Below are 262,218 nucleotides of genomic sequence, written 5' to 3'. Positions count from 1 at the left end.
GCGTTTAGTGCTATAAATTTCCCCCTTAGCACTGCTTTTGCTGCATCCCATAGGTTTTGGTATGTTGTGTTCTCATTTTCATTCGTCTCTATATATTTAGCAATTTCTCTTGCTATTTCTTCTTTAACCCACTGATTGTTTAGGAGTGTGTTGTTTAACCTCCAGGTATTTGTGAATTTTCTAAGTCTCTGATGGTTATTGACTTCTAATTGTATTCCATTGTGGTCAGAGAATGTGCTTTGAATAATTTCAATCTTTTTAAATTTATTGAGGCTTGTTTTATGTCCCAGCATATGATCTATTCTGGAGAAAGTTCCATGAGCACTAGAAAAGTATGTGTATCCTGGTGATTTGGGATGTAATGTCCTGTATATGTCTGTTAAATCTAATTCATTGATCAGATTGTTTAGGTTTTCAATTTCCTTATTGGTCTTCTGTCTGGTTGATCTATCTATAGGAGAGAGTGATGTGTTGAAGTCTCCCAGAATTATTGTGGAAACATCAATTGCTTCCTTTAGTTTTGCCAGTGTTTCTCTCATGTATTTTGTGGCACCTTGATTGGGTGCATAGACATTTACGATTGTTATTTCTTCTTGCTGAATTGCCCCTTTTATTAGTATGTAGTGGCCTTCTTTGTCTCTCAAAACATCCCTGCATTTGAAGTCTATTTTATCTGAGATTAATATTGCTACACCTGCTTTCTTTTGGCTGTAGCTTGCATGAAATATTTTTTTCCATCCTTTCACTTTCAGTTTCTTTGTGTCCCTGTGTCTAAGATGAGTCTCTTGTATGCAGCATATTGATGGTTCATTTTTTTTTGATCCATTCTGCGAATCTATATCTTTTAATTGGGGAGTTTAATCCATTTACATTCAACGTTATAACCGTGAAGGCATTTCTTGAATCAGCCATCTTATCCTTTGGTTTATGTTTGTCATATTTTTCCCCTCTGTCTATTAATATCCTTTATTGTACCCATACCGAATCTCTTTAGTACTGAACCTTTCTCCAAGTCTCTCTGTCCTTTCTTTGTTTCTCTGTCTGTAGGGCTCCCTTGAGTATCTCCAGTAGGGCAGGTCTCTTGTTAGCAAATTCTCTCAGCATTTGTTTGTCTGTGAAAAATTTAAGCTCTCCCTCAAATTTGAAGGAGAGCTTTGCTGGATAAAGTATTCTTGGCTGGAAATTTTTCTCACTCAGAATTTTAAATATATCGTGCCACTGCCTTCTTGCCTCCATGGTGGCTGCTGAGTAGTCACTACTTAGTCTTATGCTGTTTCCTTTGTATGTGGTGAATTGCTTTTCTCTTGCTGCTTTCAGAACTTGCTCCTTCTCTTCTGTGTTTGACAGTGTGATCATTATATGTCTCGGAGTGGGTTTATTTGGATTTATTCTATTTGGGGTTCGCTGAGCATTTATGATTTGTGTATTTATGTTGTTTAGAAGATTTGGGAAGTTTTCCCCAACAATTTCTTTGAATACTCTTCCTAGACCTTTACCCTTTTCTTCCCCTTCTGGGACACCAATGAGTCTTATATTTGGACGTTTCATATTATCTATCATATCCCTGAGGTCCATTTCGATTTTTTCAATTTTTTTCCCCATTCTTTCTTTTATGCTTTCATTTTCCATTCTGTCATCTTCCAGGTCACTGATTCGTTGTTCAACTTCCTCTAGTCTTGTACTATGAGTGTCCAGAATCTTTTTAATTTGGTGAACAGTTTCTTTAATTTCCATAAAATCATCCATTTTTTTATTTAGTCTTGCAATGTCTTCTTTATGCTCTTCTAGGGTCTTCTTGATTTCCTTTGTCTCCCGTACTATGGTCTCATTGTTCATCTTTAGTTCTTTGAGTAGCTGCTCTAGGTGCTGTGTCTCTTCTGGTCTTTTGATTTGGGTGCTTGGGCTTGGGTTATCCATATCGTCTGGTTTTTTCATATGCTTTAGAATTTTCTGTTGTTTTTGGCCTCGTGGCATTTGCTGAACTTTATAGGGTTCTTTTAGGATTTGTAGACCAATTGAAGTCCTTATCTCTAATTTATCAGATCTACAGCTTCGTGGAGTACACTTTCTCTAACTAACCAGCAGGTGGCGTCCACGAGCCACCTGTTCTCCACAAGCCAGTTCTCCCCTGCTTAGCCTTTTTGGTGAGTGGGGGAGTGAGTCTTGTGGGGTCCAATTGGTGTACCAAGCTTGCGTGTGTAGTTGGTGTTACCTGCCCTGTATATGGGGCGTGTTTCTGGGCAGTCAGGGAGGGGGGGTGGCTCTAACAATCAAATCTCCCTGGTGATCCTAGAGTTTTAAAGCTGCTGCAATAGTCTAATCCTTCAGTTCAGTCCTGCCACAGTTTGTCTCTGCCACTGACCCACAAGTCCTTGGTATTGGCATATGGCTCCTGAGACTTGCGAGTGGGCCCCTCTTCCAGGCCATGCACCCCAGGTCTTCTGTTGAGGGATGACTGTGCTATGTCACAGGTGAGTGCCGTCCCCCCAGGGCAGTTCTGGGCTGCTGGGCTGTGTAGGGAGGCTCCCAGTCTGCTGAAATGATGGCTGAATGGGGCTTTGTTAATTCACACTGCTCCACCTTCCCAACTCTGGGACAATCAGCTGAGGTTGCAGGGAAGGCTAATGTCCACGCCCAGTTTTGTGGTGTGTGCCTGTTATTTGAAGCACTTCTGTCACACTGGGTTGTCTGGGGCAGTTCTGGGCTATGGGGCTGGCGATGGGCAGGAGTGTTTCCTGTCCACCAGGATGATGGCTGTGAGCGGACACCCCCCTTTTCTTGGGAAGTTGTGTTGTTTAGTGAATTTTCTCAGCCACTGGATTATTGCGTTTTGTCTCAGAGCTCTCCTAGTTCTGCTCTTGACTTGACCTGCCCGAATTTTAAGTCTTTGAAGCTTTCTGTATTGGGCTTCTTAGAGTAATTGTTTTAGAAAAAGAAAAGAGGATTAAAAAAAAAAGAAAAGGGGCCCTCCTCAGAGATCTAATGGGTTATTGAAATGCTAAGAGATAAAGCAACCAGGGCCATTAAGGAAAGGTCCACAGGGCAGAGAGATAAGCTTTTCTTCCGGATTTGCATATGCGCCTCAGGGCCTGAGCTCGGGCCTGTGCTCTGCCCTTCCCCTTTCTATGTTCACCAGAACTCCAAAAATCCTCCGCTTTTATTTTGGAGTTTTTCGTGTTGTTTTTTTTCTATGCCTGTCTCCTCTCTGCTGGGCTGGCTGCTCTCAGATTCTCTGGTGTCTGGTCTCAGTCTATCTATGGTTGGAGTTTGGATCAGTAGAATGAGTTTCTGATAAGGGCTGCCACTGCAGTTCTCCCTTCTCCTTCCCGGAGCTGACAGCCCCTCCTCCTCCGGGACTGAGCCTGGCAGGGATGGGCGCGGGTCCCCTGGCCGCAAAAACTTACAGATTTTGCTGATCTCAGCAGTTCCACGTTTTCATGAGTGTTGTATGAAGTATGCCCAAAGTCAGATTGCTCTGTGGTGTCCAGTCCACGCAGTTCCTGGCTTTCTACCTACTTTCCTGGAGGAGTAACTAAAACATACAGCTCACCAGTCTGCCATCTTGCCCCGCTTCCCCCAGCTTTATTTTTAAATGTTTACAATAATCCAGAAATTACTTTCTTTTCACTGTTTAAAATGTTGATAAAAAAATTTAGATGTCTACTTAAAGTTTTTCAAAATTCTTTTGAGTTTATGTATTCATTGTAGTTTGAATATTGCTGAATTAAGGAGAGTAATTATGCCACAAGAGAAAACAGCCCGATACAAGGAGGCAGGGGTTCTGAGCTGTGGGGCCTGAAGAAGCAGCTCTGTGGGCCTGTTTTCCTCATACCCATGACAAAGAGGTTGGATTCTGCAGCTCCAGGTCTCATGGTCAACAGAATGGATCAGGTCAATTGGAGCGTTATCATCTCCACCAATAATAACACCACTAGCAATAATGAAACCCGCTATAGTTTTTTGAACAATTAATGTGCACTTACACACATTATCTTCATAACTAAGTGCCTGCCCTTCTCACATGGAATATCATTCCTTCCTCAGTCACTGGCATCTACCTATAACAGGCCCTCTGCAGGGGGATGCCAGGGAAAGGTAGAGAAGAATTGTTGCTCCTGCCCAAGGGAGCTCACAGACAAAGGAGCCAGACCCATAGGCAACCAACTCTAATAAAATAGCAATAGGAGTACTGACTACAGGTGCAGGCAGCCATGCTAGTCAGTGCTTAAAGAGGGGAGCAGTTAATTCCAACCAGGAGATTAAAGTATTTTGTACTTGAGCCAGGCCTTGAAAAAAATAGAAAATTTTGACAAGCAAAGAACATTCCCCAAGCAAGAAAACCATGTCTGCGGAAGTTTGGAGGCAAAAAACACGTCTCCTGGGAGAAAGGCTTGGTGGTAGACAGCAAGGTAGAGGGGATGGGGCAAAAAAGGAAGAGCAGGTAGGCAAAGGTTCCACTGTGAAGGGCCTTGCCTGCCAAGCAAGAGTTGGGAGGGGCGCTGAGCAGGGAAGGGAGATGAGCAGATTGCATTTCAGAAAAAGCCCAGGCAGCCACTCTGCCAACATAGGAGTGCCCAGGGCAGGGCATGGTGAAAGCTGTACTTCTCTGCTGGCAGAATGAAGGCCATGAATCTCAGCACCACGTGTGGCTGAGTCATCCGTGCATACCTGAAACAAAGGCTGTTATCCAATCTTTCAACATGCCATTCATAGCAATGTCTTTTCCTTTCCAAGATCATCCGGGGTAGATGGCTTCAGGCTGTAAAACATGATTGATTCTTACACTCAATCCAAGAGAAAGTGAAAAGCCACACAAAATTAAAGTTTTGGTCATAGTCCTGCTAGAAAAGACAGCTCTAAAAAGCCTATTAAAACAACAAACAAAAAAGCTTATTAAAAATACCTAGAGAATTTGTTAAATTTCCCAATTTTGAAAATTTAACTGAATGGTGGTTATGTTCTTGGGAATACACACCAAAGAATTTAGGGGTAAAGAGACATGTCTACAACCTACTTTCAAGTGGTTCCTAAAACGAATTTTATATCGATAAATAGAGAGAGAGAGAGAATGAGGCAAAATGATGGCGCAAAATGTGAATTGGTGAATCTGGGCAAACTGTGTGTATGAGTTTCTTGTTCTATTATTACAACTTTCCAGTAAGTTTGAAATTTATCAAAATAAAAGTTAGCAAAATAACTTCAGGAATATATCTCTTGATTGTTTACCCCCTAGCACCTACCACAGGATCTTAATATTACTATACAAGAACAATGACTTATTTATTGAGCTTCTGTTATCTGCTGGACACTGTCCTAGGGACTGTATATACATTATAATCCTGAAGAGGAGGTGTTCCTATCCTGTTTTACAGATGAGGAAACTGAGGCTCAAGAAGGTTAGGTATTTGGTAAGAAGCATTCAGGAATCCAAAGCCCAGGCTTTTTCTGCTGTAGCTCTCAGTTAATGTTTGCTAAATCGAATATGAAAGAAGTTTGAACTATTAAAATTTAAGATACCCTGCAATTATGAGATTTTATGTACTAATGAGAATGAGGATGAACACCCTAATCTAAAGAGCACCCTCATCAATAGGCAAAGGCTAACTAATGCACAGTAAAATATCATATAACCATTTTTTCAAAAGAAGTAGATATGTTTATTGCCATTAGAGTTGCCAGTAAAATGGCAACATATTTGGGGCTTATTTATACTAAAACATTACCCATTATTTATCTGAAATTCAAATTTATCTGTGTGGTCTGTATTTTTATTCACTATGTTTGGTAGCCCTAATTGCCACGGAAGGATGTCTGTCTTTAAGTGAACAAAATAAGCTACCAAGATAGATAAATAGCACATCTCCACTTTTGTTTGGAAAAATGTGTAAGTATAGGAGAAAACCTGGAAAGATATACATGATAATGTCAACATTCCCCTCTAGGGAACGGAATTGAGGTGAGCTGAAGAAAAGACTCTTCCTTTTTACTTCCTAAGCTATTATATTGGAAGCCTTTTTTAATTGAATTTTTTTTTTTGAGATAACTGTAGATTCACATGCGGTTGTAAGAAACAATACAGAGAGATCCCTGGTACACTTTGCTCAGTTCCCCCAATGGTAACGTTTTGTGAAACTAAAGTATAATATCACAACCAGGATGTTCACATTTTTACAATTCACTGATCTTATTCAGATTGCCCCAGTTTTACTTGTATGTGTGTGTGTGTTAAATTCTTTACAATTTTATCACCTGTGTAAGTTCATCTATCTACCACCACGGTCAAGGTATTGAACAATTCCAACATCACAAGATCTTCCGAGTTGCCTTTTATAATATCCACTTCCCTCCTATACCCACCTCTCCCTCCCCACTGTTATTTGTCCTCCATTTTTAAAATTTTATCACTTTAAAAAGATTATATAAATGGAATCACACAACATGTAAATTTTGGGGATTGACTTTTTTCTCTCACCGGGATTCCGTTGAGATTTTTACAAGTCGTTGTGTATATATGCGTACCACAGTTTGTTTAACCATTCATCTGTTAAAGGACATCTGGGATGATTCCAGTTTTTGTCTCTGACAAATAAAACTGCTATGAAAATGTGTGTACAGGTTATTGCATGCATTTTCTAAATCGTGGTCAAATACACTTTTAAATTTATCATTTTAAAGTGTACAATTCAGTGGCATCAAGTACATTTACAATATTGTGCAACCATTACAACTATCTAATTCCAGAACCTTTTCATCACCCCAAATAGGAACCCCACACCCACTAAGCAGTAACTCCCCATCACCCCCTCATCCCAGCCCCTGGCAAAAATTAATTTGCTTTCTGTCTCTATAGATTTGCCTGTTCTTGGCATTTCATATAAATGGAATCACACAATATGTGGCCTTTTGTTTATGGCATCTTTCACATTTTCAAGGTTCATCCATCTTATAACATGTCTCAGTACTTCATTTTTTTTCTCTTTTAATTTTTATTGGGGTAACATATATACAACATATTATTTCCCATTTTAACCACTTTCAAATACATATTTCAGTGGTGTTAATTACATTCACAATGTTGTACTACCAACACCACCATCCATTACCAATTGATGCCATTACCTATCAAATATTAAAAGGCACCCCATTCATTTCTTTTTATGACTGAATAATATTCCAGGTATGGATATACCACATTTTGTTTTCTATTCTTCCATTGATGGACATTTGGGTTGTTTTTACCTTTTGGCTATTGTGAATGGAGCTTTTATGAACAATTTGTGTACACAGTTTTGTTTGAACACCTGTCTACAATTCTTTGGTGTATATACTATATGCATTTTCAAACTAATTTTTATATCTAAAATAATAAACTACATTAAAAATGTTTAAATATCAACATGAGAAAACCACACAAATAAAATCAAAAGCAAACAACAAACTGGGAAATATTTGCCACGTGTACATAGAAAACGGCTAGCTTCCTTAATATATAAAGAGTTTCTGCAAACCAATAAGAAAAACTACATCAGTAAGAAAATTAACAACCCAGAATAATAATAGGCAAAGGATATGAAGAGACAGTAAAAACAAATGGCTTATAAACATATGAAAAGATCTGCTTCACCCAAATTAAGAGAAACCAAAACCAAAACTTTGATAAGATACCATGTTTTGCTATCAGATTGTCAAATATCAAAGAGTTAGATAATATGCTATGTTAACAACTGTGGGATGTGGAGGGACAGATAATGTCATTACATGTTAAAAGAAGTAAAAATTGTTGCATTCCCACCTACCAGTGAAAGCAGTTTGCCATTATCTATCAATTTTTTAAAAGCACATGACTTTGGCACAGAAATTTCAATTCTAGTTATTTTTCTACAAGCATTCTTTTCCATGTACAAAATGACAAGGATATCACTGTAGCATTGTCTTTGAATAGGAAAAGATGAAAACTACTTAAATATCCACCAATAAGGGAATAGTTCAATTAAATTATGGTGCATCCAAACAAAGGAATTTTATGCAGCTGGTAGAAAGAATATTGGAGCTTTATTCTATTAATATTGACAAGTACAGGATAGTGACTAAGAGTGGCATCTGGAGCCAGTGTGCCTGGGTTCAAATCCCAGCCTTAGTTTCCTCATTATAAAATGGCAGATAATCTACTTCAAAGGGCTTTTGTACTGTTAAATGAGTTATTATATATGAAGTGCTTAGACCAATGCCTGGCTTATACTAAGTGCTACATAAGTGCTAGACATTATTAGTAAAATAAACTGAGAGCTGTAATCACCTCTGTGGAGGAGAATTGCTTAGCTAGAGGAAGGGGGAGAAAAGGAAACCTTCTTTTCACCAGTTAGACTTTGTACCTTATCAATTTTATACCAAGTGTGTCTATTACTTTTTCAAAAAATGAATTGTTAAAAAGAAAAGTAGTAAATGAACTTTTTAATTCATGCAACAGGTATGACTACTTCTAATAAAAAAAATTTTAAAGAATGACCTTCTGGATGAAACAAAAAAAAATCTATATATGGACAGTGACTTCAGAGCTATATAATTTGCCCTCTTCCTCTCCAAATGGTCTGCACTCCCAGAACCTGCATACCTGGTCAGAAAGTGTTATTCTGATTGGAACTGGTAAGAATTCACCAAAATTTAGGTATCTTGCCTATCCAAGGAGATAATGTGTAAGTGTGTTGTTGATGAAATGAACGTGCTTCCCTCAAACCTTATCCAGAACAGTAACCTGTCAAGTAAAAGGATAACGATTATCAGAGAAACCATAATCTAAGAAACTGTAACTTGTTGATGACAAGAGTAGAGAAGGAAAAGAAACTGCATGGAGCCCAGGGGAAATAGAGTCAATTTTTTAGAAATAAACAGTGTGTAACCAGTCCTTATGGTGGAGGACATGAACCACAGGAGAGACTGAGTAAGGCAACAGGGAAAATTCTCTAAGTCTGAGCCCTTTCAGAGCCCGGGGGAACTGAGCTACAGCAGCAGCCTTGCCCCTTCCCTCCCTCTAAGCCTGCAGTCTCCAAGTAACCTTCTGGGGGCTGACGGTAGCCAGTCCCCAATGATCTGTGCCCCTGGTGTGACTTAATCCACAAACTCTGGCTCTGCTAGCAGTCTTCTGGGAGTTCAATGACTGCTGTGAGCTCCCCAAACCTGAGGGACATGATAGGGTCTTCGGAATCTGCAAAGCCTGAGTTATAGTTCCTGAGAAAATGTACACTTCACCTCTGATCCTATAGCCCTTGGCATACACTTCCGTTAGCCCACTTAGCAGCAAGGCTCACGGCCAGAGGTTAAACATTGGTCCCCAGACCAGACACTATAACACTGGAGGCCAGAGACTGCGTATGGGTGGCTGATCAAAGCCTGGCTCATAGAAGAAGCTCAATGAACTTTCTTTTTGAAATGTAACTTTTTTTTTTTCCCATGAAAAATCAGCTTCCTTTTGAGTTTGAGTTCCCATTCTGCCAAGGGAGCAGAAACTTAGTCTCAGTCTTTGGAGTCCATCCTGCAATTTCTCCCCCTCCCCATTATATCTAAGTTCGGGGACTTTCATAATATAAAGATGACGGGGGTGGTCATCTGACAGTTGGTTGTCAGCCCGTGCTAGTGGCCACTACTATTTCTCCCATTCCTGACACCTGGGACCCTTCTGACCTGGAAGCTCCCTTACCTTCTGGGCTACATCTAAGAGCTTGGGAATGATGGGGAATGATGCCACCCCTTTCTTGGGGCAAAGAAATCACCAAGCTTCAGCCTTACCTCTTGTGCTTTGTCCAGAAAGCAGGGTACATCCCTCCATCTACCCTACCACCACTGCCACCACCAAGATCTCCATCTCCATCACTTTCCTTTTGTGTTCTCTTTTCTGCCAGTACCAGGGGGAATCTATTCCTTGTTTAAGGGTGCTGTGCCAATTTGGATGTATTATGTCCCCCAAAATGCCATGTTTTTTAATGCAGTCTTGTGGGGACAGATGCATCAGTGTTGATTAGGTTGGAATCTTTGGACTAGGTTGTTTCCATAGAGATGTGACCCACCCAACTAAGGGTAATACTGTTGATTTAGATTATTTCCATGGAGATGTGGCCCTGCCCATCCAGTATGGGAAAATGTACACTTCACCTCTGATCCTCAACATCTCAAAAAATATTATTCCATCACATGTAAATCTCAGTACATTTTTAATGACGTATGAGTAGATGAGCATCTGTAACTTCTGAAGAGAAATGCAATCTTGCTTTGTCTCCAATTCCAACTCAGCTGTGATACTGTGTGGGCCTGAGAGCCATGACCATCAGAAGAGGGGGTCATCTGGAAGGTCAGCTCATATGGGTCTTGATTTAATCACTGGAGTACTTTAAAAGAGAGCCACACAGACCCAGATGCTTGCTGATGCTGACGCTTAGACTTGCTTGGAGTTGCAGACCCCTGATGTTGGCTGCAGCCAGGAGAGACATTTTGAAGACAGCCATTGAAAGTAGACTTTTGCCACTCCAGAGTTTGCCTGGGAAACTAAGAGAATACCCCCAGATGCCTAGAGAGAAACATCCTGGGAGACAGCCATTTTGAGACACAACCTGGAAGCAAAGGAAGAAGATGCCAGCCACATGCTTTCCCAGCTAACAGAGGTGTTCCAGACACCATTGGCCATTCTTTTGTGAAGGTACCCGATTGTTGATGCCTTAGCTTGGGCACTTTTATGGCCTTATGACTGTAATTTTGTAACCAAATAAGCCCCCTTTATAAAAGCCAATCCATTTCTGGTATTTTGCATAATGGCAACATTAGCAAACCAGAACAGGTGGGGTTTGGGGATCCCTGCTCTTTCTCATAGAGATTTTGTCTAGTCTTGGTGTCTTCTCTTTTTATGGAAGGGCATAAATTTTGGGACACCAAAGCAAGAAAGACTTTTTTGACTTTTCTTTCATCTCTGTCACATCCCTTCCCTGGGGACGTAGACAACAACAACAACAAAAACACAGCACCTTGAATGGAAGGGGGTTAATGGGGGTGAGGGTTGTGAGTTGAGGAGAGGGTAGTAAAATGCATGAGAAAGGAACATTGTTAAACATCTCAAAAAATATTCCATCACATGTAAGTCTCAGTACATTTTTAATGACATATGAGTGGATGAGCATCTATAACTTCCGAAAGGAAATGCAGTCTTGCATTGTCTCCAATTCCAACTCAGCTGTGATACTGTGTGGGCCTGAGAGCCATGACCGTCAGAAGAGGGGGTCATCTGGAAGGTCATCTCATACAGTGGCCAGAGCCCACAGGCCACCCTCCGTGAGTATAAAGAAATCTTAAAACAGCTTTTACCCTCAGTTTGGAAGCACTCCATGCCAATCAGGATCCCCAGAAGCCCTGGAGCTGAGTTGGAGGACAGAAGGCCAAACATGTTCACCCTGAGAGGGTATTTCTAGGTTAAGATGAGGTAGCAAGTCCAAGGTCAGAAAGGTCTGGGCCAGTACATGGGGACTAGATGGGCTGCCTGGTCAGGTACCTTTGGGCCTGGCTGCTCAACCTCTGCTGTGCACCCAACGCCTTTGCCCTCCACTGGTCATGAATTCCTCACAGCAAGGCTTTGCCTCTGCCTCCCCCACAGCAGGGCCAGCAAAGGATTTGGGATGTAGGTTGAACTGAGCTGAAGGATGAAGAGGAGGGCTTAGGCCAAGACAGTGAGTGTAGCTGCAGTAAAGAGGTTCCTTGACAGTACACTAAGGCCTCCAACCCCACGGTCACAGTACCACCATGCCCTTGAGAGGGGTGTGCAGGGCCCTCAAGGGATCCCAGTGAGTTCACGCACCTTCCACCTACAGGCAGGAAGGGGCCTGCCCAACCCTGGAACCTTCAGTGTCAGGGCTGGATTCAAAGAGTCTCCACTGAGCAAACATGCACCAAGCACCTGCTGTGCGTAGACACAGAGATGAAAGTGATATCACAACACTCACTAATCACCCAACAAATATTTACTGGGTGCCTACAAGTCCCAGCTCTCACAAAGCTTATGCTGTAGTGGGCAAGACTAGAGAACAAACACGTAAACAAATAATTGGTTTCATTTCAGAGGGTGTCACTTTCCGACTAAGAAAACTAAACAGGGACAGAGGATAGGGAGAGATGTGGGAAAGCCAGCTGCTATTTTGGATAAGGTGGTCAGGAAAGGCCTCTCTGAAGAGGTGACAATGGAGCAGAGGCATGACTGATGAAAAGCAGCAATCCACGTGAAAATGGGAAAAGAACGTCCCACAGAGAGTCAACAACAGAGTGAGGCTCTGAGCAGGACCAAGCTTGGCATGTTCAAAGGGCAGCATGAAGGCCGGTGTGCCTGGAGCAAAGTTAGCAAGAGCAGAAGGGCTGGGAGTCAGATGGAGATGTGAGAGAGGCCAGATTGCACAGGCAGGACACTGGATTTCATTCTAAGTGTGAAGCGAGGTCATGAGATGACTTTACAGAAGGCTGCGGTATGGAGAACAGACTGGAACGGGGCAGGATTTAAGCAGTAAGATTAGTCAAGAAAGCTATCACTGTTGTCAAAGTGGATGAGGGTGACTGTGGTGGTTTGAAGCTGTAGGTTCAGCAGAAAAGTATATTCTTAAAATTAATCCATTCCTGTGAGTATGGACCCATCCTAAGTAGGATCTTCTGGTGAGTAGGATCTTTAGTTAAGATGTGACCCACCTCATTCAGGGTGGGTCTTAATGCTCCTACTGGAGTCCATTATACAAGAATGAAACTCAGGCAAAGGGAGAGAAAGCAACTGAAACAAGAAACTGAAAGGAAGGAAATCAGGAGAGGAGGGAGAGAACAGCACATGCTGCTGTGTGCCTTGCCATGTGACAGAGGAGCCCAGGATCACAAGCAGCCAGTCTTTGGGAAGAAAGCATCACCTGGTGATGCCTTGATTTGGACATTTTTCTCAACCTGGAGACTGTAAGCTTGTACAATAATAAATCCCCGTTGTAACAGCCAACCCATTTCTGGTGCATTGTTTTCAGCAGCACAGTAGACAAGAATAGTGGCAGTGCTGGAGAGTGAAAAGTTGTTGGGATTCTGCACATATTTTGAGGGAAGGTCCCACAGGACTTGCTCATAGATTGGATCTGGGGGGGGCGGGGGCAAAGAAAAGATGAGTTCAAGGATGACTCCAAAATGTTTGAGCTCAGCAACTGGCTGCATGATGATGCCATCAACTGAAATGGTTTTCCAGAGGGAAAGGGTAGGAAGAGACCTGGGATCAAGAATTAGATTTGAGGCTTGTTAATTTTGCAGTATCAAGTAGGCAGCTAGATATGAATCTGAAATTTTAGGGAGAGCTTGGGACTAGAGATAACAGTGGGAGTCATTGATGTAGAGGTGGTATTTAAGCTCTTGGGCTGGAGGAAAGTAGAGCTGGAGAAGAGAATGTGGATTGGGCACTGGGATATGCCTCCTGTGGTGGTGGGAGAAAAGGTGAAGGTACCTGCTGTGAAGGTACCAGGAAAACCATGTGATAACTGGGAAGCCTGGTAAGGGAGCACTTCAAGAAGGAGTGCATTGAAAGCTGCTAATAGATTAAAAATAAGAGAAGGACTGAGAATTAACCATTGGGTGTGAAGGATGAAATAACCTTTCAGTGATGCTAGGGGTGCTAGCCTCACTGAAGGAGACTGAGGAGAAAATGAGAGGTGAGGAAGTGAACGAAGAGGATAAGGGAGTCCCAGCAGGAAATAGACAGCACCATCAGCTGCGATTTTCAGAGACATCTTAATGAAGGCGCTGTTCGCTGAGGTAGTTTGGAGTTAAGGGTACAAAAGGGAAAGTCAAGACTTCCACAAAAGAGAAGCTGTTAAAACCTGAGGCCTGAGGGGCAGGAGTTGATGCCTGGTGAGAAGGCACAGAAGAGGGGCCACCTGCAGCCCAAGTTGTAGTTGAAGAAAGCGGCCACTCAGATACACAGCAAAATAGGGAAGAAGCACGAAGAATAAATCGGGCGGAACTCAACTGGAAGCCAGCAGGTAAGGGAGCCTGTGTGATATAGTCTATAGAAGACTGTCTCCCAGGGCAGATGGTGGAGAATGGATTTTGGAGTGGGAGGAGGAGGAGCAAGCAGAAAAAAGTCAGCACAGCTGTAAGCTAGACTAGTCCTCCCACCCCCATCCCCACACACAGCAAGTATAGGTGACTATAATACAGACCAAAAGGGATGGTAGTGAGGCACAGAAGTGAAGAAAGAAAGTCTTGACCTCAAACCCCATCCTCACCACTGTCTGACCATGGACACAGTGATTTCATATTCCTGGGTGTTGTGAGAATTCAATGATATCATGGATACATGGATATAAAGAAATTTGGCTCAAAAAATTGTGGTTATTATGAAGTGCTTTAAAGACGCAAATGATTCCAAAACAGCATTAGTTTATTTTTAAATTAGCCGTGAAGTATCATGTTTGAGAATAATGGTGATTTAATGCATTTGGCCAATAAAGATTATACAGGTTCAATGAGCAAGACAAGCCCACCTTCTGGAATCTCAAGCATCAAGTTTCCTTTTACTGCTTGGAACTGTGGACATGGTTTGCTGCTACCACTGGGTGGCAGCAAACCCCAATCATGGATTCCATTGTTTGGCGAGATGAGTCCTTTTAAAAGATTAGGGACAGCAGAATGATATGGGCAGAGAGTATAAATGTATTTGCTGCCCACCCCACCCCACCCCTCAAGGATCTGGGGATAAATGTGGAAATGTTGGACTTCCCCACCTAAGCTATTGCTGATTTTTCCGCAAACATTGAGGACTGCCAATTCAGTGGGCCGAGCTCTGTATCTGGGGGCTTTCCCCTGTGAGGCTAGTAGCTGCAAGAGAGAGGCTAAGCCCACTTATAATTGTGCCTAGGATTCCCTTCCCCCACCCCCCGCCCAAGAGCCTCTTTGTTGCTCAGATGTGTCCCCCAGCCCCCACCCCGCCAAGCCCACTCGGCAGGTGAACTCACTGCCCTCCCCACTATGTGGGACATGACTCCCAGGGGATTGAATCCCCCTGGCAACATGGGAAATGACTCCTGGAGATGAGCCTGAACCCAGCACTGTAGGACTGAGAGGATCTTCTTGACCAAAAGTAGGAAGAGAGATGAAATAAATAAGGTTCCAGTGGCTGAGAGATTTCAAATGGAGTAGCGAGGTCACTCCGGAGGGTATTCTTATGCACTGTATATAGATATCACCTTTTAGTCTGTAGTGTGTTGGAATAGCTACAGGGAAATACCTGAAGCTGTCAAACTGCAACCCAGTGACCTTGAATCTTGAAGATGATTGTGTAACTATGTAGATTGCATAGTGTGATTGGGTGACTGTGAAAGCCTTGGGGCTCACACTCCCTTTATCCATTGTATGGACAGATGAGTGGAAAAATGGAGACAAAAATTAGATGAAGAATAGGATGGGATGAAGGAGATGGAAAGATTTAGGTGTCCTTTTTTGCTTTTATTTTTATTTTGGAGTAAGAAAAAGGTTCAAAAAATTGATTCTGGTGATGAACGCACAACTGTATGATGGCGCTGTGAATAACTGTACATTGTGGATGACTGTGGGATGTGTGAATATATCTCAATTGAACTATATTAAAAAAAGTAAATGAACAACGGGAGAAGGAGGGGAATGGGATGTTTTGGATGTTTTTTATTTTAATTTTAATTTTATTTTTTGGAGTAATGAAAATGTTCAAAGTTTATGGAGATGAAAGCAAAACTATATGATGATGCTGTGAACAACTGATTGTACACTTTGAATGATTGTATGTTATGTGAATACATCTCAGTAAAATTGCATAAATAAAAAAGATTAGGGACAGAAACACAACTACAAATATGTACCTCCTGATGAAAGTGCACAGCATCACCTGTGAAGTAGCTTTGCCAAAAAAAATCAAACCTGAATCCAGTTAACGCTCTGGACCAATGTACAGGAAATACAGGAGAGAAAGGGACATGTCAAATGACATTGTAGGATGTGAGCAGCAAAATCCAGGGTATGGAAAAAAAAAAAAAAAAAAAAATCCAGGGTATGAAAAACTCCACAGGACAAAACCTAGTTTCTTTAACAAAAAAAAAAAAAAAAAAAAAAGAAAGAAAAATCTATGAGAGGCATCAAGAGATTAAAACAGACTGAAGAAGTTTGTTCAAACACCATAATTACATGGAACTTTGAATAGGAAGTGAGATCTAGTAGGTTTGTACAGGTTAGTGTGAAATCCTGATATATTCCAAAATAATTTGGGTAGAGAATAAAAATACATTTAAAGGGACCCCTGAGGAACTGGGGGAAAATGTGGAAATATAAAACTTTCCCAGCTGGAAAATTCCTGATATTCTCGCAAGCACTGGGGACTACCAGTTTAGTAGGCTAAGCCCTAGATCTTGGGGCTTGCCCTTATGAAGCTTGTTGCTGCAAAGGAGAGGCTAAACCTACTCATAATTGTGCCTGAAAGTCTTCCCCAGAGAACCTCTTTGTTGCTCAGATGTGGCCTCTCTCTAAGATCACTCAGCAGCTGAACTCACTGCCCTCCCCACTACGTGGGACATGATTCCCAGTGGTGTAAATCTCCCTGGCAAAATGGGACATGAACCTGGACCCAACGTAGTGGAATTGAGAAAATCTTCTTGACCAAAAGGGGGAAGCAAAATGAAACAAAATAAGGTTTCAGTGGCTGAGAGATTTCAAATGAAGTTGAGAGGTCACTCTGGAGGGCATTCTTATGCTATATATTGATATCCCTTTTTAGTTTTTAGTGTATTGGTATCGCTAGAAGGAAATACCTGAAACTGTCTAACTGCAACCCAGTAGTCTTGATTCTTAATAACGATTGCATAACTATGTAGCTTACATGGTGTGACTGTGTAATTGTGAAAACCTTGTGGCTCACAGTGCCTTTATGCAGTGTATGGACAGATGAATAAAAAGTGGGGACAAAAACTAAATGAAAAATGGAGTGGGATGGAAGGGATGGAAAGCTTTGGGTGTTCTTTTTTACTTTTGTTTTTATTCTTATTTTCATTCTTTTTGGAGTAAGGAAAATGTTCAAAAATTGATTATAGTGATGAATGCAGAACTATATGATGGTACTGTGAACAGTTGATTGTGCACTGTGGATGATTGTATGGTATGTGAATATATCTCAATAAAACTGAGTTTTTTTAAAAAAGGGAGAGACTGAAGAGACAAATTAACAAATGAACAAATCATAATAAGAAACATTTATGGGAAAATCAGAGAAATGTGAATGCTGAATGGATAGCATGATATTAAGGAATCACTGTTAAATTTGGGGGTGTTGATATTCTGGTTATGATTTTAAAAGGAAGCACTTGTCTTTTGAGAAACATATTGAAATATATTGTTTTAATGTTTGGGAATTATTTCAAAATAATCAGGGAGGGGTGGGGGTGGATGAGGAGAAAGTTAAAACAAAATTGGCCACGAGTTAATAATTGTTGAAGCTGAATGCTGGTACGTGGGAGTTCATTATACCCTCGCTTCCCCAAATGTGGTAAGCAGACCAGCAGAATGAGCATCTCCTGGGAGCTTGTTAGAAATGCAGAGTCTCAGACCTACTGAATCAGAATCTGCAGTTTAACAAGATCCCAGGTGATTCCCACAGTAAACTTAAAAAGTACAAAATTACACTATTCTTTCTACTTTTGTGTTTTAAAATTTCCACAAGTATTAAAAAAACAAATTATAAAAATAAAATGGATAATTTATAGCAAATGTTCCATAAAATATTAATGTTACATTAAATATTAGTTGGGGTGAATTAGATGCTGTCCAGATAGCAAATATTTCTGGTTTTCTATCAATAATAATTACCCATAATTGCAGTGTAATACAGTAGGAAATATAGCATATATCAACATATTTAAACCTTACAAAAAGCTTCTAAAGAAGCATTATTACAGATTTCAGCAATGTATAAACTAAAGTTTAGAGAAACTAAAGATCCCACAACTCAAAAGTGGAAAAATCAGAACTCCAAACCAGAATGTTTAACTCCAAAATCCATTCTTTTTTCACCACTACACAGTATTTCTAGGAATTGAAATGTGTCCCAGACATTTGGTTTGGGTTTTAGTTTTAATCTTTTATATCTCTATTAAAGAAGTTTCTTCTTAAAATATGGCTTGTTAGGACACAGATACTTTTGCTTCCCATCTTTGACCTCTAAGGACATTCTGCTTGGAAAGTAATCCAGCTCTGGCTTTAAAATCTTGCCTTATTCAGGAAAGTTATCTCAGTCCTCAAACTTATCTCATCCATAGGATTTTAAAAATTTAGGATTAAAATGACTGAGTCATGGGAATGGATGGTATCAGTGGTTCATGAATTTGTTTATACTGAAATCACCCAGGGACACTAAAATTCCTGATGGTCAGATCACATCCCAGAACAATTAAACTAGAATCTCTGAGGGAGGGACCCAGGCTTGTATATGTTTAGGAAAGTTCCCCAGGCAATCCCAATGCGCAGCCTAGTTTGAGAACCAGTAATCTAGTGATTCTCAATGGAAACAATGTTACCACTTACGAAATATTTTGGAAACTTCTGGAGGAATTTTGGTTGTCAAAATATGAAAACTGGCTAAAATTTAAAATAGTGCTAACACCAAGTGCTGACAAGGATGCAGAGAAACTGGATCATTCATACACTGCTGATGGGAACATAAAATGTTACAGCCTCTCTGAATAATAGATTGGCAGATCCATTTAAAACTAAAAATGGACTTACCACATGATCTTGCAATTTCACTCTTGAGAATTTATCACAGAGAAATTAAAACTTACTTTCACACAGAAACTCATACATGAACATTCATAGAAGCTTTATTTGTAATAGCCCCAAACTGGAAACTATCAAAATGTCTTTCAGTGGGTGAATGGTTAAACAAGAGTGGAGCATTCCATGGCATAGGATACTACTCAACAATAAAACGGAACGAACTATTGATACATGCAACAAGTTGGATGGATCTCAAGGAAATTACTCTGGGTAAAAATGGCTTATCTCAAAAGGATACATGCTGTATGATTCCATTGATATAACTTTCATGAATAAAGTAATTATAAAGCTAGAGAACAGATTAGTTGGTTGCCAGAGTTTAGGGATGAGGGGAGGGGATGGGTGTGTCTACAAACGGTTAATAGGAGGGAGACTTGTGGTGATGGTATAGTTATGTATCTTTTTTTTTTTTTTGATTTTTTTACTTTAATTTTATTGAGATTGTTCACATACCATACAATTATCCAAAGATCAAAGAGCATAGTCAGTTGCCCACAGTACCATCATACAGCTGTGCATCCATCACCACAATTAATTTTTTTAATTTTTAGAACATTTTCATTACTCCAGAAAAGAAATAAAGACAGGAAAACTCAAATCGTCCCATACCCCTAACCACCCCCAGTTATGTATCTTGATTGTGGTAGTAGTTACACAAAGCTACATCTGTGATGAATTGCATAGTGTTATACACACATACATATACACAAATGGTGAATGTATACATCATGAATAAACATTGTACCAATGTCAATTTCTTTGTTTTGCTATTCTACTATAACTACAGAAGACATTAACACTGAGGGAGGCTGGGTGAAGGGTATACAGACCTCTTATATTTCTTTTCAAGTTCCTGTGACTGTATAGTTATTTCAAATTAGAAAGGTAAAAAATGATTAAGACGTACTACAAGTAGGTGATGGGGCAGGGAAGGGATGCCACACTGTCTCCACAGCAGAATTGCCCTGTGTCCTTCATGACTTTCCACTATCCCACCAGAGATCTTAAAAGAGAAAAACCTGTTTATAAAGTGCTCTACCTACTCTCTCCCCACAAAAAAGTTATTTTTGAATGGTTTTAACATTGAATTTTTCAGGAACCAAACTGCCATGTAAATGGAGGGATGATTATACTTAATTTTGTTGAGAACCTTGCAAGGGTTTTTGGTCATTTCAGAAACTCAAATTGCTTTTGGCTGGGCATCTCCTGGAATATTGGTGTCAGTGCAACACTCTTGGGTCACTCTGCATTTATAGCTGCAAATGCACATGCAAATACATACAGAGAAGATTTTGCACCTCCTTTTAACAGATTTAGAACCAAATACAATAGTATTAAATTGGCAGAGATATGTAACATGCAAGGGTCTCAGTGAATTTCATTAATAAAGATTATTTTAAGAAAATTTCATTTTTTGCCATCTTATGAATTTTTTAATTTTATAACACAATGATGAAAAAATATATGCTTGACATTTACATATTAAAATTGATTGTCCATTTAGGTTTGCCATCTATTTTACTATGATACTTTCCCCATAGGTCTCCCTCACAATTCCTTTATAGCAGTGCTTCAACAGAAATACAATGGGAGATACAAATATAATTTAAAATTTTCTAGTAGTCACATTAAAAAAGTAAACAGAAACAGGTGAAATTAATTTTAATATATTTTATTGGCCCCAATATCTCAAAAAAAAATTCCCATTTCAACATATAAGCAAAATAGAAAAATTATTGACGAGATATTTTACATTCTTTTTTGTATTCAATCTTTGAAACTAGATGTGTATTTTACATTGCAGTACAACTCAGGACTAGCTACATTTCAAGTGCTCAACAGCCACATATGGCTGGTGGCTATAGTATTAGCACAGCTCTGTAGCTTTATATTTTAATCCATCCTCTCTTGTAACTTATCAAGAAATATAGTCTCTCAAATTTTTTAAATACTAGATACTGAATATATGCCCTATATGAGGTGCAATTTCCAGATAGGAGATTTGGGATGATACTATCCTGTCCTATGTCCAAACAAATGGAAATATTTTTAAATACACTTATAATAAAAAGCAGTATATTTGTAAGAATATTACACTTCCTCATTTTTTCTACTTTGACACCTTTAATTTGCTTATAGATGTATCCCTCCTTCAATTAGGGTTATTTCCCTTTTTCTTTTATATACATAGCCTGATATAACTTAACCTAACTCTTGTTTCTCATTTTATTTAGTCCATTAAAAATTTGCTGTTTGACTTTTCTGAACTTTTCTAATTGAATGTCTTCCAAATCTCTTAGTTTCTTTTAACTTAAAATTGATTCATTATAAATAGGAGCACACATCTTACACATTCTGTCTGCTAGTGTAGTTGTGCTGAAACATTTACACCATGACATACATAAGATTTTATTCTGAATTATTTTACTTTTATTTCAACTTTATATTATAGGTAAGACAGTAAATTTTATTTTCTTGAAATTCTGAGTGTAAGTAGGTTATTTTTTTTTTTAATTTTATTTCAGGATTGTAAAATGGTGTTACCAAACATTTGTTACTAAAAGGGATCTTTGGGTCTCATACTGTTCTAGATCATTCTTGTTATTTCATAAAGAAACTAAGAGGCATAGGAAAAACAACTTATGTGGGGTCTAAGATTCTAAGGGTTTCCCTTTGATTCTTAGTGTTAGCTTAAATACATGAATTATATCAGGATAGGCTACGTCAGGGGTCAGCAAACTACAGAGAGCCAAATTCACTGCCACCTGTGTTTGTAAATAAAGTTTCATTGAAAGTCAGCCATGCCCACTATTTTACTCATTGTTTATAGTTGCTTTTAGCACTATAACAGCAACAAAACTAAGTAGTTGAGACACGAGACTTTATGGCCTGTAAAGCTTAAAATACTATCCGGCTTTTTACAGAAAACATTTGCTGACCCCTGGACAACTTATACTGTAGTAATCGGCAACCCCACATCTCAGTGGTTTAAGGGAGCAAAAGTTTATTTCTCTCTTACACAACATGTCCATCATGAGTAGGCTGCAACTCTATTTCATTTCTCTTCGCTCTGGAAATCCAGGCTACTGGATGAGCCTGTATCTGAAACGGCTAATATGGGGGCAGAGAAAAAAGAGAAGGGTGAACCACGAGCAGTCTCTTACAGTTTCTGTCTAGAAGTGAAACTCATCATTTCTACTCATTCGCCAAATTCACATGGCCAAGTGTGACACTGAAGGGTGGGGAAGTATAATCCTCCCCCAGGTAAGGGCAATGGATATTTGTGAACAGTAAGAGTCTACCATACTATTCACTGTCAAAATAGGTTATTACACACCTACGTGAAAAAGAACCATTGTTTGCTGTGTGTTGTATCCTAAACAAGGAGCATTTCTTGGCCCCAGAGCAGCTGGTTTTCAGGTTTGTTACGAACCAGGAACTGCTGTATGCCTTCTGTTCTCCAGCTCTGTAAACTATGGTATCTAATGTGGTTGTCTCACCTTTGCCTCACCACTCTAAGTTGAATGCGTAAAGGAAAGGTAACTTGTCTTTTCTCTTCACAGCCCTCTGCATCGGAGGAACCACACCTGAGCAGCCACTCCTGAGATGCCTCCACTGCATCTGGACCTGATTTAGATGATAAGATCCTGGACTTCAAACCGATGCAGTAATGGAGACTTTGGGGGGGGGGGGGTACTTTATAAGTGGGAGGGGTGTGAATTGTTGTGGCCTGAGGAGTGACTCTGGTAGATTGTCTCCAAAGATGGCTTTCTTCAATTCCTTCCCTCCCTGAATACACATGCTATTCCACTTATCAAGGTGTCAAGTTAATTTCCCTGCCCTTGAATCTGGACCAGGCTGAGCTTGGACTTAATTCCTGATCCACAGAATCATGAGAAGAATAAATTGTTTTAAGCCACCTAGTTTCAGGGTGGTTGGGGGGGGGGGGTGGTCAGCCAGAGTTAACTATTCTCTGGAAAGCCCAAGGCATTCATTCCCCCTGCAGGGAAGTATATACTATTACCTTTGATTAAAGAGATTATATATTCCTCCCTGGAAAATTTCTCTTAACATAGACTCAGATCGAGCTTCTCATTTTTCAGGACAGATTTTCCAACATGCTTATAAAGACTCAAACATCACATTTCAACCATATATTCTGCATCACCCCCAAAGCTCTAGCAAATAGACCACAAAACAAGAACTGAGTAAATCTGGCAACAAAACAGGTTTAAGTGACCTGAGGCACTTCCAATTATCTTCATGTACATGCAATTGAATTTGAAGGACTGTAGGCCTCAGGAGGCTTTCAGGCCAAGATTAGACCACACACCAACCCATCCACTCCAGTTGGGGGAAGTGAGTCTTCAAAAAGAACTGCCAAGCCCATTTGTTCAGCCCTATGAAATTCTTTTGACCACCATATGGTAGTACACGGTTTGCCAGACCACCCACATGGATACACACATCTCATTGCAAGCCTGGCTACAGACTGGCAGAGAAGCCAAAGCCCCACCAAAAGCTAAGTAGAGTAGAGACTCCTCTGCAAATTACAAGTACGATTTAGGACGACAATAGCCTGAAAGGGAACCCCTAAGTTTTCACTGCCCTGTGGCAACTTTGGCCTGGAACAAGAAGTGTCATACATAATTAACTAAGAGATGATTGCACCCATAATTAATGAAGAGATGATTATGCTGGAATCTTCTTAGAGAGCTATGTGGAGATGCAGGATAATAACCTCACTACTAACCATGTCAAACTGGGAAACCACTGAGCTAATCATCTTGACTGTACGAGTCTTAGTCGTCTTTACCTTGGCTTGCCATGGTGGTTTGCTGCTTCCCACCAGGAAAGGGCTCCTTCCTACCACTCATGTTCTCCATCTCGCTCCAGTGTTGATGAGCTGCTGTAATCCCTAGAAAGGCATGTTTGTGGCCCAATGAATGCATAGGTATGAATATGTGGAATTCTTTATCCACAGAGGGGAGACTATGACGAGGAAAGCAGCCCTTCCATAGTAAAACAATGCTACAGATCATGCAGGCAAAATCTCAATCAAAATTATTTTTAAGATTTTACTCAAGGGGACAAATACAGGAACACCCTAATGATGATTCAAAATATTTTATTGGGTAATAACTGTGACTTCTTTCAAATAAATGTTACTACTCCCTTTTAAATAACCTTTAAAAAAATTTTATATTGGAAAATTTTAAACATATGCTAGAGTAGGCAGAATAGTATAATGAACACATGTACTCATCACCAAAAGACAACACCTGGCCAGTTTGGTTTCATCTATACTCCTGTCCATCACCCTCCTACTATAACAGGCTATATCAGAATGTATCTCTAAAAAACAAGATTATGCTAAAAACATAGCCACAATACCATTCTCACAATAAAAAATTAACAAACCTTCCTTAGAATAATAAAATATCCAGAGTGTACATTTCTTCAATTGTCTCATTTTTTTCCAGCTTGTTCAAATCAGGATTCAAATAAATTCTACACTTTGCAATTGACTGATATGTTTCTTAGGTCTCTTTTTAATCTATAGATTTTTCCTTATCCTTTTTGCCTTGCAATTTTTTTTTTTAAAAAAGAAACTGGATCATTTATCTATAGAGTTTTAAAATTAAATAGCCTCTTTGAAATGTGCTAAATTCTGACTATACGGTGTGTCCATTGAGAAGCGTCCCAATGCCTCATCTTCCCTTCTTGTTTCATGAAGGCCCTCCTCTGCTGACCACAAGATGAGTTTTGAGAGTCTGAGGTTTTACTCATGGGTAAAGGAAAGTTTGTATTTTAATGGGTTAAGCTATTCGAGTGTGATGGGCCCAGCCTCTGGCTGGTGAAATTCTCTTCCTCCCTGCAATCCAGGTGTTACAAATAGCAAGGTCTTGTTTTTAAATTCAGAATCCAGGATCATGTTTCCACAACAGTTGACTCCCAGTTGGTAGCCCAGGACCTTGAACTTTCCCTCAGAGCTGTGCTCAAGTCCCTACAGCCTCCCTAAAATAAGCACAAATCTCAGTTCGCAAATTTAGATTTCAAGAAATGAAACTTTATCTTTCCTATACCTTAAGTTCTACTATTTCTGTAGTATGGCAAAAACCGATCTCAGGTTGGGAATGCTGCCTCCTCAGAGTGGCTTCTAAGCATTGCTGCCTCCACCCTGGCATCACTGCGATGTGTTTCTTCCTGGCTGGTCTTCATCACTGTCCATGCCTGGCCACCAAACCTTGTCTTGCTCCCAACCGTGTGACCTCTTGGGACCAGCTCTTTCTTGCCTACTTCTGTGCTCCTCACAGTTTCCTGCGGATCGTTCAGCATCTCCAATGCCATGCAAGGTCATAAGGACTTGAAGTTGCTGACTAAGGTCCTGCCCACCTAGCTTCAGAATCATCAGGAAGTCTTGTTGAAGCACAGAGTGCTGGACCCCACTCCTCGTGGGTCTGGGGTGAAGTCCGAAAATTTGCATTTCAAACAAGCTCCCAAATAATATTGATGCTAATAGTCAGGGGACCAGATTTTGGGAACTAGTGGCCTAGACATACCATGTAGCTGTTTATTGTCTGGGTTTTATCCCTCTGCAGGGTTCTAGCCAGGAAGGGGGGCATCCATCTGCATTCAAGTACCCAAAGAAATTGGAAATTTTATTATTTACTACTATTTATTACTTATCCCTCAAACTTGGCCTAATGGAGGAGCCAAGGGACAGGGCTTATCCTTTGTCAAAGACCCACAAAACCCTCAATATATACACATTCCTCACTTCTCCAACTATCCTCCACTGTCACCCAGAGAATCTTTATCTAGACCAGGGGTCAACAAACCAGATAGTAAATATTTTAGCCTTTGCAGGCCATACAGTTTCTGTTGTAACTACTCAATTTTGCCCTTGTGATTCAAAAGCAGCCATAAACAATATATAAATGAATGAGCATGGCTGTGTTCCAATAAATCATCATCTACAGACTCTGAAATTTGAATTTCATGTAATCTTCATGTATTACAAAATATTATTCTTATTTTGATTTTTTTTCAACCATTTGAAAGTATGAAAATCATTCTTAGTTCACAGGCTTTTTCAAAAACAGGCAGCAGGTATTATTTTAAAAATGAAAGATAACAAGTGTTGGAGAGGATGTGGAGAACTAGGAACACTCGTGCATTGTTAGCAGGAATGGAAAATGATGCAGCTGCTATGGAAAACAGTTTGTTGGGTCTTCAGAGAGTTAAGTATAGAATTACCATATGACCAGGCAATCCACTACTAGGCATATTCAAAAGAACTGAAAGCAGAGACTCAAACAGATATTTGCACACTGATATTCATAGCGGTATTATTCACAATTGTCAAAGGATGGAAGCAACCCAAGTGTCGATCAACCAGTGAATGGATAAACAAAATGTGGTGTATACATACAATGGAGTATTATTCAGCTGTAAAAAGGAATGAAGTTCTGATACATGCAACAACATGGATGAATCTTGAAGATGTCATGTTGAATGATATAAGCCAGACACGAAAGGACAAATATTATATGATCTCAGTGACATGAAATAATTAGAATAAGCAAACTCATAGAGTCAGAAACCTGAATACAGGTTACCAGAGGCCAGGGTGGAATGGGGAAGTAGAAGATAATGCTTAATTGGTACAGAGATTCTGTTTGGGATGATGGAAAAGTTTTGGTAATCGATGATGGTGATGGTAGAATAAAATTATAATTATTTATCTGAATGTGGTTAAGGGGGAAAATTTTAAGTTGTATATATGTTACTGAAATAAAAATAAAACAGAACAGGCAGTAGGCTGGCTTTGGCCCATGGGAAGGATTTGGCCTACTAGCTGTAGTTTGCTGATCCCAGCCCTAGATTTGAACTTCTGCACAACCTTTTCCAAATTTGAAATCTGAATTTTTGGGGGATGGGACTTGGTAGAAAGTAACAAATACACGGGATGCCTCTATATCAGTTTAAGACAAGAAATCATTTTCACTGCTGAGTGAAATTGTCTAGAACTATGAGGGCTAAATCCTAACTTACTTCAAAGATCGTTACATGATTATTATAACTGAGATGAGTGAAGCCTTGAGAAAATTATGAAGACAGAAAAGAAATTGATCATGCTCCACATTCTACAGTTTGATACTTAATGTATCAAAGTACTAAAAATAAAGTACTAAAAATATCCAATTTCTCCAAATAACTAACCTATGTGAAAAAGACACATAATATTCTGCTTAAATTAGCTTAATGGTTTAGCTAAATAGCATAACAGATGTTCATTGATGAGTGAATGTCTTTCCTTTTAGAACAATTATTCTCAACCTTGACTGCATATTAGTATCATCAAGAAAGCTTTGAAAACTCCTAATGCCTAAGCTATATCTCCAATTAAATCAGAATCTCTGGGGATGGGAATCCCTACACGATTCAAACGTGCATCCAAGGTTGTGAATTAATGTGTTAGTATAATATTCAAGATTTTTGCTTTTTGTCTAGGCACACTGTTTGATGTCCAATGCCAAAGGCACAATTTGCGACACTTGCATAATCCTGTGTAGCACAAATCTCAAGGAGATTCAGCTCCTTTGAATTATAGACATCTCACCTTTCTTCTCACCTTGAACATATGTGTGCCAGGGCCGGTGGATTCCAAGTGGGCTTCTGGATTCCATGTCTGTAACCTTGGCAACAAAGAAGGCTGTAGGTCCAAATCAATTTAAAAAATAGCAAAAGACTTGAGCAGACATTTCACATAAAAAAATATATGAATAAACACATGCAAAGTTTCTCAACACTGTCAGTCACCCATCAGGAAGTGCATATTAAACCCATAATGAGATACAATTTCACCTCCACTAATAATATCAAAAGACTAACAACGCCAAAAATTGGAAAGGATGGAGCTAATTCTCTCATAGAGTGCTGATGAGAGGATAAAATGGCATAGCTACTTAAAATGTTAAGTAGTTTCTTATAAAGTTCTACATTCACTTATCTAATGACCCACAATTCCATTCCTAGGAAATAAAAACATATAGCCACTAGAAATGTTCAATAATGTTCATAGCTTTATATAATAGTTCAAAACTGGAAACAACCCTAAGGAACATCAACAGGAAAGAGATAAACGCATTATATTATATTCATACAATGGAATACTGCTCAGCAATAGAATGGAACAAACAATTGGTGCACACAATATGGATGAATCTCAGAAACATTATGTTGAGTGAAAAGAGCAGGACACAGAACACATACTCCATGATTCCACTTATGAGGTTCAAGGAGAGACAAAGCTAATCTATGGTACTAGAAATCAGAGCAGCTATTATCTGGGAGGTGAGGAGGGGAGGCACACAGGGATTGCCTGGAAAGGGGCAGAGGCATGAAGGAACCTTATGTGGTGATAGAAATGTTCTATATCTTCATGGGATTTGTGTGAATCCCATGGTGAATACAATTGTCAAAACTCATGGAATTGCACACTTAAGATCCATGCATTTCATTGTATGTAAATTATACCTGAATTTTAAAATCATAATAAATAAAGAATAAAATTTTAAAATCATATAAGAAGAAGGGTGTAGGACTTTAATCCTCTCTCCTGGAGGCTTCTCCATGTTAGCTGAGGTGAGAATGGGTACAGTCTCTGAAGAGCATTCTCAGCACAACCGGTGTTCCAGAGCTTCCACTCTGGAAGCTTATTTCCCATTCCGTCATTCTTAAATCACTCTTACTTAGAACACCTTTCTATTAGTCAGGTATTGGTTTATCTAACACTGTATTACTTTATCCATCGCTATGGAACAAATTACCGCAAAACTTAGTTGTAGTAAAACAATAATCATTTATTATCTTTCATTGATTTTGTGGGTCAGGAGTTCAGACAGGGCACAGCCAGAATGGCTTATCCCTGCTCCACAATGTTTTGTGTCTCAGCTAAAAGACTTGGAGATTGGGGTCTAGAATCACCTAAGCCTCATTCACGCATGACTGGTGATTGATTCAGCTGAAATCTTAGCTGGGATTGTTAGCTAGAATACCTACACTTGGCCTCTCCAAATGTCCTGGCCTTCCTTATAGTGGCTGGGTTCCAAAGGCAAGCGCCAAAAGAAAAATGGAACCTGTTCCTTTCTATGCTTTAGCCCTGGAATTGACATAGTATCACCCCTGCCATACTCCATTGGTCAGGGCAGTCACAGGTGCCATCCAGATTCAAAGGATAGGAACACTGACCGCACCCCGCAGTGGGAGGAGTATCCGTCACTTTGCAAAAAGAGCATGTGGGAAAAACATATCAATGCAATCATTTTTGAAAAATACAATCTACTACAGACTCTCATTTTCATGTTATAGAAAACCCAACCATAACTGGCTTAAACAATGAGGGAATCTATTGGCTTACATACTTGAGAACTCCAGAAGTAGCATAACTCCAGAAAAGGCTTGAGTCTCAAGCTGTGTCACCAGAACTCAGTTTCTCTTTCTTCATCTCTGGGTTCAGTTTCTTCAGTCTCAAACAGATTCTCCCCTCACAGAGGCAAGATGATGCTATAGCTCCATCTGCTTATCTTCTCTAATAGGAAAAGAGAAGTCTGTTTCTCTAACAGTTCACACAAATGTCTTGGGCTCTAATTTTCCTGACTTTGTTCTTTTCCATCATCAAGAAAATGTTCTGTATTAATTGACTTAGACCTGAGTTACTATCTACTGTTGGAGCTAGGGATGAGCTCAGCATCACCATAAGTTATGCATTTTCTGTAACAGAGATTAATTCAGCTACAAGACAGAAAGCCTGAGTTACATCAGGATTTATTTTTCTCATATCACAAAACATCTGGAGTCATATGGGTACTGGTTTGATCCAGTGGTAAAACGATTCAGGGCTTGGATAGCTGTGATTCTATTGATCTTCCACTTTTTCTCACAAGATGGATGCTCCAGTTCTAGTTATCAAGCCTGCATTTAAGACAGGAAGAAATACAGAAAATGTTGTGTGAGCTACCTCTGTCTCTTTTATCAAGAAAGCAAAAGTTTTCCCAGAAACTTCACCCAGATGTCAATTACTTCTCTTTTGTGCCATGTATCCCATGGCCACGGCTTACTGCAAAGCAACGAGGAAAGTGGGTACAGGTGAGGCAGGCAAGAGGGGAATGGGTTGGGAATGAATGTGTTTTAGGTTATCTGAGCCCCACAGTCTGCCACATAAACCTCTGGAGGAGATGTTTCAGCTTCACCTGAACCACATGGCTGAAAGTAGGAACAGATGTCTCTTCTGTAACAATATTGGAGTATACTTAACATTAGAAGACCAAAGAGATGCTAAATGGCAAATACCAGAAATGACCACTACTCCAATGTCCTTTCTTTTATTTTGCAAAAGTTTTTCTTCCTGTGAGAAGCTCAGAAGAAACCCTAGTGACCTCTTACTGGTAATAACCATATTCTGTAAAAATTTAAATCATTTTCTTATTGGATCTCTCTTTCTGTATTTCATCCTTTCTGCAACTCACTACTTCATTTAAACTATTTCCCTTGCTCTGTGACACTGTGCTCTTTTGGTTGCCCTTACACCTCTCTGACCATGTCATTTGTGTATCTGAGAGGCCCCTTTTCTTTTCCTTGTCCCACACTTGTGGACCTGCTCACAGGAAACATCCTTCTCATTCTGTCTGCTCCCTGCTCTGTCTTGTTTCTTGAATTAACTGCACAGTCCAGGTACTTCATTCTTATTTCTATAATAAGGAAATTTAAGGTTGCTAATCTTCTAATTAGAGGTTTGGACCATTCTCATAAGCTTTGTTATATGGAGCTCTCCCTTTTGTAAACATCTCAATAGATTTTGCTTTCCCTTGAACTTATTTTATACTATGAATAATGTATATTCTGCTTTCTTTTTGTTTGCACTTTCCTGTTGTCTTTTCTTAAAGGTTATGTTTAATGTTTCTGCTCATTCATATGTTGCACACACTTGACCTCCATTTAGTACACATATGGACCCTCATGACTTACCACTTACCACATTTACTAGTTTAAATGCCAGTGGCATTTCTGAATTTCTGGCCCACTACTGAAAGCACATTGGATACCCTGATATACTTTATAAAAAAGATATCAAGGGGCTGAACTATGGTGATTGCATCAGATAGGCTTCTTTGGTTGTTGGCTAACTTAGGAAAAAATATGTGCTAGCTCACTGGAGAAAAGGAAAAGCTGAAAAACCAAACCCACCATCACCCCCAGAGGACCACTCAAATTCATTAAGCACAGCATAAAATGCCTTTGATTCCTTTCCCCAGAACCAGACACTGCTCTAGGCACCAAAAAATCAATGAGAAACATGATGCATATGGCCCCTGCTTTTAAGAAATGTACATCTAGTATCGATATGGACCCCTCTTTTATTGCCACTTTCCAACGTGCACCCTAAATATTCTGGCTATGTGCTTCCCTATTGCGTCAGGTTCTTAAATGTTCCTATAACTTTGCTCATGCTACTCTTTCTGCCTGTAATAATGCCTTTTCTCACATCTCTACTTGGTGACCTTCTACTCAGTCTTCAAAACTCAGCCAAAATGTCACCTCTGTTGGGAGATCAATAAATGACTCTCCCTTTTTGCCTCCTGAGTTCAGAACTATTTGAGATGTAGACAGAAGAGTTGACTTGTAGAAATCAAATGTCATTTTTATTATTAATAAAGCCTATGTTGGAGAATGTGGCTTATGTCTGGGGCTAGGTGAACCTCATTAATACTTGGCTCTAGAATTAAGCAAACTTATTTTTTAAATATTTAAAATTTCATTTTATCTATTAAAATTGTTTATTTTTTAGAAACAATTTTAAATTATTTTTATTTTATTTTACCTATAGAAATAGAAAAAAACATTTTTGTTATCAATGCTAAATTGTAGTGAGTTTAATGTGATCAAATATATTTCATTGTTTTAAAAATCTTTGTTTAGTAATTTGTGATTCAGATATTTGAAGGTCTCTCTCTCTCTCTCTCTCTCTTTTTTTTTTTTTTTTTTTAATTTTGAAGGTGCCATAGCTGGGGGAAAAAAAAAGGGTGCTTTACAGTGATACGTAGATCCATGACTATATCAAAACCTGATTATCTTCCTTCAATTACATATCTGCCCCCCCTCGCCTCTTGTGCACAGCTTTCTGTTGAAATTCAGCTAGTAAATTTCCATCTTCCTTTGTATCAATCAGTATTTCTTGAAAACTATTTGGACAATGTGACATTTTAATAATTTTAACAAATGTGTTTAAAAAAATCATTGTAAACATTGTATGATTCCACTTATACAAAATATCTAGAAAAATATTTCTAACCTGGGGGAGGAACAATGGGGAGTTATTGCTTAATGAATTGGGTTTCTGTTTTGAGAACATTTTAGTAATGAGAGCATTTTAGTAATGGAAAGTGGTGAAAGTAATTAATTCCACTGAACTGTACCTTAAAAATTGTTAAAATGGCAAATTTGATGATACATGACAATTTTTTCCACTTTATATGTGTATATATAAATTTTATAGGTGGCAGACTTCACTTTGTACGCTCGAATCATGTAATGATAGAAAATTTCAAAATTCTCTCTGTTCTTACCTATTTATTTGTCCCTCAACTTTACTGAGGTATAATTGAGACATACAATAAACTGCACATATTTGCAGAGTACAATTTGATGAGTTTGACATTCCTGCATACCTGTGAAAATCATCACCACAATCAAGATAATGAACATATCCATCACACTCCAAAGCATCCCGTACCCCTTTGTAATACAGCCCCTTTCCCCTCCTTAGCCCCAGGCATCCACTGATCTCTGATAACACTTGAGGTATGAAGGAACAAACAGATCAGAATATGTGCCTGGTCCTTGTGGGCTTGTGCCAAAGAAATGGAGAGATAAGTGCTGAGCCCTGAAAATCCTCCTTCTTCCAAGGATTTACCAATCATAGAAGTCGCTACTCCTCTCCCTAAAGGAGGTCTCTCCACATGAACACGGGTCATGTGGGGAAATGATATTCCTTCCGCAGCAACAATCTCCGTGATGCCTTTCCCTCATTCTCATGCAGATTCAGTAACTCTGTAATCTCTGTAACAAGGTGGAGAAATATTATTCAGCAGAATTCTTGGGGAACTTGGGCAAGCACATGTTGAGACTGCTCTCCATCAGAGAAGTAGCTACAAGTAAGACTGGGGTATCAGGAAAGGGGGCTTTCAGAAGGTGGTCGAGTGTCAGACATAAAACCAGAGAGAGCTGAAAGTTGCATTATGTGGGATATCATCCCACCTCCATTTATTCTATGATGATAAGCTCAGCTAGATTTTTTTAACCGTTTAAAAATAAATTCAAACAGGACAGTTACAAAAATAATACAAACCTCATGAAGAGAATTCCAACATACCCCTCTTTCTCCCACCCTCTCCAGATACCCAGAGCCACAATTTTAACTTTTTACCTCATTTGCTGTATCATTCTATTATCTATCTATCTATATCCATTCATCTACCCATCTATCATCTCTCTATATTAATTTATCAATCTATTTTCTGAATTCTTGAGTGTAGGTTATAAACATCATGCTCCTTGAACAATTAACTATAGCAATATAGATACCCTAAGAACAAGGATGTTCACTTATGCAACCACTTTTAGTGTGGTTATCAAGTTCAAGCAATTTAACATTGATCCAAAGCTTACAATCTGTATTCCCATTTTTTTCATATATAACCCAATAATGTCCCTTTGAGGCTTTTCTCCTCTTTTGCTATATCCCACCCAGAATCATGTATTGCATTCAATTTTCACTATTTCTTTAGTTGCTCTTTTAAATTATGAGAACATATAGACAATATAAACTTTCCCATATCAACCACTCCCAAGCATACCATTCTTTTTATTAATAATTACTTTTATTAGAGAAGTTGTAGGTTTCCGGAAAAATCATGCAAAAAATACAGTCCCCATGTAAGCCTCCATCTCCCCATTGCTAACACTTTGCATTAGTGTGGTACTTTTGAAACAAATAATGAAAGAATATTATTATAATTGTACTATTAACTATAGTCTGTTGTTTACATTAGGGTTCAGAGTTTGTGTTGTACAGTCCTGTTGTTGCCGGCATTGAGTTCCTAGGTTCTTGGCCAAACCGCAAGAAAGAAGTCAAGGGCACCACACAGATGGAGTAAGCAGGCAGAAAGTTTATTGAGTACCATGCAAGAAGGAGCACGTGGATGTTCTCACAAGAGGAAGAATGCAAGAAACACTTCACACTGTGGGAAGGGTTTGCTTTCATAGTTTTTGTTCCCTTTGCAATTTTTAATAACTATTTACTACTCTTCCCTTCTCCCTCCTTTGTGATGCTTGATCATAGATGACTCACTCAGGCAGGGTCCGTTGGCCCCAGGGGCTGTTTTCTGCTGTTCTTCTCAGAGATATCTTTCTCCTTCTTCCTGGCCACTTCTTGGAATTTGACCTTTGCTCATCAGCCAGTCACTGCCCTAATTCTAACCCTGCCTCACTATGTTTGTTTTTTAATTTTTATTCTGGTAACATATACAACCTAAAAATTTCCCCTTTAAGAACATTCAGATAAATAATTCAGTGGTGTTAATTACATTTACAATAGTGTGCTACTATCACCATCATTCATTACCAAAACTTTTCCGTCACCCCAAACAGAAATTCTGTACCAGTTAAGCATTAGCTCCACATCTCATACCCCACCCCGGCCGCTGGTAACCTGTATTCAGGTTTCTGACTCTATGAATTTGCTTATTCTAGTTATTTCATGTCAGTGAGATCATACAATATTTGTCCTTTTGTGTCTGGCTTATATCATTCAACATGATGTCTTCAAGGTTCATCCAAGTTGTTGCATATATCAGAACTTCATTCCTTTTTACAGCTGAATAATACTCAATTGTATGCATACACCACATTTTGTCTATCCATTCACTGGTTGATCGACACATGGGTTGCTTCCATCCTTTGACAATTGTGAATAATGCTGCTATGAATATCAGTGTGAAAATATCTGTTTGAGTTCCTGCCTTCAATTCTTTCGAGTATATACCTAGTAGTGGAATTGCCAGGTCCACAGGGAACTCTATACTTAACTTTCTGAGGAACTGCCAACCTGTCTTCCACAGCAGCTACACCATTTTACATTCTCACCAAAAATGAATGCATTACTATTTCTCCATATCCTCTCCAACACTTGTTATTTTTCTTTTTTTTTTTATATATAGTAGCCATTCTAGTGGGTCTGAAATGGTATCTCATTGTGGTTTTGATTTGTATTTCCCTAATGGTTAATGATGCTGAGCATCTTTTCATGTGCCTTTTTGTCATACGTATATCTTCCTTAAGAAACAGCTATTCAAATTTTTGCCCATTTTTAAATTGTGTTGTCTTTTTATTGCTGAGTTGTAGGATTGCTTTATATACCCTGGATATTAAATCCTTATCAGGTATGTGGTCTCCAAATATTTTCTCCCCCTCCATGCGTTTACTTTTTACTTTCATGATGAAGATCTTTGAGGCACAAAAGTTTTAAATTTTGCTGAAGTCCCATTTATCTATATTTCCTTTTGTTGTTTGTGCTTTTAGTATAAAGTCTAAGAAACCATTGCTAACACAAGGTCCTGAATACCAAGCATAACATTCTTGATTGGGTATTTATCTGTGTGAAAACGGCGATGGGCCAGAGATCCTTGATAGGTTTGGTGAGGGGTAGGATAGAGGGAATTCATTAGTGCAAAGCGATCTTCTATGAAAAGATCAAGAGAACCCACAAATTTCTCCTCACTGCTGTCAACGATGGTTTTCTTACCCATGGAGTTATCCAAAGATTTTTCCAATGGGTGCTATGGTAACCAGTCTCCAAATGGTCCCCAATGATTCTTCTCTCCTGGTGTTCACTTCCTTGTAGAGACCTCTCCCACAATGCACAGAACTGGCCTGTATAACCCATATAACATAACAGTGTTATGGCATTGGTGGAGGGTGACTTCTGAGGCTAAGTCATAATAGACAGTGTGGCTTTTGCCTTGCTAAGCCTTGGATCATTTGCTCTGGGGGAAACCTGTCATTTGTGAGGCCCTTCAAGCATCCCTATAAAGAGATCCACATGGTGAGGAAGTGACTCTGCTTGATAGGAGCCATGGAATGAGTCATCCTGGAAGTGGATTATCCCAGCCTCAGGCCAACCTCATGAGAGACCCTGAACCAGACCACCCAGTAAAGAGGCTCTGGAATTTCTGACCCCATAGAAACTGTGAGATAATGTTTCTTGTTGTGTTAAGCCACTATGATTTGTTTTACAGTGATAGATAACTAATAGAGGCACACAACATATTTCTAAGGGAATAGATGTCCAGATCATCAATTTCCACATGTATTCCTTCCTTAAATTGGTTAGCTTGAGAAGAATCCTGAGGTCTGTTGGCCCTCTTTCAATGTTCCCAGTTCTCTTCTTTCACGTCACAAAAGGAAACTTATTCCCCATCTGAATTTTGCAATGTCCTTACCTTGAGGTCTAAAAGTCTCTCTCTTATAAAACAAAGTTGCAGAAGGCAGAGCTCATGGGTAAAGAATCCCTTAAAACAAATCAAGGAGAGTTTCAGTATGAAAATTGAAGGGACCTGAAAAAAAAAAAAAGAAAAAATTGAAGGGACCTGAGCCTGGTTTCATCTAAGAAACAAACCTCAATTCTTTCATTCTCTCTCTCTCTTTCTCTGTCTTTGAATTCAGAACCAAGGTGGTTGTCACAAGCACATGTATTAACATTTATTTGAAAATGAAGTCAGACTTTTTCAGATAGAAACTAAGTATTTTTGGTTAATAATGTCAGTGTCATTTGTTTTGTTGTTTAGGTTCTACAGCAGGCATTTCTCACAGATTGAGTAAACAAATCTGCAGTTCCATGGTATTGACAAAACATCTGTACTCAATATGTGATAAGTCAGAAATTACATCATTTGCAACTGTTAGAACTTATATGTCAACAAATTATTTTGACCCATGTACCAACGAACTTGAGGAACCTGGGTGAGAGGCCTCTGCTCACTGAAGAGGAAAAAAAGGGGCCTGATAGACACCTTGATTACCTCTGCTACTGACCTTATCATATTCTTTGCAAGCTGTGTGATTACCAAGGTGCCTCCATAACTAGAATCTGAACTCCTGGAACTCTGAGGCTTGAGTTTGCTCTTTCAACCTGTCCCCAACACAGCAGGCAGACTAAATGCACAAAGAAAGTGTGTTGCATGAACCAATGGCTGACTGGCTAACCAAATGAATGAATGAATGAATGAATGAATGAGGAAGATATTCCCAAGTCCCTTAAAGCAAAAGATAAGACTTCATCTAGGGGTCTTTCTGAAAGACCAGATTTAGATCTAACAATAGTAACATCCAGTGAAGATACTGTCTTTTGCTTAGACTGGGAAAGATTGCCAAAAATCCCAAACAACTGAGGGGAAAAGGAGTCTATAAATATCACTGCAAGAAGAGATGTCATCTTGGGCAACTCTGAGTAGCAAAGCAGGAATAGGGCAAGTGGTAGAGACAACTCCTCCATGCTTATATTTTTCAACAGTCTTGTAAGACATTCAGAGATCAGATTTTAGCCCCATTTTGCTGAGAAGGAAATGGAGAATCAGAGAAGGAAAGCAACTAGCCCAAGGTCACACAGGAAAGAAGTAGTCCTTGGATTCCAAGCCAGAGAGTTTCTATAAGATTCTCCAATTTCCTTCTCAAAAGGCTGTTTTTATCTCTCCAGAGACTTGGATATCATCAAAGTCTTCTGGGCAGAGGAAAGGAAGAAAGAAGGGTTGTGTTCCTGCTCAGAGGCTTTCAGTCTTTGCAAAGAGATCCCAGCAAACTGTTTGTAAAGAGGGGGCCAGGGAGAGGATCATGGAATGTATGATTGAAGAAGCTTCAGGACTGCAGAATTCTGCTGAAGGTCATTTTGGCCCCTCCTCATCTCTCAGAAGCCTATTAGGTATGACTCTTCCCAGCATGAAACTCCCTCCCCAAAGCCCCGGAAGTTGCTGAGCTCATTGTGAATGTTGGGGAGTGGTGGTGGGAGGTGGGTAGAGGGAAGGATATTGTCTAGATTTCACCAAATTACATGCATTTGTGTCCCCATCTTCATACATCTTAGGTACTTTAACGGGACTCTATTATGGCTCTTATCCACTCAGTCCAAATTATATTAACTCTCTTCCAGAACATTTGATGAATGAAAGAAGGATTTCTGCAATTTCTCAGGAATTACCCTGTAAATAATAATAAATGAGATAAGGATAAAAGAAGAGAACATTAAATGTAAATATTTACAAATACAACCTCCTTCCCCTTGCAAGCTCCAGCTAGGAGAAAAACAAAACCTGAGAGTAGGCCAGACTGCTTTAGAGGAGAAGGAACGGAAGCAGGGAAGGGGAAGGAGGGAAATAGGTAGAAGTCGGGGTGGGGAGAGATGGAGGGGATGAAATAAGCTGCACCCTGAAAAGTGGAAGTCTGGGGAGAGGGCTCTGTAATGAAAATTTTCAAAAAATAATTGTTTGTTTTGTGATACAACCCTCCCACCTTGTTTTTTATTCAAGAGACATTCAGTAAAGATCTATACTGTTTTTTAATGCTTTTGGAGTTCCATTTGTGTTTCTCTTGGCTAGATCACTGATCTAAGGTTGTCCTCAGTGTGACAAGATACATTTCAGTTAAGTAAGACTAATTGTACTTCAACTATTACTGCTACAGGCAGCTACTCTATCGAGTTCTTATCATACACCAAGTCTGGATGCTTTTGTAAAGTAATTTCATTAATCATATTTAAACTTTTACTAATTGGCTGCAAATAATTTCATATGATTGTTGAGTCGTAGGTGATTGTGGTTACAGTCTATTCCTGAAGTGATGAATTCACTTTCTGCTATTCAGTCCCAGATAATTTTTGACCTAAGGAAATGTGGGCTTATTTTTCCTGGATCTTATAATTTTTCCAAGAGAAGTCAGAAATGCCTTTTACTATATTCCTAATTTTTAAATCTTGGCTTCTCTTTGAAAATTAAAAAAAAAAATATATATATATATCTTTAGGATGACTAGTTCGTGGTCTCTCTCTGTTAAAATGGGCCAAAGAAAAAAAGATAAAACTAATGTCATTTGGTAAGAAAAGCTTAAGCCATTTGGCTCTTGAGAATAAAAAAAGGAGACCAGAATGAGGACAGAGTTTGTTGCAAGATATTCCTAGAAACTTGGTTTCTTCATTACTTGGTTTGCACAGTTTTAGTTCTATAGTTATCTAACTCAGCTACTGAATTTCCCTAAAGGAAATAGAGTCCTGGAGAGGGATACTACAGTGAAACCATAAAGAAAAATGTCAAAATCAAGAAGATAGACTCTTAAATGTTTAGAAAATAGATTAGATAGATAGATAGATAATAGATAGATAGATAGATATAGATAGATTATAGATAGAATGATATAGCAAAGGTCACAAAATATTAAAAGTTGGTAAATCTGGGTATTTGGGTTGAGGGTATGTTAGAGCTCTTTGTATTATTTTTGTAATATTTTTGCAAATGTCCTATAAGTTTGAGATTACTTCAAAATAAAAGTTTTTTTAAAAAAGGAAGAAGAAATGCTGAGCTTGAGCTAAGAGAAGCAACTGGATCTTTTTCTGGGGGTTGTGTACATGTTTCTAGCCATAGCCATTTCTGGTTCCTACTGGTCTGGAGGAGAAATCCATTTCCTACCTCCTCCATCCTGCACAGTGCACTCTTGCTGGAGTTCTGCATTCTAGGGAGAGGGAGGGAGAGAGGCAAGGGAGGGAGGAAGGGGATGGCAGTGGGGTGAAGAGCGAGGTTTAGTTCTCAGGCTCAAATAATGTTAAGAGCATGGAGGGGTCTTGGATAGCATTACAGTCCAATTTTTAAAAATTCTTTGTTTCTTTACTGTGCTGGTTTGAATGTATTATGTCCCCCAGAAAAAGCCATATTCTTTGATGCAATCTTGTGGGGCAGATGTACTAGTGTGGATTAAGTTGTAATGTTTGTATTAGGTTGTTTGCATGGAAATGTGCCCCACCCAACTGTGGGTGATGACTCTAATTGGACAATTTCCATGGAGGTGTTAACCCACCCATTCAGGGTGGATCTAAATTAAATCACTGGGGCCATATAAATGAGCTGACAAACAGAAGGAACTCAGTGCAGCTGTGAGTGACATTTTGAAGAGGAGCTACAGCCAAGAGGGACACTTTGAAGAAAGCACAGGAGCTGCAGATGAGAGACAGTTTTAAGACGGCCATTGAAAGCAGACTCTTGCTCAGGAGAAGCTGAGAGAGGGCAAATATCCCAAGTGCAGCTAAGAGTGACATTTTTGAGGAACTGCAGCCTAGAGAGGAATGTCCTGGGAGAAAGACATTTTGAAACCAGAACTTTGGAGCAGACACCACCCATGTGCCTTCCCAACTAACAGAGGTTTTCCAGACACCATTGGCCATCCTCCAGTGAAGGTACCTGATTGCTGATGTGTTACCTTGGACACTTTATGGCCTTAAGACTGTAACTGTGTAACCAAATAACCCCCCTTTTATAAAAGCCAATCCATCTCTGGTGTTTTGCATTCCAGCAGCATTAGCAAACTAGAACATTTACATTACAAGATTAAGACATACTTGTGGTAATAGGTTGCTATAAATTAAAAGTAGACACCCCTTCCTCTGCAGCCTTCATCTATGGATGGAGAAACAAGCTCATAGAGGGAAGTGACTGTGCAGCATTTTCTGGTTAGTGAAGGCAGGGGAAGTCTTCATGGAGGCAGACACTGGGATCAAGCATGGCTGTTTCCCATAGAAAGGGAAAAAGCTGGAATGTTGAGGAGAGGATTTATCTGTTTTTATATGTGGGAAGGAACTGGGAAAAAAAGCAAAAAGACAAAGGGTGTCTTTTTAAAAAATATTGAGTACTTATCACGGAACTGAGCTACGAGCTTTATGGGCATTTTTATTTAAGCCTTATCACCCACTGGGAGGAAGAAATGGGGAAGATGAGATTCAGAGGGCCAATCAACTTGCCCAAAATAACACTGCAAGAAAAGTAGAGTAAGTAGAACTCAGGTCTCTTTGAAACCCAAGCCAGTTCCTCTCAATACCATATACTGTCTATGTATAAATTAAAAAGAGGTCCTACTGCCTCTGGCCACATGAAGCTCCCATCCAGGACTCACAGACAAGGATTGTGCATTCCACTGTGCATTAGCTGTGCACAAGCTGCACCAAACTAGCTCATGGCCTTTAACCATGGTACAACATGGTTTACCATGGTCTACCAGAAGAATATTGTCATCACAGAAAGTCTGTAACAATTCTGCAAAGCCCCTTTTTCCATTTTTATTCTGAAGTGAGAGAATGGGGAATAAATATATAGGATCTGCTGAGATACTGGAAGACCCAGAGACAAGGAAGGGGAGGAGTCATACTGTTCAGACATGTTGGCACCATGTCTTGGTCAGCAATGGAAAGAACCCTGGAGATCTGGGTTCTAAGCGGTCGCCACCATAATCAAGCTATCTGACTTGGCTCTTGGTTTTCTCGTACAGAAAAGAGATTGGACCAAAGGACTTCTGAGGGTCCTTCCAGCTTTGCTCTCTATGATTCCAAGAATGGATAGAGCTTCTCAGTGGGGAGATGTTTTAAAATCAGTCAGAAACTTAACATCCAGAAGAGAATGAACTGTAAAAACAGGCAGGCTACAGAGATCATCTAATCCACTGTCTGAAATATTGAAAGTAGTATCTAGCTTCCTTGAAAGAGGTCATGCCCACTTGAGAGAGGCCATGACATTGTGGGCCAGTTTATTATTTTTTTTTATTAGAGAAGTTATGGTTTTATAGAAAAAACCATAGGATGGTATAGGGTTCCCATATGCCATTCTATTATTAACACCTTGTATTAGTGTGGTACATTTGTTAACAGTTGATGAAAGCACATTATAGTCCATGATTTAATTTAGGGTTCACTGTGTTGTGCAGTCCCATGGATTTTTTTTTAAATTTTATTCTAATAAGATATATATAGTCTAAAATTTCCCCTTTTACTGGCCAGTTTTTTAAATGATTGTATGATCTCGTTTATAAGAAATACCTATAACAAGCAGACGTCATAGAAACAGATAGTAGCTTACAGGTTACCACTGGCCATGGCAGCAGGAAAGGGGGTGGAGTGTGTGGTGTGGGGAAGGTGGAGTTACTGCTTTATGGGTGCAGAGTTTCTATTCGAGGTGTTAAAAAAGTTGAGTTTGGATGTTAGTGACGGTAGCACAATATTGTGAATAGAATTAATGCCAATGAATTGTAAACTGGAAAGTGGTTAAAATGAGAAGTTTTGAGTTGACTGTTTGGTGCTACAAGTAAAAAAAAAAATAAAGTGAAAAAAACTTTCTATCCCCCCCCCCAATTTTCCCAAGAGATAATTAATAGTACCCGTTTCTTGAGCATCTTTGGAGAAAAATTTTAGACATAAACAGGTCTCTGAATTTGTGTTCTGTCCCCACATAAATGGCAGCACATGCTACATATAAAAGATAACTCTTCAGGAGACTTCCTGAGTTAGCAAAATTTCTCTCCATCCTAATTGCAATTATTCAATGCATTGTTGAAGAGTACAGGTCTGTTACTTTGTAGAATGTCACTCAATTTTGCTTGTCTGGTGTTTTATTATAATTAAATTAAGCATGAGCAGTTTTGGCAGTAATACCACAGAAGGGATATTGTGTCTTCCTTTGATGCATCAAATAAGGAGACACCTCATGTCAGTCTGTATTATTGTTGGTAAACTGAATTTTGAGCACTTGGTTAAGGTGGAGATCATCAGGTTTCTCCATTGCAAATTTACCAGTTTTCCACTTTTAATTAATGAGTAGCCCCTGGGTAAGAAAGGACATTTGCACACTGGTGTTTATGGTGGCAGTATTCAGATTTGCAATGGACAGAGGTGGCCTAAGGGTACATCGACTGATGAACAGAATAGTGAACTGTGGTGAATGCATACAATAGAATATTGAGCAACTGCAAGAAGAAGTGATGTTGTGAGGTATGCAACTAGGTGAACGGATCTTGAGGACAGCATTTTGAGTGAAGTAAGCCAGAAAAGAAAAGACAAACATTATAATGTCTCACTAATACAGACTAACTATAATGTCCAAACTCTGAGGATTTACTCTTAGAGCACAGGTTATCAGGGTAAGGCTTATTGTAATGGTCCCTAGATTGTAAACTCTTACAGCAGTCACGTCTATCCCTGAGTTGTAATGGTTATCTCTAAACTCTGAGATGCTGATCTTTTGTGTATAACCTGGTTGGTCCCTGGAATTTCGAGTATCTGTGTGACACCAGAAAATCAGAGCTAAAGTTTGGCAGCCCTAAAATGTCAGTATTACCCCATAAAGCAATTGTTAAAAAAGCTGAAAAAGACACCGAGATACGCTGGATGACCACAGTAAGATAAGTCCAAGTCAACAGTAGTCCCAAAAACCTTAAAGAATACCCAGATCCCTCTTTGAGACCCTGTAAAAGTTTCACTCACCAAGTATTCTTCAGAAACTTCAATCCCTCAGAGAGTTCCTATGCCAGCTAAGTCCCAAAACCCAGAGGCAATATCCTCTTCAAGAACCTGAACTAGATGTGTCCCCTTTGATCATAAAGTTGACACCCCTTTTCAACATGAACAGTTAGGGTGGCCACTGCCTAGACAACCCTGAAGATTGGGAAAATGATTAAACTAGAGGAAGGGGTAGCAACAGACAAAATGGAATTTAACAAAGGATTATAAATACTGAATCTCTATATAATTTTCTTTTACTTAGTTGCTAGGGTAATAGAATAGCTAGAAGGAAAGAATTGAAATGGTGGAACTGTAACACATAACATCCTTTGAAATTTGTTCTATAACTACTTGTTAAATTGTAATTTGAAAGCTATATCTTTTTGTATATATGTTGTCTTTCACAATAAGGAAATAACTGAAACTATGATACTATAACTCATAACATAACTTTGGAAATTTTGTCTACTTGTTAAATCATATTTTGAGAGATATTACCTTTATGTATATATATATATATATATTATATTTCATAATAAGGAAATAACTGAAACTGTGGAACTGTAACCTATAATATTCTTTGAAATTTGCTAACTACTTGTTAAATTGCACTTGGAAAGTTATTATGTCTATGTATATATGTTATATTCTACAATTAAAAAATGATTAAAAAAAGAAAAGCTGAAAAAGAGTCTAGACTTCAACTACAGATATGAATGAAGCAGATCTGGTAAGGACTAAGGCAAATCAGACTAAAGGGTAAAGGATGATATTGACTGTCTTTTAAAACTTCAACTTCTGTGTGAAACCAAAGGAAGAGATGTTTATTAGGTGCTAGATCTATATTTTCTGTAGCACACTAAATAATTTAACTTGTACAGTCAGTTTATCCAAACACCATAATTACATGGAACTTTGAATGGGGAGTGAGGTCTGATAGGTTTGTACAGGTTAGTGTGAAAGCCTGATACATCCCAAAGTAATCTGGGCAGAGAATAAAAATGTATTCACAAAGCCCCCCTAAGGGACTGAGGAAAAATGTGGAATTATTAAACTTCCATACCTGGGGAATTACTGATATTCTCACAAGCACTGGGGGACTATCAATTTAGAAGGCCGAGCCCTCAATCTCAGGGCTTGTGCTTATGAAGCTTGTTACTGCAAAGGAGAGGCTAAGCCTATTTAGAATTGTGCCTACGAGTCTCTCCCAGAGAACCTCTTTTGTTGCTCAGATGTGGCCTCTCTCTCAAAGCCCAGGAAAACTCACTGCCCTCCCCGCTATGTGGGACCTGACTCCCAGGGGTGTAAATCTCCCTGGCAACACAAGGTATGACTCCCAGGGATTAGCCTGGACCTGGCATCATGGGATTGAGAAAATCTTCTTGACCAAAAGAAATGAAACAAAATAAAATCTCAGTGGCTGAGAGATTTCAAATGGCGTTGAGAGGTCATTCTGGAGGTTATTCTTATGCATTGTATAGCTATCCCTTTTTGGTTTTTAGTGTACTGGAATAGCTAGAAGGAAATACCTGAAACTTTTGAACTGCAACCCAGTAGCCTTGATTCTTGAAGATGATTGTATAACTATGTAGCTTACATTGTGTGACTGCATGATTGTGAAAACCTTGTGGCTCACACTCCCTTTAGCCAGTGTATGGAAAATTAGTAGAAAAATGGGAACAAAAATTAAATGAATAATAGGTGTAATAGGGGGATGGGGGGATGCAGTCTCAGAGGAAGGGTGCATTCCCAGGAAGAGTGAGAAAGATTTGGGGCTCAGGAAAATGATATCAGAGACACTGAACTAATTTCAGTGCCCCTTCATTCTGGTTCCAGAGAAATAAAACAGTTGCTGGTGAAGTTGGTGATATTTTGTGTCACTTCCATGGCTTAAACTCTCTCATCTCAGGTATTTTGTCCCTTGTCTTGTATTTGTTCTAAGATCTCATCACGTTCACTTTTTCTCTGGGCAAGGAATCTAGATCTTCAGTTTTGAAACCAAATTTGGACTTGACTCTGGAACCTCAATTTCTTAAGCAAGTCGTTCCCTGGAATTAATCCCAGTGTAAGGGTTGTTCTTGAACGCTTTGATGAGAGTGCATAGTTGGGAAGAGTACAGAAGGCAGGGCACTGTCTAGCTTCTCTATCTTGAATCTCTGCCTGTGGCTTGATTCTGAGGCCTGCTCAGTTTCTGTTCTTCTCTGGAATGAGTGCCGAGCTCTTCGTTTCTGAAACCAAATCTCAATTCTAGACTCCTCAGAGTTAATGTCTAAAGCAAGTTTTTGTTTGATAGCATAACCCAAGTAAGGTTTTTGGTTGAAAGTGTCAGTGAAGATTTTCGACTGATCCGCTGTGAATTTGGTGTGACTGTGCCTTTGATGTGTAGCGATCATCTTGCTTGTGGAATTGTTCCGAGCCATGTTGAAAGAGATTCCTGGTTGTTCAAACATGTGACTAGGAGTGCTGGCCAGTTTTAATGGCTAGAATTTTTTCCAGTGAGTCAAGACTTGCTCTCCTATTGATTGAACCTCTTAGTCCTAGCTGTGCTATGTGGCCACAGAGCATATTTCAAATATACTTCCTCAAGACAGTTCTTCAAATATTTGAGAACAGTGAGTATGGGTCCCCAGAGTTATTTCTTCTTCAGGCTAAAATATCTCCTGGCCTGCATTCATTCCTCAAAAACATGGCTTCAAGTCCCTCAACCCAGGCTCATTTATTCAACAAACATGTACCAAACATTTCTATGTGCCAGGTTCTGTGGGGGGAACTGGGAATAAAGAAGGTAAGACACAGTCCCAGCACTCAAGGGCTTTATTAGCTAATGGGCAAGACAGAGAAACAGAGAAGCTCCTAAAACGTTGTACCAGCTCTAGTAAAAGGGCATCTAAGTATGGTGGAGGTCCAAGGAGGGGACAGTCATTTCCACCCGGGAGGTCAGGAAGGTTTTGTGAAGGAGGTCCAGGTACAAATGGCTTTATCATCCTCTTCATTCAAGGACTTTCCCTCCTTCTGCCTTCTTTTCTTGGCATTTCTCTAACACTTCCTATTGGGGTGTTATGTTTCAGGAAAATTTTTAAAAATATATTCATCTGCCACCTTAAAAATGTTTTCATAAGAAGAAAATCTAGCAGCCTGTGACAAAAATGACTATTTCATCTCATACAGTCTGAAATAATTCTGCCAGCTCCCATTCTTCCTATAGGCCCTTCTACCTGGTTTCCTCATTTCACTGTTGTCTTTTTCTTCCTCTTTGTCTCTCTCAGTCTTCCCCTCACCATCTCTTTCAAAGCATTTTGATATCTCACAGTCATTCCTCACAAGACATCTATTTTGCAGACTCAGAGGGGTTAAGTGATTTGGTAAGGGGCACAAGCTAGGAAGTGGAAGAAGCAGGATATGAACCCAGCTCTTCTGATAAATCATTTAATTACAGGAGAAGAGGTCACAGGGTTTCTACCTGACCCTGTGCTAACCCACAAGTGCATTTTAAAAAATATAATCATTTCCGTCACATGCCAATAACTCAGGCCTAACTCTCCTGTCTAATTGCTTTCTTTGCTTTCTTAATAAAATACCCACTTCTAACCACTTTTAACCCACTTCTGCTAAATGCACACATATCCAACCATTCAATCTTCAATTTCACATTAAAAAGTTGTTCTCCTATAATGTTTTGAAAAGGTAAATTTGTCTAAGTTCTTTATTTGGAGGGAGGTAGCACAGTATCATAAATAGTGTGTTTCCTAAACTTTGGTAATTTTCATATCACTTTCATGATTTTTACTGCATCCTTGTACTAGCTACTCTATTTTTTAAATATGTTTAATTTAAATGATTCATCTTTTTAACTTAAAAAATCTAAAGGGAATTTTATATCACTATATGATACCCATATATGTAAAATCAAAGTTTCATATGTTTTCTAATGTACATTAAAATAAATGCATAATTATAAACCTTTAAAATTTTGTCTTATAGTACTTAAAAATAATCTCAGGAGCACATCAGTGAAACCAGGGCTGCTGCATGCAAAATTCCAGGAGGCACCATTTGCATTATGTGCCAGAGTTATACAGGGGGCAGCCTGTGATGCTACACATTAGCCCTGAATAAACCTTGGGTTTGTTAGGAAATAGTGGGAACTATAAAGAATGCTAGCTGGGAGACTGTAAACCTGTACTGTAGCCCAGGCACCACCACTGATTTGCTCTGAGACCCCAGGCAGATCCTTCCTCCTCTTTAGACCCAGCTGCCAGATTTGGAAAATTAGGGGATTGGATTACAAGATTCATGAAGACCCTTCCAGTTGTTATTCTCCTCTTTCTGAGTAGCCCTAATTATTTTGAATACCATTCTGAGGCTTTCCCTAGCCTTTAATTCCAAAGGAAAGCTCCTGCTCTCATTGTGGTTCAGCCTGATGCAGTGGGTACTTTCAGACTGTGGAAGATAATTTTCTTTGCTCCTGTGAACAGGAGACAAGGTCAGGCAAGCCTTCCAAGTTCAGGATGGATGGAGGGATGATTTCATGTTGGGTAAGAAGGAAGTTGTGAGGAAATTTTGGGTATGATGTTATTGTAGAAAGTCAGATGTTATCACTGTGGCTATAGATATTGTTATTTATGAACTCCTTTTACCCCTTTGACTAGAAAGTAAACACTTTGAAAGCAGAAAATGTAATCCCCCTAGTGCATTAATGGAACAGGATTTCAGTAAATGCTTTAAAACAGGAACAGAAGAGAAAGAATAAAAGGAAGAAGGGAGATTGGGGAACAAAAGGAAAGAAGGGGAGGAAAGAGGGGAAGAGGGCTTACCCTTGTATTCCTTAGAATAAACAAAGTCATTTCATTTTATCACAGGAGTGACACCTGCATGTGATTACATCGCTATTTCTGTTCCCTGTCTTAATTTTCAAGAATACATTGTTTCATAGAGTAGAAACTGTGTGTAGCATTTTTTCTGATGTTTTAATCACAGTTAAGACTATTTTCAAGATTTCTTATTTCTCTTTGATCTATTATGTACAAATTCACCCTATTTCAATTTTGCAGATGCAATGTTAATTATACTTCCATTAATTAATTCATTTATTCCAAAAATACCTTTAAGCCCCTACTATGTGTCAAGAACCTTTCTAGGTATTGTTGAGATTATTATGATGAATAAAATATGGTTCATGTCTTCAAAGTCTTCATAGGCTATTTTGGGAGACAGACAAGTAAACTAGAATAGACCCTTGACATTGGGAATTACTATTCATTGTTTCAGCTATTCACAAAGAGCCTTAAAGATCCATGACATGAATTTACTTGTAAGGAGAATAATTATACTGATATTATGGGGCTAATGAGGGGATTAACTGAGATAATGCATTTTTAAACAACTAGCATGAATTTGAATCAGGAAGACTGTAAGAATTTTATGCAAGAGGGAATCAGTTGGCTAACCAAGCCAAACATAGGGCGAGCAACTGGAATAGGTTGTAGGGAGGAAGTAAATATGGGTAGACTATCCCATTCTTCAAACCTGGGGGGTGGGGCTAACATTTCTTGTAACCAATAAAAATATGGTAGAACCATAAAATAATTACATGATATTGTAAAAAAAAATCACAACATGTCAAGATTGAAAAGGAAAAGCATGAGTATGCTGGTGTAAATCCAGTGAACATCACTCTGCTTGCCATCCCTACCTAGCTGGCATTCTGCTTTCCTGTCTGCACAAATATAGTTGTTCATATCATATTCGGACAGCTTTGCATCACTTAGAACACAAATTTATGATTCAAGTTTAGCTGTCAATCCTTGTTAACATTATTTGAAAATGTCAGCAGAAATGTTTGTTTTTTCTTTTTTCTTTTTTTGTGCCTGTGGCCATCTCTTACTAGCTATGCTCTGAGCAGCCTCTGTTCTTTGTCTGTTTTTCTTTTTCTTTCAGCTCTCACTGTTCTCTCCTGCCATTGCTTCTTCCTTGTCTCATCAAAATTGCTTGGTGAGGTTGGTCATGTGTAATGAGCAGCTCAGAGACTGGAGAATACAATTGTGTCCCTGCGGCCTTTGAAGATTCAGTACCTTGGACAGCAACACAATGCCCTCCCCATTAAAACAGTCATCATGCTATGCCTTATGCAGCCCATAATGAACAGCAACCATAAATGTATATCAAGGAGCTGCCATAAAACTCAATTTAGTAAGTATTAGCCTAGCAGAATAAACAAAGTGCTGTAGGAGCACCAAGAAGCGAGAGATCTATTTTTCCTGAAGATTCTGGGAAAGTTTCATATGGAAGGTGACATCATATTGGGACCTAGAATAATAACAATCATAAGTGACCAGCTGTTTGAGCTAAAAGAGAGTTTAGTTATCATTTTTTACAATTTTAGCTTGAAAAAAATTTTGCTTAGTGTAATGAGGATTAGGATTAGCTGCATATAAGAGAAAACCTAAGTAAATAATTTTAAAATAAGATAAAGACTTGTTTCTCACATGTAAAAGAAACCCAGTGACAGTCATTCTAGAGCTGATATGGAAACTCCACAGTCATTAGAGACTCAAGATCTTTCTTTCTCTTACATTATCCTTAGTGGCTTCAGTTTTGAAGGTCAGCTCATGGTCCAAGATTGTAGCTGAGACTTCAGCCATCACGTCTGTATTTCAGACAGAAAAAAGAGAAGGGCAATAATGGTATTTCTATTATCTGTCAGCACCTTTTAAGGATGTGTCCTGGAAGTCCCACCAAACTCCCATTCATATCTCATCAGTCATCCTTAGCTACAAGAGAGGTTTGAAAATATAATATTTTAGTCAGGCACATTACAGCCTGTAACAAAATCAGAATTCTTTTAGTAAGGAAGAAGGGGATAACAAATATTGGATAGGCAACTAGCAGTCTCTGCCACAATTAGTAATCTCTGTGAGGAACCGTGTGAGTCATGCCCTTCTCTGTATCCCAGAGTCCAGCAAAATTAATGAACACAAGTGTGAATAAACAGCATTTTAGGAAAATCACAAGGTCTCTGAGTCTTCATGAAGTCCTCATTGCACTCTATTTCCCAGGATTTCTGCTCACTTACCCTTTTTCCCCTCTGAAGCCATCTTGAGCAAATCTGCCTTTCTCTTATAAGACAAATCTTCAGATATCTGGACTCCCATCTCATGTCCTGTCCCCTTTGCTCAGATCTTTGCTTCTATAAGACAATGATTTCTATCCCTTGTCATTTCTCATAAGACATGATTTTTAATTCTTAATTCCTGGAATTTGGTCTTATGGCAGAAGTTTGGGCCCAGCCTGAAGCCAGGAATGAATCAATTCATTTCAACCATGGGTAGGCATAATTTCAGGTGCCGTCTGGTCTCCAAAATGACTGTAATAAAGCCTTATAAATTATTCTGTTAAATTTCCTGCAATTAAGAGTGAAACTCAATATAAACTATGGCCTATAATTAATAAAATAATTATAATATTGGTTCATCAATTGTAACAAATATACCACATTAATGCAAAATGTTAATAATAGGGAAAATTATATGCATGGGGGTGTGTGGGGTGGAACTCTACTTTCTGCGTGATTTTTCTGTAAACACACAACTGCTCTAATAAGGAAAAAAAACTCTTCTGCAACTAAATACTTTACAAAATAGATGAAAAAAAAGAGAAACACATTAAAAGTAAAATACCATCTCAAAAGTTGTCTATTGATATTCACAAATTTTATCCTCCACTGCCACCCAGTTCTGATATTAATAGCCCTTGGCATAGTGATGGTTTGCCTTTTGGTTGCAGCCCCAGGCTCTGCTTCTCTGCTTCTCCTGGGAGTTGAGCATCCAGGTCCTGTGCTCCTATTCCTCCTATCGTCAAAGCCTCGGGTCTCTCTGATTGAAATGCTGTTCACATACCTTACTATGTGCTCACACTTTCTGCCCTGCAGGGTCAGTGGGAGCTTTTCCAGAAGATGCAGACTGTAGCCCAAGGCTTCAAATCTGCCTGGACTCCAGATTAACCACTCCAACCACCTTTAGGTCCAGTCTATTTTCTGCTTCTGAATTTCCTGATTAAGGCTGCCTTCACAAATTTTATGAATATATACACTCCCACATGTAACCACCACACAAATCAGCATAGAGAATATTTCTAGCTCCTCGTATGGCTCCCTGTGCCTCGTTCCAGTCAATACCTGCCCCTCAAAGATAGCCACTATTCTGGTTAGTTTTGTCTGTTCTTGAACTTCATGTAAATGGAAATATCCAGTCTGTATTCTTTTGTGCCTGGCTTCTTTTCTTCCACCATTATGTTTGAGAGATTCATTCACGTTGCGTGTATCAGTATCTTGTTCTTTTTCATTTCTGCATAGTATTCCTTCGTAGCAATGTTTCGAGTGTAATTTCAATGTGATTCCAATATGTAGATAAGGTTAAGAACCATGGCTCTAGAGTCACAGAAAACAGGGCTTGAATCCTATCTTCAAAACTATTTGACCACTCTGTGATCTTTGCAAGTCTTAATTTCTCTGAACTGTCACTACATCGTTTGCAAAATGGGGATAATAGTTCTCATCTCATTGGGATTATTGCAAGAGTTAAATGAAATAATGTACATAAAAGATACCACAAACAGTTACCCTTAAACTTTATTTTTACAAATAGATAGGGGAGGCCTAGAGAGAGCAGGGGGCTTGCCCCAAGTCACATATGGTGGCAGAACCTTCCAGGTCTCCTGATCCCCAGCTTAGTGCCCTTTCCCCAATACCTGTGGCTCCCCTCACACAGGTTGTTTTACCCAGTTAATGCTTAGAAAATGAGAATTTGCAAACCAGCCAGGATTTTTTCCAGGAAAAAAACCTTTTCTGAAGGTCTACCTTGTACTCTGTACTCCTCAACTGTCCTTTATAAGACACGGTAGGTTCAGGTGAATGTCTCCCAGTGTAAGGGTGAAAACAAGATTTCTTTGGAGAGCATAAGAAAAAGTGAAAATTATGTTCTCATTTTGCTGTTGATAAGCAGATGAAGGGCAAACAGAAACTCTAAGCATTCATTCTTGAAGGCTGTTGTTCTTTTTTCTTTCCCAACAGCTTCTGCGGGGGTGAGGGTGGATGTGGGGGTGGGGGTGGGGGTGGGGGTGGGGTAGCAGTGTGTGAAAAGCAATATAATCAGAACGTAATGACGGAACAAATCTCACTGGGTGTCAAATGTCATTGTTAAAAAAGGCGCCATGGGCAGAAGCCCAAAAAGCAGAGGCTTCCCCCAGAGTTCTTTGAATCCTTTTTTTAAGCTGTTAAAAACACCCTTAAAATAAGTCTGCTATCTTGTGAGGACAGGAAGAAGGTTACCCAACTTTCTGCCACCATCTGCAGGGCTAGCTCAGCTTTAGGCTTCCACGAGCCACACTATCCTGCCCCCAGCCTGTTCTTTATAACATATAAGGGTGGGGTTAATTATAGGCTCTTTGCCTAATTTAGCTAAATTCAGTCATGATTAAAATTTGAAGTGAACCAGGGAGATACAATAGAGATCATAGCTCACTTCACAATGTATTTTATTCCTGCAATTTCATGTTTCAATAGTTCTGACATTGTGCTTGGCCTATTTTGTATTTATCAGCCTGAGCTTGGAGCAGTTTGTGACCAGGGTCAGGGCTTGGCCTATATTCAGGGATTAGAGCTCAGTCTGTTGCTAGAGTCATGGCTCAGACTGTGGTTGGATTAGGGTTTACCTTGTAATCATGATTAGGGCTCAATCTGTGGTAGGATAAGAACATAGTCTGTGATTAGGGTAGATACCAGACTATGATTAGCATTAGACTTAGTCTGTGCTGGAATCAGGTCTCAGATTCCAGAATCTGTGCCCTGGAATCAGAGATTTGTTTGTGGTAAGCTGGGATTCAATCAGGGACTGAGTCACAGCAGGATAGGGCTCTATTCTAGGAAAGAAGGGGCAGGAAGCATTGACGGGGAGTCCAAAGAGTCCACCGAGGAACTATCATACCAAAGAAAGGAGCAGATAAGGAACAAGCGCACCAAGAAGAAGTCAAAACAGCATTGGCAACTCCCACCAAAATGGCTAAAGTGAAAAAGACAGACAATACTAAGTGCAGGTGAGGATGTGGAGAAACTGGAATTTTCTTACAATGCTGGTGTAACTAAATTGCACGACTACATTGGAAAACTCTTTGGCAGGATCTATAAATCTAAATATATGTAAAGCCTATGACCCAGCACTTCCACTCCTGGAACAAACAAATAACTACTACACACAACAACACAGATAAATCTCCTGAAATAATGTTAAATAAAAGAAACCAGACACCTAAGAGTAGATACTGGGTGATTCCATTTACATGAAATTCAAAAACAGGAAAAATTCAAAAGGTGGAAGTAATCCAAGTGTCCATTAACAGATGAATGGAGAAACAAAATGTGATGTATACAAAAGATGGAATAGTATTTGGCTGTAGAAAAGGAGTAAAGTTCTGCTGTGTACTATAATGTGGATGAACCTTGAAGACATCACACCAGAAGATAAGGAACAAGAGCACCAAGAGGAAGTCAAAATAGCATTGGCAACCCCAATGTTGAGTGAAATAAGCCACACACAAAAGCAAATATTGTATGATCTTATGTATGTAAAATAATCAGGATATGCAAACTCATAGTCTGAAACTAGAGTACAGGTTACCAGGAGCTGGGTATGGATGAGGAATGGGGAGTTAATGCTTAATTAGTACAGAGTTTCTGTTTGGGGTGATAGAAAGTTTTGGTAATGGATGGTGGTATTGGTAGCACAGCATTGGGAACACAACACTCCTGAATTGTATATCTGAAAGTGGATAAAATGGGAAATTTTAGGTTACATTACCGGAATAAAAATTAAAAAAGAACAACCCAAAGAACAAAACAACACAGAGTGAACCATAATGTAAACTATGGACCCTATGTAAACTATGGACTACAGTTGATAATATAATTATAATAATATTGTTTCATCATTTGTAACAAAGTTACCATATTGATGCAAAATATGTGCAAGAGGGTCAAGAAAAAAAGCAGGCAAAATTAATCTATGGTGACAGGAATCAGATCTCTGGCAACATTCAAGGAGTGATATGGATGGGAGGGACATGAGAGAGACTTCAAGAGACATGATGGTCTATATTTTAATCTGGGTGACGCTTACACAGGTGAACATATATAAAAATTCATTGAGCTATACACTTTATCATAGGTAAGTTATACCTCAATGAGAAAAAAAGAGAGTGGGTGAAACAATATAGAAGTGTGTTGGCTAAAGACTGGTTGGTGAGTTAATTCCACAGGCATAACTTTTCTGCTGTGGCAATTGTGACATTACTGCAACGGCTGGTTGAAACTTGAGGGGTGAGGTGGGGATGAGGGTTGTTGGGGGTGGAAGGATGCAGCCCTTGAGGCAACCACCCTGGGAAATGATGTAGTGTAAAAAACACTGGACCTGGAGTCAGAAGTCCTGAATTTGAATCTCAGTACTCTGTTTCAAATCTAATCCAATGGGAAGTAGTGGTGTGTTGTGATGAGTGACACGTGAGTTACAAATTATAATTGATAATTATAAATCACTGACGCTTTTAATAATTTCATTTTAATTTATTTGAATTTATAATACATGCATTTGATTAAAAACAAATTAAACCTTATAAAAGGGTAGACAGTGAAAAGTCCATTTCCTTCCCACCCCTAACTCCAAATCCTGGTCCTCCAGTACCTCTTTCTAGAGGCAACCCCTAACATCAGCTTCTTCAGTATTCTTCCAGGGATAGTCTATGCATATTCATGAAGGTGTTCATTGAAGAAAATAAGCAGATTCTAGGTATGCCTATAATAATGTCGCTTGCATACCAAAAGCTTTCTTTAATTTTGAAAATGGAATTGTTTTCCTTGTAAAAATAATAGATGCTTATTCAAAAATTAGATAAAATAGAAGTGAAGGTTCTCTTCACCCCTCTACCACCTTCCACCCCTCAATTCCATGGTTTTCAGTTTCCTATATAGCCTTTCTGACAACTTTATGTATGTGTAAATATACATAGAACATTACCACAAAAAGTAAATTTGCGATCTTTTCTTTTCATTCACAATATATCCAAAATATCTGTCCATAATGATACATATGGCTCTATCTACTCTTCTTAACGGCTGCATAGCATCAAGTGCTTCACAGCGGGAGAAAAAGGGGTGGAGATACGTTAGGAATTACACATGGAAGTGTGTCCACCTGTAAGTGTCATCTGTCATATGTGTCCTAGAAGAAACAATGTTGAAAGCACCTGATTTAACCTGTCTGGGTCTTGCTCGGTTTCTCACATGTAAAGTGGAGACAATATTGACAGACCTCCCCACCTCACAAGATTGTTGTGAGGACTAGAGAGAGAGAGAAGGCGGGGGTGTGTGTGTGTGTGTGTGTGTGCGCATCTGTGTGTGTGTGTGTGTCTATGATGACAGAGTACATTGAAAACTGCAAAGTGCTGTGCAAATGTGAGAGATTGTTATTTCTAGAGGGATAGAGGGAGGGACAAGTGCTCCCAGGGTCTAAAGTTTAATAACTTTAGACTAACAACATTTCTCCTGCCCTCCATAGCCAAATGAACTGCTCATCTTTGCCTAATAATTGCAAAAATGCTTTGAGTGCTTACCTTGCCAGGCACTGTTTTAAGCACTATATATGTATTTGTATGTGTAAGTATACATATATATCTTCATTTAATCCCCCCAACAACTCTATGAGATAGGTACTCATTTATCCTCATTTGACTGAAATTGTATAAGACAGGTACTCTATTTCCTCATTTGACTGATCAAGCAACTGAGGCTAATGCAGCTGGGAGGTGGCAGACAGTCTTACTCCCAAACGGCACCAAACTGTGCTACTCATTTTGGAGGTTTTTGCCATGCTTCGACTATGTGTTTGGGTTGTGATTGAAAGAGGCAGCTGGGGAGCGTGGGGGAGGGGGGTGTAGTGAGAAAGAAATGGCTCATTCCTCTGGTACTAAAAAATAAAAACAATGACAGAAACCCTGAATCTCCTAGGTAGCCACACTGCTTTCTGCTCCAAGACCCTTTATGACTCCCCACTGTCTACTGAATAAAAACCAAGTTACTCAACTTAAGTGTTCCAGGCTTTCCTTAGCTTGGTTAAACTGGTTTTTCAGTGCTTTGTCCTATACTCTGGGAACTTCTTCTAAAACCGTCTTCCCTATCATTTCATACCAATTTGGGAGTCTCAGTTATTTAATCCCAACATGGCAGATTTAACCTCAAGAAGCATCGGAGGGCCTTTTTGCTCCTGTCTCATACCTATTCTAGCTGGCAGTGGCATCCTTGGCTGTTTGCTTACACAGCACTTAGACAATCACACCCAAGACATTTCCCCTGTCAGATGGCAGACATCAGTTGTCTGTTTACTTCCCAACATATCCTGCACAGGGTTGGTCAGATCCTCTGCCCCTGTCTTTTCCTGGCTCAGGGCCAGTCAGTCCCTCTGGGGAAATGGTAGATTGAAGCCCCCTTCTGGGTTGCCTAGGCGACAGTGCCGTCTGAGTGCCCTGGAGCCAGGCAGCTGAGGTTGCAGGGAAAGGAGGGGCCAAGGGAAGCTGAGGGTCAGGGAAGTAGACGAGGGAAAAGACCCAAGGAGAGCCCATAAAGCGGCTGTAGTACAAACCCAAATGGTGAAATTAGAACTGCATCCTCACCACAGCCAGAGTTACAAAGCAACACATGGGACTTGAGATTGAGAAGGAAAGACTTTATTCAAAGGATTCTATATGGACCTCAGCTCTGTGGGTCTTTTAGTCCAAACCCCATTCAAATCTTTTGACAGCATGAGAGATCAAAAGATGACAAAATTCAGGCAAGTATGTGCAGACTGGTGTTTGCACACCAAGGGCAGGTCTTCCATAAATTGCATTAAGATGCTTGCAATTTTTAGTTGACAGTAAGCAATGCTCTGTTATGTGCAGAAAATCTTGCTGAGTGCTGTGTATGTGGAGTTGGGTGTACAGAGAGGAACATGATGTTGTACTTGCCCTCAAGCAGCACTAGTCCTTTCTTAAAGTCAATTATTACCTCATGAATGGACTTTTATAATAATAGGCTGAAACAATCCCAGGCAATTCTTCTCAATCCGTATGGTCAGGTGGGACTTCAGGGGGCCTGGGACTCAGTCCTAACTCAATCAGCTCATCACATTGCCCTGGCCACAGTTTGATACAGGGTTGTGCACATACCCAATCTCAGCTAATGAAGTATAGTGAGACTTGCTAGGATTGCTGAGAGGGATACATGTTCTCTCTTCTGTACAGGAGCTGTCATCACCATCTTGCCTCCACATGGAGACTGGTATGAAGTCAACATGGAGGTGAGCACAAGTGAGAGACGGAGGAAGATTGGGGGCTGGTGACTATTCCAAGCCCCTGAATCAAGCCATGCTAGATAGACCCCAGACTTTGGGTATATAGGCCAATAAAATTTATTTTCACAAGGTGATTTATGTTGCTTTTGATTCAAAAATTTCAGCAAAAGATACATTAGAAACCCTTTTAATTGATTCACCAAATTGCCATTGCTTTCTGTTACTGATGTAAAATATACTAACTCATGCCCATGTGCACAGAATGCTCAGGGCATTCTTTTTGGTACTTACTGAGCCCAACAGTTGTGAGGTTTGTCCCCACAATTGTTTATGTTAGTTGTATTTATTATTGTAATTCTTTTTTAATTATATTTTAAGTAAATTGAGGAAACACAGTGCAAGAGGAAAGTCTCTTCCTGGTTCTATGAAATCTAGGTTAAGTGTTTCTGACAGACTTGAACGGTATTTCAAAATTGCCTTTGTATTAGAAATGGCTAAATAAACTGTTAAAAATTAAACAGTAAAAACATGGATGGGTTTCACACTCATCTTTGTAAGGTGTGCCAGTTTGAGACTGTTGTGTAACCCAGGAAAACTATGTTCTTTTGATCCACTCTGGTGGGTGCAGACTTATTGTGGGTGGGATCTTTTGACTGGGTTGTTTCCATGGAGATGTCACCCACTCAGTTGTGGACCTTTTGATTAGATTATTTCCATGGAGATGTGATCCGCCCATTCCAGGTGGGTCTTAATCAGTTTACTGGTGTCCTCTATGAGAGGATAAAAGGCAGAGACATTTTGAAGACAGTTCAGAGAGACGCCTAGAGAGAAAATGCCCAGAGACATTTCGGAGACAGCAGTTGAAACCAGACATTTGGAGATGCTAAGCTAAGAGATGAAGCCCAGAGTCTGCCCCGGAGAAGCTAAAGTAAGAACCCACAGATGCTTAAAGAGAAGCCACTGGAATCAGAAGGTGAAAGCAATGCGACCCAGGAGCAAAGGACCAGCAGATGCCTGCCATGTGCCTTCCCAACTGACGTAGGTATTCCAGATGCCATCAGCCTTTCTTCAGTGAAGGTATTCTCTTACTGATGCCCTAGTTTGGACACTTTTGTGACCTTAGAACTGTAAATCTGTAAACTAATAAACCCCCAATCCATTTCTGGTATTTTGCATTCCGGCCGCTTTAGCAAACTGGAACACAATGGTCTTCAGGTTCTTTTTCCTCTCTAAAGAAACCAAAGCTGAAAATCGTGAATGATGTGTTTTAGGTGAGAAAGAGACTATAAATTGTCTCCCAGTGTTCATTGTTTTCCTTTTCTCTTATACTAAGAAACTTTGATTTTTAGCTAGGCATAAAGCCACCCAGACTAAAGACTACATTTCCCAGGCTTCCTTGTAGCTTGATATGGACAATAACCAAGTTGGTGTCCATGAGTTGTGAGAAGTGATGTGGGCAACATTTTGGTCCTGCCTTAAAAGGAAGGGATATTCCTTCCCCTTCACCCTATTCTCTTTCCTCCTGATCAGAATGCAGACTTGATGGTGATATCCAGGGTTCTCAGAGCAAAGAAAAAGACAATGTGATCTAGCGCAATTGTTCTTAACTGCTGTGAATTGGAAGTGACACATCACTTCTACTCACATTCCCTTTGGTCAAAAGTCAGTCACATGGTTACAACCTTTTTGGGCAGTTTTGGGTGCCCAGAAAGAGGAATGCTAAGGAACCATAGCGTTATCTGTTACAATACCCCAATTTGAGTCCACCATAGATCCTCTATTAATGCAAGTAAGGCATCGTTTATGATTTTGGATTGACTTTGCACTGTTGGTTTATATTGGATTTACAGACAATTTCTGTGGTAGCTAGACTCTAAGTATGGTACTCCAGGGAGCCATAATTTCTGGTGTTCATGTCCTTGTGTAGTTCCTTCCCCTTCAATCTAGACTGGCCCTATGACTTGCATTTTGATCTAGAAGGTGGTGATTGTGACACTGTTATTTCCAAGAATAAGTCCCAGCTTGTAACTGAGACTCTTAACACACTTGCTCTAGGGAAAGCTAGCCACTAATAAGAAGTCTATCTACCCTAAGACCACCATGCTGTTAAGAAGACCATATCAGCCACATGGAGACAGAGATGATCCACCAACTCCCAGCTGTTCCAACCATCCCAGCTGAGGTGCCAGACATGTGAGTGAAGCAGCCATTTGGATGTCTAGTCCAAGTGAGCTTTCTGATGACTTCAGCCCTAGTCACCATCTGACTGCACCTTCATAGGGGGCCCCAGTGAGAACCACTCAATTGAGACCAGTGAACCCATAGAACCATGAGAAATAATAAATTATTGTTTTAAGCCACTAAATGTTAGTGTAGTTTATGGCATAGCAACAGATAACTAGTCTTTCCCATGTGAGTTACAAAAGTAGTTACAAAAAAACGGAGGTGGCTTCTCATGTCAAGAGATCATGGAGAGAAGAGACTTGAGATGAGACCACAGAGATCATGGAAGATGAAAACTGAGAAAAGGCTATTGTATTTAGCTATTGAGAATTCACCACTGTCTTTCAAGAACATAGTTTCAATAGAATGGTGGGAGGAGAAGGCAAACTGGAAGTGATGGGATAGTGATACAATGGCAGTTTAGTCTCCCTCCCCCCCCTACCTTTTTTTTTGTTTAACATTCACTGATAATCCTTGCCTGACTCAATTATTTCATTGGGGATTGCAAAATGGTGATTTTTTAATTCTGTCAATCCTTCTACATTTATTAGTTGATGTTCTTCTGTAAAGAATTTTCCTTCATTGATTGGTGATGAACCTAATTTCTTCCTAAAATGGCAGATGAAATGCTTCATTTTTTCTCTTTTATTACCAATTTCCTATTAAAGAGTTGGTGCAATAGTACTTCCAATGGTGGAAAATGAGTTTTTCCCTCCTTTCTCTCTCTTTTGCTCTCTTTTTAAGTATTATTATGGATTCATGTATCATATTCATTCAATATGTTACAATCAATTTCAGAATAAATTAGTCTTTAAAGAAGCAATAGAGAATAAGGTTTAAATGTGACCAGAAAATTCCTGGGAGAATACCGTGATTAAAAAAAATACAAACACACACAAACATATGTTTATCCTTATCAGTAATAAAAAATGAAAATAAAAACTATAAAACAAACAAACAAACAAAACCCTATAAAATATCAATTCTGCTACTGGATATAGAATCCAAAGAAATGTCATTCAGGTCTCTTAAGGGGGAGTGACAGTGGTATTTTTGGTTGTGGGGTGTTGGAGCCAATTTGTGTGTCCATACTGAAGTCCTTAGGTAAAATGTGGTGGATGCAGTACTAAGCAGCAGTTAGAACCACAGATCTTAAAAACATGTTACTGTAAGGAAAAAAAAAACAAAAAACTTACAATATTATTTATAGAAATAAAAATGACATGCATTTAAAACAATAATACACATTTAAAATGAACACCTACAAACAAAGGATACCCATTAAATGCACTGGAATGATTCCCTATGGTAGGAAAGGGGAATGAGAATGGAGAATGAGGATAAAAGAGAATAAATATGTAGATAAAACAAATGAGAGTGGTCCTTTAAATGAGGAATATGATTAATTCAATCCTCTACATTAAGGTAAAAATAAAGGATTAAATTAATAAATTGCAACAATCTTTCCGTAAAGTAAAAGCTTTAAAAATATTAACTTTGCAATTCTACTTTTAGGAATGTAGCCTGATGAAACAGTCAGAAACTTTTGTTTATTAGTGTTATAATAGTGAGAGAAGTCGTCAACATGTGCTTGTTGGCTCTTGCCCACACCCTGCAATATACATCCCCAGGTGTTTCAGGGAAACTGTAGAGGTGTCACTCAGGAGTTCACAGTATGTTAAATTGGTATTGGCAATTTAATTCATCCTCTCCTGCTTCAGCCCTTTCTACTTAGCATTACTATTTCCACTGTCTTTGCTGAGCTTAGTTGAGACTTCCATAGGGCTCTACCTCGTAGGACCGGCATTCTGGTCTCTCTCCACTGTGGAAGCACTGGAGTTCTCCAGTTGCTGAGGTTGCAGTACTTACGCTGTGACTTACTATGTGGTCACTTAGCTACAACCGTCTTGCTCCTCAACAGGTTTTGCAAACTACTGGAAGCCTATCACTCTCTTAGTTTTTCATGAGATAGCTCTTCCAGTAATTTCTTATAGTCTTTTGTTCAACTCCTCACCCCCAACCCCCAATCCCAAGGGAAGAAGAAAAGCCATTTGCAAGCCAAACTAGGAGACAAATACAAGTAACAGACTTGCAGGGCTTAAAACTGAAATGGGTAATTCTGCTATCTTGCCTCTCCTTTGCAAATTTATGGATCCAGATATCAGAAGGACATTAGCAATTGCATAGTAGAGAATCTAGTCCAACCCCCTCAGCCTTTCAGCATTTTGTGGAGTGAGAGCCAAAAAAGGAACTCATTTAACCAGAGTCATAGTTCTCCTTGTCCTGTATTCTTTATCTTCCTGAACGGCACCATCATCACCCAGCTGCCCAAGCCAAAAATCTTTGTCATCCTCTCTCTCACATCTTCCTCAACAGTTATGTACTATTGATTCTACCATCTTATTATCTCTCTATTTCTACCATTTCTATCTCAGTTCTGGTCATCCCTTTTTAAACAGTTTTTTAACCATTTTTCTTGCTTCTCTTCTTGTTCCCTTGCAATCCATTCTCCACATAGTAGCCAGTCTTTCAAAAAAATCCAGTGTGGTCATGTCATGCCATTCCTTAACTCAACCCTTCAATGGCTCCCTTTAGGACTTAGGTTAAGCTTAAATGTTTCAACATGGCATCCAAGGCTCTTCATGACCTGGTCTTGCCTTGCTTCTCTAGTCTGATCTCTTCTAACCACTCATCACCTAGACGGAACTCTAGCCCTATGGAACTTGTGGTTTCCTAAACACATCATGCTCATCTTTCTCCCTAATCACTGCTGGAGGATGAAAATCTTAAGAGAGATAAAGGTCACAACACACATGAAAATGGTCCCTTCTTTATCTTGTGCCCCTTAACGGGCAATGTGAGGTAGCCTACAGGCCCTCTTCCTTGTTTCTTCGTAGCCTGGAAAGCAGGCTGGGATGGGCTCCTTTGTTGTTGAACTGTTCACCTGCCTCTTTTCTTCTAGGTCTAGGGGACCAGGTATTTGATCAAACTGGAGTTGTAAGAGCTGAAATTGGGATTTGGGCTTTGGGGTACAAATAGACCAGGTTTTACTCAAGCTGCTGACGTTAAGTGGTAGAGTGGAATTTGAAATGTCTGTTGCCAAAGATTCATTCATGCATCTAATGGGGTGCAGCACTGTACCCTATCAACTTGTAGCCATATATATATTTCACATATATAATGTATGAAAGATCTATTCAGTCCCCAATTGATGGCTGTATGTAGTCAGCAGTTTAACTGCACCCTTATTCCACATGCTTGTCTTCAAGAACCATCTCTAGCACATGCCTGAGTTTATTTTGCTCCTCTTCAGTTTTGATAAGTCAGAGAAACATGAGATGGAAATGGATTCAAGGAGAGAGGGCAACCAAGGGGTCATGAATACAAATTTTTCCCTCATAGGAAAACTGCTGGCACAATTCAAAAGCCTAACCTCACAGCCTCTCCCTCTTTTGAAACGAGGCTCATTCGGGTTGGATGGCTTCCTGTAAGTCTTACAACAAGGGAATTTAAAGTAGGAAAGAGGAAGGGAAAGCCAGAGAAAGGTGTGAGGTCAGGGCTGAGCCACGGTGGCCCCCCTTCAGAATTCAAGATGTGTCTCCAGGAGTCAGGGGAAAGGGGAGCTCTTCTCAATTTCATTGGTTTGTGCCTCTCCTGTCCTCTTTCTCAGTCACCGCCGGGACTGATTTGTCACTGAAACATGGCCTAAGAAGGGACGGAGTTTTTTTCCTAAGTGGCTAAAAAGGAAAAACTTTGAAAAAACAGCCAAGAGGGGGAGAGGAGGAGACTGTGGTTCTAGTGTGGGGGAGAGAAGGAAGGAGGACTAGGCGGCACAACCGGTGGAAAGAGAAGGCACTCGGGAGACCCCAGTAAACTCGCTGGCGCAAACCCGGAGCCAGAGGCAGCCGCGCAGCAGCTGAGTACCAGTCGCGGCCTGGAATTGGGCTGCGCGGAGTGCTGGCCTCGGACACCCGCGGCCGCGCCCCAGGGACGGGCTGAGGGTGGAGCGGCCCCTGAGGCGAGGCTCCCCGTAGGCGTTCGGACCGCGGCCTCCTCCCCACAGCAAGAACCCGCAGCTGAAGCTGCCCCACGGCGCCGCTCCACAAGCCGGGAAGCCGCGGCAGAGGAGCCCGTCGCCCATTGGTGGCAGCAGCGTGGCGTCCCCGCCCTCTCCGCGTCCCCGCCCCCCACGTCCCCGCCCCCTCCGCCGCCACCGTCGCTTCCCGGCTCCGCCTCCTCCCCCACCGGGAGCCGCCTCCGTTGCCGCCGCCGCCGCTGTGGGCCCGGGCCCAGTCAGTGCCTGTCGCGCCGGAGTCGAGTCGCAGCCGGAGCCGCTGCCCGCGGCCCCGCCATGAGCGGAAGCGCCGCCGCCGCGGTCACCGCCGCCGCCTCAGCAGCCGCCGCGCACTTCCAGCCTCAGTCGTCGTCTCCCAGGCCGGGCCCCGTCGAGCTCGGGCCCCCGCGCCGCCCGCGTCCCCCACCGCCGCCGCCCCGGCCCGAGCCCGCCGCCACCGACCGCCTCAGCCCTCCGGACCACGGGCCTCTTCGGACGGGCGCCCAAGGTGGCGGCGCCTGCGGCCGAGCTCCAGGAACAGGTACGGGGTTCAGGAGCGGGCCAGGCGGGGAGGGGTTTGGGTTGGTCCGAGGGTTGGGGGGCCTGAAGGCATGGGGTCCAGCCGCCCAGTCCCTCGGAGGGGGTGGAGCGTTGTCCAGGTCAGCTTTGTCCCGCCCCGGAGCCCCTGTGAGCCCTGCGTCTCTGTCGCTCCGAGTGGCTCACAAAGCGCTTTCCCACCCGTTGGGTAGCCCCCTCCCCCAGGGTGGGCAGGGGAGGACTTCTCTAGGTCTCCGCTTGGCGGAGGAGGAAACTGAGGCTTAGAGGGGAAGTGACTCGCCCAAGGTCACATAGTCGGTGAGAGACGGATCCTGGCTGGGATTCAGGGCCACCCTGGGCCGGCTCCTGCCCGGGAGCACAGAGGCAGGGAGGATACGGAGTCCTCAGTCGGCGAGAACCGAGAGAGATTGATCCAGGAGAAGAGGGCGCTAGGCCCTGGTCCCAGGCACACCCACCCAAGCCATTTTGGGCTGGGTTAGGAGAAATGATCTCTTGCGGATTGGGAGGGAGGAGCCAGGGCCCTTTTTGGGACCTTGGTGATACCCTCGGGAGCCAAGCTGGGGAGCCCCGTGAGGAGTGTGCTCTCTGAGAGAGGGCGATCTTAAATGAGTGGGTCAGAGCTTCGGAAACTTATTATGATGGGAACCGTTTGGTCACTGCCAAGCCACCTTCCCCACCACTGCAGACTAAACCAATGCAGCTGGAATTAATGGGAAGGAGGCCTGCCTGCTTTTGTGGAGATGCCAGAAAGGTGTCTTGATCACTAAATACCCGAATTCGTTCATGCCAAAAACAGAAATGCCTACATGGCCTTGGTGAAGGCATTTATGCCACAAAAGACCAAATGAGATTTTTCTAGGTGGTCTGGACCTACCACGTTTTGGAGAATTCCCAGAGAAGGAACAGCTATTCCAGGCATGAAGGGGGAAGGAAGCCTGGAGGATTGGGGCAAGTCACCCCTCTGGCATGTAATGCATGAGATTTCCGCTTTTATTTGGGATGGGTGCTTAGGTGGATTGTTTTTACTGTGGATGCATTTTAGAAGGGGAAGGAAAAGAGGACTTAATAGTTATAGAGGAGAGAACAATGTGTAACAAACAACGAAGAGGATTGTGTGGAGCTGGGAAATGCAGGCTGTAGAATGGGTATTCAGTCATTGGGGGATAACGGAGATTGAGAGTTGCTGAAGGGAAGGGTACAGTGTCCAGTCCAGAGAAAAAAGATGGGATTGTTTCAAAGAGAGAGGCAAATGTGTCACGTTTGAAGGGAGTCCATTAAAGGTAGATCTGTCTCTTACAAGGTTGGGTAATATGTGCTGATCTGAAGTCACTTCATTTTCTTTGAGTAAGTACAGTTGTAATACTTTTATAGACATGTTCTTGCATTAACTTTTGTCCCCTGCATCCCCTCTTCTGTTCTGAGGCTGCAGGCCTGAAGTGCCCGTAGTATTGTTTTGGAAGTAAGGCTTGACAAAAGAGGGACGGGATAGACTAGCAAATGCATTAATTAGGGCCCTTTGTCCAACATGATTCCTTGTTTAAGTCAGCTGTTTTCTTGCTGCTTTCCTAGCCACTTCCAGCTGCAGTGGCTGTTAGCAGGGTGCTTTGGGAAGAACTGCCCTGATTCAGACAAGATGGGTTGGATTTTGGAAGCATGGAAATTTACTTGTCAAAGACCTACAATCAGGGAAATGCAAATAGGAAACACCAGTGAGATACCATTTCACACCCCTCAGATTGGTAAAAATTAAATGTGATAACCAAGTGTTAGTAAGATTGTGGGGAAATAAATTTTAGATACTGTTGATGGGAATGTAAATGGATATAACCACTTTGGAGAGCAGTATGGTGATGTCTAGATGAAGGTGGGCAAACATACCCATTTACCCCAAACTTCCATTTCTGGGTTTATGCCCCAAAAAATCCTTGCATACTTGTCCAAGAAAATAAATATAGGAATGCCCATTGTAGTCTAAATGTTCACCAACAGGGGAATGGATACATAAATTGTAAAATAGTCATATAGTTGACTATTACAGCATTATGGAAAATGAACAGACTGGTCATGCATCAAAATGAATGAATCTCACAAACATAGTATGGGGGAAGGGGAAGAAGTCACAAAAGAATTACAGAATGTTGTATAGTTTGAAAACATGCAAAATAATATTGTTTGGGGTATGCACATATGTAGTACCAGCTACAAAAACATGCATGGGAGCCATTAACACCCAATTCACGGTTATGATTATCTCTGGGAAGAGAAGGTGTGGCATTGGGCAGGCATACACAGAGAGCTTCGGTTCTATCTATAATCTGTTACTTAAAATCTGAATCAGATAATTACAAATTAAGATTTGCTAATGTTGGATGTTGGGTATACAGATATTCATTATATTATTCTAATTTTTTTTTTTTTGTATATTTGAAATATTTCTCACATGCAAAAAACCACAGGGTTTTTTTTTTTTTTTTTTTTTTTTTTTTTCTTTAAAAAAATTTTTATTCTAGTACCACCACAGGGTTTTTATCCCATAATAATGAACTCTAGCGATAGGCTCTAGCCCAGCACACCCTGTTGGGCTTGTAGGCTGGTGATCCTTTCTCACCCCTTTCTGACCTGCTAAGCCAAATTTTGCGATGGATGGCTTTTATTTTGAAACCACTGACAGGTGTGGGATATTTCTCAGCCTTTCTGAACATTCTAGTGAACCCAGGTCAGCAGTTTGAGCTTTGTCAAAATATAGATGTTTCAGGACATTCTGACTTATCAGGATGGAGAGACCCAGTCATTTGATTCTGAAAGGCTTCCCAGTTGATTCTGATAACCACTAAAGTTCAAGAACCACACTATTTTAGGCCCTTTCTGATATGGGGCTCTACTGCAGCTTCACACCAGCTTAGCCCCAGTTTAGCCCCCAGGCTCTACGGCCCTCTGTTGCCCCTCCTGGATGACTATGACTGATTTGGACCCATGTGATATTTGGCTCTTTTGTGGAGCATTAAAGAATGATAGGGTTAGACCCAGTTGAATGTTAATCTAATCCCTGCCTAATCCCCACTGTCAATTCCTCTTATTTTCATGTGGGTAATTTAAGGGCCCCACTGCTCACCAGGAGTATTTATCTGGTTTTACAGATTTTGACCACATATGTCACTATATGTGGTTTTGTAGTTAGGACTAGAGCAAAAGGAGACTAGCAGAGAAGGAAAGCTAGCAAATTTAGAGAAAGTAAAGCCCCAGAAGTAAACTAATGTGGTCATGCATTCCTTAGGAGAAAGGTGGTTCTTTCCTCTGCAGATGATACTGATTCTGTTTACGTGTTTTAGCTTATGATGTGCATGTGAATTTCAGCTGTTTGAATCTGTGATCAGAGGTTAGTGTTTTTAGGAAACAACTGATCATTCCTCAAGATGGAGTTTACTTTCTCCTAAATTTGCTAATTTCCTTTCTGTTCTAGACACTTTTTGTTCTTGTCTTAATGTATTTAGGAATGAATTTACATGAACAAATGTGAAGTTTTCTGGTAATGAAATACGTGAAATGCCTGTTGGTGTTTGGTAAGATTCTTTCTGGAAATCCACTTAGGAGATGCATTATTCCTCCAGATACATTTTTGCAGACTGCTGTGGAAGGTTGTAGAGATTGTGCCCAGCATGTGGGCACCTGTTTCAGGAGGCAAGTGGGGACAGAAATCCATTCTGTTATCTACTCGCCAAGATGAGTACTTGGTGTGCAACTATGTTCCCTCAGAGAGGGGGCACTTTTTTCTAATTCTCATAAAGGTGCAGAATTGAACTAGCTTAGTTCCTGCAGCTTTGGAACTGTTGGTCCATGTAACTGTGCTGTCTATACTCATTGTGGGCCCTGCCATAAGATTCCTAAGAGGAGTCTGGGGCTCCAAAAGAGTTTGCTCCATGTGACTTTTCATGGGATGGGACTCACCCCTGGCTTCCATCATCATGCTGAGCTTAAAACTGCAAAATCTTTATGACTCGGGGAAACATATACAGAATAAACTATTTAGAGAACACTATTTTATTTATGGGAAGGCAGAATGAGAGAGAAGTCAAAAGACAAAAGCATTTGGTAACTGAAGGAGAGAAAGTAGCTATGTGCCTTATGCTCTTGTTTTCTTACTGCACTCCCTTTGAATGGGATATGCAATGTTATTTTTCTCTTCCTATTTCCCCTACAAGAGCATTTCTTAAGACCTGAGGCTTTTTAGCCAATTTTGAAAATATTTACCCATTTGTATTTTCCATTAAGTGGTTGTTTACGTTTCCTACTGTTTCATTTTTTTCTTGGAGAGAGAATGGTGGGAGTGTGGAACCAAAAGCAAGACTGGACTTCCTATTGCTTTTCCAAATAATGGCAGTGTGTTCTTCAGAACAGTTGTCGTGGAAGAGTGCTGTTCTGTGCACTCAGAGAGAAGTAGTTTCTGCTGTCTTTATTATTATTTTTAAACATGATTGAGGATGATAGATTCTATTGTATGGCTTTTGCTGCTGTCTTGAAGGAATTTTTTTTTTTTTACATATTCTTCCTATTTACATCTGCTCCAGGAATTTTTTTACATATTATTCCTATTTCTGTCTGCTCCAGGACTATCTTCATGTAGCCACCCAGGAAAGCCAGGACCCCTCACTAATTACCCCAGAATTTAATTTTACCACTGGCCATCCTGTAATTTGCTTTAGAAAATTATTGGGGGTTTACTTCTTGCTTATCTTCACTTGAAACCTGTTTTAACAATCTTGGGAGGCAGGAAACCTGAGTTCTAATCCCATCTCTGCTACTTAATTAGCTCTGTGACTTCTCTCACTTCACCTCTCATGGCCCCACCCACTCTAGGTGCTGCACAAGCCCAGCTTCCACTGCTGTTTGCAGATGGATAGCAATGTTATTCATAGGGCTGCTTAGAACAGTTCACTGAGGTGATACTGGGCAGGTGGAGGAGGAGAATGATGAGATTATACTAGGGTTTACCAGTAGTTCCCTCAATTCATGATAGGGAAAACCCTCAGTGCATTTCCTGTTTCAGTGATAAAATGTATAGATATTAGGGAGTGAGAAACTGAATTTTGATGTATATGATCATTTGACTTTGTTGAAAGAAAAACAGGGAAGAAGTGGTAAGGGGAAGAAATATATACATGAAGAGAGAAGAGGAGAGTAGGAAATTTTGTAGTGCTTTTCGTATGTTCTTGAGTCAAAGAGAAGTTACCTGTCTGTATTTCTTCAACTTCAGCACCTTTGATTTCAGTGTGTGCAGATGATACTTGCTTATCTTCACTTGAAACCTGTTTTATTTCGTAAAGAGTGAACGGTTTTGAAGACTAGAGGAGGCTGAAAGTAAAATAAGTATTCATGTCATAATGACTTTTGTAAATAGATTAAATTGGGACTCATAATTAACAAAGTATTTTTTGTTTGACTTTGGCTATCTTGTTTTTTAATTTTTTTAATGGATTTGTCTTCCTGTGTAGATTTTGTTCCCTCTCCAATATATATTGGGCATCTATGGGGTGCCAGTAATACCAATACTAACCATTGATTTCCTGAGGCTATACCCTCCATTGTTAGAAACTTTATAACCTGAGAACAGCACAGAGGAGTGTGTTCCAGGACAGCTAATGCTTTCTTTTCACCTTGTTTTTTCCTTGCTTCTTCCTGTTCTCTGGCCTTCTGGGCTTGATGATGATTGTGCCCATCTGCCAGGACAGACACTGCCTCTTCCCTCTCCCTCTATCCCCAATGGGAGGGGGTGCAGAGGCCGCGCAGAACCCTGGCTGGGCAAGTGAAACCCCACGGAACAATGTTGAACCACAACTGAGGGCCACCATAGCAGCTCCTCTGCCTCTGTTGCTGCTGTTGCCACCCCACTCCCCCACCCTTTGCTGTGGAGCCTGGAAGGCGCCCCCCACCCCCACCCCAATCATACAAAGAGGCTTTGTGTTCTGAGGATGTTCTAAAGGCGGGATCACTGTAATTGTAATTCCCTGAGCACAACCAAGTAATGGGGGAAGGCAGGGGAAAGATGGTATCCAAGTACTTGCTGGTAGGGATAAGTCAGGCAGAGATTAAAAATCATCTGGATGCAGTACCAAAAGTGGATAATGGAGTGTTGGATGCGGTACCAAAAGTGGATAATGGAGTGTTGTTGGTAATGCTGACAGGAACGTGTTTAAGTGAATATGTTTCAGAGTTTTAAATTCTAATACTTGCTCAAGCTTTAAAAAGCACAAGACTGAGTCCAAAACACTTTCTTTCTTTAAAAAAAAAAGAACTGTAATTTCAGCTGAAAAGTACTTTAGAAGGTATGTAGAAATCTGGGTCTGCTTTGCTTTATGTTTGTGTTGCCAGAATGATTGATTGCCCAAGAAAGCCAAATAACCTGCTTACCATGGGGGAGGAGCACAGAGAGATGCTTCTGCTTATTTTCTTTTTTTAAATGCTAAGCCCAGAAATTTTCATTGTACTTTCTATAAATGAAAATGCAATAGAAAGTGTTATTTAATTTTTTTCATCATTTTTTATTCCTTGCATGGAAATGTTTCCTGTTATTATTTTTTTATTAGAGAAGTTGTGGGTTGTGGTGGTTTGGAGCTGTATGTACCCCAGAGAAACATGTTCTTAAACTTAATCCACTCCTATGTATGTGGACCATTGTAAGAAGGATCTTTTGATGAGTTTACTTCAGTTACGGTATGGCACACCTCAGTCAGGATGGGACCTAATCTTATTACTGGAGTAATTTATAAGAAGAGTGAAACTCAGACAGATAGTGAAAGCCACAGGAAGTAAGAAGCTGAAATTCATCAGAACCCATAGAGAACGGAGAGGCCGGGAGAGGGTACCATGTGCATTGCCATGTGACAGAGGAGCCCAGGACAAAGGATCGCTGGCAGACAGCCCCAGAACTTCAGTTTTGGGGAGAAAAAACTTGCCTTGATGATGTCTTGATGATGCCTTGATTTGGAATTTTTCTTAGCTTCAAAATTGTGAGCTAATAAATACCCATTGTTTAAGCTGACCCATTGCATGGTATTTGCTTGAGCAGCCTAGGAAACTAAATCATGGGTTTACAGAAAAATCATGCATAAAATACAGCATTCCTGTTTTCACTAATCTGTTCTTAAAAAAGAAGTCCTAGTAATTTTTGGAAAATGATTTCCCCCTACCACTACCAGAAAAAATTCAGTTCAGTTGGGGATATGTGCTTAATAAACTCTCTTATCAACCATTTTATATCATGACATGCTTCCAAGCTCTGTTGGTAATCTTTTAGTGACAATTTTTTTTCCTTAATTTGTTAACTATTACTATATTATCCTTACTAGTATCCCACATGAACTGCTTTTTGTTTATTTTTTAAGGAATGCACCAAATAATCGATTGCAAAGGTGATCTTTAGACTTTAAGATAGTGAACTCCAGTACTTAGGGTGAGGGGAAAGGGCCCTTTTCTTGCTTTAATTAGCACTGACAACTATGGTGACTAAAGCAGCCAGGTAGTGTGTATGCCATGGAAACGTATCTGCTTCTGTATCCTGGCCCTTCCTCTGATTATTTGTTGGGAGTAAGTCAGAAGTTGGATCTTTACTCTTACTGCCTATTATAATTTTTGTTCTACCTTAAATCTGTTGTCACAGAAGGCTGCTGGGTAGTCTATTAAAAGATATGGCCCAAATAATACTTTGAAAAGGCTGTACCAATTTGACAGTTAAATTTTATAAGATTTAAAAATACACAAGGGTCTGTTTTATCTGCTTTTAATGAAAAATAAGGTTGAGTTTTTCCCCTGTTTTAGTCAGTATGTTAATCAGCAGTGACTTGTATTTGAGTTTAATTGAAAATTATTATTTGGGCTACTTCATTTGCTTCATTTATGATATGTATTTTCTTCCCTGACTTTATTTCACTGCTCTCTGATGGCCACCCAGTGTCTAAAGTAACAAGATGGTAAAACTCTATTGAATGCCTACTACATATCAGCAACAGTGAGAATTTCAGAGATGATTCAGATACGCAACCATTCCGTGATGTATTTCTGAGTGTAGTAACAGAACAAATACATTTTTCTCATTATTAGCCCTTAATAAGAGGGCTGAGAATGGCAAAACTGCTTTAGAAATAGTAATATATTGCCTTGATAATTAGCCTTGCTAAAGTATAGATCTAATCAGATAAAAAATTTAAGCAGCTTCTTTCTAAGACTGTATTTTTATTTGGGTCTTCATTATTCCAATCTCTATTCTTCTTCCTCATGAATATTATTCTCCATGGTAATAGAACCTCCTGCCTTATGTGTGTCATTTTTCCACCTCTGTTCCTTTGCTTGGAATGCCTGTCCTTCTTCAGTTGCTTTTTCAAATCCTACTTATTCTTGAAGGCCGAGATAATAGTAGTCACTTATGTGTTTATTATATGCCAGTCTCTGTTCTAAGTGTTATACATGGATTAATTCATTTAGTCCTCACTATAATCCTTTAAGGTAGGTATTATTATCCTTATTGTACAGATGAAGAAGCCTGAGCACAGAGAGGTTGCTAGAGTTCACATAGCTGTTGAGAGTGCTAGCTGGGATATGAATCCACCCAGTCCAGTTCTGGAGTCTGTATTTTTAAACATCATGCTATGCTGCATCTCATTTTATAGATAGCCTCAACAACCTCAGCAGTTGGTTTTGGTAACAAAAGACTATAAGCAAAGTTGACCAGTGTTTTAGCCACTTAATAGAATTTGTATTCTTTAATTTTACCTTTGCTTCCCTGAGAAATACAGTTTTTTTAAAGTTTCTGAATTATTGTGTTAAGATTTTGTAGATTTTTTTTTTTTTAGTCATTCATTACTGTTTCATATCAGGAATTAGGAGTATAGTCATACCTTGGTACTTGACTGCTTTGAAAGGTTCTCAGTGCATTCTGACATGGAAATCTTGTCCTGGTACTCATCGTTTGTTTGGTACTCGATGCACAAGCTGGAACTTGCTGGTGTTGGTTGCCCTGTGACTCGCTACCATCTCCAGCCGAAACAAAGGGTCACGGGTTAGTCATGCTAACAGAGCTCTTGCTCTGTTCACATTCCCTTGTGGTTTTATATTAGCTTCTTTGGTCATTTTGTGTATTTTTGCACTTTTTCCCTCATCATGGGTCCTAAGAAAATGAGCAGTGATAGCGCTGAGCAGAAAAGAAAATTATTTGCACCACCATTGAGCAAAAAAAAAAGTAGTAGGCAACTATGAGAACGGTATTTGCATTACTGATCTTCCTAGTGACTATGGTATGCCTAGTAACAATGGTCTCCACCATCAGTAAGGATAAAAAAGCTGTAAAAAAAGAAGGCTGATGTTGCAAAAGGAGTTAAAGCAGTAGCAAACTGTTTCCAAACAAAAAAAAGTTGAGAAGCTGCTATTAATTTGGATATATGAGAAGCAGTTAGCCAGTGACAGTATATGGGAAGCCATGATACGTGAAAAAGTGAAAATGTTGCATGCCAATCTTTTGAAAAACAAACGTGGACCGAGTGATGAGAGTGTTGAAGTTTTTAAGGCCAGCCACAGCTGGTTTGATAATTTTAAATAGAGGACCAGTATCCATAGTGTTGTGAGGCATGGCGAGGCAACGAGTGCTAATAAAAAGGCTACCGATGAATTCGTCAGTGAAATTTTAAGACTACATAGAGACTGAGGGTTTTATTCCCCACCAAGTTTTTAACTGTGATGAGACTTTTTTGTAAGACTTCTTGGGAAAAAAATGCTGAGTCGACCTATGTCAAAAAAGAGGAGAAGGCATTACCAGGCCACAAACCAGTGAAGGACAGGCTCACTCTATTGTTGTGTGTGAATGCTAGTGAAGACTTAAAACTCAAGCCTCTACTAGTCTATCATGGTGAAAATCTGTGAATTTTCAAGAAGCATAATGTCATAAGAAGCAAACTCCATGTGATGTGGAGGGCAAACAGCAAAGCTTGGATCACGAGGCAATTTTTCACTGAGTAGATAAATGAAGTATTTAGTCCCTCAGTGAAAAAATATTTGCTGGAGGAAGATTTGTCAGCTCTCTTACTTTTGGACAATGTACCTGCCCACCCTCTAGGCTTGGAGGATGACTTACTGGCGGAGTAACAGTTCATCACTGTATGGTTCCTGCTCCCCAACACTGCTACTTTCATCCAGCCCATGGACCAGCAGGTCATTTCAAACTTCAAAAAGTTGTACACCAAGGCTCTTTTCCAGAGGTGCTTTGTGATCACCTTTGACACCCAATTGACCCTCACAGAATTCTGGAAGGAGCATTTCAATATTCTGTAATGCCTTAACCTTCTTGATAAGGCCTGGAATGAAGTCTCTTATAGGACAATGAATTCGACATAGAAGAATTTGTGGCCAGAAGCTGTGACTCAGAGAGACTTTGAAGGGTTTGAGGCTGACTAAGCCTGCAGGTACAGAGGGTACAGTTGTGCAGGGTATTGTATCTTTGGGCCAACCCATGGGTCTGGAGGTTGATGCTGCTGATGTTGAGGGGTTACTGGAGGAACACTGTGAAGAGCTCAGCATTGAGGAGTTGCAGGAACTACAGAAGGAGCAGCAACAAGAGGTGGCTGAAGAAATTTCTTCAGGTGAGGAGGAGATAAGGGAGGATGTCCCCAGTTCCTTGATAAAAGAAATGTGTGCAAAATGGGCAGAAGTTCAAAACTTTGTGAAGAAGTACCATCCGGACAAAGCTCTGACAAGCAGAAATGTGAATTTATTGAGTGACCAGTTTCACATTTTTGAAGAATTCTGAAAAGCAGACAGAAGCAGTCCTCATTGGGTAAGTTTTTAGTGAAGGTGACAAAAAGTGTGTTAGAGCCTGTGGTACAAGTTGAAAAAAGGCAGAAAAGAGAAAGAACACCTGAAGTGCAAGAGCCTGATATTCTGTTGGAGGGGGACTCTCCTTCCAAGCAACACTCCATGTAATCTCTCCTGACCACCACTCTCCTCCCACCATCCCATTAGTCCATGGACTCTTTTCAATACAAGTAAAGTGAAGTTTTTATTTTATTTAACTTTAGGATTTATTAATTTTTAGGTTTATTTTCCATGTAAATAATACACAACCATATCTTTTTACATATTGCTTTAAAAATGTGCATTGTCCTTGGTTTGGGAATGCATTAAATTTATTTACATTATTCCCTATGGGAAAAATTTGTTTGGTACTCTTTGTTTTTGGTACTTGTCGTGCCTCCCAGAACCAATTAGCAATGAGTACCGAGGTATCACTGAACCTGCATTAGGAGTGGGTTCACTTTAAATCAAATGTATTTATAAACTGCTTCTTGGAAAATCTCCTATGTTCTGTGACCCAAACGTTAGAATCTTAACTGATTTCTTGTTTGGGCACTTAAGTAGATACAGATTTCTCAAGGGAAAATTTGGCCGTACTTGGAGGAACTTATGAATCCCACCTTGTTGTGGATGTGAGTACTCCATCAACATTCCATCCCCTACCCCCTGTATCAGTGCAAGAATATATGTTAGGTTTTTTGCTTTTTAGGCTTCTTCCATAATAAACTATCAGATTTGTCACAAGCTAAAGCATAAACATAATCCCTTTATTCATTAGCATAGAATACGAACATTTCAAACATTCACTGGAGAGCTTGGTCTTGTGTTGATGCTGTTTGAAAGAGTAGATTATTTGAGGAAGATAATCTAGCAGAGTGGTGGTTCTCAAATGAACTGCTCCAGAATCGGTTGTAATGCTCATTAAGATTTTTCTGCCATTCAGGAGGTCATGGGTGGCCTAAAGTTGGAACCTGAGATTAAGTAAATTTTCTCATAAGCAGTTGTAGATGGTATTTCATTATATTGTGGGCTTAATAGACATTTTGGGCCATTTTGGGAACCTGCCAGTTTGAAAATGTTCTATGGGAAAATGGAATTCTAAGGTCAAAAGCAGGTCCTATAGCCTGTAACCTATAACATCCTTTGAAATTTGCTCTATAGCTACTCGCTGAATTGTGCTTTGAAAGTCTTCACCTTTCTATATATACCCTATTTTGCATAATAAGGAAAGAACTGAAACTGTGGAACTGTAACCCGTAACAGTTTTTGAAATTACCCATATAACTGCTTGTTAAGCTGTACATCAAAAGTTAACATCTTTCTGTATGTATGTTATATTTTACAACAATGGAAATAGCTTAAGTTTTAGAACTGTGACCCATGACATTCTTCGAAATTCACTAACTACTTGTTAAATCGTATTTTGAAAGTTATCACTGTTATGTATATATGTTAAAGTTCACAATAAAAAAATGCATTAAAAAAAGAAACAGGCCTAGTACTTACAGAGTTTTGGAAAATAATGTGTTTTTGAGTTGAGCATTACCAACTAAAACTTTTTCTCCTCCTTTGCTTATGGATACCTAGAAAGGAAATATGAATTCTCTGCCTTTCAGAATTATTAAACAGTATGGAATTAATTCATAGAAGGAAAACCTATTCTTTTTGTACAGACAAGATAAAAAACTTAGATTAACATAGATAGTTGAGGAATTTCTACCCATTTACTGGTTTGAGTTTCTTAAAAACCATAGCCTCAGAATATATCTAGAATTGCAATATATTTGGGGGCTCTTATGGGAGATGTTATTGCTGGCTATCTTTGCTATGTAACAGAAATATGAGTTGTGATCTAATTATCCAACATTTTTATTAAAACTATGTGCACTGGAAAAACTGATCCTCTAATTCATATGGAACTGCAAGTGGACCTGTATAGCTAAAACAATTTTGGAAAAGAAGAACAAAGTTGGAGGACTCAGCGTTCCTGATTTCAAATTGTACTAAAAAGCTATGGTAATCAAAACGTTATGGTACTGGCATAAAATTGTCAACTAGACTAATGGAAAAGAATTGAAAATCCAGAAAGAGACCCACACATCTTTGGCCAATTAATTTTTGACAGGGGTGCAATGGGGAAAGAATAGTCTCTTCAACAAATGGTGCTGGGAAAACTGGTTTCCACATGCAAAGGTAGACCCCTACCACATACTGTATATGAAAATCAACTCAAAACGGATCAAGGACCTAAATATAAGTGCTAAAAGTATGAAACTCTTAGAAGATAACAGGGGCAAATCTTCATGGCCTGAGATTTGGTGCAATGGATTCTTAGAGATGATACTAGAAGCATGAGCAATCAAAGAAACAATAGATAAATTGAACCTCATCAAAATTAAAAACTTGTGTTCATAAAAGGGAATTATCAAGAAGGTGCAAAGACAGCCTACAAAATGGGAGAAAATAGTTGTAAAGCATATATTGGATAAGGGCTTAATATCCAGAATATATAAAGAACTTTTACAATGCAACAGGAACACAACCCAATTAAAAAATAAACAAAGAACATGAATAGACATTTTACCAAAAGAAGTTATACAATGATCAATAAGCACAAGAAAAGATGCTCAAAATTATTAGTTATTAGGAAAATGCAAATCAAAACCAAAATGAGATAACCACTTCACATCTACTAGGATGGCTATTATTTTAAAAATGGAAAATAGCAATTGTTGGAGAGGGTGCAGAAAAATTGGAACTCGAGTGCATGGCTGGTGGGAGTATAAAGTGATGCAGCCACTGTGAAAGCAGTATGGCAGTTCCGAACTCAAAAAGTTAAATATGGAATTACCGTATGTGCTGGTTTGGATGTATTGTGTCCCCCAAAATGCCATGTTCTTTAATGAAATCTTGTGGGAGCAGACGTATTAGTGTTGATTAGTTGGAATCTTTTGATTAGGTTGTTTCCATGGAGATGCGACCCACCCAACTGTGGGTAATACCTTTGATTAGATTATTTCCATGAAGGTGTGGCCCCACCCATTCAGTGTCAGTCTTGACTTAAACACTGGAGTCCTATAAAAGCTCACAAACAGAAGGACCTCAGAGTGGCTGCAGCCAAGAGAGACACTTTGAAGAATGCACAGGAGCTGAGAGGGGGGCTGGAACACAACCTGGGATCAGCAGATGCCAGCCATGTACCTTCCCAACTAAGTTTTCCAGATGCCATTGGCCTTCCTTTGGTGAAGGTATACTTGTGTTGATGGCTTCATTTGGACATTTTCATGGCCTTCAGACTATAACTTTGTAACCAGATAAACCCCCTTTATAGAAGCCAATCCGTTTCTGGTATTTTGCATAACAGCAGCATTAGCAAACCGGAAGACCATATTGTCTGGCAATTCCACTTCTAGGTGTACACCTGAAGTGAATGAAAACAGAGTTGCAAACAGATATTTGTATACCAATGTTTATAGCAGCATTATTTACAATAGCCAAAGGTGGAATCAGCCCAAGTGTCCATCAACAAATGAATGGATAAACAAAATATGGTATATACATACAATGGAATATTGTTCAGCCATAAGAAAAAATGAAGCTGTGACACATGCTGCAACATGAAAGAACCTTGAAATAGCAAATTCACAGAAATAGAAAGTAGATTAGAGTTTACCAGGAGATGGGGGATGGGAGGAATGTTTAGGAAAAAATAAAGCTAGGAGGAACATGTTTAAAAAAATGCATATATTGTTGAAAACACTTAGGAATTGTTACTATTCCATGATATTTTTGAGCCTTAACTTTAAATGAAAGCTGCCCATTATGTGCTGAAAGAAACCTAAGCCAGCAAAGGCAGTCAAAGATTTGTCTTCTTTAAATGGATTTATTTTCAACTCATGAAGTTATTAATTTCTGTATTGGGATCAAAACTAAAGTCAGAATTTGACTCTATGATGCTTAGATAGTATTTTGAGTTTATCTTTGGTAGAACAAAGAACTCTCAATTGATAGAAGTAGTGATTTTAAACATAAACAATCAATTCTGGAGTTATGTTGGGGTAGGGATAGAAATCAAACTAGTTTTACTATACGAAAATATTTTTATAGTGTATTTGACATGTAAACATGTTTTCCTTTTGAACTAAAATTGTTCCATAGAATAGTTTTGTTTTCCCTGGTACTATGTAATTAAAAATCCCAGGCCCAGTAGAGTAGGAACATGTTGGAAGTAAAGTAGTTACCTTAGGTTAGTTGTCTTTTTCTTACTCCCTTGTTATGGTCTCTTTGAAATGTTCTTTTATTGTATGTTTTAAAAAAAATTTTTTTTTTAATTTTTTTGTTTTTCATACAGTTGATTTAGAAAAAAAAGAAAAAAGTTTAAAAACAAAACAAAACAAAAAAAACAAAACAAAAATGGAACATCCACCATGATCACTTACTTGAAAGACTGAAAGAAAATCAGATGGAAACAAATTTACCAATTTGACTTGAATTACAGTTAACGTGAAGCCATTCCTACTTCCCACAATGAGGCTGTGGAAATGACATTCTTTCTCTACCTTCCTTTCCGCAATGGGTAACCATGTGACGTGGTCATGGATAATAAATAGAGAGAAATCTGCTGGAAGGACTTCTGGAGAGATTTTTCACCCTGATAAAAAGAAAAGCAACATTTGGAGCGGTCTCTCCACCCTGAACACCCTCACCTCCTGCCTTTGAATGAGGCTGTCTGATGAAGTGATGCCCAGAGCAGCTACCACTCTCACATGACCTTGAGATGATGAATGAATGAGCCTGAAGATAAGAAGAGGTCAACATACTGTGGATGATGGAGCAGAAGGGTAGAGAGGGTCCGGGTCTTTTAAGGCATTATGGAGTTGCCAAACCTATCCTGGAACCCCTACCTCCAGACTTTTTGTTGAGTGAAATTATTAAATGTTTTTATTGTTTAAAAAAAAAAAAAATCCCAGGCCCAAATTTGTTTTAAGGCTTGATTAAAATCCCCTGTTTCTATGGGAGAAAAGTTATCAACTTGGAAGGGGGCTTTGGAAATGATAATTCCGTGACTGCTTTAAAGGGAAGAGACAAGTCAAATTGAGTATGGGCCCCACAGAATGGACCGTTTTACTTCCTGGGCCAGGGTTGGTGAGAGAGGGGCTGTATTGCATTGGGGTGGGGCAGAAGCCTCTTAAAAGAGCTAGAAGTGAAACTGGAAGTACTTTGAAAAAGTGGATCGTTGTATGCAGGGTCAAGCTGAATAGAGCAGTGAGACTGTATAATTCTCAGACACCAATGTGTATTTAGTTCATCTGACAGATACTGTGTGATTCTCAGGCACAGATGTGTATATAGTTCACCTGGCAGATTCCTGAGAGCATCAGTTTGTTTATATTAAGAAGACAGACCTGAGATGCAATGGAGGAAAAAGAGCGAGCAAAGGGAGAGACGCTGGGGCCTTGGGGCAAAGGGTTTGAAAGAAAATTCCTGAGTTCTTGTGGGAGGCATCAGAAAGTTAAAAGTGGAATGCCAGGAGATTCCGTCTCCTCCCTCCCCAGCTGTATGGAGATTCGTTCTCCTCCCTCCCCAGCTGTTTGGAATGGGGAGGTCTTTGGTATGGAATGGGGTGATAGATACATATCTGAAGGTATCCTTATTAGAACAGAGAAGGCATATCCCTGGGGTTTGTTTTAAAAATGGATTCCTGCTACATTATTAGAGATACAAAGTGTTTGCTAGTCTTGTGTAGTTTTATTATGCTTGCGGTTAAAATTGAAATTCACCTCTTTTAAAGGAAAAGTCATGACTGTAAGAGTGACACCTAAGAGGAATAAATTTCCTTGGTGGTTTAACTATAGTTTTATGCTGTCTGTCACGCACAGGGATGACACTGCTAACTGTTTTCTCTAACTAGGGCATGCAGAGCTGATATTTTTCTCACAGGAGTGCTAGATTCAAATTCAAAGAGATTAAAAGCCACTGCTCTTTCTGCTGGCCTTTCTCTTCATCCCCAGAAACCACTCATAGACATTCTCTGTGGATGTGTGCAGGGTAATATGGATTGGGGTTATGGTTTATGACTCTGAGTTAGAGTAGTGCTTTTCACACTTTAATTTACTTAATGCCTCACCTGAAAATCTTGTTAAAATGCAGATTTCTAGCAAGGGCCCAGGTGATGCTGGAGCATGTTTTGAGTTGTCTCAAAGTAGAATAATGGTTCTCAAACTTGAGCATCCGTAATAATCATGTGAAGAGCTTGTTAAAATATAGATTGCTGGGCCCTACCTTTGCAGCTTCTGATTCTTTACCTCTAGAGTGGGGCCGGAGAATTTGCATTTTTAACAGATTTACAGGTGAAGCTAGTTATGTGTGTGTGGGAGAGCATATTTTGAGAACCACTGTGGTAGAGTATAAGTAACCCTCAGGAGACTCAAACCATTTGTGCTGGCTTCTTGAACATTATCTTCTAGCTGAACTGAAAATGGTGAAAAAAGGGTTGCAGAAAGTTAGAGTAATTCCATTCATATTAAACAGATAGAACCTCACAAGTCTGTATGTGTTGCATGGAGATGTGTTTATACCCAGAAAAAAGAATGATAAACCCCACCAAAGTGATCATTATCTGGATGATTATTTCTGGAGAGGAGAAGGATCCAGGATTATGGAGGATGGGATTTTAGCGTTTTATGTAAGATTTTAATTTTTGATGAAGAGATTGTATTTTTTACTTGTGTAATTAATTTTATAAAAAGTTAAGAGGAATTTTTTTGGGTTAGAGTGCCTCCATTTACCTCTACAGATCTGTGCTCTACCTTTTTCCACCCTGCTTTCTGCCCCAGGGAAAGAGCTCCCAATCCCTCTAGCTTCCTGTTGGGTTTAGCCTTTAGAGAAGATTGAAGGGAGGAAAGAGAATGAGGTCGGAGTATTTATCCCCTCAGCTCTTAGGCTGGCCTCAGTCTCCTGGGTCCTGGTATTCTCTGTCTTCTGTCATCCTGTGGAGCCTAGGAGCCATGATAGTTCTTTCTGCTGTTGCTAGTCTTGGTTTCTGTTTTATCGCCTGTTGTTTCTGTAGACGCCCAACCCCCAATTTTGTAATTAGTCCCTTTATAAATAACCCTCCTCAGATTATCCTGATTTGGGTTTGCTTCTCTTTACTGTTGGGACCTGGCTGATGTACCTGCTATTCTTATTCTTTCCTCTACAATCCTGTATCCCAGAAATGTTGACAAGTGCCATTTTGGTATGTGTGTACTTCCAGACATTTTCTATACATAGCATGACTTTCAAATAGATATTTAACACACAAGGGATCATATTGTACTTCCTATTCTAGAACTTGGCTCTTTTTGCTTCATACTATATTTTGACCAGCTTTCCACATCAGTATAAATAATCTACCTCATTCTTAATACTTGTGTAATACTCCAGTGTGTGTGATGTGGATATACTACAGTTAATTTAACCATTGCTTATACATTTAACATATTTTTAATCATATACTGAATTTCCATTAATATTTAGGTCTATTTCTGGAATCCATGTTCTGTTCTATTCTGTCTGTATTCCCACATCAATAGTACACATTTTACTTTTATACAATAAATGCTTGGTAGAGCAAATCCTTGTAGTTATTTTTGTTTTGAAAAGAATTTTTGACCTTCATCACATTTTTTTTCCTTTCAGATATATTTTTAAAAAGTTTAAAAAGTTTCTGAAAAAATCCCAGTGATATGCTGATTACAAATTCATTAAATTTATTTAGTTGGAAATAATTGATATCTTTGCAATACTGTACCTTCATCAGTTAACATGATTTCTTTCCACTTACTCTCTTTTGATGTGCCATAGTATTTGCCTTAGTGAAGTTTTGTACTGTAATTCACATTTGTTTTGTACTGTAATTCACATTTGTTAATGCCATAGTATTTTACATTCTTTTTGCTTTGCTTTTGACAGTGGGGTATTTTTCATCCTATTTTAAATTTTTCTGATGTTAGGGAAAGCCATTGATTTTTGTATATTTATTGTATAACTGGCTATTTTCTGAACTCTTTGTTGTTTTAATAATTTTTCACTGATTTATGTTGGGTTTTCCAGTTGCACAATTTTATTACAGGCAAATGCTGCTAATTTAGACTCATGTTTGGTCTTTTCTGCAGTCATTTTCTTACTGCTGTGGCTAGATTATAACACACAGAAAAATGTTGTATACTTGACTTTAAACTAATGAGCCAGTCTCAGGTGCTTCACTGTTAATTGTGGGGTTTACTGTGGAACTGAACTCTACCAAGTTAAGGAAGTATTTTTATTTATTGAATGTTTCTCAGAATGAATAGGCAATTTTTTTGTTAAACTTTTTATTTTGAAAAAATTTCAAACTTACTGGACAGTTGTAAAAATAATACAAAACCCATTCAGAGAAGAACTCCCAACACACTCTCCCACCCAGGTACGCAAATCAACTAATTTTAACGTTTTGCCTTATCATTCTTTCTATACATCTTTCCTTCAGTCTGCCCATATAACCTCCTATCTTTCTGTTTTCTAAACATTTGAGAGTAGATTGTAGTGATTATACTTTCATGTACACTTCCTAAATTTAAGGAACCACTTTTAGTGCAGTTATGAAGTTCAAGAAATTTCACATTGATATAAAGCTTACAGTCTATATTCCAACTCTTTCATATATCCCAATAATATCCTCTTGGGCCTTTTCTCCTTCATCAGTAGATCTAGTCCAAGATCATGTATTGCATTTAATTGCCATTGTCTCTTTAGTTGACCTTTTTTTTTTTCTAATTGTGGAAACATATATAACTTAGACTTTCCCATCTCAGCCACTCTGAAGCATGCCATTCAGTGGTATTAATTACATCACAGTGTTGCACAACCCTCATCACCATCCTTACTAACACTCTCCCATCACCTCCACCTTCACCTCAAACAGAACCCTTACTACACCCATTATGCAGTAACTTCCCATCCCCCTTCTAACCTGTACTCTACTTTCTGTCTATGAATTTGCATATTCTAGCTATTTAATAGAAGTGGAAGCATACAGTACCTGTCCTTTGTGTCTGACATTTCACTCAATGTGATGTCTTCAAGGCCTCCATGTAGTGGCTTGTATCAGGACTTCATTCCTTTTTAAGGCTGAGTATGTATATATGGCATTTTGTTTATCCATTCATCTGCTGTGGACATCTGGGTAGCTCCTACCTTTTGGCTATTGTGAATAATGCTGCTCTGAACATTGGTTTACAGGTATCCGTCTGAATCCCTGCTTTCAGTTCTTTTGGGTATATACCCAGAAGTACCATCACCAGGTCATGTGAGGGCTCTATGTTTAACTTTCAGAGGAATTGCCAAACTGTTTCCCACAGCTTTCTATCTAAATAACAGAAGACTTGTATCTAAATTGAAAGTGCCAGTTTATTAATTTACCATGTGAAAGACCTTTTGTTCTAGTTTGCTAATGCTGCCAGAATGCGAAACACCAGAGATGGATTGGCTTTTATAAAAGGGGGTTTATTTGGTTACACAGTTACAGTCTTAAGGCCATAAAGTGTCCAAGATAACACGTCAACAATCGGATACCTTCACTGGAGGATGGCCAGTGGTGTCCGGAAGACCTCTGTTAGCTGGGAAGGCATGTGGCTGGCATCTGCTCCAAAGTTCTGGTTTCAAAATGGCTTTCTCCCAGGACGTTCCTCTCTAGGCTGCAGTTCCTCAAAAATGTCACTCTTAGTTGCACTTGGGATATTTGTCCTCTCTCGGCTTCTCCAGAGCAAGAGTCTGCTTTCAATGGCCGTCTTCAAAATGTCTCTCATATGCAGCTCCTGTGCTTTCTAGCTCCTGTGCTTTCTTCAAAGTGTCCCTCTTGGTTGTAGCTCCTCTTCAAAATGTCACTCACAGATGCACTGAGTTCCTTCTGTTATGTCAGCTCATTTATGTGGCTCCACTGATCAACTTAGACCCACCCCGAATGGGCAGAGCAACACCTCCATTGAAATTATCCAATCAGAGTCCTCACCCACTGCTGGGTGGGGCACATTCCAAAGAAACACTCAAAGAATTACAATCTAATCAACATTGATAACATCTGCCCACACAAGATTACATCAAAGATAATGGCATTTGGGGGACACAATATATTCAAACTGGCACATCTTTCTAATGAATTACAAGCAAAAGATAAAGTATCTACTGTGTACTAGGCCTACATGCTGGGTGTACAGTAGTTAACCAAAACAGGTACAATTTCTGCTCTTATGAAACTTATATTCTGGGCATGTGAGACTTACAATAACCAATAAATATATAATATGTCATAGGATGCTAAGTGCTAAAAGAGAAATAGAGCATGGTAAGGGAACGTAGGTAAAGAATGAAAGGAGTGAGCGTTATTTAAATATATTGGTCAAAGAAGACTTCTGGTATGCTAGCTTTTGAGCAGAGACCTGAAGAAAGTGAGGAATCAAGCTTTGCAAGTGCATAAGCTCTGAGGGGAGTGCCTGCTTTTTGTATTAAAGGAGCAGGAGGGATTTTCTGTTAGCTGCAGAGGAGGTATAGTGTGGTGGGAGGTAGGATGGTGACCTTGTAGGTCTTTATGAAGGCTTTCTTTTTAACTTTGGCTCTGAATTGAGATCAGAAGATTAGGGTACTGAACTGAGGAGTGATAAGATGTGACTTGCCTTTTAGAAGGATCACTCTGGCTGTTGTGCTGCGAATGGGCTATAGGGAGGGTAAGAGTTAAAACAGGAAAAACAGTTAAGGAGACTGTTGTGGTAGGGCAGGAGAGACATGAGATGATTTACCTGCTTTTTGGTAATAGCTGGAAAGTTGGCTAAAGAGAAGCAGGCTGCTTGGTGTACAGGCAGTCACCTTCAGCCCTTGTCATCTTCATCTTTTTTTCCATTTCCTTGAAACAGCTCTTGTCAAGATCACCAATGATGGTGGGTTCCCAAACCAGTGGACACTCTATAGGCCACATCTCACTCCCTCTGTTGCCAGAATTCTCTGTAGTTAATGATCATTCCCTCTTACTTGAATACTGTCTCTTGACTTCTGTAACCTCATACTCCTGGTTTTCCTCTCACTTTTTTGTCTACTTTTTATTTCTTAGCCTCTGCTCTTCCCACCAGTCACTATATGTTTGAATTCCTCAGGGCTCAGTGCTTGACCTTTGTCTCTTTTCTGTGTTCTTTTTTTAGATGATATCATCTGCTTCCAAGGATTTAAATATGCTGACAATTCCCAAATTTATACCTTACAGAGAGCTCATATTTTACATGACCAAACTGAAATTATTACCCAGCCCAATTGTTTTTTTTTCCTCCTGTCAGCAAATGGCATCCAATTGCTCAGACCTGGAACCTAGTAGTTACTTTTGGCATCTTTGTTTTTCTCATACACTCCTCTCTCCCCCACATCCTTTACTAAGTCCTTTCTGATCCCCTGTAGAATGTATCTTGTATCCTTCCACGTCTTTCCATCAAAGCCATCCTATTTCTTCCACTGAACTTCCACAGTAGCCTTTCAGCTGGTCTTTGTATTTCTTCTCCGGCCTCTCTTCCATCTTCGTTCTGCAGAGTGGGCAATGAGACCTTTTAAAAGAATGGGTCACATGCCTATTTAAAACCATTCAGTGGCTTTCCCTCACACTTGGACTTACCCAGCTTTCCCTTCCCGGGCTTTCCCACAAGTTGTTTCCTCTGCTTATTATACTCATTCTGTCCTTGGAATTCTCAGCTCCTACTCATCCGTTAGCTCTCAGCTTAAATGTCACTTCCTCTGAGACCTGCCCTGACTGCCCAGTCTAAAGGAGATTTGACCTCTTTGCTTTCTCTTTGCACCCTGTTTTTTCCTTCAGAGTACTTACCATAATTTGCAATCACTCATTCATGGATGTAAGTAATGTGACCCAGACGTTTGTCCCTCTAGGTCTGGAAGGACAAATGATCCTGTCCATTAACATAAGAGTTTGGTCTTAATCATAACTGACCTCAAAAAAAGTGAATTCAGAGGAGGGTGCGAACATAATTCTTCATTTTTCCCTAGGTTGGATTGCCTTGGGTGAGTTCCCAGAAGCCCTTTTTCTTCGGTCTTCCTTCTTCCTTCGTTTTCTATACATCTTCTTTTTTTATCCTGATAAACTTCCTTTTGCTTAAAGCTGGGAAGACTCTTTGACACCTTGTGTTCAGGCTAAGGGTGGACCTGTTCCTGGATCCATCCAGTAAGGTGTTTTGGATCATCATATTCAAAATTGAACATTCGTAGTGCACACAGATCTCTCTCTTATTTTGGCCACTTCCCCAATATAACTTTGATATGTTGTTATCCTGACTAGGGTCTGGATTGGGAAGAACAGGAGTGAAGGGGACTGTCCTGCCCTTTTTTATTTTTTATTTTTTAAATACTTGTCTTCTCCACTAGACTGCAGGTAGCATGAGCATGAGGAGACAATCGTTCTGTCTCCTGTGTTCACCATCGGGTACCCAGTGCCTAGTGTAGTCCCTGCCTCTTAGTAGCTGCTTAGTACATATGCATGGAATGGAATTGGAGCAAAAAGTAAGTGGCTCATCTTGTGAGAATTTCATCTAAGTGATGGTGGGTCTTGATGAAAAATCTCTTTCATGCAGTATGTGAGTGTTGATGTAATGGTGCCAAAAGCACTTGGACTGGAAACCAGCAGTTCTGCTTTCTAGTATTTTTTTTTTGCTTCTAAACAACCCTGTGACCTTGGGTGGGTCACTTAATCTTTCTGGACTTTACTCACCTATAAAATGGAAAGATTGAATGCTCATTACTTTCCGTTACTAAGGTTCTCATATCTTGTAATTCTAAAACGTATCTACCATTAAATTAGGTTGGTACAGCGGTCAACACAACCCAGTACCTATTGATCTTCACATCTGGCACAAAGCAGAGTGTACAATTCTGAAACCAAGGAGATTGGGTATTTGAGCTAGCCAGGAATGGAGAGGAAATGAGCATTCATTAGAGTCAGTGAGTTCAGTAGGCTAAGGGCTGAGTTGCAGGACAAGCCTAAGAGAAAACTCTTAGTTGTATAATTAAAAATGGTTAAAATGGGAAATATTATATTTTTTGTGTGTTATCACAATAAGAAGAAACAAACAGACAAACAAACAAAAAAGCAAAAAACAAAGTAACCCCTTAGCCCAGCAGGGGAGATACCATAGTCTTCACTGGCAAGTCAGAACCTAGGATGGATTATTGAAGAGAAAACCCCAAGAGCCTGGGATTCAGGAAAGCAACTGTCTAGTTCTTAATTGTTTCCACAATAGTTAGCATCAGAGTTTGATAATTGTTGTTAATGATGATTATCATGAAAAGGATAAAATTACTTTGGATTTAAAGTTTAATAAAGCATGGGAATGCATATTTTGGATTACTTTTAGTAAAGATGGTTGCTAAAATTATTTAAATCAACTATGATCAAGAAAATTCATTTCGGGTAGAGCTTCTTAATCCCTACTGATGCTAGAAAAATTAAGAATAGCCAGGAAAACTCTTTTGTGATTTGGTCAAATAGGAATTTGTGATAGTTTAAAAATGCATTCATTTATTTCTATTTTGACTTATTTGTCCTATTGCTTCCTTCTGATTGGGGGGTGGTGAGAAACAAAACCTTCTCAATTCAGATAAGTATAATTCTACATTTGTAGTTACTCTGAATTTATTTTTTTATGTATGTGGGAATACTGATAAATTTGATTTTTCACATCTGTAGTTAATAAGTTTAGCCTGGGTACAACATATTTTTTGTTTACTTATGTTATCTTTAAAATCTGCCATCTTGAAGGAAAATGGTACCCCCCCGCCCCCGCTTCCCATACACACTTGAGGTTTACAATGTACTTAGCATGTTAGAGCTTCTTAAAAAAACCCTGTAGGAGGATCTGTATTTTCTAAACAGTATAACTCTACAGTCGGTTTGTTCAAACACCACAGTTACATGGAACTTTTAATAGGAAGTGAGATATGGTAGGTTAGTATAGGTTAGAGTGAAATAGTGACACATCCCAAAGTAATTTGGGCAGAGAATAAGAATATATTTACAGGGCCCCCCTGAGGAGCTGGGGGAAAGTGTGGAAGTGTTGGACTTCCTCACCTGGACTGATGCTGATGTTGTCACAAACATTAGTACTGGTGGTTTGATGTGCTGGGCCCTGTAACATGGGACTTGCCCTTAAGAAGCTCGTTACTGCAAAGGAGAGGCTAAACTTGCATATAATTGTGCCTAAGAGTCTCTTCAAGTACCTCTTTGTCGCTCAGATGTGGCCCTCTCTCTGTCTAACTGAGCCACCTCGGTAGGTGAACTCACTGCCCTCCCCCGACATGGGACCTGACTCCCAGGGGTGTAAATCTCCCTGGCAGTGCAGGAGACATGACTCCCAGGGATGAATCTGGACCTGGCATCATGGGTTTGAGGATATCTTCTTGACCAAAAGGGGGATGCAAAATGAAACGAAATAAAGTTTCAGTGGCTGAGAGATTTCAAATGGAGTCAAGAGGTCACTCTGGTGGACATTCTTACTCATTATATAGATAACACCTCTTAGGTTTTAATGTATTGGAATAGCTAGAAGTAAATACCTGAAACTATCAAACTCAAGCTAGTACTCTGGACTCTTGTAGATGACTGTATAACAATGTAGATTACAAGGGGTGACAGTGTGATTGTGAAAACCTTGTGGATCACACTCCCTTTATCCAGTGTATGGATGGATGAGTAGAAAAATGGGGACAAAAACTAAATGAAAAATAGGGTGGGATGGGGATGGTGATTTGGGTGTTCTTTTTTACTTTTATTTTTTATTCCAATTCTGATTCTTTCTGGTGTGAGGAAAATGTTCAGAAATAGATTGTGGTGATACATGCATAACTATATGATGGTACTGTGAACAGTGGATTGTACACCATGGATGACTGTATGGTATGTGAATATATTTCAATAAAACGGAATTTAATTAAAAAAAAGCAACAACCCTGTAGTACAAAAACATGTTTTAACATTGGTTAACCTACACACACACACACACACACACACACACACACACACACATCATTTGGTTACAGGATTTAAAATTAATTGATACTTTTAAATTGGCATAAAATATTTTTGCAGGTTTAAGAAATACCTTAATAAAATGTTTGTACAATATTGATATATGAAGTGATATAACAGGTATGTTTTCTATGGTTTAAAAATATACAAAATATTTATATATGTGTAATATTGTAGGCATTCTTTATATTTATTCTGGAAAGTTTCAAACATATACAGGTGTAAAGAGACTAATATAATGAACCTTTGTAAACTCATAATCCAGCTTCAACAGTTTTCAGATATGGCAACTTTATTTCATTTCTATTCCTACCTACTCCCCCATATACTTATTTGGAAACAATTCCAGGTATCATATCATTTATCTAGAAATATTTCAGTATGTAGCTCTTAAAAAATTAATACTTCCACTTAACATCTACTAGGATGGCTGTAGTCAAAAAGATAGATAAAAACAAGTGTTGATGAGGCTGTGGAGGAATTGGAACCCTTACGCATTGCTGGTAGGAATGTAAAATAGTGCTGTCACTGTGGAAAACAGTTTGGCAGTTCCTCAAAAAGTTAAACAAAATTACTGTATGACCTGACAATTCCATTTCTAGGTATGTACCCAAAAGAATTGAAAATTGGGATTTGAATAGTTATCTGTACACCAGTCCTCATAGCAGCATTATTCACTTCAGCCAAAACGTAGAAGCCACCCGTGTCCATCAACAGATGAATGGATAAAGAAAACGTGGTATATACTAAAATGAAATATTATTCAACCATCAAAAGGAATGAAGTTCTGATACATGCTACAACATTGATGAATCTTGAACACACCGTGTTGAGTGAAATAAACAAAAAACAAAAGAACAAATATTGTATGATTTCATTTATATGAAATACCTAGAATAAGCAAATCATAGAGACAGAAAGTAGATTGATTACATGTTACCAAAGAGTGGAGGTTGGGGTGGGGGTAGAAGCTGGGATGGGGCGTTACAGCCTAACGGGTAAAGAGTTTCTATTTGGGATGATGGAAAAGCTTTGGTAATGGATGTTGGTGATGGTAGCACAATATTGTAACTGTAATTAATGTCACTGCATTGTACACATGAAAGTGTTTAAAATGGGAAATTTTGTGTTACCACAATAAAAATTTAAAAAAAAAGATACCATATGATGCAGCAACTCAGCTTATAGATATGAACCCAAGAGTATTGAGAATGTATATCCATGCAAAATCTGTACACAAATGTTTTTGTTTATAGCAGCATTATTCATAATAGGTAAAAAGTGGAAACAACACAAATGTCCATCAGCTGATGAATGGAGAAACAGAATGTGGTATATCTGTATACAAAGGAATATTATTCAGCCAGAAATGATGTTCTGGTACATACCAAAACATGAGCGAACTTTGAAAACATTATGCTAAATAAAAGAAGCCTGATAGAAAAGTTTACATATTCTATGATTACGTTTATATGAAATGACTAACCAAATCACCAAAGCCAGAAGGTAGATTGACAGTTGCCTAGAGCTAGGGTAGGAGAGAATGGGAAGTGTCTGTTAATGGAAACGGAGTTTCCTTTTGGGATGATGAAAAAAAAATATTCTGAGATTAGATAGTGGTGAGTGATGCACAGCTCTGGGAATATACTAGCAACCACTTTAAAAACACTTTAAAAGGGTGAATTTTATAGTATGTGAATTGTATCTCAGTAAAACTTATTAAAAAATTAATACTTATATCAAATATCCAGTGTTCAGTTTTTAATCATCTCAAAATATGTAATTTTTAAAAAATTTTTGATCGAATCAGCAGCTAAATGAAGTTCATACTTTGTAAGTGATTGACAAGATTTGAGAAATACTTAATACATATGTTTAATATATATGTGTTGGCCCCTTTGGCTTTTAAAAACTTTCCTGCATTTTATTTGTTGAAGAAACCCATTTGTCCTGTAGTTTCCCCTCTGTTGGAATTTTTGCTGACTAAATTCCTGGAGTGTTTGTTAATCCATTCCTCCATTCTACATTGGTTGTGAGCAGTAGAGGCTGGATCAGATTCAGGCATGACTGTTTTTGGAAGGGGGGGAAGCAAGACTACATCATAAGGGTGTTGTGTTCTTTCATCAGAAGATCCAGAGTGGTTGTCTCATTTTTTTGAAATAATAGAAGCCATTCATTATTGCTTAGAACTATTAATTCACTGGGGATTGATTCTTTTATTCTTTCTGGAATTAAGCGTACTGCTTTTTCAGTAGATTTTAAAGCTATATTCCTAGAAAGTCTTCTTTATGGGGCAAATAGAGTTAGACAGTTAAAGAATTTTCTTGCTACGAAAATAATTTGGGATTTTATTATAAAGTGCCAGAGGTGGTTTTGGTGGCAAAGTAAAAATTCAGACTAATTTTGGAACTTGTATGGCAATAATAATGATTATGACTTAGGAAATACTAGGTTGTATATCTTGAGTTCTGTTTTTTTTTTTTTTTTAATGTACCTTCTTCATTGTCTATCTCCCCCACTCCCATTGGATTGCAAGCTCCATTTTTGTCTACTTTCTTCACTGTCAAGGCATTTAAATTCAAGTTTAAAAGACTGCTCTGTACCAGCCAACTATACCTCTAGGCTGTTTCCCCTGTTGTAGTCCCTAACTGTAAATGTATCGCATCTCCCACTTCATCTGACTGATTTTTTTTTGTATTCAATTTTATTGAGATATATTCACATACCATACAATCATCCAAAGTGTAGAGTTTTTCGCATTACCGTCATATAGTTCATTCATCACCCCCATCTGTTTTTTTGAACATTTTCCTTGTACCCGAAAAAGCGAAGAAAAGAATAGGAAAAAATAAGAGTATAAAAAGAACACCCCCATCATCCCCCCGCCCCTGCCCTATTTTTCCTTTAGTTTTTTGTCTCCATTTTTCTACTCATCCATCCAAACACTGGATAGAGAGTGTGATCCACATGGCTTTCCCAATCTCATAGACACCGCTTGTAAGCTACATTGTCGTACATACATCTTCAAGAGTCAAGACTACTGGGTTGCAGTTTGTTAGTTTCAGGTATTTACTTCTAGTTATTCTGATACATTAAAACCTAAAAAGGGTTCTCTATTAGTGCGTAAGAGTGCCCATCAGAGTGACCTTTTATTTGTTTTTTTAAAGTTTGCACTACAGTTATTTATTTGAAGTTTGTATAAGTTTACTTATTTGTATTTTTGAGAGGTAATTAATGGGTATAGAAATTGATGGTTATATAAGTAGGTGGTTCTGGTGGGTGGAATTGCTATTCTAATTCTTAGTGAAAGCACAAGCAGCTCTTCAAATTTGTGCAGCCATAACACTCTCTGGCCTCGTGGTGGCAGCATACTATAGTTTGAAAGTTATTGAGCCCTTTGAGAATATAATTATAAAAAATAAATGACAACTTTATGACAGTATATGCTGGCATATAAATAAATGATGAGATTCTTTAGTGTATTTCTTGTGAAAAGAATGAATATGTGTCATGTCCTTTCTGGGGAGAAAGACCTAGACCATCTTTTAAATCAGTAAACTTTCGAAATTGTTTCAAGGAGTAAAACCATGATAAATAAAACATTAAATTCAAGCTCCTGCTCTTGGCATAGCAAAGGGTCTGGAAACATTCCTCCATCTAGCTGAGAACCCTCCCCCCCCCCCCCCCACTCCATTGTATGACTTCTAAATGTTTTAAACCATGGCAAGTCTCTGAACAGTTCTTTCCTAAGTGGTGATAAGGAAAAAATAATTCTACCAAAAAGCCTTTATTAATCAGAGTTTGTTAATGCACAAGCATTTGTAGAGGAGATTGGCATCAGTTGGGTGTTTTATTTGGTTTATCTTACAGGTCTTTTTAATCGAGATAATTATATATTTAGAACTTCTGAGAGGAGGAGTTAGAGGAAACTCTTAGGTGCTTTCTGGAGAAGATTGTAAATTATAAGCAAACATGATTAATGTTCTTGAGTTTCAGAGCTGAAAGGGACCTTAGACGTTATTTAGTTCAATCTCTTCATTTTAAAACTATGAAAATTGAATTTTAGAGAGACTGACTTGAATAATGGCATACAGTCAGTGGTCAGTGGTGAAGTGGGCTGTTTATACTATACCACCACTACTTTTTAACAGAGATTTAACAAAAAAATATATGTTCTCTGCATGTGTTAAGGACAGGACTAGTATTTATTCATTCTGCTTTTTAAAAAAAATTTGTAAATGTAAAAATGTGTCTATTCACAATCCTTGAGAAGTTACCATTCCTTCAAAAATTCTTTATGAACAAATGCCAAGAAAAATTTCATTAGTCACTTATGCCAAACTAAAAATACATGTTTGATGTATACAAACTTTTGAAAGCAAAACATAGACAATGTGAATGGAGATTACTTTAACAAGATTTCCAGTGACATAGTTACAACTTAAATTAGGCTAAGACAGACATAAATAACAGCTTTATCTAATGTATTATATTTGCCTATTTAGTCAAAGTGTCATTTATTTCTGTGACACTAAAAAAAAAGAAATGAAACTACAGATGTCATTGCCTTGCAGTTCAAATATTGAAAGGGCCACATGATTTTTTAAGTACAGCAAGAACTTTTATTTCACTATTTCTATGTGGACCTTCCTATATTTTTAAGAACATGCACTGACATTGTTGCAAGAAAAAGAAAATAAAACATTAAGGAAAAAAACTGAAAAACTGTTTGCTTACTTAAATTATACTCAGTCCTTAACAAAATAAAGTAAAGCAGTTGTCAGGGAGTGTTTCATATCCTTGGCCCTTTTTTTTTTTTTTTTTTTATTACTTTTTTTTTTTTAAATCATCATTTTATTGAGATATATTCACATACCACGCAGTCATACAAAACAAATTGTACTTTCGATTGTTTACAGTACCAATACATAGTTGTTCCTTGGCCTTTTAAATTGATGCATAAACTTTAGGGAAAAGAAGAGCTATTGAATACCATAAAATGAAGCTATATATATTGATAAAATTAGTTCCATCCTGTTAAAGCATCTTGTATTACAAGGCAAAGGAAAACTTAATAATATCAATGAATCTTTTCATTACCAGAAAGGATTTTAATTTACTTTGAAATACCTGTATTATCTCTTTTTAGTTTTCCTTCCCTAATAAATCATGCACAGAGACTGTATTTTGTGTAAAATCTTTCTCATTTAAGATTGGAAATGTAGAATTTCATTGGAAATGTAGAATTCTAAAAAATGTCTGGAATTTTAATAATTAAAGTCAGTATTCATTTATAGTGACAATGTAAATGAAGTGAAAATAAAATATATATTTTCTTAAATATTACTTTGGATTATTACCAACTTTAAATGTTCAAACTCTGAAAGCTTATTATTATCATATTATCCTTTGTTCATATTCAATCAATATTATCAAACTAGGATATACAGTAAGTGTTGAAAGAAACTAATACTTTAGCATTCCTTTAGGGACATCTACTCAAATTAATTATGCTTACATTAAATTTTTAATAAGTCATATAAATAATTCTGGAATAGGGAGCAATATTCTATATCTGAAACTGGTGATCCCCTTCATGCTCTCTTCACAACTGCTGAGAATTTTTTAAAAAATGCTTTAATGTTTTCACATTTACATACTGAGATAGACTTAATAAAGCATTCCAAGAGAAATTAATAAAGCTATTTTAAAAAGTGAAAATCTAAAGTATGCTTTAAAGAAAACAGGTAATTAAACTAAACTTAGTAGCATGACAGAATGATTTAATTTTTCTTGAAATGCAGAAGGCAGATGATGAAATTGCACTTAATTCTGAAGCAATTCAGATATATCCTGTCATTCCTATTCCTTTCTAATAAACATTTACAAAACAGTTTCTTACCTCCCCTTTACAAAAAGGTTGAGTACAACCATTTATACATTCTAGTTGATTTTTAACATTTGGTAATAACTGATAAACAGGATCTCACAATTTTACCTATCGATTCTGTTGATGTGTATCAGATTGCTCTGTGCCGGAATCAGACAGTTCCAATACAGGATTTATAAATCCAGAATACTCAGAATTGCCGTTATCATCCATTTCAGCACTAACCAAATAATTCTCCCACTCCAGCCCATTGGAATCATCAGAGGCCGGGGTAGGATTATTTCCAGTCTTCTTGCTGCTATACATAAGTGCTAGATGGAGAATATCTTCCTCTGTTTGGAACATTCTCTCATTGGAAGCATTCTATTCATTCTTTCTTCATCTCCCTACTCTAGGTCTAAGGATGTGCTGTCATCATTTCTACTAGTTGATTTAGTTTTGGTCATTAAGTCACAACTGCTTTCTATATTTGGTGTCAAAACTGTAGCATCTGATGAGATCTACTACTTCAAAAAATCTTCATACTTTGACTTTACATTTCTCAAACAAGATTCAAAGTCATCTTCTGGTCCAGAAATTTGATATTCTCCTTTGTTGGAAGGATGGTATTCCCACACAACCCTCTGCCTCTCTTGTTCCAAGAGCTTTCACTGCTTTGCTGCCCTGGCTGCTTAACATTGTGCAGCATTTAAAACTGCTTCTTCTAGTCTTAAGTTCTCTTCTTGTAAGACTAACTCTTTTTTGAATTTTCATATCAAGATTTTTCTGTTTTTCAGCAATTGAATCATAATGCCTCTCTCTCAGTCAATTTCTTCCTCAGTAAGAGGCCAATGACTGCTTCCTGGGCTTTCCCCTTCATCACTTTCTACTAGATTCTCAGTTTTAAACTGTGGTTAACTGCTCACCTCTTGAGCATGTTCTAAAATACTTGGACCTTCCACCACTTACTACATGCTGCAGCCACCCAGCTTCTTTGCAGAGGAGCCCAAAGCACTGCGTCCAGCAGCAGTTCCCCATCGCATGCCACCCAGGTACCGCTGCTGCTCCTCCAAGTCTCGCGCAATGCCCAAACCCAGGCCCGGCAGACAGTGGTTTCTCCAGTGGCCGTCGAGATGCTGCCACCGTGTGAGGGAGGAGCACTGGACTGCAGGGTCTGGACCCCCTCGTGGTCCTCATGGCCCCTCACCTGTCACAGTCCCCAGCCCAGCAGGAGTGACTGCCTCCAGCTGCCGAGCAATCCTCGCAAGTCTGTGCCTATTCATTCTGCTTTTACCCTTTTCTCATTTTCTTTTTTCCTCATGATAAATTTGAGATTCAGTTATCAAAACCAACCTCTGGTAATCAGAAAATTAAATCAATTAGAATATGCATTTCTTCTGAGAAGTCTGGTTAAGAAGGTTTTGCTATATTTGATCATTTTCAGTTTGCATTGGCACTTGCATAATATGTTGATACAATAGATCACTGGCCTGGGCCCCAAAATCTTGTTCTGACCTTGCTTTGTTGTTAACCTTCTGTGTGCCGTTTCCCTCTCAATGTAAAATGGTAAAGGTAGATTTGACAAGCTTTAAAGAGTCTTTCAGCATTGATAACCAGACCTCTTGAGCAGCATTAGTTTCTTTTACAATCATAGGTTTCAGTGTTTCATTAAAGAATCTCTGTCTTCCATGCTTCTGATTAACAAGAATTCATAGGGTAGAAGCTGCTGCTTTTTGTTGCCTAGGACAGTAGTTCTGTACAATACGGTCAATAGATTGTTGAAATTGAGTGTTGAAATTTCACACTTCCTTTTGGCCTAGGTCTTGAGGTCTTACATTGGGTTTGTAAAGAAAATAGAAAACAAATGCTGGATGGCTACATGGGTGGCTTAACACAAGAAAATCATTCAATGTAATATACCACATCAGTAAATCAAGGGGGAAAAACCACACGATCATCTCGATTGATGCAAAAAAGATATTTGACAAAATTCAATATCCTTTCTTGATTAAAACCCTCCAAAGGATAGGAATGGAAGGAAACTTCCTCAACATGATAAAGGGAATATATGCAAAATCCGCAGCTAACATCATACTCAATGGGGAAAGACTGAAAACTTTCCCTCTAAGAACAGGAACAAGACAAGCATGCCCACTCTCACCCATTGTTAGTCAACATTGTGCTGGAAGTTCTAGCTAAAGCAATTAGAGAACAAAAAGAAATAAAAGGCATCCAAAAGAAATAAAAGGCAATCCAAATCCAAACTTCCGCTTTTTGCAGATGACATGATCCTATGTATAGAAAATCCCAGAAAATTTACAGCAAAGCAACTATAGCTAATAAATGAATACAGCGAAGTGGCAGGATACAAGATCAACATGAAAAAATCAGTAGTGTTTCTATATGTTCGTAAGGAGCAATCTGAGGAGGAAATCAAGAAAAAAATTCCATTTACAGTAGCTACCAAAAGAATCAAGTATTTAGGAATAAATTTAACCAAGGACATAAAAGACCTATACACAGAAACTACAAAAAAATTGCTAAAGGAAATCAAGGAAGACCTAAATAAATGGAAAGACATACCAAGTTCATGGATTGGAAGACTACATATAGTTAAGATGTCAGTTCTACCCAAATTAATTTATAGAGTCAATGCAATACCAATTAAATTCCCAACAACTTATTTTGCAGAAACAGAAAAAAACAATAATCAACTTTATTTGGAAGGGCAGTGTGCCCCGAATAGCTAAAAGTATCTTGAGAAAGAAAAATGAAATGGGAGGTCTCACACTACTTGACTTTAAAGTATATTACAAAGCTACAGTGATCAAAACAGCATGGTACTGGCATAAAGCTAGGTATTCTGACAAATGGAATCACACTGAGTGTTCAGAAATAGACCTAATCTATGAATAAATGGTCTTTGATAAGGCAGTCAAGTTGACTCAACTGGGACAGAGCAGCCTCTTCAACAAATGGTGCTTGGAGAACTGGATATCCATATCCAGAGGCAGGAAGGAGGATCCCTATCTCACACCTTATACACAGATTAACCCAAAATGGATCAAAGATCCCTACCTATCAGAGCTAAGACTATAAAACTTTTAGAAGAAAATGAAGGCAAGTATCTTAAAGATCTTGTGATAGGAGGTGATATCCTAGACCTTACACCCAAAGTGCTTGCAATGAAAGAAGAAATAGATAAATGGGATCTCTGCAAAATTGAAAACTTCGCGCATCAAAGAACTTTGTCAGGAAAGTAAAAAGGCAGCCTATGCAATGGGAGACAATATTTGGAAACCAATATCAGATAAGGGTTTAATATCTAGAATATATAAAGAGATCCTACAATGCAATAACAAAAATACAAACAACCCAGTTAAAAAATGGGCAAAAGACATGGAACATGGACACTTTTCTAAAGAGGTAATACAAATGGCTCAAAAACATATGAAAAGATGTTCAACTTTGGTAGCTGTTATGGAAATGTAAATCAAAAACACAATGAGATATCATCTCACACCTACTAGAATGGCCACTATAAAAAAAAACACAAAAAACTACAACTGTTGAAGAGGATGTGGAGAAATAGGTAAACTTACTCATTGTTGGTCGGAACGTAGAATGGTGCAACTGCTCTGGAAGGCAGTTTGGCGGTTCCTCAGGAAGCTAAGTATAGAATTGCCATGTGATCCAGCAGTCCCATTACTAGGTATATTCTTGGAGGAACTGAAGGCTAGGACACGAACAGACATTTGTATGTTGATGTTTATAGCAGTATTATTCACTATTGCCAAGAGATGGAAACAGCCCAAATGTCCATCAGCGGACAAGTGGATAAACAAACTGTGGTGTATACATATGATGGAATATTATGCAACTGTAAGACCAAATAAAGTGATGACATATGCAACAACATGGATGAACCTTGAGGACATCCTATTGAGTGAAATTAACCAGAAACAAAAAGACAAATACTGTATGGGCTCACTAATATGAACCAACTATAATGAGCAAACTCTGAGAGTTAAAGTTAAAAACACAGGTTATTAGGAGATAGAAAGAGGATAGAGATTGGGCATCTGATGCTTAAGGAGTACAAAATGTTTAACAAGATTGATTGTAAAGGTTCAGAAATGGATAGCACAATACTGTGTGATGGAAGCACAATATTGTAAGTATAATAATGAACAAAGGTGAGTGTGAGTATGGTTGAAAAAGGAAGGCTAAGGGCATGTATGACACCAGAAGGAAAGATAGAGGATAAAAAGTGGGATTGTGTAATTTAGCAGAACCTAGAGTGGACCTCAAGTGATGGTGATTAAGTGCAGAAATATAAGAAAGTTTTTACATGAGGGAGAACAACTGAATGTCAACATTGCAAGGTGTTGAAAATGGGATGGTATAGGGAAAAAATACAATCAATGCAAACTAGGGTCTATAGTTAACAGTAACATTGTAATAGTCTTCCATTAATTGTAATAAAGGCAGTATACCAAAGCTAAGTGTCCATAGAGGGGAATATAAGGGAGGGGTATGGAATTCTTGTTGTTGTTTCTCCTTTTTTATTTTTTTAAATGCTTTATTCTTTTATTTTTCCCTCTTTCTTTGTGGAAGAAATGGAAACATTCTCATATAGAGTGTGGTGGTGAATGCATAACTATATGTGATTATACTGGGACCTATTGATTGTTAACTTAGGATGGATTGTATGTGTGTGAATAAAACTGTTTAAAAACTAAACAAGAAGATAAAATTACTGGAGAAGATGTGGAGAAAGAGATATACCTATTCAGTGTTGGCAGGGAAGTAGAATGGTGCAGCCCCTCTGGAGGGCAGTGTGGTGGTTCCACAGGAGGAACTATACTTAGGTATAGGGTTGCCACATGATCCTGCAACCCCGTTATTTAGTATATACTTGAAAGAACTGAAAGCAGGGACTGTGGCAACAGTAGTCAGGATTTGCAATGGATGGAAGTGGCCTAAGGATATATGAAAGGGCAAACTGTAGCGCATACATACAATGGAATATTGAGCGGCTGCCAGAAGGAATGAAGTTGTGAGGCATGCAAGTAGGTGAATGAACCTTGAGGACATTATGTTGAATGAAATAAGCCAGAAACAAAGGACAAATATTGTAAGCCCTCACTAATATAAACTAACTATAATGAGCAAATGCTGAGAATTGAATTCGAGGGCATAGGTTATCGGGATAGAATGTGCACAGAGATTGGGCAATCAAAGGTGCAGGAGTATGGAATATTCACTAAGTCTTATTGTAAAGGTTCCTAGATTATAAGCTCTTACAGCAGTCACATCTGTTCCTGAGTTTTATCTGTAAGAGATGTTTATTTGTTAGAAAATTTATATTCTCTGTAGTATACTATCTCATTTAATCTGTATGGTCAGTTCATTTAAACAGCATAATTACATGGAACCTAGACTAGGGAATAAGATCTTGTAGTTTTGTACAGGTTAATGTGATACAGAAAATAAAAAATAAAAATAATAAAATAAATGCAAAGTTCCCTTGAGGGATTGGGGCAAAATGTGGAAATAATGAACTTCCTCACCTGGGGAATTCCTGATATTCTTGCAAGCCTTAAGAACTCTCAATTTAATCAGTCATGCCCTTGGTCTTGGGGCTTGCCCTTGTGAAACATATTTCTGTAAAGGAGAAGCTAAGCCTGTTTATAATTATGCCTATGAGTCACCCCCAGGGGGCCTCTTTTGTTGCTCACATGTGGCCTCTCTCTCAGCCAGCTCTGTAAATAAAGTCACTACCCCACAACTCCCAGGGATTTAAGTCTCCCTTGCAACATAAGACATGACTCCCAGGGATGAGTCTGGCCCTCTCATCATGGGATTAAGAATGCCTTCTTGACCGAAAAGGGGAAAAGAAATGAAACAATAAAGTTTAAGTGACTAAAAGATTTCCATTAGTCGAGAGGTCAAGAGGTCATTCTGGAAGTTATTCTAATGTATTATATAGATATTCCTTTTTTAATTTCTAGTGTATTAGAATAGCTACAAGGAAATAACTTAATCAGTTGAATTGTAATCCAGTAGCCTTGATTCTTGGTAATGATTGTATAACTGTATAGCTTTTATTGTGGGACTGTGATTATGAAAACCTTGGGACTGACACTCCATTTATGCAGTGTATGGGAAGATGAGTAATAAAGACAAAAAAAAAAAAAAGCTAGCTGGCAAGATCATTTCCTTTCTGAGTTTACATTTCTATTATTTATTCAGTAGTTATTTGAATACTAAGTATGCTAAGAGGATTTAAGAATTCAGGATATGTAAAAAAGTATTTTCATTAATCTTCTTTGGGGGCTTAATCCTTTTGTTAGTTCCTATTTTAGCAGGTAGTTTCTTACTGAATATTTATGTATTATCAGATACCTACATATCTGGGGCTTGAAGTGTGTAGCTGTTTACTGCTAATTTGAAATCCTTCAGAGATAGCAGATTTTAGTTAGAAATTTGTCTCCTAAATTCATAATGAATGAATTGTATCATGCCTTTACATTCAGAAGTACTTATTTAAAACCTACTGTGTGCTTGGCACTGTTCTTGGCTTGGTATATCAAGATGTGTAGGTCATGACTTCTGCTCTTAAGCAGCTCTTGGTCTAGGAGAAACAAAGCAGTGTGATTTGTAGTGACAGATGAATATGCAGGGATATGGAAATACAGACGAGAAAACAAATTGGGCTGTTTGGTCACAGTGATGAGACTCTGGAATCAAAATTTCTAATCATACTTAACCAGGAGACCTTAATCAGTTTGAATTTAGATTAAGTTTTTAGATTTAATTGTTTTGATACTGAGAAATAAATAGTTGTTTCCAAACCATTCCCTTCTTCCAAATTTTCTTTCTAGGCAGCATGGGAAGAAAAAAATCATTTCATATAAGCCGTTTTACTGAGTTCATATTGTCCTCAACTCTTAGAGGTTTTTGGGAGAATCTTCACTATTTAGATGAGCCTTGTATATTAACTCCTTCCTCTCAAACACCAGGAACAGGCAGTAACCCTCCATATCGTACAGATCAGTACAATAGTGTGAGAATCTGTACCTGAGGTTCAGAAGTCCTACCTAGAGGCTGTTAGCATGTTCAGGACTTATGCAGGATCGACCCAGAGAAACTCCCTGACGTGAGTCAGGGGTTAATTGTACTTGTGAACCACAAAGAATAGCATGAGAGTTTTGGCACATCACAGAGAGCTTTCCAGTGTAAGAGTGAGAAGTTTGTTGAGGAACCAAATGAAAAGGAAGAAGAGGACTAGGTTAAAGCAGAAGGAGTGTGAGATAACCAGAAAATTTTAAGCATAAGTGCTGCACTATGTGAGAATGGCTCTCTCCACCCAAGGTGAAGGGGTCCTGAGCCTTGGTGATGGTTAAAGGGAGAAGAATCTCAACATATCTTTCTCTAGGCTGTCATTTTAGGTGACGTGTTGAAGTTGTGAGTTGTTTTGGTAAAGAAGAGTGTTTACTGTGGGTTTAGTGTTTTGTGACACTCGTTGAGATCAGCTGACCATTTGAAGTACTAAATTTGAAAAAGGAGCCAGAGCCTGGCTTTCAGAGCCTCCTTGCTTTAGAAGAGTACTGCACCAGCAGGTTCTCTTTTTCCTTTATCAACCCTAGGACTTTGTCTTAACATTGACGCTGCTTCTACTGTCTCTCTTATCCCAACTCCATAACTTATTTGTAAGCATCTCTATACCACAGTAGGTGCTTTTGCCTTCGTACAAATGGTGCCCAGTTATCCAATTTCAAGATTTATACAAGGTCTGACAAAGGATTTTTTTATTTGTAAAAATTATTAATATGAAAAAGAAGGGAACAAATGAAATGGAAATTAAGTACATTTAATTAGGCAGTTAACAAATAACCATTACTGGAAAGAAAAAAATACATGAAATCATTATCTTGAAATTTAGGGATATGTGGCTACCAAATCTATTTCATATGACTATTGTCTGTCTTCTTACTCTTCATTGATTCTCCTCCCATGTTCAGATTTTCTCAAAGCGTCTCATGATTAACTTCATCCTACTTGGAGTTTTTCTATACTTTACTTCTAATACTTGCTGTTTATTGCTTAAAAGTTGCATTTAAGTGTCCCTAAGTCACTTTATCTGCATGTATCCTCTCTGTCATTCTAGGGTCAGAGCATCATGTTATAACGTGTTTTCCCATGGTAAGAAAGAGTGAGCTGGTTGACCCCTGTGGATACTGAACTCTAGCGGGGCACTATGTATTCTGTTCTGCTCCTGCAGTCTAAGATGTTTGAGCCTTTCTTGTGTAAGCAGGATTTGTTCAGGCCTTGGGGGGAGAAGTGGATTAACTAGCATGTATCATCAGTGATCTCCAGAGATGGTTGTAAAAAGAAACGAATATGGTTCTTAAAGCTGCAATTATGCTAGGTTTTCTGGTCGGTAAAGAGCACTAATGGCTTCCTTTTTTTTTTTTTGGTATTCCCTTAGTTACTCAGATTTTACCCTTTAACTTTCTTTTTTTCCTTCTGAGTAGCAATAGTATTTCTAAAGCCAGGTTCTGCTTGATTTCAACCAGGGATATATTAATAATTTTGTAAATTTAGCAAGATTTTCTGAACTACAGGTTTCCTGATTTCTCTAAAAATATTAGTTTGCTGAAGTATTTTGTTTCAAAGGTAGCTGCCTTCTTACTGTCTCTTCTAGCCCTGTATTCCGTCAATGAATTTCTAATATCAGATATTTGCACACATTTCAGTCTTGATTTTTATTTGAACTTCCTGTTTATTACTATTTTCTTCTTGAGTTCCCTTTTCCTTGGCTTCAGTGAACTGTTTGTTCTCTCCTGAATTTCACCGTCATTTTTGTTCAAGTCTCAAATCAGCAATGGCAAATGGGGCAATCTGTATGTTAAATCTGGTTTGCAAACATGATTTATTTGGCCCTCATAGTGTTTTGAAAATGTTGATGTTAGTTGGCAACAATAAACTAAAACGTTTTACATAGCAAAAGCTTGGACAAATGGCTTTTTGGGTGAAAAATGACGTGGCTACTGGGTTACCATTCCTAATTGCTATGATCATCAGAGCAGTTCTTCAGGGAGGGGCACATGCTTGCTCCAGTTTGCTTGTCTCTATCCAGCCCCCTTCACTCATTTGTTAGCCACCTAGTCCCTGTATGTTTGAGTTTGCAACCCATGTCTTCCATGTTGTATTTGCCAGGTTCTGTTCTGGGACCTCTTTTTTCTCCTGTGCCCCCACCAGTTGCCAAAGCCAGATGGACGAGTATTTGCCATCTTAGGTAATTTTTTTCACTTCAGTGGCTATGCCTGCCTTTAGCGCTTGAGTCCATTTCTTCTTTGCATTTTAATCATGTTCTTCTGGTTGCTTTCTGGTCTAAGTGGTTTGATAGATTGAAATAATTTTCTAGCAGTGTCTGTTAATTAAGACTTTATCTGCTTGTTGTGATTCTTAATTGTCATTTCAGTTTTCTGTGTCCCAACAAGAGTTGTGATTACATTGTGATATGAATGATACAAAGATTGAATTGCTTTGTTTTCCCTTTTTAATGTAAATGTATAGCTAGTGTTGGCATTTTTCTAACCCCCTTTTGCAACTTTCATAACATTGCTTTAACACCTTCAGCATTAAAGTATTTGAGGTTTATACTATGCTGCCCTTTCCTCCTCCTTGTTTTCTGTCATCTATTGGCACTCTGGGCACAGACATTCCTCTCATCTTGTTTCCCTTAATTCATGAAAGATTTTGGCCTCTGGTTCATAGTTTTGCTACCCCTAGTCTTGCCACCAGTTGTGTATATTGGCAATCTATCTGATATGCTGCCCTGTAGGAGCTTAAAATCTACTTGAAATAACAAACATAGTAAGGAAAAACAGTAAAACACTTAAAATGTTAAGGCATCCGTCAAAGAAATGGCATAAACTCATGTTAGATAAATTGCTAATCATTACATAAGCGATTATTTGGGGAGGAGGGGAGGCAACTCTTCTTGCCTAAATTCATGTTTCCACATGAAGGAACATCATTCCGTGTAATTCCCATGGCTTTTCTTTGCCCCAGAGGAGGAATGACTAATCTTATTGGAGAATTTGGGCAAGGAACTAGGTGGACCTAGCTCAGCCTCCTTCCTCTTCCTTGAGAGCCAGCCACCTGCAGCGTGTTCCTCCAAGCTGAAAGTTTTCCCTGTGGGGAGACCTGTGGTTTTCCAACCATGTTTGTGATTGGGTGGGTGAATTGAGTCAATTCTAAGGTGCAGTTTTAGGAGGCGCATTGTTGCTGTGCCCATTAGCTACATTTTAAAAAATATGGGCTTTATAATTATATGACATTTTTAAAAAATTCAATTTTATTGAGATATATGCACATACTATGCAGTCATATAAAATGTACAATCAGTTGTTCACAGTACCATTATATAGTTGTGCATTCATCACCAAAATTAATTTTTGAACCTTTTCATTACCACACACACAAAAATAATAAGAATAAAAATTAAAGTGAAAAAGAGCAATTAAAGTAAAAAAAGAACCCTGGGTGCCTTTTTTTTTTTCCCCATTTTTCTACTCATCCATCCATACACTGGACAAAGGGAAGTGTGGTCCATATGGCTTTCCCAATCACATTGTCACTCCTCATATACTACATTTTTATACAATTGTCTGCAAGATTCATGTGTTCTGGGTTGTAGTTTGCTAGTTTCAGGTACTTACTGCTGGCTATTCCAATTCATCAGAACCTAAAAAGGGTTGTCTATATTGTGCGTAAGAGTGCCCACCAGAGTGACCTCTCGGTTCCTTTTGGAATCTCTCTGCTATTGAAGCTTGTTTCATTTCCTTTCACATCCCCCTTTTGGTCAAGATGTTCTCCATCGCATGATACCTTGCTGCCAAGGAGATTTACTCCCCTGGGTGTCAGATCCCACATGGGGGGAGGGCAGTGATTTCACCTGCCAAGTTGGCTTAGCTAGAGAGGGCCATATCTGAGCAATGAAGAGGCATTTAGGAGGAGACGCTTAGTCACAATTATAGGGAAGCCTAGCCTTTCCTTTGCAGCAGCCGTCTTCCTAAGGGCAAGTCCTGTGGTAGGGGGCTGAGCCCATCAAACCACCAGTCCCCTATGTCTGTGAGCACATCAGCAACCATCGAGATGGGGAAACCCAACAACCCTGCATTCTAATCAGTGTGAGATGGTATCTCATTGTGGTCTTAATTTGCATCTCTCTAATAGCTAGTGAAGCTGAACATTTTTTCATGTGTTTCTTGGCCATTTGTATTTCCTCTTCAGAGAACTGTCTTTTCATATCTTTTGCCCGTTTTATAATTGGGCTGTCTGTACTGTTGTCATTGAGTTGTAGGATTTCTTTATATGTTAGTCTTTTGTCAGATACATGGTTTCCAAAAATTTTTTCCCATTGAGTTGGCTGTCTCTTCACCTTTTTTTGAGGTACAGAAACTTCTAAGCTTGAAGAGTTCCCATTTATCTATTTTTTCTTTTGATCCTTGTGCTTTGACTATAAGGTCTAGGAAGTGGCCGCCTAATACAAGGTATTGAAAATGTTTCCCTACATTATCCTGTCGGAGTTTTATGGCACTGTCTTTTATATTGAGGTCCTTGATCCACTTTGAGTTAATTTTTGTGTAGGGTGTGAGGTAGGGGTCCTCTTTCATTGTTTTGGATATGGATATCCAACTCCCCCAGCCCCAGTTATTGAAAAGACTGTTATGTTCCAGTTCAGTGGTGTTCTAGTTTGCTAATGCCACAGAATGCAAAACACCAGAGATGGATAGGCTTTTATAAAACGGGGGTTTATTTCGCTACACAGTTACAGTCTTAAGGCCACAAAGCGTCCAAGCAGTCGGGTACCTTCACTGTAGGATGGCCAGTGCTATCCGGAAAACCTCTGTTAGCTGGGAAGGCAGCTGGCGTCTGCTCCAAAGCTCCGGCCTCAAAACGGCTTTCTCCCAGGACGTTCCTCTCTAGCAAGCTTGCTTCTCTTCAAAACATCACTCCCAGCTGCACTCAGTGAGTTCCCTCTCTTTGAGTCAGCTCATTTATATAGCTCCACTGATCAAGGCCCACCCTGAATGGGCGGGGCCACACCTCCATGGGAACATCTCATCAGCATCATCTCCCACAGCTGGGTGGGGCACATTCCAAGCAAATCCAACCAACACCAAAATGTCTGTCCCACAAGACCACAAAGATAATGGCATTTGGGGGACACAGTACATTCAAACCGGCACAAGTGGCTTTGGGGGCTCTATCTCCGAATTCTCAATTCGATTCCATTGACCAATATGTCTATCTCTGTGCCAGTACCATGCTGTTTTGACTACCGTGGCTTTATAGTAGGCTTCAAAGTCAGGGAGTGTAAGTCCTCCCACTTCGTTTTTCTTTTTTAGAGTGTTTATAGCAGTTCGAGGCATCTTCCCTTTCCAAATAAATTTGATTACTAGCTTTTCCAAGTCTGCAAAGTAGGTTGTTGGAATTTTCATTGGGATTGCATTGAATTTGTAGATGAGTTTGGGTAGAATTGACATCTTAATCACATTTAGCCTTCCTACCCATGAACAAGGAATATTTTTCCATCTTTTAAGGTCCCTTTCTATTTCTTTTAGTAGAGTTACGTAGTTTTCTTTGATAAGTCTTTTACATCTTTGGTTAAATTTATTCCTAGGTACTTGATTTTTTTTAGCTGCTATTGAAAATGGTATCTTTTTTTTGAGTGTCTCTTCACTTCTTTCATTTCTAGCATATAGAAACATTACTGACTTATGTGCATTAATCTTGTATCTCACTACTTTGCTAAATTTATTAGCTCTAGTAGCTGTAGTGTCGATTTTTCAGGGTTTTCCAGATATAAGATCATATCATCTGCAAATAATGACAGTTTTACTTTTTCCTTTCCAATTTGGATGCCTTTTATTTCTTTATCTTGCCGGATTGCCCTGGCTAGCACTTCTAGCACAATGTTGAATAACAGTGGTGACAGCGGGCATCCTTGTCTTGTTCCTGATCTTAGAGGGAAAGCTTTCAGTCTCTCACCATTGAGTACTATGCTGGCTGTGGGTTTTTCATCTATGCTCTTTATCATATTGAGGAAGTTTCCTTCAATTCCTACCTTTTGAAGTGTTTTATCAAAAAGGTATGTTGGATTTTGTTGAATGCTTTTTTTTTTTTTTTTAAATCTTCATTTTATTGAGATATGTTCACATACCATGCAGTCATAGAAAACAAATCGTACATTCGATTGTTCACAGTACCATTACGTAGTTGTACATTCATCACCTAAATTAATCCCTGACACCTTCATTAGCACACACACAAAAATAACAAGAATAATAATTAAAGTAAAAAAGAGCAATTGAAGTAAAAAAGAACACTGGGTACCTTTGTCTGTTTATTTGTTTGTTTCCTTCCCCTATTTTTCTACTCATCCATCCATAAACTAGACAAAGGGGAGTGTGGTCCTTATGGTTTTCCCAATCCCATTGTCACCCCTCATAAGCTACATTTTTATACAACTGTCTTCGAGATTCATGGGTTCTGGGTTGTAGTTTGATAGTTTCAGGTATCTACCACCAGCTACCCCAATTCTTTAGAACCTAAAAAGGGTTGTCTAAATTGTGCATAAGAGTGCCCACCAGAGTGACCTCTCGGCTCCTTTTGGAATCTCTCTGCTACTGAAGCTTATTTCATTTCCTTTCACATCCCCCTTTTGGTCAAGAAGATGTTCTCCGTCCCACGATGCCAGGTCTACATTCCTCCCCAGGAGTCATATTCCATGTTGCCAGGGAGATTCACTCCCTTGGGTGTCGGATCCCACGTAGGGGGGCAGGGCAGTGATTTCACCTTTCAAGTTGGCTTAGCTAGAGAGAGAGGGCCACATCTGAGCAACAAAGAGGCATTCGGGAGGAGGCTCTTAGGCACAATTATAGGGAGGCCTAGCCTCTCCTTTGCAGCAACCGTGTTGAATGCTTTTTCAGCATTTATTGAGATAATCGTTTGATTTTTCTCTTTTGATTTGTTAATGTGTTGTAATACATTGATTGATTTTCTTATGTTGAACCATCCTTGCATGCCTGTAATGAACCCCACTTGGTCATGGTGTATGATTTTTTTAACGTGTATTTGGGTTTGATTTGCAAGTATTTCATTGAGAATTTTTGCATCTATATTCATGAGGGAGATTGGCCTGTAGTTTTCCTTTTTTGTAGCATCTTTGCCTGGTTTTGGTATTAGATTGATATTAGCTTCATAAAGTATGTTATGTAGTAGTCCATTTTCTTCACTGTTTTGAAAGAGTTTAAGTAAGATTGGTGTCAGTTCTTTTTGGAAAGTTTGGTAGAATTCCCCTGTGAAGCCATCTGGCCCTGGGCATTTATTTGTGGGAAGTTTCTTGATAACTGATTGGATCTATTTGCTTGTGAATGGTTGGTTAAGGTCTTCTGTTTCTTCTCTGGTCAGTCTAGGTTGTTCATATTTCCAGGAAATTGTCCATTTCTTCTACATTATCCAGTTTGTTGGCATACAGTTGTTCATAGTATCTTCTTATAGTTTTTTTTTTTAACCTCCTCAGGATCTGTAGTAATGTCACTTTTCTCATTCATTATTTTGTTTATATGGGTCTTCTCTTGAGTTTATCAGTCTAGCTAGGGTCTTGTCAATCTTGTTGATCTTCTCAAAGAACCAACTTTTGGTGTTATTTATTCTCTCTATTGGTTTTTTTATTGTTCTCTATGTCATTTATTTCTGCTTTAATCTTTGTTATTTATTTTCTTCTACTTGGTGTAGGATTGGTTTACTGTTCATTTTCTAGCTTCTTCAGTTGCTCTATTAGTTCTTTGATTTTAGCTCTTTCTTCCTTTTTGATGTTTGTGTTTAGTGCTATAAATATCCCCCTCAGTACTACTTTTGCTGCGTCCCGTAGGTTTTGATATGTTGTGTTCTCATTTTTATTCGTCTCTATATATTTAGCAATATCTTTTGCTGTTTCTTCTTTAACACGCTGATTGTTTAGGAGCATGTTGTTTAACCTCCAGGTATTTGTGAATTTTCTGAGTCTCTGACGGTTATTGACTTCTAATTGTATTCCATTGTGGTCAGAGAATGTGCTTTGAATAATTTCAATTTTTTCAACTTTATTGAGGCTTGTTTTATGTCCCAGCATATGATCTGTTCTAGAGGAAGTTCTGTGAGCACTAGAGAAGAATGTGTATCCTGGTGATTTGGGATGTAGTGTTCTATATATGTCTGTTAAGTCAAATTCATTTATCAGATTGTTTAGGTTTTCAGTTTTCTTATTGGTCTTCTGTCTAGTTGATCTATCTGTAGGAGAGAGTGATGTGTTGAAGTCTCCCACAATTATTGTGGAAACATCCATTGCTTCCTTTAGTTTTACCAGTGTTTCTCTCATGTATTTTGTGGCACCTTGATTGGGTGCATTAACATTTATGATTGTTATTTCCTCTTGTTGAATAGCCCCTTTGATGAGTATGTAGTGGCCTTCTTTGTGTCTCATGGCATCCTTGCATTTAAAGTCTGTTTTATCTGGGATTAATATTGCTACTCCTGCTTTCTTTGGCTGTAGCTTGCATGAAATATTTTTTTCCATCCTTCCACTTTCAATTTCTTTGTGTCCCTGTGTCTAAGATGAGTCTCTTGTATGTAACATATTGATGGTTCATATTTTTTGATCCATTCTGCCAATCTATATCTTTTAATTGGGGAGTTTAATCCATTTACATTTAACGTTATTACTGTGTAGGCACTTCTTGAATCAGCCGTCCTATCCTTTGGTTTATGTTTGTCAGATATATTTTTTCCCTCTCTCTCTTAATGTCCTTAAATGTACCTATACTGAGTCTCTTTAGTACTGAACCTTTCTCCATCTCTCTCTCTCCTTTCTTTGTTTCTCTGTTGTTAGGGCTTCCTTTGGTATCTAAAATAGGGCAGGTCTTTTATTAGCAAATTCTCTCAGCGTTTGTTTGTGAAAAATTTAAGCTCTCCCTCAAATTTGAAGGAGAGCTTTGCTGGATAAAGAATTGTTGGTTGGCAATTTTTCTCTCTCAGAATTTTAAATATGTCATGTCACTGCCTTCTGGCCTCCATGCTGGCCGCTGAGTAGTCACTACTTAGTCTTACGCTGTTTCCTTTGTATATGGAGAATTGCTTTTCTCTTGCTGCTTTCAAACTTGCTCCTTCTCTTCAGTATTTGACAATCTGATCAGCATATGTCTCTGAGTGGGTTTATTTGGATTTATTCTATTTGGAGTTCATTGGTCATTTATGATTTGTGTATTTATGTTGTTGAAAAGGTTTAGGAAGTTCTCCCCAACAGTTTCTTTGAATACTCTTCCTAGACCTTTACCCTCTCTTTTCCTTCTAGAACACCAATGAGTCTTATATTTGGACCTTTTATATTATCTATCATATTCCTGAGGTCCATTTTTATTATTTTAATTTTTTTTCCATTCTTTCTTTCATTCTTTCATTTTCTGTTCTGTCATCCTCAAGGTCACTGATTGACTGTTCTGCTTCCTCTAGTCTTGTACTATGAGTGTCCAAAATCTTTTTAATTTGGTCGACAGTTTCTTTTATTTCCATAAAATCGTCTATTTTTTTTATTTACTCTTGCAATTTCTTCTTTATGCTCTTGTAGGGTCTTCTTCATATCCTTTATATCCTGTACCATGCTCTCATTGTTTGTCTTTAGGTCTTTGATTAATTGCTCCAAGTACTGTGTCTCCTCTGACCTTTTGATTTTGGTGTTTCAGTTTGGGTTATTCATATCATCTGGTTTTTTCATATGCTTTAAAGTTTTCTGTTGTTTTTGGCCTCTTGGCATTTGCTTAACTTGATAGGGTTCTTCTAGGATATGTAGGCTGATTCAAACACTTATCTCTAATTTGTTGGATCTACGGCTTGGTGGAGTACATGTTCTCTAACCAGCAGGTGGCATCCGCGGGCCGGCTATTCCCCTCAAGCCAGTTCTCCCCACCTTTGTCTTTGTGGTGTGTGGGAGTCTGAGTCTGGTGGGGGTCCAGTTGGTGCCCCAAGTTTGTGTGTTCTGCCCGCCCTGAATGTGGGGTGTGTGTCTGAGCAGTTAGGGAGGGAGGGTGGCTTTAATAATCAAATTTCCCAGGTGTTCTTGGAGATTTAAAGCTGTTGCAAGAGTCTAATCCTTCAGTTTAGTCTCGCCACAGGTTGTCTCTGCCACTGACCCACAAGTCCTTGGTATTGGCGTTTGGTCCCTGTGACTTGCGAGTGGGTCCCTTTTCCAAACCGTGCCCTTCCAGGGCCTCTGCTGAGGGAAGACTGTGCTATGTCACTGGTGAGCGCCATCCCCCAAGAGAAGTTCTGGGCCGCAGGGCCGTGTAGGGGCGTTCCCAGTCTCCTGAAAGGATGGCTGAATGGGGTGTGTTAATTTCCCCCTTTTCACACAGCTCCACTTTCCCAGCTCTGGGACAGTTAGCTGCCGGTGTGCGAAAGGCTGTTGTCCACGCCAGATATTGTGGTGTGTGGGCATGTTGCTGGAAACACTTTCTGTCACACTGGGTTGTTTGGGGCAGCTCTGGGCTGTACTGCTGGCGCTGGGCAGGAATGTTCCCAGTCCACCGGGAAGATGGCTGTAAGGGGATGCCCCCCTTTCCTTGGGAAGTTATGGTGTTTGGAGAGTTTTCTTAGCCACTAGACTTACTGTTTTGTCTGTCAGAGCTATCTTATCTCTGCTCTTGCCTGGGCCCAAATTGCAAGTCTTTGAGGCTTTCTGTAATGGGCTTCTTAGAGTAATTGTTTTAGAAAAAGATTTAAAAAAAAAAGAAAAAGAAGGGTCGTCCTTGGTATTGAAGTGCTAGAGTTTAGGGTCATTAAGGAACAATCAAGAAAGCAAAGAAACCATGTGGTTCTTCAGACAAGGGTCCTCACCCTCTGGACTTGCATATGTGCCTGATTCTTCTGTTTGAGCCCTGCCCTTCTCTGTTTTATGTTCACTGGAACTCCAAAAAGTCTCTGTTTTTTTTTTTTTTTTTTGGTTTTTTGTTGTTGTTGTTTGCTGTTTTTGCTAGCCCTGTCTCCTCTCCGCCAGGCTGACTGCTCCCATGTTCTCCAGTGTCTATGTATGTTTGGAATTTTTGATCCGCAGTCTGAGTTTTCAGTCAGAGCTGCAACTATAGTTCTCCCTGCTGGTTCCCAGCACCGATGGCCCCTCCTCCCATGGGACTGTGCCTGGCAGGGAGGGGCATGGGTCCCCTGGCTGCGAGAACTTATAGATTTCGCTCACCTCAGCGGTTGCACAGGTTTGTGAGTTTTGTATGTAGTATGACCAAAGTCAGATTGCTCTGTGGTGTCCGGTCCATGCAGTTCCTGGCTTTCTACGTACTCTGAAATTTTGATGTCCATCCAGTTGACATTTTTTGGGACTTATTTGTCAGTTATTCCAGAAGTGGGTGAGTGGATGGGAGGAAGGGATTTTATTCAAGAATTTCCTAAAACCCCAATAGTAATCATTACTTAAAAAAAATCACAGGTGAAATGGTATCTTGTGTTTTTGCGATTTGAGTTAGTTATTGAGGAATAGGCATAATTCAGGTAGGATTTTAAAAGTGGGTTAAATAATGTGAGAAAATTCAGACAGATATATTAAAGGTGAATTAAAGGAATAGGAAGTTGACAACTGGCTTAAGCAAAGGCTTTGGTAAAATGGTTAGTGTGCTGGTTTCAATGTATTATGTCCCCCAGAAAAAGCCATCTTCTTTGATGCAGTCTTGTGGGGATTAAGTTGGAACGTTTGGATTAGGTTGTTTGCATGGAAATGTACCCCACCCAACTGTAGGTGATAACTCTGATGAGATATTTCCATAGAGGCATGGCCCCACCCATTCAGGGTGGGTCTTGATCAGTGGAGCCATATAAATGAACTGGCAAACAGAAGGAACTCAGTGCAGCTGTGAGTGATGTTTTGAAGAGGAGCTACAGCCAAGAGGGATGCTTTGAAGAATGCACTGGAATTGGGAGAGGAACTGCAGCTTACAGAGACATTGTGGAGACGGCCTTTGAAAGTAGACTTTTGCTCCAGAGAAGCTAAGACAGGACAAATGCCCCAAGAGCAACTGAGATTGACATTTTGAAGAGGAGCTGTGGCCTAGAGAGGAATGTCCTGGGAGAAAGCCATTTTGAAACCAGAACTTGGAGCAGATGCCAGCCACGTGCCTTCCCAGCTGACAGAGGTTTTCCGGATGCCATCTGCCGTCCTCCAGTGAAGGTACCCAATTGTTAATGCATTACCTTGGACACTTTATGGCCCTAAGGCTGTAACTTTGTAACCAAATAAATCCCCTTTATAAAAGCCAGTCCATTTCTGGTGTTTTGCATCCTGGCAGCATTAGCAAAGTAGAACAGTTAGTGATGACACTAGGAAGATTGGCCAGGACAGATGGTATAGGACTTTAAATGCCAGATTGAGATATTTAACATTTGTATCTTGTAAGTAGCAAGAAGTTATGGATGGTTCCTATGTAGGGGAATGGTAAGGTTAAAGTGATATATTAGGAAGGAGTTTTATATTGCATAGAATGAGTTGATGTTTTAACATAGTAGAATACATTGAAGAATATGTTGTCATTAGTGTTTAAGAACAGGCTAATATCCAGTGGTAGCAGCTAATGAGCCTACAATGTAATGTTTGCTGTTAATAATTTGGAATTACAGTTAGTTTAATATACTAGGAAATATTCTTTCTTGAAGGTAGTCATTCCTTAAGTAGCTGTGATTTCTTTGAACCTAAAACTGCTTCCCCAGCTAATTTAGATGGTTGTGAACTCATTATTTTATTTTATTTTATTTTATTTTATTTTATTTTATTTATTTATATTCTTTTTGGCGTAAGTCTTCCACAAAATGTTTTCCCAGTATATGGCTTCTACTTTCCCTATGATAGTATACTTCTTGAATTAGTTGGATAAGTGTTTGAGGTATGGGCTTTGGCTAGAGGTAATTACTATTTTTGTAACTTAATATCTATTTCCAGGTTTGCTAAAGCACAGAGATCTTATATATTCCATTTTTAAAAGAAGATTTAAGATAACTGAGTTTTTAATTAAATTCATGTTTATTTTAAGGGAATCTGTTTTTATTTAAGATAAGGATAAAAATAACCAATAGTGACTTATATGCAGTGGGGTGTGTGTGTGTGATGATTTTTTTTATCTTCATTTTATTGAGATATATTCACATACCACGCAGTCATACAAAACAAATCGTACATTCAATTGTTCACGTACCATTACGTAGTGTACATTCATCACCTAAATCAATCCCTGACACCTTCATTAGCACACACACAAAAATAACAAGAATAATAAAGTGAAAAAGAGCAATTAAAGTAAAAAAGAACACTGGGGACCTTTGTCTGTTTGTTTGTTTGTTTCCTTCCCCTATTTTTCTACTCATCCATCCATAAACTAGACAAAGGAGAGTGTGGTCCTTATGGCTTTCCCAATCCCATTGTCACCCCTCATAAGCTACATTTTTATACAATTGTCTTCGAGATTCATGGGTGAACTCATTATTGAGCATTAGTATTAACTTCTCAAAGGAAGCTTTTTTTGAAGGAGGTGCACAAGTTTTTGCCAGAGTGTTGTGCTGATTTAAATCTGTTTTGTACCCCAAGAAAAGCCATGTTCTTTTAATCCAGCCTTGTGGGGGCAGACCTGTTGTGGGTGGGACCTTTTGATCAAGTTGTTTCCATGGAGATGGCATCCTGCCCATTCAAGGTGGGTCTTAATCTCCTTGCTGGAGTCCTCTGTGAGAGGATAAAAGGCAGAGACGTTTTGGAGAGAGCTCAGAGAAGCTAAAATATGTAATCCAGAGTTTGTCCCCAGGAAAAGCTAAGACAGAAGCCCAGAGACATTTTGAAGAAAGCCATGGAAACTGGAAGCTAAACCCTGGAGAGAAGCAGCAGACTTGGGCCATGTGCTTTCCCAGGTGACAGAGGAGCCCCAGATGCCATCAGCCTTTCTTCAGAGATGGTATCATCTTGTTGATGCCTTATGTATTAGTTAGGGTTCTCTTGGGAAAGAGAATCAATGAGAGATGTCTCTGATTATCAAATTGTAAAAGTGACTCACGCAGCTGTGGGTATGCACAAGTCCAAATTCTGCAGAGCCGTCAACAAACTCAACTCTAAGGAAGATGTCCAATGAACTCCTCAGGAAACAAACCGGCAGTTTCGACGAGCTCCCCAGAAAATGCTTCACTGGGCAGCCGAAGAAGAAGTGAAGGTTCTCTAACCATCCCGCTTATAAGCCTTCAACTGATCACCCGGACCAAATCCAGCCAATTGCAATCTCTCATTGTGGAAGGCACGCCCCTTGATGAGTCATCAGTCAGCCTCAGTCAATCGACTGATGATCCAACAAACCAGCCCATTGGTTTATTAACCAGCCTCAAATATCCTCACAGCAATTGTCAGACCAGTGCCCGCTTGACCAGACAGCTGGGTCACCTAGCGAAGTTGACACATGAACCCAACCATCACACCTTAATTGGGACATTTTCATGGCCTTAGAACTTTTAATTTGTGAACTAATAAACCTCCATTGTAAAAGCCAATCCATTTCTGGTATTTTGCATTCTGGCAGCTTTAGCAAACTGAAACAAGTGTGTATATGAATGTGTTAAACTTTTTATATAGTGTCATTTTATAAAATGAGATGAGAAAAACAGTTTGGATTTCATCGGTAGTAAAGATTTGGCAGAGTAATTCAGTAATGTTGACCAAGTAAAAAGCTTGCAAAATAAAATTACTTAATTTTATCTTTTATTTTGCTGACATTCATGGAGACGTTAACTGTTGCATATAGATAGTTGGTGTCACGGTAGGTGCCTACAATATGGGCAAAGACCATTATAATACATTATAAAAGAGGGAAGGGTGCCCTTCTTCCATTGAGCCTCTTCTTTCTCATAATTTCTTTTTCCCTACCTGACCAGCGCTCCATTCCTGCACCCCTCAGGCACTACTGTGGTTAAAAGAGCCATACTTAGCTTTGTGTTGGCTGTGTTAGATGTACTGGCAAATCGAACCACTGGCAGGCAGATGCTCATGGGTTTTAAAGACTTTTTGAAGACCAGAAAAAAAACTGCTTTGTATGTGAAGTTTAAATGGGTATCTGAGGTTGTATAACTATGAGTAATATACATTGTAATTATACAAGCAATACTTTTTTCCCTTTTGTTACTAGTTTTTAATTGTACAAAGTGTAATTGTAGAAGATGCAGCAATACAAAATATGTAAACATGTCTTCAGTTCTATTACCCCCTTCAAGGATAACCATTGTTAACAGTTGTGTATATTTCTAGTCCTTTTTTATGTTTAAACAGAACCTCATTATATTTATTGTTCTGCAGCTGTTTTTCACTTAACATTATATATTGATGGCCTTTCCATGGCAGTTTTCAGGAGGACTGCATACTTAAGTAGTCCATAGGAATGAAAGACCATATTTTATTTAACTATTTTCCTCTTATGGATTGTGGTAAGATTTTTCCAGTTACAAACTATGCCAGTCAGTTTTTGGAGGTCTGGAGAAGGAGGTTCATACTGTTAGCTTTTTCTACTGATATGTCATAAAATAACCGCTTATTAACCATTTTTTGTGCCAGACACGGTGTTGCATTCTTATAGATATCATGTAAGCTTTGCAACAACCCTGGGTCATAGGTGTTGTACCCCTTTGCAGGTAAAAAAAAAATTAAGGTCATTTGCCTAAGGTCTCATAGCTCATGAATGGAAGAACAAGGATTAAAATCCAAGCCTCTTTGTTCACAAATCCTTTTTCTTTTCCATATCTCATCTTTAGGTTTAAATATACTATCTGCAAGTAAAACATTTTTTTTTCCAGCCAGTGATAATGTTAGAATTTGCTTGAGTATAAATTTTTTGTCTGTTTAAAAATTCGCTTCTCGTTTATTTGTAGTTTTTTTTTTCCCTTGTTGCTTTTCATGAATAGACCTGTTCTGCACCAATTTAAAATATGGTATTATGAAGTGGCCCCTGTGGCTCATTTTACCTCCTATTTCTTCTAGTTCAGGGGTGACGTGGGTGGGGAGGGGGGGTGGTAGAGAGTATTTGATATAAACATTTGTGTAGCACTATTCAAGGCTGAGAGAAATGTCTAGTGATAATTCTTATGCTCTTAACATCCATGTTGTAAAACCTTTGTACCGTGTATTGTTCTACCCTCCCCCAGGCCACTGATTCTCTTATTGGGAGCAGGAGAGAAGACATCTCTTCCCAGGCAGGGAGAGACGCAAGGCCCATTTTACCTAGTCAGCTGGATAAGAAGGAGACTCTTCTTCCAGTTAGGAATAGCATTGGCACTTTTCCCTCCTCCTCTCCACCTCTTTGGCTCTGTAAAAGTAGATGAATCCTAGAATGAGTGTGCTTATCTAATGGGATGATTAATTTTACCTATCAGTTTGGCTAGGTTATGGTGTCCAGTTGTTTGGTCAAGCAAGCGCTGGCCTGATTGTTACTGTGTAGGTATTTTATAGATTTAAACCATTTGTCGGTTGATTGCAATTGTGACTGATTACTTCCGCAGTCAGCAAAGGAGATTGCCTTCAGCAGTGAGAGAAGTCTTAGTCAATCAGTTGAAAGCCTTAAAGGGAGAAATGATGATTTCAGCAGTCAGAAAGAAGAATTTCTGTCTCTACTTCAGCCAGCCAGCTTCTCCTGGGGAACTCATTGTCAGTTTCATTGGACTTCCTAACTTTGCAGTCTGCCCTGTGGAATTCATACTGGCATATGTGTGTGTATATATATATAAGTAAAACCTCTTGTCAGTTTGGTTTCCCTAGAGTAACCTAATACACTTGTTTCTGGAGCCTTTGCTCAGGTCAGTGAAAGCTGTATCACTGTGGACTGAACTTCCTAAAACTCTTCCTCCTTGGAAGTATGTATTGGGATGGGAAAATGAGCGATGAATCTTGAATACTTTATTCTAGAGTTGTGGATCTTAACTTTTTTGAGAATCCTGGACTACTTTGAGGCTCTCATAAAAACGAATGTCTGCACTGAAAATTATACTTATGTATATGCCTAAAACTTTGCATAAAATTTCTGGGGCTTCACAGACTCCTGTCCTCGAAAGCACTAGTCACTACCATTCTTTTTCCTCTCTCTTTTAAGACTACATTGTCTTTTCCCCCTTTTTTAATAGAATCACTCACCTGAATTGCCTTTGTATTTAAGTAAACCATCTTGACAAGTTACTTTAGAGTTGTTCTCTGATGTTTATGTTTTGTCCTCCTCGCAGCTCTAGTTCTATCTGACAGCTAGTAGCACTGACTTGGTCTGATCTGTCTTATTACTTATCAGGTGACCCTCCCTTCCTCCCTCCCTTATTTTTTTGATTTTGAGGAGTTCCTGTTAATTTTTTTCTTTCATTGCTTGTGCTTTATGTGTGAAGTCTAAGAAGCGGCCTCCTAATAGTAGGTTTTGAAGATGTTTCCCTACATTATCTTCTAGGAGTTTTATGGTACTGTCTCTTATATTGAGGTCTTTGATCCATTTGGAGTTAATTTTTGTATAGGGTGTGAGATAGGGGTCCTCTTTCATTCTTTTTGTTATGGCTATCCAGTTCTCCCAGTTGCATTTGTTGAAGAGGCTGTTCTGTCCCAGTTCAGTGGATTTGGGCACCTTATCAAAAATGAGTCGACTGTATATCGGGAATCTATATCCAAACTCTCAATTCGATTCCAGTGATCAATATGTCTATATTTATGCCAATACCATTCTGGTTTTTTTCCTTTTTTTAAAATTCAATTTTAATGAGATATATTCATATACCATGCAGTCATACAAAGCATATAATCAGTTGTTCACAGTACCATTATATAGTTGTGCCTTCATCACCAAAATTAATTTTTGAACATTTTCAGTACCACACACACAAAAGTAATAAGAATAAAAATTAAAGTGAAAAAGAACAATTAAAGTAAAAAAGAGCACTAGGTGCTGCCCCCCCCCCCCCCCCATTTTTCTACTCATCCATTCATACACTGGACAAAGGGGAGTGTGAGCCACATGGCTTCTTAAAAAGAAGAACAAAGTGGGAGGAGTTACACTTCCAGACTTTGAAACCTACTATAAAGCTACAGTGGTCAAAACAGAATGGTATTGTAAATCTCCCTCGCAACGTGGAACATGACTCCACTTCGTTTTTCTTTTTTAAGATGTTTTTGGCAATTTGAGGCCCTTTTCCCTTACAAATAAATTTGATAACTTGCCTTTCCGAGTCTTCAAAGTAGGTTGTTGAAATTTGGATTGGGGTTATGTTGAATCTGTAGATCAGTTTGTGTAGAATTGACATCTTAACAATATTTATAGTTTTCCTATCCATGAGCATGGAATATCTTTCCACCCATTTAGGCCCTTTTTTATTTTTTTTAAGTAAAATTTTGTGATTTTCTGAGTAGAGGTCTTTTACGTCCTTGGTTAAATTTATTCCCTAGGTACTTGATTTTTTTAGTTGCTATTGTGAATGGAATTTTTTTTTTTTTATTGCCTCTTCTGTTAGAGCATTACTAGTGTATAGGAACATTACCGACTTATGTGCATTAATCTTATATCCTGCCACTCTACTGAATTTGTTTATTAGCTCAAGCCTCCCTTATTTTTTTTAAATTCAATTTTATTGAGACATAGTCACATACTATACCATCATCCAAAGTGTACGATCAGTTGTTCACAGTACCATCATATAGTTGTGCATTCATCATCCCAATCTATTTTTTGAACATTTTCCTTGTACCAGAAAAAGTGAAAATAAGAATAAAAAATAAAAGTAAAGAAGAACACCCAACCCCCCCCCCCCCCCCGTTTTTCATTTAGTTTTTGTCCCCGTTTGTGCCGGTTTGAATGTGTTGTGTCCCCCAAATGCCATTATCTTTGTAGTTTTGTGGGGCAGAAGTTTTGGTGATGGTTGGATTTGCTTGGAGTGTGCCCCACCCAGCTGTGGGTAATGATTCTGATGAGATGTTCCCATGGAGGCGTGGCCCTGCCCATTCAGGGTGGGCCTTGATCGGTGGAGCTATATAAATGAGCTGACTTGGGGGAGGGGGAGGAAACAGAGTGCAGCTGGGAGTGATGTTTTGAAGAGGAGCAAGCTTGCTAGAGAGGAACGTCTTGGGAGAAAGCCGTTTTGAGGCCGGAGCTTTGGAGCAGACGCCAGCTGCCTTCTTAGCTAACAGAGGTTTTCCAGACGCCATTGGCCATCCTCCGGTGAAGGTACCCGATTGCTGAGGTGTTACCTTGGACGCTTTGTGGCCTTAAGACTGTAACTGTGTAGCAAAATAAACCCCCATTTTATAAAAGCCTATCCATCTCTGGTGTTTTGCATTCTGCAGCATTAGCAAACTAGGACACCATTATTCTACTCATCCATTCATACACTGGATAAAGGGAGTGTGATCCATAAGGCTTTCACAATCACACTGTCACCCCTGATAAGCTGCCTTGCTATACTATCGTCTTCAAGAGTCAAGACTACTGGGTTGTATTTTGATAGTTTCAGTTATTTATTTATAGCTATTTCACTGCACTAAAACCTAGAAAGGGTTTCTGTATTGTGCATAAGAGTGCCCACCAGAGTGACCTCTCGACTCCATTTGGGATCTCTCAGCCACTGAAACTTTATTTTGTTTCATTTTGCATCCCCCTTTTGGTCAAGAAGATGTGCTCAGTTCCACAACCTCAGGTCCAGATTCATCCCCGGGAGTCATATCCCACATTGCCAGGGAGATTTACACCCCTGGGAGTCAGATCCCACGTAGCGGGGGAGGGTAGTGAGATCACTTGCTGAGTTGGCTTAGGTAGCTAGAGAGAGGGCCACATCTGAGCAACAAAGAGGCACTCAGGGGGAGACTCTTAAGCACAATTATAAGCAGGTTTAGCCTCTCCTTTGCAGTGACGAGCTTCATTAGGGCAAGTCCCATGATAGGGGGCTCAGCACATCAAACTGCCAGTCCTCATTGTGAGAACATCAGTTAACAATCCAGGTGAGGAAGCCCAACACTTCTGTGTTTTCCCCCAGCTCCTCAGGGAAGCCTCCCTTATTTTTTGAAGTGTTGCCCTTAAAAAATTTGGGGCTCAGTTGAAACAGTTGAGTTTCCCAAAGGGAGGATAAACATTTTACAACCAAGTATGTGAGCAATTTTGGGCAAGATAGCTATGTTTCTGATCAGCCTTCACACAGTAACTGGCCAAGGTAGGTAACTTTTCCTCTCAGTTAATTTTACTTACTGGTATTTTAATTTGGACTCACTTGCATCACAATAGTTAACCAAGTGTTAATAAGAAGACTTTTTAATTTTAAGATTCATGGGGAGGGAGAAACAACATAGTAGAAGACTCATCTGATGCTGGGTGGGGTGTGGCATCTTTGTGCTTTTCCTGCCCTGCTCAGCTGCGGTGGCAGAAGAGAGAGATGGAAGGGCTGGCTGCCTACCATTGCAGCCTGACTGGCCTTGTTGAGCAACCACTCCCATCCTATTTGCTTCTTCACATATTGGCCTGCAAAAGGGTAGTAGAGAGGGAACTAGGAAGGGCCTGACTTTTTTTACTTCTCTGGTGGTAGAAAACTGCCTTCTCTTTCCTTCAGAAATAGCCAGTCTGAAAAGAAACTTCAAAGATTACTGGCTCTGGTTGCTGTGATAAAGCTAAAGGATGGATAATTATCCGTTTTATAAGAACGTAAATTATGTTCTTATTTAGTGCTAATCTGGTCATGACTGTTGCCTGCTGTTGACTATGCTTCTGTACTTTAGAATATTTCCTATACATAATAAGAGGAAGAAATGAATGTAAATGAATCTAATATAATATTCCACAATATGCTATACAAGTCTGTCATAACTGTTTTAATAAAGGGCAGTCATCTTTTAGAAAAGGAACTGAATGATTTAGCTCTTTCAAACTGAATTGAGGTCTCTACTCATTTGGATTATTACTGCTACTGTTAGCATTCGCATTGAGATCATTTGACTTGCCTACAATTTTACCACACACTTCTCCAAATCTTTTACTTTTCTATCCCACTCTTCACATTCCTGGCACCTCCCTCATCAAAACAAAACAAAACACAACACCCTGTTACCACTTAATTGTGATAAAAGCCTAATTTAATTGAAAGATTCATCTACAAAATTTTATTTCACAACTACGAATATACATACCCACATAAGCTATCCTTCATATTAGGAGTTGACAGCATCATGTGGGAAACTTAACAATTAAATGAATTGTTCTGCCATTCTGAAACAGTTGTTATTTTTTATGGAATAAAAATCTGCAAATCCTTCTTGGTAGGAAAACAACAGGGTTGCAAATAACTGAATTACATTTGTTGCCTAGAAAACCCATTTAATAAGGCCAAGGCATCAACAGCTGTTTTTGAACATCTACGAACCAGAACTGAGCATGACTTTTGTTTGTTTTTTTTTTCCAAGTTCAGTTCCTCCTCTGAATGGTGGTCTGTATTTAAGCAGCAACTATATATACGTCACAGAATAATATGTTAATTAATTCCACCTACTTTTTACTTTTGTAATGTAATGCAAATAATTTCTTAGGTACAAGTGACATTTCATTTTAAAATAATGACTTTGGGTTTTGCCTCATATATTCAATTTGCTAAACCACAAATGTGTTTAAGAATCTGCCCTCTTTTACGACCACTGTAATTTAGAGTAGGCCAATCTCTTTTCTAAAATTACTTTTTTGAATAGTTAATATTTTCACATGGGTCAGAATTTATAAGATACAAAAAAGGGTGCAATGACTACAGGGTGATAGAAGACAGGAGTGTGTGGTTTGGAACACAATTTTGGGAGATGGCAGCACAACAATGTAAGTACACTGAACAAAGGTAACTATGAATACGGTTGAGAGAGGAAGATGGGGAGCAAGTGAGACACCACAAGAAAGGAGGAAAGATAATGACTGGGACTGTGTAACTTGGTGAAATCTAGAGTATTCAACAATTGTGATAAAATGTACAAATATGTTCTTTTACGAGGGAGAACAAGCAAATGTCAACCTTGCAAGGTGTTAAAAATGGGGAGGCATTGGGGGAGGGATGCAATCAGCATAAACTAGAGACTGTAACTAATAGAATCATTGTATTATGCTTCCTTTAATGTAACAAAGGTGATATACTAAGGTAAATGCAGATAAGAGGGGGGGATAGGAGAGGCATGTTAGACACTTGACATTGGTGGTATTGTCTGATTCTTAATGGTGGGTAATGTCCATGATCAACTGTACAAATACTAGAAATCACTTCATGAACCAGAACAAATGTATGACAATACAATTAGAAGTTAATAATAGAGGGGCATATAGGAAAGAACTATATACCTATTACAAACTATATACTACAGTTAGTAGTATTTCAACATTTTTTCATAAACAGTAACAAACGTACTATATCAATACTAGGAGTCAACAATTGAGGGGGGTTGGTTAGGGATAGGGGAGGATTAGAGTTTCCTTTTCTTTTTTTCTTTTTTCATCTTTCACTTTATTTCTTGTCTGGAGTAATGAAAAGTTTCTAAAAATTGAACAAAAATTAAGTGTGATGGATGCACAGCTGTATGAGGGTACCCAGGGGCAAGTGATTGTACACTTTGGATCTTTGGATAATTGTATGGTATCTGAACAATCTCAATAAAAATGGAAAAAAAAAACCAAAAACCAAAAACCAAAAAAAAAAAAAAAAAGGGTGCAATGAAAAGACTTTCTCTGAAACCTATACTCTGGCCTCCTAGACCTAGGGACAGTATGATCAGTTTATATCTCTGTACCTCCCTGAGCCCCGTTTCTTTTATACAGTGGTGGCCCACTATGCTGTTCTACAGTGTTTTTTCCCTTTAACAGTGTATAATGGAGCTCTATCAGTACATGGAGCTTCCTACTCTTTTTATATTTCAATTTTTTGGGTTTTTTTTAAACTTACAGTTGCAGAGTGTTCCCTTTTTGATGGTCATTTAGGCTTTTTAAAATATTTGCTTTTACTCATTCTGTTGAATAAATATTGATCACCTACTGTGTGCCAGACACTGTTTTTTGCACTTATAAAACAATGTATATAAAGCATGGAGCCAGATCTGATCTGGGGAGATACGTAATAAACTGTGATGCATAATTTATACACATATCATTTTGCCTGGGTTAGTATACCTGTAAAATAAACTTTGATAGTTGGAAGGTCTGTGTTTTTCATTTGAGTATTTACTGACAAATTGCTCTTTGTAGAATATGTACTGGTTTAGATGTACTAGTTCATGTATCTACTACTAGCCATGTTTGAGTGCCTATTTAGTTTATACCTTTTCGGTCACTGAATTATCAGACTTTTTGATCTTTACTAATCTGATGGGTGAGAAAGATATAATTTTCATTTTCATTTTTCTTTTGAGAGAAGCTTATCTTTTGTATGTATTGAAAGGCCATTCATATTTTCTTTTCTGAATTGAGTATTCTTTGTCCTTTTTTTGGCTGGATTTTTGGTTTCTTATTATTTCTTTTTAAGTTACTTTTTTTTTGACCCTGAGAATTTTTTTTTCATATCAAGCCTTTTTATATTGTTCAGTGAAAAGTTGTACGTGAATATCAATGTTGTATCTATACTAGAAATTTTTCTTGTTTCATTTATCATTTAGGGAGGATGTTCATGATTTCAAGTGCTTTTGCCCAAATATTTGAATTCATGTAAGAACTAAACTAAAATAAGTATATTATTTTATTATGTTTAGTGGTTGTAATTAGTAGTTAGATGATAACCCATTCTAAGCACATGCATACCTGGCATTTTCTACTGAATGGCTGCATTTTATCTTGTCCAACAGGCGGTAATGAATAGATGAAAAAGTCAATACTTAGATTAATATTAAGCTGTGGAAGAACACCTGGAAACCATTTATATTACTTATTTCACAAACTGAGGAGTGGACCACATCCAGTCCATATTTTTGTTTGGATTCAGAATGTTTGTATTCTCTTCATCTCCCCTCAAAAAGTATAAGGAGATGTTCTGGAAATTGGAGCTTCTTTTTCTCTATCTGAAGTTCTCAAATTTTACTCACATAAAAATTAGAAAAGTGAAAAGAGGAACTGTTTCCTTTGCTACTAAATTTTGTTGATACTTAAGATCACTTAAATCAGAAAATCAGACACTTCCTTCTCGCTCCTCCCTTAGCTTCGAACATACTGCCTTGTCTTTGGTTCCTCTTCATTTATCTTATTTATTAATTGTCTCCCCTTTTCCAAATGTATCATAGTTCAGAAAATTTTAGTTCTTGGCCTTCTGATTTTCTCTGGCTTCAGCTTCTCCTTAGGAGATCTTGTCTGTTTCTGGAATTTCAATGACCATGAACTTAATACCAGAACAAAATGTGACAAATTATTTTAGAGGGTTAGATGGGTGGTAGAGTAGGAGGGGTGGAAGAGTTTAGTCCTCTGATCACATGGCAGAAAATTCAGTAAATAATTCACAAAATTGATAACCAAGAAGTGGCTCTAAAAAACATATATATTACTTAGAAAAATTGAGATCAGTACTGGAGGAAATGCCTGAAGATTTGAGGATGCCTGCCTCTGGGAAAAGAGTCTGGGGATTAGGGAGGAAGGTAGTGTGATTCTTTTTCATTCTCAAACCATTTAATTCTTTTTTGCTTTTTAAACTACATGTGTTACTATTAAAAACTTTAATTAAAAATTTTAGTATTCTGGTATTTTACAGAAATCTTTACTAGGAAATGCATGTTTATAGAATTGGTTAAAATATAAGTTTCATGAAGTCAGAGACCTAATTTGTTTACACGCATGTTTTCAATGCCTAAGGCAGACCTGGCACTTAGTATGGGGGCTTGACAAATATTGAATGAGTGAAGCAATTGCAGGAGTGGGAATGAAATTAGACCCTTCAGGATAGCAAGCTGTCTACTGGAATGTAAGCTTTGTAGAGCTAGGGACTTTGCCTTGCCTTTTGCTGTGTCTTGCATGCATGTCTGGTGAAGAGGAAGTGTTCAGGAAATGCTCAGGATCTCTTTAGAATGAACCACCCAAGAATTATAGCCTTAAGTAGAGAAGAGAGGGTATTTCCCCCATCTTGTGCCCTTGTTGCATCTATCCATTGTAATATACTCCTTGTCACACTTGATCAGTTCCTTTGTTAGGTATAAAATCAGAGCAACTTAGTGTCTCGGTCTTTATTTATTCAGTAACCTTTTCCTACGGCCTTCTGTGAAACTAAACTTGGCGTTAGGCTCTACGGGAATTATAAAGATGAATAAAGCTCGTCTTTTGACTCCAAAGAACATGTGGTCCAATTGGGGAAATTGAATTTATCTATATTTAACTATCATATAGAAGGCATAGTGTGAAGCATAAGCAGCTTGCCAGAGAAAGTGGAGGAAGGTGTAATTAAATCTCATGCGGTGGTGGGAGGGTGGAAGGGCTAAAGCACAACGAGTGAAGAGAAAGAATCAAGACGTCTTCCTTTCATTTATTTCTCCCTCTTCCTTTTTTAACTTTCTCTCTTTCCCTCTTTTCTTTCTTTCTGCCTTCCTTTATTTCTGCTATTACTTACTGCCTGCCATATGCTCCATGCCAGAAGATGAGAAGGTAAATTAAGGAGCTCATGGACTCATTGGAGAGACAGACATGTAACCAAAAAATTACAGTATAATGTGTGCAGTGAAAATTAAGAGTTCTAGCAAAAAATGAAGGACTTAGACAGTGTCTCACAGGCAAATCAGCAGCTTTTGTTTGAATAGAATTGTTAATTATACCATTTACTGAATTGGTATGTGTTAGGACTGTGCAGAGCATTTTTATACATTTAATCTTAACAATAACATTAAGAACAACTCTGTGAAGTAGATATAGGTATTATTCTCATTTTGAAGAAGACACATGACTTTTAAGTGACTTGCCTAAGGTCACATAGCCAGTATCTGGCTGAACTGGACTAAGGTCTGACTCCAAGGCTCATTCTGCTCAAATAAAAAAAAAAAAAAAAAACAACCTGAGGAGCCCTTTTACATTGCTGGTGGGAATGTAAGACGGTATAGCCACTTTGTAAAACAGTTGGGCAGTTCCTCAAAAGGTTAAGTTTCCATATGACTTAATGATTCCACTACAAGAGAATGAAAATATACATCCACCCAAACAGCTGTATGTATATTTTTGCAGCAGCATTATTCATGTTAGTTTGAAGTGGAAACAACCTAGATGTCCATGAACTGATGAATGGATAAACAAAATGTTGTATATGCATACAATGGATGATCATTTGGTTATAAAAAGAAACGAAATTCTGATGAATGTTACAACATGGGTGAACCTTGAAAACATTACGCTAGGTGAGAGGAGCTGGTTACAAAATACCATGTTTTATATTTCCATTCATATAAAATGTCTAGAATAGGCAAATACACAGAAGGTAAATTAGTGGTTGTCAGAAGTTTAGGGGAGGAGAGAATGAGGTACTAGGTATGGGTTTTCTTTTGGGGATGATGAAAATGTTCTAAAATTGATTGTAATGATGGTTGTACAATTCTGTGAAAATACTAAAAACCATTGAATTGTGTACTTTAAATAAGTGAATTGTATGGTGTGTATTTTGATAAAGCTGTTAAAAACAACAATAAAATAATCCAAAGTCCTGAAATCAAGTTTTCTGCTCTTTCTGCCTGGATGTAGCAATAAGATATTATTGTAATGGTAAATAAGCAGAACCTATTGTAAAGGTAATCCTTAATTACAGAGCAAAGTTGGATTTTATTAACATGTTACTTAACTTCTAACATTAATAATGTCTTACAGTGTAGTATCTGATAGAGCCATAAGTTTGTCCTGTAAATTTTCCTGCATTCTGTTGTGTTATAAGTTCATTTAGAGAGAGTATAAAACATTAAGAATAGATGAGTAAATAAAGTTGGGTTTGACCAATTAGATGGATCTTTGGAGCAGAAATCAGGAAATTGTTAATTTGCTGTTAAAATGTAACCATCTTAGCACATTTGTTTGTGGCCGTGCTGTAAACCCTGGTATCCTGGTAGCAGCTGTGAAGCAGTTAATCTGCAAGTGATGTGACTGAAACCTAGAGAAATCATGTTCCAGAATTTAGCAACTTCAGGCGAAGTATTAGGTAAGACTCAACATGCTTTCATGCCCTGCTATAAAATGAAGCACTTAAAAAATTTTTTTCTGCTAGAGGGAAAGGCCCTGAGATAACAGTAAATGGGAGGAGAACCAGAAAATTAGGCTTAAGTGCTCAGTCTCTCTCTTTTGGACAATAATTGCAGTAACATATACTTGAAAGTACAGGGAAGGGTTCTAGGGCTGGAATTTTTTTTTTTTTTTAAAGTCAGCTTAGGGTTCTTAGTGTAGAATGAACAAAAATGTAGCTTTTTTCTTTTTTATATTATTGATTATGAGTTTAAATGCTTTTTAGCATCATGTCAGTCATGTGGATTATGGTGGTTGGTAGACTAATTAATTAAGTTTTCAAAAGCCCAATTTGGGAAGGGTTGTTAATACCTTTCAGAAAACAGGGCCAGATGTGATAGATAATTTTACAGGGTTTGCAAAATGATGTTTTCTGTTTCTGAAATTCCTTCCTATATTTATTAGCTGCCATTCTTCTGTAAAGTGGAACTTGGCCTCATCAACTCAAGTATTTAGTTACCTTGAAACATAGGATAGATGCATGTTTTTTTGGGTTTATAGCCCCAAGTTTCCAAGGAAGGAATCTTAAAAAAATTTTATTGGGGTAAAATACATACCGTAAAATTTCCAATTTTAACCGCTTTCAAGTGTACATTTCAGTGGTATTAATTACATTCACAGTGTTGTGTTATCATCACCACCATCCTTTACCAAAACTTTTCCATCACCCCAAACAGAAACTCTGTACTCATTGAGCATTAATTCCCAATTTCCACCACCCCTGGCAAACTTACATTCTACTTTCTGTCTCTATAAATTTGTTTATTCTATTTGTCCTTTTGTGTCAGTAGATCTTAGAGTAAGATCTTGTTTAACTCGACAGGATGTCTTCAGAGTTCATCCATGTTGTTCCATGTCATTGTATGTATATACCATATTTTGTTTCTCCATTTGTCTGTTCATGGGCTCTTGTATTGTTTGCCCCCTTTGGTTATTGTGAGTAATGCTGCTGTGAACATTGGTGCACAAATCTCTGTTTGAGTTTCAGCTTTCAATTCTTTTGGGTATATACTTAGAAATGGGATTTCCAGGTCATATGTAATTCTATGCTTAACTTTTTATTCTTTGATTTTACTTTGAAATAACTTCAGACTTACAGGACCAACAGGACAGTTGTAAAAATGATACAAAACCCTGACAGACAACCCCAAAATATCCCCTACCCAGATAGCGAGATCCACCAACTTTTTGACATTGGCCACATTGGCCATCTCCTTCCTTCCCTCCCTACCTACTTCCCTCCCTTCCTCTTCTTCTTTCCCTCTTTCCTCTCTCTTTATCTTCTCTCTCCATCTGTCTATCCATCATATTGAGGTTTTTGAGAAACTACCAGTTTTTTGCAGTGGCCGCAACATATTTTATTCCCACCAACAATGTATGAGGGTTGTTATTTCTCCTTATCTTCACCAGCACTTATTTTCCACTTTTTAAATAGCCTTTCTAGTGGGTGTGAGGGGGTATTTCATTGTGGTTTTCATTTGCATTTCTTTAATGGCCAATAATGTTGAGCATCTTTTCACATGCTTGTAGGCCATTTGTATATCTTTGTTTGGAGAAACGCTTGTTGAAGTCCTTTGCCCATTTTTAAAAAATGCAATTTTACTGAGATATATTCACATACAGATAATCATCCAAAGTGTACAATCAGTGGTTCATGGTATCATCATATACTTGTCTTTGCCCATTTAAAAAATTGGGTTGTTTTTTGTTTTTAAGTTGTAAGAGTTCTTTTATATATTCTGGATATTAAACCCTTACCAGCTATATGGTTTGCAAATATTTTCTCCCATTCTATAGGTTATCTTTTCACTGTCTTGATACTATCCTTTGATACACAAATTTTTAAAATTTTGATGAATTCCAATTTACCTATTTTTTCTTTTTGTGCTTTCAGTGTGAAGTTTAAGAATCCATTGCCTAATGCAAGGTCCTGAAGACATTCCCTTAGGTTTTCTTGTAAGAGTTTTATAGTTTTAGCTCTTATATTTAGGTCATTAATCAATTTTGAGTTCAGTTTTGTAAGTGATGTGATGCAGGGGTCCACTTTAATTCTTTTGTATGTAGATACCCAGTTTTCTCAGTAGCATTTGTTGTAGAGACTTTTCTTTCCCCGTTGAGTGGACTTGGCACCCTTGTCAAATATTAGGTGGCTATAGATGTGTGGGTTTATTTCTGAACTCTCAGTTCTATTCCTTTGGTCTATATGTCTGTTGTTAGTATCACACTGTTTCGATTACTGTAGTAAGTCTTGAAATTGGAATGTGTGAGTCCTCCAACTTTGTTCTTTTGAAAAATGTTTTTGGCTATTCCAGGTCCCTTGCCCTTCCATATGAATTTGGTGATTGGCTTTTCCATTTCTGCAAAGAACACTGGCTGTTGGAGTTTTGGTTGGGATTGTATAAAATCTTTAGATTGTTTTCAGTAGTACTGGCATCTTAATGATATTAAGTCTTCTAATCCATGAATGTGGGATATAGTTCCATTTTATGAGATCTTCTTTAATTTCTTTCAGTAAAGATTTGTAGTTTTCTGCATACAAGTTCTTTGTATCCTTGGTTAAATTTATTTAACAGTGTCTTTTGCAAAACAGAAGTTGTTAATTCTAACAAAGACCAACTTATCAGTTTTTTCTTTCGTGCATTGTGCTTTTGGTGTTGTATCTAAAAAACTCATTGCCAAACCCATGGTCACCTAGATTTTCTCCTTTGTTATATTCTAGAATATTCTAGAAGTTTTACAGTTTGCATTTTACCTTTAGGTCTATGATCTGTTTTATCGAGTTGTGAAAAACTCAATAAAATCTAGTGTCTAGATTCATTCTTGGTGCATGTGGATGTCTGTTAATTGATCTCTACCCCCACCAATTTTAGCTTTTTTTAAATAATCGTGGTAACAATACATATCATAAAATTAGCCATTTTAACAATTTTTCAGTGGCATTAATTACATTTACAGTGTTGTCCAATCATCACCACTATCCATTACGAAAACTTTTCCATGACTCAAAACACAAACTGTATACCCATTAAGCAATAATTGCCCCTCCCTCCAGCCTCTGGTAATGCCTAATCTATTTTCTGTCTCCATGAATTTGCCTAATTTAGATATTGCATATAAGTGAAATCATAGAATGCCTGTCCTCTTGTGTCTAGCTTATTTCTCGCAATCTGTCTTCAGGGTTCATCCATGTTGTAGTATGTGTCAGAACTTTATCCCTCTTTATGGCTACATAATATTCATTGTATGTATATAACACATTTTGTTTATCCATTCATCTATTGATGGATAGCTGGTTTCTTTCCACCTTTTGGTTCTTGTGGTTTTCATTTATTTCTGATATACTCTTTCAGAAGAGATTTCTAAGTGGCTAAATATATCTCAACCATCATTTTCCAGTCCTCATAGAGTCCTCGTTTTTGGCAGTCATCCAATGTGTTGGTGCCCCCCCACCCACCCCCAACCCCCAGTGATTAGGTGGTTTTTTTTGTGAATTCTTTCTACCTTAAAATTTATCTTTCTTAGACTGTGTCCAATAGAAATGCACACAACATGCTAGGTTAAATACACAGATTTTGTATTAAGAATGAAATAATATTGTCTATTTGGGTTCCTCTTTGAAAATATCTAATATTTGCTTATAACCATCAATCCTTAGGATTTCTTTCAACATTGCCACTTTAGTCTCACAAGATATTGGTTAATGGACTTTCTTCGTAAAACACATCTACCATATTTTTTGACAGAATAGTTTATGTTGTGATTTGATTTGCTATTCCATTATCCCAGAAGATTTTTATGTTTGCAGACATTATTGTATATTTTTCCAAATCATGGAGTTGGGATATGTGAAATGATGTTAACTGGTATCTGTACTATAGAGAACTCTATGCTTTATGTTATTCTTATCCACAATTGTAACTTGTTTGACACCTCTACCTCCCTACCTCATCCTTCCCAGAATTGTCATCCAGTGGTAAAACCTTGCTGAGTTTTTTACCAAGTTTATTTCTGCAAAGGTAAAAATAGAAAATAGAAATAGATAGTAAATATTATGTGCTTTCTCAGGATCTTTTGATGTGATCAAGCTTATAATAGTTTTTTTATCCTAATACTTTATATTAATAATGTTTCTTTTATTGAATCACTTTTGCTTTCCTTAGGTAATTAGGGTGCCATACTATGTTATATATGCTGTCACTATTCTGTATATTACTGTTTATGCTGTAATTTTATTTAGTATTTTTATTCCTGTGTTCACAAGTGAGATTAATTTGTTTTCTTAGGTTAATGTTGTCCTTTTTATAGTTTATAATCAAAGCCATATAAAAAATGAGTTGGGAGACACCATCTATGTTAGGAATAGTCATTGTCACAGGGATTATTGGATCTGAATTTGAAGAAATTAACTGGTTAAATTCATCTAGGTAGGTGAGGTGTTTATCTTTTGTAGGTTTTTTTTTTTAATATAATTTTCTCAGTTTCTTTGCTATTGCTGATTTGAATTCCTTTTGTTTGTTTTTGGTATTTTGAATTTGTAGAAATGGTGTCTTTTTCTCTTATTTTCTTTTTGTGAATGCATAAGAGTAATACAAAAACCAACTTTAAACAAGTCTAAAAGTTATTTCAGTAAGTGTGAAATTAAAAAAATTAGTATTAAGAAAGCATTCTGTCAGTTTAGTTGGCAGCATTTTTCCTTCTTAATGGCATATGGAAGATTTGTGCATCTTAATTGATGGCATTGTAGGATTTACTGAATATTGGATATGTCAGTGTAATGTCCACAGGTATGAGGGAGTGGTGTCTTCTTAGGTTCAACTAAATGTTTAAACATTCAGACTGGTAAAAACACCATAGGTCTTACTTGGTACCACATTATTCATAAGGATGTAGGACAGAAACTGCAACTTATCAGTAACACAGTGGAGTCCTTGCAACAGTTTATGCCTACTCATGCACTCTTCTGACAGTTCAGATGCAGAGACAGCATCCACCTTGGGTGTAGAGCTGCCACATTTCTAAAGGGGAAGATATCTCTTCCAGCAATTAACTCCATATGCATAGCTTCTAGGATCCCACAAGGGACATGCCTGATTCCACGTCACCACTCTCTGGGAAGCTTAAAAATATAGTTCTCTACTAGTAGAGTTGTACTTCTAGTTCAGATGCAATTTACCCATCAGGTTATTTATACATTAAGCAGTGTTGCCAAATAACATATTTGTCAGGGTGCTGTCTTAATCAGATTAACGGGTTAAATGAAAGTCAGATTCTCAAGTCTAAGGAGAAAGGGGTTTTGTTAACCTTTGGTCCACAGTAGTGTGTTGAGTTTTCATTTATGGCTTCTTGTTATAATATCTTCTTCAGAAGGTTTTCCTTACCCCAAGATTATAAAATATTCTCCTACATTTTCTTCTAATACTATGGTTTCATTTTTTACATTTACATACATCTTTGAGCCACCATTTTGTGTGTGGTATAAGGGTAGGAATTGAACCTTTTTTCCAAATGGCTAATCATTTGTTCCAATCATTTATTAAATAATTGTTTGTTTCACTATTGGTTAGAAATGTCACTATCATCATAGAGCTGTTGTTATTAAGGATGGTTCTTGAAATTAACAGATGGTTGATATATTTAAAACATGTACTTTTAAAGTAATAAAAACCCATTTATACTCTTTTATGATTGTGAATTACATTGTGTTAACTAATGGCTAAGAATCTATAGGGTCAAATTTTTTTCTCAAAGAAAGTATTGTATAGTCTGAAAAGGAGTGTCATTTTCTTCTTCATAAATTGGAGTCTCCCTTATTGAAGGTTATTGTGTTTATTTGGGTAGCCTTACTTTGAAAGCATACCACTCAATAATAGAAAGTGTTGAATTAGGGATTTGGATAACTGGGTTCTAGTTTTAGACCTGCCATTTCACTGAATGCTACTTTGTGCAAGTCACCCTCTCTGTGCTTTGTTTTCCTCATTTAATCCTGACCCTGCCTACTTCATGAGGATTATATGGGATAATGGATGTAAGAGCAATTTGAATTGGTAAAGCAATTTAAATGTAAAGAATTATTGCATCTTAACTTTTCCTCCCTTTCTCTTGTAGGAAGTGTTGGTGCTTCTTTTCAGTACCAGTCCATCCATCACGACCACATTTTTCATGATGACAGTGACAAGGTGAGGTCCTTGTTGATGTCTGCCACGGTGAACATGCATGTCAACCTGAAATTGCTGGATTCATTTACATAACTTCTGGACTCAGGGCCAGGAGAGTTTGATTTGGGAGGTACAATATTGAGATACTGAGATCCTTGCTGGTTTGTGTGTCAGATTATTAGAGTGTTCCAGAAAGCCTGAGGATAATTCCCAGGATGTGGGCTGGACTCTTGGTCATCCCTCCGTTTTCCTGTCCCTCTCTCCTTGCACAGCCTGGATTGATGATCCTTTTTTTTTCGAAAGTAGATGATCTTAATATATGAACATGTGTTCCCAAAGCTTGTAGCTGTCTTAGAAACTTGAGTTGGTTTCCAATTGAAATATCTTGGACATTTTTAAATTTGTTTATCTTTGGAGTTGAAAAATGACATTTTCTTCTCATACTTTACGTTTTTGGGGGCTCTGTTATCAAAGCCCAGTTTAAATATTGATGACTGAGAATAGATTTTGTGGTTTTCTGTTGGTTTTATTTCACTGTGTTGTTTTGCTCCTGTTCTTTTTACCTGGTCTTTGGGAACTTTTCATTACTCATTAGCACCCTTGGTTGTTGACTGCCAAGCCCTTGCAGTAGATATTTCTGTGGGCTAAGTGTTTGGAACATCTAGCTGCTGATGTTGGATGGCTTTAACTTTAGTACTTTCCACCATCGATTTCCAGTGGCTTCCCTCCCATTTCCTGTGTTTTGTAAGCGGGAATGTATCACTCCATAAGTAGTTTCCATTGCAGACCAGTCCAAGCAATCAAGGGCCTCCTCCCTCATCCTGTTGGAGCTAAATCAAGAAGTTAGTTGATCACTGGGATTTTCCAGATGGCTTTCTTTGTTCTGTTTGTTGGTTTCTCTGTCATTGTGAGCTTTGCTCAGATAGAATTCAGTCTGTTTACAGAGAGTGATATTGTGCATGGAATTCCAGGGCCTCTTTTATTATTACGGTATTCCAGAGACATGAGTTTCACTTTTAACTTCTTTCAGAGTACAAGCCACTGAAAGAGACTTCTAGAATTCAGTTCCATTAAATTTGGTATACCACAGATTTTTAGAAAGGAGATTTGCAAACAGAGTGAAGATAGAGGGAAAAGGCAAAATCACTTTAGGTCATTAATATTATAAACAAATTCTGTGCTTTGTATTTCTGGAGATGTTTTTGAGTTTAATTTTCTTTGCCCTGTCAAGTATAATATGCTTTTCTGTCCATTTGCGCATTCATAGTGGTGAAGCAGAATTGTGCTCTCTGTTGTCTCTGGGTCTTAGAGTCTGGAGATGAGATTCTAGTCCACCTTTGCCAGGTACTTTCCATCTCAGTTAAAATGGTTTTTCTCCTAATTTCTGAATCTTTATCACTGATTTTGTGCTTTTGGAAGATGAAATTTTTTTCCAAAGATATATACTAGGATCTCTGACTATGGATTTATAATTTTTTCAGCTAATTCAGTTAGCAAATACTATTTATTGATTGGCAGCTGTGTGTCTAGGTACTTAGGGAATACCTCAGGATACAAAACAGATAAAGTTCACTGTTTTCATAAGTTTGCAATCTAATGGAGTGGGAGGTGGGAGATACAATAAAAATAACACGAATTATATAGTATGTTACGGTAAATGCAGTGGAGAAAAAATGTAGAGTGATAAGTGGGATGAGGAGGACTAAAGTTGGGTGATGTAGAGTCCAGCTTAAAATAGGATTATCAGCCTTCCTTGTGGGGAGGACAGGGGTGGATCTCTTTTCTTTGCAGCAATTAAATCTTCTTTCTGTAACAAATGGGTATTGATTTTGCAAAAACAAAAATAAATCTGCTATCCCCCACATACCTCTTGGATGTGTACATCTAAACACACAGATACACACACACACACACCCCTGAGAGCTGAAGGGATTGTCTAATCCACTCCCTCTCCCGCCCCCCCACCTTGTTTTGTTTAAACTTGGAAGCTGTGACCCCAGTGGGAGAAATTGTTTGTTCCAAGGTTGCCCTGGAACTAGACCAGATCATATATCCCCAATGTGCAAGTCATGTATAATATTGGCTAGCTTTTCTGAGCACGTTGTTGCATGCATGTTGATGCTTTGCTTATTGTGCTCGGTGACCTTTCAGGTTAGCAGAGCACTGGCACTCCACCCAGGCATGGTCCTTTACTCAGATTGGAAAACAAAAGATTTTTCTTAATAGTTGCGTTATTTTTAACTAATTCATGTGGGACTGAGGGGGTGGAACCCATGGGTCAGGCAAGGAGAAAGAAGGCCAATCCATTTGCTGGGGTCTCCCCTCTATAATCTTAGACGTGCTGGCACACCCCCAAATCCCTTGGGTTGGCCTGTTCTCTAAGTTAAATTTCTCTGTAGATGCACATTGGTTTGTAGCATATAGTGCTGGAAGGGGCCAATTGCAGCTCTGGGGTTAATTATTAAATACTGTGAATTGCACTCTCATATTAACAGTTTATATTGGATACAGCAATTCCCACAATCCTTTCAGCAAAATCTTTATATTCATTACAGAGCTATACCTTGCAATTTCTGGGTAGTGAGCATGTAATTTATTCATTAAATTTGAGCACTTACTATATACCAAGCACTGTTTAAGGCATTGGGGAAGAGTGCATTAAGCAAAACAGAAGTTCTTGCTTTTATGGAGCTTAGTTTCTGCAGGTGGAATGGAAATTGGTGAGACAATAAATAAAGATATTGTTAATTGGTCATTTGTGTTACAAAGAAAAACAAAGCAGGGAAGGGTTATCATAGTATTGGGAGAAGGTTGCCTTCTAAAACAAGGTAGTCACAACATCCTATAAGTTGAGACTATTTTATCCCTATTTTGTAGATGAGGAATCTGAGGCACAGATTAGATAATCACTCAAGGTTACACCGTAGTATAAGTAGTGTAAGTCATATAACTGGGATTCAAACCCAGGCTGCCTTGCTCTAGAATTTGCTCTCTACCATCAAAAGAAATCCATTCCTGCTTTAGCTTCATTTACTTGACTTGGACATGCTCAGAGAAAAATATATCTGCAAGTGGTATAGACTCTGGAGAATCACAATGAAATTGAGGCAGTTGGCAGGCAGTCTTTTCTAAGCACTCTGCATTAAATCCTCCATTGTTCCCACTTTAAATATGAAGAAGAAACTGATAGACCAACTAGCAACTTGCCAAAGGTCACATACCTAGCAAGTATTGGTGCTGAGATTTGCACTCAGGCTGTCTCACTTCATAGACTGAGGTGTGTGAAGTCTCCTGATAAGACCTGACCCATTGATGGTTCTTAGTGAGTGAAAGTGGGTATTACTGAAAATTTCAAAACAAAACTAGGAAATTTATTTAAAAAATTAGATGCCTGATAACGCAACAGAATTTTCAGTTTCATATATCCTATCTTTTGGTAATTAGGTATCTTCATTTTTTCATTTTCTTACATTTAAAAAAAATTCTTACTTTTTTTTTTTTTTTTTTTTTTTTACTGTGTTTGAGTTTCTTCCTTTCAGGTTTTGTCATATTTATTTTTTTAACTTTTTAAAATTGTGAAATAAGCATATATACAGAAAAGTAATAACTTTCAAAACATGGTTTAACAAGTAATTATGGTACAATTTTCAAAGTATGGTATGGGTTACAATTCCACAATTTCAGATATTTCCTTCTAGCTGTTCTAATACACTAGAGACTAAAAAGAAATAACTATATAGCGATTTAATAGCCATAATCCTTTGTTAAATCTATCTTGTCTGTTGCTACTCCTCCCTCTCATTTGATCACTGTCTCAATTTTCAGGGATATCTAGGCATTGACCTCTCTAACTGTTAATATGAAAAAGGTGTTCCACATTATGGGGAAGGGGGTGCAGCAGGTTTATGTTCTTGAAGAGACTGGTGCCTTTGAGTTTTGGGACTTATCTGGCATAGAAACAATCTGGAGGTTTTAAGTTTCTGAAGAATAAACTTAGTGAAACTTTTATAGAATCTCAGACAGAGAACCAAGTATACTTCAGGGTTTTCAGAAACACTGTTGGTTGGGCTTGGCTATCACTTATTTATTTATTTATATTTTTTATTGTGAAATATATATACAGAAAAGTGATAACTTTCAAAGTATGATTTAACAAGTAGTTAGCAAATTTCAAAGAATGTTATGGGTTACAGTTCCAAAATTTCAGTTATTTCCTTATTGTGAAATAGAGAGAGAAATGTGATAACTTTTAAAGTATAGTTAAACAAGTAGCTACAGAGCAAATTTCAAAGCATGCTATATATTACAGCTCCACCATGTCAGTTATTTCCTTCTAGCTATTCTGGTACCCTAGAAACAAAAAAATTATATAAACATTCAGTATTTGTAATCCATTGTTAAATTCTGTCTTGTCAGTTGCTATCCCTTTCTCTCGTTTGATCACTGTCTCAGTCTTCAGGGATATCTAGGCAGTGACCACTCTAACTTGTTCATATTGAAAACGAGTGTCAACATTATGAGGAAGGGGGATGCAGCTGGTTGATGTTCTTGAAGAGGCTGGTGCCTCTGGGTTTTGGGACTTACCTGGAAGTTTTAAGTTTCTGAAGAATAAACTTAGTAAGTGAAACTTTTACAGAGTCTCAGCTAGAGACCCAAGTATTCTTTAGGGTTTTTGGGAATACTGTTGGTTGGAGCTTGGCTGTCATTTATTTTTAAAAGCTAGTAGTTGCCTATCATGCTAGGAAGTGAGGTCTGTTCAGTCAAATGTAACTTCTCATGTTGTTTGGGAGCCTTTTGGCAGAAGTCAGAGGTCTTTTTGGTCCTGATAGTTCTCTTTTGCATTTAGAGTGGGTGTAGTAGGGGTGGTTGGACCAGAACAGTGTAATACATTTGTGGCATATGAGCCTTTACTCTGCCCCCCACCCCCACCCCCTCCTTCTACATATCCCCCTCCCTACCTTCTGCCCTGGGCAGATACCACTGATTGACAATGACATTATTTTCTGCCAACCTGACACAGCCTCAGAACCCTTCTTGACATGGGTTTCAAGTAGTTATAAAGATTGGGCTGGTATGTGAGAAAATAGCCTATTTGTTATCTTGGGTTAGATGGTGTTCTAGTTTGCTAATGCTGCCCGAATACAAAACACCAGAGATGGATTGGCTTTTATAAAGGGGGTTTATTTGGTCACACAGTTACAGTCTTAAGGCCATAAAGTGTCCAAAACACATCAGCAATCGGGTACCTTCACTAGAGGATGGCCAGTGGTGTCCAGAAAACCTCTGTTAGCTGGGAAGGCACATGGCTGGCATCTGCTCCAAAGTTTTGGTTTCAAAATGGCTTTCTCCCAGGACGTTCCTCTCTAGGCTGCAGTTCCTCAAAAATGTCACTCTTAGTTGCACTTGCAGTATTTGTCCTCTCTCAGCTTCTCTGGAGCAAGAGTCTGCTTTCAATGGCTGTCTTCAAACTGTCTCTCATCTGCAGCTCCTGTGCTTTCTTCAAAGTGTCCCTCTTGGCTGCAGCTTCTCTTCAAAATATCACTCACAGCTGCACTGAGTTCCCTCTGCCTGTCAGCTCATTTATATGGCTCCACTGATCAAGGCCCACCCAATGGGCGGGTCAACACTCCATGGAAATTATCCAGTTAGAGTCATCACCCACAGTTGAGTGGAGTGCATCTCCACAGAAACACTCAAAGAATTACAATTTAATCCACACTGATAACGTCTGCCCACACAAGATTACATCAAAGATAATGGCATTTGGGGGACACAGTATATTCAAACTGGCACAGATGGTCTCTAAAATTTATTTCTATGTTTCTAAGTTGAGGGGAAGATAAGCTTCTGATAGTAATTCTGAAGCTTCTACCTGTCTAAAAGTATTGGTGAGGAATAGCAACAAAAAGATAAACACAGAAGATTGTTTTATAGTTTCTTAGGAACATGTATGGTGCACTGAAGTCCCTTGGTAGAAAGGGGATAGAGAAAGATCCTCTAGCTTAAGATAGGAATTATTTTGTAAAAGTTAACAGTGTTTATCCATTTAAAAAGTGATGGGAAGAGTGGGGATGATTCAAAGAATTGTTCAGTTCTTGGTATTGATAGAGAAATAGAATTCAAATATTAAAAAATTAAAGTTCATTAATATTGGAATGGAACTAAGATGCATAATTTTAAATCAAAAGAGGAAAAATAAAGAGAACTGGAGAAAACCTCATCTATTAATTAAAAATACATTGAAGGTTTTAGACACCTTTAGAAAATAAGTAAGGATCAACAAATCATAAAATAATATGGCTAAGTGAAAGTAAATTAGTTGTAATAGATGTGGATGTGTTAATTTTACCAATTAAAAGAACAGATTAAAAAGCATATTTCATATATGCTTTACTTAAGAGATATACCTAAAAATGCAGAATAATGAAAATAAAAGATAGTATCAAGCACACACAAATAGAAAGAAAACAGTAGTGACATTTAAATAGGATTCAAGGCAAATGGTTTTACTCTGGACTAAAGGATCAAAAGGCATAATGCTCAGTGAATATTGAACAGTCATGAACTATCATACCTCAAATATTTAAGTCAAAAACACTAGAAATACAAGAAAAAAAGTAACAAAAGTCACAATCGTAGAGGCATACAGATACTGTACAGGTAGGAATATCAGTTAAGAGGTTTTGTAGTGAGAGTAGATATATTTGTTTTCTATTGCCATGTAGCAAATCACAATGTAGCAGCTTGTTTCAACACATTTATTATCTCAGGACACCTGGCATGGCTGAACAGGGTCCTTTGCTCAGGATCAGACACAACTGCAGTCAAGATGCTGGCTGAGCTGCATTCTCATCTGGAGGCTCAACTAGGGAAAAATCTGCTTCTTCCAAGCTCATTCAGGTTATTGGCGGAATTCATTTCCTTGTAGCTGTATGACAAGGGCCCAGCTTCTTACTGGCTGTTGGATGGAGACCAACCACAGGTCCTAGAGGCTACCCACAGTTCCCTGCCCACATAATCCTCTCCATAAATACTTTACAACATGGCTCTTTTCTTCTTTAAGGACAGCAGGAGAATCCCTCCAGTCTGCTAAAATGGGGTCTTATATAATAAAAACGTAATCACAGGAGTGACATTCCATCACCTTTGCTATATTCTTTTGGTTGGAAGCAAGTCACAGGTTTTGTTAGCACTCATGGGAATGGATTATATAATTGGACATGTCTCTATTGGTGTTCACCATCGAGTGTGTCCAATACAGTAGGCAAAAACACAAAACTGATAGAGATACAAAGAATTTCAATAACAATTATAATTAAGCTGATTTAGTAGTGCTTGTATCATGAGAAAATGCTTCAAAATTTTCCCTTAATTTTTTTTAAAAACAGCTTTATGGAGATTTAAATCATATACCATAAAATTCATCATTTTAAAGTCTACATTTCAATGGTTTTTAGTATAGTCAAAGAGATTTGTAACTATCTAATGTTTTACAACATTTTTCATCATCCTTCAAAGAAAAACCCATACCCATTAGCAATCACTTCCCATTCTTTCTTTCTGCCAGCTTCTGGCTACCAGGAATCAACTTTCTGTGTGTATGGACTTGCTTTTTCTGCACAGTTCATATCAATAGATTAATACAACATGCAGCCTTTTGTGTCTGGCTTCTTTCATTTAGCATAGTGGTTTCAAGTTTCATCCATGTTGTTGTATGAATCAGTATTTCATTCCTTTTTATGGGTCAATTATATTCTGTTGTATGGATATACCATATTTTGTTCATCCATTCACCAGTTGATGGGCATTTAAGTTTCTGTTTTTGACTATTATAACTAATATTGTTATGAACATTTGTATACATATGTATGTTTTCATTTTTCTTGGGTTGTGTGCCAGTTTGGATATATTATGTTCCCCACAAAGAGCCATGTTGTTTAATGCAATCTTGTGGGACCAGACCTATTAGTCTTGATTTGGGTGTGACCTTTTTATTGTTTCCATGGAGATGTGACTCACATGACTGTGAGCGATACCTTTGACTAGATTATTTCCGTGGAGGTATGACCCCACCCATTCAAGGTGGGTCTTGGTTCATTCACTGGAGTATTTAAGAGAGAAGCTAAGAGCCAACCAGATGCTTGCTGACACTTAGAGATGGCTGGAGATGTGGGCAGATGGATGTTTAGCGATGCTAAGCTAAGAGATGAAGCCCAGAGTTTGCCTCAGAGAAGCTTAAGAGAGACCCAGAGACATTTTGGAGAATGCCATTTTGAATCACATCCTGGGAGCAAAGGAACAGCAGACGCCAGCCATATGCCTTCTGAGCTGACAGAGGTGTTCCAGATGCCATTGGCCATTCTGCAGTGAAGGTATCCTCTTGTTGGACATTTTCATGGCCCTTTAACTGTAAATTTGTAACCTAATTAACCCCCTTTATAAAAGACAATTCATTTCTGGTATTTTGCATAATGGCAGCATCAGCAAACTGGAACAGGTAGTTAAGGAGAGGAATTGTTTGGTCATATGGTAGATTTTTTTTAACTTTTTAAGAAACTGCCATCTATTTCCCAAGGTGGCTGCGTCATTTTACATTTCCACCAGCAATGTGTGATAATTCCAGTTCCTCTATATCGTGCCAACACTTCTTATTGTTTTTTAGATTATTGCTATTCTAGTGAGTGTGAAGTAGCATCTCATTCTGGTTTTAATTTGTTTAATCTCTAATGAGTAATGATGCTGTTTCAGTTTGCTAAAGCTGCCAGAATGCATTATACCAGAAATGAGTTGGCTTTTTCAATGGGGATTTATTAGGTTACAAATTTACAGTTCTAAGGCCATGGAAATGTCCAAATTAAGGCATCAAGAGGAAGATACCCTCTCTGAGGAAAGGCTGCTGGCATCCGGAGTTCCTCTGCCACATGAGAAGGCACATGGCGATGTCTGCTGATCCTTCTCTCCTGGCTTCTGTTCTCTCTGGGCTTTTCTCTCTAAGCTCTCTGAGCTTTTACTGTCTTTTATTCTCTTCACAAAAGACTCCAGTAAAGGATTAAGACCCACCTTGAATGGGCTGGGTCACATCTCAGTGAAATAGCCTAGCCAAAGGTTCCACCCACAATAGGTCTGCCCATACAAGAATGAATTAAAAGAACACCTTTTCTGGGGTACGTAACAGAGTCAAATCAGCACAGATGCTGAGCATCTTTTCATGGGCTTATTGGCTATTCCTGAGTTTTCTTTGAAGTGACCTAATTTTTATATGTGGTCTTTGAATATGGATTTACTGCATAACTATATGAAAAGATCCCTTAATGATTTTTTACAGTTCCTGCCTGTGTGCTTTAAAAAAATCAATTCTCCCGTACCCTCAGTTATATAGTTACAAGTGTCCATTGTGGAAATTTGGGAAAAAAACAAAACAGTCTTTGACTAGATAACCACCATTTGCATATCATTTTCCTTCATATTTATCTCTGCATTTTCTGCATGGTTGAAATAAAACTAAATTGTTCTGGTTATCTGTTGCTGTGTTATGAGTTACCCTAAAACTCAGTGGTGCAAAACAGCATAATTTTGTTCTCTGTGATGGTTCTGGGGCTTCCTGGGCTTATTTAGATGGCTCTTGCTTGGGGTCTCTCCTGCTGTTGCTGAGGCCAGAGTCATATTAGAGGCTTCCTTGCTCACGTCTGATGACTTATGTGTCTGCCAGTAGCCTCAGCTTCTTCACAGCCTAGTGGCTTGGTTCTAAGAGTGAGTGTCCTAAGAGGACCAGGCAGACACTGTATGGCCTTTTGTGAGCTAGCTTCAGAAGTCACAAAGCCACCATAGGCCTGTCCAAGTTCAAAGGGAGAGAACATAGATCCCGCCCTTCAGTGGGAGGAATGTCAGCATAATGATATAAGAAGAGCATGTAGGATGGGAGACCTTGTTATGGCCGTGTTGGAAAATATAGTTTGCATACTGAATATACAAGAAACGTCCATTAGAATGGCTGCATAATGTCCCATCGTATGGATACACAGTAATTTAACCCGTCTTTGTGGAGCCTTAGGTCATTATTAGTCTGTAAATTTCCTTTCCTTTGATATCTTTATCTGACTTTGGTATAAGGACGACATTGGCCTTCTAGAATGAATTAGGAACTGTTCCCTCCTCTTCAGTTTTTTTGGGAGAGAGTTTTTTTTCTTCTTTTTTTTTTTTGGCATTTAATTTTTTTTATTGAGATATACTCACATACCATACAGTCATACAAAACGTACTGTCAGTTGTTCACAGTACCACCATATAGTTGTGTGTCCATTACCAAAATTAATTTTTGAACATTTTCATTACCACACACACAAAAGTAATCAGAATAAAAATTAAAGTGAAAACAATTAAAGTAAAAAAGATCACTGGGTGATTTTTGTTTTGTTTTGTTTTTTTTTTGCCCCCATTTTTCTATTCATCCATCCATAAACTGGACAAAGGGGAGTGTGATCCACATGGCTTTCACAATCACATTGTCACCCCTCATAAGCTACATTTTTATATAATCATCTTCAAGATTCAAGGGTTCTGGGTTGTAGTTTGATAGTTTCAGATATTTACTGCTAGCTATTCCAAATTCATTAGAACCTAAAAAGGGTTGTCTATATTGTGCATAAGAGTGCCCACCAGAGTGACTTCTCGGCTCCTTTTGGAATCTCTCAGTGACTGAAACTTATTTCCTTTCACATCCCCCTTTTGGTCAAGAAGATGTTCTCCATCCCACGATGCCAGATCTAGATTCCTCCCTTGGAGTCTTATTCCATGTTGCTAGGGAGATTCACTCCCCTGGGTGTCAGATCCACGTAGAGGGGAGGGCAGTGATTTCACGTGCCAAATTGGCTTAGCTACAGAAAGAGGGCCACATCTGAGCAACAAAGAGGCATTCGGGAGGAGGCTCTAAGGCACAGTTATAAGCAGGCCTATCCTCTCCTTTGCAGTAACCATCTTCCCAAGGGCAAGTCCTGTGATTGAGGGCTCAGCCCATCAAACCACCAGTCCCCAATATCTGTGAGCACATCAGCAACCATCGAAGGTGGGGAAGCCCAACACCCCATGCATTCTCCCCCAGCAATGTTCACATTAGTGGTAGCAAATAATATTTCTCTTTTTGTGCCTGGCTTATTTTGCTCAGCATTATGTCTTCAAGGTTCATCCAGGTTGTCATATGTTTCATGACATTGTTCCTTCTTAACTGCTGTATAGTACTCCATTGTGTGTATATACCCTTTTATTTATCCATTCATCTGTTGAAGGACATTTGGGTTGTTTCCATCTCTTGGCAATTGTGAATAATGCTGCTATGAACATTGGCGTGCAGATATCTGTTCGTGTCACTGCTTTCAGATCTTCTGGGTATATACCGAGAAGTGCAATCACTGGATCAAAGGGTAACTCTATATCTAGTTTTCTAAGGAACTGCCAGACTGACTTCCAGAGTGGCTGAACCATTATACAGTCCCATAACAATGAATAAAAGTTCCAATTTCTCCACATCCTCTCCAGCATTTGTAGTTTCCAGTTTGTTTAATGGCAGCCATTCTAATTGGTGTGAGATGGTATCTTGTTGTGTTGAAAGAGTTTGAGCAGAATTGGTATTAATTCTTTTTGGAATGTTTGATAAAATTCCCCTATAAAGTCTTCTGGTCCTGGGAGTTTTCTTTATAGGGAGGTTTTTGATTATTGATTCAATCTCTTTACTAGTTATTTGTTTTTTGGCATTTTTTTTTTTTGAGTCAGTGTAGGAAGTTTGTGTATTTCTAGTAATTTGTGCATTTCATCTAGGTTATCTAATTTGTTGGCGTACAGTTTTTCATAGTATCTTCTTATAGCCCTTTTGATTTCAGTGGGGTTAGTAGTATTGACCCTCTTTTCATTTCTGATTTTAGTTATTTGTGTCCTCACTTTTTCATCATCAGTTGAACTTAAGATTTGTCAATTTTGTTCATTTTTTTTTTCAAAGAACCAAGCTTTCGTTGTGTTGGTTTGCTCTATTGTTTTTTTTTTTTTTTCCTCTATTTTATTTATCTCTAATCTGTTATTTCGAGCTTTGGGTTTAGTTTGCTCTTCTTTTTCTTGCTCTTCCAGTTATGAGGTAAGGTCTCTGATGTGAGAGCTTTCTTCTTTTTAATTGTAAACTTTTAGAATTATAAATATCCCTATCAGGGCTGCATTTGCTGAATCCCATGTTTTTTTTTAAAAATTCAATTTTATTGAGATATATCCACAGACCATACAGTCATCCATGGTGTACAATCATCTGTTCACAGCACCATCATTTAGTTGTGCATTCATCACCCAGATTTATTTTTTGAACATTTTCCTTACACCAGAATCAGAATAAGAATAAAAAATAAAAATAAAAAAGAACACCCAAATCATCCCCCCATCCCACCCTATTTTTCATTTAATTTTTGTCCCCATTTTTCTACTCATCCATATATACACTGGATAAAGGGAGTGGGATCTGCAAGATTTTCACAATCACACTGTCGCCCCTTGTAAGCTACATTGTTATACAATCGTCTTCAAGAGTCAAGGCTACTGGGTTGGAGTTTGGTAGTTTCAGGTCTTTACTTCTAGCTACTCCAATATATATTAAAACCTAAAAAGCGTTGTCTATATAGTTCGTAAGAATGTGACCTCGACTCCATTTGGAATCTCTCAGCCACTGAAGCTTTATTTCGTTTTATTTTGCATCCCCCTTTTGGTCAAGAAGATGTTCTCAATCCCACGATGCCGAGTCCATATTCATCCCTGGGAGTCATATCCTGCTTTGCCAGGGAGATTTACACCCCTGGGAGTCAGGTCCCATGTAGGGGGGAGGGCAGTGAGATCATCTGCCAAGGTGGCTTAGTTAGAGAGAAGACCACATCTGAGCAACAAAGAGGCATTCAGGGAGAGACTATTAGGCACAGTCATAAGCAAGTTTAGTCTCTCCTTTGCAGTAACAACTTCACATGGGTAAGTCCCAAGACAGAAGGCTCCCCGTAAGTTTCTTTGGTATGTTGTGTTTTAATTTTCATTCGCTTCAAGATATTTCCTAATTTCACTTGTGATTTCCTGTTTAACCTATTGGTTAAGAGTATGTTGTTTAATTTCCACATATTTGTGAATTTTCTTTTTCTCCCTCTATTTCTAGCTTCATTTCTTTGTGGTTGGAGAAGATACAGTATGTGATTTCAATATTTTTTAATTTATTGAAACTTGTTTTGTGACTTCAGATATGTTCCATCCTTGAGGAATGATCCATGTGCACTCAAGAAGAATGTATATTCTGTTGTTGGGTGAAGTATTCCATATATGTCCATTATGTTCAGTTGGTTTGGAGTATCATTGCATTTCCCTGTGATCTTCTATCTAGATGTTCTATCCAATATTGAAAGTTGTGTGTTGAAATCTCTTACTATTAGTTTATCTTTCACGTCTGTCAGTATTTGCTTCCTATATTTTGGGGCTTTGCTGTTAGGTGCAGATATATTTATAACTGTTACATCTTCTTGTCAGATTAATCCCTTTATAAGTATATAATGACCATGTTTGTCCTTCATAACTGTATAGCATCTTAGCTCTCTTTTGATTATCAACCTACATGGTATATTTTTCCCATCCTTTCATCCTACTCATGAATTTTATACTTTTTTATCCATTCTTCCTATCTCTGTGTTTTTACTGGAGAGTTTAATCCTTTTACATTTAAAGTCACCACTGATAATGCCATAAGAGCATTTCCTCTGTCACCCCCATTGCCACTGTCATGGTTCATTTCCTGTCATCTCTCACCTGCTCTGTGGGAATAGCTAATTTGCTGCTCTCTCCTGTCCTTCACCTCATGATCAGAGTGATCTAAAACCTTTGTGGCTCACTAGTACCTATGGAATAATGCCTAAGCGCTTTAGTACTATTTTTCTTTTTCTTTTTTTTTTTTACGGCGAGCTCTCTTAAAGCCAAAATTGGAAAACTGGCTTTCTAGTTTTCAAAGCCAGAAACTGAATTATTTCAGTAGACTTGGATTTGGGTGGGCCTCTGCTTCCCCCTTCTGGTCTTTGGTTGCTACAGATGGCAGCTTCTGGTAATTAACCTTTTTGACTGGCCTTAACCCTTCTGAGTCAAACTCCTTATGCTGATTGGTTTGCTGTGGATCATATCTTGTCATACATTTAGATATTTCACAGCCTGAATAGTGCTTGTCTAATTACACCTGTCTCCTGAGTGCAGCTTCATTTTATTAGGTCCTTTTGGCTGATTTTGTGGGAAGAAGGGTAACTTAGGGAGTTGAGGAAACATAGGTAACTTTAGGAAAAAAAAATTTTTTTTAATTCATTTTATTGAGATGTATTCACATACCATGCAGTCATACAAAACAAAGCGTACGTTTGATTGTTCACAGTACCATTACGTAGTTGTGCATTCATCACCTCAGTCAATCCAATACCTTCATTACCACAAACACAAAAATAACAAGAATAATAATTAAAGTGAAAAAGAGCAATTACAGTAAAAAAGAACACTGGGTGCCTTTGTTTGCTTGTTTGTTTCTTCCCCCATTTTTCTACTCATCCATCCATAAACTAGACAAAGGGGAGTGTGGTCCATATGGCTTTCCCAATCACATTGTCACCCCTCATAAGCTACATTTTTATACAATCATCTTCAAGATTCAAGGGTTCTGGGTTGTAGTTCAATAGTTTCAGGTATTTACTGCTGGCTATTCCAATACATTAGAACCTAAAAAGGGTTGTCTATATTGTGCACAAGAGTGCCCACCGGAGTGACCTCTTGGCTCCTTTTGAAATCCCTCTGCCACTGTAGCTTATTTCACTTCTTTTCACATGCCCCTTTTGGTCAAGAAGATGTTCTCCATCCCATCGTGCCGGGTCTACATTCCTTCCAGGAGTCATATTCCATGTTGCCAGGGAGATTCACTCCTCTCTGGGTGTTAGATCCCATGTATGCAGGAGGGCAGTGATTTCACCTGCCTAGTTGGCTTAGCTAGAGAGAGAGGGCCACATCTGAGCAACAAAGAGGTATTCGGGAGGAGGCTCTTAAGCACAATTATAGGGAGGCCTAGCCTCTCCTTTGTAGCAACAGTCTTCTGAAGGGGAAGTCCTGTGGTAGAGGGCTCAACCCATCAAACCACCAGTCCCCTATGTCTGTAAGCACATCAGCAACCATCGAGGTGGGGAAGCCCAATACCCCTGCATTTTCCACCATCTCCTCAAGGGGTCTGCGCATATTTTTTTCATTGTTTTTTTTTTTTTATTAACTCTTTTTTTTAAAGTCTATTATATAAAGAAAAATTTTTTAAAAACATACAATAAAAAAACATTTCCAAGAAACCATAACAAGGGAGTAAGAAAAAGACAGCTAACCTAATAAGTACTTTACTTCCAACATGTTCCTACTCTACCCCAAGAAAGTAGCCTAATATAGCAACATTTCTGTCTACTATACCCATCAGAAATTAACAGACCATAGTCATTCCTGGGCATTCCCAGAACATTAAATTTACCCACAATAGCTTATCTGTTCTTATTGGGTTATCATTCCCCATTCATTCCTTAATTGCTTTCTGTCACTAGTTCCCCTACATTCTACATTATAAACCATTTGTTTTACATTTTTCAGTCTTCACATTAGTGGTAGCATATAATATTTCTCTTTTTGTGCCTGGCTTATTTCACTTAGCATTATGTCTTCAGGGTTCATCTATGTTGTCATACGTTTCACGGCACCGTTCTTCTTACTGCTGTGTAGTATTCCATCATGTGTATATACCACGTGTTATTTATCCATTCATCTGTTGAAGGACGTTTGGGTTGTTTCCATTTCTTGGCAATTGTGAATAATGCTGCTATGAACATTGGCGTGCAGATACCTGTTCGCGTCACTGCTTTCAGATCTTCCAGGTGTATACCGAGAAGTGCAATCGCTGGATCGAAGGGTAACTCTGTATCTAGTTTTCTAAGGAACTGCCAGACTGACTTCCGGAATGGCTGAACTATTATACAGTCCCACTAACAATGAATAAGAGTTCCAGTTTCCTCTCCAGCATTTGTAGTTTCCAGTTTGTTTAATAGCCGCCATTCCAATTGGTGTGAGATGGTATCTCATTGTGGTCTTAATTTGCATTTCTCTAATAGCTAGCGAAACTGAACATTTTTTCATGTTTCTTGGCCATTTGTATTTCCTCTTCAGAGAACTGTCTTTTCATATCTTTTGCCCATTTTATAATTGGGCTGTCTGTACTGTTGTCATTGAGTTGTAGGATTTCTTTATATATGCAAGATGTCAGTCTTTTGTCAGATACATGGTTTCCAGAAGTTTTTTTTCCCATTGAGTTGGCTGCCTCTTCACCTTTTTGACAAATTCCTTTGAGGTGCAGAAACTTCTAAGCTTGAGGAGTTCCCATTGATCTATTTTTTCTTTTGTTGCTTGTGCTTTGGGTATAAAGTCTAGGAAGTGGCTGCCTTATACAAGGTCTTGAAGAAGTCTCCCTACGTTATCTTCTAGGAGTTTTATGGTGCTGCCTTTTATATTGAGATCTTTGATCCACTTTGAGTTAATTTTTATTTAGGGTGTGAGGTAGGGGTCCTCTTTCATTGTTTTGGATATGGATATCCAATTCTCCCAGCCCCATTTGTTGAAAAGACTGTTATGTCCCAGTTCAGTGGCTTTGGGGGCCTTATCAAAGATCATTCGGCCATAGATCTTCTTTTTCCTTTTTTTCATGGCCTGCTTTCCTCTAATTTTATTCCCCTTTTCTCTCTGGTTATATACCTATTGAGAAAAATGTTGGAATTACTGCTGCTGTGAAACATTTAAATATTATTGATTGAACTATATTGAGCACATGACATATGCTAGACCTCTTTGCCAGGTTCAATAAGAATTAGTCCTTGACTTCAAGGAGTTCAGTGTGTATTGGTTTAACAAGTGGAGTAAATAAATAACTTCAAGGCAGAATGATTAATGCTCTGTTACAATACAGAGGAGAGGCCACTAACTTGGCAGTAGTGGCTAGTGTGGGGGTACAGTCAGGAGACTTGGCAGTGGATGCAGTAGCAGAATGGAGGAAGGCCATTCTCTACCCAACATCCTCTTTTGCAGGGCCCAAAACTGTTTAGTAGCATTTTTTTCTATGGTAGTTTTTCCTGTGATATTTTCTCTCCATGTGAATGGCTCTTCAAGTCAAATCTTTATCTGTACTTCTTAACTCATTTAACATTTAAAACTTAACCCTTCAACATTTAAAAACAGGGGTTGCCCCTTCTTCCATTTTTGTGCATTCTCCATCAGTCAACATTTGTCCTTCATTAAATTGAAGACCTGCTGTGAGTCCAGTGCTCTGCTGGGCATCAGTGATATACAAATAAAGCAAAAATGGGACCTGCCCTTGAGGTGCTTTTGGTTTAATAAATGTTAACAGGAAACAGACATTTAATAAGTGCAAGATGTTGCAATAGAAATGTATAGAGGAACAAAAAAGAAAGCCTCATAGCCACCCTTTGTAAAAAGGGCCTTAAGATAAACATTATTTAGTTATTCCTTGATGTCTAGAAGAGCAAACTGAATCACAAAACAAAACAAATTTACTATTCTATTTGGCAGACTATTATCTAGCACCTATATAAAATTTATGTTTATTGCTTTTGTAGTGTGCTTGAACATGTATTTCCGGCAGCAGCACCCTTTAAATTCACAGTGTTTGCAGATGGTTTTCATAAAAGTAGATTCTGAGTTTCAGCATGAGAGATTGCATATGTATGTCCTAAGCTTATAGTTGTTTTTCCTTAGTTGTAAATAATGAAAAGAATTCATGAGTTCTTGTGTTTGAGACAATACCAAAAGAGGAATTTTTAGCACTCTTTTAGTAAGTTGTTGTATTTACTTTTATTTTCTAGAGGATTTGTCCCCAAATAACTGCAACATCAGCTACCAGCTGAGCTGTATGTTTTATTAAATAGCTTTAAGGTGGAATTTAATGTATTAAATCAGTTGAATCATTGAAAGTAATTTGTGGTAACTTGCTTAATTCGATCATCCGGTCCCTTGCTATTATCAGTTGCATGTTAGTCTAATATCAGAACTTCCCCCTGATGCATTGAATCCTGATTGAAAATCAGAAATGTATATGGGCACCACTTCCATTCTTAATGGCGAGTGGCTGGGAAAGTGAGGATTCAAACTTATTTTTGTTATTTGGCCATTAAGCATTAGAATTAATAAATTAGGACTATGGTGGTTTGAGATGAGATTTCTGTATATTTAAGGCAGAATTAATTTAAAAATTGATCTTGGAGTACCTATTATGTACTAACCATTGTTCTAGGTGCTTGGGATATATCAATGAACAAAGATCCCATAAGGTGGCAGTCTGCCTATATGAAAAACAGCAAGGTGGCTAGGTAAAGTGGCTGGTGAAGAGTAAGCACAGGGGGAAAGGTAGGAGATGAAGTTAGAGGTAGCAGGGACTAGATCTTTTCATATATACCTCACTGCACACACTACCCCACTCCCACCCCACCCATACATTTTTGAATGTAGATCCATAGGGATTTCATCTGGGGAGTCCAGGATGGGTCCCAAGTTTTCTGGCATGAGCATGTGGAAGGGTGGAGTTGCCATTAGCTGAGATGGGGAAGTAGGAAAGTCTTAGGGTGGGGGTAGGGGCTTGGGGAGGAGAGGGGTAGGTCAAGAGTTCACTTTTGAACATGTTGTTTGTTATACCTGTTAGTCATCCAAGAAGAGATATTGAGTAGGCAGTTTGATATATGAATGTAGAGTTCAGAAGAGATTTTTAGCCAGCTATTGGAGATTTGGAGGTTAGAGGCATAAAAATGCTTTTTAAAGACAATGAATGTATATACAGAAGAGAACTGTGGCACTCCAGTGTTAAGAGGGTGGAAAAAAAACTGGAGGAACCATTACAGGATGTTGGAAAAGCACAGCCAGAGAGGTAGGAAGAAACCCAGGAGAAGTGCTGCCCTGGAAACCAAGTGAAAACAATGTGTCAGGGTGGTGGGGGAGATCAGCTCTGATAGGAATAGGAATACTCAACCTATTCCTGTGAAATAGATTGAGTAGCTTGAGGGCTGAGAATTGACCACTGGGTTTAGGAGTAAGGAGGTCATTGACAGCCCTGACCAGAATAATTTCATTGTAGGGGTTGGGGTAAAAACCTTATTAATGTGGGAAACAAGCACTATTCCTAAAAAGGAATAAATGCTCACCCGATTGTGGAGAAGAAATGAATTTACTCACGGTCTTGCAAGAACGGGCGCCCAACCAAAATGTGGGGGTTGGCGCACAGAACAATAGACCCAGCAGTATTCATTCCCTACACCTAACCTCAAGTCCCTCCCCTGTTTCTCCATTGGCTGGATACTTCAGAGGTTACATTCTATTTGACAAGCCTAACTAGCCTGCCCAAATTGGAAACATTTGAAAGAAAGTCTCCTGTGCAAACTTGGAACATTTGAAACAAGTCTCCACCCCTCTTTCCTTTGTTCTTGAGCTGCAGAGCCAGTCTGAGCTACTTTGGTAACAACTTATGAAGCCGTTTAAGGAAACTCTACCCCGAGTCTCCACCTTGCAAGGACAGTAGATAGTGGGCAGATAAGCAGGGGGACTAACTGTGGATAGTGGGCGGATAAGCAGGGGGACTGACTGTGGATTACAGTTTGTCTTTTTAACCTTCTGCCAATTCCTTAACTGCCCCCACCCTGTGTGAAAGCTAAACTTAATCTAATTCCCACATTAAGGTGAAAGTAATAGAAAATGGGGGATTCCGCTAGTCATCCTTAGATGAAAATTTTTAGCCTTAACTGTATATATTAGAAGATTGGCTGAAAACCAGTGAGTTATGCATCCATCTCAAGAGTAGTAAATTTAGCTCAAATAAAGTAGATGGAAAAAATGAATAAATATAGGGGCAGAAATTAATGAATTAGGAAAAATCTGTGTAATAGAAGAACAAGAAAGCCAAAAGTCAGTTCTTTGAAACGATACTTAATGAGACTGAAAAAAGACACACAGATAATATCAGGAAAAAAAAAGGAACATTACTCTGATCTTCTACATATTTTAAAGACCATAAGATATTATTAACATGATAGCCATAAATTTCAAAATTTAGGTAAAATAAGACAAATTACTAGAAAAATGCACTTTCCCCAAAAAGACACAGTAAAGGACAAGAAATCTGAATAGTCCCATAACTACTAAAGAAATTTAATTCCAGGTTCAGTTGTCTAACCAGCAAATTCTACCAAATATTTAAAGAAGTAATAACACCAGTCTTACAGAAAATCTTCCAGATAATAGAAAAAGAGACAAAACCCCTTAATTCATTTTTTGAGGCTAGCAAAATCTTGATACCAGAACTTCAGCATTACAAAAATGGAAAATTATAGCTAATCTCACTCAAGATCACAGATATAAAATCCTAAACAAAATATTAGCAAGTCAAATCCACCTATATATAAAAAGAGTAATATAGTAAGACCAAAATGAGTTTATTAGGAATGTAAAATTGGTTTAACATGCAGAAACCAAAGTAATTCACACATTAACAGAAATAGAGAACCCCCTTAATTTGCTAAAGGGATCTACAAAAAATTTAATGCAGACATCATAAGTCAGTGCAATTTTGAAATTTTTCAGTTGAAGTTGGGAATAAGACAAGGATGCTGCTGTCACCATGTCTGTTTAGCACTTTACTGGTGGTCTTAGCCCATGCAGTAAGACAAGAAAAAGAAAATGAATATATGTTGGAATAAAAGAAATGGAACATGTTCCCCAACAGGATTGTGTGGATAGAAAATTCAAAAGGATTTAGATACAATATTAGAATTAATAATTGGATTATATTAAAAACCTGGAATAAAGCTTAGAACAAAAATAGCAAGAACTCTACAGAAAACTATGAAACATCATTGAAAAAAATTATTGAAATTAAAGTTAAAAATTTTTTAAAGGTAAATAGAATGCATCCTATTCTGCTCATAGGTTGGAATATTCAGTATTCTGAATATTTCAGCGCAATCCCTAATTCTTTCGATCTTTAGATCCAACACAACCCCAAACAAAAGAACCAGAGGGTTGTTTTTTTTCTTCTGCGTTTTCTATGAAAATTCAAAGAATCAGGGAGAAACCCTAGATACTTTTCAAGAGGGTGTGGTGGAGGTGGGGAGTCAGAGGACTTCCTCTGCCAGATTGAAAAAGTCTTCTAAAGCTACAGTGATTAGGATGGTGTGGTATCAGCACAAGGATAAAGTGACCAGTGACATAGATTAGTGAACCCAGAAATCAACCTATGCATATAAGGACACTTGGTTTTTAACACAGGAGCACTGAACAAATAGTATTTTCAACATATGCTGTGTCAACTGGACGTCCATATGGGAAAAAAAAGGGAAACAATCCTTACCTCACCAAAAACAAAAATCAATTCCAGGTGATTTTTAGATCTAAATGTGAAGGGAAAATAAAATTTACAATAGGCCGAATTTGTTGCTTGGTGATCAGTTTCATGAGTTCTAAAACTGTATGCAGTTTCTGTATAGGGGGGACATGCCTGAACTAAGTTCTTTAATGGTTGCTATTATTGACATGTACTATGATGACTGGACATGAGGATAAACCTGGTGACAATCCTAAGACGCCTTTGAAGGAATATTTTCCTATTTAATAAACAGTGTATTGCTATATTTTCATTTTGAAGTGAGGGACTTTAATGACTTGGACACTTCAGGAAGAACTGTTTTTAGTAGTCTTTCACAGTTTTCACTCCTGTTTTGAAAACCAGTTTTATAGGAGAGTCTCGGAGTAAGAATTCTCAAAAAGCTACTGATACAAGCCACACATGGCTATTTAAAGTGCTCCTGGTCAATTCATTAGTTGCACTATTCACATTACAAGTGTTCATTAGCCACATGTAGCTAGTGGCTACCTTTTGGGTGGTGCAGATATAGAACATTTCTATCATTGCAGAAAGTTCTATTGGACAGTGCTCCAGTAAGGCTTCTCGTTTTTGTAGACAGACCCAAATATAATTTTAGCTGGACTGAACTTAAAACAACTGCTCCATTATAATTTAACCCCTGCCACATTATGTGGTCAAAAGTGACCTACCCTATTGCTTCTCTTCTCTTCAGGTGTTTACTAGGCAGAGTACCAGATATTGTCCATTAAGAAAATCAATTAGAGATTTGATTTGCAGCACAAATTTTAAATCTATCAAACCAGGAGTTTGTGGCAGAATTGTTTATACCTAGATAGACTTCCTGCACTAAGTCCCCAGAGCCCAGTTAGCTAAGATCTTAATGATTTGAGAAGGGGTTCCCAAGGAGTTTGTTCCACTTAAAAAAAAAGTCCAGGGGGATTCACGTAAGCTTATGGGTGAGGAACCCTGGAGAACTGTAACAAATTTTTGCTGCTGAGATTCAGTACTTCAGGGATCTCTTATGATCAGATACCTCCCCGATGGTGATTGCCCTCCCCTTTGACAATTTTCTTCTCCTTTCTCGCTTATCACATAACCCATATCCAAGCACAAAGGGGAAACTATTTCCAGGTGTCTGTAATATATAAGGAAACTTGTTATGGCTGTGATTCTGATGGAAGATTTGTAATGCTGTATGAATCCACAGCTTTAGAAGGGGAATTGTGAGGGATCCAGAGGAGTAGTGAGGAAGCCAAAATGGATTATGTTGGATGTACCTAAAGGAGTGGGTTGGGATTTTTGGTTGTCTACTGTGGAATTAAAAAACAAAACAAAACAAAAAAAACCCTAAAGATTTAGATGTAATCATCTCCAAACTGGCTTCTTTGGGAGACTGGGAGAGGCAGCAAGATAACTGGACTTCTTAATGGAGGTGTGGGGCTGGAGGAGGGCATGTGTTCATAGGGGGCTATCTCATTCTAGCTTCCCTTTATCCTGGAATCATAAAAGCCTATGATGTTATTGCTGGAACTCAGGCACTAGGCTTGGGCCCTGGGGTTACAGAGTCAAAACACTCACAGTGCTTTGAGCTGTGAGACAAATGTACACAAATACTTAGCATTAGTATTATTAATACATAGAATGTACAAGGTTCAGAGGGTCCTGAAACACCATTTTAATCTGATACCCTCATTTTCTTTCCGAACAATGGAGGCCCAGAAAGGAAAGGACACTAGTTTTAGTAATGATAAAAGAACTTAGAATCTGTGTGTTCTGACTGGCTCTAGATGTTTTTGCTCTACCATCCTAAGCAAGTGTCACATATGACACGTAAGATGCCTTGTAGGCATCATCTAATTCCTATCTGCTTTTTAAAAAACCCACCTCTTCCATGATGCCTCCTTGACTGCCCTCTCTCCTTTTCATCCATACCATATAACCATCTTTCCCTTCTATTTATTGTGCTTGTATGGAAGGACATAACTTCCTGGGATCTTGAACGCGATCAGGACAGGAACCAGGCCGTCTTCAGTCTTCTTCCTTATTTCCTTTTCCATCCCTAGCAAACTGAATAACTCTAAGGGTTTTACATTGTTAAGCCTTAGAACCGGACACCTTGGTTGGGTTCAGACCTGCTTGGACTAATCCACCTCTCTCTAACAATGCCCACCTCTCAGGCAACACGAATACATATTATAGTGTGAGGATTAAGTAAGGTTAGTTACCGTTTGATTAATGAGTTTTGGAGGTAGGGGATACTGAGCAAACGATTTAGAAAGAGAGTTGTACGAATTAGGAAACCCGGCCTTGCTGGGACTGGGGGTGGACTGGGGCGGAGCTGCGCGGTGGTGGCGCTGCGCGACGGGCTATGTTGCCGGAACTAGTCTAGGTCGCGCGCCACTTTGCGCGCACCTTCCCCGCCCCCTGCCCCTGCGGGGTGGAAACAAAGGGGGCTCCGCACTTGCGGAGCCTAGCCGAGGGGGAAGGGGGTGGAGTGCTCTGGCGGACTGGCGCCGTGGGCTTGCTAGGTTTGTTCCGGTGGTGGGGGCGGGACGGGGTGGGCGAGGGGAGAGGGGGAAGGGGAAAGGAGAGGACCCAGAAACTAGAAGTGGGTAGGCCGCGTGCTTGTGCGTATTGCGGCCTAGCGCTGAGAGGCGTCGCGCGCGCAGCGAGGCGTAGTGCGCAGGTGCGCGGCGAGGCCAGGTCTGTGAACACCAAGGCGGGGGTGCGGTGGGGCGGGGCTCCTCGTGCAGCTGTGCGGGACTGAGGGGAGACCCGGGGCGGTTGGGGCGCGGGGCTGAAAGGATGCAGCCGCGGAGGCGTTAGCTGACTCTTTCAGGGCTGGTTGTGCAGCCATCGTTTCCCGGCGCGGCCCGTGTGATGGTGCCGCGAGGAGGGAAGCTCGTTGACAGCGCCTTAGTCGGAGGCTGGGTTCCTGGGGTGAGGAGGCCTGGGGACAGTGGATCTGGCGAGCTGGCCGGTGGCTGGGCGAGCAGTCACAATAGGAGGCGGCGGGCCAGCCGGGAGCCGCGGGAGCAGCCCGGCGGGGTGGAGCCTTCTCTCACAGGTACTGCTGGCTGTGGCCGTTGGTCCCTGTGTGAAGGTTGGACGGGTCACGGGCCGTTGGGAGCCTGGCGAAGGGAGGAGATTTGGTTGTTCAGCGCTCAGTGGAGCGCGGCCTGGGATCTCGGCGTTCTTTGTTCCTGGAGCGGCAGCGAGGAGTTGCAGCGACAGCCAGCGGGAGCCGCCAGCCCGCTGCCAACTAGTAGATGGCCTCGCTCTTTTGCTCCCTCCCTTTTTCCCGAGGCGCAGGTGAAATGATGTCACCCAAGAGAACCCGGAACCCCTTCAGAAGGGTCCTCGTTTGTGTCGCGGGTTTCTGGGCAGGCTGTCTTTTGTTTTTAGGAGATGGAAGTTCTTTAAGTGCCGAAGAATGAAGGAGGTTCGTTTTTGATTTGGGACTTTTTCAGGTTATTGAATGCCAAAGAAAATAAAAGTTTTTGTTAATGTGCATAGGACTTTTAAGGGACAGCACTTTTCTTTCTGCCGCGGGTGTGCTATATGCAATTATTCAGTAAATGTTGAGTATGCTGATTTTTTTTACCTTAAATAGAAGTGAATATATGTAATCATTGCTAACTTCATATAAATTGTCTTTTTGTTTCTGACTCTTAAGTGGTGGGCTTAATGTATGAAAACTTAAGTGTATTCAAGTCTCATACACAGTTGTGTTACCTCATTTAAAGTTACCTTGTTCTCAGGTACTACTGTCAGTGAACATTATTTGCCAAGCGGTGGTTATAACTAGCCTTAAATAACAAACAAGATGCCATTTACAAGGTTTTTATGAAATCAAAACTTTAAGGATCTAGAGATATTTGGAGTCAAAGTAAACTTGTTCCCATCTTGGAGGAAAACAGGCTTATTGAAGCAAAAGTACTTCTCTGAATATAAGTAACAATATAAAATGGAATTTAGGTTCCAGAAGGCAGGACACATTTGCAAGGAAAAGATTAAATCACTAACTGGATTTTTAACTGGGAAGTGCATCACTTCAGATAATCCTTTTCTTTAGTTCTTTCTGACTTTATAAATTTGCTGGTATTATGTACTTTGCTTTTTGAAAATCTGTTAAACCTTAGGAGGGGTTTAATTTTAAGTTGATTTCTTTAATTTCTGTAAGACGTATTTCCAAGAGAATTGGTTAATATGCTCTGCCACATACTAGCCATGTGGGCCTCAGGCCCTCATCTGTAGAACAGGAGAATCATTTCTATTGTCTCTTTGCCTGTGATGTCTTCTGTGATTCTAGAAGGTAGTTTGCATTTCTATATTTGTCCGAGTGTATGTTCCCATACTGTCTTTATAGCCAAATTAAGTTGGCAAGTAATTAATATGGGTATGTGAGAATTTACTACAGCTATCTGAGTTTTGAGGAAGATTGGACAGAGGGTGGCATAGTCAGGCATAACTGAAGTGCTGTCAGCATCATAATGTAGGGTGTAGATACATTGTCTTTCTGCTAACAGCATTGGACGAGGCTTTTAGTTAATGCATGTTATACAGTTAGTCTTAGTTTCTATTTGTGCTTTTTTTTTTTTTTTTACTTTTTTTTTTACTCTTTTTCTTGAGGCTGTAAGTGGGAAGTGATGGGTGAGACAGCCTAAAGATAAAAATTTCTGAAACAATTAGGTGCTTGATCAAAATGGAAAGATTATTTTACTACTTTCATTTTTCTTTAAACCAAAGAAGAATATTGTGTGTTTATCTTTTACTTCCAGTCTTCCATCTACTTCTGTTTCTACTCTCCTAATTTGTATGGTTTAGGCTGTTACCATCTTGCAATTTGGCTTACTAGAAAAACTGTTATTGATTAGTCATGTGATTGTTGCTGAGGGTTTAGTTAAACTTAATAAGTGCATGTATCAGGCATCAGTTTTCACTTCTGTGCTATTCTGGTTAACTTGGAGCGTACTCTCTTTTTCTCTCTAGTGAAAAATTGTAAACACAGATTTGAACCCTAAAGTTGTATTTCATTCATTCAGCACATATTTATTAAATACCTAATATGAGATTTTTAACTGGAAATCGAGCTAATGCTTCAACCTTGCATAGTAAATTACTGTAAGAGAGAAATTTAGAGTAAATAGATGAACATTCTCATTTTCCCCCCAACTTTTACATCTTTCCTGTTTCTTTTTTAAAGATCTTCCCACTTCTAACTAGTTTAGGGGGCCCTGTTACCCTCATTTAGTATCCGTTTAATTATTCTTCACTAGAACAAATTTCTCTGAAGGCAGGTACTGTCTTTTCCCCATTGTATTCATAGCATCTAGCACCTGGTAGACATACAGTTAAATATTTGAATGAATTGTAAGTTACTTAAAGAAACCCATAAACAGCTCGGTCACAACTTATCTTTTTAAACTATTATAAAACCTACAGTTACATACGTACTCGTTTTGTATTGCTTTGGATTGGCTGTGGTGTAGATGTTTTCAAAAGTCATGTAATTCTTCGAGATCGCATCTTGAAAAGGTACTTAAGAGCCTTACTGAGAAGTTACTAGTTTAAGTAAAATGAGGTTGGATATTTCCCTGACAGGTGAAAAATCCAGGCAAGTCAGGCTTGTGGAAAGGATAGAAAGGAAAATTTATTAAAAAGTGTGCAATTCTTATTTTTCCTAACCTTTATTCCCTCCTGCCTTCTCAGGGTGTGTAATGGATGTATTCCTTGCATGTGTCTTCCTTCCCCCTCCTTCACCTTAACTTGTGGGACTTTGGAGCAAAGGAGGGAGGGCCTTATGCTGTTTCACCAACCTTGATTCTATTCAGCTCCCAGAAAGACATGGGCCCAGATTTTTGTTTATTGTTTAACTCAAGAATGCAGATGGTAGTTTGTTTTAAAAATGGTTGCTCCAGAACTAGACAGTAATGGTTCTTTCCTGGTGGGTTGCATCAGTCCTTGAATGATTTCCCCTGTTACTGCCTATTAGCTTTTCAAATTTTTCTTTTTGGTAGAGAAGTAATTTTTTGATAATTGCATAATGGTAGTAGAATGTTTTTATCTCTTTTATTTCCTTTTTTTATTCTTGTGAATTGTTAAAGTTTAGAGAAGAGTGACAGATTTTGTCACAGGCCTCAAAGGGTAAATAAATGTATCTTGGAAGGTCACCACCATTCAGACTACGGCTTTCCTGGATCAGGTTCTCCCCCCCCCCCACCTTGTTTTTAAATCAATACAAAATTGATCAAAACCTTTATAGCCTGCATCATTATTAATCAAATTTATAAGAAACTTGTTACATAAACCAGAAAGGCAAGTTGTTCTATTATTTGATTATAGTTTGAAAGATTATTTCTTCAGCAAATAATTGAGTGCCTGCTGTGTCCTAGGTGCTAATGATGTTGTATTCATCATGACAAGGAGCGTGTGCATGCTTTCCTGAGATTAGGCTCAAGTTTGCTCAGGTTACCTCGTGGTTTGATGACCCATTGATTAATCTTTAGAGGGAGTTCCTAAAATTTTTCTTCCTAATACTCTTAGACAACTTTTATCTCGAATTTATAAGACTCCATGTATCATTATTTACATAATTGTTTTTCTCCTTAATATACATAGCATGAGTTTTTTCTTGCTGCTTTTTAATGGCAGCATAATAGTCCACCAAGCAAGTACGTCACAATTTTATTTAGCCAATTTTGCAAATACTTTTATTTATTAGACATATACGTACTTCCAGATTCCTTTTAAATTGTTGCAGTTACTGTGCTATGGTACACATATTTATACATTTAGCTTTTCTGATATTTTGCTTTATAGCCCGAGGAGAAATTCTCAGATTACGATACAGAATCAAAGAATAGATGTGTTAGTTTAAACTGTTGATGAAAATTGCCTAATTACTTTCTAAGTGATTAATATTTTCCATTATGGAAGCAGTGAGAATATTTGGATTATTGAATCATTTGGAAGTTTGACCTCTTCATTTGATAGGTACACAGATTTGGACCTAGAAGAATTAGGGAGTTGCTGGAGTCAACACTATGCACTTGACTCTTCATCTAGTGTTTTGTTTTTTTACCCCATATATTAGGCTATGATTTGAGTGCTGTTGACCAGTCAGTATGCTGCTAATAATGGTGAAAAATCTTCCTGGAGAGTAAGAAGATCATTTGATGGAAGGTTGCTTGGGCCCTTGAGCAGTTTATTTTTCAGAAAGTACGTGGAGGTTATGCACCTGCATAGCCTCCACCTCATCTTTATGAGAGAAACACGAATGAATGAAGAAGGAACTTGTCATCAGAAACAATTTTTGGAAGAAGCAAGTTTGGAAACAGTATCTGTGGTCCTAAGTCCTGTGTTGTTTTTGGCATAATAACTGATAAAAATGACTACAGTCTATAAGAAAAAGATTAGATTATTCCTAAGCCAGAGAAAGAGACAGAGAAAGGCCACATAAAACAAAAAGATGTCCTAAAATAGTAAAGTGCTTACGAGGTTAAACAGTTTTCTGTATAGTTTTGGAAAATAGTGCTTTCCTTAGTGATGCTAAGTAAATTAGTATTATTTGATATAAATAAACCTTAAAAATACGAAGTTTGGGAGTTGGAGATTTAATCCCGTTTCAGGAATATTTTCTTGGCAGGACTTTTTTTTTCTTTATTAGAGAAATTGTGGTTTTACAGAACAATCATGCATAAAAAACAAGATCCCTGTACACCACTTTATTGTTAACAACTTAAATTGGTATGAATATTTGTTAGAATTGATGTTAACACACTTTTATGATAATACTATTAACTGTAGTCCATGGTTTAACTTAGATTTCACTGTATAGTGTAGTTCTATGGAGGATTTTTATTTTTAATTTTTATTTTGTTACCAGATGTATAATCTAACATATCTCCATTTAATCACATTTGGATATATATTTCAGTGCTGTTAATTATGTTCATAGTACTATGCTACTTCACTACCATCCATTACTGAAACTTTACCATCATTTGAAGTAGCAACCCTGTACATTTTAAGCCTTAACTCCCTACTCCCTATTCCTGTTCTCTGGTAATCCATATTCTTAGGTTCTAACTCTGAGTTTGCTTATTCTAATTATTTCATATCAGTGAGATTATATGTGTCCTTTTGGGTCTGGCTTATTTCACTTAACATGATATCTTCATGGTTCATCCAAGTTGTTGCATGTATCAGAACTTCATAGCTTTTTATGGCTGAATAAATATTCCGTTATATTGTGTATACCACATTATGTTTAAAATTCGTTTGATGGACACTTGGGTTGCTTTCATCTTTTGGCAGGTGTGAATAATGAACATCGTTGCACACTGTGAACATCGGTGTGCAAATATATGTTTGAGTCCTTGCTTCCAATTCTTTTGGGTACGTACCTAGAAGTATGGTTGCCAGGTCATATGGTAATTCTATACATAGCTTTCTGAAGAATTGCCAAACTGTCTTCCACAGTGGCTGCACCATTTTACATTGCTACCAACAATGAATGAGTGTTCTTATTTTTTCACAACCTCTCCAATACTTGTTTTCCTTTTTTTTTTTAAATAGTAGTCATTCTCATGGGTATGAAGTGGTACCTCATTGTGGTTTTGATTTACATTTCCCTAATAGCTAATGGTGTTAAGCATTTTTTCATGTACTTTCTGGCCATGTGTGTATTTTGCCCATTTCTTAACTGGGCTGTTTGTCTTTTACTTGTTAAACTGAAGGATTTCTTTATAGTAAAACCTTTACCAGATGTGTGGTTTCCAAATATTTTCTCCTATCATATAGGTTGTCATTTTACTTTCAAGATAAAGTCTTTCAAGGCACAAAAGTTTTGTGAGGTACCATTTATCAGTTTTTGTTTTCTTTTTGTTGTTCATACGTTTGCTGTAAAGTCTAAGAAAAGAAACCATTGCCTAACACAGTATGCTTCTCTATGTTTTCTTCTAGGATTTTGATAATTCTGGCTCTTATATTTGGATCTTTGATCCATTTTGAGTTGATTTTTGTATAAGATGTGAGGTAGAGGTCCTTTTTTATTTTGCAAGTGGAGATCCAGTTTTCCCAGCAGCATTTATCGAAGAGATTTTTCTTTCCCAGTTGAGTGGTCTTTGCCCCCTTGTCACATATCAGTTAGCCATAGATATGAAGGTTAATTTCTGATCTCTTAATTGTATTTTTTTAGTCTATATGTCCTTTGCGAGTAGCAAGCTGTTTTGATTACTGTGGCTTTGTAATAAAGTTTTATGATTGGGAAGTATGAGTCCTCGTATCTTATTTTTCAAGGTGGCATTAGCTGTTTGGTGCCCTTACACTTCTAAATAAATTTGATGATTGGCTCTATCATTTCTGCAAAGAAGGTTTTTGGAATTTTGATTGGGATTGTGTTGAATCTGTGAATTGCTTTGGGTAGGATTGACATCTTAATATTTTGTTCTCCAGTCCATGAACATGGAATGTCCTTCCACTTAATTAGGTTGTTTTTTTATTTCTTTTGGCAATATTTTGTGGTTTTGTCTGTACAGGTGATTTACATCCTTGATTAGTTTTGTCCCTTGATATTTGATTGCTTTTTTTAATGCAGTTTTATTGAGATTGTTCCCATACCATCCATTCATCCAAAGTGCACAATCAATTGCCCACAGTACCATCACACAGCATCCATCACCACAATTAGTTTTTTAATTTTTAGAGCATTTTCATTACTCCAGAAAACAAATAAAAACAAAAAAGAAAACTCAAATCCTCCCATACCCCTAACCGCACCCCTCCAATCATAGTATTGGTATAGTACATTTGTTACTGTTGATGAAAGAATGTTAAAATAATACTAACTGTAGTACATAGTTTGCAAAGGGTATATTTTTTCCCTATATACCACTCTATTATTAACTTCTAGTTATAGTGTCATACACTTGTTCTAGTTCATGAAGAGGATTTCTAATATTTGTACAGTTAATCACAGACATTGTCCACCACGATTCATTGTTTTATACATTCCCATACTTTAACCTCCAACTTTCCTTCTGGTGACATATGTGACTCTAAGCTTCCCCTTTCCACCACATTCACACATCGTTCAGCGCTGTTAATTATTCTCACAATAATGTGCTACTGTCACCTCTGTCCATTTCCAGACACTTAAGTTCACCTTACTTGAACATTCTGTGCATAATAAGCAACCACTCCCCATTCTTTAGCCTTATTGCTATATCCTGGTAACCTATATTTCATGTCTATGAGTTTACATATTATAATTAGTTCATATCAGTGAGACCATACAATATTTGTCCTTTTGTGTCTGACTTATTTCATTCAATGTAGTGCCCTCAAGGTTTCTTTATCAACCCATTTTTTTAAAAGGCAGTTTTGTTCACACACCATTCATTCCGTCCTGAGTAGACAATCAGTGGTTCCCTGTATAATCACATATTTACGCATTAGCCACCATCACCATTATCTATTTAAGGACACCTCCATTTCTAACACAAAGAAGGAGGAAGAGTCAAAGAAGGTAGAGACAGAAGAGAAAGGAAAAAAAGGGACAGCTAAAAAGCAACAAAAGTAAAGATAGAATTAAACTAAAGTACAATAAAAGAGTTAGACAACATCACCAATGCCAAGAGTCCCGTACCCCTCCCTTATATTCCCCTCTTATATGCATTTAGCTTTGGTATATTGCCTTTGTTCCATTAAAGGAAGCATAATACAATGCTTCTGTTAACTACAGTCTCTAGTTTGCATTGATTGTATTTTTCCCCCAATACCACCCCATTTTTAACACCTTGCAAGGTTGATATTCATTTGTTCTCTGTCATATTTGTACATTTTAAAAACATATTTGTACATTTTATCATAATTGTTGAGCACTCTAGGTTTCACTGAGTTATACATTCCCAGTTTTTATCTTTCCTCCTGGTGTCCCACATTCTCCTAACCTTCCTCTTTCCCACAGCCATCTTTGTTTGGTATACTTACATTGTTGTGCTACTGTCACCCAAAATTGTGATTCAGACTTCTCACTCCTGTCTTCCTGTCTGTCTGTAGTGCTCCCTTTAGTATTTAGTATTTCCTGTACGCAGGAAGCTTGTTTATAGACTCTCTCATTGTTTGTCAGAATATTTTAAACTCTCCCTCATATTTGAAGGACAGTTTTGCTGAATATAGGTTTCTTGGTTGGCAGTTTTTCTCTTTCAGTATCTTAAATATATCACACCACTTCCTTCTTGCCTCCATGGTTTCAGCTGAGAGATCTGCATGTAGTCTTATCAAGCTTCCTTTGTAAGTGATGGATCGCTTCTCTCTTGCTGCTTTGATAATCTGATTTTATTAAGTATCTTGGTGTAGGTCTATTCAGCTCTATTCTGTTAGGGTATGCTGCACTTCTTGGATCTGTAATTTTATGTCTTTTGTAAGAGATGGGAAATTTTCAGTGATTATTTCTTCTATTATTTCTTCTGCCCCCTTTCCCTTTTCTTCTCCTTCTGAGACACCCATGACACGTACATTCATGTGCTTCATGTTGTCATTCAGGTCCTTGAGATGTTGCTCATATTTTTCCATATCTGTTCTTTTGTGTGTAGGATTTCAGGCATCCCGTTCTCCAGTTGCTGAATGTTTTCTTCTGCTTCTTGAAATCTACTGTTGTATGTCTCCATTCTGTTTTTCATCTCTTGTGTTGTACCTTTCATTTCCATAGATTCTTCCAGTGGCTGTTTCAAACTTTCGATTTCTACCTTATGTTCACCCAGTGTTTTCTTTATATGCTTCATCCCTTTTGCCATATCTTCCCTGAACTTGTTGACTTGGTTTTTGAATTGATTTATTGTGTTTCTTTGAAAATCTTTAATTGATTCGTTAAAGTGAAACAATATCTCAACTGTATCTCAGTTGAGGTGTAAGTTTGTTCCTTTGACTGGGTCATATCTTCATTTTTCCTAGTGTAGTTGGTAGTTTTCCGTTGCCTAGGCATCTGGTTTCCTTGGTTACCCCAGTCAGATTTTCCCAGACCAGAACAGGTTCAGGTCTCAGAATTTGGCTATATTCAGTTTCAAGTTTCCCTGAGGGTGTGTCTTAGAAGATTGACAAACTTTCCTGTGAGACCTCTAGCTGCTGTGCTTTTTCTAACCTGCCTAGCAGGTGGTGCCTGTCAATCTGTCACTCCTGACTGGTGTAAAGAGATGTGGTCCCTTTGGTTCTCAGCTTAGCTTGTTTCTGTTTTGACTGTCTTCCCCCAGGTTCTGGGGTCTGAGTTCTGAAGGGAGGGCAGGCACTAGCACTGGGCGCCACCTCTATCTGGTTCAGAGGGTTGCAAAGTGAAAATAGGTGAGGCTTTCTCTACTGAGCCACTCAGTTTGAGAGAGAGAAAAAGGGAAGGAAAGCCCTGTCAGAGCTAGTCCAGAGACCCCCTGGTCTTCTGGGCTCCTTTTCCTGGGGCACAGGTGTTTTCTGGTTCTCTAAGGTGAGTTGTCTCTAAAAGCCTCTCTCTCTTTTTTAGTTAATTAATTATTATTTTAATTCATTCATTTATTGTTTAATTAATTTATTTTTCCTGTCGGGCCCACCTCCTCTCTCATGGGAGTGACCTCAGGGTACTTTGTTGCTTGTTAGGGTTTGTCTGTGTTTGTAGCTTATATTCAGCAGTCCACGTTTGTTAATTGAAACCCCAGTTGGAGCTGGGCTGAGTTATATTTGCTGGCTTGAAGAATGCTGCTTTCTCCCACAGCAAGGTTTTACAGCTGAGCCTGCCATGGCAGGAGGGAACTCAGCCATTCCACCCAATCCAGGTTGGTGTATGATGCGTGGACAGTCACGGTTGTCCTCCAGCAGTTGTTCCAGGTTATTTACTAGTTGATCCTGGTTGTGTATTAGTTGCTCCAGGGGACTAACTAAATTCCACATCTCTTTGCTGCCATCTTGCTCCTCCTCCGATATTTGATTGTTTTAGATGGTATTGTGAGTCGAATTTTTTTTCTTAATTTCTTCTTCTGATTATTCATCGCCTGTGTATATAAACACCACTTATTTTGGGGTGTTGTTCTTGTATCCTGCTGCTTTGCTTTATTTATTAGCTCTAGGAGCTTTGTTGTGGATTTTTCAGGATTTTCTGTCATCTGCAAATAGAGAAAATTTTACTTCTTCCTTTCCCATTTAGATGCCTTTTATTTCTTTTTCTTGCCTAATTGCTCCTGCCTAACACTTCCAGGACAGTGTTAAATAACTGTGGATTTTTCAGGATTTCATGTCATCTGCAAATAGAGAAAGTTTTACTTCTTCCTTTCCCATTTAGATGCCTTTTATTTCTTTTTCTTGCCTAATTGCTCCTGCCTAACACTTCCAGGACAGTGTTAAATAACTGTGGTGAGAGAGGCATCCTTGTCTTTTCCTGACCTTTGAGGGAAAGTTTCAGTCTTTCACCAGTAAGTAGGATGCTGGTTGTGGACTTTTCATTTATGCCCTTTAGCATATTGAGGAAGTTTCCTTCTATTCCTAGTGTTCTAAGTGTTTTTTATTAAGAGAGGGAGCTGGATTTTGTCACATGACTTACCTGCATCAATTGAGATGATCATGTCATTGTTTTCCTTCATTCTGTTAATATATATTGCACTAATTGACAGTCCTTTAGTTGAACCACACTTGCATACCTGGGATAAATCCCACTTGATCATAGTGTATAATTTTTTAATGTGCAGTTGGATTCAGTTTGGTAGTATTTTGTTGAACATTCTTGCATCTATAGTCATAAGAGATTGGTTTGTAATTTTCTTTTCTTGTGGTATCTTTATCTGGCTTGGTATGAGGCTGATGTTGGCCTTGTAGAATGAACCAGGGAATTTTTTGGAAGAGTTTACAGAAAACTGGTTTTAATTCTTCTTGGAATGTTTGTAAAATTTCCCTGAGGAGTCCTCTGGTCCTGGAGTTTTCTTTGTTGGGAGGTTGTTTTATTACTGATTGGTCTGGTTTGCTAAAGCTACTGGAATGCAAATTACCAAAAATGAATTGGCTTTTATAAAGGGGATTTATTAGGTTACAAATTTACAGTTCTAGGGCCATGAAAGTGTCCAAACTAAGGCATCAACAAGAAGGTACCTTCACTAAAGAACAACCGCTGGTGTCCAGAACACCTCTGCCAGCTGGGAAGGTATGTGGCTGGTGTCTGTTGATCCTTTGCTCTTGGTTTGCGTTACTTTTAGCTTCTGATTATAGTGGCTTTCTCCTTAAGCATCTGTGGGTTCTCACTTAGCTTCTCTGGGGCAAACTCTGGGCTTCATCTCTTACCTTAGCATCTCCAAACATCTATCTGCATCTCCAAGCATCTGAGTCTGTTTTGGGTCTGAGCTGTCTCCCTGAGCCTTTTAAGGGCTCCGGTAAACTAATTAAGTCCCACATTGAATGGGTGGAGTCATGTCTTCATGGAAATAATCTAATCAAAATGTCCCACCCACAATTGGGTGGGCCACATCTCTGTGGAAACAACCTAATCAAAATGTCCCACCCAACAATAGGTCTGCACCTACAAGATTGGATTAAAAGAACATAGTCTTTTTCTGCGGTGCAAACATATCCAAACCAGCACACTAATTCAGTCTCTTTACTAGTTATTGGTTTTTTTAGATCTTCTATTACTTGTTGAGTCAATGTAGGTAGTTTCTGTTTTTCTAGGAATTTGTGCATTTTGTCTAGGTTATCTAATTTTTGTTGCGTAGTTGTTCATAGTATCCTCTCATAGTCCTTTTTATTTCAGTGGGTTTAGAGGTATTGTTCCTCTTATACAAATTGTTTTTTGTATCTTCTTTTTTTCTTTGTCAGTCAAGGTAAAGATTTGTCGATTTTATTGATCTTTTCAAAGAACCAATTTTGGTTTTGTTGATTTTCTTTATTTTTTGGTTGTTGTTTGTTTTCTGTTTCATTTATCTCAGCTCTAATCTTTTTGATTTCCTTCCTTCTGCAAACTTTGGGTTAATTTGCTTTTCTTTTTCTAGCTCTTGCTGTTTTAAGGTTAGGTCTCTGATTTTTGAAGTCTCTCTTCTTTTTTAATGTAAGTCTTTCGAGCTTTACATTTCCTTCTCAGCACTGCCTTTGCTGCATCCCATAAGTTTTGTTATGTTGTTTTCATGTTCATTTGCTTCAAGGTATTTTCCTATTTCACTTGTAATTTCCTTTTTAACCCATTGGTTGTTTAAGAGTATGTTGTTTAATTTCCACGTATTTGTGTATTTTCCATTTCTTTCCTTGTTGTTAATTTTTAGCTTCATTTTGTTGTGGTTAGAGAATATATATTGTATGGTTTAATATTTTTGACTCTATTGAGACTTGTTTTGTAATCTAACATATGGTCTGTCCTGGAGAATGATTCTTGTGCATTCCAGAAGAATGTATATTCTTTTGTTGTTGGGTGAAGTGTTCTCTTTATGCCTGTTAGGTCTAGTTGGTTTAGAATATCGTTTGAGTCTTCTCTTTCCTTTATTGATCTTTTTATGTGTTGTATCCATTATTGAGATTGGCGTATTGGAGTCTCCTCTTATAAACATGGATCCATCTGATTTCTCCCTACAAATCTGTCAGTATTTGCTTCATATATTTTGGGGCTCTGCCAGTAGGTACATATATATTTATAGTTTTTGTGTCTTCTTGTTTAGTTGACTCCTTTATCATATATAGTGATCTTCTGTCCCTTTGTAACAGCTTTTGACTTCAAGTCTGTTTTATCTGACGTTAGTATAGTTAACCCAGCTCTCTTTTGGTTCCTACTTGCATGGTATATTTTTTCCATTCTTTGTCTTTCAGCTACTTGTTTTTGAATTTAAGGTGAATCTCTTCACTGTATAGTGAAGCACATAGTTGGGTCATGCTTTTTTATCCATTCTGCCAGTCTCTGTTTTGACTGGCGAGTTTAATCTATTTGCATTTAAAGTCACTACTGATAATTCAGAACTTTCTTCTGCCATTTTGCTATTTAGCCTTTGTATGTCTTACACCTTTTTTGTCCCTCAATTATTCCTTTAAAGCCTACTTTTATATTTATTTAATTGTTTTCTCTTGTACCATATTGAGTATTTTCTCTTTTCTGTATGGATATATTTTTCATGTTTTCCTTATGGGCTTAAAATTTAGCATCCCAAATATGTAACAGTCATATTTGGTTTGTTACCAACTTGACATCAATAGCATAGGCACATCTACTTTCTCTTTCCCCACACCTTTTTTTCTTTCTTTTTTTTTTTTTTTACTTATTACCATTTATATCTTTGTACAATTTATGTTTAAAACCATAGATTTTTCAGTACCTTTTATGCATTTTAGCAGCATAATTTATCGGCCTCTTCCTCTCTTCCCTGGATGCTGTACAGTGTTCTTCTGGCCTCTGGAGTTTCAAAATAGTTATTCCAGACAGTTCTTCCCTGTTTAATAGTTGTTCTGGTGGAAGGACTGAATCCTGGAGTTCTCTCCTCATCCATCTCCCTACCATTCTCTCCTTGCCAAGTCTTTTCAAGTGTAGTTTGTATCCTAAAAGAAGGCTGAAGTTACAAAATCATTGTAATGATCAGCATTTGCCAAGCTTGAAATAAATGGATTTGTACCCATTTTCAGGTGTAGTAAAACTTTACTATTTTTAACTGAGGGAGAATTAAGGAATTAGCAGAAAATCATACCTTAAATAATTTAAAGGGAACAGGTTTATTATTTTTAGGTACTTTAAATAGCTTTAACTAGGCACTTAGGGATAGTTGATCATTGTTAATTAAACTAGATTATAAAGAAAAATGTACTTACAACTACAAGGTTTAGTGGGTTAAGTATAAACTTTGAGCCAGACAGCCTTAGGTTATGGTATTGAAGAAGTATGTGGCTTTAAGCAAGTAGTTTAACCCTGACTTGTATGTGTAAGAATTAAAGAGTCCAGTTCAGTTCCTGGTATTAAAAAGCTATTACCAGATTGAAATTTAAAAAACTGCTGTAGTACTTAAGTAAAATGTCTTAACTTGTGTCTTTCATAATCAAATTAGTACAGCCAAAATTCTGGAGAAGAAACTTTCCTTGAGTATGATACAATATTTTTTATTTTATTAATTTATACATACATATATTTTATATTAGTTTTCTGATACTTCATGACAAATTTCGACAAATTTAGTAGCTTAAAACATACAAATCTATTGTCTTCACAGTTTGTATGGATCAGGGGTCCTGGTAGGGGTTAGCTGATGGGCCGTCTGCTCAGGATATTACCTTAAGGAAGCTGTGATTTCATCTGAGGCTCTGCCAACAATGACTAAGGGCCCCATTTACTTGCTAGCTGTCAACTGCTTCTCTGTTTTTAGAGGCTATACTCTCCCTTTTGATGAACTCATAACCAGCTAATCTGGGGTCTGTCGTTACTTACACCTGAAAATCCTTTCACCTTTAGTTATATAATTTAACCAAGTCACAGAATGAAATCCATCATATTCACCAGGAGAAGGGGGGTTGTAGGCCAGGGTTGGGAATCTTGGTGGCTGTCTTAGAATTCTGCATACCACATACATACATACATACACACAACGTTTGTTCGTGGTTTTATCTTATCCCCTGGAAGGTAGATGGTTTTGATCAAGCCCACCTCATTTTGTTCCAGACCTTTCTTTATTAACTGCAAGATTTGAATATAACTTTTCTCCATTGTTTGTTCTCCCTTTTTATAGATAGCGCTAAAGGGAATTGCATTGGTAGAAGAGGATATGCTTGAAAATTATTAATTTGTGGCCATAGGGGCCATGGTTGCCAGTTTTTACTTGTAGAAATCTTAAGTTTTTAAAGGAATGAAGGATCAAAGAGAGGAAACTGACCCCTGGTTTTCCCAGCCAGTACTTGTACTCAGTGATAGGTAAGAATGCTCGTTATACATACTGCTTTGTGTATGGTGAATGAAGGCAAATTTTCTTGTTAAAACACGCTACAAAGATACTTACTAGGCACATTAAAAACATAAAAAGATTGCAAGAAAGAATGTTAAACCTACATAGAGGTACGGACCATTTTGAGGGAGGAGAGAATTGCTTTAAAATGGTAGAAGCACTCCTTAGGTTTAGTGAAGAATCAGGAATGTGAAATATGCCTCTTCCTGTGAAATCTTTTCTTATTCTTTCTCTCAGATAAACTCAGGATCCTACCTCTGCTCCCATTTTTGCCTCTGTTATAGCATTTAAAACATTATCCTGTAGTTGGCTGCTTGGATCTGTTTTCCTACTAGAATAAGCTCTATAAGGGCAGGAAACATATTTTATCTTCTTTCCTAACATAAATCTTGGCTTGTAGGAGGCAGTCAGCAAATACTCCTTGATGCAGCAGTGCATATTTCTTTCTTGTGCTAAAGGATGTTAATACATTCATGTTTGTAGTACAGAGCTAAGGTTAGTTCACATCCAGAGCATTATAGTAAGTTCCAAAGTCCCTGCCCTCAAATATTTTATTATTAACCTTAGGAAGGTCCTTGGAAATATTTTTTTCTCTTACCAACAGACATGGTTATCTGTTTACCAGGCTCATAGCAAACCAGAAACAAAAAAATTATTAATGGGTTAAAGGAGATCATTCATTATAGCAGGGATATTAGCATAACTAGTAGTCTACTTCATGATCTGGTTTCCGCCTACTTCTCTGGCTACTTCCTTACCAGACTTAACATTTTACAAAATAGTTTCTGGCCGTACTACTCTCTCTTGCCATTAACTTCTCTGTAGCACCAGTGCCTACCATTATCGTAGTACTTATGTTGTACAGTGATTTACTTTTGTTTCTTTATTATAGTATATTATTTTTGAAGGTAGGAAACCATGTCTTCCTTTTTTCTATAAGTGCCTGTCACAGAAAAGACACTTAAATGTACAACTAAGTGGGTAAATTGGGCAATTAAAATTTAAAAAAGAAGATATTAAACTACCCATGGTCTGGAATCTTTAGAATTAGGGACAAGCAGGTCCACAACCCTTAACCCCCAAGGGCAATTCACTGTCATAACACAGTGAAACAGGTGATGTTCAAGGTGGTCACTAAGGTATTTAAAATGCTGTAGACCAATTAAGTACATTAACAACTAATTTTAAGGGAGTTATCTGACAGCAAGGCAAGTTTTAAAACATGCAGTCTGTATTTTGTGGCTTATGATGTTGTCCTTTATTCTTTGGGTAGATGGGCTAGGTTTATGTTGTACAGAGCCGAGACCGTCACAGTTTTTATATCTATGATCACTGTAGAAGTTTTGCTACAAATGTTTGCTAATCTTTTATCTTCCTTTGCATGATCATTTGGAAAGTAACTGAAAAATAGAATGAGAAAAAATATTAATCTTTTTCCAGGCAGATACTAATCTTTCTGTACTTAAAATATGTGATTTTACCTCAGGTTTTCTTAACATGCAGTCTATCCTTTAGAATTTCGGAGTTAATACTAGCAACAGAAAAGACGTCAATGGGTGTTACATGGAAAGGAAGCATAGAAATCCCTTGTGTTCTTGAGCAGTGCTGTTTGCTTTATAAAGAAGTGTTTATAAGAGAGATCCATTGCCAGAGGCAGCCTTTGCCATCCTTATATTTGTTTTGATGTCTAAAATTAATTTTTCATTTCTTTCCAGTTTCTGCTAACTGGATCATCAAAAACTTAGTAAATCCAGACTATCCTTCATAGGCATGATTCTCCACATTGGTGCGGCTAGCCATGAACTATCCTTTTCTTCTCCCTCTTTTTCCCAGATTTCTCCCGGGGCCAATTCAGCACCTCTACCTGGCCATCCTAACAAGGTGATTTGTGAAAGGGTGAGACTTCAGAGCCTGTTCCCTCTCCTCCCAAGTGATCAGAACACTACCGTTCAAGAGGATGCTCACTTCAAAGCTTTCTTCCAGGTTCTTATATATTTACCCTTTCCCTACATAGGGCAAAAGTCACAAATACATTCCAGGCTGGTTCTAGGAAGGCCTGAAATGAAATTCCCAGTATCTTCTTACTTCTTATTTTTTTTTATTGTATTGTGGGAATAAGTATTCTTCTTAAAGGACTTCTTTAATTGTAACTTGTATTTTCAGCCAGCTATTCTGAAGAATGTTGCCTCTTGAGCACTTGCCTCTTGACCACTTAATATTCTTATTTTTTGATCTTTTGATCTTAATTACTTGTCCTAATAGGTCAGGTTCTGTAAGAGAATAGAAGATATTATAGGATATGTGAAATTGTCTAGGAAAGGAAAATCGAAGCATGTAATTTTTTTAAAGCTGTCCCTACTTAATTGCTTAGCACCTTGGGTTTGATAGTAATGTATATTTCAGAGAGAAAACACGATCATTTGTTTTCTAGGACTTTTGATGCCTGTGAGTACAATGTGATTAAAAATTTTTAAATATAAAATGAAAACGAAACTAACGTGGATAGATTGAAATTGTCATTAGTTTTTAACAAGATTACTGGGATATTGAACACTAAACTTTGAATCCATTACTCCCAAACAGAATGTTTTATTAATAGAAGTCAGTATTGTTATGATCACAAAAGAAACCCAAGTTACAGAATTTCTTCTGGATGTTAGAATTATAGGCAAAGGCATGTTTGCACATGTGTTTATAAATCTGAGGTCGTAAGATAGTTGCTAATCAAGAATGGGATTTTTAGATAGAGCCGGCTCATTTTCTCTAGGTTTGAGAGTGATTACTGGGGTCTGGGGCCAGTTCCGAAAGAGAAATGCTGTAATACATTAAGTTGGAGATGTGGAATTTCCGGTGATAACGGTGTGGGTGATCCAGCACTCTTCAATCTGGTATCACTTGTTGAAATTAGGTTCAGGTTTTCTGCTGGGTGCTTGGAGCATATTATCTCCTTCTGTTTTTAACCCTCACTAGTGATGGATGGTTTTCTAGATGAAGAAATAGATTCAGAAAAGCTCAGATCTTAATATTTGCTCTTTCTTATCTATTATACTATTATGCTACTATGCTATCTTTAGACATGAACAGGTATTTCTGTAAACACAGTGTAGCATGTATTAAGAGACATAGCCACCTCTATTGAGTTAAATAGTCCATTGACTATCAACTTTGGTACAGAATTGGTCTGCAATAGCTTCACATTTAGTAGAAGACCAATAGCTAAGGAAGAAATTTATGTAGTACCTTCACCACTGCCACCAATAAACAGTTGATACTTTCTGGGTTTTCTATACTCTTTGGCATTGTAGGCCTTAACTCAACATTAACTTTAAACTCAGAGAATAGCTGCCAAATGCAGTATGTTTAAGACCCCTGTTTTGAAAATGAAACATTAAGGTTAGAGCCAATTCCTTGTAAGTATTGCTGAGAGCTAACAGGTATTGTTAAATGTTTATTTATAGTCTTAATTTAACTTAAATCTAACTTTCCTTTAATTTTAGAATAAGGCCCTCAGTGTACTTGCTGCTACCCAAATAGATCCTAAACAACCCTTTCAAGATTGCTGCCTGATGATACCTTTAACTGATTCTGATACCAAAATTAGGTGTAATTTGATAGTTCCAGTGGTGCTTAAAAACTATTTACCATGTGAAAAGGAGATAATCTACCCAGCTATCTCCTGTCCTCACAAAGTTATTCCTTACTATGTTATGCTTTCTTGCTCTTAGCTTTTCCCCAGTATGGACCAGTGACTTTGTTCCCAACTCTTTGTACTTTCCCTTCCTATCAGAATATTCTATTTTAAAAACAAACTCAGCTATGTTTTTTTCTTACATCACCTTCCTTATCTTAGCTAGAAATATGTCTCTTTTCTGAGGACATCACTTCTGCATCATTCTCTAGGGGTAAAGAAATTATTGACAGTTTTTCACCTCAAGCATGGGATTGGGGTGTGTGGCCAGTAATTGGGTTGTCATAAAGGAGAAGGAAATGTTGCTGTTCTACTGGGATCCTTTCTGTTGTTTACAACCAGTCTTCTTCCCTGAACAAAAAGCTCGTCTTCTTTTTGAGCTCTTTGTCATTTATCTCTGTTATCAGTTTAGTTACTGTCCTTGTTTATTAAAATGTTTTGCCCTTTGTTCTTTATTTACTCATTTTATATTGTATTACTCCTAGTCAAGACTTCGTTTTATTTGCAAAAGATCTTTTCTTTCACATTTGCATGCTTTTAATGAAGATCGTGAAATTACTATGAAATGTCATATGTGCAAGTTATAAACGATAAAGCAGATACATGTGTAAAAATAAAACCACCCAGCTTAATAAATTAACCATTACCAAAACTTTTGAAGTCCTCATGTGATCTTCCCTATTAGTTCCTCCTGCCATCCCATGCCTGCATCTTAGGTAAACCTATGTGCTGAATTTTGAGTTTAGTACCCCTTTGTTTTTCTTTGTGGCTTTTACTACAAACAGTATTCCTCAACACTAGCCTCTTTAATTTTGTTTGTTTCTGAACTTACTATAAATGGCATCATACATTGTGTAGTTTTGGTATCATTTTGAGATTCATCCATATTGATTCATGCGGCTGTATAGTTGATCCATTTTACTGTTTTTAATATTCCATTATATGAACATACTGTAGTTTATCCCCCTTTTTTGATGGACATTAGGATAGTTTCCAGTTTTTTACAATTATTTCCAAGTAGTACTGCCATGAATATTCTTGTACATGTTTCCTGATACACATTTAGTTGGTATTTTAATGTTTCTGAAAAGTGATTCGTTTGTGTATTTATTGCTCAGGGTTTCTCAAAGAAGAGGGAGACATGGGTGTAGGCACATTTGCATCTCTGTAAAAATAAACCCATGTTTAAAATTAGAATTTAAGTGCCTCTTAACAAATTTTTTTACATTAAAAAATTTTTAAGATGTAATTAGCAAGTATTAAAATTTACCCTTTCAGTTTACAGTTCTCTGAATTTAGATGAATGCATATGGACATGGAACCACTGCTACATTCAAGATGTAGAACAGTTTTGTCACCCCTCTCCCCCCAAATTTCCTTTGTTGTGAACTCCCATCTTAGTGTTTTAAAATTAGCAGTTTCTTTACTACCAACCAATTCACTGATTGTGGTTGAAGATAGCATGCTTTCATAAAGTAGTCAAGTGCATTGTGGGATCTCAGATTTTTAGCCGGGCACGTCCCTGATTTCAGGGTGTGTGTGTGTTTATCTTAATGATAGCTATGTAATAACTTAATTTTGCAATTACCAAGTTTATAATTAGGTGATTAAAATGAAGGTTTGTACACATAGAGAAATAAATATTAAGTTTCTGAAAGATATTATAAAAATATCTATTGTCTAAATTTATGGACTCAGTATAATTTCAGGTGAAACATTACCAAAATTTTCAAGTTTTAGAACTTTTAAAAGTTATACTTCAGTTCATAAGGAAGATTATTGAAAAAAGGGAAAGAACTTTTTTGAAAATTTTTATAAGGAAAGAGATGCCATAACAAATAATACTAAATCACATAATAGAGGACTAGCTTTTCCTCAGTGACCTCCATGTTGGTAAATTCGGTGGATATTGTCAGCCCTCATCTTACATGACCTCAGTTGAATTCTTGAAACTTTCTTCAACTGGCTTCTACCACACTGCATTCTCCTGGTTGTCCTCCTTCCATTTCCTTTTCATTCTCATGATCATCTACCCAGCAATTAAATGTTGACGTTCCACAGGGTGTTAAATATTGGACCTTTATTGCATTGTATAAATTTGAGCAATTTTGTACATGCCTGCAGCTTCAGTAACCTATCATCGTTACTCACAGAGACTCTTCACTTTATATTCCTCGTGACTGAGCTTCAGGTGTCTACAGAACAGCTCCAAAGGAGGGATTCTTTGATTCCAGGTTGTTCTTAATATCTTTTCTGTTTTCACTGGTTTTGTGTTTATGCTTCAGATTTTCCATTTTAACCATGTATCCAGCTTAAAATTATTATAGTTACAGGTAAAGGATACATAAAATTCAGTACTTAGGTAGAACTAAATATAGTATTTGAAAACAATACAGTTATGCCAAGTTAAATTATTTTGTGGGAATTAACAATGTTTTCTGTAATAAAAAAGGAAGAAAAATCTAAGACATAAGGTCACTAATGTTTTATTTTTACCTAGCCATACAGGCCTCTGTAGACCTAGGAAGCCCCTTTATAGATACTGTGCTCTGGTGCATTAGCAATTGTAGCCTGTGGTGGTAAAAGTTCAGTGGATATAGTGCAGTTGAAAAACACAATGCACACCAATCCTGTTTACCACATTAATTTTTTTTATTATAGCTCTGATACTCCTTGTTTTTTTAAAGAACGTTCAAAAGATGCTCCTCAGGAAAAATCCAACGTGAACCAGATGAGCAGTACATCTTCCAGGAATGTTATTTTACTTGTAGACAGTAAAGGAAAAGAGGCTCTGAAGGTTTGTTATCAAAAGTTACCACAAGCATGCACAAACAAAATCAGAATTTTTTTAATATGGTCTAAGCTTATGTTTGCTCATGAAAGCCCGGAGAAAACAAAACTTTTACATGTATGTTGCGTGCTGGAAAAGGACCCAAGCATTATAAAGTATTGCAATCCCATCATAATGAATAGGATCCAATACTGTATGAAAATATGGGTATGTGCTGTGTGGATAAGGTAGAGTTTGAGTCAGTTTTTCATTCAGTTCCATGGTAGGGGGAAAAGAGAAACATCCCCAATTCAAGCTGGAGAATAATAGGTATTTTCAGAGTGGAGTCTTAAAGGATGAGCACAAGTAGTTAGGAGAAATGATGAGAGCTCTTTAAGCATGGTTTGGGCAGGAAGGAGGTCAGCACAAGCAAAGATACAGGCAAGTTATTCACGAAACTAAAGTTCACTTGCTTAAATATAAAGTTTAAGGTTGGAGAGTAAGCAGGTGGCAGAATCATCGTGGACTTTGTATATGTCCTCTGAGGGAAGTTTAATATTATCTTTCGAGTTAGTAGTTTCTAAGTTATATTCTATGAAACCCTTCCAAGAATTAAGGAAAGGCTCAGAAAACAGGGCTTTGGACTGTTGCATAGTTGTTAACTTTTTAGAAAAGGTTATAAACCAATCATTGTTTTAGTTGTTGGGGAACTTTAGAAGCTGGGGAGTAAAATGTCATTTAAAAAAAAAAACCCCACAAATTTAGGGTATATCATTCTATTCCGGCTTTGTAGAAGATGGATTTAAGGGAATAACGATGAAAAGCAAGGAAGACTTAAGCCCAAGGTGTCATTTTATTCTTGTGCCATCTTTGTCTGGGTCTGTTGGTAGAGAAAGATGTGTGATATATACATACATATGCACACACACTTGCACATATTTCTGGAAGACTTTTTCCCCAAGAGTTTATTTAGTTCTAACATAGTTTACTAAACAAAGTTATATTCTTCCCTCATACTCTACTGAAATTGAAAATTTTATTAGTATTTATTATATTAGAAAGTAAAACTTGAAAATTTTGACAATAGCGATAATAAGCTTTAAAATTAAATAACAATTTTAAGAAAAATAACTTATTTCCAAAACAAAACATTTTAGTGAGAAAAAGTCACTATTTGACATTTTTGCCTGTCTTTTTATTGTCTGGTTTAACAGAAGGAAGACAGCTGGAATCTCATCTGCTTTTGCATTCAGTCTGTTGTGATATCATGTTTTATATAGCTTCTGGAAAAGTTTTCAGTGTATACTCTTGAGAATGAGATAAAAAGGGAAATAATTTCTTGGTATTATTAAAAAATAGTTTTGACCTCCTGGGTCCCCAGAAGGGTTCTCAGTGACCCATGGTATCCCTGGATTACACTTTGAGAAGTGCTAATGTAACTATTTCCAGTTTTTGTAGTTATCTAGGTTGAAAGGATTTACCTTAAGAATCATTTAAGTCCATTTTGCACTTATTGATTGTATCTTTTCTCCAATATTCATCAAAGTCATTAGCTTGTGTGTTCACAAGTAAAATGTAGAGTTAACTGCCCAAGTTCCATTTTTAGAGAGCACTAATTATTAGAAAATTCTTGCTTACCATGAACGAAAACCTTTTCCCTTCTGTTTGCCCATTTTTATTCTTCACCTTGGTCTTATGCAACACAAATGTAGTGTCTTTTCCATAAAATAACTCTTCAGAGATTTGAAGCCTTGTTGGTAGCAGGCCCTGTTGGTTATCTACCTAAAGACCTTTCTTAGCTACCTAAACCTTAATTTTGTTTATCCTCCTTCAGAGGAGGTAGGTGTCATTCCCAAGGAGGGGCTCATGATTAGTACAGTAATGTTGGTTTGATTTCCCTTGGTTTAGGTGTGAACTGAAGACATTTTTGGCCAGTAAAACCTATGGGCATTTTTGCTCAGTGATAAAGAAGTCTTCTGATAAAAAAGAACTCTTGGAATAAAAAGAAATTCTCCATTTTTCTTCTGGTCAAAGTCATCTCTGTAACACCTGAAATTTTGGCTGCCATTTTGGAACTATGATGGCAACCAGCCTAAGAGGACAAGTCAAGAAAGATTGAAAGGACGGTCCTCGGTGAAGTCACTGAGCTCTGCTGAATGACCTGCCATATCTCCCGATTTTTTGTGTGAGATAAATGTTATTAAGTCATTTTAATTGGATTTTCGTTAGTAGCTGAAAGCATCCCAATTGATTCCCCAACTACTATTTCTCTGAGTTCTTTCTCGAGTATGAACATTTTTAGGTCCTTCACCTACTTCTCATATGACAAGGTTGTAAATCTTCTTACTATCCTGATTGCTTTCATCTAAGCTGATTATTTTTGGAACCTGTGTTAGCCTGCATCTGCTAACAGAGCCAAAAAACATGAACTTTTTTTTCTAATAAATTTTTTTTTAATTAGAGAAGTTGTAAGTTTACAGAAAAATCATGCAGAAAAAACAAGCTTCCAATAACAAGCCCCCCCCATGTTTGCATTAGTGGAGTACCTTTGTTACAATTGATGAAAATATAATTGTACTGTTAACTATAGTCCATAGTTTACACTAGAGTGTATTATTTTTTTCCCATAGAGCACCACCCTACTATTAAGACTTTGCATTAGTGTGATGCATGTGTTAAAATCCATGAAAGAACATTTTTACAATTATACCATTAACTGTAGTTCACCATTTGCAATAGGATTTACTATGTTGTGCAGTCCTATGGTCCTGTATTTTTTCTTTTAATTTTTATTCTAGTAATGTATATATGACTTAAAATTGCCCAAAAAGTCAGTTCCTGGCACAGAGTCAGCAAGGAGAGCAGGCAAAAGAACTTTTCCCCTGAGAATTTTAATTAATTTTTGAGCTTGGAGGTTTATAGACAATGTGGTTAGTGAAAATTTGAATCCAAAGTTTGGTGTGAGAAGCTAACCTGTAGTTTGAATTCTTAGAAATCTCTCTCTTATTCCCATTCCATACAAAGCAGACATGTTCCTTGTTTACTCTTATCAGTGGGCTGACTTTTTCTAACCTTCTGTTTTACTGAAAGTAAAGCACTTTGGAAGTTTTGACTTTATGCAGGGGTCTCTATAAGGCCTTATCTTCTTTTTCCTTGATAGCATCAAAAAACCCTGCTCTGTTTTTCAGTTTCCTTAGTTTCTGAGAATCTTAGGGATGCATTTTGAAGAATGTTGTATTTAAGTCTTTATTTCTAGGTGTTTTATACCAGGATTTTCACATTTAGGTCATGAATTTGCCAGAAGTCTTTATAGTTAGTTTACGTTATCAAAGTTAATAATACTTATGTTCTTTTCTATGACTGTAGTGGTCTCCAGGATGTGTGCTAGGTTGATTCCAATAACTGAAAACCAGGAAACATTCATCCATGTATTATTCATAGCAGAACCAAGTAGTGAGATTGGCTCATGGAGAAGGTAATGTAATCCTCTACTATTCCTATCCCTACTAAAGAATGCTTTAGGTGACAAGGTCAAATGGATTTGCTGTCCTCTTTGATTTTCCTGGATTGATTGCCTCTCAAATTTCTTATGACAGAAGAGCCATGTGTTTAAATTTTATTAAGAACATCCAAGTTTTTAATAATACCTTTTAAAATCCACTTAATTTAGGGCATTTTTCTCAGAGTCCTCTGACTTCGTGTTCTAATTTAGAACATTCTGGGATTTCTTTTCATTGCACTTCTGGGTTACTTCTACCGTTTATTGTATGCTGCATTTACGTATATATATATATATATATCCTCAAGTGAGAGATCGAGAGAGAGCAAGAGAGCGCTTGCACATAAAATCAGTCAAGTAAATTTTTTTGAAAGGATGTGTGAGAAGCAAGTTTGAGACTTTATACACTTGGAAAGGTCTTTGTTTATGCCCTTAGGCTAAATTACTTTTGCTGTGTATTATTAGAGGTTTAATATTATTTTCTCTCAGAGCACTTTGAGCATCTTCTTTGGGGAATCTGATGCTAATCTAGTTGTTGCTACTTTGTAGATTACTCTCCCACACACCTTCCCCATTTCTGGAAACTATGAGGAGTTCCTTGGAGTACTAAAATTGATGAGGGATGTGCATGTGGGTCTTCCTCCCTTTCCCCTGTTTATCCTTTTCTGGACTCAGTACACCTTTTGATGTAAAGACCTTTTTCAGTTTAGAAGTAATTTTATTATTTCTTTGATAGGTTCCTCACTTTGGTATACTTTGTTTTCTCTTTCTGGACATCCTTTTGGATGGATGTTGAACCTTATGAATTTTGTGTCCTTTGTTCTCACTTAAGTTTCCTTCTTTTTATGTGTGTGTGTGTGTGTGTGTGTGGTTTTTTTTTTTTTCCCCTTTCATATTTTATATTCAGAGAGACTCAGTAAAATTTAATTTGATCTTCAGGAGTCTTTATTCTCATTTTCAGCCTTTTATTTTATTTTAGCAGTCACATTTTAAATTTCCAAAACCATTTTTTTTGTTGTTGTTGTTCATTTTTCATACAGTATTACCTTGAATCTTAGAAAACTACTTTCTGTGTTTTCATGGCATTTATTATCTGTTTCCTCATTCAGTTGTTTTGTTTGTTCATCTTAGTTTTCTTGTTGTTAAAGTAGGTGTAGCTAACATGCATTTTCTTTGCAGTTGTATAAGCTTATTTCTGGAAAGACCTCTGCCCTAAATGGGAGAATCTCTGTAATGATCATGTATTGTCTCATCAAGCAGACTTCCCTTTAGACTTTCTCTAGCATATGGCTAGAAAGGAAAGTCTCTAGCATATGCTTAAAGTAAAAAGAACTTTACTCTGGGAGTGAGTTACTTTAATGTATTTCTTTTGGATGGAATTACCCCTCCCCCCCCCTCCTTTTTTTTCTTTTCTTCTAAGTTTACTGTGATGGTCCAGTGTGACCTGGCTTGGCTTTTTCCGTTTACCCAGCTTCAACAATCCTATCTCAGACCTGTCGTACTCTTTTAAGAAGAGGTTTTAAGAGACAGTGCCATGAAAGTCCTAGAAGGTAATGTAGGGAAACATCTTCAAGACCTAGTATTAGGAGGTCGCTTCTTAGACCTTATACCCAAAGCACAAGCAGCGAAAGAAAAAATAGGTAAGTGGAAACTCCTCAAAATCAAAAGCTTCTGTACTTCAAAGGAATTTGTCAAAAAGATGGAGAGGCAGCCAACGCAATGGGAGAAAAAGTTTGGAAACCATGTATCTGATAAGACACTGATATCTTGCATATATATAAAGAAATCCTACAACTCAATGACAATAGTACAAACAGCCCAGTTATAAAATGGGCAAAAGATATGAAAAGACATTTCTCTGAAGAGGAAATGCAAATCTCTAAAAAATACATGAAAAAATGTTAGCTATTAGATAAAAATCAAGACCACAGTGAGATATCATCTCACACCAATAAGAATGGCTGCCATCCAACAAACAACAAATCAAAAAATGCTGGAGAGGATTTGGAGAAATTGGAACTTATTCATTGCTGGTAGGACTGTATAATGGTGTAGCCGCTCTGTAAGACAGTTTGGTGGTTTCTCAGAAAACTAGATAATTGAATTACCTTATGATCCAGCACTTTTACTTCTTGGTATATACCCAGAAGATTTGAAAGCAGTGACACGAACAGACATTTGTACACTGATGTTCGTAGCAGCGTTGTTCACAATTGCCAAGAGATGGAAATAATCCAAGTGTCTTTCAGTGGATGAGTGGATAAACGAAATGTGGTATATTCATAGGAGGGAATACAGTGCAGCAGTAAGAAGCACCAAGGTCTTGAAACATGGCAACATGGATGAACCTTGAAGATATAATTCTGAGTGAAATAACTCAGACACAAAAGGAGAGATATTGTATGTTGTCACTTCTATGAACAATCTGAACAATGTAAAATCTTATATGAATATTGGGGACCTAGTGATAGTAGCTAGTGAGGGGGAATGATAATCTACAACGTTCAGATATGATAATGATGGTGAATTTAAAGGTATGGTAATGGGTAGGAGTGACGATTGTTAAACTTAAATTCTTCAGAGTGCTCCTATGCCAGCTAAGTCCCGAAACCCAGAGGCAATAGCCTCTTCAAGAACATCAACCAGATACTTCCATTTTGCTCATAAAGTCGACACCCCTTTTCAACATGAGTAGGTTAGGGTGGTCAGTGCCTAGACATCCCTGAATATTGGGAAAGTGATTAAACTAGAGGAAGGGGTAGCAACAGACAAGATGGAATTTTAACAAAGAATTGTGAATACTGAACCGTTGCATATTTGTTTTTTCTTAGTTGCTAGGGTTTTAGAATAGCTAGAAGGAAACAGTTGAAATGGTAGAACTGTAACCTATAACATCCTTTGAAATTTGTTCTGTTGCTCCTTGTTAAATTGTAATTTGAAAGCTGTACCATTTTGTATAAATGTTATATTTCACAATAAGGAGATAACTGAAACTATGGTACTGTAACTCATAACTTTGGAAATTTTCTGTATATCTACTTGTTAAATCATACTTTGAAAGATACTACCTTTTTGTATATATGTTAGATTTCATAATAAGGAAATAACTTAAACTGTTGAATTGTAACCTTTAATATTCTTTGAAATTTGCTCTCTACTTGTTTTCTTTTTTTTTATTTTTATCTTCATTTTATTGAGATATATTCACATACCACGCAGTCATACAAAACAAATCATACATTCGATTGTTCACAGTACCATTACATAGTTGTACATTGATCACCTAAATCAATCCCTGACACCTTCATTAGCACACACACAAAAATCTAACTACTTGTTAAATTGCACTTGGAAAGTTATCACTTTTATGTATATATGTTATATTCTACAATTTAAAAAAATATGAGGAAAATAAAAGCTTATGGTCTCCTGCTGGGACAAACCCCATAAGAAATTGGCATAGATGCTCCATATATTCTTGTGTTAACTGATACTACTATTAACTTTTAACTATAGCTCATTCTATTTCTCTATATTACAGGTAGTCCTGTGCTTGGAAACTCTTCAGGGTTGGGAAGAACAATTATTAATCCTTGTGGTGTTCTCTGTTCCATGTTTTGGGTTTCAATTTCCTCTACTCTGATTTACCTATTTGCTTACCTTCCAGAACTGTGGCAATTTCAGGTTTTTCATAGAATACCCCTTTCTGTTTTTAGAATTGCCACAGACTTGTTCTATTCAGCATATCTTTTCTGTCATTTTAATGGGATCATGAAAGTATAGACTAGACTATATGTGTGCAGCATTCAGCTAGGGTGAAAACATCTCCCTTGAAGTGGAGTGTTGAGCCAGCTATTCAGAGGGAGAGAGGTGCCTTTATTTTAGCCTACGCCTTCTAACAGGCTCACTTTTTTAGAAACAGCTTCTCGTTTTCTTAAATATTGGTTAGTTTCCCTTCTCTCTTTGTACTTATCTCAGGCAACTATTTGTCCTAAGATTCTTACACACTATTTTAGTGTTCTTAAAAGGATTTTTGTTTTTGTGTATTACATCATTTGTTTATTCATTAACTTGCCTTGTCATCACTTGGGAATCTACCTATAATGGAGCAGTATGGGGCTTGGAGATCAGGCAGATCTGTATTTTTATAAGATACATTGTAGTGATTCCTGCCTAGGCATTATGTCAGTTATAATTGTGTTTGACTGCATTTAATTGTAGTGGCTTAACCAACATAAAATTAATTTAGTTTCCTTCTCTGCTATATTTAATGTGGTTTTTATACTTGTAGTTGAAAGATTGTTCACCTCTCAGGTATCACATTTGCAAGAACACAGGGACAAAGGGTGTATATCAGTAAAGAATAGTCCTTTTAATGAATAGAACAGTAATGTTCTTGGAAATTCTACCCTGTAGACTTTCTTCTTTTTGCAAAACTAGTCATAAAGCCCATCCTGAGCTGTAAAGTTATCTGGAGAGGTAAGTACTTTTCCTGGGCACACCTCGAGGGTTATATTAGGGAGAAGGGGAAAACAGATATTGGGCAGGCAATTAGCAGTGTTTCCTAATAGATATTAGGATGAGGGATGGATATTAGAATTAATGTTTAACAGCAGGGAAATGGATTCCATCCTTCACAAACCTTCAGTGGTGCCGTTTCCTATAGTCACATGGTAACAGTTTAAAGTCACGCAGTAACCGTTTTGGGCTCATTTATAATTTATCCATATTTGTATTTCATAAGCAGGAATTAATTGAAATCCTCAGTAGGTATCTTGTTTTTTATAAGCTTACTTCCAAATTTATTGACTGGAGTTGTTCATTATTAGAGTGAAACTATCATTAAATCCCTGGTACTTATAAACTTCAATAATTTATATTGTAACTTACATTATTATAGTTACATATATTACAATTTATAGTTTGTAAATAGGGTATAAAAGCAAATTTTCCAAACTTACAGCCGCTGTAATGATAGAATGTATTTTTATTTCACTTTCTTACAGTTGATTCATATCTATGGTTGATGGGGTATGAATTGTCACAGTAGCAGTATTGCAGTCTCTATGAGGGGAAATAGAAGTTTTAAAATGTTGTTAATGTTATCATTTCCATAACCTAAGTCTAAAAACTGAACATTGACTCAGTTTCTCTACCATATTTGTGAGAATCGTCACAGAATGATTGTTTATATCTAAATTGAAATTCTGGCTAACACAAGAACATTCTAGCCTTTCTGTTCCTTGAATAGGTTAACTCCTGGTTGTAGAGTAGACATAATTTACAATATCCCGTTTCCAAACAATGTCAGTTGATTAAGGTTTTACATTGTGTAGACTATCAAATTAGCTTGCGTTAGAGATGTTACGAAATGGTGCCTTTTACAAAAAAATACTGCAGGGCTACCACACCATTTAGCATGCATCAACCTCCCCAGACCTTTGTATCTGTCTTGCTTTTCAAACCTGTATTCTCTTAGATACTCCAGTTAATTGTGGTGAAGCTTGCAGACAGTTGCTTGTTGTAGGGAAACTGAAGACCTGGCTGTCCTTTCTTCGAAAATGGGAAAAGTGAAGAAGAGAGGAGATAATGGTTTGTACATAAGGAGTCTTCCATTTGTTATTTGAGAACAGGGCAGTAGCTAAAAGGGTTCTCAGTAAGATTGTACCAGATTGAATAGGATTGCTTCCATTGTTTCCAAATTTACAGGCTTCTAATTTACAGGCCTGGAATGCTTTTCCATACAGTGGTGAGTTCCAGATATGCAACAGAGGTCTCCCATTGTATTTTACAGGATTTGTTGTGAAATTTGTTATAGCCTAAAATGTTTAAGTAAGCCATAATACATTTTCCTTTTGTTTGCCAGACTTAACAAATTACAGTCTAATGAATTAAATATGTCAAAAAATTGAGTCTGTAGGTGGAGTATAACTATTAATAGCTAACTCAAATAAAATGTGCCTGAACATCTATTCCTGTTTGTTTCTTATTTTGGAATATGCTGCACCCCCACCCCCCTTTTATTAAATAATCAAAAATTTTTAAGTTACCAGATTTTCCTTTCTCCTTTGTTGCTTCTTACATTGAAGCACAAGTGTGATACATGCTCGTTTTTCTAACTACATTTTTAAAAAATAAATTTTCTATTTTGAAATAATCTTAGATTTACAGAAAAGTTGAAAGATGCTATAAAATAAACAGTTCCTGTGTAGTCTTTGTTCAGTTTCCCCTAATCTTACATAAACATGGCATGCTTGTGAAAACCAAGAAATTAACTCTGGTAAGTTAACACTTAATCCAGACACCTGTTTTTCCACTAATGTTCTGTCCAGGTAACTTCATTGCATATAGTAAACTCCTTTTAAAAATGTATGTATTTTCCTATTTTTAAGTATCAGTTGTGGATTTTGGTTTCCTATTATTTTGAGTTAAAAAGTAAGACTTATTAGCATAATACTAATCAGTAGCTCACCTCCTTCACTTCCTATTCTTTGTCTCCTTTTTCACCAATGCGAACCTATCACAGCCCACAGAGTAGAACTTTGCCATTGTTCTTTACCTCTTCTTCTAAAAACAATAAATTTGTTGTAAAAGTGAATGCTGTTAACCCCGTATGAACAAGCCCTGAAAATATGTAAAGGTTTATAGCCTAGGTGCTTTTCTCAGTCATTTAGACTTTTTTTATGTGGATTTGTAGCGTTCTTCTCCATTTTAGGTAGGGGATTTATAGAATTTATAGTTTGTCTCCATATTCTAGCTTTCATTAGGCTTTGCAGTATAGAATGTTCATATGAAAGCTAATGATCATGATTGGTTACTAGTGTTTTGTACTTAAAAAAAGATAGTAGGAGATACCCTACTCCTGATGCTTATGTGTAGCCCATATATGAGTTTGTCTGGTCTTCTTCCTTTTTAATTTTTATGATCAAACTATCTAAATATTAATGGGTTTTTTCCTACTTTTTAATTTTTAGATTACCAGAATATGAGAACTGATTTTCTTATTAAAATCAAGGGGTAAAAAAGTTGTACTTTTAATAGTGACCATTAAATTCAGGGAGAAAATAAGATTAATGTGGTGGGGAGAGTTAGAAAAGTATACTTTTGTATATGATTTGAAAAGAAAACTATTTTACATTTTAATGATAATGACAAAATTTGAATTATATTTCTCAAATATAGAAGGAAAATGACATGGCATTTGGAATTCCTCTGCTAGATAATTTGGGGTGATCATATATAATCAATTTGTTTCATTCTTGTCAGTTTAAATAAAGTAATCGGTTCTGTTAATATGCGTATCTCTTAAAATCTAAAGTTGTAATATGTAACCCCCATACACTCTTTTTGTAATATTTTTAAGTGATTTTTGGACAAACAGTGGTACCAATTCTTTTGTAACCAAAAGTACTGTAATGCCTAAATAATTAGGACTTGGAGGAGTAGATTGGAGATAGAAGAAGTTATTAGAAAACACAGCCTTTATCAGATTTTCAGCTAATTGTAATTTTGATAGTTTTGGTGAGACTTAATTAGGAAATTGAGTTGGGTGGGGGCATCCTAGAGACTTAATGCGATTAAGTAGTCCATACAAATATGATAGCTGACTAGCAGTGTTAAGGGGCCTTGAAAACTTTAGACTGTCTCAACATAACAGGTACAGGTTTTGAGCTATCCACCAACTCCCATCTTCTACCTAAAACTCCGTGTTTTACTCACAAGTACTTCCAAAGTGCTGTGGCATTCTTATTAAGGACTGATGATCTAGGTCACTTGAATACTTTGTTATTTCTTTTATATAAATCTTACTTTATCCAGGTAACTTTCATGAAAGAAAAACAGATGTAATGGCCTAAACAACAGGTATAAGGAGGCAGAGGAGTGTGTTTTAGAATCAAGTCCAGGGTCTACTCAAATTATACCCACTCCTCAACAGAACTCTTAGCTGATGATTACTACCTAAAAGAGAAACTGATAGGAGAGTATAGGGCAGTCTCAGGTGGATTGGGATTTTCAAGAGAAGATCAGTTATTCTTCAAAAGCTTAATGCTCTGTTGTATACCCTATAGGTTGTTATCTGATGAATTTTACAGTAATTTTTTTAAAAGAGTCCGTTTTTTATGTGATGATCTTTACTGTACGTATCTCCCACCACCACCACCCGCCTTAAACACCTATGTCACATACTTAAAAGAGATCTTATTCACTTGATTGATTTTGTTGCATTGGCAGAGTGAAGATAGTCCAAGTCCCAAGAGACAGCGCCTCTCTCATTCAGTCTTTGATTATACATCAGCATCACCAGCTCCCTCACCACCAATGCGACCATGGGAGATGACATCAAATAGGCAGCCCCCTTCAGTTCGACCAAGCCAACATCACTTCTCAGGGGAACGATGCAACACACCTGCACGCAACAGAAGAAGGTTAGTTGTTAATATGTTTCTTAAAGTTTGTTCCATTGGTAGGCTTGTGAGTTTTCAACTTCAGGATACATTTTTCTTTAGGTATTGTATACACATGTATCAACATAGTATATGTACATTCATGCTTGAGAAACAATATTACAAGTTGTTCAGGCTCCCAAATTACATCATAAAAGTTAATTTAGTTTGTGATTGACAGGTGGAGAAATTGAAAGAGGCTAAAATGATTTGCCCAAAGTCATTCCATGCTGTTATGAAAGAATTCAGCTGCATTCTGTTTTAAGATTTGTTGTGTTCTAGCCTGCAATCCTTATTGCTTCAAAATGCATTCTGTAGTTCACAACTGTAAGGAAATACAGAGATCCTCTTCTGTACTCCATTCCTATTCTTTCCATATTCTATAGGGCAGTTAGGAGCTTAATTAGATTTCATGTAATACTGTGGAGCCTGAAGTATGAAAGAATGACTGGGGTTTAGTTCAGTTTTTAGTCCCCTCATCCTTGGGACTTGGCCCTTGATTTTCCTTCCTAGAGCATCCTCTCCTTTAGTCATTGCTTGGGGTCATGCATTTCTTATTCTAGGAAAAGAGTACATCTTCAAAAGTGAGACAACTGTTTGCACATTTAGAATGTTGATAATTTTAAGATAGATCTTGAGTTGGGAAGGACTTTAGCACCATTCTCTGTTCCAAATCAGTCAAATCTGTTTCTGAGTTGTGTTCTTTGAGACACTAAGACTTTTACATTTCCTGTGCCTTATTACCTAATTGTATGGAAATGGTTAAGTTAAATCGTGTATCTCTACCAGGCAAAATATCTTACAGCTGTTAAATATAATAAGCATGAGGAAATACTGTTACTTAGTTCACGCTAACTTCATGAGCACCTGCTATAGTCTTTTCCTATTGCTTTATGTTGAAATGTGTCATTTATGCAGACGTACATTAAAACAAGTGTACAGTTAAGAAAATATCAAAGCAAATGTGTAACACGTGTATCCAATATCTAGGTTAAAATAGAATGTTGTCAGTCCCTCTAAAGCCCCCTGTTGTTTCTGCCTGATATCCATTCCCCTTCCTCCTTCCTAAAGGGTAAACTTTGGTCTTGTGATTTTCTGTTGTTGTCGTTATCATTCCCTTGTCATATAGTTTTAATACCTCTAAATGTATTCTTAAATAATACATTTTTGGGGTTTGCCTGTGTTCTGTTTTTCATTTAAATGTATTCTTTTACTTTGTTTAGTAAACATTCTGAATTTAGCGGGGGTAGCATTAGTTTATTTTTAATGTGTTACCTAATCTGTTCCATTATATAAGCATACCACATTTTATGTATCCATTCTGCTTTTGGCAAATGGTTATGCCCGTGTACACATGCAGAAGTTTCACTAAGATATATGCCTAAGAATAAAACAGTGGTATCATAGGATATGCCCTGGACAAGGATGGTAACACAGAAGTATCTGTTACCAGATGGTAATAGTAACTGGGTTCTTGAGCTGGATAGCAGCATCATGCCCTTTGTTGAGGCATGATGAGGAAGAGTAAAGAGCATTCGCACCCTCAAAAGTAGCAACTGGCTTATTCTTTCCAGCAGTGTGTTTTATTCCATATTCCATTCTCACTGTAGGCTAGCTATAAGCTTCATTGCCATATTTCCTGCTTGAAGCAGGCTGTGCAAGCAGATGCAATATTCAACACCAGTCTAACCGAATTGAAAATACAAAGATGATCAACACAGAACCAGGAAATTACCAAACATTTGCAGAAAACCAACAGAGTAAAAAAAGAGAGGCATTAAACTCAGTGACATAAAACTGAATAAAGCAACTGTCTAGGATCTGTATCTGTGTTCTCCAGTAAAACAGAACCAGGATAGAGGTGTGTGTGTGACATATGTATGTAAAGAGATTTATTTTAAGGAAATTGCTCACATTATTGGGGGTGGGGTGAAGGCTGGTATGTCTGAGATCTGTAAGGCAAAGCTGCAGGATGGAAATTCCAGTAAGAGTGATACTGCAATCTTGAGTCCATATTTCTTTGGGGAATCTGGTAGGCTGGAAATTTTTTTCCCCCTTTCATATTTTGGAGCCAACATGGCTTTTATTTAACCTTCATTTTGAAGTAATTTCAAAATTACAGAACAGGTGTAAAAGTATACAAACCACTTTCAGAAGAACTCCAACATACTCCCACCCCCACCTTTGCTGTATGATTTTATCACCTCTCTCTCTCTCTCTCTCTCACATATCTATCTATCCATCTATTTATCTACCTATTTTCTGAACACTTAAGTGCAGGTTATATATATCACACTCCTTGGACACATAATACTTAGATGTACATTTCTTAAGAACAGGGATATTATGCAAATCTAAGTTCAGTTATCAAGTTCAAGAAATTTAACCTTGATATCAAGCTTATAGTCTATATTCCAATTTCTTCTTATGTCCCAATGATGTCCTTTTGAGTGTTTTGTTCTCCATTCCTAGAACCCATCCAGTATCCTGTATTACATTTAATTGTCATTATCTCTTTAGTTTCTCTTTCTTTTAAATTGTGGAAACATATATACAGCATAAATCTTCCCAGCCCCTCCCAAGCATACCATTCAGTTGGATTAATCATATTCACAATGTTAAAGTACCGTCCCACCAGCTATTAGTAGAATTTTCCCTTCACCCCGAACAGAAACCCTACACCCATTTTGCATTAACTACCCATAGCCTATGCCCACCACTCCTGGTAATCTGTATTCTACTTCCTATGAGTTCACATATTCTCTGATAATTTCTTCATGATTGCCAAGGGGCTTCAATTTAACATCCTGTATCTATAACAATCTCTTTTGCTTTGATACCAAATTAACAACTTCAGTAATACATATAAACTATATTCCTATACTCTTCCATCCCCCCACCCTTTATGTAGTTTGTCATAAATTATATTTTTATATACTGAGTCCAAAACCCTTGATATGTCATCACATTTTATGCATTTGCCTTTTAGATCCTGTAGGAAGTAAAAGATAGAGTTACATATCAAAAACACAATAGTACTGGTATTTATATTTGCAGATGTCATTATCTTTACCAGAGATCTTTATTTCTTCACGTGGCTTTAGCCAATTTTCTAGTGTCGCTTTCCTTTCAACCTGCAGAACTCTCTTGAGCATTTCTTGTAGGGCCGATCTAGCGGTGATGAAGTCCCTTAGCTTTTGTTTATCTGGGAATGTCTTAATTCCTCCCTCATTTTTGAAAAGCAGTTTTGCTGGATACAGAATTCTTGGTTGGCAATTTTTTTTCGCTTTCAGCACTTTAAATATGTCTTTCCACTGCCTTCTTGCCGCCATGGTTTCCAATGAGAAATTGGCACTCACTCTTTTTTATTTTTTTTTTATTTTTTAATTTTTATTGGGATTGTTCAGATACCATACAATTATCCAAAGATGCAAAGTGTACAATCACTTGCCCCTGGTACCCTCTTACAGTTGTGCATCCATCACCACACTTAATTTTTGTTCAATTTTTAGAACCTTTTCATTACTCCAGGCAAGAAATAAAGTGAAAGATGGGGGGAAAAAAAAAGGAAAAGAAGAGGAAACTCGAATCCTCCCCTATCCCTAACCAACCCCCCTCAATTACTGACTCGTAGTGTTGGTATAGTACATTTGTTACTGTTTATGAAAGAATGTTGAAATACTACAAACTGTAGTATATAGTTTGCAATAGATATATATTTCTTCCCTATATGTCCCTCTATTGTTAACTTCTAGTTGTATTGTCAAACATTTGTTCTGGTTCATGGAAGAGTTTTCTAATGTTTGTACAGTTAATCATGGATATTGCCCACCATACGATTCAGTTTTATACATTCCCATCTTTTGACCTCCAACTTTCCTTCTGGTGACATATATGACTTTGAGCTTCCCATTTCCACCTCATTCACATGCCATTCAGCACTGTTAGTTATTCTCACATCTTGCTACCTACACCTCTGTTTATTTCCAAACATTTAAGTTCATCCTAGTTGAACATTCTGCTTATACTAAGCAGCCACTCCCCATTCTTAAGCCTCATCCTATATCTTGGTACCTTATATTTCATGTCTATGAGTTTACATATTATAATTAGTTCTTATCAGTGAGGCCCTGCAATATTTGTCCATATGTGTCTGGCTTATTTCACTCAGTATATTGCCCTTGAGGTTTTGACATCAACCCATTTTTTTTTTAAGATGGTTTTGTTCACACCCCATGCATTCTATCCTAAGTAAACAATTGATGGTTGTCTGTATGGTCACATATTTATGTGTTCACCACCTTCACCACTATCTATATAAGGACCTCTACATTTCTTCCACAAGGCAGGAGGGAGCATCAAAGAAGGTAGAGAGGGAAAAGAAAGAGGAAAAAAATGACAGCTAGGAAGTAACAAAAGGAAAAGTAATCTTAAATCAAAGTAGGGTAAAGAGTCAGACAACACTACCAATGTCAAGTGTCTATCATGCCTCCCCTATCCCCCCTTCTTATCTGCATTTACCTTGGTATATCACCTTTGTTACATTAAAGGAAGCATAATACAATGATTCTGTTAGTTATAGTCTCTGGTTTACATTGATTGCATCCCTCCCCCAATGCCTCCCCATTTTTAACACCTTGCAAGGTTGACATTTGCTTGTTGCCCTCATAAAAGAACATATTTGTACATTTTATCACACTTGTTGAACACTCTCGATTTCACCAAGTTACGCAGTCCCATTCTTTATCTTCCCTCCTTTCTTCTGGTGTCTCACATGCTCCCAACCTTCCTCTCTCAACCGTATACATAGCTGTCTTTGTTAAGTGTACTTACATTGCTGTGCTACCATCTCCCAAAATTGTATTCTGAACCACACACTCCCATTTTCTCCTATCACTGCAGTGCTCCCTTTAGTAATTCCTGTAGGGCAGGTGTCTTGTTCACAAATTCTCTCATTGTCTGTCGGAAAATATTTTGAGCTCTCCCTCATATTTGAAGGAAGCTTTGCTGGATATAGAATTCTTGGTTGGAGGTTTTTCTCTTTCAGTGTCTTAAATATATCACACCACTTCCTTCTTGCCTCCATGGTTTCTGCTGAGAGATCCGCACATAGTCTTATTAAGCTTCCTTTGTATGTGATGGATTGCTTTTCTCTTGCTGCTTTCAGGATTCTCTTTTTGTCTTTGACATTTGATAATCTGATTATTAAGTGTCTTGGCTTAAGCCTATTCAGATCTATTCTGTTTGGAGTACGCTGAACTTCTTGGATCTGTAATTTTATGTCTTTCACAAGAGATGGGAAATTTTCATTGATTATTTCCTCTCTTATTGCCTCTACCCCTTTTCCCTTCTCTTCTCCTTCTGGGATACCAATGATACGTTGATTCTTGTACTTTGTTTCATCTTTAAGTTCCCAGAGATGTTGCTCATATTTTTTCATTCTTTTCTCCATTTGCTCCTTTGCATGTAGGCTTTCAGGTGTTTTGTTCTCCAGTTCTTGAGTGTTTTCTTCTGCCTCTTGATGTCTGCTGTTGTATGTTTCCATGTTGTCTTTGATCTCTTGTGTTGTGCCTTTCATTTCCATAGATTCTACTAGTTTTTTTGAACTTTCAGTTTCTGTCGTATATATGCCCAGTGTTTTCTTTACAGCTTCTATCTCGTTTGTGAAATATTCTCTAAAGTTTTTGAATTGATTTAGCATTAGTTGTTTAAATTCCTGTATCTCAGTTGAAGTGTATGTTTGTTCCTTTGAGTGGGTCATAGCTTTGTTTTTGTTAGTGTAGGTTGTAGTTTTCTGTTGTCTAGGCATCTGACCTCCCAGGCCACCCCAATCAGGTTTTCCCAGACGAGAAAAGGTTCAGGTCATAGAAGGAGGAAATATTCAGTATCTGGTTCCCCTGAAGGTTTTTCTTAGAGGATTAATACACCTGTGCTTTTCTGTTTGGCAGGTGTAGTCTGTCACCGCCTGTGTAAGGGGGTGTGGCCTGTGGCTCTCCTCCCCCAGGCTTTGGGGTCTGGTTCTGGAAAGGCAGGCGGTAAAGCTGGGCCCCTCCCTTTCCTTTGGGAAACTATGCTCCCTCCAAAGAGGTGACTGCCTATCAGGAAGTTCTTTGTTTCTCTGACTCTGCTGATCAAAGTGTTTTGATTTTAAAATAGCTGAGTCTCTCTTGACTGCAAAGCGCTGCGGGCTGAAAGCGGCTGCAGTTTTCTCCACAGAGAGCAAAAGGGACAGAAAAGCTCCCAGGTTCACCCGTCAGCCTCTGGGGTTCTCGTCCTGAGACAGATATGTCCTCCGACTCTCCCAAGGTCAGTTGTCCCCAAAAGCCTCTGTCTGCTCCTTGAGGATTCACTGTCTGTATTTAGCAGTTAACATTAAAATTCCAGATGGAGCTGGGCTGCAGTACACTAGCTTGTTTGGAGAGTGCTGTTCTGTAGCACCGCACAGCTTCTGTGAGGGAGGGGCTCTCAGCTGTCGGCTCTCAGCTCGGGTCCGCAGTTTTACTTACAGATTTTATGCTGTGATCTCCGGCATTCCTCCCAATTCAGGTTAGTGGATGATGAGTGGACAATCACGTTTGTCTCCCCGCAGTTATTCCTGGTTATTTACTAGTTTTTTGGTCATTTATGAATTGTTCCCGGGGGGACTAACAGTCCTCCACTTCTCTCTATGCTGCCATCTTTTCTCCCTTTGGCATTTACTCTTAACAAGGCTCTCTTACATGTGACATGTTGCTTCCCTCTTGCATTACTTCTCTTTTGTGGCTTTCCAACTTCTCTCTTTATCTCTGGTATTTGACAGTTTGATTATAACATGGCACAGTGTGGGTCTTTTTTGGGGATTATCCTTTTTGGAGTTCATTGAGCATCTTATATGTGTGTATTCATGTCTTTCATTAAATTTAGGAAGTTTTCAACCATTATTATTATTACATTTTTGAATATTCTCTCTGCCTCTTTTTCTGTTAATTCTCTGTCTGAGACTCCCACAATGTGTATATTGGTATGCTTGATGATGTCCTGTGGGTTCCTCAGGCTTACCTTTCCTTCATTCTTTCTTCTTTCTGCTTCTGAGACTGGATGATTTCACTTGTCTTATCTTCAAATTTATTGATTCTTCTCCCAGCTCCAGTCTGCTGTTGAACCCTGTTTTAGTTTCCTTGGCAGCTGAAGCAAATACCATGAAATGGGTCACATTAAACAATGGAATTTATTAGCTTACGGCTCGAGGCTGGGAAAAAGTCCACAAATCAAAGCTTCATCAAGGTGATGCTTTTTCCCCAAAGACCCTGGCATTCTGTAGCTGGCTGCTGGCAATCCTTGGTCCTTAGCTCCTCTGTCACATGGCCACGCAGATGGTGACCTCTCCAGGCCTCTCCATTCTCTTCCAAGTTCCATTGAATTTCAGTTTCTGGCTGCTCCCTGTAGCTTTCTCTCTCTGGAAATTCTCATTGAAATTCTGATAAGAGTTGATGTTGAAGTCTTGAGTCTGAAATTCATAGGGTTGGCCAGCAGGCTAGAAACTCAAAGAGGAGTAGAGGATATAGCTTTGAGGCAGAATCATACAGAATTTTAGATAAAGTGGAATATCCTTAGAAACGTAGTTGTTAAAACAAACAAAAAAACTTTTTAAAAATGGGCAGAATGAGTGAATTCATTTCTGTAAGATCAAATGGAAGAATTTTCCCAGAATGTAATGTAGAAGGGCAGAATGGAAAGCATGGAAAAGAAAATGTAAATATGGAGATAGAGTCATAAGTTCTGAATCTAATATTCTAGAAAGAGATAACAGAAGGGAAAACATTTGTAAAGAAATAATACAAAATCATTTTCCAAAATTTAAGAAAGACGGTGTTGAGCAGTCTTGGTGCAATTTCAGAACTCCAAGGATTTAAACATTTCCCATTGACAGAATATAGACTATCCACAAAGAAAATAAAACCAAAGGTGGCCACGAGCTTCTCAGTATGAGATATAAGAAGGCAGTAGAATAAATCTTCCAAATTCTAAGGAATTTAATTTGTACTTCTAGTTCTACCATCGATTTATCATTTAAATATAAAGATAAAATATAAAAGCATTTCAGACATTCCAGAGACTCAGAAAGTTAACCAGAAAGAGATTGTTCCTGAAAGAATAATTAAATATTGTACTCTTTCCAGGAATCAGAAGAATAAATGCAAGCTTAAAAGAGAAAGAAATACAGAAAAGGTGTGAATGTGAGATGGGGATATGGAGCAGTGTATTTTTTCTTTTTTTCCCCCTGGGAATTCTAGAGGTATTAAAACTAGATAGGTTTAGAAAAAGAGGAGTTTGCATTTAAAAATTTAAGACTAGTCATCAGAAGAACAGAACTGGAATGTATAACTTCCAAATATTTAAGTAGTTGTTAAGCAACATGTATGGTAAACTCAGTCCAACACACAACAGCAAAGTGAGGCTGGAGCTTTGTGCTCTTTACAAGGGATATACTTAAAATGACAAAGTACATAAAAAGTACATATTTATTGCTGATGTACTATCAATTGAAAGGAATATTTGTCTATCTTTTTTCACAATTTCTTATTTCTGGATTTTCCAATAATAATTATTAAGGGTTCTACAAAGGCATTCACAACAGAGATTTAATGAGAGGCAATAAAAGCATGATAGGTAGGGACCAAATAATGAAGAGACTATCAGTATGAGGGCTTGTATCTTAATTCTGTGGTTGGCTTGAGAGCTGTTGAAATTATTTTTGAGTAGGGAAGTGAGAACAAGTGGTAGCAATAGAGAGAGAAAACAATATTAAAAGGAGCTCTTAAGGTTTGTGGACAGGTTGGGTAATTTTTAGGGATATGAGTTATCTGAGCATATATATTCTATTTTGATTCTAAGGTGTGCAAATACATTGTAATATCCGAGAAAGACTTAAAATAGATGATAAGTCATAGTTAAACTGGTAACCTTTTTTCTGTTTTTAGTGATACACAAAATAGTCTTTATTTCCACGGATAAATACAGATGTGTGCATATACATGAGTTAGTATACATAGATATATACTTATTCTTTTTGCTTAGCTTAGAAGCAGTGACACCTTAGTAGCAATGAGCACACTTTAGTGCCCAGATTTAAATACCATTTTCCAGTTAAAGGAAACCAGTGCTCTTTGGAGAACCAGTTGATAACAGCTGGGGTGGGACCAAGATGAGCCTAGCCTATATTGTGGTGCCAGATATTAGGGAAATGCTCAAAAAAAGGTGGGAACAGAGCAAGAGAACACAAACCTAGCTGTAAGAACTCCCATTGAAGAAAGTTGGAGTAATGTGAACAATAAAATAAAACAATAGTATGGATTACAACTGAAGATATTCATGAATCCATACTGATTGTGAATAAATAAATAAGTCGGGGAGAGTGACAACTCTTCCTTAAGAACTGCAATTAATAAACGTGGAAGGAATGAAGGAAATGGAAAATCATCATCAAAACACCACAGTGGTGATTGCTGCAGACCTATCCATGGTTGCTAAAATTAGTGGTTGAAACTTTAAGTAGAAGCAGGACATTTGTATGGTCTCAAAAGTATCTCTCTTCAAATATTTGATAATTACAAAGGAAAGAATGGTGGCTTTGTAGGGGAGGGGTCTTGTCCTGGCACTGCCTTAGCCAAATGTTCAGTGTTAATATTAGCCATATTGTGTATCAACAACCTGTGCCCCTTGTTTTGATGCACTGAGAATGGTGCATCATTTCTGTGATACCGTCTCCACTAATGCACAATTCAGTCAGAACATGAGAAAGCATCAGGTTAAGGGACATTCGAAACAGTGAATGACTAGTGACTTCAGAGGTGTCAAGGTCATGAAAGACAAGGAAAGATGGAGGAATTGTTATAGATTGAAGATGATTAGGAAATAAGACAGCTAGGTGCAATGTGGGATGCTGGATTGGATTCTGAAACAGCGAGGGGACATTGGTGAAGAAACTGGTCAAGTTTGAATAAATTTTGTACTTTTCTTAATATTATTGTACCAAGTTTAATTTCTTAATTTTGCTAATTTTATGGTTTTAGAAGAAATTAACATGAGGGGAAGCTAGGGAGGAATATGCATAAAAATTTTTTTTAAAGTGAGTCCTAAGGTGGATGGCATCTTAAATTCAATGAAAAAAAATAGGTAGATTTTAAAGGGAAAATGTGAAAAAAAGACGTTGAAAATATAGAGGAAGGAATTAATGGAACAAGAAACAAGAACCTCAGGGACAGTACTGAGAGCACTATTGGGGAGTTAATCTCGCAAAGGATTGTCACTAGTTCTGTTAAGATTGTGAAGTTGGGAATGAGAAGAGACAGATTTAGAGATGCAGAGTGGGAAGATTGAGGAAAAGATGACCTGACCTCCTTCAAGAAGTTACTAAGGTGGCTGTGTGCAGCTGTTCCTGGAAGGGGTGGGGGGGGATGCTTGGCCTCCTTTGCCCAGTGTAGAATACTTTAACGGAGCCTCTTTTTAGTGTTGCACTTGTGCTGAATCATAGTAAAAAGCCATTGAGATGAATTGTGGACATGCAGAGAAGTAGAAAATAAAAGTTTAGTCACAGTAACAACTTTCTAAGATTTTTGTTAAACTACATAGATGATTAGTACATGGGATGTAAAAGTGGTTTGTTTTAATAACCAGATTCTAATTGAAAATTCTGTATGTTCCTGGAATATAATTTATGTTGACACACTCTGTCACTTCCGTTTTCATCATTTACTCATTTCGTATTATACTTGCAGTTATTAACAAGTTATTTGGAATATATTCTTTAGTTATTTCATGTATTTCCCATTCTCATTTTAAAGTCCTTTTGCACAGATAGGAACTATGTCTTCTATATTTTTTAGCCAAATAGGCAAACACAAGGTGTGCATTAGGTGTACGGTGAGTATAGAAAAGATGTCTGCAGATTAAAAATAATTATTATAAGGTTTTTTAAACAGTGGGAGCAAAATATTAGGTTGAACCAAAAGAAATTGCTGATTCTACTGTTTTTACCTACAAAAAGAACAATTTCGTTTGATTCAATCAAAAAAAAGATAGTGGTCGATATTTGATTTGTAAATACTTTCAGAGCTGCTGCTAATTTTCATTTACTATTCAGGCTCACCATAGCATATGTTACTGATGGATATAAAAGAGAGAAACAATACAGAATCTTGATGGTTCACAACAATAGACATTATATCAACCTTCTTTTTGACATTTACTATGTTACAGTCCTCCTGTCAGGCGCCAGAGAGGAAGAAGGGATCGGCTGTCACGACACAATTCCATTAGTCAAGATGAAAACTATCACCATCTCCCATATGCACAGCAGCAAGCAATAGAGGAACCTCGAGCCTTCCACCCTCCGAATGTATCCCCCCGTCTGTTACACCCTGCTGCTCATCCACCACAGCAGAATGCAGTAATGGTTGACCTGCATGATCAGGTACAGTTATAATGTTCTGGACATGACAGATGCTAACAGTTGGTGTCAGTTTATTTAGATAGTTTGGTTCTGTTAGCAGATTTCTTTTAATGTTACCCAAAAGGAAAGCGTTTTACCTAAAATGATGCTATTTTAGTTAAGTTCTTCAATCTTAATAAAGATTGAAATTTGAATTTTTCACAGCTTCTTTAGAAGAAAGTTGAACTTAAAAAAATTAGGATCAAGATTATAAAACCTCCAAATGACTTTATTATAATAGTTGGTTTGAAATTACTGACTGACTTTGTGTAATAGCTGGTTTAAAATTACTGACTTAGGATTAATACAAAATTCCAGACAGATGGTGCTTTGAATATTAGGGAAATAGCAAAATCTCTGTTTCCCCTCTCCCTTCCAGTTTCTCCTGGAATCATTCAGTAGGGAGATAGTTGAGTGTATCTTTGCCTACAGGTTCTCCATAGGTCTCCGAGGAGAGATGACAGGTACAAGACTTCATTCCATTTGTTCAACTGAGGGTTTAGCTGAGGGGAGGGCTTGCTTCTCTTCAGAGCTTAAGAGTGAAGTTCAAACTTTTATGGTTTTCTGTGTGGTTTCTGGGGTTAAAAAATAATCATAAATCTAGATGCATCCCTATAAAGTTGCTGAATTTTAAGGATAAAGAAAAATCTTACAAATTTATAGATAAGAGGAATTACAAAGAAAAGAGAATCAGACTAACATCTGACTTTTTAACTACTGCACTAGATGATAGAAAACAATTTAAAAAAAAATGTATATTGACAGTTGAGGTAAAATGTGATCTTGCCCAGATGCCATTCTTCTGTTGGACATTTTCCTCCCTTGTAGTCATGAAGCACTATTAAAAAATTATCACGTAATAATAAATTCAAAATGAGAAGTCTTTCCTGGCTATATTGTTTGTGGATCATAACCCAAAAAAACTGTAAATGATAAGTAAAAAGTTGATTTAAAAAGACACTCAAATATCAACAAATGAAAGAAGAAAAATCATGTAATTATATCAATAGTTGTTGAAAAGGCAGTTGTCCAAGTTTAATTTTAAAACGCTAAATAAAATAGGATGATTAAATATAGTAAATAAAACTAACAGCATATACCCTAATTGGTGAGAGACAAAAATTGGCAATTGGATAGAGCTTGCTCTGATTTTTCTGTAAACTATAACTTCTCTAATTAAAAAAAAGAGTGAAGTTCTGAAACATGTTATAGCATGGATGAACCTTGAAAACATTATGCTAAGTAAAAAAGCTAGTCACAAAAGACCAAAGATAGTATAATGATTCCATTTATTTGAAATATCTAGAATAGGCAAATCCATAGAAACAGAAAGTAGATTAGTGCTGGGGGGAGGGAGGAATGGAAAGTGACTGCTAATGGGTATGGAGTTTCTTTTTGAGGTGATGAAAAAGTTCTGAAATTAGATAATATTGATGGATACCACAAACCACTGAATATTGAGAACAGCAAAGAAAAGTGTGTAAAAGAAGAAAAATCTTCTTAAAGAATGCTCAGGTGTTATGCGACCTCACTGAAGTACCTTCAATAAATATATAAATAGAAAATTTCCAAACGACAGTGCTTCACTAGTTAATGTGAACATACTGTAAAGACATCATAATCAAATGAGTGTATTATTGAGAGAGGAGTAAAAAAACAGGTTTATGGAATGGAACAAAATCCTGAGTTAGATGTGGAGCCCAACTGTCTGTTTTAACAAGCTCTTCAGGTAATTCTGAAGTACTCTACAACTAGAGAACCACTGGTCTCTAATCCTGAAGAAATAAAAGGTAGGGAAAGTCACTCTTCCACTATTAGGATGTATTCTAAAGTTATGATAATGAAGACATTTATGCTGCAATAGTCACAGATAGGCTAATGAAATAGAATATAAAGCCCAGGAATAAATCATTGTTTTTATGATACTTGGTATAGACAAAGGGGACTGAGTGAGGAGAGGAATAGAATTTTTGATAAATGATGTTGGGACAATTGGGTGTCCATATGAAAAAATGACACTGGACCCTTTACCTCATACCAGTCACAAAAGTTGGTTCCAGATGGGTTAAAGACTTGAATGTTAAAGGCAAAACTATTAAGGCTTTAATAAAGTAACTTAGGAGCAACTTCATGACTTTCAGGAGGAAAGACTTTCTTAAGTAAGACGTAAGAATGCTATATAGGAAACTATAAACTTAATTAAAATAAAGAACTTGCATTCATTGTCAGAAATAGACTCAAACACGTATCAGTCGCTTAATTTTTGATGAAGGTATCTAAGTCATTCTAGTGGGGAAAGGAAGGTCTCTCTACCAAATTATGTTGGAACAACTGAATATCCATTTGGTTAAATTTGAACTTTGGCCTCTATATCATATACAAAATATAATTCAAGTTGGGTCCTAGATCTGAATGTGTGAAAGATAAAACTATTAAGGAAGGAGATTTCTTCATGATGTAGAAATTAAGATTTCTTAACCAGGATATGTAAAGCACTGACCCACCCCCCCAAAAACTGGTATATTGGATTTCATTAAAATTTAAAATTTGCCTCATCCAAAGGCAATATTTAAAAAGTGAAAAAAATCAAACCACAGTCTGGAAGAAAATATTCACAGTATTTATATCTGACTAGGACCCAGAATAAAAAAAAAACTCTCATACAAATTAAAATTTTAAAAAATCCAATTCTAAAAATGGACAACAGATTTGAAGAGGTACTTTGCTTGTGTGTGTGCACACACACACAAATGGTTGCTGAGCATATTAAAAGATGTTCAGCATCATTACATATCAGAAAAATGCACATTAAAACCACATGAGAGAGTGTTATATATCCACCACAGAGGCTACAATTAAAAAGACTGACGATTCCAGTCCTATTGCTTATGGAAGTATAAAGTGATATATTCACTTTGGAAAGCTGTTGGGCAATTTCTAATAATGCCAAGCAAGCAGCTACCCCACAATCCAGCAGTTCCACTCTAGGCATACTCAAGAGAAATGAATTCGTGAATTTCTAAGAAAAATTGATACAAGATTGTTTATAGCAGCTTTTGTAATAGCCCCAAACTGGAACAACACAGATGCCCATCAACAGATTAATGGATAAACAAAGTGTGACTTATTCATACAGTAGCATACTACTAAACCGTAAAAGAACCAAGTACTGATACTTGATACAATGAACAATATTGATGAATCGAATAAAACTATTGAGTGGAGAGAAAGAAGCCAGACACAAAGGAATACATACTGAATGGTATCATTCATATGAAGTTTAAGAAAAGGCAGACGGTCAGAGAGAGCTATGAAGAGGAGCTGGAAGCCAGAAGTCAGTGGAAAACAGAAGAGCTGACGCAAGTCAGGAGAGGACATTGCCAATGACAGGAGGCAGAGATGCAAGCCAAGAAACCCCAAGGATTGTGGCAAGTCAGCACCAGAATGCTACAGACTTTGGGGAGAAAGCAGCCTTTCCAATACCTTGATTTTTTTTTACTTCCTCCAGCCTCAAAACCTGACCCAAGCAGAAGTCTGAAGTCTGAAATTGCAGACCTGTTCATCAATTTATTTCAGCAAACTGGTTCCTTCACTTCATAACCAACAGGTATTTATTGATTGCTACTTGTATGCATGTTTGAGGTGCTTGCAAGCAAACTTAAAATCTTTGGAAACAATACCCAGAAGTCATCTTACCCCTTCTCCTATCTCATGTTCAAACCATTGCAAGAGAGGAACCAATTTTTCTTTTCCACTGTGATTCACTGACATTAACCTGAGAACTCCTCCCTTCTTGAAATCACCAATGGAGATAATGGCTAATAGTTGGCTGGAAAAGTTTTAAAGAGGACAGTCTGAGCATTTCCACAGTTTGTCTCAGAGTCAAAACCAGTGAGTAGTGGGGCTGGTTGTGTTGACTGTCATCCACCGGCATCATTTCACCCTCATCAAAGAACACCAGGACACTGGGAGTTTGAGATCCTGCCAACAGAATGTAAACATTACTCAAAAAAGACAAGGACTTAGCAGCTCTTTTGACAAAATAAGTTCAACTGTCAAATTGCCCAGGAAACAGAAAAATCTCCACTAGACCATGCAAGCATAACACAGGAGACTTGAAAAAGAAAAACAGAGAAAGCATGACAAGATCATCTGGAAGGTGAAAACAATTTGGATGAAGAGCTTCCAGACACGAAATGTGAACTCCTTTAAAGCAGCTTAAGCTCAGTGAAGTCTTTCGGTTATTTTTTTCTTCAGTCCTTCATGTGGGACTTAAAATTCACTTATTTCCAAAAAGATTTATAATTGAAAAACTCCAATATGGTAATAAGTTGATTAAACTAGTAGAAGGTACAGTTTATTAAAATTATGGTGGAGGAAGTAGAACTAAATATGCAAAAAGTAATTTCTTCAATTAAGGAAATGGTGCAAAGCATCCTGATGCCCAAGGCAAAAGGGGGACATGTTGATGAGTCCCATTGTTCTAGTTTGCTAATGCTACTGGAATGCAAAACCAGAAATGGATTGGCTTTTATAAAAGGTGGTTTATTTGGTTACAAAGTTACAGTCCTAAGGCCATACAATGTCCGTCAACAAAGGGTACCTTCACTGGAGGATGGCCAATGGCGTCTGGAAAACCTCTGTTAGCTGGGAAGGCACGTGGCTGGCATCTGCTCCAAAGTTCTGGTTTCAAAATGGCTTTCTCCCAGGACATTCCTCTCTAGGCTGCAGTTCCTCAAAAATGTCACTCTTAGTTGTGCTTGGGATATTTGTCCTCTCTCAGCTTCTCCAGAGCAAGAGTCTGCTTTCAACGGCCTTCTTCATCTGCAGCTCCTGTGCTTTCTTCAAAGTGTCCCTCTTGGCTGTAGCAAGCTGGCGCCTTCTGTCTGAGCTTATATAGTGTGCCAGTAATCAAGGCCCACGCTGAATGGGTGGGGCCACACCTCCATAGAAATTATCTCATCAGAGTTATCACCTACAGTTGGGTGGGGCGCATTTCCATGCAAACAACCTAATCAAAACATTCCAGCTTAATCCCCACTAATATGTCTGCCCCACAAGATTGCATCAAAGAATATGGCTTTTTCTGGGGGACATAATACTTTCAAACCAGCACACCCATAAAACTAGATGCCCTCAGATTGAGAGCCGCTCTGGTACTACTTGAGTCCTGGCCACAGACCAGATCCCAACCCCATTCATACTCTGATCACAAGGAGTTATAGAGAGACTTGCAAACAGCTCGGTGCAAACCACCTGCCTTATTGGAGAAAGAAACTCAGAGTGAGAGAGTATGTCTGTCCTCTTTATGAAAGTCAGTTTGTTTTCTCCAAATATTTTGTCTGGGAAATAAGATAATTTGGGAAGCAGCAGAGAAAGGAGCATGCTCAGGGACCTCTCAAACCACACAGCCCATTGGATGCTTTGGGGCATGAGGTCTGGAAGCCTCTCTATCCCCAGGCACCAACTTTCCCACCCTCACAACAGTCTCCTCTTCATCCAAGTTCAGACTCAAGGAGAACCAGAATCTCTTTGGCAATTCCAATTAATCCAATAATTCCCCTGTAATATTTCTTCTTCTTCCCTATTGTTCCCACCTGGATCTGTCTCTCTTTTACTTCACCCTTGCAACACCAACTTGGTGTCCTTCCTCCAATTTAGTCCCAACTCCAACCCATTTTATAAACCACTACAAAATAATACTCATAAACACACAAATACAGGCGAGCCAAAGGCTGGTGGCATGTACCCTGGTCCTCTCAGAATCTCATCATAATGCACCAGCATCCAGGATGAGGGCAAGTATAGCTGCAATGAAATTGTTAAAAGTTCATAAAACTATGCAGGCTGTGAAACTTGGGCCACTTTCTACTTTACAACAAAGTAACTGTGCCAGTTTGGATATATTATGTCCCCCCAAAAACCATATTCTTTAATGCAATCTTGTGGGGGCAGATTGATTAAATCTTTTTGATTAGGGTGTGACCTCGGGATTGAATATTTTCATGGAGATTTGACACCATCCATTCAGGGTAGATCTTGATTAGTTTACTGGACTCCTTTAAAGGGAGCTCTCATAGAGAGGAAAAAGTAAAATACCCTGGGATATGCTAAGCCAGGACCCACAGACGTTCAATGCTTGGAAGCCGACAGAATTGCTTGCTGATGCTTGGAGATACATGGAGATGCAAACAAAAGGACATTTGGAGATGCTAAGCTAAGAGATGCTAGCCCAGAGTTTGCTCTGGAGAAGCTAAGAGAGGACCCCAAAGCTTAGATGCACAGGAGCTGAAGAAGCTGAGAGAGACCCAGAAACATTTTGGAGAAAGCCATTTTGAAATGCAGCTTGGGAGCAAAGAAACATCAGAACCGCTAGCCACGTGCCTTCCTAACTGACAGAGGTGTTCCGGATGCCATCAGCCATTCTTCAGTTAAGGTATCATCTTGTTGATGCCTTAGTTTGGACACTTAGAACTGAAACTTGTAGCTTAATCAACACCCTTTATAAAGGCCAGTCCATTTCTGGTATTTTGCATAATGGCAGCATTAGCAAACTGGAAAGTAACCAATAGTGGATTCGTGTTAAAATAAGAAATAAAACCAAAGGAAACGAGAAGTGATTTTCAACGATTGGCACTGAGTAATATAAAGTCTCTGTGCAGTTGGCCCAATGATTTAATCAGTTGTCACCTAACACCTTGATGTATTTCATTGTGTCTCTTTTCTGCTTCAATACCCCTAACTGCTCCTCTCTACTTGTGGGCATTCAGATGTCTCACTTGGCTTTCAGAGTTCTTCCAAATCTAATCCCAAACTGCGTATCTAGCTTCCCTACCTCCTTCAACAAACAGCCTCTTGTTTTTCCCACATAAAATTCCAAGTTTCAAACTAGGGATGTTTATTTTAAAATCTCTTAAGCAAATCCCTTTCCATAAAATGCCCCAAGTTGCATCTCCTTGTTGTTAAATCCTGGCCCTCTCTCTGCCTCCTTCAGGAAGACTCCCCTTACTGCTCCTGGTAACAGTGAGTTGTCTTGTGAGTGTGTTGTTTGACTAATAAATTATGCCTCTTCGTTAGTCAAAAAAAAAAAAAAAAAAAAAAAAAAAAAAAAACCCAAAACAGGCAGACGCATCTATGGTAATTGAAGTCAGATCCTTGGGGAAGAGATTCAGTGACTGAGAGGAGGAGATGTGAAGGAATTTTCTCAAGTGATGGAAATGTTCAGTACTTTGATCTGGATAGTGGTTATACAAATATATACGCAGGTAAACATTCATCAAGTATATACCAAAGATGTGTGCATCTTATTTGAAAATTCTTCATCAATTTTTAAAAATTCCTTGTATTCATCAAAAATCACCTTTATGGTGTAAAGATATTTAACCAACAATGATTAGTTTGGGGTTCATATTTAGATGGTACAGCTATAGACAAAAACAAGAAATGATTATCACAAAAATCAGGATGGTGGTTCCTTTGCCAGCGGTAGGGGAAGCGGGTCGGTGAGAGGCCCTGAGGTCATTTTGGCCAGAAAGGAGCCCGTGAGAAGCTTCTCAGGGGGTGTTGGCAATGGTCTGTTTATTGACCTTCATGATGGTTACAGGATTGTTTGGTTAATAATTTTCTTTTACTTTTGCTGTTCATGTTTTCATGCACTGTTATGTATGTACTTCACAATAAAATTTAATAAAAAGAAATAGGGGCTGGAGCCTGCGACCGAGTGGGAGTGGAGTGGAGCGGCCGTTGTTGCCGACTCTTTCCTTCTCCCCACGGTCCAGTCAGCAAATTGATTAGGCCATAGGCCCTCAGGCCGAGAGTTGTCTATTATTTAGTTCCGGAGTGCGTCTGGCCGACATGAGTGATGTAGAGGAGAACAACTTCGAGGGCAGAGAGTCTCGCTCTCAGTCAAAATCTCCAACGGGAACTCCTGCTCATGTAAAATCGGAGAGCAGGTCAGGATCTCGTAGTCCATCAAGGGTTTCAAACACTCTGAATCTCATTCTCGATTGAGATCAAAATCCAGGTCGAGATCAAGGAGGCATTCTCATAGACGTTACACTCGATCAAGATCCCACTCTCATTCTCATAGGAGACGATCTCGAAGTAGATCATATGCACCAGAATACCGGCGTCGAAGGAGCCGAAGTCATTCTCCAATGTCTAACCGGAGACGACATACAGGGAGCAGGGCGAATCCCGATCCCAACACTTGTCTTGGAGTATTTGGCCTCAGTTTATACACAACAGAAAGAGATCTTCGTGAAGTATTTTCTCGATATGGACCTTTGAGTGGTGTCAATGTGGTTTATGATCAGCGAACCGGGCGATCACGAGGATTTGCTTTTGTTTATTTTGAGAGAATAGATGACTCAAAAGAGGCTATGGAAAGGGTAAATGGAATGGAGCTGGACGGTAGAAGAATTCATGTGGATTATTCTATCACCAAGAGAGCGCATACACCTACACCAGGGATCTACATGGGCAGACCAACTCATAGTGGTGGTGGTGGTGGCGGAGGTGGAGGTGGCGGCAGGTGGCGAGACTCTTACTATGATAGAGGATATGATCGAGGGTATGACAGATATGAAGACTATGATTACCGATATAGGAGAAGATCACCTTCTCCTTATTATAGTCGATACGGATCACTATCAAGGTCTCGTTCCTACAGCCCAAGACGCTATTGATAAACTGAATGTTGGAGTTGGATGTGTTTCTTTCTCCCTCTTTCTCTCTCTCTCTCTCTGTTTTGTTTTGTTTTGTTTTTAATTCTGGATTTCTCCAAGCTTTTAATCCTTGCTACTCCTTAAAAAGAACCCTTTAAAAAAATCTTTGGTTTATTTAGCATCTACACTTTGTCAATGGTATTGATGTTTTCCAGTCTTTTTATTATATCTTGAGAATTAATTGTCATTTTGAGTAAACATCTTGAGTAAAAAAGGAAACCCAGTGTTATGCTTTGTAAATGATTTTTTCATTGCTTTTACAGAAAATTAACTTGTAATCAAATGAGGAAAGAATTTGACCCTTTTAAAGCTTCTTTTGTGCTAGACGTATTAGAAATCTGCATTTACAACAAACTTTCCTTCTTTAACTTTCTTTTGGGTATGATAGTAACACACAAAATAGTTCAGTCATGTCAAGTTTGGGTGGCATGAACAAATAGTTGAGTGTAGAAAAGTTTGAAGCTATTATAGAAGAAAACACTTGGTCATTTCTTTTGAAGAATGGAATTTTTGAACCCTAAAATTAAGTCTTTGTTTTTTAGAGATGAAAAGCTTGTGGACTCCTCCATGTTATGTTGTATTTTAAATACATCTGTTAAACCTTAAAAAAAAAAAAAAAAAAAAAGAAAGAAATAGGAAACTATCATACTACCATTTGATTCTAAAATGTACAGTTTTTCATATTTTAACATCTCGGAAGTTGGAATGTTTCTCACAATTAATGGCATCTTAACCTTAGTGTCAGGTAAGCAGCAGTTGTAAGCAACAGGGTTCTCATTGCTGTTCAGGCAGTCTTCTAGCACCAAACCTTTAGCAGTCAATTGATGGGGGAAATAATCCTTGAAACAGTCTTTTAACCAATAGGATTTAAATTGTTGTGGTTAGGAGGTGGGAGATGGGGGTGAGTTAGCATTGTTCTTAAAGCAGTAGTCAAAAGTAGGCCAATCCTTCATAATTACAAACCTGGTTTAAGAATCTAGCACCAATGGCCTTGGTTCTTTTATATCTTGTTTTAAGAAATGCTGCATCACTAAACCTCTTGTATGGAAAAATATAACATAGATTCAGCAGAGTCAGACTCTGAAAGTGAAGCTGAAAGACTGCCTTACCGCTTTATTTCACTTAATTTACCTTTTTATGAATGCTCAGGTGTTACGTGATGTCATTAATATGTAAATATATAAATAGAAAATTTCCAAATGACAGGAAAGTATTGTATCAATTAGCATTTTTCTTAGTGCATGAAACAATGCTGTGTCGTACAAATGACATCTTAGAATCAATGGAATATAGTACTTAAGTGTGATGAAAACTGAATATCAGAAATCAGTAGTTAACTTCTTATTAGTAAAATTCAGTATACATTTCTTTTGAAATCAGATATTGCTAGATGGCTATGAGCATTATTTTTGAAGATTCTGTCTTGCTAATATTAAAAGGGAAGAAAAGTAAATAATTGGTTGAATATTAGGAAAGAAGCAATTATCTCTTAGCAGATACAGTTGTATACCCAGGAAAGGAAAGGTGTTGTTAAAAAAAATACTGGAATTAAGATGATAAGGTTGTTAGAGTCAGGATACACAAATAGAAATTAGTAGCTTTCTTTAGTACTAGCACTAACCAATTTTACGTGGAAGTAGAGAAAAATAGCCTATTGACAATATAACAAAACTTACAAAAGAATTTTGAGGAAAAAATGTTGACATAAAGGTGTAAGATTTTTATGGAGAAAACTAATTTATTCTTGAAGGACAGGATTCTAGTGTTGCCCATGTAAGTGACAATTGTATGTTCCTGGATGAAAAGGCTTAATATAAAATTGAGTCATTTGTAAAATAATTAAACATTTAATAGGATTACAATCAGAATACCAATGAGTTTTGGAACTGGATAAAGTTGAGTTCATGTAAAGGAATAAATGTCTGAAAACAGCCAAAAATATTGTGAAGAGCAAAGTTTGGTGAGAAGAATTTGTCTTACCAGATAATAACCTTTTTAGAAAGATGCTACAAGAATTAAAAGCACACAGATTGGCACAGGCATACATAAATCCAAAAACATGTAGAAACTTACATTGAATGGCAAAATTATATTTCAGTTTAGAGGAAACAGGATGATTTAATAAATAGATCAGGTATAATTGTCCATCTGCAAGAGAAATTAGAGCTCTATTTCACATTATAAGCAGTTGGAGTGCAAAATAAATGTAAAATTAAAATATTAGAAAGGTTAGCATATTTGTATAACTTCATCAGTAAAAGAAAACCAAAGGCTACATTTCGACTACATAAAAAAATAAGGTTGTGAACAACAAAATATACCATTAAATAAAGGGGTTACCAAAAGATAAAACATAGATTGGGAAAATATTTTTGTTATGTACAAGAAACAGTAGATTAGTAATCTGTAATTAAAAAGCAAAGCTACAAATGTGTAGTAAAATGACAGCCTAGGAGAAAATGGAGAGTGAACAAAGGATATTGACTGTTTACAGAAAAGAAAATCGAAATGGTTAAAAACACACTAAAAGATGCTCATCTTCTCTAATAGTCAAAGATACTCAAATTTAAAGCAAAGATGGTAATACAATTTTTTTTACCTTTTGGATTATTAAGCATGCTTATGTTGCAAGAACATCTACGTTGAGTGGAGATGCTGGGAAGTGGAAAATATGTTACTGTTGGGAGTGTGACTTGGTGTCCATCCAGTCTTTTACAAGTCATCTGGCAATAGCTGTAAAAATTACAAGTACATTCACCATTTACCCAGTAATCCCTCTGAAATAAATAAAAACTACTAATATGTAAGATATCTAATCAGTGGTATTTTTTACAACTGTGTTTGTATTGGTAAAAGTGAAAACAATTTAAATGTCTGTTAGTATATGAATGATAGAAGCGAGGGTGCTTGGAGTATTTGGCTATCACTCAAAAAGACTATGTTTCTTCTAACTCCCTCTTGGCTCACCTTGAGGAGATGGCTTACAATATTAAGTGAAAAAGTTAGAATAATATGATCTTATTCCTGTTAAAAAAACAAACAGTGACAACTTATGCTCATGTGGAAGGACATCTTATTAACATTGTTTACTTCAGCCTGGGTAGGATGGGAGTAAGACTCTACAGGAAGGAGGAGGTAGTTAATTAATAGTTTTTATACTATTTTGCATTGTTTCACTATGCAGTGAACATGTATTCCTTTTGTAATTAAACAAAATTGTTTTTCTGATGGATGTGACCTGCTATTGGAAGACATAAACTTTCATTTTCCCAGAAGCTTCCTCTTTAGAAAAACGTTTTTTGCTCCCAAAACCAGGCAAGTTTATGTAGCAGGAGGATGAGCTCCATTACTGACCTTTTCTAATTGGAACCTCTGCTACAGCCCTTTGCAGAGCCCTGGGCTTTTCAAGTCTCCTTGAGTGAAGAGTTTTGCTGCAGTTCTACACACATACATCATATACTATTGAAACAGCTTTCTACACACAGGGGAATACTATCCCACTGAAACTATTGGAGAGGTACATTGTGACAGTCTATGCAACTGAGAAGGGAATTACTGCCCAAATGTTAATTTTTTTTAATAATAAATGTTTTATGGAAACAGCACAAAAACTCTGTTCTTCTTTCCTAATAGCTTCATCAGGGCACAGTACCTGTTTCATATACAGTAACAACAGTGGCACCACATGGGATTCCACTCTGCACAGGCCAGCACATCCCTGCTTGCAGTACACAACAAGTCCCAGGATGCTCTGTGGTTTTCAGTGGACAGCACCTCCCTGTCTGTAGTGTGCCTCCTCCAGTAAGTCTGTGCCTACATTCTCATAAGATTTGTTAAATAGTGTTATTGTGATATGTCTCAGAAAATTCTGTTTAGAATGACTAAATGACTAAGCACATTAAATAAGCAAATACACTTCCAAGTAAAGACATTACTGTTGCAACAGAAATCTCAGTAACATCTGTATAGTAACTATTTAATAAAGTTATTTTTAAAACTTGATATATTTTTGTATTGTTAAACAGTTGACTGTCCTGGGAATCAAACTATGTTCCCTCATAGCAACACTGGTTATAAATAAAGCTTGATAAATTTTGACCTTGGGGTATTATGATAGGGTGTTGGACTAGTTAAGTAATAAAGTCTCAGAGACCTTAGGAATCAACAGTAACATTATCAGCAGTAACTGGGTTCCAGTGGTTACATTGAGTGCTTGGTCTTATTTTATTCTTCACTATAGGATGCCTGTAATGAAAATGGTATTCATATTCTCATTGGTAAATGACTTGCTCAAGCTCATAGAGATAATTAGTATGGGAGAGCAAGGATTCACATCTACTTCTTTCTGCCTCTGCAGTTCATGCTTTATTTCTTAATCTACCAACTCCCAGTCCAATTTCCTATTTCACAAATGAGGGTGCTGAAATCAAAGGATTTAAATGACTTATCTACGATCAGTAACATCTTCAAATAAAATCTAAACAGAGCCCTAACATCCTGGTCTATATGTGAGATTAAAACAAACACACACATACCAATTGCAATACCAGTTTAACAGAATAATTTATTCAAACTTGCTTTCTCAGTAATAGATTATAGAACTAGTATTTTAAAGTTGCCAACTTAAAACTTTGAGAGACCACTGGGCAGTTAGTTGTCAGCTGGGCTCTTTTAATATGAAAATTACAGAAATAATTGTACAAGATTGAAAAGGGTACTTTCTTGGAATAGTAGTAGCATCTGCTGCATCTTAAACTAAGTAGAGAGAAATTCCTCTTCTGTTCAACACTTTTCCCTCCTCTCATTGGTGTTAAAAAGTCTGGAGTAAAAGCTGGATATTTTGATTTTTAAAAACTGTAAGATATGCAGAATAATTACTAGTTACCAGTACTTTTATTGTAGATGCAAATAGATACTCATATTTCATTAATATATGTTATTAAAAACATTTTGGTTATTGAAAACGTTGTGTAAGATCTGTTAAACAAGTGTTATAATTTAAGTCTCAGAAAACTATTTAGAATGGCTAAGCACATTAAATAAGCAAATACAGTTTCTTAAGAGACTGCCTTTGTAGCTTCACTTCTAAGTAAAAAAGATATGAGGGTATCTGGCAATGACAGATTTCAATCTCACTGTATTTTTTGATTAAATTATGTATTCTGATACTTTCTTTTATAGATGCTTCAGGCATGTTCAGTTCAGCACTTACCAGTACCGTATGCTGCATTCCCACCCCTTATTTCTAGTGATCCGTTCCTTTTACATCCTCCTCACCTTTCTCCACATCATCCTCCTCATTTGCCACCTCCAGGCCAGTTTGTCCCTTTCCAAACACAACAGTCAAGATCGGTAGGTATCTTTACTCCTCTTATGTCTTTAATTTTCCCAGAATGTTTAGACCTAAAAGGCAGATTATTATCTGTAAGTTGTTATGGTTTAAACATGATAATTTAGGCTCTCTTTTGCTTGTTAAAAGAATTAAAGGAATCCACAGAGATACAAATTAGTAGTCACATTTACCTAATATTATCTTGGTTTCTTAAATTATCCTAGTTATTTTTTATATGTCTGTTGTCTGATTTGAATTTGTGCTGCTCCTTCATATCTACAATCCTGCAAAAGGAAGTAAATCTGAAGAGAAATTCTCATTTAGTTGTACTTCCCCTCCCATGTGTTTCTAAATTGGGAAATGAAAATATTATACAATTGGTAATACTCGTTAGAATAATAATTGTATTCATTTTTTGATCCCTACCTACCATGAACTGGATATTAGAAGATCAGAATTTTACCCTTAGACATTGTAATTTCCGTGACTTTGCACAAGTAAATTAACCCTTCTGAGCCTTGGTTGTTTTTTTTCCCAAAACATGAGACTAAGCTTATTTTTCTGCATCTTTTCTATTGAAAAGCAGATGTGATTGTCAACTAACAGAGTTAATTCTGTACTGGTGCTGGAATATTACTTGGTGGGGTTGGGGGGGGTGGTTAGTAATGTATAAGTGGAAGAAACAGCACAGGAAGAAGGCCCTTGTTTTTTAGACAGGCCAAGTTCTGCATCTTGAACCATCAGGCATTAAGAGGGAACGGGAAAGATAACAGATGGAAATTGTTAGAGTGGAAGATACCAATCCTTGAAAGGAACATCAAGGAGTTCTATCATAACAGAGCCTAACCATCCTGTTTTTGCTGAGTACCAGAGAGAGGTGAGCCCACCTGGCTCCTTTCCTCATAGTTTTAGAAGCTAATTGTAACAGAAGTTTAGTTTAGAACTACTTCAAGGAAACCTTTTATTAGAATCAGTTCAAGATTTTTGCCAGATTTTTGCCAGGGTACTCTTTTTTTTTTTTTTTGTCTAGTATCTGGGAATTCAAAGTTAAAGCAGAGTTCAGCTGTCACTTGTGTCTGAATCTGGAATTCTATAAAAGGTCCAGTCATAAGCCAAATCAGGACTTAGGTTGATCTGTGTCATCATAAGGTCAGCAGTTGTGATTTCTTTCAAGCACACGTAAGCTTCCTAATTTTAAAGTATTAGTAATTTTATTTGAATAATGTGCTGCTGTTCTGCATCTGAGGGGTGACATCAGACTAATATTTAAAAACACATGTCCCTAAGAGAATTGAAAACATGCCCACATGAAAATTGTTCACAAAAATGTTCATGGCATTACTCATAATAGCCCAAAAGAGGAAGCATCCCAACCATCCATCAAGTGATGATGGGTAAACAAAATGTGATATATCCATTCAATGGAATATTATTCAGCATAAAAAGTAATAAAAGTATTGCTGAAAACGACAACATGGCTAAACCTTGAAAACATTATGCTAAGTGAAAGAAGCCAGGCACATAAGGTAACCTGTTTTATGGTTTCGTTTATGTAAAATGTCCAGAATAGGCAAAAATATAGACACAGAAAATAGATTCGTGGTTGTCTAGGGCTGAGGGAGGCATTGCACGGGGGGCATTGCATGAGAGATGGGGGAAGCGGGAATGGGTGTTGACTGCTAATGATTATGGGTTTTCTTTCTGGGGTGTTGAAAATGTTCTGAAATTATATAGTGGTGATATTTCCACAACTCTGTGACTATACCAAAATCCATTGAATTATACTGTTTAAAAGGTGAATTTTATAGTATGTGAATGATATCTCAGTAAACATGTTATTTTAAAAAAAAACCTAAAATGTGCTTTGTGTCATGGATAGCACTGTGTGCTCTATATACATTGTTTCAGTGTTCACAACAGAAATTTAGAGTAGGCTGTGAACATATAGGTTGTATTGATGATACTGAGGCTCAGATTGAGTAAGTTATCTAAAAGTCACATTACTGATTTTAGTGGCATAAAGTCACATGACTGATTTTAGTGGCAGCATGGGATTCTGTCTAATGGCAAAAGCCCCTGATCTTTCTATTACTGCATGCTGTGCTCTATATCTTATCCCATTTAGCCCTGGTTCTGATTTATAAGTGAACTCCATGTTCTGTTTCATCTGATAAAGATTAATCCTATGAGTAGGGCAGGGTGCCGTAAAAAAGAAGTAATTTTAATTTGTATATAATTGGCTTAATAGATGACTTTTTGGTTCTTTCATTTTAAGAGATCTTAGGTTCAAATAGCAAAAGAAATGCATCCATTAATGAATAGTGGAGATGTTTAATAACATGTTTTAGAGGCTTTCTTAATGAAATTAAATTAAAAGGAAGATTTTACTGTAGTCTATATGTTCACCTAATCTAAAATACGGATCTTAGATTGATGTGAATGTCAAGAGATGCATGCACGGCCCTTAAAGATATTGGGGGTGGGGATGGTTTGTTTTATTAGAAAGTGTAATCTAAACATGGAAGTACATTAGTATCTTTTTTTCCCTGTCAGCCTTTGCAAAGGATAGAAAATGAAGTGGAACTCTTAGGAGAACATCTTCCTGTAGGAGGTTTTACTTACCCTCCATCAGCCCACACCGCAACATTACCTCCATCAGCTCCTTTGCAGTTCTTAACACATGATCCTTTGCATCAGGAGGTGTCCTTTGGAGTAGTAAGTTTTTGTGCATTGTTAATATGAATTTATTAATTGCTCTGATAACATATTTGTTGTATTTCAATTTTAACTTTCAACATATTTAGAATTTTAGATGTTTTCTGGAAAGCATTCAGTTGGAAAGTTGTATTTAGAAGATATCTATGTTTAAACTAGTTGTCATATCTATGCTGTTAACATTTGAATAATATTAAATACTGCTTGAACAGTAAAGGTCTTTCTAGGTTTAAAAGAAAAAAGAGAGAGACCACTCATCATATTAATTAGTTGTAAAGGTAGAATGAATGATCTTAAATCATCTTAACATTTCTCCCCTATAGCCTTATCCTCCATTTATTCCCCGGAGACTCACAGGACGTAGTAGATACCGATCCCAGCAGCCAATTCCACCTCCCCCTTATCATCCCAGCCTACTACCATATGTGCTGTAAGTTCTTTCTTACTTCAGTGAGTTTTGATTTTTGACATGTTAGATTCTCTTTCCTTTATGAATGTCTTCTATGTAGTATGTAACTTAGGGTGTTTTAGATATTTGTTTTTATTTATGTGTTGGTATTGGGGTGGATGAGGCAGTTTTAGGGTGAAAGGGAAGAGCCAAGGACGTGGGAGAAGTGGGGAAGGAAGAAATTTGTGAGCCAAAACAATAGATTTAACAAGTCAAGAGGCAAAAAAAGATGAAGATTAAGATTTTTGCCTCTTTTAAGTAGCATCGCTTGCCACCTCTTGTTACCGAGCTTTTGATGCTACTGCTGCTATCCAGGAAGGAAAAGGAGTCGCTGAGGTTATTTCTGCGGATCAGAACCACTCTGTCTGCAACAGAAACACTCATGGGTTAAACCTGAATGTCCTCTACTTCTCTCAGATGATGAAGTTCAGAAGTAGGCAAAGATGGTTTTTAGCTACATGGCCATGAGGAATGATGTTCCCAGTACCTCCTCAGAATTTTATGGTTTCCACCACATGAGTTTATGTGGCTTCTCAGGCTCTAGCCATCATATATGTATTCTAGCTAGCAGAAATGAAAATGAATTCCTCTGCCTCCCCTTGAACAAATCACTCTTGCTTACAGCCCATTGGCCACAATTTAGTCATGTCTGTAACTATGTGCTAGGAAGGCTGGGAAGTGTAGTCTTTATACCAGAGTGCCATGTGCCTGAATTACACTGTCGTGATTATTATAGCTTTTTTCTAAGTCTTAAAATCAGATATAAGTCCTCCAACTTTGTCCTAAAAATTTTTACTATTCCAGGTCCTTGGAATTTATTTCGATATAAATTTTAAAATCATCTTGTAGTGTCTAATAAAAAAGCTTTCTGGCACTTTGGTAGGCATTGCATGGAATCTGTAGATTCATTTGGGGGGGTGGGGAGTGGAGAATGACAATAATATTTGAATCTTCTAATCTACTTATATGGTATATATCTATGTTTATTCATCTTTAATTTATTTTAGCAGTATTTTTGTAGTTTTTATTCTACAGGTCTTGCACATATTTGTTACATTTGTCGTTAACTATTTCTTGGTTTTTAGATGATACTGTTTTTTCAATGTCAATTTCCAGTTGGTTATTGGTTATTCAAGTCAGTCTCTTTAAAGGGTTATCATTAATGATTAATACTGACCATTTATTATCCCTGTAGCACAGGCCCTGTCCTTCCTATGCTGTTGATTGAATTAGTGTTGATTCTTTTCACTGCAGATCAATGCTTCCAGTGCCACCTGCAGTGGGCCCAACTTTTAGCTTTGAATTGGATGTGGAAGATGGAGAAGTAGAAAATTATGAGGTTAGTAGATGAACAGTGAATTCATTTGGGAATGAAAGTATTAATTGTGTACATAAAAGTATCTTTCTAATTATATAATTAAGCATTTAATAGGCAAACATACATTTTGTGCATTGCAAGATACAAATATGTCATTAAAGTGTTCAGCATCCTTAAGGATAGTTGGGCGTGTGTGGTGGTCTACTGGAATTAAAGTTCCTGTGAGAGAATCCAAATGAGAAAAAGGTGAATTATGATTGGGTGTTCTGAAATGATTTTATGGAAGCATTAATATTTGAGCTGGATCTTGAAGAATGGGTAGGGTTTTCATGCATAAGATTAATAAGGCAGTGAAATAATGGACATTCTTGAGAAACAGCAAATAGTCTGTGGCTAAAGTGAAAGGGAGAAAATGGAGATTTGATTGAAAAGCCCAACTGGTTATCCTTGAGTGCCCTCTGGAGAATGGCCAGAATTTTGAATATTGTGGAGGAAAAGGAGCCACTTAATATTTGGGTGTTGATAACATCATATCCCTACTTGTAAGAGTCGTAACCCTGCTAGTAATGTAAAGGAATAGATGAGCATGGTTAGAAGTTGGTGACAGGGAAACTTCTGCCATGTCAGGCATCAAGTTATAAAACCACACAAAAGTTCTGAATTATGAGAACTGCAATTAGAAAAGAGTGTAGCTTTGAAAGACATACCAGAATCAACAGGATTTGATAACTTGAATGGCTTATGATGGTGTTAGCGGTGAGGGTGGGAAGGTTGCAAAAAGAAGATGGGGACTGCGGTAGCCCATGAAAGGGGGCAAGAGTCAAGAATAACAGTAGGGTTTCTAACTTAGATGTTGTTGACATTACTGTATTTTTGGAGGTTAGGTTCATAGGAGTTGCAGGTGGGATGTTGGAAAGGTGGGTTTGGATTTGAATATTTTGAATGTGAATGACTATGACTTCAGTTTGATGTTACCACCCTTCATTGTTATTCCAACCTCATGCAGTTTCTGTTTCCACAGTATGAATACTGGAACAGTTTTTTTGATGGATTGAACCTGGGGAATCGGGGAGAGACTACACACACACACAATCTTATATCACATGTTTTTTTTTCTTTGTTGTTTGTTTTTAATACATGTGGAAGACATCTAGCCAAATGGTACTTCCTCTGTAGGTTTTTTTTTTAATGCAATTTTATTGAGATGTATTCACACACCATGCAGTCATCCAAAGTGTACAGTTGTTCACAGTATTATCATATAGCCATAGTTTTTTAAAATGCTGTTTTGTCACATTCTACATATATAATTGCACTTCAGTGTCTTTGGATTCTGTTTCCAGATTTCTTGAAAGAGAAAGGGTTGAAATTATTTACTTGTTTTGTTTCTAAACCATATAAATTAGTTTTGTCCAAGGCAAGTAAGAATAGGAGTTGCCTAATCCTTTAGGCATTCTGTACTAAAATTTGCCTGTCATAAGTTATGATGCTGAGAGGAACAGCTCTTTGTTAAATAGAACTAGAGCATATCTAAAGATGGCATTGATTTAAAAGAAACTTTCCAGCTATCAAAGTAATGGGTAAGATTTAAGTGTATTTTGTTCCTATCAGTGGCACAAACAGCAGCAGCATCATAGTATAAGAAAAATACTTTGTATTTGGCATTGGAATTGCTTTCTAAACTGAATTTTTGGATTGAGTATATTTGGTATTATGTGAAGTCATGCTTTAAGCCAATCAAGGTCTTTTTTGCTTTTCTGGTTTTATCTCCTAGCGTACTCTCCCTAAGCCTGGCTCACTCCAGAATACTCACCATTTTTGGAGTCCACCTTATATCTTCTTGCCTTGGTCTCTTTGCTCATTTTGATCCCACTGCTTAGGAACTCCTCCCTCTTCTTCCACATTTTGAAAATAGCCATCTTTCAAGACTCAGCTCAAATATTGCTATCTCTGTGAAAGGCATTTCTAGTTGTAGCTCCCAGATCGAAATGCACCTTTCCCTCCTTTTTCTCATAGTACTATATGTTTTCCTAAACACTGATCATGTCCTGCCTTCAGTTGTCTTCCTGCTAATCAAATAAACTCATTGAGAGCTTGATTATCATATTTTCCATCCAGTAAAGGCTTTTAATAAACATATTTGAGTAAAATTATCATAAATCGTGTTTGTTGAACCTAGTGTCCTATAGTATATACAGTAGAGCTATAAAAGATGTACATCACCTGTATCATAATTTGATCTCAAATTTATACGCTAATTGTAATCAGCATCAATAAAGTTTAACAACCTGCCTTTGGTTCTAGTAGTATTTAGGTGGGTTGGGGGTGGGTGGTGAAGAGGGATCAATTTATTTAGGTGATCCAAGTCTCCAAATAAAACTGTCCCAGAGGTTGAATTGTGATGGCATCATATTAAAACACATACACAGCTATCACAGCCATAATTATGGAGATTTTGGGAAATTAATTCTGTTCCTCTCATTGTTTATCATCTTTTCTTTGTTCCCCTATTCCCTTAGCCCTGTGGCACGGCAGTCTGAAAAGGCGCAAGTAGCCCACAAAAGGCAGCCTAATAGTGGGAGAACTCAAATGAGTAATTAAGGTCATTAAAAACTGGGAGAAACTAGGTACTGGTGTAAGATCAATAAGCATAATAACTGCAATATGTTGAACTACATCAAATATATTAAAATGAATTGACAATGATACTTCAAACAATAAAAGAAAAAAAACTCACTGATCTTACTTATTTATCCTGCCTTTTCTATGTAAACCGTATTACCGAGTAATTTGTTATGGGATGGTTGTTCAACATGGAAGTATTTTAGCTAATAAATGAAAGAATAATGATAGAATATTTCCACTTTGCTGTCCTTAATGAATTAATGGATCCAGGAACTGTTCATCATTGCTGCAATAAGTAGAGAACCAACTAGACACAGTGAGCCTTGTGACTGAAACCTCAAGATCACCAGTTTATAGAAAATAGAAAGGACAGGGAACTCGTTAAACCACCCAGGTTGGGGACACAGGAATTCAGTCAGCAAAGTTCAGACTGGGAAATTCTACAGGTCATTGACCTGGTTTCTTCAATAAATACAAGAGAAAAAAAGTGACTTGACATATCAAGCAATGGTAATATATAGATTTATTTAGATCCTGATATGAATAAACTGTTTTTAAAAGTATTTTTTAAATAGTTGAGACATTAGAACACTGACTGGATATTTGCTATTAAGGAATTATTAAACTTTTTAGATGTGATGTCATAGTTATGGAGTTTTTTGGTTTTTTTTTTTTGAGTCTTTCTTTAGAGCAGTGGTTCTAAATGGGGGGGGTGGCGCAATTTGTTTCCCCCACCCTTTCTCACAGGATATTTGGCAGTGGAGACAATTTTGGTTGTCACCATTGAGGAAGGAGTGCTGCATAGAGGCTAGGGATGCTGCTGAACACCCTACCGCACATAAGACGGTACATAAGCCCTCCACAACTGATTGTGATAGCTCAAAATGACAAGAGTGTTGAGGTTGACAAATCCTGTTTTAGAGATAAACACAGAACTGTTTTACCAATGAAATAATACCATGTTTTAGTTTTGTTTAAAAATAATTTAAGGGTGAACAGTAATAAAACAAGCCATAAGCCATGATCTATTGAGCCAAGGTAATGAATATATGGGGGGTTGTTACACTATTTTTCTATTTCTATATGAATTTAAAATTCTCTGTAATAGTTTGTTTTTTAAAAAAATTATTGGAGTAGAAATTTTTTTAAATTCATTTTTATTGAGATATATTCACATACCATGCAGTCAGACAAAGCGTACCTTCAGTTGTTCACAGTACCATTATGTTGTGCAGTCATCACCAAAATTAATTTTTGAACATTTTCATTACCACACACACAAAAATAAGAATAAAAATTAAAGTGAAAAAGAACAATTAAAGTAAAAAAGAAAACTGGGTGTGTGTTTTTTGTTGTTTGGTTTTTTTTCCCCCATTTGTCTACTCATCCATCCATCCATACATTGGACAAAGGGGAATGGGGTCCATATGGCTTTCCCAATCACATTGTCGCCCCTCATAAGCTACATTTTTATGCAATCGTCTTCAAGATTCAAGGGTTCTGGGCTGTAGTTTGATAGTTTCAGGTGTTTACTGCTAGTTATTCCAATTCATTTGAACCTAAAAGGGGTTGTCTATACTGTGCCTAAGAGTGCCCACCAGAGTGACCTCTCGGCTCCTTTTGGAATCTCTCTGCCAATGAAGCTTATTTCGTTTCGTTTCACATCCCCCTTTTGGTCAAGAAAAGATGTTCTCCATCCCACGATGCCGGGTCTGGATTCCTCCCCAGGAGTCGTATTCCATGTTGCCAGGGGGATTCACTCCCCTGGGTGTCAGATCCCACATACGGGGGAGGGCAGTGATTTCACCTGCCAAGTTGGCTTAGCTAGAGAGAGTGGGCCACATCTGAGCAACAAAGAGACATTTGGGAGCAGGTTCTTAGGCACAATTATAGGCAGGCCTAGCCTTTTCTTTGTAGCAACAGTCATGCCAAGGGTGAGTCCCGTGGTAGAGGGCTCAGCTCATCAAACCACCAGTCCCCTATGTCTGTGAGCACATCAGCAACCATCAAGGTGGGGAAGCCCAACACCCCTGCATTCTCCACCAGCTCCTCAAGGGGCACTGCATATTTTTTTCATTTTTTTTTTATTAACTATATAAAAAAAATTTTTAGAAGAAACATACAATAAAAAAAAATTCAAACAAACCATAACATAACAAGGGAGTAGGAAAAAGACAACTAACCTAAAATAACTACTTTTGGAGTAGAAATTTTAAAGAAAGATTAAAATGTTGCCTTTTCCCTCTGTAGGCTCTGCTAAACCTGGCTGAGCGACTGGGAGAGGCTAAGCCTCGAGGACTGACTAAAGCAGATATTGAACAACTTCCTTCTTATCGGTTCAATCCTAACAACCACCAGTCAGAACAGACTTTGTAAGTACATTTTCGGGCACCATTCTGTGTTAAACATCCCCTTCTACTATTATGAAATAAAAGTTTTTATGAAATGAAAACATAAAGGTAAGATTTCTCAATTTCATAGTTTAGGCCTATGCTATCCAGTTAAGTTAGTCACTAGTTACATGTGGCTATTTAAATTTTAAAAAATAATAAAAAGTTAAATTTCTTAGTCTCACTAGGTATTGGCTGCCTTATTGGAAAGTGTAGAAGTCGAACATTTCTGTCATCACAAAGTTCTGTTGTACAGTGCTGTTCTGGATTTTTAGATTACCTAGAAATTATATGGTTTCCAATTTAAACTCTAGAATGTTTTAATAAAGAAAAATCTCATAATGTGATGATTCTGCTTATTATAGTATCTTTCTAAATAAAAGCTTTACTGTGATAGAATTCACACACCATAAAATTCACCTATTTAAAGTGTTCAGTGGATTTTTGGATAATCATAGAGTTGTACAATCATCACTACAATAAAATCCAGAACATTTTCATTACCCCCACAAGATAGCCCCTATACCCCTTAGCTGTCACTCTCCATTTCTTTTTACCCCCAAGCCCTAGGAAACCAGTAGTCTGCTTTTTTGTCTCTTTTACAGATATGTCTATTCTGAATGTTTCACAGAAATGGAATCATGTCATATATGGTTTTGTGACTGGCTTATTTCACTTAGCATGTTTGTATCTGTATTTCATTTCTTTTTATTGCCAAAAAATAATTCATTGTGTGGATATAGTTTTTATTTATCTTTTCATTAGTTAATGGACATTTGGGTTGTTTACACTTGTTAGCTATATTTCATAAATGCTATTGTGGACATTCACATACATGTTTTTGGGTAGACAGATGTTTTCATTTCTCTTGGCTTTATACCTAGGAGTGGAATGCTGGGTCATATGGTAACTCTTTGTTACATACCTTTAAATACTACCAGACTGTTTTCCTAATTGGCTTCACTATTTCACATTCCCACTAGCAATGTATGAGGTTTCCATTTCCTTGGCAACTCTTAGTATCTCTTTTTTGAGACTTAGCCATCCTAGTGGGTGTGAAGTAGTATCTCATTGTGGTTTTGATTTGCATTTCCCTGATGGCTAATGATGTTCATGTGCTTATTTTCCATTTGTTTACTTTCTTTGGAGAAATGTCTACTCACATCCTTTGCTCATTTTCTGATTCGGTTATTTATGTTTTTATTTTTGAGTTGTAGATTTCTTTGTCATTGTCATTTATATGATTTTCCAAGATGTCTTCCCTTCTGTGGCTTGACATCAATTTCTTGTTGGTGTCCTTTGCAGCACAAAATTTGCAATTTTGATGAAGTCTAGCTTATCTACTTTTGCTTTTGGTGTCATGTCTAACAAACCATTGCCTAATTCAAGGTCATGATATTTTTAGACCTGTTTTCTCTTCAGGAGTTTTACAATATTAAGACAGACTTGGATTTTAAACCGGAATTTTACTGATAATCTTCTAGTAACACAGTGTACTCTCTTGCAAAGTTACTAGATGCCTTACAATTAATATCATGATTTTTTTTTAATGTGTTTTATTTTGAAATAAATTCAATCTTACAGGAAGAGTTGCAAAAACAGTACAAACCCCATACATAGAACTCCATCATACCCCGACCCCCCTCCCCCGATACCCCAATCCACCACCTTTAACATCCTGTCACACCACCATTTCTTTCTTTCCCTCCCTCTCTCTCTATTTATCATCCATCGTCTATTGCTCTGTCCTCTGAACATATGAGAGCAAGCTGCACATATCTTTGAACAAACAATATAATTCACATATACCTTTCCCATGGACAAGAACATTCTTTTATGCAATCTCATTAAGCGCAGCTAAGAAGTTCAAGAAATTCAACATTGATACAAAGCTTACATTCTTTATTTCCTTTTGTGTGTGTGTGTGTCCCGTCTGTGTCCCTTTGAGCCTCCTCTCCATCCTCAGATCCTATCCAGGATCATCCTTGGAATGTAATTGTCATCTATTTAGACTGTCTTTTTTTTTATTCTCAATTGTGGAAACAATAATATATACAGCCTAAATCTTCCCATTCCACCCCATCCCTAGCATTCCATTAGTGGGATTAATCACATTTAGAATGTTGCACCATCCATTTCTAGAAGTTTCCCTTCACCCCAAACAGAAACCCTACTCTCATTTCTTAACTCCCCATTGCCCCTTCCTGGACTTCTCGGAACCCCTACTCTACTTTTCATTTCTATGGTCATATTCTCTGATACTTTCTTTGTGTTTACCGTGGGGCTTAAATTTAATATCTTAAATCTATAACAATCTTGTTTTTCTTTGATACCAACTTAACTTCAATATGACACATAAACTATGTTCCTATACTCCCTCATTCCCCCACCTTTTTGTAGTTCTTGTCAAAAATTACATATTTTACATTGAGTCCAAAACCACTGATTTATCATTACAGTTTATGTATTTTAGATCCTGTAGGAAGTAAATAGTGGAGTTATAAATGAAAAATACAGTAGTATTGGTATTTATATTTACCATGTGATCTTCACTGGTACCCTTTATTTCTTCATGTGGTTTCAGTCAATTGTTCAGTGTCCCTTCAGCCTGCCCAACTCCCTTTAGCATGTCTTATAGGACTGATTACTGGTGCTAAAGTCCCTCAGCTTTTGATTATCTGGGAATTTTTTCATCTCCCCCTCATTTTTATCCTCCAGGTGTTTGTGAATTCTCCAAGTCTCTGATGGTTATTGACTTCTATTTGTATTCCATTGTGGTCAGAGAATGTGCTTTGAACAAATTCTTTTTTTTTTTAATTTATTGAGGCTTGTTTTTATGTCCCAGCATACAGTCCATTCTGGAGAAAGATCCGTGATCACTAGAGAAGAATGTGTGTCCCGGTGACGTGGGATGTAATATTCTATATATGTCTGTTAAAATTTTCTCTCTCTCTTTCTCCTTTCTTTGTTTCTCTGTCGGTAGGGCTCACTTTAGTATGTGAAGTAGGACAGGTCTTTTATTAGCAAAATGTCTCAGCATTTGTTTGTCTGTGAAAAATTTAAGCTCTCCCTCAAATTTGAAGGACAGTTTTGCTGGATAAAGTATTCTTGGTTGGAAATTTTTCTCTCTCAGAATTTTAAATATGTCATGCCACTGTCTTTTCACCTCCATGGTGGCCGTTGAGTAGTCACTACTTAGTCTTATGTTGTTTCCTTTGTATGTGGTGAATTGCTTTTCTCTTGCTGCTTTCAGAACTTGCTCCTTCTCTTCAGTATTTGACATTCTGATCAGAATATGTCTTGGAGTGTGTTTGTTTGGATTTATTCTATTTGGAGTTTGCTGGGCATTTATACTTTGTGTATTTATATTGTTTAGAGGGTTTGGGAAGTTTTCCCCAACAATTTCTTTGGATACTTTCTAGACCTTAACCCTTCTCTTCCCCTTCTAGGACACCAATGAGTCTTAAATTTGGACATTTTATTTTATCTGTCATATCCCTGAGATCCATTTCGATTTTTTCGATTTTTTTCTCCATTCTTTCATTTTCTGTTCTGTGGTCCTCGAGGAGGCTGAGTTGTTGTTCAGCTTCCTCTAATCTTGTATTATGAGTATCCAGAGTCTTTTTAATTTGGTCAGCAGTTTCTTTAATTTCCATAAGATCTTCTATTTTTTTATTTACTCTTGCAGTTTCTTATTTGTGCTCTTCTAGGGTCTTCTTTATGTCTTTTATATCCTCTGCCATGCTCTTCTTCATGTCCTTTATATCCTGTGCCATGCTCTCATTTCCTGTCTATAGTTCTTTGATTAATTGCGCCAAGTACTATGTGTCTTCTGATCTTTTGATTTGGGTATTTGGGTTTGAGTTCTCCATATCGTCTGGTTTTATCATATGCATTAAGATTTTCTGTTGTTTTTGGCCTCTTGGCATTTACATTACTTGATCTCTGATTTGTCAAAACTGCAGCTTGGTGGCGTACACTTTCTCTATCTAACCAGCAGGTGGCGTCCTTGAGTTACCTATTCCCAAGTCAGTTCTCCCCAACTTTGTCTTTGTGGTGTGTGAGGATCTGACTCTTGTGGGGTCCAATTGGTGCACTCAATTTAGGTGTGTTGTCGGTGCTGTCTGCCGTGAATGAGGGGCATGTGTCTGAGAGGAAGGGCAGCTTTAATAATCAAACCTCCCAGGTGTTCCCGGAGATTTAAGGCTGTTCTCTGCCACTGACCCGGAAGTCCTTGGTATTGGCGTAGGTTCTCTGGGATTTCTGAGTGGTTCCCCCTTCCCTGCTGTGCTCTTCCAGGAGCTCTGCTGAGGGAAGGCTGCACCACGACACAGGTGTGCACCGGCCTCCAGGGAGGCCCTGGGACGCCAGGCTGTGCAGGAGCGTTCCCAGCCCACTTCAAAGATGGTTGAATGGGGTGCGTTAAGTTCCCCCTTTCCGCACAGCACCACCCTCCCAGCTCCTAGACAAGCAGCCATGGGTGTATTAAAGGTCACTGTCCACAGCCGACACTGTGGCGTGTGCGCGGTGCTGCGGGAAAGACTCCACGTCACACTCGGCTTCCTGGCGCAACTCTGGTCTGCGGGTCCAGCCCCGGGCAGGAGCGTCCCCTACCTGCCGGGGAGATGGCTGCAAGTCATGCAGTCCTTTCTCCCTTTGGCTCCCCTTTGATCCCCTGGGCCTGAGATAGTCAGCAGCGGGTGTGGGAAGGGGTATCCTCCACGCCAGACACCAAGGCATTAGCCCAGCCCGCTCCCGCTGTGCTTCACTGCGGGGCTCTCCCCATGATATCTGCAGCTGCTCCCAGGCTTTTTATTTTTTTTTTTTAAAGAACCAGTCCGTCTCCAAACGCCAACCCACCATTTCCCCACACCGCAGCATGGCCAAGGGACTTTGAGCCAATTCACTCACTCATTTCAGAATGCAGATTCCTGGTTTCACCAACTGCCCGGTCCCTGTAGATTTAGCAGACCTTGTCTGGCTGGTGCTACTCTGGAACTGGTGTTCTGGGTCACTTTCTGGTTTTTGTCTAGTATTTTTCATGGAGGTGTGTTTTTTGCCCTGTTTCACCTAGCCGCCATCTTAGGTTCTCCCCAATATCATGATTTTTTTATGGTAGTGGACTAAAAATTTTGTCTAAAAATTGGCATTTTGATAAGTGAGATATAAGTGATTTTGTAGGCTTCAATAATTGTAACAAAATTAAAAACCAGCTGGTTTTATGGTTAATGATCTTTCTACCTTTTTTTTAGGTGTGTGGTATGCATGTGTGATTTTGAGTCAAGGCAGCTACTTAGAGTCTTACCCTGTAACCACGAGTTCCATGCCAAGTGTGTCGACAAATGGCTTAAGGTAAAGTGGTGGCATCTGTGAAGAAAATAACTTTTTTCTTTTTTTCAGTTGATCTTAGGTTCACATAAAGTAAGTTTACCTTAGAGACTGTGATTTGGTGGGTAGGTGAGACAAACATGAAAGACACCTTTCAGTATGATCTCTGTGAATGAAGAGAAAACACCAGTAAAAAGTTATTAGAGTCAGCAATGTGGGAGTGATTGTATAAAGCCAAAAATGAGTTATTTATGTTTGACAGTCAGTATGTCCTGATTTTCTCATATACGGACAGGACAAGGCGGAATTTGTTATGCAACAGTTTCCTTTAAGAGTTTACAAAGGGACCTCACTGGAGGTTCTGGTCAAAGATTTTTATTTAATTTAATTAAAAAATCCAAAGGACACAAATTCTAACAATGCTTATGCCAAGGTGAAATTATTGCAGGGACTTTTTTTTTTTTCTATTTATTACATTTTCTTTACTGTTTATACTTTCATAGTCTTTATAGTAGAATAAAAGTATGCAGTGAAAGCATTTGAATAAAATAGTCAACAATGTTGTTTTTTAATAGAGTGCTCCAATTTGGAGATATTAATACTAGATTAGATAACTTCTCAATTTGATGAGGAGGAAAGACGAGAAAAGATTAGAATAAAATGTAACCTGTCCTCTGAGTGAATGCATAGCAGGGGTATACCTAGCCTATCCCAAACTGAATCCTGAAGTTGAAGAGTTGTGACTTCTCAGGAAAAGAAAGCATGTATGTACATAGCCTAACATGAGAAAACAGAGGATCAGTGAACAGCAAATTCTATGTGGCTGATAGCAGGAGTGTGAGGGAGAATGGCAAGAGAAGAATCGTTCAGGGATATGACCAGTGACCAGCTTGTCTAGGACTACAGTATGAAGGAATTTGGACTTGATCCTGAAAGCAATGGGGAATGATAGGACAGATTGTATTTTAGAAAGATCTCTAGTCCTTACGTGGAAAGTGGAGTCAGTTCACTGTGGGTCAGAGGGAGAATGGATAGTGGCAATTGGATAAAAAGAAGAGGACTGATTCAAGAGCTATCAATATAGAAATAAGAGTATTTGATTAAAAAAAAAAATACGTAGTAGGAAATAAGAGAAGCAGGTGATGACTGTTTTTCTGGTTCCAGCAGCTGGAAAATGATAGTGCCATTTGTTGAGATGGAGTAAGAGAAGATTTAGTTGTTGCTAGGGAAAGGATGAGTGAGAAGAGCCACAAGTATGGTTGTCATCCCCTGTTTTACAATTACGTGTTCTTAACTGCCATTAGATTTTTCTTTGTTTTCATTCTATTGAGAATGGCCAAGGTTTTACTTTTAGGTCAGTTGTTAAATTTGTCTGGACTGGTGATGGGTGTTGTCTGTATGCTGAAACAGAGCTAGTATAAAAAAATCAGATATGCGCTATTACATCTTTGAGATTTGTCTTTTTTTTTTTTTTTTTGAAGACAAACCAAATGATTGCTTTGTACATCTTTCAAGGAGCAAACAACATAAACACTATGTGGAAAGTAAAAATAGTTCCTTTGTTTTTAATGCTGTTTCATTGTATATCACAACCAGACAAGTTTTCTCTTACTTTTGTTTTATAGGCTAATCGTACTTGCCCAATTTGCCGAGCTGATGCTTCAGAAGTGCATCGGGATTCAGAATGACCAACCTAAGAGCACAAATTTAGTTTGGGTGTTCCTCATCACATGTATATATGGACTATCCATTGAACTTAATCTGTGTGGCTTCCAGCCCTCCCTTTACCAAAAGGGTCAATGGACCTTTCTTTGCACTGTGTGACTTAATCAACTATAAAAGCTTACAATTAGTCTTCACAATTATGGGATTGTTATACTAACTGTGTGATTGGAACTCCAAAGACTTTTTCTTTAGCTTAATTTTGTGTGTGCACTAACATTCCCTGGTTTTTGTGTGATCATTCCGAGTGTTGCTGCAAGATTACAGTGGACGTGATCTTTTAGCATGTGCTTTTATAAAAAGTGTTAGCCCCAGATGATATAGCAATCTACCTTATATAGAGCCTTCAGAAACTGTGAGTGGAAATGGATGCAGTGTATGCCTGTTGGTGATAAATGTATCTCTGTGTGAGAGAGAGAGTGTGTCCAACTACTTGTGTGAGGGCATGGTAGCTAATGTGTGTATGAGATCCTATATACCAGCATGTACCAAGAATGTGTGTGTAGTTTTAATTATGCTGCAATGTATAATCTGGTGTGTTATTTAAACAGCACTAGTACTGTACACTGGTTTTTTTTTTTCCTTGTGTTTGCTGTTGCACACTGATTGCTAAGGGTGCATCAATTATAAGCATTGAATACTCCATCTGTTTCCCTCCCAATGAATGGAATGAGAAAGGTCTTCTTCCTTTGCTTCAGGCAGCTGTCACCTTCTCTTCGTTGGTGGTCCTAAGTGGGTCATTAAGAAAAATAGTGTAACAGATTCTCACTCCATGAACCTGATTTTTTTATTCTGTTGTGAAAAAGAAATTTTTAAATCTTCAACTTGCTGTTTCCAAAAAGAAGGTGCAATATCATACATCATCAGTTAGCAATATTAGCATTTCAGTCAATGATTTGAATGTTGATACATTTTTGTTGTTTCCTTTACATTTCCATTACGCTTGTTACAGAAAGAACCTGTGATTTTTTTTTTTTTTATGTTTAGATTTGTAGTCTATTCTGAAGATATTTGAGTAATATATTTCTAAGAATACCACTGGTCCCATGAAGTCTTACCTCCTTGACTTCTACCAGAACAAAATCTGTTAACTCAGCTTGACTTCTGATATTTGTTCTTTGTTCCAGCTCCTATAGGCAACTAAATTGTTTTAAGGAAATTATTTTTATTTTATTAGTTCACCTGCCAGGCTCCAATTCTGAAAGTTGTCTAGTTCTTCTTCCCCCAGTAAATGTATGTCTCATCAAAGCCCTTGTTTCCAGGATGGATCAAGTGCTATGACAGCTTGTGTTCCTTAGACTTGATTTGCTTTGATATTTTATTGCTTTTGCTTTTAATTTTTGTTTGAATGAGAAAAGTTGAATACAACAAGTGTCCAGAATACTTGCAGTATAAATGAAGATTTGATTTTTGTATAAAAAATAATGCTGTAAAACAGGAATTGACCTTCATTAAGTTGATACAAAATAATACATAGCTGTGTGCTTTTTTAAAGGTTCATTGAGCATAATTCAGATTGTTTTAAGTCATTTTTCCAGCGACATTTAGATTTCCTCTCACATTCTTTTAGTGTATTCAACATTGTCTGCCTCTCTCTACAGTTGCTGTCAGTGCATTGTTTGCAGTAGCACAGGCTGCTTAATTCCAGTCAGGACTCTGATAATTTGCTGTCAGCCTCACTCAGCTTTCAGTCGGCTCTGTGTCAGTTTTCTACTCAGACAGTGTTAACTACTCGTTACTGCCATGCTGCTTGCCTTCCCCTGAAGTCTCTATAAGCTCATCACAGCCTAGAGTTCAGTAAAGTCAATTCACACAAAAGCACAATTTTGCCCTTTTCCAGACACTGTTGCCTCTTTCTAGTTATACAAATAGGATTTTGCGTACTTTCTGTTTGCCCGTAGATTTGTCAGTGCATCAGAAGAAATACATCTAAACAGTGGTAAAATGCACATGCTATTTTTAAATCATCAGGATACTCCACCTCCCCCCAGAGGAACAAAAAGTATGTTGAAAGACCAAAATTATTGGCCTAATAATCAGCTACATACAAATCACGTATAGTTTAATCTTTACTTTTTTTAATTAAAAAAATCATGTTTAAAATGGTAAAGGCCCATCTTATACATAGACTTTTATATAGCTGAGAAAAATTTATATCTGTACAGATCTAACATAACACTACTACACAGTATTCATTTTATTGACGCATGCAAGTAAAGCACTTTTTCTAATTTATATAGATACCTAATTAACAAGGCACATTGTACTAATGACTAGGAAATGTAGCTTTTTCCCCCCTCCCTCCAACTATGAATTCTTTTCATCATATCCCTTTTCAGTAAATTTTTGAGAGGCAGTTGGCTGTTTTGGAGGCAGCAGGGTCTGCTTTGGTAAAATCTTGAATTTAAGTGTTGCACTCTCATGACTGATCTCTCTGGGGATGAGATGTCTTTTCTTTGCACAGGGCTCTTAGAAATATGCAGACTTGCTTATTCCATGGTTAGTGTGTATTCGGAGCACACGTTTATGTGTTCTTAACTAAGACTAGCCACAATGAGCAACTTTGTGGCTAGCAAAAGAGGAAGAATAATTGATTATGCCCTGCTGTTTTCATCTTGGGTGATGTACCACATGGCAGGCAGGTGTTGGTTTGTTGGCCTTCCTCCTCTTTCCTCCTAAAACAATATTGGCTTTACCATCTTAACTCTGATGTGTGTGTGTGTGGTTTTTTTTCCCCCATGAATTGTCACTTAATTTTTTTTTTAACACCCCCTCCCCCATCAGTCCCCACCCCCTACCCTACCAAATAAAACAAGTCAAGGCCCCAGGTATCAAGATCTCCTATTAGGGTTTTCTGATTTCAATTTTTCTTTTTTGGAACAAAATCTGGAAAATGTGAACACATATTTAGATTTTATATACTCTCTGAAATGTGATTTAAGATTCTTAAAATTTGGGCCTCTTGTAATATTTTGAATGAGATCTTACCAATTCACTTATGAGAATATTTTTCAGATATCTTTAGGCCTTCATTAGAAAGCTGTTTCCTCCCCTGTTGGTACATTTGGTTACCTCATCTTGCTGTTTGTTTCAGATTATGAAAGCTTACAGGGGTGTTTTTGGAATCATTTGCTGAGTCATTTCCTCAAATCATATTCCATTGTATTAGTTAACATATAGTTTTAAATGTACGTATTATAAATATCTGTAACCAAATCATTTGAAGGCTTGATAAATTTTTAACAAAGTTTGTACATTTTTTATGAAAGTTACTAGTAATGCTTTACTAAGTAGTGCAATGAATTTTTATTTTTAATCCCTGTGCCCAATTTTGGAGTTGAGAGGGTTGTTGGTAATAAATGTATGATGTACACTTAATACATTTTGTTGTGTTTCATGTTACTGTGTTAGGGAAAGGTGGGGGTTGAAAATTCTAGCTGATGGAGCTGGTTGTGCTACTAGCTGCCAGATTTAATTTTTAGACAATGTCAGATTTTATGTTTCTGCCTTTGTGTAAGCAATTTGGAAATACAAAAACAACTAGCATTATAACATATGGTGTATATTGATATATTTTTTAAAGGCCAAGAAGATAGCTGAAGGTGTTGCCATGCATGGAAGGTGTGCATGTTGCACAGTAGAGACACATACGTAGGCAGATAACTAAAACTTTTTCCTATATATTAAAGATACATTGCAGGAAACAAGATTACAATAGATAATTGGTCATATTTGTCCACGTGAGCCACATTTCACATCAAACTCATTGTCAGCATAATTTGGAAAAGGCATTCTCTTGTCATTTTCCATAAATGTTTGTGTAATTGCTTTCCTTTGATTAAAAATGGAAGGAAATAAGAACAATCTACTACTTACATGCTGACTGTGTTAGCTGAGAAGGAAAGTGGAAACAAAGTAAAATAAGACTAAATAATAGATCCAATCCTCTTCCCTCATTTGAAAAAGTCATTCTTTGGCTAATGGAAGGTTACGCTCACTTATCTGGTCCAGTAATTATTGAGCTGGCAGGAGCCGCTGCTTTTACCCTGACCTCTGAGACACTCAGAAAAGTGCCAAATCCTGATTTCCCTCCATTTTTCCAGCATGTTTGAGTGCTTTTATTTGACTTCGAGTGTCCCAAGAAACCCAAAACTTGCATTGTCCTGAATCAGAGGCAATTACATTTCAGTAAGTACCCATGTACTTTCTTAAATCTCTCTTACATAAGGCTGGCTCTAGACAAAAGCTTGTAAGCATAGGCAATGTGGCTTTTCTACGTGGGAGCATTTCAAAATCAGCCCTCATTCTCCATCATGGTAATGGCATCTGTGGATCCCAAGCCACTATCTGGAAGAGAGTGCCCTAGAAGGCCACTGAACCCTCAGCAGGTTTTCTGTGAGTGAAAAATAGAGGTTCTTAAATGAGATGCAAATTATGGACTTCAACAGGACCTCTGTGGAACCAATTTATTTCCCCCTTTTACAAGTCTTATTAATCCCCTTATTCTAAGTACCCTTTGATAATACTAATCTCCATGCATTCCAAAAGTGTTAAGACCTCATTGGCTACATCTATTTCCTAATAATTCATAGGCCCCTATATTTGCACCAAAGGATAAAATTCTTACATTGGTGGTCAACCACAAGCAAGTTTCAGGCCTCTTGTGTGCTTCAGCCTAATGAACTGTAATAGACAATGCTGTCTAATAGAAATGTGAGCCACATAATAGTATGTAATCAGTATAAAATTATTAATGAAATATTTTGTATCCTTTTTTCATACCATGTCTTTGAAATCCAGCGTGTGTGTTACACTTGAGCACATCTCAGTTTGGGCTAGCCCCATTTCATATGCTCAATAGCCACATGCTGGATGGTGGCCATCATATTGGATGGCACAGATCCATCCAATAGACCAGGACTATGCCAGATTATCTGATTTACAGAGAATTCAACATTAGTCTTGTTACCCCAAGATTTCTTTATTTTTGTATGCTTTAGCAGGCTATAGCATCATTAAAAATAGTTTACTCTGTGTGTAGTTCAATACTTAAAAATTATTCATTTGAAAAGCAGACTTATTTGCTGTAAAATTCATAATACATAACTGCCCTAGATAACTTCCAAGAAAGAATTTGTCAGTAAATTCCTAAATCAGACATTTGCTTACCACCTTCAGGATTCATAGCTACTTAAAAAGATTAATTTGGGGGGGGCGGGGCAAGATGGCAGACTGGTGAGCTGTATGTTTTAGTTACTCCTCCAGGAAAGTAGGTAAAAAGCCAGGAACTGCGTGGACTGGACACCACAGAGCAATCTGTCTTTGGGCATACTTCATACAACACTCATGAAAACGTGGAACTGCTGAGATCAGCGAAATCTGTAAGTTTTTGCGGCCAGGGGACCCGCGCCCCTCCCTGCCAGGCTCAGTCCCGGGGGAGGAGGGGCTGTCAGCTCCGGGAAGGAGAAGGGAGAATTGCAGTGGCTGCTCTTATCGGAAACTCATTCTACTGATTCAAACTCCAACCATAGATAGACTGAGACCAGACACCAGAGACTCTGAGAGCAGCCAGCCCAGCAGAGAGGAGACAGACATAGAAAAAAAACAACACGAAAAACTCCAAAATAAAAGCAGAGGATTTTTCGAGTTCTGGTGAACACAGAAAGGGGAAGGGCGGAGATCAGGCCTTGAGGCGCATATGCAAATCCCGAAGCAAAGCTGATCTCTCTCCCCTGTGCACCTTTCCTTAATGGCCCTGGTTGCTTTGTCTATTAGCATTTCAATAACCCATTAGATCTCTGAGGAGGGCCGTTTTTTTTTTTTTTTAAATCCTTTTTGCTTTTTCTAAAACAATTACTCTAAGAAGCTCAATACAGAAAGCTTCAAAGAATTGAAATTTGGGCACGTCAAGTCAAGAGCAGAACTGAGAGAGCTCTGAGACAAAAGGCAATATTCCAGTGGCTGAGAAAATTCACTAAACAACACAACTTCCCAAGAAAAGGGGGGTGTCCGCTCACAGCCACCATCCTGGTGGACAGGAAACACTCCTGCCCATCGCCAGCCCCATAGCCCAGAGCTGCCCCAGACAACCCAGTGTGACGGAAGTGCTTCAAATAACAGGCACACACCACAAAACTGGGCGTGGACACTAGCCTTCCCTGCAACCTCAGCTGAATGTCCCAGAGCTGGGAAGGGGGAGCAGTGTGAATTAACAGAGCCCCATTCAGCCATCATTTGAGCAGACTGGGAGCCTCCCAACACAGCCCAGCAGCCCAGAACTGCCCTGGGGGGACGGCACTCACCTGTGACATAGCACAGTCATCCCTCAACAGAGGACCCGGGGTGCACAGCCTGGAAGAGGGGCCCACTTGCAAGTCTCAGGAGCCATACGCCAATACCAAAGACTTGTGGGTCAGTGGCAGAGACAAACTGTGGCAGGACTGAACTGAAGGATTAGACTATTGCAGCAGCTTTAAAACTCTAGGATCATCAGGGAGATTTGATTGTTAGGGCCACCCCCCCTCCCCGACTGCCCAGAAACACGCCCCACATACAGGGCAGGCAACACCAACTACACACGCAAGCTTGGTACACCAATTGGGCCCCACAAGACTCACTCCCCCACTCACCAAAAAGGCTAAGCAGGGGAGATCTGGCTTGTGGAGAACAGGTGGCTCGTGGACGCCACCTGCTGGTTAGTTAGAGAAAGTGTACTCCACGAAGCTGTAGATCTGATAAATTAGAGATAAGGACTTCAACTGGTCTACAAACCCTAAAAGAACCCTATCAAGTTCAGCAAATGCCATGAGGCCAAAAACAACAGAAAATTATAAAGCATATGAAAAAACCAGACGATATGGATAACCCAAGCCCAAGCACCCAAATCAAAAGACCAGAAGAGACACACCACCTAGAGCAGCTACTCAAAGAATTAAAGATGAACAATGAGACCCTAGTACGGGATATGAAGGAAATCAAGAAGACCCTAGAAGAGCATAAAGAAGACATTGCAAGACTAAATAAAAAAATGGATGATCTTATGGAAATTAAAGAAACTGTTGACCAAATTAAAAAGATTCTGGACACTCATAGTACAAGACTAGAGGAAGTTGAACAACGAATCAGTGACCTGGAAGATGACAGAATGGAAAATGAAAGCATAAAAGAAAGAATGGGGAAAAAAATTGAAAAACTCGAAATGGACCTCAGGGATATGATAGATAATATGAAACGTCCGAATATAAGACTCATTGGTGTCCCAGAAGGGGAAGAAAAGGGTAAAGGTCTAGGAAGAGTATTCAAAGAAATTGTTGGGGAAAACTTCCCAAATCTTCTAAACAACATAAATACACAAATCATAAATGCTCAGCGAACTCCAAATAGAATAAATCCAAAAAAACCCACTCCGAGACATATACTGATCACACTGTCAAACATAGAAGAGAAGGAGCAAGTTCTGAAAGCAGCAAGAGAAAAGCAATTCACCACATACAAAGGAAACAGCATAAGACTAAGTAGTGACTACTCAGCAGCCACCATGGAGGCAAGAAGGCAGTGGCACGATATATTTAAAATTCTGAGTGAGAGGAATTTCCAGCCAAGAATACTTTATCCAGCAAAGCTCTCCTTCAAATTTGAGGGAGAGCTTAAATTTTTCACAGACAAAGGAATGCTGAGAGAATTTGCTAACAAGAGACCTGCCCTACTGGAGATACTAAAGGGAGCCCTACAGACAGAGAAACAAAGACAGGACAGAGAGACCTGGAGAAAGGTTCAGTACTAAAGAGATTCGGTATGGGTACAATAAAGGATATTAATAGAGAGAGGGAAAAATATGGCAAACATAATCCAAAGGATAAGATGGCCGATTCAAGAAATGCCTTCACGGTTTTAACGTTGAATGTAAATGGATTAAACTCCCCAATTAAAAGATATAGATTCGCAGAATGGATAAAAAAAAATGAACCATCAATATGTTGCATACAAGAGACTCATCTTAGACACAGGGACACAAAGAAACTGAAAGTGAAAGGATGGAAAAAAATATTTCATGCAAGCTACAGCCAAAAGAAAGCAGGTGTAGCAATATTAATCTCAGATAAAATAGACTTCAAATGCAGGGATGTTTTGAGAGACAAAGAAGGCCACTACATACTAATAAAAGGGGCAATTCAGCAAGATGAAATAACAATCGTAAATGTCTATGCACCCAATCAAGGTGCCACAAAATACATGAGAGAAACATTGGCAAAACTAAAGGAAGCAATTGATGTTTCCACAATAATTGTGGGAGACTTCAACACATCACTCTCTCCTATAGATAGATCAACCAGACAGAAGACCAATAAGGAAATTGAAAACCTAAACAATCTGATAAATGAATTAGATTTAACAGACATCTACAGGACATTACATCCCAAATCACCAGGATACACATACTTTTCTAGTGCTCATGGAACTTTCTCCAGAATAGATCATATGCTGGGACATAAAACAAGCCTCAATAAATTTAAAAAGATTGAAATTATTCAAAGCACATTCTCTGACCACAATGGAATACAATTAGAAGTCAATAACCATCAGAGACTTAGAAAATTCACAAATACCTGGAGGTTAAACAACACACTCCTAAACAATCAGTGGGTTAAAGAAGAAATAGCAAGAGAAATTGCTAAATATATAGAGACGAATGAAAATGAGAACACAACATACCAAAACCTATGGGATGCAGCAAAAGCAGTGCTAAGGGGGAAATTTATAGCACTAAACGCATATATTAAAAAGGAAGAAAGAGCCAAAATCAAAGAACTAATGGATCAACTGAAGAAGCTAGAAAATGAACAGCAAACCAATCCTAAACCAAGTAGAAGAAAAGAAATAACAAGGATTAAAGCAGAAATAAATGACATAGAGAACAAAAAAACAATAGAAAGGATAAATATCACCAAAAGTTGGTTCTTTGAGAAGATCAACAAGATTGACAAGCCCCTAGCTAGACTGACAAAATCAAAAAGAGAGAAAACCCATATAAACAAAATAATGAATGAAAAAGGTAACATAACTGCAGATCCTGAAGAAATTAAAAAAATTATAAGAGGATATTATGAACAACTGTATGGCAACAAACTGGATAATGTAGAAGAAATGGACAATTTCCTGGAAACATATGAACAACCTAGACTGACCAGAGAAGAAATAGAAGACCTCAACCAACCCATCACAAGCAAAGAGATCCAATCAGTCATCAAAAATCTTCCCACAAATAAATGCCCAGGGCCAGATGGCTTCACAGGGGAATTCTACCAAACTTTCCAGAAAGAACTGACACCAATCTTACTCAAACTCTTTCAAAACATTGAAAAAAATGGAACACTACCTAACTCATTTATGAAGCTAACATCAATCTAATACCAAAACCAGGCAAAGATGCTACAAAAAAGGAAAACTACCGGCCAATCTCCCTAATGAATATAGATGCAAAAATCCTCAACAAAATACTTGCAAATCGAATCCAAAGACACATTAAAAAAATCATACACCATGACCAAGTGGGGTTCATTCCAGGCATGCAAGGATGGTTCAACATAAGAAAAACAATCAATGTATTACAACACATTAAAACTCGAAAGGGAAAAATCAATTGATCATCTCAATAGATGCTGAAAAAGCATTTGACAAAATCCAACATCCCTTTTTGATAAAAACACTTCAAAAGGTAGGAATTGAAGGAAACTTCCTCAACATGATAAAGAGCATATATGAAAAACCCACAGCCAGCATAGTACTCAATGGTGAGAGACTGAAAGCCTTCCCTCTAAGATCAGGAACAAGACAAGGATGACCGCTGTCACCACTGTTATTCAACATTGTGCTGGAAGTGCTACCCACGGCAATCCGGCAAGACAAAGAAATAAAAGGCATCCAAATTGGAAAAGAAGAAGTAAAACTGTCATTGTTTGCAGATGATATGATCTTATATCTAGAAAACCCTGAGAAATCGACGATACACCTACTAGAGCTAATAAACAAATTTAGCAAAGTAGCAGGATACAAGATTAATGCACATAAGTCAGTAATGTTTCTATATGCTAGAAATGAACAAACTGAAGAGACACTCAAGAAAAAGATACCATTTTCAATAGCAACTAAAAAAATCAAGTACCTAGGAATAAACTTAACCAAAGATGTAAAAGACCTATACAAAGAAAACTACATAACTCTACTAAAAGAAATAGAAGGGGACCTTAAAAGATGGAAAAATATTCCATGTTCATGGATAGGAAGGCTAAATGTCATTAAGATGTCAATTCTACCCAAACTCATCTACAGATTCAATGCAATCCCAATCAAAATTCCAACAACCTACTTTGCAGACTTGGAAAAGCTAGTTATCAAATTTATTTGGAAAGGGAAGATGCCTCGAATTGCTAAAGACACTCTAAAAAAGAAAAACGAAGTGGGAGGACTTACACTCCCTGACTTTGAAGCTTAGTATAAAGCCACAGTTGCCAAAACAGCATGGTACTGGCACAAAGATAGACATATAGATCAATGGAATCGAATTGAGAATTCAGAGATAGACCCTCAGATCTATGGCCGACTGATCTTTGATAAGGCCCCCAAAGTCACCGAACTGAGCCATAATGGTCTTTTCAACAAATGGGGCTGGGAGAGTTGGATATCCATATCCAAAAGAATGAAAGAGGACCCCTACCTCACCCCCTACACAAAAATTAACTCAAAATGGACCAAAGATCTCAATATAAAAGAAAGTACCATAAAACTCCTAGAAGATAATGTAGGAAAACATCTTCAAGACCTTGTATTAGGAGGCCACTTCCTAGACTTTACACCCAAAGCACAAGCAACAAAAGAGAAAATAGATAAATGGGAACTCCTCAAGCTTAGAAGTTTCTGCACCTCAAAGGAATTTCTCAAAAAGGTAAAGAGGCAGCCAACTCAATGGGAAAAAATTTTTGGAAACCATGTATCTGACAAAAGACTGATATCTTGCATATACAAAGAAATCCTACAACTCAATGACAATAGTACAGACAGCCCAATTATAAAATGGGCAAAAGATATGAAAAGACAGTTCTCTGAAGAGGAAATACAAATGGCCAAGAAACACATGAAAAAATGTTCAGCTTCACTAGCTATTAGAGAGATGCAAATTAAGACCACAATGAGATACCATCTAACACCGGTTAGAATGGCTGCCATTAAACAAACAGGAAACTACAAATGCTGGAGGGGATGTGGAGAAATTGGAACTCTTATTCATTGTTGGTGGGACTGTATAATGGTTCAGCCACTCTGGAAGTCAGTCTGGCAGTTCCTTAGAAAACTAGATATAGAGCTACCATTCGATCCAGTGATTGCACTTCTCGGTATATACCCGGAAGATCGGAAAGCAGTGACACGAACAGATATCTGCACGCCAATGTTCATAGCAGCATTATTCACAATTGCCAAGAGATGGAAACAACCCAAATGTCCTTCAACAGATGAGTGGATAAATAAAATGTGGTATATACACACGATGGAATACTACGCAGCAGTAAGAAGGAACGATCTGGTGAAACATATGACAACATGGATGAACCTTGAAGACATAATGCTGAGCGAAATAAGCCAGGCACAAAAAGAGAAATATTATATGCTACCACTAATGTGAACTTTGAAAAATGTAAAACAAATGGTTTATAATGTAGAATGTAGGGGAACTAGCAGTAGAGAGCAATTAAGGAAGGGGGAACAATAATCCAAGAAGAACAGATAAGCTATTTAACGTTCTGGGGATGCCCAGAAATGACTATGGTCTGTTAATTTCTGATGGATGTAGTAGGAACAAGTTCACAGAAATGTTGCTATATTATGTAACTTTCTTGGGGTAAAGTAGGAACATGTTGGAAGTTAAGCAGTTATCTTAGGTTAGTTGTCTTTTTCTTACTCCCTTGTTATGGTCTCTTTGAAATGTTCTTTTATTGTATGTTTGTTTTCTTTTTAACTTTTTTTTTCATACAGTTGATTTAAAAAAGAAGGGAAAGTTAAAAAAAAAAAAAAGAAAAGAAAAAAGACAAACAAGGAAAAAAAAAAAAGATGTAGTGCCCCCTTGAGGAGCCTGTGGAGAATGCAGGGGTATTTGCCTACCCCACCTTCATGGTTGCTAACATGACCACAGACATAGGGGACTGGTGGTTTGATGGGTTGAGCCCTCTACCATAAGTTTTACCCTTGGGAAGACGGTTGCTGCAAAGGAGAGGCTAGGCCTCCCTGTATTTGTGCCTAAGAGTCTCCTCCTGAATGCCTCTTTGTTGCTCAGATGTGGCCCTCTCTCTCTGGCTAAGCCAACTTGAAAGGTGAAATCACTGCCCTCCCCCCTACGTGGGATCAGACACCCAGGGAAGTGAATCTCCCTGGCAACGTGGAATATGACTCCCGGGGAGGAATGTAGACCCAGCATCGTGGGATGGAGAACATCTTCTTGACCAAAAGGGGGATGTGAAAGGAAATGAAATAAGCTTCAGTGGCAGAGAGATTCCAAAACGAGCCGAGAGATCACTCTGGTGGGCACTCTTACGCACACTTTAGACAACCCTTTTTAGGTTCTAAAGAATTGGGGTAGCTGGTGGTGGATACCTGAAACTATCAAACTACAACCCAGAACCCATGAATCTCGAAGACAGTTGTATAAAAATGTAGCTTATGAGGGGTGACAAGGGGATTGGGAAAGCCATAAGGACCACACTCCACTTTGTCTAGTTTATGGATGGATATGTAGAAAAGTAGGGGAAGCAAACAAACAGACAAAGGTACCCAGTGTTCTTTTTTACTTCAATTGCTCTTTTTCACTCTAATTATTATTCTTGTTATTTTTGTGTGTGTGCTAATGAAGGTGTCAGGGATTGATTTAGGTGATGAATGTACAACTATGTAATGGTACTGTAAACAATTGAAAGTACGATTTGTTTTGTATGACTGCGTGGTATGTGAATATATCTCAATAAAATGATGATTAAAAAAAAAAGATTAATTTGGCAATGATGGAATTTGATACTTTGAAGAGTTGAGGCTAGCATAAAAATTTTCAACCCACTTAGCGATGATAGGGTGGATTGCTTTACAGTCCTCTATGCTCTTAACCTTTTTCATGTGACTCCCTGCCTCTTAAATTAGCAGGAGACCAAATCTCTTCTTCTAGAAATGTGGGAGTAAGAAAAACTGAAGGAAAAAACAACATAGTGACAGTCAGGAATACTGAATGTTACCTTACAATCTGAAAATAAGCTGCAGGGTCAGTTTGGATGTTTTCCCACTATAGAGAGGAAGCGAATTATGTGGGAAGAACCCACATTCCCTTCAGACCTCTGGTTCTCAGTCTATACATAGAAATAAAGTATGGAAGCTGGTTAATAAAAGGGCCAATAACTAGCTGTCTACCAGTAGTGGTGTACGCAGTAAACATGTTAACAAGCTGCCTATTTCCTTAGAACTCTTAGTCTTCGTATCAGTATTACAATTCCTTCCCCACAGCCTTGCTTAGGCTGGGAAATTCAATAGTAAACTTAGAGGTTTGCAACACTGCCCCTCTCCCTTTTAGCTTTGCCTCAGTCCTTTTAGATCTGGATAAGAATAATTTTTATATCTTCCAAATTTTGAAATTATTTGTTACCTATCTTCTAATAAGGAAGAGTTCTCAAAATGTGTGGCAAGGTATATGTTTGACAGTGCAAACTTATTCCTGGTAAAATAGACATTTCTGTAGTCAGTGTAAGTTGTATGGTATCCATCATTCTAGTTGTTTCTCTCTTCTCCCCTTTTACTTTTGGTCATGTTAACACTGGACTTCAGAAAGGGAAACCTGTTCAAGGTCAGTTAATTTTTGTTCCTGGAGAGATGCAGGTCTTCCCTAAGGAATTATTTACAGTCCCAGATTATGCTCCATAAGCTTTTATTGATTGCCAGCTTATTCCAGGCAGTTTCAGAATCAGGAGTCCAGGTATTTTAGTGTGAGTTACCTAGGGCTGCTGAAAGAAATCATCACAAGCTTGGTGTCTTAAAAAATTTGTTCTCACAGTTCTGGGTGCTACAGGTCCCAAAAGAGGTGTCAGCAGGTTTGGTTCCCTCTGGGAACTCGGAGGGAGAACCCATTCCAGGCCTCTCCTAAGCTTCTGGTGGCTGTTGGCAACTATTGGCATTCTTTGGCTTGGCGCTTCATAGCTCCAATTTTTCCCTCCTCCCTCTTACGATGAGTCTTCGCATGGCTTTCCCTGTGTCTTTGTGTCTCCTTTTCTGCCTCTTATAAGGACACTCATCATTGGGTCTAGGGTCCACCCTAAATTTGAGGTGAGATCCTTAGTTACATCTGCAAAGACACATTTGTAAATAACACATTCTGAGTTGCCAGGCGGACATTTCTTTTAGGAACTACAATTCAACCCACTCCACCTAGGAAAACCCTGGAGCTCCTAGAAAAGATGGACTCTTTCTAGAGACTGACAGTAAATGTCTGCTGAGTGCTGGGATGCAACAATTTTTGCTCAAGAAACTCAGAGTTCTTTTCTGACAGCTTTCCCTGAACTCATCTCTCCATCAAGATGAGGTGGCAAGAAGAACCCAAATGATCAAGGACTTTGTATTGCTCATTTGCCTTTGGCAGAGATGTTCCTTTGCTTATTATTAGATCTTCCTTTCTTCTAAGCTTACAATGGCCTATTTCTCATGGACTCTTCTGTACCTAGGCCTTTCTACCTCATCCTTTCTAACCCTTTTATTTAATTCTGACAAGCCCAGTCTGAGGTATGGCAGGTAATGTGACATTCTGACAGTATGCACTCCATTAGGGCAAAGACGGCTCTCATTTATCCTTTATCCCCAGTACTTTAAAAGTAATTAGTGCATAGTAGGTATTCATTAAATATTGATTGAATGGAAGAATGGGTGTATCAGGGACTACTGTGGCTGTGTAGGGTCTCTGGCTGAAGGCTGTCAGGGAACCAATCCCTTGATTGTGACCAATCTCTCTACATTTGAGCTAAAGGAAAACCAATCTGGTTTGCTAGTTACTGAATTTTTTTAGGGAAAACAACAGTAACAACTGAGGTGGGTTTCAGAAATGCTTAATGCAGATTGCCCTTTCTTAGTAAGGCTGTGAGATTTGGGAGGATGTTCAAGGAAAAGTTGAGATTAGGACCAAAACAAACTGCTGTCCTAAAGGGTGTTTTGGGCCCACCCCTGCCTTTCCTGGTCTGACTCAGGTCTAGTAGTCTCAGTACTGTCTTCTCAGACTGCTCTTGGTCCCCTGCCTGTGTGCTTACGGGCCTCTACTCTGTGCTGGTCCCCGTCCTTGCCCAGGGCAACACATACTCCTATTATGGGCCCCTCCCCAACCTGTCCTTTCTAAAATCCTCTGAAGCCAGAGCCCTGCCCATCCTGGAATGGGCCCACCCCACACAACACACATTCATACTTCTTCCAAAGAAACAAGTTAAAGTGCTCAGATACAAGCAAGTAGGTTGCATGTATCACAGTCTTCTCCCACAGTATTATTTATTTCGGTTGCATTTTTGTCTAGGGCTGAATAACAGTGTTTCAGGATTCACTCTGATAAGGACGTATGTTGTTAGAGATGGTGGTTCCATGAGTCTTAGATACTAATTAAGCAAGTGATAGAGTTGACATCTTACTTTGAAAACCACAAATCCTGATTAGTGCTTTCCATTGGATGGAAGGCCCTACACCCCTACATAGAGATCAGCTAGCGTAGGAGCACCTATAGGAAAAGCCAGACTTGTCCCAACTCAGTAAATCATATGGAACTGTTTCAACCAGTGAACTCAATTTAGACCAGAGTTTCTCATCATAAAGCATGACCAAAATAATTTTGACCTGGAAAATGTTAGAGGGGATTGACAGTTCATTCTGTAGCCAAAGATAAACTTGTTTATCTTTCACAGCTTGTTTGAGTAAAAGTTAGCTATAAAATGTACCATCAGGTAAGTTAGCAAATAGTAAGCAATGTTTTTGAAAAGGGGATAAATAAATATCAAAGAGATTTAAATCTATGTCCTAGGTGTACAGTTCTATCCATAGAATCATTGGTTCCTTTGTTGAATCAAAACCTGATGTCAGAGTAATGAAGACATAAGTAAGCCTGACATCTATTAGCCAGCACTCTCCAGGTTCAAGTGAAAAAAACTAACACCAACTGGCTTAAGCAAAGAAAAGAATTCATGAACTCCTATACCTGGGAAGTCCAAACTCAGAAGAGGCTAGATGACACAGACTCAAATCACATCTTCAGGCTCTGCCTTCCTCTCCATCTCTGGGCCCAGAGTGCCTTCTGAGTGCTGGCTTAGTTCTTGGCACTCTCCATACCTCTTTGTATGGTTACTAGCTACTACTGAATCATTATCATATATGATCCAAGAGAGATTCTCTCAGCATCCATATATGTCAAATCTAATGGAAGGACTCTGATTTGCTCTCCTGGGAACGTGGACCTAACCTTGAACCAATCCCTGAGCCCTGGGGGTGTGGCATTCTGGCTAGCTCATGTCCACTCTGTCTCATGCCCCTCCTAGACCACATAGAGTCAAAAGAAGGGATGCTGGGCACACAAAAAAGAATGTAAACCTTGCAAGTCCCTCTTAAAAGTTTTAGTAAGCAGAGTAGGGGATAACAGTGATTGGCAGTGGAATATGATGGAATCCTCTTGGCTCTTCATGACAGACTTTCTGATTTCCAAATTGTAAGGAAAATGATGACAAAAGTTTTAAATGAATGTCCAATAAATTAGATGGGCTATAACTTGGAATCATGAATTTCCCTTTTAAAAGATGGGCAAGATAGGCAAATATTTCTTAAACAGGAAACAAACACTGCAAAAGGAACAATGGATAAATTGGATCACATTGACATTAAGAATTTTGGCTCAACCTGGAGGGCAACATCATCAACATGGCGATGTAAACAGCTATTGAAAATTCCTCTCCAGAAACACACACAAAAAAAGGAGAATTCTTAATTGTTTGAAACTTTGGAGGAGGATATAGACCGGAGAAGGACCCTGCAGATGTTGAATTGAAGAAAGAAAAGAAATACCAGGTAGGAATTAGACGTCCCAGACCAGCCGGTCCTCTCACCTCCTCCTCACTTGGTCTCAGTGTGGGAAATGCACAGAATCAGCAGGTGGGATCCCTCCCACCAGGGACACAGATTCTAAAATCTCTCACAGCAGTGAGACATAACCCCACTGTTTGAAGACCCAGGGGACAGGGGAGGACATTTCAAGGCCCAAATAAGTCAGTGAGGGACAGAGAGACAGAAAATGTGGGCCGAGTCTGCATTTCCAGCCCTGGGTCTGAAAGCCCTTCCCCCACCCTTGAGAGAAGCAGCAGCCAGTGGCTGTTTCATTGCCTTGGGGGCAGCTAGAGTACTGGTCAACTGAGGGAGTACTTTGCCATGCGATAGCCCCACGTTGAGCCAAATTTTGGCCGGCAAAGTGATGGCATAGGAATCCCGCAGTTTCAGCTCATCTGTGTGCAGCCTGTGCTTGGGGGCAAAGCAGCTTCTGAGGACAACTGAGTTACCAAACAGCACCATTTGTGGGATAGTCCGGAAACTGCAAGGGAATGAAACACTTTGAAAAAGATGCTCCAGACTCTTTATTAGGAGCTGGTCTACACACCCTGCAGAGAAATCCAGCCTTGTCTTGGCTGAGAAATACAAGACAATCCAACTGTTTTAAGCAGGGATGTAAAACAAACCCAGGTCTTGCTGGCCGGTGGAAAACAGCACCACTGGAAGCCAGCAGATCTATATTATCATACACAGTGAACTTGTTGGGGTGCCCAGTGACTACCTCCTATCCCTGTGGCAGGCCATGATGGGTGCCTGATTTTAGGGAAGGCTGGAGGGCAGAGCCAACCTGACAACTGGCCAGCAAGAGAAACAAAGAAATATAGACATCAAAGAAAACCAACAAGAAAATGCAAGGCAAAACAGAAAAAACAACCTCCAGAATAAACTAATCAGGAAAATTAGATGCCTAGACAGCAAAAAGTCTTGAGCCACACCAGGAAACACAAAGATATGGCCCAGTCAAAGGAAGAAATACCTCAACAGAGATTCAAGAGTTGAAGCAACTAATTAAAGATATTCAAACAAATCTAAATCAAATCAATGAGTTGAAAGAAAATGCGGCAAGAGATAAAGGATATAAAGAAGACACTAGGTGATCATAAGGAAGAATCTGTAAGCTTAAAAAACAGAAGGCAGAACTTAAGGGAATGAAAGGAACAATAGAAGAGATGAAAAACATAGTGGAGATATACAGCAGCAGACTTGGAGAGGCAGAAGAAGGGATTACCGAACTAGTGGACAGGACATCTGAAATCCTACACACAAAATAACAGATAAGGAAAAGAATGGAAAAATATGAGCAGGGGGTCAGGGAACTGAATGACAACATGAAAATATATGTGTTATAGGTATCCCAGAAAGAGAAGAGAAGGGGAAAAGGGCAGAAAGAATAATAAAGGAAATAATCAATGAAAATTTCCCAACTCTTTCATTATGAAAGACATAAAATTACAGGTCCAAGAAGCACAGTGTACCCCAAACAGAATTGATACAAATAGACCTACTCCAAGACATTTACCAATCAGATTATCAAATGGCAAAGACAGCGCATTCTGAAAGCAGCAAGAGAAAAGCAATCCATCATATACAAGCGAAGCTCAATAAGACTAAGTGCAGATTTCTCAGTAGAAACCATGGAAGCAAGAAGGCAGTGGTATGATATATTCAAGATACTTGAAAGAGAAAAAGTGCCAACCAAGAATCCTATATCCAACAAAACTGTCCTTCAGAAATGAGGGAGAGTTTAAAATATTACAGATAAACAGACACAGAGAGTTTGTGCAAATATTAAACTTCCCCACCTGGAGAATTACTGATATTCTTGCAAGCATTGGAGACTACCAATTTAGAGGGCCAAGCCCTTGATGTTGGGGCTTGCTTTTATGAAGCTTTTTACTGCAATGGAGAGGCTAAGCCTACTTACAATCATGTCTAAGAGTCATCCCGAGAGAACCTCTTTTGTTGCTCAGATGTGGCCTCTCTCTCTAAGCCAACTCTGCAGGTAAACTCCCTGCCCTCCCCTCTAAGTGGGACATGACTCCCAGGGGTGTAAATCTCCCTGGCAATGTGGGACATGACTCACGGGTAAGAGCTTGGCCCTGGCATTGTGGGATTGAGAAAGCCTTCTTGGACCAAAAGGGGGAAGAGAAATGAAGCAAAATAATTTTTCAGTGGCTAAGAGATTTCAAATAGAGTCGAGAGGTCATTCTGGAGGTTATTCTTATGCATTATTATAGTTATTCCAATACACTGTATAGTTTTTAGTGTATTGGAATAGCTAGAAGGAAATACCTGGAACTGTTGAACTGCAATCCAGTAGCCTTGATTCTTGAAGATGATTGTAAACTATATAGCTTATACTGTGTGACTGTGTGATTGTGTAAACTTTGTGGCTCCCACTCCCTTTATCCAGTATATGGACAGATGAATAGAAAAATGAGGACCAAAAGTAAATGAATAATAGGGAGGGATGAGGGCTATGAGATGTTTTGGATGTTCTTTTTTATTTTAATTTTTATTATTCATTTTTTGTGTGGTAATGAAAATTCAAAAATTGATTGTGGCGATGAATGCACAACTTTATAATGGTAATGTGACCAATTGATTGTACACTGTGGATGACTGTATGGTTTGTGAATATATCTCAATAAAATTGAATTTTAAAAAGAGATAACAGTGGGAGAAGATATTTGCAAGTACATATATTAAAGTTCTGACATCCATAATATACTAAAAACAAAACAAAAACCTGCTTATAGGTAAGAAAAAGATAACCCAATGTAAAAATGAGCAAAAGATTTTAAAGGCAAGAGACTATCCAAATGACCAATAAACATATGAAAAGATACTCAACTTCATTAGTCATCACGGAAACGAAAATTAAAAGCACAGTGGCAGGCTTCTTTGCAGAAATTGACAAGTTGATCCTAAAATTCATATGGGAATTCAAGGGACCCACTATAGCCAAAACAGTCTTGAAAAAGAATAACAAAATTGGAGACTCACACCTCCAGATTTCAAAACTTACTATGAAGCTACCGTATTAATACTGTATGCTAGTGGCATAAGGTTGGACATACATATCAGTGAAATAGTATTGACAGTTCAAAAATTCTTACATTTACAGTCAATTGATTTTTGACAAGGGGAAAGGCAATTCAGTTGTCCGGCGAAAGAGCAGTCTTTTCACAAATGGTGCTGGGACAACTGGATATCCACACGCAAAAGAATGAATTTGGACCCTTACACCATATACAAAATTAAATTAAAATGGGAAAGACCAAAATATGAGTTAAAACTATAAAAATCTCTGAAGAAATTGTAGGAGTAAATGTTTGTGACTTTGGATTAGGCAATGGTTTCTTAGATATGCCACCAAAACACAAGCAACAAAAGAAAAAATAAATTGGACTTTATCAAAATTAAAAACTTTTTTGCTTCAAAAGACACCATCAAGAAACTGAAAAGAGTTTAACACACAGAAAGTGAGACATTTTTGTAAATCATATAAATGATAAGGGAGTTGTATCTATTAAATTATAAAGAATTTTTATAACTCAAAAGACATCCAAATTAAAAAGTGGACAGGATAGACACTTCTCCAAAATGGCCAATAAGTACCTGATGAGATGCTCAACATCATCAGTCATCAAGGAAATGCAAATCAAAACCACAATGAGGTACTGCTTCACATCCACTAAGATGATTAGAATTAAGAAATAAAAGGAAAATCATGTTGACGAGGATGTGGAGAAATTGGAACCCTCATGCATTGCTGGTGGGAATGTAAAAGGGTTCAGCCACTTGAGAAAGCAGTCTGGCAGTTCTTCAAAAAGTTAAACAGAATTACCATATGACCTTGCAATCCTACTCCCAATCAAGAGAAATGGCAAGATACAATCCACACAAAAATTTGTACACAAATGTTCACAGCAGCATTTTTGAAATAGCCAAAACGTGTAAACAATCCAAATGTCCAACAACTGATGAATGACTAAACAAAATGTAATATTCAGTACAATGGAATATTATTCAGCAATAAACAATACAGAGAGAAGATGGCAGTATAGAGAGGAGTGGAAGCTAAGTAGTCCCCCTGGAACAACTGAAAAAAAAACCAGAAACCACTAGTAAATAATCCAGAATAACTGCGGGGGGACAAACAAGACCATCCACTCATCATACACCAACCTGAATTGGGAGGAATGCCCCAGATCACAGCATAAAATCTGTAAGTAAAACCTGCAGATCCAAGTCGTGAGACCCCCTCCCCCATAGCCTGAGCTGCAAAGCCTTGTGGTGCCAGAGAGAGGCTTTCTCCCAGCAAGCAAATATAGCTCAGCTGAGCTCCAACTGGGGTTTTAAGTACTGAGTGTGAACTGCTCACTACAGGTACGAATCTCCAAAGAACAGAGGCTTTGGCTGACGACTGACCTTGGAGAGCCGGAGGGTCATCTTGGACTGGGTCTGAAGGGGACTGTCTGTTTCTTTTTCGGCTCAGTGGAGAAGGCCCCAGCCATTTTCAGTTCCCAGTGCTGTGACTCAAAGAAGGGTGGAGACAGCACAAGCAGAGAGAGAGAGACCACTGAAATGCTAATGACCTCCCCCTAGGGGGTCTATGTTCTCTAAGAGGAAATGGATGGGGCTCTTTCCATTCAGAACCAGACCCCAGAGCCTGGGGGAACACGGCCACACCTCCTCACACCAGTCAAGAATTATAGGCTAACAGGCATCACCTGCTGGGCAGAAAAGCACAGTGACCTGAGGCATCACAGGGTGTACCAATTTTCTAAGACACACACCTCTGGTTTCAGGGAAACCAGATACTGAATATTTCTTTCCTCTGGGACCTGAGCCTGTCTTGGTCTGGGAAAACCTGATTGGGGTAACCAAGGAAACCATGCCTAGACAACAGAAAATTACAACCTACACTAAGAAAAACGAAGTTATGGCCCAGTCAAAGGAACAAACGTACACTTCAACTGAGATACAGGAATTTAAACAACTAGTGCTAAATCAATTCAACAAGTTTAGAGAAGATTTCGCAAAAGAGATAGAGGCTGTAAAGGAAACACTGGGCATACATAAGGCAGAAATCGAAAGTTAAAAAAAACAACTAGTAGAATCCATGGAAATGAAAGGCACAACACAAGAGATGAAAGACACAATGGAAACATACAACAGCAGATCTCAAGAGGCAGAAGAAAACACTCAGGAACTGGAGAACAAAATAACTGAAAGCCTACGCGCAAAGGAGAAGATGGAGAAAAGAATGAAAAAATACGAGCAATGTCTCCAGGAGCTTAAAGATGAAACCAAGTACAAGAATATACGTATCATTGGTGTTCCAGAAGGAGAAGAGAAGGGAAAAGGGGCAGAAGCAATAATAGAGGAAATAATTAATGAAAATTTCCCATCTCTTATGAAAGACATAAAATTACGGATCCAAGAAGCGCAGCGTACTCCAAACAGAATAGATCTGAATAGGCCTACGCCAAGACACTTAATAATCAGATTATCAAATGTCAAAGAAAGAGAGAATCCTGAAAGCAGCAAGAGAAAAGCAATCCATCACATACAAAGGAAGCTTAATAAGACTATGTGCAGATCTCTCAGCAGAAACCATGGGGGCAGGAAGGAAGTAGTGTGTTACATTTAAGATACTGAAAGAGGAAAACCGCCAACCAAGAATCCTATATCCAGCAAAGCTGACCTTCAAATATGAGGGAGAGCTCAATATTGTCCGACAAACAGACAATGAGAGACTTTGTGAACAAGACACCCACCCTACACTAAAGGGAGCACTACAGAGTGATAGGAGAAGACAAGAGTGCGTGGTTTGGAACACAATTTTGGGAAATGGTAGCACAGCAATGTAAGTACACTGAAGAAAGACAACTATGAATATGGTTGAGAGAGGAAGGTTGGGAGCATGTGAGACACCAGAAGAAAGGAGGAAAGACAAAAACTAGTACTGTGTAACTTGATGAAATCTGGAGTGTTCAACAATTGTGATAAAATGTACAAATATGTTCTTTTACAAGGGAGAACAAGCAAATGTCAACTTTGCAATGTGTTAAAAATGGGGAGGCATTGGGGGAGGGAGGCAGTCAACATAAACTAGAGACTGTAACTAACAGAATCATTGTATTATGCTTCCTTTAATGTAACAAAGGTGATACACCAAGGTAAATGCAGATAAGAGGGGGGGATAGGGGAAGCATGTTAGACACTTGACACTAGTGGTGTTGTCTGACTCTTTACTCTACTTTGATTTAAGGTTATTTTTCCTTTTGCTGCTTCCTAGCTGTCATTTTTTTTTTTTTCCTCTTTCTTTTGCCTCTCTACCTTCTTTGACTCTCCCTCCTGCCTTGTGGAAGAAATGTAGATGCCCTTACATAGATAGTGGTGAAGGTGGTGAACACATAAATATATGACCATACCGAGAACCATCGATTATTTACTTAGGATGGAATGTCTGGTGTGTGAACAAAACCATATTAAAAAAAAAAAAATGGGTTGATGACAAAAACTCAAGGGCAATATACTGAGTGAAATAAGCCAGACACATAAGGACAAATATTGCAGGGTCTCACTGATAGGAACTAATTATAATATGTAAACTCACAGACATGAAATATAAGGTACCAAGATATAGGATGAGGCTTAAGAATGGGGAGCAGTTGCTTAGTGTGAGCAGAATGTTCAACTAGGATGAACTTAAATGTTTGGAAATGAACAGAGGTGTCAGTAGCAAGATGTGAGAATAACTAACAGTGCCGAATGGTGCGTGAATGAGGTGGAAAGGGGAAGCTCAGAGTCATGTATGTCACCAGAAGGAAAGTTGGAGGTCAAAAGATGGGAATGTATAAAACTGAATCCTATGGTGGGCAATGTCCATGATTAACTGAACAAATATTAGAAATCTCTTCCATGAACCAGAACAAATGTATGACAATACAATTAGAAGTTAATAATAGAGGGGCATATAGGGAAGAACTATATACCTATTACAAACTATATACTACAGTTAGTAGTATTTCAACATTTTTTCATAAACAGTAACAAATGTACTATACCAACACTACGAGTCAACAATTGACGGAGGTTGGTTAGGGATATGGGAGGATTCGAGTTTCCTTTTCTTTTTTCATCTTTCACTTTATTTCTTGTCTGGAGTAATGAAAAGTTTCTAAAAATTGAACAAAAATTAAGTGTGGTGATGGATGCACAGCTGTATGAGGGCACCAGGGGCAACTGATTGTACACTTTGGATCTTTGGATAATTGTATGCTATCTGAACAATCCCAATAAAAATTAAAAAGGAAAAAAAAAAAAAAGAAACAATACATGCTACAATATGGATGAATCTTGAAAACATTCTGCTAAGTGAAAAGCCAGCCACAATGGACCACATATTTTCTGATTCTGTTAATATGAACTGTCCAGAAAGTAGAGTAGTGGTTGCCTAGAGTGGGGAGAGGGAGACTGGAGGGTGACAACTAAGGGGTGTGGGGTTGCTTTTTGGTGTAATGAAAATGCACTAAAATTGATTGTGGTGATGGATGCACAACTCTGTGAATATACTGAAAACCATTAAACTGTATACTTTATAGGGGTGAATTGCATGGAATGTGAATTATATCTCAATAAAAGCTGTTAACAAAAAAGCACAATGACATACACACACTGGAATATCTACAATTAAAAAGAGTAACAATACCATGTGTTGCCAGGGATGTAAAATGGGAGGATTCGAGTTTCCTTTTCTTTTTTCATCTTACACTACTAGTGGGAATGTAAATTGGTACAATCACTTTGGAAAATTGTTTGACACTACTTATTAAAGCTGAGCATACCATATAACCCAGTAATTCCTCTCCTGGGTATATATTATAGCTATATGTATACCCAACAGAAATGCTTACATATATGCATCAAAAGTCATATATAAGAATGTTCATAGCAGACTCTTGATAATAGCCCCAAACTTTCATCACGTGTTAGAATGGATAAATATGGTTGAGTCTTACAATGGTATTTTATACAGCAGAGAGAATGAGTGAGCTACTACACAGATCAAAATAGATGAATCTCACCAATATATTCAATAAGACACAAAAGAGTACATATTGATGATTCCAATTATATAAAGTACAAAAACAAGCAAGATTCATTTATGATATGAGAAGCCATGAGTGGCCACCTTTGGCAGGGATGGTAGTGAGTGAAAGGAGCCGAGGCCCAGAGGGAGGCACCTGGG

General features: G+C 38.1%; 1 protein-coding gene and 2 pseudogenes across 10 annotated transcripts; 2 read left to right on the top strand and 1 right to left on the bottom strand.

The window, feature by feature from the left end:
• The first annotated feature begins 64,319 nt into the window (after nucleotides 1-64,319).
• On the top strand, nucleotides 64,320-240,188 carry RNF38 (ring finger protein 38). 10 transcript variants are annotated; one of them, XM_037851066.1, is made up of 13 exons: nucleotides 64,321-64,670; nucleotides 136,902-136,972; nucleotides 178,169-178,216; nucleotides 194,525-194,718; nucleotides 205,975-206,188; nucleotides 218,566-218,733; nucleotides 220,114-220,284; nucleotides 222,818-222,979; nucleotides 223,303-223,409; nucleotides 224,682-224,766; nucleotides 229,621-229,742; nucleotides 235,013-235,112; nucleotides 236,714-240,188. In XM_037851066.1, exons 1-13 carry the CDS (start codon nucleotides 64,427-64,429, stop codon nucleotides 236,774-236,776), a joined length of 1,749 nt encoding a protein of 582 aa, XP_037706994.1. In that variant the 5' UTR covers nucleotides 64,321-64,426; the 3' UTR covers nucleotides 236,777-240,188. The 10 variants fall into 10 exon arrangements, with proteins under 10 accessions (XP_037706995.1, XP_037706994.1, XP_037706992.1 ...); XM_037851064.1 differs by having other exon boundaries at nucleotides 178,169-178,231; XM_037851063.1 differs by having other exon boundaries at nucleotides 178,169-178,318.
• LOC119545506 lies at nucleotides 96,607-97,515 on the bottom strand (annotated as a pseudogene).
• Nucleotides 213,312-215,541, top strand: LOC119545505 (annotated as a pseudogene).
• Nucleotides 240,189-262,218: the final 22,030 nt, after the last annotated feature.

This window comes from Choloepus didactylus, chromosome 10, assembly GCF_015220235.1.
Source record: "Choloepus didactylus isolate mChoDid1 chromosome 10, mChoDid1.pri, whole genome shotgun sequence".
Classification (NCBI taxonomy): Eukaryota; Metazoa; Chordata; class Mammalia; order Pilosa; family Megalonychidae; genus Choloepus; species Choloepus didactylus.
This window is presented reverse-complemented; position numbering and strand designations above follow the sequence as displayed.

What these genes read in the sequence shown, in the direction of transcription:
- RNF38 (XM_037851063.1), top strand. Translation starts at nt 64,427, where the DNA reads ATGAGCGGAAGCGCCGCCGCCGCGGTCACCGCCGCCGCCTCAGCAGCC. An exon ending in AGCCTACTACCATATGTGCT is followed by an intron (nt 223,410 to 224,681) that starts GTAAGTTCTTTC and finishes TTTTCACTGCAG; the next exon opens with ATCAATGCTTCCAGTGCCAC. An exon ending in GTGTCGACAAATGGCTTAAG is followed by an intron (nt 235,113 to 236,713) that starts GTAAAGTGGTGG and finishes TTTGTTTTATAG; the next exon opens with GCTAATCGTACTTGCCCAAT.